Consider the following 288358-nt stretch of genomic DNA (forward strand, 5'->3'; position numbering starts at 1 on the left):
TATACATCGCCGAGAACGAAGACTCGGTGGACTCGAAGGTCACTCTATGGGAGGCTTTGAAGCCGGTCCTACGTGACAGACTCCGTTCTAGACTAGGTGAGGAATGGCGTAGACAACAAGAGGAGGTAGCGGCCCTGGAACAGGACATCCTGAGTCGGGAAGAAGAGTACAGTCACTTTGCGGCGATTACTAGATGCCCAGAAACAATATAGGGAACTGGTAACCAATGAGGCCAAGACCCAAGCCTTAGCCACCCTCCATAGACTTTATGACGTGGGAGATAAGTCTGGAAAGCTTCTAGCTTGGCTTAGCAAAAAAGAGCGGGTGGGAAGATGGATAGATACTATCGCTACGGCTGACGGAACGGTGGTCAACTCCGACTTAGAGATAGCAGAAGCTTTCGCGACCCATTATGAGACTTTCTACGCTGCTCGAGACCTGGCTACCCCTGAGATGGCCCTTCAATACTTGGAGGAGACGGCTCTGCCGACCCTCCCTTCTGAGGCCATCGAGGCACTGGAAGCGGACATAACGTCTGATGATATTACCGAGGCTATTGCCAAACTCAGACCTGGTAAAACCCCTGGCCAGAATGGCTTCCCAGCAGAGTTGTTTAAACGCACGGCAGACCTTTTGACCCGGCATCTTCGGGGCCTCTTCACGGGTGCCTACGAGGATGGAGCGCTCCCCCCGGATCTCGCAATGGCCACTAGAATACCAATATATAAGGAGGGCAAACCGAGAGATAACTGCGCCTCCTACAGGCCGATCTCTCTGCTCAATACAGAAGTGAAACTACTGGCAACCATCTTGGCTTCCCGTCTGAGGACGGTTATTACGGACCTCGTGCACCTAGACCAGTCGGGCTTCTTACCTGATAGGGCAACAAAACTGAATATGAGACGAGCCCATAATTGGCTCCAGGAGGTGAGGGGAAGAGATGACCCACATTGGTTCCTCTCCCTGGATGCCGAAAAGGCATTTGACGCAATCCACTGGCTCTTCCTGTTTGCAGTGCTCCAGAGGTTTGGATTTGGGCCAAAGTTTATTGCTTGGGTCCGATTGCCCGGTGGCCAGAGTGAGGGTCAATGGAAGGCTCTCTAGGGAATTCCAAATCCAGAGGGAGACTAGGAGGGCTGCCCCCTGTCCCCTCTCCTCTTTACGTTGGCCATTGAGGTGCTCGCGGCCAGAATCCGACATAACGAGGACATCCATGGCTTCACTAGTGGAGACGCTGCACGTACCTCTGAAAAGGTCTTGCTATATGCGGACGATGTTTTGCCCCACATCACTAAACCGGAGGTCACGATACCGGAACTGTTTCGGGAGCTAGCATGCTACGGACAGATGGCAGGCCACAAAATTAATTGGCACAAGTCCATACTCTATGATCCAGGGGGGCGAAATCAATGGGGGAGACTCCCGGAGGACCTGCTGACAACGTCGGATGGCTTCCAATATCTGGGCGTGTATATAACTGCGGATGAGACCCTCTCACGACAGAGAAATCTGGAACGGATCATGTCCAATGCAGTTGCAGATATGGACCGTTGGAGGCAGCTCAGACATGAGTCCCTTTCTCACTGCACCATCAGGATTCAAGCAAGCCGGGCCGAAGACGGCTGAAATGCCAGAAACCGGTCCCCGGTAGCTTGTCTCCTTTCTGGTGAAGAATTGGCTTGGTAGTTTAGTCTGCCCTGTTCCCATGATGCACTGGGCCAGGGACAGACTGATTTGCATATAGCCAGGTTCTGAGCTGGGATGGTGCAGTGAGATAAATAACGGTGATGGATCAAGCCCTGATCTTTGGACTGGGTAAGAGTGGTCTGCTTAATTCAGACACTCTGTTCATCACCATCCCCTTTTCTGAATCGACACTCTTGGGCAGGGCTGCTATGTATAAAATGATTATTCTACCGAAATTTTTATATGCCCTACAGAATGAGTACTACCCACTACCGGTGACAGTCTTCGCCAGGATCCATGCGGACCTGAGATCCTTCCTACGGCTGGGTAAACAGGCTAGGGTGGCCCTGTCCATGTTACAGAGACATCAATATAGCGGAGGGATCTCGCTCCCGAACCTGGAGGCCTACTACTGGGCGGAGCATCTGACCCCGATCAATGACTGGCTCCATACACCTGCTGATCACCCAGCATATGCCCTAGAGAGGACTAAACTGGCGTCCAATAACATACTAAAATATCTATACGGCAATGGCAGAAGAACCTCCCTCCTTCCAGCCACGTCTATAACGCTTGGGGCGTGGAATAGAGCTACGCGTCGCATGGTTTGGGAGAGGAAGCCCACACGACAGACACCACTGTGGCACTGCCAATGGTTAACTGAGCTGCATAAGCTCAGAGGGTTCAGGAGGTGAGATGATATCGTCATCTCCACTATAGGAGATGTGATAGCCAGGGGGGGCTGAAATCGTTTCAAGTCCTTCAGTCAGAGTTCGGACTGCACAACACACAATATTTCAAGTATGCTCAATTGCGGCACGCCTGGATAGCCCAACATATTACGCTCACTGATCTTCCTGAATATGCGCCACTGGAAGGGAGGCTCCTGCAAGAACGGATAGCGGGAAAGGCGGTATCCCTGACGTACAAAACACTGACTAACCACATGCTGGACGATTTACACAAATAGGGTTCGACAAATCCGTAAAATGGTACTAGTCCTGCAGGTCTAGTTCCATGGAAAATCCCCTCGACCTCACTGCAACCCACTTGACCTCCGTCTCTGAAAACGGAGCAAAAGTAACAAGATAACAAGATTTAAAGGCATCTTTATTGCTCATTCCCTTTATGAGCAATACAAATGCCTTTAAATCATGTTATCTTGTCACTTTTGCTCTGTTTTCAAAGACAGAGGACAAAAGTTAGTTTGACTTCCTACTCGCCAGAAAGGGCGAGTAGGACCTAAAAATAGCTCGTCCTGATCCATTCTCCCTCGCAAATGTGAGCGGGCGAGTGGATTTGTCGAGCCCTGACAAACTTAGGCACCCTTGGGAGGCGGAGGTGGGGGAGATGGAGGACTTAGACTTGGGAGATAGTCCTGATGCATCCCCGGGAGGTAGCAATTAAATCTAGATTACGACTCATTCAATTCAACTTTCTCCATAGGACATACTTTGGCAGAGTGCGCCTATGTAGGATGGGGAAGATAGAAGAGCCACGCTGCCTTCGGTGCCTTTGGGAGGAGGGGGATTTTTTTCACACAGTGTGGTCCTGCAGTGTAATACAGAATTACTGGACCCAGATATTTGGGGAACTAGAGGACGTCCTTGGGTCCGCACTCCCACGAGACCCCAAGTTAGCGTTACTTGGAATGACAAATGAGGTGGACCTGACTCGCCCATTACTCACTTTCCTAGTCCTTGCTCTGGTGGTTGCCAAACGAGATATCGCAAAACGCTGGGGCGCGCCTGACCCACCGGATCTGGAGGAGTGGAGACGAGGGTTAGACCTGTATATGGCGGCAGAGAGGGTCACCTATAAGGCAAGGGGCTGTCCAAAGAAATTCCGTAGGGTTTGGTCAAAATGGAGGCACTACCATGGGCTGGATGGGGGGGATATAGGAGGCTGTCGAATGGTGGGGAACGGGAAGCACCCAGGGGACACACCACACTGACCTTTCAGTTCCTGACGGGTGAGGAGGATCCTATCGAGAGCCGTAATCCACTGCTCTGGGAGATGCGACCATTCGGACACAAGAGGAAAGGGGAGGAAGGGGGAGGACCGAGGGTGCGTAACCAATGTATCTCTAGTGTTACATATATGAACATTGTGAAGGCTCCCGACCTGCATGTCTTCTACTGTCCTTTTGGGGGGAGGTGTGGGGAGGGGGGAGGGGGGTTTTGTTACTGTGTTATCAAGAAAACAAAAAAGCAGACACAGGAATTGCCAAGAAAAGCCTACAGCTAGCTGAGATCTGGTACACATATCGCACTACTTCTGTTCGCCGCCCAACCCCAGGGATGTGGGCTACACGGCTGTGTATCTCCTTTAGATAAGTGAACCGCTCTGACTGTGATGCATTACTGTACCTTTGGACTACTCCCTTTAATGGCTCCTTGTGTATCTGCAATAAAAAAAAAATTAAAAAAAATTGGTCAGCTGTAGGAAGCCAGCCAATCTGACCTGCGCACTGGCAGGGGGCTGCATTACTAGTGCAATCGCACTGATCAGCCCCGCCCCCTGCCATTGGGCTGTAACAGTGCAAACCGTAAACACATTAATAAAATTATATTTTTTACCATTTTATTAATGTGTGTGCCTGCCTCAATGGCAGCAGGCAGGGAGACGCTCCTCCGCCATAATGGAGGAGCCGCTGCTGCTAAGTTCATTGTCCACCTGAAGCTCAAAAGTGAAGGATTGCAGTAAAAGCAGTCCCACGGACGTCTTATACCTGATGCCTTAAAACACGGTGAATATGGATTTACAACTGCAGCAAGGTGTCAAATTGTTAGCTGTACAAAAAATATCAAATACCCCACAAGGTCAATGATAAATATTAATTCAAGAACCACAGCATACACATCAATCTAGTGTGCTTGAGTATTTATCTCATTTCACATTTTGTAAAAATTATTTTTAGTATTTTACATTCTTATGGTAATCATATTCATTTGGTACAGACACAACAAATATATACAAACTACCTCAAATGACATTGGTCAATACAAGTTGAAACACAACACAGAAAGGAGAGATTATTTAAAGAAACATTATCTGCTGAACAAACGTGAGTTGTTGCCAATGAGTCCAAATTAACTAACTCCAGTCGTTGTCTTACCACTTAACCCTTTAAATACGGGCGAAATTTACCCGCAGTGCGGGAAAATTTCACGTGTGCACAAATCGGACTGCTCCCGGCTGTCCAACGCACACGCCACCTGTGACGTCGGACGGACGCATCCAAAGGGTTAAATATGCATTGGGTTATATGGTCAGTGTTATGTTCCCACACTCAGCTCAGTCCAACCAAGTTTATTAGTTCTTTTCGAACAAATGGATTTTTTCGAGAATCATAACCAATGTTTACCCTTGAGGTGGTATTCCTTATAAAACCCCAGAAAATGTGCCAATGTGTTTCGACCTCATGAAGTGTTGGGGCATGTATAAACTTTTATGGAGGGCATTATCTGGGCAAAGAAAAAACTTGTTCATTCTGAAAAAATATATATATTTCAATTAAAAACATTATATTAGGCGCTAATCTGGTGCGTAATCCACTATTCACCATGTGAAGCTCAAAACTGTTAGCTGAGGCACAAATGCAGCTTGTACTCCTGCTTGTTCCATTCTGAGCCATGATTCCCAGGTCCAAACTGCACCTTGTGGCCTCAGCTCTTGTACCCTTGATGGCTGGGCCTAGAAAACTGAGACTGGTCCTTCATCTGGAATCATCATTGGGAGTCAGGCATGCTGGCTCTTCTACAATTCTTTAATTTTTTTTTATAAATCTTTTTATTGGAAATTGGCAGCAAACCAGATACAGAAAGTCACCAATGATGAAAAAGGTGAGCAAACTGGTGAGTACCTACCAGCAGCTCCCTTGGTGATGCTTATGTGAGGTACTTTCTGGCCTTTCACCTATTTTTTGTACACACTATCAAGCGGGGTACAAGTGGGGTGGACTGACAAACACTAAAAAATGGACACTCAGGTCTGGCGGCTATTGACATTTGTTAGAAGCCAGCATTTGGGCAGAGATATCAATATCCTGCCCTTGAGATTCTGAAAAGTTTTCTGTGTCCAAGCACAATCAGGTCTATTAATTGGATAGCAAACCAGATACAACAAACAACGCTTCAATCGGCACTTGTTCATACTTTATATGTCTTACATATATCAGGACAGGCGTCTATTATCTATACAGTATTGTGCGTTTTGCCCCCCATCACTCTTACATATTGCAACGTTTATCTATTTTGTATCTTACATTACCCTGCTCCTAGTGCTCCGCAGGTGGGGGATTGTTACTGATAGGGAGGCAGAGCATTCTTCTGCTTTTGTTCCTTCCCCCCAAAATATTTGTCCATTTTTGTGGGCAGCCTCTTCCTTTGTAGACAACCCTTTCAACTTGCATACTACACCAGTCCATATCGACTTCCCAATCCCGATACGCAGGTCAGGACTCCACCCTCCACCCTTCATTTTCTTGCAATGTTGCATTATGCTACCATAAAACCTAGTGTAACCCAGGTTTTCTCTCCTGCCGTTAGGTCTGTTTTCTCCCAAATGTTTAATAGGCACCATTGGGTCGAGGCCACTACTTCCCTCCCGCACAGTGTCAACATACGTGTAATAATTTTATTCCAGTATTTCCATATTACTCCGCTAAGGGACACGTTGCAGTCGCCCCCTATGTCTAGTTCTCCCTCAGGCAGGTTGACTATATGTGATCCTAGGTCAGAGAGTGTGGGGGTATGCAGCCTTGGAGGAATGTAGAGGGACATAATATTTAGTGGCCTGCCCTCCCAATACCAGGACAGAGTTACAAAGCGCCCCAGTGAATCATGTGTGACTATTTGTATTTTGAATGGAAAGGACCTGCGCAGTAGGATCCCAACCCCTCTCGATCCTCTGATATAGCCTGTGTGAGCTACTAGCTTATAGCCCCATATTTTAACACCATTGCCGCTGCACCCATTCCCCCCCGGTGCTGAACTTTTCAGATTTACATTGTTTCATGACGAGCTGGGCTCGTCATCAGTGTGCGAGGAGGCTACACCATGACGAGCCCAGCTCGTCATGAGTGTGGAAGGGGCTAAGCGCACAGCAGGAAGTCTCTTGTCTGTGGGTTTCTGGTAATAAGGCAATATCCGGTGCCTGCCGCTTCAGGTATTACAGTACTACCCTCTTTTGATCTTGTCCCCCAGCCTATTGGTGTTCCATTAGAGGATTTTAAAATTTCAGGAGGGAGCTACCCTGCTCCTGTTGCTGTGCATCTCTTGAGCTTGGAACACACAACCCGGGGGACTAGAATCCCCCGGGAGCCCCCGTTCCTCCAAGGGGCCTCCAAGGGCAATTGGACGGGGGCAACCCAGCAGATATCCATGAAACATTTCGAGAGACAACCCGTACTGCAACCGTTGTCCAAGACATGTACAGTGAAACCTTCCCTCCCTCTCTGCTTCCCTGCATCGTGGACTTAGAACTGTCCACCCCCCAACTTTGCAGAGTGTCTGTGTACCCCTTCCCTCATATCTCAAAACTGGGAAGCACGTCCCAGTGGTCACCCACCCTTCGCAGTCTCATCCCCTAAGCATGAAATAATGATGCCACTGTATTACAGTTTAATTTAGGTCCATCAGGTTCGTAATCTCTTTCAATGAATGTCATATAAGCAAAAATCAAGGGTTGTGAGATCAGTCAATCAAACCTATTTTTCTACTATGAGTTCCTACCTATTTAAAGCTACTATAAGCTATAATTCAGAGGTATCTTTTGCAGTCAGGAGTGACAAGAAGCTGACCCCAAAGTATATCTTACTTCACCCAATTTCGCCATGGTTCTTACGACGACCGGCCGGCATTGGTTCTCTTGTCCTCCGTCTCCAGACCAAAGCTCTATTGCCGTCCTGGTTGTTGCCACTCCTTCCCATTTTTCTGTCGGCGGAGGTTGGATTGTTTGTTCCCCGGTGTCCTCCGCCCATCCATGACATTTCCTCTGCCACCACTCGAAGTCTGGCCGGAAACAGCATTGCATATTTTATATCTCTGTCGCGGAGCACCCGTTTGACCTCCAGAAAAGCGTTGCTTCGTTTGGACCTTCGCTGTAAAGTCTGTGAAAAAAGGTTATAGTAGAGTTGCCATACTTTAATGGTGGGGCCAAGCGGCCAGTCCATAGTATTATGTCCCTATCTCAGAAATTTAAAATCCTCAGCAGGATGGGGTGTGGGGGCGCACCCGGCTCCACTGAGAAGTAATTAGAGAGAGTGCAAGCTGCAGATGCTTTTTGATAAGGTCTTCAACAAATAAGTCTGTAGATGGGCCCTCGGCTCGCTCTGGAACCCCCAGTATACAAACGTTATTTCTGTGTGAGCGCCCTTCGTAGTCTTCCAGTTTCACCTCTAGATCCGCCGTTGTTATTTGGAGCCTATTCCTATTTGCTTCAATCCCTTTGGTAGTTGACTGGAGAGTGGTAATAGAATCCTCAGTGGCTTTCACATGCACCTCCAAATTGTGTAGGTCTGCATGCGTTATCGTTATCTCTGAGGTGACCGTGTCAATCTTGCTTTCGAGTGCAATAACAACAAGTAACAAAGTTCTGCATCTGCGCCAATTTCGTACATCTGCCACTAGATAATGGGGATTATGGCGCTTGATATCCCCCAAGTGTATCCCCCAGATGTGTAGAGGACATTTCAAAATTAGGATGTTGTGTCGCCTGAAGCATGCAACTAGGAATTCAACACTTGTTATTTTTTAGTATAACTAGTTTGTGTTAGTGTCTGTGGGCTATTTGTGTATTTCTGCGCTTTTTGCATACCTCACACTACCTCCCTAAGAAGTCTAGGATTGCTCAGCCTCACAACGCTGACAGCCAGGTCCGGAGAGGGTTGTACTTGGCCCCTTTTGTAGAACCCAGGACACCAGTGGCAAACATCGTCAATGACCACAGTTGGGTCCCTATGGCCACTGTTTGCTCTATGGCTCCGCAAATGTGGTCTGTCAATACATCTTAAATGACACATGGTTGGATTTCAACCTTAGATAACTGTAGTGCCATTGGTTATGGTACAGATCCACAAAACACAAGCACCTTATCTCTATCTCCTCTGACTCTATTTACTAATCTATGTTCTGGAAAGTTGTCAAATGGCTTGGGAATTATACTTTGTCACAGGAAAGTGATATCACAAAGAACCAGCACAAAAGCATCTTAAAATTGATTGCTTCCTAGGAAAGTACAGTCATGCTTAGTTCTGGTTTTCAAGGAGTTTTTATGGACTTTGCCTCCTCCTTCCAATCTTCAAGTATTCTTTATGGGTTGCTTAAGAGACATGCTTGCAGAGTGTGCTATTTGCTTTTCATAGCTTTCAGTCTAAAGTATTGAAGAACAAGTTCAAATATCAAAACATTCTTTGGCGTTATTAGTTATGAAAGAGAGTTACATTGATTGACCAGTTCTGGACTGTAAAATGATAGAAGTGGCTGAAGCAGTACAAAAGTTTCAAAATCAGTAACATACCTACCGTTGTTTTAGATGATCCTCAAAGCTGAGGATGCCATAACAAGCCAGAGAGAAGTTATAATATACAAGACGTATAGCTTGTAGCCTGTGCAGTAGGTATGGAAGTGAGTAAGATCTAATGTTGTTCTGCTGCTTGTACTGCAGCACTTTTCTGGCAGGTCCTGCCTAGGGAATGAGGTTCATTCATGTCACTGCATGTATGTGAAAAAACATACTAAAATAGAGACAAAAAGCAAAAACAAACAGGGTATAAAAAGTAGTGGGGTTTCTCCTTGTTACAAAGCTGTTCCTGCACTACAGTGGGAGATGGGTTTGGCTTGTGAATGAGGGCAAAGCATGTGCTTTCCCAATGAAAGCAGGAGGGGAAAGTGTTGACAGGGAGAGAAGGGGACATTGATGACCATATTATGAGAATTAGTGAATGAGTAGGTGGATCAGAAACTTCCCAAGAGAGCTATGAGCCCAGGTCCCATATAAGGAGTGTCTGAGTCATACTGCTAAACAAAAAGGGAATTTTAAAGTAAAGATGTGAGATAGAGTAACCTATATGGGCGAGCTACTTTTAGGTATTGCATGTTTTGTATGAGAACAAGTTGCTTTTTGTATTGTTTCTAGAACAAGTAGTTGGCTACAAGAAGGCAAGTGGTATGTGAAAGATGTGTGTGGTAAATATAGGTGCTATAGGTATGATCAGAGCGCTGGGACACTGTAGATCCCAGAGAATGCCATGATGGATGATAAGTAGAAGCCTTCAAAGGCTTATAGTGCCAGATCCAGGTTTCTGTCCAGGAATTTAAAGGCATGATGGCCAGTTTGGAAATGGGATATGTGGAATGACAATCCACTGCAGTTGAAGCGGATGGATATGGTATCATGGATGATACTTCTATGAATGAGATAACCGAAGTTCCAAAGAACATAAGGCGGACAGGCAGTTAGACTCATGACAGTTCGAAATTGCAAATGTCTTTAGCTTGCGCCACAGATTTTATGTTGATTGATGACATCAAGAAAGTGGACTGATTGAAGTGGCCTGCTTGAGAGGTAGAAGATGGAGAGGTGGGCCATCTTATCAGATTGGGTAAATTCATAACCCAATCAACTTTGTTTTGAAAAACAATGCAGGCATTCAGAGTAGTGTAGGACCTTGTGTGCAGCAGAGGCTACTAAAAGTGGACAGGTGATGCTGTGAGCTTTGCTGGAATGTGGAATGAGGTAAACAGTTCAACTAAAGAAGCTGAGGGCTGTTAATTAGACTATTTTAGCAAAGATGTAGGGTGAGGCAAGTGACCAGAAATTTGAATTAAAAAGATGTGAAAGATATCTGTAGGCAAAAATGAAAACATAAAGACAGGTGGGGATTTGTTGTTTCAAATTTCCTGTTCTAACTATTGGTCTACAAGTACCAGCTTAAGTTGGGAGATAAATTGGGAATGAAAATCATCCTCATGACACAAGGCCATTTGACAGACAGCACAGATGTGCAGCAGGAACCCATTCTGGCTGGATGGGGGATGCTCTCTGGAGCAGATATAGTTGCATCTGCCTAACTCCTATCAGTGACCAGTCACTGTTTAAAGAGCTCAACCCACAGACTGGCAGCGAACAGGGTGGCTCTATTTGCTGTGTAACCCCAAGATTTGCTTCTATGACATAATACTGAGCTTAAAAATATTTTGATACAAATATATCACAGAAAATATATTGTGGACAAAAATATATAGTTAAGAATGTATATTTTAAAGTATCTAGAATTATAAGTATTAAATGGAATTAACTTTTTATTAATTGTTTAGAAGATATGTAATACCAAAGAAGTAAAAATAAATGTAATAACTTAAAAGAAATATGTAACTTCAAAAAAATTAACAAAAAATAAATCTATACTTAAAATAAGATAATTTATTTAGATAAAAATGAAAAAATTACAAAGTTACCATATAATTATTAAACTATAGAGAATAAATATAAAAATACATTACTAAAAGGAACATTTTTTTTAAATAAAACACATTTAAAAAACAGAAGCGAAAAATATAAAATGAAAATAAAAAGATAGCTTAAAATTAAATAAAATATATCTTTAAAATACTAAAACAAATAGAAAGTTTTTCAAATATTCAAATGACATTTTTTTTAAATCACTAATATTAGTATAAATGGGTAACTTGTCATAATATCGAAACCAAAATATTGAAAGGAGAAAATATCGTGACAAAAATATTGAGTATAGGTAAATATCGAAGAAAAAAATATCGATTGAAAACATATCGTAATATATAATGTTAAAAAAAATCGAGAACACAAATATTATGTCAAAAATATCGATTAGACATTGTAGAGAAAAAATGTAAAAAAATAAAAATAAATAATTAAATTTTTATGAATATATAAATGTATGTTAATTATTAGGAGCGGGATGTTGGGTTGATAGGGGATAAGGGTGGGGAGTAATAAAAAAAAAGTAAAACTATATTATATTGTTGTTAATAGAAAGATTTTAGCAAAATAAAAAAATAAATTTTTATAAAAAAATAATTATATAAAAAAAATACTTTTATGTAAATGTTTAGGAGCGGTATGTTGGGTTAAAAGGGGATAAGGGTGGGGAGTAAATTAAAAATATAAAAGAAAATAAATAAAAAATGTAATTATATTTTGTAAAATAAAAAAAATATTAATTTGCAAAAAATAAATTGCAAAATATTTTTTTTACAAAATAATATATTACATTTTTTTGTGTAATTCAAATTTCGATTTTCTAATTTACAATATTACTCAAAATGTATAAATAGAAACCAAAATATATAGCGGAAAAGCAAAAAAAACTGTACAAAAAATAAAAAATTACAAAAATAATATTTTATTTAGAATTTCAAATTTCACACAAACAAAATAAAAATATAACACAAAATTACACTTAAATGTACAAAATATAATGTAAAAATAAATTAGATACCAAATAAATTATTTTTATAACAAATTAAAAATGTATATTACATAATTATAGGATATAAATGTAAACAGAAAATGTAATTATTAATGAAATATTGTATTATTTTCACATAAATATTATTATTAGAAAAATAATGATGAAATGTAACTTAATAAAATTATACAAATATATAAATTGTAAGATAATTTTACAAAATTATTCTGTAAATTATTTATAAGAAAAAATTCTAAGATATATTCATTTATATTTGATTTACTGGAGTAGGAATAGTAAAATAGAATAGGTCAGTGTCCAGCAATTTCCTTGATATTTGCTTGACTGGAGTTGGAATAGTAAATTATAATTGGTCAGTGTCCAGCACCTTCCCTGATATGAGCCAGACTGGATTAGGAATAGTAAATTATAATTGGACAGTGTCCACCACCTTCCCTGATATTAGCTTGACTGTAGTTGGAATAGTAATTTATACTTAGCCAGTGTCCAGCACCTTCCCTTATATTAGCTTGACTGGAGTTGGAATAGTAAAATATAATTGGCCAGTGTCCAGCACCTTCCCTGATATTTGCTTGACTGGAGTTGGAATAGTAAATTATAATTGGTCAGTGTCCTGCACCTTCCCTGATATTTGTCTGACTGGAGTTGGAATAGTAAATTATAATTGGTCAGTGTCCTGCACTTTCCCTGATATTTGCTTGACTGGAGTTGGAATAGTAAATTATAATAGGTCAGTGTCCAGCACCTTCCCTGATATTTGCCTGACTGGAGTTGGAATAGTAAATTATAATCGGTCAGTCTCCAGCACCTTCCCTGATATTTGCTTGACTGGAGTTGTAATAGTACATTATAATTGCTCAGTGTCCAGCACCTTCCCTGATATTAGCTTGACTGGAGTTGGAATATTAAATTATAATTGCTCAGTGTCCAGCACCTTCCCTGATATTTGCCTGACTGGAGTTAGGATAGTAAATTATAATTGGCCAGTGTCCAGCACCTTCCCTGATATTTGCCTGACTGGAGTTGGAATAGTACATTATAATTGGTCAGTGTCCAGCACCTTCCCTGATATTTGCTTGACTGGAGTTGTAATAGTACATTATAATTGCTCAGTGTCCAGCACCTTCCCTGATATTAGCTTGACTGGAGTTGGAATAGTAAATTATAATTGGTCAGTGTCCAGCACCGTCCCTGATATTTGCCAGACTGGAGTTGGGATAGTAAATTATAATTGGTCAGTGTCCAGCACCTTCCCTGATATTAGCTTGACTGGAGTTTGAAAAGTAAATTATTATTGGTCAGTGTCCAGCATCTTCCCTGATATTTGCCTGACTGGAGTTGGGATAGTAAATTATTATGGGTCAGTGTCCAGCACCTTCCCTGATATTTGCCTGACTGTAGTTGGAATAGTAAATTACAATTGGTCAGTGTCCAGCACCTTCCCTGATATTAGCTTGACTGGAGTAGAAATAGTAAATTATAATTGGTCAGTGTCCAGCACCCTCCCAGAAATGTTAACATAACTGTGTCATTATCTTAGGTAAAATATTCAACATGGATGTTTACAAAAAAGTTTATTGTGAATTTTTTATTTCTAACATGTACAGTACAATATAATTAAAAAAAGCATGTCATATAAGTACTTTAGAAAGTAGTATGTGCAGAATTACAAATCTTCTTTCATGTAAATGTTGTACATTGTCCAAAAAAAAGTATTTTACAGTATTGATACAGGAAAAATAACATTTTTATTCTTTATATTTGGGTAACAAGTACCAATGTTTCATACAAATAATATTCACATATTTAACAGTTTGTTAAATTTATATTTAATAATGTTAATATTTTATATATTAATATTATTAAATATATATTTTGAATATATATATATGTATAAAGTAATAGGAAAATTATTATATTTGTTCTGTATTTGATACAAAAAACAGAAAAATGTGTTGGTACATATTAAATACAATGTTCATAATAAATAATACATATACATTTATTATGTTTTTATGTATATAACAGTTTTGGCTACAAATATGTATTATAATAATATATGAAATTGTAAAATAATGACTTTGGTGGTTATCAAGTTTTAGAATAACTTTTACCTTATTTTAATACATGGTTTAAATAATTAATAATAATAATTAATAATTTATATTAATTATTAAAATGTATTTACAATACTTAATTAATTATAACATTTATTTCACAAAAACATACATTCTGCTAATACTAACTCAATTGTATTTTTGTCATTGTTTATATTTCCCATTGACATATAGAAATTATATTAATAATAAAAATAAATAATTATTATTATTTATTAATATTATTAATTTACAAAAGAAATAATAATGTATAGTCACTAAAATAAAGGAAAAAGTTATTGCAATAAAATATTTGTTACAATTTTTACTATTTTTTTAATATTAATATAAAATAATATTTTATGAATATATTTTATAAATATTATTTAATAATAAAAAAATTATAGTTAAACTCATTAAATTGTCATGAGTGTTACAATTTTTTTTATAATATAATAAGTATGGGTATGTATTTTATTTCATATTATAACATTATATTTACTATGAATCGTTTTCTAATATGGTTTAAGGGGACTACTTTTTTACTGCGTAAGGGTATTTAGCTTCATTCAGGACTGGAGAAGCTTGCAGTTGGGAGCTGCTTCGCGTAGAGAGAGGTAAGGTCAATTTTAACTATTATTTTATACAGAGTGGTACTGTTTGAGGGTATATTCGAAGTGTGTAGTGTTAGTGTGTGTATGTAGTCGTTGTTGAGGTATGTTTTAGGTGAAAGGTCGCTGTTATGGAGGCGTCGTGTATGTCTGAGAACTAGTGTTCTTTTAAGGCTTAGGATATGTGTTCTTACATGTTTAACATTAATTGTAATGTGTATTTTGAAATGTTTTGGGGTTTCTGTGGGTGGGTTTCTTTATGAACGCTTTTTACAGGTTCCGGTTCTTCGCATGAAAATTACATGGAAGGATGCGTTTTTTTATTTGGAGAAAGTAGTCTATAACTCATAACAGTTATATTTTAACATCTGTCTCCTATTTTCGTGATTTCCTGGAGCGCTTTTTATACTTTTTTACTATTTTTCGGGTTTTTGTAGGGTGTCGTATTGGATTGGGAAAGGAATATGCGTTACAGTTTTTTTTAGAAGGTGTGTGTATATCACTTTAAATACAAAAGTGTCCACACTTGTTTTCTCGGGATTTCCAGGAGCGTTTGTTTCATTTTTACATGATTTTCGGGTTTTTGAGGGTTTCCGGAATTGGATTTTTACAGGATTGTAAGGGATTGTATGGCTTATATGTGGCTGGATTACGTCTTCCTCTGCTACATAAATTGTAAGTATTTTAAAGTTATTTTATTTGGGTGGGAAATGTAGATTTTGATGTAATGTGCATGTTTGATGTTATTATAAATATTGCATATTTGTTCAGAAATCATTTAACAAAATGTTCTTAATATGTAAAACAAATATGTATTATTCATAATTATTTACAAATGGTTATGTTTTTAATATTTAAAATGATTGTCAGAAGAGATTAGTATTTTCGGTCTGATTATTTATAGTAGGCTTTTAGCTATTAGTGGCAGGTATTCTAGTCCTCTGGTTGTAGGATATAGTGTTACTTGGCTTTGCAGGAGTCTGAACATTTGTTTGGTTTGTTTTGTTAGTTTCGGTCCTATTTGTGTAACAGATTGATCTATTCTTAGCTCTTGGTAGCTTTGTTCTTTTTTAAAGCTTCTAGTAGGTTTTGGAAGGTGGGTTTGGCTCTGCTAGTGGTAGCTTGGAATGCATTGTGCCACCCTTCAACACTGTTATTAGTTTTTGCCTCTTGGTTTAATGTACTTAGATATACATTCCACCAAGGTATGTGGAATTTGGGTTGGCGTCGGTGCCCAGATCTATATGACCTTCCCACCCAAGTATCTTCGAAATAGTCCAGTAGTGGGGCCAGTTTATCTTCATACTTTTTGTAATATGTGCTGTCAATTAGTAAATTATAGTGTTCCGCTACATCAGTAACTGGAACATAGGCTAGTGCTATCAATTTTTTTATGTGATATGCAAAGTTGCTATCAGTTGAGTATAGAATGCTTAAGGTGGATTTCTGGCGATGTCTCCATATACTCTGATTGAAGTGATAGTAGCAACCTTGGATTGCTGTGTGGGGAAATGTTTTCAAAATGCTGTTAATCATAGCTAGCTCGAAATCAATAATTATTTTTGGGGGGGAAATAATTATTGATTTCATTTTTGATAACATTTAATATTTCTGTATATGTATTTTGCTGTTTGTTAGGTAACAAACAGTAAATGAAAGGGATATTATAGTGATGGTAAAAATCATGTATGGAATATAGCTGATAAAAAGGTTTTGGACATGGTTTAAAAGTCCCATCCATCATCCATTGGTCGCATTGTTGTATTTTTCTTAAATCAGTTGCAGTTGCAAACATTATTATTCTGTTTGTGCTGCTTTCATTGTCAAAAAGTATAAATTTTTCATTACTGTGTGTTACTCTCATTTCAGCGGGAATTATAATTTCTTCAAAGGTAGTAGGGTTAGGCTGTGTTGTGGTAGTTAGTCTTTTAGTGCGTGCTATTGTGCGTTTAAGGGAGTCAATAGAGGGTACTTGACCTGAAGCATGGGCTGGAATTTTTAACAGTTCTTCTTTTAGGATTTGTGTGGTAGGTTTGTCACTCTATGTGCTAGCAGTTTTTATACTTTCCAAAGCATCCCTTATTTCTATCTCTGTGACAGTGGGGGGGGGGTGATTGTGTTCCCTGGTAAATAAGACATTTGTCTCTTCAGTAGTAGCCCTCCCATAGCATTTGTTTGAGTAATATTTGGTACATTTCCAGAATACTTTTCTTCCACTTTGTCTTTCCAGATTATAAACATACCCCATATAACATAACAGCAATTTATTTTTCCGTGACATTACAAATTCTGCACCTTCTGTCATTTTGTATTACTTGTTCTAGGAAAGAGTAGAAAGAAACATACTTAAAATAAAAATATTTCTGTTTGGGGTGCATACATATTTATTTCTGCATTTATACTTACAGTTAGTAAATCTTGTTTCCAAAAATGCAGAAACTGTGTCTTCAATTATAATTTTGTATGTTCTTCTTTATTTCCTGTTGGTATGAAAAGATATAAATGATAAGTAAATGTTTACAAATGATAACCGAATTTCCTAGGACAAAGCTGTTTTTACTTTTGCTTAGTAGTGTTTTTAAGTAAACAATTAGACATACTTACTTGTTTAAATTGTTGAGTGTTTGTATTTGGTGGAGTAGATGAAGGATGTAAAGTTTATATCTGTAGAGAATATAGAATAAACAATAAAAAATTATTAGTAAAAACATTAATAATGGTAGGGAATTTTAGAAATTAAATACAAATACTTACTTGTTAAAATTTATTAGTGTTTGCTGTAATTAGAGTAGATGTATGATGTATTCTGAATATCTGTAGAGAACATATAATAAATATAACATGATGTTTAGAACATATTTTTAGCTTTTTATGGCCTTTTAGGAAAATAAAAAATATACTTACATTTTTTCAAAGTGTAGTCTTGTTTTTTGGTATAGTAGATGTAGGATGTCTTTAGAATATCTGTAAGGAAGATATAATATGCAAGAAATGGTGTTTAGAAAATAGCTTTTGTATTTTTGGGCCTTTCATGAAAATTATATATATACTTACATGTTTAATTTGTGTAGTCTTTGAATATTGTAGAGTAGAATTAGTATGTTCTCTGACTATCTGTTAAGAAGATAGAGGAAATAAAGTATGGATATTATAAAATAGTGTTTAAGAACTGCAGTTGGTGTATTACAGAACATTTAGATATACTTACAATCAGATATTTCTAGTGAAGAAATAGGAGCAGGTATATCAATGTTTTTAGGAGTAGTCTATATCAGAAATGTAGAAGGAGAGGAAAAAAGTTAAGTAAAAGAGTTAGGAGATATAGGAAAAATTGTAGCCTACTACATCTGCATTTACAAAAATCAGTGTAACTTACTTGAATACTTTGGTAGCAATCTGGATTAGTTATGTAGATTATTAAGGAACAAGATCCTCAAAGTGTTGGCTTCTTCTTTCTATAGAGTTAGCAGCAACAAATGGTAGTAGGCATGTACTCCATTTATAGTGTGTATATTTTGTGTTCTCTCATTTGATTGGATGTAGGAAGAAAGTAAGCATTTTATAGGCTAATTTGAATTTTTGGTAAGTTAATTGGTGTGTTTGTTGATGTGGGAATGGGGATATGTGAAGATTTCAGCATTAAAGCAGGTTAGTTATTTAAGCAAATAGATTTATATGTGAAAATAATGTGAAAATGTATTATTAAAATGTTAGAAATAATTATAAAATAATATCAAGAATGTCATAAAATGTAGGGAAAAGGTTGACAAATAGGAATGTAAAAAATAATGGTATATAATATGTTATATGTATTTAGGATTGTGTTATGTATTCTTAAAACGATTTCTATAGTATTTCACATATGAAATGTGTATAATCCTAAATCGATAATCTTCAACAGACGATATTATGGTTGTCAATATTTTTGCAGACGATATTTTTGTAGTGTTATGTTTAATTTGCTTAAAAACGATATATTTGAAGTCGATATATTGTTGGTCTATATTTATTTCCTCGATATTTTAAAGAGTTGATATTTTTTACTCGATAATTTTGTACTTTGATAAATAAGTATAGAAACTCGATATTATTGTAGTCGATAATTTTTCAACGATATTTTTGCCAGTCGATATATTGTCCGTTGATATTTCAGTGATCCGTATAAATGAAATCTTAAAAACAGATAAAAATGCTCACAATTTAAAACAAAGAAAATATTAATTACACAAATGTTATTCCAATTTAATATACAATTAAAAAACAAACATACCATTATACCTCCATGTAAATAACATGTATTAAAAAAATTAATGAAAGAAAAGAAAATCCACTACTCGAACTCTACCCTAAACAACAGGTGTGAATGTAGTTCACTTTAGAGGCGTAAGATTCACTATTCCCACTAAAACCTGAGTAACAGTAGAGAAAGTGTTAGATTTTTGAGGGGTAAGATTTACTATTCCCACTCTATTTTGAGCAGCAGTAGAGAGCAATATTGATCAAAGTGTTGGCATTTGGAGTGATTAGATTTACAACTCTTACTGTAACCTAAATGAAAGAAGAGAAAAATGTTGGAATTTAAAGAGGTTAAGCTTACTATTTCCAATCCAAACTTTCAGTAGAAAAGAAAAAATGGAGACCTTTAAAAATAAAAAAGAACCACATGCACCAATCCTAAACCTAAATATTAAAAAAAAATTGACTGAAAAAAAGAAAAACAATTGCATAAGAAACCCCAAAAAATAAACACTTAATTGAAAAAGCCAACAATTTAACCAATTAATAACTAAATAAAATGCTATGTAGGGATATTAATCTTGACTGCTTTGTGCTGGATACGATCCATTTCATCCCATGGCTAAGTTATAGTCGGGACACTTTAGGAACCCTGGGGTTATCTGCTTGGTTCTCTGATCCTAATAGCATTCCTAGAGCTGCTAAGGCAGAGGTGAAAGCAACATTTGTGGAGCACTGCACAGACTCAAGATTGAAAACAGAGTTAGTAAAACCGTCAGTCTTTTACTGGTATTACCATGACTGTAGATCCTTATTACCAGTAATACATGCCGTCTATTTGTCTTTAGATTTCACATGGTGGGAGCGATCTCTCTTTTTCCGTTTTAGGGCAGGATCCATTATTGGTCCTTGTTTTTTAAAAATACCCCAGATTATGGTGGAAACATAGATTCAATCTGCCCTTGTGATACCCAATCTGCGCAATCACTTTTGCACTTTATGTTTTTATGCAGATTATACAATTTAGCACCCAAGCACTTTCTGCAGCTGTTAATAAGCAAGGTAGGCTTCCGGCGCTGTAGAGTAGCTCTGTTACACTTACAGTTTTTAAACTCACACAAAACTTCATACTTTGTGCCTTCCTGAAAGCAGCCATTCGGGCCAGAAAAGCTATGGAAGGCTCACCTTTGCACTGAACCTCCCTTTGACTGACGGCTTTGGGTTGAGGTGTCCCGTTTTCATCTTTTGTGCTAGTTAGGAGTACATGGCAGACCCTATTTGAGGTTTTTTCTTCACCTCTCTTTCTTTAAAACCGTGCTTGTCTTTTGATGAATTTGGAGATTTAAAGTGCGTTGATCTAATTATACTTTTAATTACATTTAAATTAAATAATATTTGTATATATATTACTGATACACTAAAGATTTGTATTCGATTTCATGTGCTATTATGGTCTATTTCTACTGGACCGAATAAAGATTTTTATTGATATAGATTGAACTAAATAAAATGTGAAATAATAACAATATGCTTAAATATTTTTCCTCCCTACAAACCAAGCAACCATAATAAGAACACAAACAAAGTATAATAAAACATAATTTTAAAACTGGAAAATCACATTGTAGATGCATGTTGGGCTTGTTTTAATCACTAAACACTTTAATGAACTAAAAGAAAAATTGTGTGGATGAGGGAGCCATAGAGTAAGGCCTGCCAGCTCTGTACTCGAGGATAGCATTCCTGTTCTGACAAATATTTCTGTTCACTATATGTTGAAATTCAGGTATCGCTCATGAGCCATCTATACAAATGAAGAAAGCTTGGCTAGCTGCTAGCCAGGATGTTTAAACAGTAATAAAAAAATCGATTTTCATCTTCATGAAAAATGTTTGCTCAACAGTAGTTACCTAAAGTTCTACAGGGTTGATTTGTGGTGTTTTTTGAAGAAGTGTGGGGTCCACTCATTTAGATAAGGAGTGTAAGGAAGCTTATGACCCAGAGCAATAAGCATTGTGCAGTTACTTTCCCCTCCATCTTCCTCATCACAATCGTTATCTAATGCTCGGCTAATTAAATCCCAGGATGGAGGTCCTTTCCTGGGCTCCATGATTTACAGGCTGACTGCTTCGCCTTCCTCTGGCCTGGGAGGATATAGGGGCATAGGCTACCTTTGATGTAACTATGGTAGGAACTCGGAATGATTCTGGTAGTGTGGCTCCCAGCCACTAAGAGTGATACTTAATAAGATAGGCATGCACATCGACGACAGAAATGGGTGGAGGTCTTAAAAAACAGGGGTGCAGGTCACTCTTGACCAGTACAGCACACTGGGGCCTCCAGCACACTAGTGGTAGGGATCATACCATTGCCAGATTTGGCATGAAATGGCCACAACAACTGGTCGTCAGTGGAGCAATGTCTGGAATGAGTTCTTCACATCAGTGGCATAATTCAAAAATAGGATGGTGGGACTTTGTAAAGGCTAAAGGGATTGGGCCCTGTTAGGATCGAAAAGCCCTCTATATGGTAAGAAACGCATACCCCTGCCATGAGTACTGTTGTGTGGATCTCGAATGCGGATTTTGTGTCATCTAAGAACATGAATCATGTGTGTGCGCCATGAGATAGGCCTATCTCACAGATTGTTGTCTTGTTGGACCGAGAGGGGTGGCCAAAGCACTACCCTCATAGTGATGGAAGGCTACTGCTTTCACCAAGAGCTAAGCAGCACAAGCACAGTGGTGGCAGCATGCCAAGTAGTGAACAGGACCTTTTTTTACCCGATGCCACTAAGGTGAGCCCTACAGGCTCACTCGTCTTTTTAAAGGTTCCTCTGCTGTGTGCTTAACTCACATTTAGACCACATAAGGTAAATGTGTGGTACTGCATAGTGCAGGGGTAGTGACTCTGTATTTGATGTATGTGTGCCTGGGAAAGGTACAGTACAGGGATAGAGCAGTACGGTGAAGTACATATGTGAATAATACATGTACTGAGTGTATATATGCCTGAGAGGAATAACTTATATGAGAGATGTAGTGCTGTGCAGTGCGTGCGCAGACTGCAAGTGCTGGGGGTGTATGTGCTTGTGTGAAGTACAATACATGACGGGTGAAGAGTTGTGCAGTGCACACATAGTGAGTGTGTGTGTGCTGACAGTATGTGTTTTGAAATAACACGCCCTGCTTAAAGATAGGAAAGGTTCAGTGCTGAAAAATATGCAGTGTGTGTGCTTGATGCATGGGTACCTGTAAGGGTAAAATGCATAGAGGTACTAGTGCTGAATGGGAAGTTGGCTGAGTGTACACTGTTTGAATGTGCCTGTAAGGGTACATGGTATGGAAGACCCTGGGTTTTATTTAGGGAAACAGAGGCTTGCCTGGTGAAGACATGAGAAGGAGAGGAATCCCCCCAAGACAGATTTGTGGAGTCCTGCATTCCTGGAGTTAGTTGGGAATACACTTTGGAGGGGAGGAACAGTCTACCTTTACATCTCAAAAGACTGCTCTTTGATTCAGTGATAGATCACAGGGAAGGAGCCTGGGCAATTCCCAGGAAGGAAATGGGGCTGATAAGAGGATCATAAAGAGTAGGATTGGGGGTCTAGGATTGATATATTGATGCACATATTTGTGTGGCTGACATCCTGGTATGAACTCTGGTCACTCCCATGAATTATGTTGTGAACAATCAGCTTCAGAGTCGTGCCTGCTGTGACAGACCTCTTTCATGAAGGAAGATGCAAAGGAGAAGTGCCCATTTCAAAAGAAGTAGAACCGCAACATAAAACTTCAAAGACAGAGACCCTAAATTACATATGGTGACTGGAAAAGAACTATAAGAAGGGGAGGTTGGGTGCTCCAGACAATGTGGGCAGGAGGGTACCTTTGTTCACTTACTCTGGGAATGTGCTACTATTCAGAGGTACTGGGTGGCAGTGGTGGGACTCATGGATGGGGTGTTGGGGCAGAAGATTGACTGTAACATCAAGCTTGCTATCCTAAACGCCTGGGGCCCCACGGACTTAAACTTCAAAGAGCGTATATGGGTTATCTTGGGACTGATGGTGGCAAAGTGTAATATCGCAAAATTGTGGAAGGCCAATATCCCGCCCAAATATGGGGGACTGGTGTAAGGACATGGACTGGTGCATGGTCACAGAGAGAGCGGTGTATGAGGTTAGGGGGTGACTTGCCAAGTGGACTCAGGTATGGAATAAATGGAACACCCACAGGGGAGGTGTATGCGAGCCCCCAAGGGCGAGGGTAGAATCTGTCACATGAGATTTTAATGCGCTCTACTTGTAATCTCTGCACTGTTGTTTTGCTTTCATTTCGCCAAGTGATACCCCTGCACCATAACCTTGTTGTCACTATATGTATATCGTACCTTTTTCGAATGTCATGTCTTGTCTTCAATAAAAAGAATTAAAAAGAAAAAAGAAAGGGAGGTTGAATCCCCAAAAATCTGGCATCTGACAAGCGGCCAGACGGGTTGTGTGAATCACTTCTTATCATGAGCACAGAGCTTTAGTGTTTACGCTCTTAGTTGATGAACCTCGTACAGTGGGGCTGGTATGATGACTCCACTTACCTTTCCTATATGTCCTTTTTTCTCATCCTTGTCTAGATACCACTAGATGTGGCGGGACTACTTGCTCGCACAGAATACTAGTGGGAGGAAGGAACCTTGCCACCTGACCACTTAGTGTAGATAGTTACTAGGGCCTGATGAAATGCACTGTATCACCCTGAACATACAGCATGAAATATGTCGACCCCAAGCATAGAGTAGAGCATTGCTCCCCTGGACCATTGAGGCAGCGAGCAGCATCTCTTTTCATTTTTTAAACAAAGTGGATTACCACTATATAGGCTGTGGGGTTTTAGGTTTAAACCTATAATAACTGATAAAACCCCACTGAAAGAAAAATAGCCCTCACCTGTGAAAACATATAAACACTGAAAAAACACCCGGACAACCACAAACTAAATGCCATTCAAAGAAAGGAAAAAGTAAGAGTGAAAGAGTATTTGTTTTCTTCCTGAAGGGGTCAATACAATGTAACTTTGTTATACAAGCTAGCAATAACATTATTCTGCTTGAGGTTTGTTCTTTAGAGATTTCACTAAGATATTGTTTCTTCTTCCTTTTGCTTTTTCAGTTTTGTGGCTTTTGGCCTAAAGATGCAGGGTTTAGTTTTATGTTTTAGGTCTAGTTTATTTATTTTATAAACTATAGAGAATCAGGAAATATCAAACTCATATTTGATATTTTGGCTGCATTTGATTCTTTCACTGATAGGTAAAATGGCTGGTTTCATGAAAATCTTTCCTAATATGTGTCATCACATTTACCCACAGAGAATGGGTAAAAACACTTAAAACATCAGGCCATAGTTTCTAGTGGGTCAGTATTAATAGTAGGTAAATTACCAACACCTCAGGCTTTAAACATTCAATGCAAGGTATAGTGACAAGTATATATATCACCAAGCATCTGGGATAGTGGTGAAAACATGACACCAGACTTTTGGAAAACATGGAACGCAGTCTCACTTGTAATGGTCTGCAAAAAAGGTTCCTTCCAAGTTCAACAAAGATTGGAGTGATATTGTTTGTATTTGCAGCGATTCCGCTACGTATATAAAAAAGTTGTGTGATGACCTGTCAAAATTGATAACTCAGCTGAAGTGATTCCCTGTAGGAGATCCTTGCCACTTGTTAGATGGTATGCTGAAAGCATCTTTACAATCTTCAGAGTTAAGGAGGGATGCTAATGACTTTTTAGTCTATTCCGGTGCTCTGTTTTCTTATGCACAGGAACTAAAATGCAAATATTTATAATTTTGTGCTTTATGTGGCATCAAAGAAAGAGTCATCCCAACTGTATCCCTTAGCTGATGGTTCTCAGCCCAAGGCGCTATGAATGCTGAGAGGGCCTTTTCACAGAAGTTTACATGGGAAAGAAAGAGCAAGCGCACATGACCCAAAGACTCACTGAAGAAGTATTTTATGGTGTACTACAATAAGATTAATTTGCAAAAATCTATTTGGAACTTCTATACACTATAAGTACACTGTCTATATACCATGTTCTTTCAGTGCAGAAAGCAAGCAATAATAAAAGCAAAACATTCCGTAAACACCAGAAAAACACTTTTTCTGTTGTTTCTAGTGGCGCGAACATGTGTAACCACTGATAACAACAGTTTTTTAAGATATTGAAAACACTGAAAAAACCCCACCAGAATTTACCAAAAATAGAAACTGAAAACAGGAAAGCCTACCACTATATTAAACTTTCCTTGTGGACTATCCAACCTTTTTTAATACACCATTCACATCTACACTCACACCTAGGCAGGAACAGAAGATCTCCGCTAAAGAGCCCCTTTAAGGGCGCCCGTCGGGTATTGCACTGCCGACCCGACGAGGAGCGAGTCCATATGATGAAACATGATACCTAGCTTGCTGGGTGTGTGAGGACTCTAGTTCCAACTAGGAGGATCCCCCTCCTTTGTGCCTCTACCCACTTTGGTTCATCCTCCCTCTCCACTGGGGATCTGCGTACTCTCTCTTGTTCTTCGGTATTTGGGCATGTATGCTGGATCCCGTTAAATAAGCCCACCTTGTCCCTCTCTTTGTTCAAGACCAAGATCACCTGGTCTGGAGTCCCATCACTTGTCTGCTTACCAAGACCAGTGGGCTCTCTGAGGGAGAGAAACGTGTTGGAGGGAGAGAGGTCGAGTGGGGAGCCCTGCATGGGTATTCCCTGCGCAAAGTGTGAGGCTGTGCACCAATCGGGCTGTTGCTTGTGTGCGGTATCGACTTTGCAACCCTCATAAGCCAGGAGAGGGCAGTTGTGTCCTGAGCAGTATCGAAAGCACTGGGTAGGAAGCATCAAGCCGCACCGCAGTGACACTGTATGCCAGAAGGGGGTCACTGGTGAACTGAATTTGGGACAGGTGTGCAGGACCTGTGACTGCCAAGATCAGCAACCCTGTATGCCAGGAGGGACCGCCATAGCGAAGGTGATTGCCTAATGATGGTCTGCGCCCTGATCATGAGTACCAAGGCAAACCCATACGCCAGGAGGGGCTGCTGGTACTACTTTGGCATCAAATTCAGACCATCATCCTGAACTGGAGAAAAACTGCTGTGACTAGCGGGTCGAGCCTGCACATCTGGTCTGCACCTGACAAAGTTCCCTATGTTCACTGAACCACCGCTAAGGACGTCGCACACTTGTTGGAGCTCTGGTCGGAAGCCGGAGGATCACCCCTGTATACCTCTCCTCTGTTAGGTGGAAGAGCACCTTACCTTTCGTGTTCGCCGAGCTGGAGAAGGTTTGATCACAGGAAACTTCCCTACAGTACTGCTCGGCAGGAACAGGCAGCACCTCCGGGTGCTGCCGCGTCCATCGTGAGCTGCTCGACTTCCCCATTTGGGATCTGGACTGGGGAGCACCAGAGGAGAGGGTACTCGCTGCACCTCTGAACACTGCCATACTGGTATGACTGAAACTGGTCCTTTGGGGCCCAGAGGATTTGCTGCTAACGGTGCTGCTGCACCGCAGATACTTTTGACTAAGTTCCTAAAAGGTCAAGAGGGAGAACTCTTGAATATGGCCTAATAGTTTTCAGACCCTAATGTGGCTACCAGTGAATATATATCCCAGCCCATAAGGTTACAGGTGTACCCTATACCTTGGTTTCTTTTTGGTCATATAGTCTCCTACCTTCTTTCTGAACCCTTGATCCAAAGACTGACAAGGAGAGTTTGGCAAGTGTCCTTTGGCATTATAGTGTAGAATCTCCATTACCAGTTTTAATCCTTTAGTTCACACCCCACCACTTCATGAACCACCTCACCCGCACTCATCAAACGGCATCCTCTTTAAATATCTCCGCTAATGTGACCCTTCGGGGGACCAGTATGACATTCCAGCGCCAGCCCGAAGAGGAGCACCGCCTTATGATGAACCATAACATCCTTTAGGGTATGTGGGAGGGCACTATGAACAGTCTCTGTCCAGTACTCTGACCCAAGGTACTCTCCACCTGTGAGAGATTGTGCCTCTCTTTCTATTCTTTAATGGAACATAAGCCTTTTGTTGAAATTAGGCTCCCAGTCCCCCCCGGTACTCTCCTCTCTTTGAGAAGGGATCCTTTTTGGAACATTATAAGCACAGCAGTCTAGCCAAGGGACACTATCTACTATTCTCTGTTCTCCCTTCGTCTTGTCTTGGATCCTGAGAAGACACAGACATGGACCCCATTCTTGGCTGAGCTATGGCAAAGATGTAGCCGCTGAAATACTAAGAACCCCATCATTATTGATCGAAGACGAAAGCACCCCATCAAGGAATGACAAGGGTGATTGGGAATTCCATCACCGCCTTAAAGAAACAGCATATGAGGATAGCACTCCAAGGGGCTATAATGACGGAGTATTTGAGGGCAAATGCAGCACCAAATGGCCTAATCCTGAATACAGCACTGCACCTGTATTTGGAGGACCTCATCTTCAGACACGAATGGAGCCAGATAGCATGGAAGTGCACGCAAGACTGGCTCATCCTGATAATTAGCACTGTGAAGCGACTCTCAGACGCACTCATAATCAAGATAAACATCGCTGAGAATGCACTGAAGACCAGTATCAGCATCTCAGCTTACAAGAACCGTTTGGCAGAAATCAATAGGGAGCTCAACGAGCATAAAGACGACCTGAGGTAGCAGAAGATACAAAAATTGCAGAAGAACATTCGGAAGTTTGACAGGGAATGTATTTATTCCTACACAAAAGAGGATTACCAACCTCCCGGGAGTGATCAATCCTCAGATGATGGTTCTACCTCCTCCAACAGATCCTACCAATCCGCACACAGCAACTCTAGCACGACAACCACCACAACAACAGGGGCCGACAGGGATTACTTCCGGCACCACAAATGTACGGTTTTCACGGACCCCGCTTTCCAGCTGGTAACCCAATGTGATATCTAGCCTTCGCGGGACAGCAACCCTATCCACCATTCTTCTAAAACCCTATCCCTCAACCTTTTCAGGGTAGAGGCAGGGGCAGAAGCAGAGGAAGAATGAAAGGAAATGAAAAACAGGTTCAATGGTAGGAATCAATCAATCAATGGAAGACATGGAGCCAAACATCCAGACGAAGTTAGTCATCAATCTGTCAAAAGGACACTAGACCAAGACAAGATGGAAGCCCTACAACTGGGCCTAGGCTTTGTTCCCACTCCACGAGAGCACTCCTTTAGCCGTTTCAGTGAACTACACCAGTTCTTCTGGAAAATCAGACTCCTTTCCTTCTTCCAACATGAGTCGATCACCCCATCAACAGATACAGGCCTAAGACCCAAATCCACCTTCACTCCACCTTCAGCTATGACCTCCAGCGAAATACTAACTTTGAGAAAGCTGTCTTTAAGGATGTGGGGAAACTGAAAAGAAAGAACAATTACAACATTCTCCCCACCCGACTGAAGGCAGCCATCACAAACCTCAATCAGAACGACACTATCATCATAAAACCTGCCGAATAGGGGGGAGCAACAGTCATTCTCAATGTGGAAGATCACGACCGGGAATACCAGAGACAGTTAGCAAATAATGCCTACTATGCCAAAATGGACACAGATCCCACAAAGAATCTCCAAAAAAGGATCCAAAGTCCAGTCCACTCAGCTGAACTTCAAGGCTGGATATCCAAGAAAGAGGCAGCTTCCTGGTTAATGAAACACCAGTCCTGCCATATTTCTACATACTACCCAAAATTCACAAAGCAACACACCTGACCCCAGGGAGAGACCGATAGTCCCAGGTATAGGTTCTGTTCTAGAACCGCTCAGCCAGTTCTCCGACTATTTTCTTAGACCCTTGGTCCAGACTATCCCCTCTAACCTGAAGGACACCAAAGACGTACTCAACCTAATTGCCAACATAGGAAACTGAGATGAGATGAACTTCCTCATGACACTGACCATGGAGGCTCTTTACAGAAATATCCCCCAAGATGCCATCCTGGAAGAGGTGGAGAGCCTCCTAAGAATAACAAATCTGCCAACATCTACCCCGTCATCATTGAATGTGCCACCATAGCACCAAGAACAATTTCTTTCTTTACAAAACTCAACTGTATCATCAGATATAAGGGACATCAATGGGGAGTACATTTCCCCCAGTCTTGCCTGTCTGTATGTGGCCGACTTTGAAACAAAACACATACTCAGTGCAAGTAACCCATTCAAGACTAACATCCTATTATGAAAGAGGTACATTGACGACATCTTGGTATTCTGGAAAGGTGACAGAAGTAGCTGTGGCTTATTTACAGTATGGATCAACACCTTAAACCTCAATCTTAAGTTCATCAGCACCATCTCCAACACAGAAATTACTTTCCTTGACCTATTGATCAGCCTAAAAGAAGGTCAATTAGAAACCAAGACCTATAGAAAAAAGCACAGATTGCAACAGCCTACTCTTGAGTGTCACCATCCTAAGGACCTTTGGAAGAATATCCTGTATGGACAGTTCCCTTGTATCCGATTCAATTGCAGCGACCCCGCCAGTTATCGCACTCAAACTAAGGAACTTTGCAAGAATCTCCTTGATAGGAGATATCCACCCAAGGTAGTAAGACAGGCAAAGAAGAGGGCACGAAACAGTAACAGAGAGGCACTTTTGGAAGTAAACACACACGTTAAAGATGATATAATAATGCGTGTCACCTCCTTCACTCCTTTTTCCAACGAGGTGAAATCCACCATCTTAAAAAATTGGAGGATCTTAAATTCTGGTAATCTAAATCTGGAACACCCACTCTTTGCGTTCAAGAAAACGTCTAAACTGAGGGAACCAACTGATACACACCAGACCCAGTGAAAAGAAACACAACACACAGGCCACGCTCTGGAATCTTCCGCTGGTAACAGGACACCACCCCTGTGGTAGATGCACCGTATGGGACTCCACTGCCCACTTCACCTTCCTCCAGCTGGGCCCTTTTCGGTGGTCTCAAAAATTGACACACCAACTGCAAAACAAATAACTGAATTCACCTGATTACCTGCCCGTGCACTATGTATTACGTAGGCATGACTACACTACCAGTGAAGGTTAGAATAGTAAAACACGAAAGCACTATTAGATGTGGCCGAAGTGCGACAAAAATGAGCAATCACTACAGAGAGGCGAACCACTCCACCACAGATCTAAAATGGAACATCCTAGAAGCAGATCCATCTTGGAATACTAATACTCTCTTTAAACGGGATCAACAGTGGGTGTTTCGCCTTTAGGCCAACGTAAATGGGCACAATGATGAAATCCCATGGACGGAGGTGTAGACTCCCCATTCCCCATCTGAAAATCATCGCCTCCTGATCATGACCAGACCGATATAACACCTATGCCATGACAATCGGGACAGCATCATTTTTCAACAATAAAAAACGAACATGCCTTCCCTTCCATGCACAGCCTGTCACAAGAACACCCAACACATCGGGGAGGGGAAATAACGGGATTACTTCATGTTCGGCGATTCCAGGAGGCTATATATTTACACACCACAAGAGCAAACTCTGCTCCACCCTGCTTAGATGGCTCTTTGGACAAGATTGCCTTTCTTACCCACTAAAACCACAACTTCAATGATGGGACCCAACCATATCATAGGTTCCCCCTCGACATTGGATGCGAGATGCTGCCGGTGGCACCAAATTAATACACACAAGTGGCAACCTGAAATCTCCCTCTAAAACAATACACCCCCCTCATACACATGTATTTAGAGGGCACTTTCTTTCTGGCTCTCCTGATCAGAATCAACGATAACAGACCGGCCTCACAGTCCCCAGATTTTTCTCTTACAAACTACCCAACTCACCAGAGATCATTGGAGACCCCCTTTATACATATCTTGCCCTTGCTGACCCATGGACCCGGTTCTACACAAGATTTGGAAGGAGTATGAGGAAGAATTTTTCCCTACTCTTCGCCTGATCTGTAACCAGTCGTTAGTTAGTGGTATAGTCCCTTCTCATTGGAAGCAAGCCTTGGTGTCCCCTTTGTTGAAGAAGCCATCCCTTGATCCTGAGTGTTCAAAAAACTATAGGCCTATTTCCTTGCTGCCATTCCCTGCTAAAATTGTTGAACGTGCAGTTAGTATCACCCTTTCTAAGGACCTGGAAAAGCACAAACTACTGGAGGAGGTACAATTTAGATTTCGAGACTGCCCTGGTGACCGTTATGGATGAGCTTCAAAGGCAGGCAGACTGGGGACAGGCAGCAGCACTGATCCTGCTCGACCTGTCTGCCGCCTTTGATACGGTTAACCATGAAATCCTGCTGAGAAGATTGAGTGAGGCTGGGGTGAAAGGCTGTGCTTTACGTTGGTTTCAGTCTTTTCTGCAGGATAGACAGCAGGCGGTTTCCCTCCCCCTTTTCAATCTGCATTCTCCAGCGTGCCGCACGGTGTTCCTCCGGGCTCGGCAATTAGCCTTATCTTATTCAACATTTACTTAAAATCTCTGATTGCGGTCATCAAATCACATAATATTAACACCATAAATTATGCAGAAGACACACAGCTGATCCTCTCCTTTGAGGGAGAGGACTCAACACCAGTGGAGGTGTTTCATAACTGCTTGCGGGACACGGCTCATTGGTTACAGAACAATTCCCTACAATTCAATGCAGGAAAGACCGAGGTGCTCTTTTGCTCCGCAAATAGTATCTCTCATCCCCTTCCTTGCAATTTCTGGCCCCCTGGAACTTCGACCGCAGTTCGGCCGGTGAAAACTCAGGTCACGAAACTGACAGCTTGCTGTTTTGCAATCATTAGGTCCCTTCAGAAAATCTTTCCGCTTTGACCTTCTCAGGCACGTGCACAAGTAGCAAGGTGTACGATTCTCAGTAGGCTTGACTATTGTAACGCCCTTCTGCTTGACTCCCCTAATTTTCTGCTGGGTAGGTTACAAAGGATCCAGTCAGCTGCAGCCAAGTTAGTCTTAGGGTTGCCTAGAAGGTCTTCCGCGTCTGCAGCTCTGGCAGAACTTCATTGGCTCCCTTTGAGACAGAGAGTGAAATTTAAGTCTCTCTGCCTTGTTTTTAAAGCCCTCCATGGGATAGGACCTGATCTGATGCAAAACAAAGTTGACTGGTACACCCCAACAAGATTGCTCCGCTCCTCATCTGCGAGACTGGTGAAGGTACCAAGGTTCAGGAAAGCTAGGTCAGGGGGTAGATCTTTTGGGGTGGCAGCGGCCAAACTGTGGAATAGACTCCCCTGGGAGATCAGACAAATTAGGGAGCTCCTTCCATTTAGAAAAAGTGTAAAAACCTGGCTATTCCCCAAGACCTAGATGCCTGACCATGTCTTGATACATCCTCCTGCCTTTTTGAGCCGCCAGCACCAGGATGCCTGCAAGGTGATAGTGCGCTTTATAAGCTGAAAAAATAAATAAATTGCTAGCCAGCATACATATGAGACCTACATTATACATCCACTCAGATAGCCGGTAACAGAATCATGCCCCTCAGATGGTAATGGTAATGGTGCTTATAAAGCGCTAACAATCATCCTGAGTTAGGATATCACGGCGCTGTAATGGCAGTAATGAATGTCAGTGATAGGCAGTTAATAGAGTCCATGGTTTTCTCATTATGTAACTCGAGACCTCTTCAAGATGGCCGCCGGACATGCGAGGTACAGCCAGAAGGAAGGTTAACGAGCTAGTGTTTTAACACTAGACACCGGTCAAAAGAAGCTCAAGTTCCCTTGGGAATCACTATCCCCAGGATTCAGAGACGGGTAGGTGCAAACACACGGTACGCACACCAAAACCATAAGTAATCTGACCGATCTCCAATCGGCTGACTTCAGTCTCATTCCCGTTGGATTTTGCAACCTCTGACTTGCATTGTGAACCTCTCACGTATTTGATGCCTTTACCTTTTTCAGATAGCACGCTTCAACGAGGCTTATCCGCGCCACCTAATGTTACTACATTTTTGCTTTATTTAGGTAAGCGCCACAACCTGGGTCAAGTAGATTCGTTTTTGGGACATTTTAACGCAGCATTACAATGATGTGCCCCACAGGTGTGTGATGTGAGCATGGTGGTGAGGGTTATTTGCCTTACATGTCTCATGTATTTTTTCAATATTAATATTATAAATGTTCATGTATTGTCTGTGTGTCAGATACCATCAGCACTGTTAAGGCACGTTTGTCCGGGGACACTTTCAGACTTTTCCATGTACCTGTGTATCGTCTATGTTTTACAAGATCAGCAACCATAGTCATGATAAAGATGGACACACTCACCGCACAGCGCACTCGCAAGGGGTACTGTGTTTGAGTACAGGGATCAGGGAATGTGCAATACAATCTCGCAAATCAACAACATTAGATTCTTTACATCTGTACTATCTAGATCAACAAGATCAGACTGCCAGTTGACAGTACCATGATTGGGAGGGTGATTCCCACCTCCACACAACGTACGGATGAAGTCATAATGCCCTATGATAGGGATCTACTGGGAAACCAAACATCTACGCAAACATATATGCGGATCTAGAAAAGCTAGGAACACTCTACTGTATCTGCAATAGCATAACTAAGACTACACGCTTATAAAATGGGTTATTAACTTCATAAACTTCCAGCAACAGTAACCTGCCATGAGCCATATCATTTAACAATACATACTGACAGATATTCAGACTAGTACATTGTTAGTCATAATAGATTTTGGAGTCGTCGTGACGATGTTCGTACCTTAGATACAAATCCCTGGTACTAAGGAGTGATTTTCTCTGCCACCTATGGGTACCAAAGTCACAGTGACAACGTCTTTGGGGACATACCTGTGACTACTCAGCTGTATTCATCCATGTCTTATTCATTTCTGATCCAAGAATTGCATTCTTGATATAAGACCTCAACACTTTGATCCAACTGGTCAATTTCTACATGCCTTTGTAAATACCCTCCTGCTCGACATAGCTTGGGATACCACCCCATGAGCACATGAATGAGGAAACGCCACAGGTATATTCCTGTCTATACCATCTTGATTTTTAACCTTCTCTTTTTTTCTCCTTCTCTATAGGTTGGATACAGAACAACATACACACACAGTAGGTAGCACCTATGGGCACCAACTCTAATGGGGGGTAGTTTGTCCACTACACATCCTTGTTTTCGTCCTGAAGAAGCGCCGTGGATCCTTATGACCAGTTTAGGCGTGAAACATGTTGACCTTTTTCATGTGGAGTGACCTGAGTCAGGTCCCTCCCCTGAGACAACAGGAGACTCCTCCTACACATAGTGTACTGACTCAAACTACCAGGGTTCCCTGTAAACCCCAAAGGTAGCATTCACCTGCTAACAGGTTTTTATCCCTGGAAGGGCGACCCCCCCCCCCCCATTTAAGTATAGTGGAGGATCTCCCTTACCAGTTTTAATCCTATAGTTCACAGCCCACCACTTCACAAACCACCTCACCCACACTCATCATAGGGCATCCTCATAAAAGATCTCTGCTGAAGTGACCATTCGGGGTACCCAAAGGGCATTGCAGCGCTGGCCCGACGAGGAGCACCTCCCTCTGATGAAGCATGACATCCTCTAGATGTGTGAGGGCACTATGAACAGTCCAGCTGATTGTCTCTATCCAGTACTCTGACCCAAGGTACTCTCCACCCTTGAGAGATTGTGCCTCTCTTTCTATTCTTCATAGGAACATTAGCCCTTTGTTGCAATTTTGATTCTTTATTGGAGCACAGGCTTTTGTACCTCCAAATTAAGCTCCCAGTCCCCCCCGGCACCCTCCTCTCTTTGAGAAGGGATCCTTTTGGAACATGTATTTTAAATATCCCTGATTGCAACAGTACAGCAAGGCTCCTGAAATTCCACTTTTCCCAAATATTTGAGGACTGGAGATAGCATAATATAGAATAAATATTGTGATCATGAATGTGTTGTTGCATGTATATGCATTTCTTCAATTTTCATAAGACGCATAGAAATAAGACTACTTCCAGATGGACTGACCGGCGTCCAAGATTTGCCAGGACACTCACGGGTTTTCAACAGCTGTGCAGGCAGATTTTGGCCCGTCCCCTCCCAAAGTGGGGGAAGGGAGAGGCAGGCTAGAGGAGGGAGGTGGGGAGGGTTTGGGGCGCAAAACAAAATCTTACCTTGCTGCTAATGTCGCTCGTGCGTCGCCTCGTCATTCTTCTGGCCCTGGGCACAGGCTCCCAGACTGCCCTGCGGCCAATCCTGTAGCTGCTCTTGCATGAGAGTAGCTTCAGGATTGGCCGGAGCACCTGCAACTTGTGCTCCCAGGCAGACTGGGAACCTGTGCCTGCTCTCTCCTGCCCCAGCAACACAGCTGAGGCTGGAGAGAGCTTCACTGCGCATGAGGGGTTTGGCCGGTCAAACACCTCATGCTCAGTGAAGGGAGTGCCCATCACTCCCCCACCAGTAGTGTCATCCCTTGGACCCGCCCCCAAGACTAGTCAGAGTCCTGGGGGCATGTCCAGGGTATTAGAATAAAACGATAATAAAACGGGTTTAAAACCCATTTTATTATCGTTTTATTTTCTGCTGGTGGCAGGGGGCGGCGCTCCTCCGCTCTAACAGAACAGCCGCCCCTGGATCAGGCCCCAGCTTTCAGTGATGGTCGACTGCAAACAGTGGATGCACATTTTAATGTGTTACAAAGCAGTACTAGCTGGCAGCTCTTATAAGAAAGCTATTTAAATAACATGTTTAAAAACTGAATTTTAACCCTTTGGGTACTCATGACGGAATGTTCTGTCATGAGCACCAGTGCTTTTGTGCTCATGACAGAACCATTCCGTCATGAGTACAGGCTCAGAAAATCCCTCTGCTGCAGACAGCAGAGGGATTTCCCTTGTTTTGCCTTGGGAAGTGGGGAAGTGCTACCCCAACGTCCGAGGCCTATTTTTGTTTTTTCATGCAATGACGATCGCGCGCATTGAAAACTAAACTAAAACTTAGTTTCAGTTTCACCGTTTTTGGTGCTTTTGGGGCTATCTCAGCCCCCCGAACACCGAAACACATGGGAGAGGTATTGTTGGAAAGAGGAGAATCTCCCCTTTCCAATGGTACCCTTCCCTCGTGGACCCCTGTAATGACAGGGTTTTTGGCTCTATTTAGCAGTGATATAGACTTTAATCTTGCTCACATCTAGGATAGGTATTCTTAGCTTGTGTTGGCCCTTTTAAGCCCTTTTTTCCAGACCTAGAAGAGGATAGCCGCTTAATATGATGATAGATCCCTTATTCTTGACTCTAATCTGTCTATTGCCTATTGGCTTTGACATACTTGCTTATAGTAGAGGTTGGATCCTGTGTTCCTGACTTTATATTGCACATTGGTATGGTTTATGTAGGTATTCTGACAGAGCTAAGGGGTATTTCATCCTTCTTAGGCCTATAAGGCCTAGAACTAGAGGGACTCCATCTTGATGGAGCTGAGAGGCTTGCAGGGTAAAGGCAAAGTTTATAGTTAAAGCTGTTGTTCACTTGGAGAGAACCGGTCTGGGCCAGCCCTTATCGGTAGGCTGTATTATTCTCCTTGTGGAAGACACAACAAAAGGCCGACCGGCTGGGTGTGTGTCCTTGACGCGGAGTGGTGCAGGGATCTGATGGGCGGCAGGCTGATGGCTGGAACTTTCCATGAGGAAACAGCATTCTATATCAGTGAAGTGCAGAGGCGGAGTCAGGGAGTCGAGTGGAATTGGAGGAGCGGAGAGGAGTCAAGCTGGAGTGGTAGAAGAGTGAGGAGCTGTTGGAGTAGGAGAGAGAGAGAGGGTTCAAGCTAGAGAGAGCTGAGTTGAATTGGAGGAGCAGAGAGTGTTGGTAGAGTTGGAGGAGTGGAATTGCAAGAGGAGAAGAGACAGGACATGCTTGGAACAGAGAGAAGACAAACAGACAGTCAGTGAGCTGGAACTGAAGGAAGCAGTCAGAAGCAGTTACTTATCAGGAGGAGGTGTGAATAGCTGGAGTCTGAAGTAATGCCTTTTAGAAGAGACTGAGGAGAGATCTTGGATTAACCTGTGGGAGCAGCTGGAGTTAATTGGACATTGGCACAGAGATCGTATCCAGAAGGAACAAGCTAGTGGAATGAAAGAGTATCAGAGCAGCAGAAACCATTAGGCTGAAGCTGGAAGGTGGAGAGAGTCTGTGGGGGAGAGAAGTCCAGTGCAAAGTGATCAGCGCAGAGGTGTATCCAAGAGTGCAGGAGAGAGAGAGCCTGAGATGAGCCAAGACACAGACGAGAGAGGAGCCCAGATGACAGCTAGAACAAGACTTCACACTAATCAGGTGATATTGCTCCTGTCATATTAGTTTACTTCACACTTACATCTTAATCTTATCTTTATTCCCTAGGCTTTTGTATTGCTAATCCTTTTCCTTGCAGCGGTGTGTTCTATCTATAGTCTTTGTCAGTTACATGTGGATGTGTCTATTATAATACAGATCTGTGTATGTATCTATATTGTTGTTAAAATAAAAGATAACCCCAGTTCTTAGTGAACTGACATGTGCCTTGTATTCTTGTTCAATCGTGGTAACTGACCTTTTAGCGTTTGGCATTGTTTGCATGAACGGATGTGAAATCCCGATCAGGTAAGGAGTGATCAAGCCAATAGGAAGCGAGGGGACCTTTGATGCCAGGAGCAGAAGGCACATATTAGTAATTGGCTAACTCCTAATATTGTAGTAGCAAGCCCTTAGTTAATAGTGAGAGAGACTTCCCAACATATAGAGAGAAAACCATAGGTGTCCATAGGAAAGTGGTCGTCATTGGTAAGTGGCGTTAATGAGAGCGTTGGGGGGGATTACCAACGTGGAGGTCTGCCAGATTGCGGACCGTGTATAAATGAGAGCGTTGGGGGGGATTACCAGCGTGGAGGTCTGCCAGATTGTAGACCGTTTGGAAAATGAGAGCACTGGGGCTGCAGACCCATGTGTGTAGACACGCCAGATTGTGTGTCATATCTGCCCCAGGGTAGATTAGTCTGGGTCTGAGTGGCCGCGAGACTATAAGGTATGAGTGTGGTGTAGGGCATGGATATCCTTAGTAATCAGTGAGTATTCTTAGTATCAGTGGGATTTCAGTGTGGGTCTCAAATAGATTCGCTGACACAGGTTGTCGGGGTAGGGCAGGTTTTATTAATTTATATAGTCTGCGTTTCTGTACAGGCACACGGTAAAACGGTAGGGGTTGTTCTGCCTCCTCCGTGGTGGATCTTCCCCCTCCAGAGCGTCGATCCCAAGGTCTCCTGGGAGTTGTAGGCCTTTTCCCCGCCGTCTCGATGTCCTCGTGCTGGTATACCAAAAGAAAAGAGAAACCCTCTAAGTTAAAGTGTTCTGTACGACACTTCTTGCAGGGAAAAGGGGGTGGGGGAACACACGTGCAAACCCTGACCCCTGCCCAGTGACGTGACCCCTTGTAAAGAAATTTAACAAGGGTGTGCAGTAAGGGGTTTCGTGCATTCAATGGGGCTTGCCTTGTCTAATGCCCGCCCACCCTGTGAACTTGGACCGTACCTGGTCGAGCCACACTTCCGTGTTAGTGTGGCTGGGCGAAGCGCGATCCACAGAGCCTCCTGGCTTAAAGCGGTAGTCGTCCTCGGTGTCGTCCTCCGGTCCTGGCGCCGCCTTCTCCCCTGGTACGTCCTCGTAACTCCGCTCCACCTGATGTTCTCTCCCCGTCCTCCTCCGAGGTCGCGTTCCGTTTCCCTCGTCTTTCCCGCGATGTTCTTCCACGTCCTCCGCCTCCGTACTACGCTCTCCTTCCTCTTCGTCCTCCGTCCTCCGATCCTCGTCCTCCTCCGTCCTCCGATCCTCGTCTTCTTCCGTCCACTCCGCTCCGCTGTCTCTCCACTCACGCCACCAATCTCCTACTCCGCCTCCGGGTGTCTCGCACACCTGGGTCGACTCCGGGATGGGTTTTACCTCTTCGGGGAGGGCGTGCCCCCATTCCAGATCCGCCCCCTTAAAGGAGTAAGGCTGCCGGTTCTCCACATCGGGCCGACGACGGATGACATCTGGAGTGTTCCAGGCCTCTGTATGCTGTATAAAAAGAGTAGAGACATTAGTAGGCATACCAGGGGGCCCCTCGTCCGGGTCCCCCATGTCACACACCCCCCCCCTAGGATTCTCCCAATCGGGGAGAGGGTACCGAGACAGGAAGTCTGCATTGACATTCTCGGACCCCTTCTGGTGCCGGACCTGGAACCTGAAGGGCTGCAAGGCCAGGAACCAGCGCATCACACGAGGGTTATTTGAAATGTTCCTCGCCATCCACAAAAGAGGGGCATGGTCAGTGTATAGCAGGAAGGTACGCCCCTCCAAATAGTAGCGCAGCTTGTCCACCGCCCACCGGATGGCAAGGCACTCCTTCTCAATCGTAGGATACCTGACCTCCCGCGGGAACAGCTTCCTGCTGATGTATAGGATGGGCTGAATGCCCCCCTCCCCAGTGTCCTGGGACAACACAGCCCCGATGCCGAAGTCCGAAGCATCCGTATTCAAGATGAAGGGTTTGGTGAAATCGGGAGAAGTTAACACTGGACTGGTGGTGATAGCCTTCTTAAGGGTTTGGAAGGCTTTCCACATGGCCGGTGTAGGGTTGTGGAAGTCCGTGCCTGTCTTCGTTTTCCTGAGGGTATCGGTCAGGGGCGCCGCCACCTCGGAAAAAGCTGGTATGAATCTCCGGTAGTAGCCTACCAGGCCTAAAAAGGCACGCATATCCTTCATGTTTTTCGGGAAAGGGGTGTCAGCGATGGCCCTCACTTTTTCGATTTGTGGTTCAATGGCACCATGACCCAGTAGGTATCCCAAATATTTGACCTTCTGGTATCCTATCCTGGATTTCTTGGAGTTTACGTGTAGACCTGCGGTTTTAAGCAGTTGTAGCACAACACCGAGATGGTGCAGGTGGTCCTCCCATGAGGGACTAAAAATGATAATGTCATCTAGGTATGCAGAGCAATACCGATGATGTCCCCGTAAGACCGTATTCATGAGCCTCTGAAAAGTGGCGGGGGCTCCGTGCAGACCAAAGGGCAATACTGTAAATTCGAACAGTCCCTCAGAGGTGGCGAATGCTGTTTTTTTCCTGTCTTCTTCACGAAGGGGTACCTGCCAATACCCCTTGGTCAGGTCTAGCGTACTTATGTATTTTGCATCCCCGAGTTTCTCGATGAGCTCATCGATCCTGGGAATCGGGTACGAATCAAACGCCGATACTGCGTTTAGCGCACGAAAGTCCATACAAAAACGGCTACTGCCATCAGGTTTGGGTACCATGACAATGGGTGACGACCACTCACTCCTGGAGGGCCGTATCACGCCTAACCTGAGCATCTCCGCAACCTCTTTGGCTATGGCTTCCCTTTTGGCCGCGGGGATCCGGTATGGACGCTGTTTTACGGTGGTACCCGCAGGCGTATCTATCCTGTGCTCTGCTAGGCTGGTTCTTCCTGGAAGATCGGAAAATATAGGCGCATACTTCTTCAATACTTGTCGGAGTCCATCCTGTTCGTCTTTATACAGCTCCTCGTTGACAACCAAATCATCCATGGTGGTTGAGTGTTCCGTCTTGGTGGTCGTTGCTAGATGGGCTGCCACTGGATTCTTTCCCAGCCATTTCTTCAGCAGGTTTATGTGGAATATCTGGGATTTCTTTGCTGTGAGGCGCAGTCGGTACGTCGTCCTGCCTATCGTCTCGATGACTTCATAGGGGCCCTGCCATTCATTATGGAACTTCTTAGCCGTCGATGGCAGTAGTACCAGGGCCCAGTCTCCAATGTTTAGGGATCTCCATTTTTTTCCTTTATTATAGTGTATCTGTTGTTGTTTCTGACTTTCTTCCAAGTGGGTAAAGGCAAGTTCCCTGATTTTTCCCAACTTATTCTTTAAGTTCGTGCTGTATTCGAGAAGAGCTCTGGTCTCTCCTGCTTGTTCTGTTTCCCACATTTCCTTTGTCATGTCCAGCAGACTTCTGGGTTGTCTTCCATAGAGCATCTCGAATGATGAACAACCAAGACTGCTTTGTCTCTGGCCCCTGATCACATACAGGGCCAGCGGTAACAAGGAGTCCCAATCTGCATGATTCACATCAACCATTTTCTTTAGGACTGTCTTTAATGTCCTGTTATACCGCTCCACTAATCCGTCTGTTTGCGGGTGGTACACGGAGGTCTTAATCTGGTGTAATCCTAATAACTGGCACACTTCCTGCATAACCTTGGACATGAATGGGGTCCCTTGGTCCGTGAGGATCTCCTTAGGGAACCCCACTCGAGAAAACAGTTCAAGGAATTTGTCGGCTATGTTCCGGGAGGTAGGGGCTTTTAGAGGAAATGCCTCGGGGAACCTGGTGGCGTAATCCACAATGACGAGAGCGTATCTGAAGCCTTTTTTTGTGGGCGTTAATGGCCCTATCAGGTCCATTCCCACCCTCTCAAAGGGGGTTCCGATGACTGGAAGTGGTTGCAAAGGCACCGCCGGAGGTCTCTGGGTATTTTTCTTTTGGCAAAGATCACATGTTTGGCAGTGTTTTTTTATATCACTATAGATACCCGGCCAGTAGAAGTTCCTGAGTACATTTTGTGTGGTTTTCTCACTCCCTATATGTCCAGCCAACAGGTGTGTATGCGCATAGAACATAATCTGCTCGCGAAAGCAGGAGGGCACCAACAATTGCATGGGGTCATCACGAGAGGCCTGTCGGTACAGTAGATCTTCCTTGATCAGAAAACGGGGGTAACTGGGGGACGGGTTGGACAGTCCGCTGTGTGCCTGTTCCCAAGCGTTGATGAGGGTGTCATCGTTGGCTTGGGCGAAGCGAAAAGACCTGTCTCCTTCCCAGGGACCCGTAGACAAGAGGGTGGGTACCGCTACCTCATTGTCACTGTCCTGGCGTAAGCGGCCTTTGAATAGGTTCAGGAAATGGGGATTATCTGTACCCAGGATCAATGGCTCAGGCAGGGCGTCCAGTACCCCCACTTTTACTACCATCTTTTCCATCCCCTCCAGCCCAATGGGGAGGTGTGCGACCGGGTATTCCTTTACATCCCCGTGTACGCATTTTATAAACACACTGGTGTCAGGCACCAGTTGCAGAGGAGTCACATAAGACCCTTGTATGACAGACTGTTTACAGCCGGAATCAAGGAGAGCCCTGACCACCACCCCATTGACAGCAACACTCACGTGGAAGGAGCCTCCTAGTTCTGCTGAATATAACACCGCCTTGGGAAGATAGTTGATGTCCATCGGTTCTTCCTGGGTTCGTTTCAGGGGGCATAAGCGAGCTATATGGCCCCACTGTCCACAGTCAAAGCACTGCGGACCCCGGAATGGGGGATGTTCAGCAGCCGATGGTCGTGGAGGGGGAGGGAGTGGTCCAGGTGGAGCCCTCCCTCTGCGTTCTGGTCTGGTCGGTCCCTTTGCTGGTCTGTCTGGTTCCACATTGTGTAGACGTGGTTGGGCTCTGGCATAGGTGGAGGCCATCTCCATGGCCTGGGCTGTGGTCAAGTTGGAATGTTGGCGCAGCCACCGTTGTGTTCCATAAGGGAGGGCTTCCAGGTATTGCTCCAGGTATATTTTATCCATGATCTGTTCTTTGGAGCTCGTGGTCGGGGTAAGCCATTTGTCCGCTGCTGTTTTCAATCTAAAAAACAGTGTTTTGGGATTGTCGCCGGCTTGCCCCCTCTCCTTTCGGAACCGCACCCTGTAGGCTTCAGAGTCCAAGCCTAGGTGATCTAGGATTATTGTCTTGATCTGGGCATATGGTGTTGTGCCATGGATGTTGGCTACCTGATATGCTGCCTGTGCCTCTCCGTTCAGTAAGGGTGCTAAGAAAAACGGCCACTTATCCAAAGGCCAGCCACATGCCAGAGCCACCCTTTCAAAGTTGGTCAGGAAGGCGTCTGGGTCCTCCCCACTGACGTATTTCTGTAGTGAAATACCTGCGGGGGTAGGGGGGCCCGGTTCTCCCGGACTGGGAGACTGGCTGGGTCGCCGGTACCCCGCATTCCTTCTAGTTGCTTGACCACTGTGCTCCGAAACGTGTCTCTGTCTAGTTGGGCGGCGGCGAGTTGCTGCTCTACCGCCCATGCTAGTTGTTCTTGGCCCTTCACGAGGGCCTGCAGGATCGCATCCATCGTTGTGTCCTCGATGTCTACCACTGGCTGAATGCCCGCATTCTCCACCACTTGTGGGATTTCAGTGTGGGTCTCAAATAGATTCGCTGACACAGGTTGTCGGGGTAGGGCAGGTTTTATTAATTTATATAGTCTGCGTTTCTGTACAGGCACACGGTAAAACGGTAAGGGTTGTTCTGCCTCCTCCGTGGTGGATCTTCCCCCTCCAGAGCGTCGATCCCAAGGTCTCCTGGGAGTTGTAGGCCTTTTCCCCGCCGTCTCGATGTCCTCGTTGTGCCGGTATACCAAAAGAAAAGAGAAACCCTCTTAGTTAAAGTGTTCTGTACGACACTTCTTGCAGGGAAAAGGGGGTGGGGGAACACACGTGCAAACCCTGACCCCTGCCCAGTGACGTGACCCCTTGTAAAGAAATTTAACAAGGGTGTGCAGTAAGGGGTTTCGTGCATTCAATGGGGCTTGCCTCGTCTAATGCCCGCCCACCCTGTGAACTTGGACCGTACCTGGTCGAGCCACACTTCCGTGTTAGTGTGGCTGGGCGAAGCGCGATCCACAGAGCCTCCTGGCTTAAAGCGGTAGTCGTCCTCGGTGTCGTCCTCCGGTCCTGGCGCCGCCTTCTCCCCTGGTACGTCCTCGTAACTCCGCTCCACCTGATGTTCTCTCCCCGTCCTCCTCCGAGGTCGCGCTCCGTTTCCCTCGTCTTTCCCGCGATGTTCTTCCACGTCCTCCGCCTCCGTACTACGCTCTCCTTCCTCTTCGTCCTCCGTCCTCCGATCCTCGTCCTCCTCCGTCCTCCGATCCTCGTCTTCTTCCGTCCACTCCGCTCCGCTGTCTCTCCACTCACGCCACCAATCTCCTACTCCGCCTCCGGGTGTCTCGCACACCTGGGTCGACTCCGGGATGGGTTTTACCTCTTCGGGGAGGGCGTGCCGCCATTCCAGATCCGCCCCCTTAAAGGAGTAAGGCTGCCGGTTCTCCACATCGGGGAGACGACGGATGACATCTGGAGTGTTCCAGGCCTCTGTATGCTGTATAAAAAGAGTAGAGACATTAGTAGGCATACCAGGGGGCCCCTCGTCCGGGTCCCCCATGTCACAGTATCCCTATAGATTTAGTGGTGTTTCTGATAATATGAGCTTGTATATTGCGAGTTCCCCATCCTCAGGTAGGTACCCAGGTGCCTGGATAGATGGTCCTGAGGAGGGATGTGTTTACGTTTTGGCTGGGTTAGAGGGGCCCCTAGGGGCGGATTCCATCTAAGCAGAAAATCCGGTCATTACAACCCCTTATTGGGGATCACTCCAGGAGGGCGATCCCCAAGCAGGGATCCAACCACTAGCACCATGGAGGGGGGAACGGCCCCTTGGGCAAGGACCTTTGCGCCCCATACAATTTTGGTACAGACAGTCTTTCTGCCCCCCCCCTGCGGAGCTTATGGAGGCAGTAGCCTCCATTCTGCCCCCCCCGTGGGGCAGAAAGCACCCTAGACGCCAGGGTTTATTTTTCTATATGCCGGGGATGGGGGCTGCCCAGAATGGGCCAATTTAAGATCCTGAGCTTGGTCCACAACGCACTATACAGCAAAGGGCCTCGCTATCTTTAAAAAAAAAACGTACTTGGTATGTTCCGATAAGACCTTTAAGGTCTAGCGATAAGTTCCTGCTGACACAACCCCGTGTGCGTTCTTCCAGGTACGGCCAACGCTCGTTCACTTCCTTGCCCCCACACTCTGGAACAAACTGCCTACCCACCTACTTTCCATCGTGGAGCACCAGAAATTTTGTAAAGCACTGAAAACCTGGCTTTTCCCAAGTAGGATCCCCTGTGCTGTCTAATTCCCTTTTTTCTTCTGTCTGTCACCTTCTTTCCGGTTCCTTATGCTGCAAGCGCCTTGAGACCTCACGGTGATAAGCTGCGCTATATAAGAAACTCTGACATTGACATTGACATTGAAATACCCCCACAATGCCCCAAAAAATGCCACAGTCTTTCTGCTCCCTGTACATTTTTTAAAACTAGACACCAAGGGAAATCCAGAATGGGATGACTTGTCTGGCTCTCACCAGGTTCTGTTACCCAGAATCCCTTGCAAACCTCATTTTCCTCACATTTCTATGATGGAAAGTACTGGGATCTGCGTGGATCCACAAAATGTCACCCTCCCCGCATTCCCCCAAGTCTGCAGAGAAAAATGGTACTTCAATGGTACTTTGTGTGGGTAGGCCTAGTGCCCGAAACAGGAAACGTCCCAAAACGCAACATGGACACACCACATTTTCACAGTAAAAACTGACCCTTTTTTTGCAAAGTAGATTGCAAACTGTAGATTTTGAACCCTAGCCCTGCCGGCACCTAGGGAAACCTGGAAACCTAGTGAGGTACCATTATTATCAGGAGACTTAGGGTAACACAGAATTGTAGAGCAACTTTTATTACCTATTGACGTTTGATGCCTTCCAAATGAAAGACGTGTAAAAAAGAAGTCATTTTGAAAAATGTCCTATAATTTTCATGCTACTCACAATTTCGAAAATGTGCAAATAGTTACTGTTATTAAATTCTATATTTTGTTCCAATGTCAGAAATACATAGGTGTCTTTCATTCCGATTTTTCACTATATATATTTTCCCAAATTAATTGCTATATACCCGGTACATAATAAAAAAGCATTGCAAGACCCTGCTCAGTTATTGGCTCGGGGTTCGTCGGATTCTTGGTGAACCTACAAGTCCAATATATCCCCACAACCAGAAAGGTCAAGCAAATTTAACTGTATATTGCTTTCAGATATCTGTCATAATTATAAGAAGTTACAGGTGAAAACGTTGGCATAAATGGCTGTTTTTTTCATCTCATTTTCAATTTTTCCTATTTTCAACTGTTAATTTCTATAAAGAAACATTGAAGGATCTACACAAATGACCCCTTGCTGAATTTTGAATTTTTTCTACTTTTCTAAAATGTATAGCTTTCCAGTATCCATTATTGCTTTCATACCCTTTTCTACCATTCACTAAAAGAAGGTTAAAAGCACAAAAAATAGCAAAAATAGGCTATGTCCCAGTAAAATGCCAAAACTGTGTAAAGAATTTAGGTTTTCTGACAAAAGTCTGTCAGTCCCTGAAAGCTGGGAAAATTGTGATTTCAGCCCCACAAACCCTTTGTTGATACCATTTGTGGGGAATAAACCAGACGCTTTAATTAGCTGCACTTTTTTCACATCCCCTCCACACAAAAATAATTGCGGTATTTTTGCTAATTTCTGGGTACCCTCTGGGGGAATCCACAAACCCTGGATACCTTTAGAATCCCCATGAGGTTGGAAGAAAAGGACGCAAATTTGGCATGGATACCTTATGTGGCCAAAATGTTACAGGGGCCTAAGAGCGAATTACCCCAAATAGCCAAAAAAAAGGCTCAGAAAGGGGGAGGGGTGGGGGGAAGACCTAGCAGCAAAGGGATGAATTTAGTCCCTTCCTACTTCATCTGTGTTTCTATATTGAGAAATGCTATCCTCCGTGTGCCCTTCGGATGATATTGAATTAATTAGTCCTTTTTTTTGCAGTTTTTATATAGCGGGGACTCGACCCGAAAGTATTGGAGCGATTTAGATGAGCATCTGTTACATTACACAAGGACAATTGACCCAAAGGTTTTGGAGCGCCTTACACGAGTACCAGTTTCGTTACACAAGGACACATAAATTGTTTTGGTAGGCACGGGAGATTAAGTGATTTGCCTAGAATCACAGAAAGCTGAGCCGACGCTGAGGCTTGAACCTTGTTTTCCCAGTTCCACAGTCAGTAGCTATAGCTGTGGTGCTTCATCCTCTCTTCTATTTTTTGCGAAATGTCCCAGTTTTTGGCTTTCAAAATCTGGCCACCCTTCTCCCAGAAGTCATGAGAGTACGTAACCGATGACACCACCAGCCCCTGATAAGTCAACTCATGCAAGGGGTATATATATTGAAAGACTGCTGAGCGTCTGGTTTGATCCTGAACCAGACGACACCTTTGACGCAGGGAGATATATATATATATATATATATATATATATATCCCACATTACCATTGCTATAGAAATTCAAGCAAAATGGAATCTCTTCGGATTAAGAGGAGCGACCTCGACACACATATTTGTATTGCACGTTTCATATTGTCTTGGTCTGCTATTTGATCTGATCGTACTTAAGGAATTTCATGTCAAGAAAATCTTTTGATTACAGTAAAGCCCTGAAGAAGTTTGCATGAGGAAGAAACGCGTCAGCGAACTTGAATTTTTAGAATTTCAACACAGAATAAAGAATTTACTCACCTAAAATCAAAATCCATCCTTGTCTTTTTGGAAAGATCTTGACATATTGTTTATCTGTTATATTGTAAATGTGGATAAGCTCCATTCATACATAACATACATGCTTGATTGCTGGGCCACCCTTTGCTTAATCCGTCTAAGTGGCATTTTTCTGGGACATATGGAAGTCATGTTCCAGACCCTTTGCACCAATTAACGAAGCGATAGACTTTGCCTAAATAGGGTATCTTGACTGGTGCAGGATCTTTAGCCTTGATCTCCTTCCTTTTGAAGCCCCTGATATGTCACCCGACCTCAGGCGAAGTAGATGAGGCGCTCAACATCAAATGACTCACTCAACATATCTATGTGGTATTCTGAGGCACGGGCCTAGTTGGGCACAGAGACATAGGCATGCGTGTGGTAACTGTAGTGACCCGTTACAGACACAACACTTTGTGGGCCACCCTATTCTGGTGGCGTTGTTGGGGTCCACTAAGACCGCCCCCCTCACACCAGGTGCGAGGTGGGCTGCTCCGCTAATTTCAACATTACATTCCTCATTTACCCAAAGAGAAAACAATTAGAACTGACCAAACATTTCAAAACAATAAACCAATAAGCATCAGTCTCTCAAGTAACAGTCTTACTTGATTTGCAGGTCTTGTATGCTTCCAGCTTACATGGGTCGACAGCGGGCTACAAAGTCCTGATACTTCTGGGACGGCCGAGGATGGGGGCGCAGGTCGTACCGACTCTGACTGCTTCTGGCTCAAGGGGTCAGAGGTACACCGGTTGAATCTTCAGTCTCTGGCGCCGACTGGCTGCTCCAGCGTTCCTGGCTTTGGAGTTCCTCTGGAGCCGGGGTGGCTCGGCCTTCGTTCCCACTGGAGACGGGTTGATCGGTACTGGCTTCTTCCGGTTCATGGAGGCTGTCTATTGCTGTAGTGCTGGGTCTGGGGGCATCAAGAACTCTTCAAACCCATCAGCGGGGATCCTCTTGAAGAATGACACATTCCAGGTCACCTTGTCATTATCTCTGGAGGCTGTGACCAGGGTGCCTTTGACTTCTGTCACCGTCCATGGGTCCTTTTCAAACGGCATCCTGAACTTCCCATCTGGGTGGCGGTCCTGTACAAGCACTTGGTCGCCGACGGCGATAGAACTGTCCTCAGCAAGCCTTCTCCGGGATGCCTCCAGGTTGGTCTTCGTCCGTTGGGCCATTGACTGGTTCGGGAATTCCGCCCACACGGGATGGTGTGGGATGCTGTCAGTCACTGTTCTGCTAAAACAAGAGGCGGCTTGGGGAGATACCGGTGGTGCAGTGAGGTGTGAGGCGAAATTCCCGAAGGAACTGATACAGGACTTGCTCAAGGATGTGGCCGTCAGCGAGGGCGATTTGGATCATCTTATTCAGTGTCTGCATCAGTCGCCCCACTTCTCCGTTTGCCTGGGGCCACCTGGGGGTCACCCTGCGGTGCTTGATTCGGTGGGATGAAAGATACTCTGACAGTTCAGTGCTAGTGAAGGGAGGGCCGTTGTTCGTTCGTAGCTCTCCAATCAGGCCATGGGTTGCCATGACCGTTTCTAGTTTGGGGATGACGTCTCTGGCTGCTGTGAAGGATACGATCTCAACTTCTGGGTACCATGAAAAGTCATCTACGATTACCAGCATGTACCTTCCTCCAGGGAGGCTGCCGAAGTCTGCGCTGGCTCTTTCCCATGGAGATGTTGGACCGGCTTCCGTGATTACTGGCGCGGGTCGGTTGGGAAGGCTGGCTGCCAGACACACTGGACAGTGTTGGATGATTGACTCGACTTGTTGATCTAGGCCCGGGAACTAGACTTTGCTCCTGAGGTGATTCTTTGATTTCACAATGCCTTGGTGCGCTCCGTGGGCTAGGAGGACGGCTTGGTGGGTCAAACGTCCTGGTAGAACAAGGCGGGGGCCTCTCAGGAGGCAGCCATCTGTGGACACTGACAGCTCGCGGCATACCTGGTATAGGGCCTTCAAGGTGGACTGTGCATCTGTGGTGCGAAACGATGTCGGGCTTTGAAGTTGTTTCCAGTCACCTGAGGAGTTGTAATACCCATTTCTCTATTCTCGGAGGAGGGCATGACGAAGATCCTTGTAAGAGCGGGATGAAGGGTTTATGGTCTGTCACTACCATAAATGGATGCCCATACATAGATGTGGAAGTGGCGGGAACCCTACAAGATCGCAATGGCCTCCTTCTCGATTTGAGAGTAGCGTTGCTCCGTAGGTGGGATTGTTCTGCTGGCGTAGGCTACCGGAGCCCACTGTCTGCATGCTTGCTGCTGTGCCAGGACTGCTCCCAGACTGTCGGACTGGCATCAACGACCAACTGGGACTCGTGTCTGGGGTCAAAATACACCAGTGTCGTGTCGGCTGAGAGGGCAGCTTTTGTTCTTTGGAATGCTTCTTCCTGCTCTGCCTCCCACACCCAGAGGCTGGTGGTCTTGGTGAGGTCTCGCAGTGGACCTGTCAGATCTGACAGGTTCTTGATAAAAATTCCGCAATACGTGACCATGCCCAGGAAACTGCGGACTCCGGACACTGATGTCGGGGCGGGAGCCTTCTGGATGTCCTTTACTTTGTCTAGGTCTGGGCCAATGCCTTTGTCGGAGAAGTGATATCCAAAGAAACTGATGTCTCTCCTTAGGAATTCGCACTTTTCGCTGGTGGAGGGCGAGTCCGCTGTCTCGGAGCCTGGTGAACACAGCCTGTAGGTGTTGGACGTGCTCTTCCAGAGTGGGTGCGTGCACTAGAATGCCATCGCTAATGTTGAGGACACCTTCCAACCCATGGAGGACGTTCTTGACTATGTTCTGGAAAACCTTGGCAGCGCTGGAGATTTCAAAGTTGAGGTGAGTATAGCGCCAGAGGCCTGCGTGGGTGGAAAATGTTGTGATAGGGCGAGATTCTGGATGGAGTGGGATCTGGTGGTATCCCGAGCGGAGGTCCATTTTCGAAAAACACTTGGAGCCGGACAGCTCTCCGATTATGTTGTCTACTGTTGGGGTCAGGTGACGCTCGCACTTGATGGCGAGATTGGGAACCCTCATGTCCATACAGATGCGGACCGCATCGGGCTGTTTCGGTTTCTATGCGACTACGATGGGTGACACCCGGGGCTGGGACCTCGCACCCGTTCGATGAATCCGGCTCTCTCCAGAAGGCGCAGCTCCGCTTCCACTTTAGGGCGCAGATGGAATGCAATCTTCCGGTGGCGGAGGGCGATTGGGGCGACTGACATGTCAATGTGTAGGCGAACAGTGGGGTCTCTCTGGCATTCAATCCCTTCGAACAGGTTCTTAAACCCTTGCAGTAGGTGATCCAGGTCATTGGCATGCACGGTGAATGCAAAATTAATCAGGTTGAGATCTTGTGTAGGCCTGCAACCTAGCAGAAACTCAGATCCTTCTCTGGATACATGTACTTTAGCTTGCTGGTGAGCAGTCTTGTAAGATAGATCGGCCTGGAATACTCCGCACAGCCTGAGCTGGGACTTTGTGCCGTAGGCGTAGACTTGTACTCTGGTGGGGCGGAGTGCCAGGGGTGTTTGGCAGAGTCCGGTAGACGCTGGCTGCCATCAGGTTGATGGTGGCTCCTGTGTCGATGAGGGCTGCAACCGTTTGGTCCTGTACCTTCACGTTACACATACATGGGTGTGGCATGCTGGGCGGCAGATACAGTGTTCAGCATCCTGACAACATGAACGGTGGCTGTGTCAGCTTCATCGTAATCCATGTTGCTGCTGGTTGGGCCATCGGGTGACGGTTACAGTGTGCGAACTCTCCGGGGTGGGCCACTCTGTCTTCTCCTCGGTGCAGACCGACACACCTTCGAGAAGTGATTCACTTTCCCACATGCACTGCAGATCTTTCCTTGCGCCGGGCTGGCACCGTCGTGTGGTGACGGGCCTCTGCACCATCCGCATGGGCAGCTCCGTGACTGCTGTGCTGGCGCAGTGTTTTTCGGTCGGGTGGCTCTGGGCCGTGGCTCTTGGGCTTCGGTATGAAGGGGGCACACCGGTTTCTCCTTGACGGAGACGGCCGGTTTAGGGTCCATGTGCGCTGCCCTGGCCTTCGACAACTCTTTGGAGCGGCCGAGCGTTAAGATGTCCCTCATAAGCATTTTGGTGTCCTGTAGGACTCGCTCACGCAGCTTAGAAGAAGCGCAACCCCGAATGAACCAGGCGCGGGCCTCATCGTCTTCATCTGGGAGGGTGCAGGTGCTCGCTAATTCTTTCAGCCTGGCGTAGAAGACATCCACAGATTCCTCCGGAAGCTGGCGAGCTTGGCGGAGCAGGAACTGCTCGTAGCCGGGGCTGGCGAACGGTTCAAAGTATGCCGTGATGGCGTCACGAAGAAAGGCGTAGTTTCTGGGCGGGCCGGCTTCCCTGATCCGTTTGGATATTTTGTGGATGGCTGCCCCGCCAGGATGGAGCAGCATGGGCCTTCGTTGCGGGGCTGCGATCTCAGCGGCATCGAAAAAGCTCTGCTGGCTGTGGCTCGACAGCACGTGACCGACCTGGGCCTCGCTGATGAGGGTGTGGACAGTGTGGGCCTGCTGTGGCCTGGTGCTCCGTGGCACCGCACGTGCTCCAGCTGGTCAACTCCTGGCATATTGAGGCTGTATGCAGGGCTAATAACGCCTCAGGTGAGCGTTCTGGGTATGCTGGGTGCCCCAGGGGCTCTGTTGTATGTCGCGTGCCACAGCGCACTCACCGGGGCAGGCAGCAGGCTGTCCGCCTTCCAAGCGGGAGGCCGAGGCATCGGTGAAGGCCGCAGGCGAGAGTGCGCATGCACGGCCGACACGCACTGCTGCAGGGTCGGCCGCAGGCTGCCCTGAGTTGAGGGCCGCACAGGGGCAGGAGCTGGATCGCACCGCTGTTGCCCCTGGAGCAAGGGCTGATCCACACGGTGGCAGCAGCAGGCACTCGCGTGGCATCGAGGTTCGGCGGGGTGAGTAGACCACCTTTTCGCCAGTGTGGTGTTCTGAGGCACGGGCCTAGTTGGCCACAGAGACACAGCCACACGTGTGGTAACTGCAATGGCCAGTTAACAGAGTGAACCACGCCCAGGTCCCTGGGCTTTTTATTCAACACTTTGCGTGCTGGGCCAGCCTATTCTGGAGGCGTTGTCGGGGTCCGCTAAGACCGCCCCCCTCACACCAGGTGAGAGGTGGGCTGCTCCGCTAATGGCAACATTACATTCTACTTGCCAATTGCATAGCTGACGCTTTCAGCCAGCCCTGCTTTTTTCGGCAACAACATTTCGCATTCTGTATTTAGCAGGGCTTGTGCTAGCACTGTAAGAAGTAAGGGATCAAATAAAAGCATGAGCGCCTCTTGCTGAAGCCAAGACTGGCTTAGGTGCGAAACATGCCAACTTCACAGCGCCAGAGAGCCTCGGGGCTCTCATCTATCTCCAGAGCGCCTTCTCTCGTGCCAGAGGTTCCTTCTTCTCTCATCAGTTTGCATACGCATATTATTATATTCCCTTCAAAAATTCCAGTAGAAATCCCGTCCCACATAGACATACATGCTCACGTCCTGAAACCGGGGCGGGCTCTTCCGGAATAGCAAGTACGACCGGTTTCTCCGTGGATTGGTGGGCGTCTTTTTCTAGGCGGGTCCTTTTTTCTAACGAATCGCAGAGCTTACTGGGAAGTACAATCACAAGGTTCTCTTTCAGCACCGCCTCTTAAACCTGTCAATCACTTCGAGGCCCGCCTCCTGGTTACCGCCCTTGTCTTTGCATCTTGAAGTTGTTTGGAGTCACAGGGGAAGTGTCTGTGGTCGGATGTCCATGGTCTGTCGGGAGGTGACAGGTACGTGTGACCCCAACACAGGAGCATCTGTCCCCACCTGAGAGAGTTAGAACAGAGGTGGGAGGACGTGAAACAGTGCAGCTGACAAGGGGGAGATGTGATGCTATCAAGGAAGAGGGAGGGCAGGGCTAAAGATGGAAGAAGACGTATAATTTGAAGAAATAGGGGAAGCCTTTTCGGAAAGTGTGGTCGAGAAAGCCTATGTCTGGTTGGATAACCTGAGAGTACTGGCTCTGTGAGAGATGATTGGTGTAGGCTGTATCGATGGGGGGTGCATATTTGGGGAGATGGAATTATTGTAGCGGCAAAAAAGTAGTTCTACTCCGAGAGCGTGATTGCTGGGAGTTAGTGGGAATGAGCTGTATATTAAGTGACAGGAAATCGAGGCTGGAGTTTTAGTTGCAGAGACAGTATGGATATTTTGACAGAGATCGTAGCTGTTATACGGGATGGTGTAAGGCTGGTGTATGCATGTGTGCTGTAAGGATGGTGTGTGTATGAGATGGTGTAAGGCTGGTGGTGTATGTATGCTGTAAGGATGGTGTGTGTATGGGATGGTGTAAGGCTGGTGGTATATGTATGCTGTAAGAACGGTGTGTGTATGGGGTGGTGTAAGGCTGGTGGTGTATGTATGCTGTAAGGATGGTGTGTGTATGGGATGGTGTAAGGCTGGTGGTGTATGTTTGCTGTAAGGATGGTGTGTGTATGGGATGGTGTAAGGCTGGTGTATGTATGTATGCTGTAAGGATGGTGTGTGTATGGGATGGTGTAAGGCTGGTGGTGTAAGGTTGGTGTGTGTATGGGATGGTGTAAGGCTGGTGGTGTATGTATGCTGTAAGGATGGTGTGTGTATGGGATGGTGTAAGGCTGGTGGTGTATGTATGCTGTAAGGATGGTGTGTGTATGGGATGGTGTAAGGCTGGTGGTGTATGTATGCTGTAAGGATGGTGTGTGTATGGGATGGTGTAAGACTGGTGGTGTATGTATGCTGTATGGATGGTTTGTGTATGGGATGGTGTAAGGCTGCTGGTGTATGTATGCTGTAAGGATGGTGTGTGTATGGGATGGTGTAAGACTGGTGGTGTATGTATGCTGTAAGGATGGTTTGTGTATGGGATGGTGTAAGGCTGGTGGTGTATGTATGCTGTAAGGATGGTGTGTGTATGGAGTGGTGTAAGGCTTTTTACCAGTGAAACAAACACGAGCGGCATTTACTTAGAGACAAAGTAGGCAGTGAGGGACGGTGGGATTTACCTCCTCCCTACAGATTTTGGAGTCAGGCGGCTTAGGGGACAATATCCTTTAAAGTGGATTTTAAAGTGGAAGGTGAAGCTTAAACGGTGTCAGACAGAGCAGGACTGATGACAGGCTGCACATCGCCAATAGCTCATTGGAGCACTGTAACTTGAAGAGCAAACTGTGGGGGCTCTATGGCTTCTTTTTTGTTAATTATTTAATTGTCCAGCATCTACTAAATCGTCCTGTTTGTGAAGCCAGGAACTAGCAGAGTGAAGTGATGAGATTTTATGTCGCTGCGTTTGACATTCCAAACCGAAAATCATACCTTTCTATCTCATGATTACACACGTGTCTGGTGTCAGTTTGATTTACGTTGTGGTGCGTCTATATGGTTTTAAATGGAAGTTGTCGCCTAACAGTTTCTGAACTAAACTCCATTCTGAACTCTATGCGATATTGCTAGATACGCTTGCTTCACATTTAATAACTATAAAGGCTGTCTAAATAGAGAACAATGCAAACGGACACATTTTGGGTAACTCGTGGCAACATCATCCGGCATTCACGAATGATTCACGTTTAAAAACATGTATTTCATTTTATGTTGGAAGAAACCGTGTGAACATACTTTAATGCAGTTGTCTTCAACCACTCTCCGATGTAAAAAATAACTAAATCATGGGACCCCTAGAATTAAAACATGTTTTCACATTCTTTTCTCCTATAAAATTGGCAGTGTATAAATATATCTTAACATGTTTAAACATATCTTAACATGTTTAAACACATAATGTTCAATTCTCATTTCTAGGCTGAAGCCTACCAGACAGTGCAATTGTCGGGTTTCCTTATGACTTCTTGTGGCCATTCTGAAAGCTTCCCAGGGAATACATTTCGTCCATTGACTACTAGTGGCTAAGTGATTTGTAACTCACATTCGTTGCTAGTTTGATTTAATTTAGGCTGTCCAGCGTGAGTTTGTCCCTCCTGTGAGCAGTCCTTGTTTACTTAATGTATCCTTCCGGGTACTCCCTTTCTGTAAACAGCATTTAAATCTTGTTCTTATCTTGCCACATTATTTTATTTTTTTTTGGTATTCAAACTGCTTTATTGCATAATAAGGAAAGTACACTGCTGTGCTCGCCTACAACCCGGAGGCTGGCAGCATCATGTCCAAAGTGATATGAAACGAAAGCAAGCAAAGATAAACACAGCCTTGTTACCGGCATCCCGGAGGCCCGGTGGCGACAAACTATATCGATAAGGGAGTGCCTGGTGGTGAGCACAATACGAGGAAGGGAGTAGAAAAAGAAGGAGAGGAAAGCAAAGGGGCGGGTCGGAGTGGGCGGGGGGGGAATAAAACAGAAAAAAAGGAGGAGAAAGGGGGGGAGGGAGAAGGGGAGGAGGAGTATGTACATTGTAGGATTTGCAGCAGCAGAACAGGTTTTACATTCCCCCCCACCCCCCCAATTCTTATCAACCCGCAACAATAAACAATAAAAAAGGAGGTCTTATACACACGTCTGAATGAGAAAGAGATTCCAGTTCTATGCGGTTGCTCATGGAATAAAGATCATAGGTTGCTACATGGCATTGTGGTAGTGGTCATGGCATCGGTTGGGCCTGCATAGAAAATAGGGTAGTGGACGTATGCTGTGTCCCCAGGAAGTGTTAGTAGAAGGAAATGTGGGGATATGATGCGTATCGGATGGTGGAATAGCAGTCGCTCGCGTTAAGTGTCATGTCTATGTTAGTAGCGTGATCAGTAGGGGTCATGAGTCAGGTCGGAAGCACAGTATATGCATGCGCCAGGAACTAGCGCTTCGTAGTCTCCAGGGCCGGTAGCCTGATCAGTCCTCCTCCCGCTGATGTTCCGAGGCCGTGTCATCGTCCTCCTGAGCCAGCAGGTAGGAAACCAGTGGTTCCCAGATGTCTTTAGGCCTGTTTGAGAGCGGCAACAATTCGGAATAAGTGATGTGTTGGGCCTGACAGTAAGACAAATCCGAGAGCCAGTCCTTAAACTTCGGTGCCCTGCCTCGGCCCCAGCGACATGCCACACGCCGTTTAGCCAAGAGCAGGGCAGTACCAATGAATTTCCTGCTGGTTTTTGGAATATGCGGTGTGTGTCCCAGAAGTGTGATACGCGGCTCCGCCTCAATAGGGACCTTGGTCATTGCTGTGAGAGCATCGGTCACCTGTTGCCAGTACGCCCGAACGGCCGGGCATTCCCAGGCAAGGTGTAAGAAGCCCGCATGGTCGGCTATGCAGCGCTCGCATTTGTCGGTATCAGCCAGACGGAACCTGAATTTTTTGACCGGGGTGTAATATAGACGTTGAAGGAACTTATAGTGGATCATCTTGAGCCTGCTACTGGCTGATATCCTAGCTGTGAGGGTGCAGCAGTACTGCCATTGTTCATCAGTGAGCGCGGAGGTTAGATCTGCACTCCAGGATGCCCTAGCGCCCGTCACAAGAGGGTCGATGTCTGAACGAAGGCGGCGGTACAGGCCAGAGACCAAGTGGGCCCCATCTTGCGAGCTGAGCAGAAAGTGCAATGGGCATAGGAGTTCTGGTTCATTAGGATAATCAGGTAGGATATCTTTCATCCCCTGCCGGAGGCGAAGGAAATAGAATACATCGAGTGGGTAACGGGCATGAGTGGCAAAGAGTACTTCCACAGATTTGAAAACTTTGTTTACAAACAGATCCCCCCAGGTGACAATATGCAACCGGTCGCAAAGCAGCCGAAATCCTCATTCCTGCAATAGTGCGAGTGAGGGGTGGTATGTCAGGGGGAGAAGGGGGGAGTAAGGGAAGGAGCAAGAGAGCCTCCTAGCTAGGCGGCGCCATGCATCCAAGGTGCAGGAAACAGACGTGTTCGAAGTCTGGATTACCGGCTCCGGACAGTGAATTAAGCCATTGAGCGGTATAGGGTGTACTATCCAGTTCTCCACAGCAAGCTGCGGCATGAATGGCGTGGAAACCATCCAATGAAATTCATAGTGGGCCTGCGCGCAAAGATAGTAAGCTTCAAGGTCGGGGACGTCGAAGCCTCCAGCTTCGTAAGGCAATATGAGTGTGGACCATTTCAGTCGTGGGGCCCTGCCCCCCCAGAACAGGCGACAGAGCTCCGACTTCAGAGTTTTAAAAAAAAAAGGTACCCGGGTAATACGGGATGTTGAGAAAGAGGAAGCGGGGCAACACTACCATCTTGATAAGGGAAGCTCTACCAGCCATGGAAAGCGGTAATGCAATCCAGCGGTCAACCATGGCTGTAAGGGTTGTGATTGCTACCCCGTAATTGGAGCGAATTGTCTCCTCCCGATCCTGCGAGATTTGTATGCCTAGGTATCGGAGATCTGAGCGACACCATTCTAGTGGGTAGTCAAGGGGAAAGTCGATTGCTGAGTCGGTGAGGGGAAAGAACTGCGACTTGGACCAATTTATGTGTATCCCCGACATACCCCCGAAGGCCACAAATTCTCTCAATAAAGGGTTGAGGTGAAGGTGGGGGTGCTTGACATAAAGCGTAATGTCGTCCGCGTAAAGGGAGACATCTATTTGGCGTTGCAGGCACTATATGGCACCCTCCCGGTGCAGTTGACGGAGCCGACAAGCCAGAGGCTCGACCGCTATCGCAAAAAGGAGGGGGGACAGAGGACACCCCTGGCATGTACCTCGCGTGATAGCAACTGAGTGAGATAGGCGACCATTGATGAGGACCTTCGCCGTAGGCTGTGTATAGAGGAGCTGTATCCAGGAAAGAAAAAGTTTGGGGAAACCCATGCTCAACAGTACTGAAAATAAGTAGGGCCATTCAACCGAGTCGAAAGCTTTAGTAGCGTTCAAAAATACCGCAGCCAAGGGAAGGTCAGGATGAACCGTGCGGAGGAGTGAAAATAAGGTGCACAGGTTATGAGAGGTGGAGCGACCAGGGACAAACCCCGACTGGTCAGGTAGCACAATCCTGGTCATGAGTAGGGACAGCCGAGTAGCTAGAACCTTGGCTAGTATTTTCACATCACAATTCAGGAGGGAAAGAGGACGATAGGACCCACAGGAGCGGGGGTCTTTACCGGGTTTAAGGAGGGAGGTGATAACTACCTCGCGCATAGAGCCCGGGAGGATGCCATCAGCAAGAGATTCCTCATAGACTTCGCGAAGGACTTGGGCCATAATGTCTATATATGTTTTTTAGAATTCGGCCGGTAGACCGTCTAGCCCGGGTGCTTTGCCATTCTTAAGGGACATAATGGCTTCACGAATCTCGTCCAATTCAAACGGAGCCGCCAGGAAGGCCCTGTCCCCATCGCTGAGCCAACAGAGTGAGACATCACCTAGGTAATCGGCATAGGGTACATCTGCTGAAGCGGTGGAGGTGTACAGAGTGTGGTAATGTGAGGTGAAGGTGGCAAGCAGTGCCTCCGAATCCCTGACCGCGTGTCCCTGGTCATCGGTGAGTTCTAGGATAGAGTTACGATCACGCGGGGCCCGCGTCAGCACTGCTAGAGCCCTTCCCGGGCGATCCCCCTCACAATATCTCCGAGCCTTCCAGTGTTTACCCTTGAACTTCGCCTCCCTGTCAGCTTCCTCTTCATATTTGGACAATGTGACCCTAAACTCAGCATGTAAGGCAGGGTTATCCTCTGTAACCATCCGAGTCTCCAACGCTCGTAGCTCCCCATGTAGTCTATGGATAGTGGCTTGTATGTCCCGAAGGACCCCGAAACTTTTAGCTATACAATATCCCCTGACAGTGACCTTGAATGCTTCCCAGATATGTTCCACCGAGTCAACTGACCCCTTGTTCCTCGGGGAAAAAATCTGCAATTTCCTCCCCCAGTTCAGACCGGAACAAGGTATCCAATAAAGCTGCCGGCTGTAGTCGCCAATGGGGCCTAGGGCAGTCCCACCCAGGTATTCGAGTATGCATAAGGACAGAACTATGATCTGAGTATGTCCTCGGTAGGTGTGTGACCTTCAGTACTCCCGGTGCAATTCCAGGGGTGACAAGGAAATAGTCTAGTCGTGCCCATGTGCCCGTTTGTGAAGTGAAATGAGTACCTTCCTGTCTGGCCGGCTGTAGGCACCGCCATATGTCTACAAGGGTACCCTCAGCGACAGTGCCCTCAAGGGCCTCCCTAGCCTTGGGTTTGTAATGGTTAGCCCCATCTGCTCTATCCATGCTGGGTACCAACGCTAGATTGAAGTCCCCACCCCAGATGATGTGACGGGATCCCACGTCCAGGATTTTACCCCAAAGTGTAGTGAAGAAGGAAGGCGTGTCTATGTTAGGTGCATAGCAGTTCACAAAGGTGATAGTGTCGTGGCCCATGCGTCCCCATAGTATGGCGTAACGGCCTCCCCCATCCGTCAGTTCCCTGCATTTCTGAAACAGGACAGTACCCCGAAGAAGGATGGCAACCCCCCTGGCATACGTGGAAAAGGATGAGAAAGTGCGAGTGCCAGCCCACTTACACGCAAAGGTGGTCTGCACCTGTGGTGACAGGTGTGTTTCCTGGAGCATGGCAACATGTACATTGTGTCTGGTAAGGTATGCAAGAACATCACGACATTTCCTGGCATTATTAAGCCCACGGATATTCCATGACATGCAGTGTAGTTGTACATCAGACCCTAGGACCGCCATTGCAAAAAGATCAGTGAAATATCCTTTGAGCAGGACAAGTCAATCATTCTCATAACACTCAGATCCATTGTAGCAACACAGTGTGACCTAGACCAAAACAACATTCGGCGTGTAGACCTCACCCCCCCAACGAACCCTCCCCCCCCACCCACTACAGCATCCCAATCATGTCTGCAGACATCCAATCCCGCCCGCAGTCCCTCCCCCCCACTCCGCCCTCAACACCCGATTCTAACAAATTAACAATGAGAATGGGGTACACCCGATAGGGTAACAACATCAAGGGCGCACAGCCACTTTACCCGCCAATGGCCTCCAATACTGTACCGCCCTCGGTGGAGGCCAGGGCTAGGCAAGCGGATCTTGGTATACATTACCACAGAAGCGACCAGACACAGCCATATCATGTCGAAGTGGCAGCTTCTTCAGAGTCCATAGGTCAAGCCGGGAGTGCGCCAGCGCCAGATAGTCAAAGGTGTAGTTCAGTTAAGAGCGCATAGTCAGTGTTCATTCTCCGCAGCAGAGGGATCATCATCCCCCAGGCCAGCTGCAGCAGTGCGATCTCCTCCTCTGGCCCTGCGTAGTGATTTCAAATAGTCTTCGGCTTTTTGGGGGTTCGTGAAAAAGCGTTGCTTCCCCTGATGCGTGATCCGTAATTTCGCTGGGTAGAGTAGGGCATAGTCTAGTTGAGCTTCGCGCAGTTTCTTCTTCACAGGGATGAATTTACGCCGCTCCTCCTGCACCATCGGGGTGAAATCCGGATAGATGGAAAAGGTGATGCCATCATACTGAAGGGATCGTTGAGAGTGGGCAGCTCTCAGCGCAACATCGCGGTCGCGATAGTTCAACAGTTTGGCGATAATTGGTCTAGGCGGCAGACCGGGTTTAGGGACAGGAGCTAATGATCGGTGTGCTCGCTCAATGATGAATTGTGGAGAGAAGGCGTCCTCGCCTATGGACCCCTTGAGGAGCTTCTCAACATACAGTTCCATCCTGCCCGTGTTGGTGGACTCCGGAATGCCCGTGACGCGGATGTTGTTACGTCGACTACGGGCTTCCAAATCCTCGTTCTTCGCCGCTATAATCCTGAGTAAATTGTCCATACGGGCCAATTGAGTAGTATGAGTGGAAGTGACATCATCTGCGTCAGAGATACGTTGCTCCGTGGCCATGAGTCGTTCCTCGTGTCGGTCCACCCTGTGGGCCAAAGCGTCTAGTCTGGCTGTCACGCCGTCCACTTTTTCCACCACAGTGGCAAACCCCTGTCGCATTTCTTGAAACAAGTGGTGCAAGTCGAGTTCCTTGGCAGGGGAGGATACAATGGAAGTGGAAGCGGCACCGGGACCAGGGTCAACAGGGACCACCTTCGTAGATTTCTTGGCGCCGTCGAAGCTGATTTTTGTTTGGCGGTTCTCAGGACGCACCATCTTGACCTCCCCGTCCGGCACCGCCGCCCGTCCAGGCCTCACTGGCGTAGCTCCGATCGGGCCCAGTCAGCTATTAGGTCGAAGCGTGCAGTGTGAGGAACACTTTTACACAGAGGTGTCCAATCTCAGTCCAGGAAGGCAATGCAGCTCATGTGTGCCACGATGGTGACAAGCAGGTGGGGGCACCGCCGCTCGTCCAGGCCTCACTGGCGTAGCTCCGATCGGGCCCAGTCAGCTATTAGGTCGAAGCGTGCAATGTGAGGAACACTTTTACACAGAGGTGTCCAATCTCAGTCCAGGAAGGCAATGCAGCTCATGTGTGCCACTATGGTGACCAGCAGGTAGGTTCAGGCCGACAGTCCCCGCAGGCCGCCACACAGTCAAAGCGGAGCGGAGGCGCCAGCAGGCGCAGGTAGGGCCGCTATGGCGTAGGGGGCACCACAGGTAAGTATGTCCAATGCCGGCTCCGCAAGCAGGAAAGAAAGCGCAGCTCGTAGGACCGCTGCAGGAATGAGGGCAACCCAGGCAGGTGAGGCAGAAGTGACAGTAGTGGCAGTGGCAGACGCCGAGCAGCAGAGCGGCCGCAGGCCCCCAGGGATAATCGTCGGCATCCGGAGGTGATCAGGCGGGCAGGCAAGCTCCGGGGATAACACCGACCGGTGCAGCAACGGAGCGGGGGGGCCCAAGCACCACTACAGCCGCAGGTGCAGGCAGAGCGAGGGGCAGCCTCGGAGGGCCGCCGCCGAGGGGAAGCGCCACCCGCTGTGCTCGAGGTCGCGGTGGCGGCCTCCAGTAGCCACCAGCAGTGAATCACCACCCCGCCCCGACTTACCGCTCACCGGTGTGCACAGCGATCAGGCAGTCAAGTGTGGGCACTCCAAGCACCCGCAAGCAGCAGGGGCAGCCGGTCAGGAAGGAAATTCCAAGGCTGCTCAGCGATCGGGAGTCCGGGCGGGCTCTGCACAAAATCCGCGGGCTCCGGAGCAGGCAGGGCCTGTCACCGCATGGCAGGCACCGACCTTGCGTGGCGTCTCACAGCCGGCCCCTCCGCTCGGCGACCTCCAGGGCCACAGCCGGCCCAGCTTCTCCAGGCCAGATCTCTGCAGCTGATGCCACCAGCGGGCCAGACTTCTGGACGAGTGCGGGGGACAGTGGTAGGTTTCAGATGGCAGGTGTAGTAGCGTTGTCGGTAGTCTGTGGTACAGGATAACAGAAGGATTAGTGGCCAAGGTGCGGGAGCTGCGACGTTAGCCAGCCATTCCGCGTGTGCGCCCTCTAGCGCCCCCCTTATCTTGCCACATTTGATGTGCATTCAGATGTAAAAGTCAAATGTCAGACTCTGTCTTCCTAGTGAGTTTGGTGTTTACATATTTTTCGCTGATTTCAAAGTGAGGGAATTTATGTAAAAATCCATTTTGCTGAGTACCCATGTGAGATGAAAGACTGTAGGATGTCATTTTTTCTAGCACACAATAAAATGAACTGGGCTGTTATTTCAGAATACATAAAAATTAGGAAAGTAGAAATTAGGTACTTTTTTGTAGTTCTTAAGCTATTAGAAACAAATATTTTGATGTGATCAAAACACATCAGTAAGCTTGTTAATGACATCCCCGTTGATTACCATTTGTGCGCAGTAATTCAGTATATCTGTGCAAATGTAATGGTCATATTAATTGGAAATGTGTTATCTGTAATGGCACTGCGCTACCACAGCATGCATACTCCACTCTACTCCACTCTATGTGTTCCACTCTACGCCATGACTTTTCATTTTATGGCACTCCCTCTACGACATGCCACTCCAAACCCCTTATTTTTATTTATTTTATTTATTTATTTTGTGTCTTTTATAAAGCGCGCAGCTACCTCAATGGGGTGTCCCGGCGCTAAGTGATTGCGGATCTCAAGAAGGGACCAGAGATTGGCGATTAACGGCAGAACAGGAAGGTTTTCAGAGCGCGGCGAAATTCTTGTTCAGTCTTGCTCATGCGTAGTTTCAAAGGCAGCCTATTCCACCGCTGTGCCGCGCCTAGTTCAAAGGTTCTTCCTCCAGAGCGAGATTTTTTGAATCTCGGAATGACCAATAGGCCTTTGGAATTGGAGCGAAGAGAGCGGGAATTACAGTATGGACGAAGAATTGATCTGAGGTGAGCAGATCCGTTACCCTGGGTGGAGCGGTAGGCGAGTGTCATTGCCTTAAACTCGATACGTTTGCTCATGGGGAGCCAATGCAAGTCGTGAAGATAGGAAGAAATGGGATGTCTCCGAGGGAGACCACCTATCAGTCGAGCAGCGGCATTTTGGGCGGTTTTGAAGTTTGTGACAAAGGCCGGCTGAAAGTCCTAAGTAGAGTCCATTAGCGTAATTCAGATGGGAGATTATCAACGCGTGGACTATTGTCTTTCTATGGTCACTTGGAAGGTAATTAATCAGTTTTCTTAAGATTTTAATCTTGGAAAAACGAGCAGCTATGACTGATTGGACTTGACAGCTCAAGGATAGCTGTTGGTCCCAGCGAACTCCAAGATTCCTAACTGACTCTTTAGGGCTAGGGGCTAGGCTTAGATCAATCGGCCACCAGATGATAGGGTCAAGAGGAGAAGGTTGATTTAAAAAATAGCACTTCCGTCTTAGTGGCATTCAGTCTCAAAGAGTTGCGATCCATCCAGTGAGCAATGTCTCGGATACAGGATTTGAGGGGATCAAAAGTGCTGGTGGAGGGGTTATCAAAAGTAAAAAGCAGTTGAATGTCATCCGCATAGGATGTAGTTTTGATGCCGGTTTTAGAAATCATCTCAGCTAGCGGAGAAAAATAAACATTGAAGAGTAGGGGGCTTAATGAAGAGCCCTGGGGGACACCCCATTTCAATGGCTTAGGGAAGGACTTAAAAGGGGGAGTGTGCACTAGTTGAGTGCGGTTTGATAAGAAAGAACTGATCCATTTGAGTACATTGCCCTGGATTCCAATGGATTTCCAACGATCCAGTAAGATTGGGTGAGAGACGGTGTCGAATGCTGCTGATAAATCCAGCAGCACCAACACCGCTCGCGATCCTTTATCTAGGGCCCATCGTACGGAGTCCGCCATATCTATGAGGGCTGACTCCGTGCTGTAGCCTTTACGAAAACCATGTTGGGAATCGTGAAAAAGATCATGGGTCTCAATGAAACTCGACATTTGCTGATGTGCGAGCCGTTCAAGTATCTTAGCCGGGGCCGGGAGGAGGGATATTGGCCTGTAATTAACTGGATTACCAGGGTCGGAGTTGGCTTTTTTTAAAAGAGGAACAAGGTAGGCTTGTTTCCATTCTTCCGGGTAATGGCCTGCGCTAAGGGAAGCGTTCCATATTGTGTTAAGGTGGGGATTGAGGAGAGGGGCCAAGGCTTTAAATTGTTTTACTGGCCAGGGATCAACTGGGGATTCAGATCTGCATCTTAGCAGCTCCTGTAAGGAGGCCTCTTCCGATATAATATCAAAATCAGCGAGGATAGGACCAGACGTGGTGATTTCAGTATAATTCTCAGGGTGATGGGTATTGTCGCTGATGGGGAATGAGGCCTGTATCTGAGCAATCTTGTCCTCAAAAAATTCGGACAACTGGGAACAGAGTTCTTGAGAAGTAGGTTGTTGTCGTATCAGAGCCTGAGGGTCAGTGAAGGATCTAATGATAGAGAAAATTTCTTGTGGGACATTGCTAGCTTTATTGATTTTCTCCGCTAAGAAACCTCTTTTGTGCTTAATAAGTTGTTTTCGGTAGTCTTTAAGGGCCTTACGGTATGCCAATTTGCATTCTGCAGAATACCCAGAGCTCCAGCGCCTTTCCAGTGTTTTACAGAGCGATTTTTGTTGACGTAATTCGTCAGAGTACCAGGGGGCTGCAGGTGAGGCCCTAAAGGTCTTCATAGATCTAAGGGGGGCTAACGCATCAATTGCATTAGTGATCCAGGTGTTCAAATTGGTGATACGAGAGTCCAAATTGATAGCAGGGGGGGGCTGCTGTCTTTAAGATGCTCTTCCATGGAGGACAAGGAGATTTTACTCCAATTTATTCCTTGTACTCGTGGGATGGAAATAGGACGGTCTAAGCGGGTCAAAAGGATGGAAAAAGGGACTAAACAATGATCTGACCAGATAACTGGAAGGGGGGCTTCTATTGTTATATCTGGGAGATTGGAAAAAATTAAGTCCAGAGTGTGGCCTGCCTTGTGGGTGGGATAAGCGACTAGCTGTCTCAAATTACAAGCAGCCAGAGAAGATAGAAAATTAGAGCTGGCTAAACAAGAGAGGTCGTCAATGTGTAAATTGCAATCTCCGAGAAATTAGCGTACCGGGCACAGGACTGGGTGATGTAATCTAAAAGAGGTGGGAGGTGAGAGGGGCTAGATGAAGGGGGTCTGTATAGAAGGAGACCTGAGAGGGATATAGAAGCCGAGAATTTCACGCAAAAAGGAAGCCCATCAATACTATCGATAGGGTTGAAAGTCATGGATGAGATGGCCCACTTGTTTTTATAGATAATGGCCACCCCACCCCCCTTTTTACCACCTTGACGGTTAGCATAGATAATGCTATAACCCTCTGGGATGGCCAGAGAGATGGCAGGGTTGGTATCTTCAGTAAGCCATGTCTCGGTCAGAAACAGAAGGTCCCAGTCATTATCTGAAAGAGATTGATGGATGTCGAGAGAGTGCTTGACTAACGACCGGCAGTTAATCAGGGCGAGTTTAATGGATATAGACAGGTTAGGAGCTCTCGATATTATCCGCCTAGGAGATTTAATAGGGGCAACTAAAGTGTTAAATGAGGAGTCACAGTATATACATTCGGTGTTCCCTCTGTAAAGATCTAGAGGGTTGAGTTGATGCTGGACACATTCCGTAGGACGCAAGGAAAGTAATGTCCTACGGTTGTAGACGAATCTTACCTTCACACTGACACATCACAATACTAAACTGTACGGCCCTCCAGTCCACACTACTGTACGGCCCTCCAGTCCACACTACTCTACGTCACTCCACCCTGCGCCCCTCTCCATAATCTACGTCACTCCAATCTACCCCACTCCACCCTACCCCAACCTGTCCCACTCCAAACTACCCCACTCCAATTCACTACCATCTACCCCATTCTTGTCCCCACACCACCCAATCTACCTTCTCCTATCCACCCAATCTACCCCACTATGCTCCAATCTACTCCACTGCAATATACCCCATTTAATCTGGCCAATTCCACTCTACCTCAATCTACCCCACTCCATTCCAATCTGCATGACCCGCCCCAATCTACTCATTCCACTCTACCCTACACCAACCTATCCTACTCCAGTCTACCCCGCTCCACTCCAATATACCCTAATTTAATCCACCCAGTTTACCACATTCCACTCCATCTACCCATTCCACTTTACCCCAATCCATAGCACACCACTCGACTCTACCCCACTCCACTCCAAACAACCTCACTCCAATCTACCCTTCTGTAACCCACCCCACTCCACTCTACACCACTCCAATCTACCCCAATCCACCCCAATCTACCCACCCCAATCTACCCCTCTGCACTCTCCCCACCAATGTACCCCATGCCACTTTACCCCACTTTCTCCAATTTAACCCAATCTACTCCAGTCCACTATATCCCAATCTACTCCAGTCTACTATATCCCAATCCACTACAGTCCACTCCAATCTACCCCACCCCATCTCCACTGTACCCCACTTCAATCTATCCACACAAATCAAACCCACTCCATTCCAATCAACCCTACTGTAATCCAGTCAATATAGCCCATCCCAATCGACCCTACTCCATTCCAATCCACCCCATTCCACTATATCCCAATGTACCCAACTCCTATCTACCCCACTCCATTTCAATCTATCTCACTCCACTCTATCTCATCCACTCCACTTTACCCTACTCCACTGTACCCCAAACTACCCCACCCCACTGTACTCCAGTCCAGTGTACCCCACTCCTGTCTATCTCACTCTACCCCACTACAGTTCACCCCGTGACAATCTACCCCACACTTCCGCAATCTTCCCCACTACACTCTACCCCACTTCATGCTCTTCCAATTTACCCCATCCACTTCACCTCAATCTACGCTAGTCTCCCCCACCTACGCCACACCACTAAGGTTTAACCATGCTGAGCAGCAGCCACACTGGTATGCAACATGGCTAAAACACATTGCCAGAGCCAATCGCTGTCGCATAGGCAAGACTTATTAGCTTGGCCAATGTTTGTTGAAAATGCAATCAATGCAATACATGATTGCCACCATGCTATTCTTGTCAGGCAGCTCTTTCTACAGTGTGATTTTTTTACACACTGAGTTTGAGGTCTTCTCCCTTTGGCACCTACTCCCAGCCCTGATATGAATGGCAACAGATGTTGTTGAACGTGCTTTACAGAGTGGCTGACTGGCACTCCTTTTTTACCACTGAAAAAAAACCAGTTTTATCAGCATTATGCTTGTCTTGTCCACTGTGGATCGAGGGAGTTAGGTTCATCAAATTATTGGTGCGGTCGGGTCACATTAGTCACTCCAAGATATTGAGTGCATCTACACAAGCACATTTGTCAGATGACCCAGGAATTATCTCATGTTCCTAGATTCTCGTGACGTGCATAAAATACTCCTTTGTTCGTTTTGTGTTGCACCAACCCAGCAGCATATGACAAACAGTCATTACTTTATCCTGCTCGGGAAGAAGCAAGTAAGAAAAAATGCATCCATTCAAACACTGCCAATTTATGTGGGTGATTCCTCAATTTGTGCGTGATTCCTCAATTTGTGCGCTAAGAATTACGTTATTGTAGGTTTCACCCATGTAAAACTCCATCCAGCGCTAATCAAATTACAGCGCAAATTAATGTTCCCTGATTATTGTCTATAAATGTACCTCTTTTTCCAAAATGTTGGCGTCTATTAAAATGAGTGGATGGGACTAACAAAGGTAGTGAGTAATGTAACATGAACTGATGTCACGGAAAGTTTTCTTGCAACCGTACCATGCTATTCATGTTATTGAGAATGAAGGGTTTATTTTTCAATCAAAGCTGAATGATATCTTGTGTTTACAGTGCTTAGAGACCGTGTGGTAGGATACACTATATACAAACACATTATTATAGGTCCATGTAAATATATTTATAATATGGAAGTATCTCGTTGCAGACCAGTGATTATTTCATATGATGGCTTTTTGTTCATTTAAAATTTAGTTCACGCATATAAATAAACATTGAGTCATAACTCATACCTGCTATGACATAAAACACAAATTGTGGAAAGTAAAGATGGCCACTAATTTATAGGCTGTTATCCTTTATTTTTAAAATAACTAAATGATGAACAGTGGAAACACCTAAACATGCAGGTAAGCTTGGTATTACATTCAAGATGGTTGTTTTTTTTGTTCACTGGCTGAATAAAATACTTGCAATAACATTTTAAAGAGAAAATACTTTGATGCTACTGCTCAGATGACTAAGGGAGGAGACGTTTCAATTAAGTCAAATGTCAGTCCCCATAGGTTGCTCTACCTTTGCTAATCACCACCTTTTAGCACTTTAATCATTTAATTCAGAAAGTAGATGGAGCCCGAGAGGAAAGAGTTTCCTAGTTTCTTCTTTAATTGTTGCATCCACTCCCCATGGTTCGCAATACAGAAAGGCACATACTCCTTCTACCACAACAGGTCATGATTAACAGCATGAAAAGATACTGACCACTTTGTTATTCCTAACCGACCCTTAGAGGCTATAAACACGATCATTAGTTGGGGGTGCGCGGATCTCACAGGTCCTTACAACTTGGGTCCCATGCAGTGCATGTTGGGTATTTGTGTAGGTAGGCAATCGATCAGTATAGTGTAGAAGGAAAGAACAGACAGATGTCGGTGTAAACAAGGGATGGATTTTCTAGGTGTAGTGTGGAATGGTGGGTGTATTTGGGGAGTGACTGCATGAATACAGTGCAACTTTGAATATATATCTAGGAGAGGACCTGTGGAGATAACTAAGCAGCACAGGGATACGTATAATCCAGTTGGCTGATGATTCACCTTAGATAGCCAACAACTGTGACCCCAGACTGTTCCTTCTCTTAGACCTATAAGCAGCATGCCACCATAGACCATCAAGCCCCTCCTCAACACTCTGTCCCGAAGAATGGCCTATAGCGGCACCGTCCTTTAGCCCGAGGAATAAATACTTTCTTGCCCAGCAGAGCCCCTCAAAATGTGTTATCCCTCTGTCTTTTAGTGTACCCCAAAGTGCGCTGTCATCAGTAATCTTCAACATCTACATGGAACTTTCATTAATATGTTAATGACATTCAGCAGTTACCAATGACATATTAAAGGTGAATATATTGTTAGAGATTGCGTGGCAACTCTTCTAGGGTCTGTGGATGTAGACAGGGAACAGTGCTGGGTTTAAAATGTGAGAGGTGGTCAGATATATTGGTAATTAAACCTCTTTCCCAAGTAACCTCGTTAAAACCCTTTGCATATCTGAATGAATGAATGAAAGGAGTCTTTTATCGCACAACTTAACCCAAGGGCATCAAGGCGCCAAAGCAGGCCATCTAACACATAATCCGCCAGCGTCGGCTTTACTGGTACACTTCGGAAAAGAGACAAGTTTTTAGGGCCTTGCGGAACAAAGCAAGTGAGGGTTGCCCTAAGAGTTCAGGAGGGAGAGAGTTCCACAACCTGGGTACAACAGAGGTAAACGTTCTGCCTCCCCAATTCGCTCATACAAACCTGGGGACCTCAAGGAGATTCTTTTGGGAGGAACAAAGGGATCATCTAGGGGAGTAGGGGTGAACGAGTGACCTAATCCCCTCTGGGCCAGTACCATGAAGAGCTCCATGAGCTAAACAAAGAATTTTAAAAGAGATCCTGGAGTGTATAGGGAGCCAATGTAGGCTTTTCCGGGCTGCCTTGGCAAGTCTAGGGAGGTTTAAAACCCTATTCGCCGCCGCGTTCTGGACCAATTGAAGATTATGGATAAGGCTCTTGTTAATGCCCAAATAGAGGGCATTACAGTAGTCCAATCTAGAAGAGACTAATGCCACTGTGGCCTGTTTCCGAGCATTGGGGGAAAGATAATGGGCAATCTTTCTGAGGACCCTGATGATGCCACAACAGTTGGAAACAGTCCTGCTGACCTGACGGTCAAAAGAAAGCGCAGTGTCCATTAGCACCCCTAAGCTCTTAGCATACTGGTGAGGAAGGGGGCATTCCCCAAGTGAGGGCGGCCACCAATCACTTGACCGGATATCCTGACTGCCCCCAAAGATCAGAACCTCAGTTTTCTCCCCGTTCAGTTTCAGGAAGTTCTGTACCATCCACTGGGAGACAGCCTCCATGCAGTTCCTGAAATTCAGGGCAGTGTGAGAGAGACCATTATTTGGGTGTCTTCAGCATACGACAACACCTCCAGCCCAAATGATCTAACCACTCTGGCAAGTGGGGCCACATAGATGTTAAACAATGTAGGGCTCCATGAAGAGCCCTGGGTACCCCAGAATGCACAGGCTTAGGGGCATATAGAAACTGGCCCAATTTCACTCTGTTTCCTTTCGTTGAGAAAGGAAGCCAGAAGGCTCAGTTCAAGGCCTCCGACCCCCTAACTCCCTAAGACGGGAGACCAGTAAAGATGGAGACAGGGTGTCCAAGGCTGCCGTAAGGTCCAGCAGGACCAAAAGAGTGCATGGCCCTTATCGACCTGAGAGCGAATGTTGTTAACAACAGCAGTGAGGGCAGTTTCAGTGCTGTGAGATCTCCTGAAACCATGCTGAGACGTCCAAGAGGGCAGAGTCCCCAAGGAAAGAACTAAGATGGAGATTAAGATGGGATTCCAACATCTTTGCAGGGGCAGGAAGAAGTGAAATAGGGCAGAAAGTTTTCAGAAACCCTGGGTCCAACGTAGACTTCAGAAGAGGTTTTACAACCGCCATCTTCCATGAGTAGGGAAAAACTCCCTCCGAGATCACACGATTCATGACATTCATGAGAGGGGGAATGACCACTTCCCGGCAGGCTTTCAAAACTTTAAGCGGACAAGAGTCTAAAGGGGAGTCCGATTTGGTGTTGTCCAGAAGCTGAGTCATCACCTCCAGTGTAAGGAGAGGGAAGGACAGAAGACTCGGGGGTTGTTCACCAGGTAGACTCCCAGCTTTAGAAAAGGCAGGGATAATAAAGGTCCCATACCAAGGTTTAAAGATTCAAGTGTGCCATAAATATCCACGATCTTCGTATGAAAAAAGACTGAAATATTATCGCACAGCTCTTGAGATTCCACTATAGGATCTACTAACTGGGGAGAGGATAGGGAGTCTATGATTTTAAAAAGATCTCTGGGAGAGTTAAGGGAAGCAGTAACCTTAGAGAAAAAAGCCCTCTTTTCCTCCACAATGGCTAGCTTATATCCCTTTAAACAGAGTTTATGTTGTTCCTTCTCCGAGGGATCGAGATGGGCCCGCCAGAGCCTCTCCTGTTTTCGACACCCTTGTCTCAGCAGCTTAAGTCTGTCCGAGAACCAGGGAGCCGAAGGACTCTTTCTCCTTGACCCGGTCACTCCACTACCGCACGGCTCCCGTGTGCCCGGATTCTGCTGCCGCTGCCTGCTTGGCCCTCTTGCTGCCGCCTCTCCTTAGTGCCCTCGCTCTCCAGGCTTGCCTTCGCTCTCCAGGCTTGCCCCGATCTCCAGGCTTGCCCTCGCTCTCCCCGCTCTGCTTTCCTGCTCTTTCTCCCGCCTCTGCTCCCCGCCGCTGCTCTCCTGCGGCCCCGCCCCCCTCTCCTGTCTTCCGCTCCCCATTCGCCGCCCCGCTCCCAGCGGCTCCTACCTCCCTCTTCGCCATAAATGGCGGGGACTGCGCGTACGCGCAGCGGGAACGCCGATTGCGCGCCGAAGGCGCGCCAAAGGCAAGCCTGTCTACGCCCGTCCACGCCTGGAACACGCCCAGCGCCAGAACCCCTGGACCTCGCCAGAGCCAGCCAACCCGACTGAGCTACGACGCCGCCACCCTCCACGCACTCAACACCGGCCGACATCCAGCCTGCTACCAGGCCACCCGGAAACGCACCCACGGAGCCTTCACCTGCCACGCCTGCTACTTCACCTGCACTCGGTCCTGCACCGCGCTAGCCAAAACAGCCGCCAACAACAACCACCTCAAGTGCATCCTGCTCAACACCCGCTCCATCCACAGGCACGCCGTCGAACTATGGGACCTTCTGGACAAAACGGCACCAGACGTCGCCTTCTTCACGGAAACCTGGATGAACGCCTCCTCCGCCCCGAACATCGCCATTGCCATCCCGGACGGCTACAAGATCATCTGGAGGGACCGCATCAACCAGACCGGAGGAGGCATCGCCATCGCCCACAGAAACACTATCCGCATCACAACCAACACCGACAACACCCTCGCCACTGCAGAGCACCTGCACTTCCAGATTCACAACGACGCCAAGACCACCCTCAGAGGAACCCTCATCTACAGACCCCCGGGACCACGCTCACACTTCAGCAAGGCCATAGCAGACTTCATCAGCCCGCTCGCTCTCGCCTCCCCCGACTACATCCTCCTAGGAGACCTCAACTTCCACCTGGAGAACAACCAGGACAACAACAACAACACCACTGCCCTACTAGACAACCTCGCCAACCTCTGATTCAAGCAACTGGTCAACACCCCCACCCATGAAGTAGTGTGGCTCACTGGTTAGAGGCGGCAGACCCGAGAGCAGAGGACGGCCCGGGACCAGGGTTCGATTCCTGGCGCGGCAGGTTTCTGGACCAGGGTCAGCGGACTCGATAATTCTCTCGCCTCGGTGCCCACTCTGATCAGCGATCACACTCGGCAACTCTGGGCATTAGCTTGCCTCATCTTCACTAACGGCCCCACCAGACCGCCGGGGATGCCTGGTCTCACCCTGGAGATACCCATTAAGGGACCATCTCTCAGGGAAGCCAGGAAGGGTTTCGCAGCGGTCGAAGCGCCTTGGGACCCTCCGGGTAAGTAGTGCGCTATATAAATGCCTATACATACATACATATACATACATACATACCCATTACGTCAGCCACACGCTCGACCCTGTCTTCTCCTCCAGCAACCACATCTCCTTCAGCTACACCACCGAGCTCCACTGGACCGACCACAGCTGCGTACACTTCAACTTCAGGAAAACAACGACCCACCACCGCCCTCAACAAAACCCCGAAGATGCTGGAGCAAGATCACCACCGACCAACTCACCACCTCCTTGCGCCTAAACCCTCCCACCAACACCACGGACCCCAACCAAGGAGCCCGCAACCTCACACAGTGGATCACCGACTGCGCCAACACCCTTGCTCCACTGAAAAACCCTCCCAGCAACCTCAACAGCAAGAAAGCCGCGTGGTTCACCAACGATCTCAAAGACTCCAAGGAATCCTGCCGTGACCTCGAGAAAGCCTGGCGCCACAACCAGTCAACGGATAACATGACAGCCCTCAAGAACGCCACCCGCAAACACCACCAGCTGATCCGTACCACCAAAAGGTCATCCTTCAGAGAACAACTGGACAACAACACCCACAACAGCAAGGAACTCTTCAACGTCGTGAAAGAGCTCTCCAACCCCAACGCCAGCGACAAAAACATCACGCCTTCTCAAGACCTCTGCAACTCTCCGGCCACCTTTTTTCACCGTAAGATCGTTGACATACACGACAGCTTCGGCGGTCAGAACACGTACCCCACCACCGAACCTACACCCCCCCCCACCACCACCATGTGCACCTGGACTCAGGTCAGCACGGAAAATACCACCCACACGATGAACACCATCCACTCGGGCTCCCCAGCCGATCCCTGCCCACACCACATCTTCAACAAAGCCGACTCCATCATCGCACCCATACTTCGGGACATCATCAACAACTCCTTCATATCCGCCACCTTCCCGGAGAGCTGGAAGCACGCAGAGATCAGCGCCCTCCTGAAGAAACCCACCGCAGACCCCTCAGACCTCAAGAACTTCCACCCCATCTCGCTCCTCCCCTTCCCTGCAAAAGTCATCGAGAAAACCGTCAACAAACAGCTGACAGCCTTCCTGGAGACGAACGGCTCCCTCGACCCATCGCAGTCCGGATTCCGAGCGAACCACAGCATCGAGACCGCCCTCATCGCGGCCACCGACGACATCCGGACCCTGCTGGACAACAGAGAAACCGCCGCCCTCATCCTGCTCGACCTTTCGGCTGCGTTCGACACGGTCTGCCACAGCACCCTGACAACCCGCCTCCGCCACGCCGGGATCCAAGGAAAGGCCCTGGAATGGATCACCTCCTTCCTCTCCGACAGAACCCATAGAGTCCGTCTCCCGCCCTTCCTCGCAGAAGCCACCAAGATCATCTGCGGCGTACCTCAAGGCTCCCCGCTCAGCCCCACCCTCTTCAACGTCTATATGAGCCGCCTCGCAGCCATCGCCCGCAAGAACAACCTCAACATCATCTCCTATGACGACGATACCCAACTGATCCTCTCCCTCACCAACGACCCCACCTCCGCCAGAGCCAGCTTCCAGGACGGAATGAAAGACATCGCAGACTGGATGAAGCTCAGCCGCCTGAAACTGAACTCAGACAAGACGGAAGTCCTAATCCTCGGCCCATCCATCTCCGCCTGGGACGACTCCTGGTGGCCCCCTGCTCTGGGCCCCCCACCCAAGCCCACGGACCACGCATCCAACCTGGGCTTCATCCTTGACTCCTCCCTAACGATGGCCAGGCAAGTTAACGCGGTTATCTCCTCCTGCTTCAACACACTCCGCATGCTCCGTAAGATCTTCCGTTGGATCCCTACTGGAACCAGGAAAACTGTCACCCAGGCCCTCGTCACCAGCCGTCTGGACTACGGGAACGCCCTTTACGCTGGGACCACCGCCAAACTACAGAAAAGACTCCAGCGCATCCAGAACGCCTCAGCACGACTCGTCTTGGACATCCCCCGACACAGCCACATCTCCGCCCACCTGAGGGACCTGCACTGGCTCCCCGTCAGCAAAAGGATCACGTTCAGAATCCTCACCCACGCATACATGGCTCTCCACGACTTGGGCCCCGAATACCTCAACAACCGCCTCACGTTCTACACGCCAACCCGCCAGCTCTGCTCTGCCAGCCTCGCCCTCGCCACTGTCCCACAGATCCGCAGAACCACCACCGGAGGAAGATCCTTCACCTACCTGGCGGCCAAGACCTGGAACACCCTCCCCACCCACCTACAACTCACCCAGGACCATCTCCTCTGCAGGAAGCAACTCAAGACCTGCCCCCCCCCCATCCCCCCCCCTTCCCCCCCCAGCGCCTTGAGACCCTAGCGGGTGTGTAGCGCGCTTTACAAATACTCTTGATTGATGATGTTTAGGAGGGGCCAAGATATCCAATGCCCCTGAAATAGCATACGCGAGTTCAAGAGCAGCCGAATTAGCATCCTGCAAATCAACAGACGTCAACCCATTCAGATAGGGAGAGAGTACCTCATTATTAATTGATTTTTAAAATTCCTTCTGAGTTCCCACTTCCTAGCGTCTGGTAGAGAAGAGACTGTATCCTGATATGACAACTCCAGCGGAACAGCAGAGTGGTCAGACCAGGCTAGCGGGACCGGAGGTCCCACCTTCAGCCTAGGCTGATTCGAAAAGACTCCATCAAGTGTATGAACAGCCAGGTTGGTGGGGCCTACCACCAACTGAGTCAGACCACAAGAGTCTAAAGTTTCCAGGAGTGCCTGGGTATCTCTAGATCCCGTATTCTCCAGATGGAAATTAAAATCGCCAAGGAGAGTGATATTGGGCCTCTCGATAAACGGCTCTAGCAATTTAATCAAATCCTGGCTGAAAGAAGATCTAGGGCCCGGATGTCTATAAAACAGGAGGCCAGAGAAAGAGACCGAGGGATTTGAGTTAATAGAAAAGTAAAAAGCCTGAAAAGAGTCTGAGGGAGTAGAGAGAGACTCAGTGCGACATATAGGAGAGTACTTGTACAGGATTCCTACTCCTCCTCCTCGGGGACCAACTCTGTCCATCCTATCCAGGGCATATCCAGTAGGAATAGCATCTATCAGGTCAGGTACCGAGGCATCTGTTGCCCAGGTCTCTGTGATGAACACCCAAGTAGGCTTTCTGGCTGAAACAAAGTCCCTAAAAGCAATATTAATTTTTATTAATGAACTCGCATTAATAAAAAAAAAAAACCCTTTCAGTCGTCAGGCTGGGAACGGGCTTGGGTACACTTGAAATCAACTGTGACTTCCGTATATCCCCTTTCCGGGACCACAGCTCTGGCACCCACAACCCATCTTATCTAAGAAGGCCTCTGGGGCGGTGGTATGATAACAAGTCTTAGCTAAAGGCCTAAGCGCAAGCAAGAACTTTCCAGTATAACAAAGCCTTACTTGAAATCGAATGGTCGATAGCAAAGCCCCCCTGGCGCGATCTTGGCGTGGACGGGCGCAGACGGGCTTGCCTTTGGCACGTCATCAGCGCGCGCGCCTCCGCTGTGCGCGGAGGAGGTCATGAGGGTTAAATAGAGTGGCGCTGGGAGGAGAAACTAGCGCGTGACCCTCGGTCTCCAATCAGCGAGAGACCAACAATTTGTGCCGGCGCCCTACACAACAAGCGGGAAAACCCGTGGTGGAACGGGGCGCTGGCGTGAAAGTGACGAGTGCAACGAGCCTGGCTGAGAAGTAAAGTACATAGTGCAGGTATTTTAAAATATTCAAGTTAAAACAAAGCGGAGTAAAGTGCAGCCAACAGTAAATTAAAACATCAGAGACCGCTGTAGTTTTGTTTCGTGACTCTTTTTTTTTAAAAAAACATTTTATTTTATACTTTTATATTGCAAAGTAGGTGGTTATTTTTGTATTGTACACGAAATTACAATTGTTGGTATGAGCAGATATGATATGAGAGAGATGGCCCACATCTTTTTTTCACAACAAGTAACGGCCCTTTGAACACACGAACAGACTTAAAGATGTGCATTGTACAGTATGTCTATATACGGGGCTGGGGGAAATTATATAGTGGAGAAACCTCTGGAGCACAGTATGACACACAGGGTTAAACACCAGTAGATATTAAGAACAATCAGTGTTGGTAGTATTTCCCTGCTCAGGCAATGATACATACAGATTGGTGCAAATGAAAATATTTTCCTATAATATTTTTTCTTTCTTGATCATGTGCATCTGGTCATTTAATTTTGGAGCGTTGTTATTGAGTCTTCTTAGTATAAAAAGAGCCAATATTATTTTTAACATTGTAAAGCAGTACTATTAATAATGACGCAGGACTAAAATGTCTGTTTATCCCGGGGCAAAGAGTTTAAGGGGTCTTGGTGTCCTGTGTTACCCTATGGTCGGATTAATAATGGTTATTTTTTCAAATATAAGTGCTTGCGCATAAAGCTGTTTTCACAAAGGGACATAAACCTCTTCAAGGGGTCTGTTCTTTTTCAGCTTTTGTATTTTAAAGTCACTGTTTTCTTTTTCTCTTTCTTTTGTTGTGTGGTCTACCCATTGTTATACTTGTGCTCTCTAATGTGGCTTCAGAGCATCCTGTGATTTCTGTTGGTCGGTAAAGTCCCAGCATACAGTAAACATTTCCAAGAGTTTCCTTACTTCTCAGACTGCAGTACAATCCTGATCAGTATGGGCGTTTCTAATTATGACAGTGCTTCTCAAAATGTCTCAGTGCACCAAAAGTCAGCATGTGCAGGACTCTCATAGATCTTTGTGACAACTTTGGAAACATATTTAAGAAAAGAATTGCTTAAAAGGAACATTTAAATTATATTAATCCATAACAATAACACATTTAGGATTTGAAGACATTTTAAGGAGTAGATTACATTTCATAAATTCGAAAAACACATTCTCACACTTTTTACGGTTAATTGTGTTGTCTATAGACATTGTTTCCTTTGTGGTTTTGTGAGTTTTAAAGCCTATTCCGTTTTCAAACAATTTCCCTAGTCCTGTGCATTGGCTCTTCTCTTTGCAACTTCGGCCTGTTGGACCCAAGGAACCTCGTTTTGAAATACTTGTAAATGTTTTTAATTGATTTTTGCAACGTGCGTATTTTTTTACTTTAAGTCTTGGAAACGCGAGTGACACCTTAAGGTCCTTCTGCTACTCCCTCTACCCCATTTCTCCCCTTCTCTCCTGTAATGCCTACTTACCTCTTTGTGAGCTCCTCCCAATCCACACATCGCTGCACCCCCAGAATATTTTACACAAAACAGGAATGTTTTGTTTTGTTGCAGTTTTGTATAGCTTGAACTGGACCAGAAGGTATTGGAGAGCTGTACATGAGCACGAGTTACATTACGCATGGAAACATTCATTTTATTGTAGGCCTAGGGAGATTAAGTGATTTGCCCAGAATCACAGGATATTGTGCCAATGCTGAGACTCGAGCCTGGTTCCCCAGTTCCAAAGTCGGCAGCTCTGGCTGTAATGCCACAAATCTCCCTATGTGTGTATATGTGTAGCCATCACAGGCCTTGCTATAAGGCAATAGGGAGTTGTACAGAATGCAGAGTAAGGATAAACAGGAGGACAAAACAAAGTCATCACTTACTATTTTGATACTTCTTGAAGAGGTGAGTCTTAATATCCTCCTTTTATAAGGGAGATGCCAGATCTGTGTCAGGATGGCGGTCCAGATGATGGGGACATAGCGAGAGAAAGCTTGACATCGGCTTTTCTCCTTTTTTGTTTTTTGTTGCTTTTCTTGCCCTCAAGCCTGAAGAATCCACATCTTTGGATGTTGTTGAGGCTACTAGATCTTGTTTGTCACATAGTGACATGTTTGAGATCACACAGCTTTGATTGTAAAGCACCAGATATCCCCCCTGATGTGGGTAGGCCAGTTGTGACAGTTTGATTCCTTAATGTGGGCACTGATTTATCCTACTTTCTGAGTTGATCGATAAGTTATGAGGCAGGATATAGGATGATCTTCAGGGCAGTAAAATGGCACTTGCCTCAATCCAGGTGTAAAAATATTAGCGCTTCATCGACTGTTGGGAAGGCAGTTTAAGGCAGAGATGCCCTTGCGTATTAAAGTAGGGAGAACTAGAATGCATGCTGTGACTTTAATTTAGTGTGTCTTCAAACTGAGACTGTAATCAATATGTAATCTGTCAGAGTTGGTACTGTTTATCAGTTGTGGGTTGAATCCTTGAAGGTTAATTGCAGACAGTCTTGAAAGTATATTTTGTCTTTTTGTCATTAGCAAGCAATAGAAACATTATTTTCAGGAGATTGACACCAGCTTGAATTATGGAGGCCCTTTTTCAGACAGTTGGGGTCATTGGTAGATGCTGGGTGTCATTGACATTGATGAAGGTTCCACGTAGATTACTGATGACCGGTTGGAACTTTGGGGTTTAATAGAAGACTCAGGGATACATTCAGATTGTGGAGGGTTTTTCTGGATAAGATGGTATTTGTTTCTCAGGTGGGGGGGATTAACTCTTAACCTCTAAAGGAAGGCCATTCATGCAGAGAATGTGTTAAAGGAGCCTTGATGGTCTACTATAGTGACCTGCTAATTATAGGCATAGGAGGAGGAATTGTTGATGGGAAAGGCAGCAGCATTAGTGAGTGATTCAGAAGGAATAGGATGGGAAAACAGATGAGGATGACATCTCCTATAGGCGCATTTACTTTTTGCTAACTGTTATGTACCTCACTGTTGTTTTGATAAAATTCTAACCATGTTTTTCTCATTTGTGTCTTTTTCTCTTATTACTTTTCAACGTACCCTTTCAAACGTTTTGCATTTCTCAGATTTCCATTCAAAATGTAAACTTGTTCCATGTTCTCGTTGTTCTAACTGACAGCTTAACTTCAGATTGAGCTTCCGCTATGCAGTCCTACCTTGCATAATCTAGAGCTGACACCATTTCATATGTTTCTAATAGTATCTCGAATGTACGATGCATGTAGTGTATCCACTTTCTGAAGCTCATGAGTATAATGCCTCCACTTAGATATTTATCATCCATGCAATAACGTTTTCAGAAAAAGGTATGCACTTACACTGCCCGCACATGGTGCGTAACAGTAGTTCATGAATATACAAAGCTAACACTTGGGGAGAGCCCAGTTAATTAATATATGTTGTAAATAAAGACAAATCTGTGATAGAAGGAAGTTTATTAAACCATGAAAACCTCTAAAGCCACCACTTCTGACAGAACTCTACAATGACAGTTCCAACTGTCCTAACGAAATGTGGAATGTACCAGTGACAAGTGGAGAGGGAAAGGTACTGAGGAACATATTACTATAACCATACATAACAGTAATATGAAGTGATACATGTTTATCATATGATGCCTATGCATGAATATAAAAAATTACAACAATATATATATATACTCACATATACAAATCCATTAACCATAAATGGACAGCAGAGTACATAAGTAATTTTGTTGCACACAGTGCAAGGACGGGTAAGTAACACTTAGCTCAGGGTTCTAACTACAAATCCTTTTCCATCTCTTCAAGCGTGAGATTACATGCAAGCACAGAAACCAACCATCTGCAAATGGTTGAAAGAAATCCAAGCCATAATCTAGACCTTCATCTTCCTGCTGCTGTGTGAGGCTGTGCATTACATCGGATTCTAGGTACAACATTGCCTGGGTTCCTGTTCGAGATGATCCTTGCTAAACACTTGGGTTTCCTGCTTGGGCCCCTCACTGGGAACCCCAACGAGCTGCTCGCTCAATGGTTGTCCTCATGGTAAAGTTCTGCATGCTAAGAATTGTCATCCCACTGTTTCCTAAGTAGAACGAGGCTGCAGTGCTTGCCTTCAAGAGGAGACCGAGACTCCCGAACACCTATGATACTAGAAAACACGTTTCTCTTAGATCTCTTTCTCCATTTTAATGATTTTGTAGTGTACTCGTGACCTAGGGATGCTCAAGCAGACTCCCTCTAATGCACCACCCTCGTGGGGAGACCACTCGAAGGATCTAATTGCTGGATCTTGGGCAAGCTCTATCAATTTGGTGGTTTTATGTTCATTAGTTTGCCTGAGGTAGGTGATACTTACCATTCATAGAAAAAGGACATCCTAAAATCATTATTGGTGCACTCGTTAACTCCAAATGCAACTAGGTGGTCTTCAATGTTATCAGATTGCTTGCCCCTTATGGTATATTTTGCAAGATTAGCACTAAACATTAATACATTTGACAGTGTCTCAGTAGGTCCACCCAGTTATACTTGCTGCGAGTAGTAATCAGATTACATTTACGTATTAGCACATCAATGGAACAGCAAAAGTTTATCTTCAAAATATAAAAATACCACCTGTCATCCTCCTCATAACCTTTGATCAAGCCATCAATGTTCCCTTGTTACTCCATGCTCCTCTCATTTGGAACTTCTTGTCAGCAGAAACTACAAAAAGCTACACTTCTGGGCTTTAAAAAGGCACTAAAACATGTTCTTTAAAAACAATGTCACTTTTTGGACCTTCTCGGCACTATCTTTGCTCTCAGTTTGCAGCCTGTGAAAATAATATTTTTAAATATAATCTATGCATCCAGATACAATTTGGTTTGTAGAGCGTGCCTTATAAATCAATAAATGAGCACATTCTCTGCCCCTTAAAGGACTGTCCCTGTAGAGAATCTTCTCTCAAAAACTGCTTCCCATGCATTCTGTATTTCATGTTTCGGCTCGTAACATGACTCATTTATCTATCCCACTTATTCATACTCCTTTTTTAGGTTGAGCGTTCGAGACCTCTTGTATATACCTATATGTGTATGTACGTTGTGGGGTCTGGAGATCAGCGGTAGGACTTGTCTGATTCCGCTTAGGGACTTTTTTTTCTGTTCAACTGCCTCTATTTCACTGTCTTGATAAAAAACAACCAGTAGAGGTCCGTAAAATACCAGAATTGCTCTCTGCTGAGGGACTTTCTTTTTAATTTTCGGGCAACTGCCGCTATTTAACTTTCGTGATAGAAAACGACCAGCAGTGGTCAGTAAAATACTAGAATCACTTTAGCATTCTCTTAAATTTCAGTCCATAGAAATTGTGTTCAACGAGCACCCGTAGACAATATTTTTTTCAAATCTTGTATTTTTAGTGATATGACCACTGAAGAACCTGATTTTATATTAAAAACAGAGCTTTAGACTATACTATTTCCAGCTGAAAGGCAATATGTCTCTCCATGTATTCCCATACCTGGCGTGTTACTTTCCCTCCATGTTAAAGAACAGTAGATGTTTCAGCACCCAGGCTAATGTGCTACATAGCTAAATACATGTAAGGTCCCGAAGGGGAGACTGATTGCATTGCACGTGCTTGTTTATTACAGAGATGCCCTCTTCCTACTACTAGCAACCTCCTCATTAACTCATTTAAAGAACTAAGAGCCAGATGTGCAATTTACTGGTCGAAATTTGCGATGCGTATTTTTGCAACCAGTGGGAGTCACAATCCGACCGACTTCATGAATATTCATGTGGTAGGTCGCAAATTGCTACTTACTATGATGGGAGTCCATCATAGGCATGATGGCCTGCTGAGGTTAGCAGACCAGCATGTCTCTGATTGCCTTTCACTAAAGTAAACTTTTTATTAAAATGCATCGAAATCACTACTGAGGTCAAGTGTTCCCCACTACTGGAAGTTATGAGGGCCAAACTCTCTCCCTCATTAACCTATGTTAAGGGCATTTTACTGGGCTGGGACAACAGTTTGCAGAATAAACTTGTTATAAAGATATACACATGTGTTTTCCGGCTCCCGAAGTTCTCATCTGCCAACCAGATTAGGCTGGAATTTGGCCCCCCTGACCAACAGGCAGCTTGCGCCGGCGCTTACCTCAACCTGTGTCACGAGCTATGGTTGCCCTGGCCAGCAGCCTAGAGGCATTGTTCTTGTCTGCAGTTATTTCCAGCTGGTCAAGTCCAGCACATATTCGGTTCCTTGAGGATTGCCAGCAATTATTGCATGTGAAATATCTCTGGGTCAGTAACCCTAGCCAATTAACCTTTAAAACGTGCATCAGAAAATGTGTTTGCTTTGGTCATTCGATTCAGACCGAGCATTCCTCGCCAAACGTAGACATGCCTGGGCAGGCATCAACTGGTTCCAGCCAGCCACCCAGCATCATATCTCACCTGCATGTCTGCAATTCATCTGAATGTAAGATTCATGGGCCTTAGGTTAGGGGAGTGGGCGAGAGGCCTAGCCCTGCCCCATCCCCACCCACCCGTCCACCAGGACATTAGTTTAATGATTGGTCAGTTATATAACTCTGTGCCTGCATTTACCAATTTTTGTCTATATTTGATGCACACAAAACAAACTCCTTGAGTGACGTTAATTCGATGCCGACTGCTTCAAGGAACACCTGTTGCCACCCTTGTTGAGCAATGTATGCCCTATATGATGCATTAGCATTTTATCGAATCATGCTGCTGCTACTAATGAATAATTTTCTGCTACACCTGTTGCACTAGCACCTGCGCGACATTTAGCGTGCACTCGAAGATCACTCTGGTATTTCTTAAAGTGATTTAATATGCATGTATCTGTTCTTGGTTTTAATAATTATAACTGTTTTAAATAATAACACTCAAATGTTGACTGCACTGTCTCCATACGTGCACTGCGTTTCAATGTTTTTTAATAATTATATTCGTTTTAAATAACTGTATACAATAAAGAAATAGTATAAAAGTGCAGCTCGCTTTCCTTAAAGAAAGCAGTCGGGATGTAAAAGGAAAAGTTAACTTTTTTGTTTGGTTTATCTTGAGAGTTTGCAGTCTTTCCATGGACCACTGCCCACACCAAACAGCATTTTTATTTAATATTCACAATGAAGAAGGGATCCCCAATGGACACTGTCTCTTTTATGAATGTATTACTACCCCAATTTCGGAGTCGGTGACATTTCAATGGTTTCCGATCGCTATTTTGGTCCTAAAGTATTGATTCAAATGGATACAAATTGTTATTTGGAAAAGACACCAGAAGCAGGCCCGTCCTAATAGCGATTCCGTAACTATTGATAAGCCCATTTTATGAGTTAGCACATTTTAGAAGTTGCTAATTTTTTACTAAGTACATTGCTAAAAGCAATTTTTTCAGTTGCAAACTCGGAATCCGAGCATTAGCGACAGAAAAACTGCTTTGTACTGGCCTATAGTTTCACGCCAGTAAGAGCCTCCCTGACATTGTCCTTTCTCTGTTTGTCCCTAGTGACCGAGTATTCTTCATGTCTTGGAAAGTATTCTTATAGCACCTCTTGAGTTAACCTAGAAAGCTAGATAAGCTAGAGCAGTGGTTGCTAACCTTTAGTTCTGGGGGCCCCTGGGGGGGGGGGGGGGGCACGACCCCTACTCTGGGGAGGAGGGGCAGCGACTGCATGGTTAGTTAAATAATATTGACCATTTAATAACGTGTATATAAATAAAGAAGCAAAATGGAAACGTGTAAAATATTCTGTAAATGTGAACAAATTTGAAACTGGATGCTCAAAGTTATGTTGGTATACTCAACTGTATTCGTGGGAGCAGTGCAAGTGCATCAAACAAAATGGACGATGGGTGGCCTCAATTGAATTTAGAAAAGCTTCAACCTTCCCATTAAAATGTAGGTTTTGTTATATTTGTTTTTGACAATCTTAGAATTACATTGAGCAAAAGGGCTAGGCGCCGTCCTATATGGGGCTGAATTGAGGGGGCTGGAGTGCTTAAAACAACTAGACCTCACTGAGAATAAATTCCTAAGGGCGATCCTTAACCTACCATCGAATACGTCCCTATTGCCGCTATGTCTTAACCTTGGTCTTAAACCCATTAGCTACTTTACTATTCTTAAGAAACTTTTGTTTTGGGTTAGATTATGGACCAGTAGCAACCAGATTCCGGTTAAGGAGGCAATGGAAGAATTATGAATTCTACAGAAACAATCAGGGCGTCTGCTTTGGCTCAAAAAGGTTAAGGTTTGATTCACAAAACTTGGCCTGGGGTTTATGTGGGAAGATCGAAAGTCTATTGCAAAAAAAATGGTAGCCCTGCTAAAAAAAGGGGTTTTGGAGTATGTTGAATCACTATGTACTGATTTTAAGACACTTGGCTCCTTAACCACCAGCTTCCTGAACATCAAGGGCTGTTTTAAGCTTGATTCATATATGGATGATGTTGAACCCCCGCAGGCATGTGCACTTTATATCCAATTTAGGTATGGGGTTCTTCCCTTAAATACTATGAAAAGTACTTGGGCAAATGCCTCTGTAACCTCCATGTGCCCGTTCTGCCACTTTAGCCCAGAGACCCCAGAACACGTAATCCCCCCCCCCCCCCCCCCCCGTTTATGCAAATCTTAGGAAAACTTGGATTACCCCTGCATGTCGCATGCTTTCTTTCTTGTACCCATCTGATGCCCTGCGTATATTCAGGTCCGACACCACAAGATGGCTTGTACTTACAATCTCAAGATACTTGCTATATGCTTGGTGGTTGAGATCCAAAGTGACAAAAGAATATCCAGTCGAAGATAATTGAATATGTTGGTATGCCGGTCCCTAACTTACTATTAGAATACTGGGGTACTGAAAGGTTTAAACTGACTCATCTGTGATTCGAGGCTAATTTGAGTCCCCCTTTCTTAACATTTTATGAAATTGTGAATTTACTATTTTACCTTTTTTTTAATTGCTATATAGGCACATGGAAATTGTTTTTATTGTAAGCGTTTGTATTTTCTTGCCATGATGAATTATTATATGTCTTGTGATTTTTTTTTAAGTGAATGATCATGTTATTGATTGAATAAACTAAATATATTTGTTTGTAAATCAAATAAAATATTTCATCTTTGTGTCTTTGTTCGATGAAGGTTTGTTTCCATATTTTTGTGTACTATTGTGCAGTTTAAATCAACATTGTTTGGGCCAGAGCCCTCGGCTTCCAGTAATGACTCAATGAGGTTCTCTGGATTCCAATAATGATTCTATGGAGGTTCCCAGGATTCCATAAATGAATAAGTGGGGATCCACGTTAGTCAGAAAGTTAAGAACCACTGGCCTAGAGGATGTAAATAAGAGCATATATACATAGAAAGTGTTAAACATATCCTCAAGCCATTGCTCGACATGTGGTCAGAAAGGACTGGATTTGTCGCCTTTTGAAAGGGGAGGTGTCTGCCTTTCATCAACAGCCCTCCACGTTTCCTCTGTCCTTTAGACCTCTGGTGGAGTATGCTCAACCCTGTTCGTGTAGACACAGTGCCAAGTGTAATGGTGGTGTCTTTTCCAGGGCATTCGCTCTGCGAACAATGACTTTATTGTAGTTTTGCTTCCTTGTTGCCACCTTTATGAGTTGGCGTAGTCTGGTGAAGCTAGTTCACTTCCGTGTCTAAAAGGCAATTTGTGATATTGTTCAACCGGTCTGTCTTTTATTTTTACAGTCTTATGTTTATGCATATCTACACAAACATGAAAAACCGGATGTAAGTGCGATTATATGGCTAAGAATTCCCTGGAACACCACACTCCATCTTGATAGGAGTCATTTCACTCTGAAACTTCAGAATCACCCCAGCAGTGTTTAATTTGTAAGAAAAAAGTGCCAGGGCCCTCTTACGGAGATCACCACAGCTTGCACCACTCATTGCCCCTGCTGCTAATGACAGTGCCAGCACAACTACTAACCATCACACTGCTACAGGTGTCACAGTTCAGACTGTTAAAGGCCCCCAAAGCTATAAGAATGGCGTGGACGAACGTTATTAGTTATTTTAATGTATATTGAATTAATAAACAATTGTTGTTCAGCTCATCTTTTAATTACATAGACAGCGCCACAATGTGGCAACTGTCACAAATGCTAGTGTTCACAAGTAAGTGCCGGTACCGAGAACTGGAAACCACTGGCTCAAATTAAGCACTGCCCACCAAAGGAGTTACGCTAGTTTCCAGTACAGCTCTGTCAGGTTCACACCCCTCTGCATCACCCACACTGCCAATCACCACTAAGGCACTTCAGAACTCCAGCCTAGGACCACCAAACGCACACTCTTTACACAACACCCATTCAAAAACATCAATTTGCTGAAAGTTGCAGGAATCTGGCTCGTACTTTGAGGTATCATTGTCGCACTCCCCACCAACAGCCCGGAGTTACGTTTGTACTACGGATTCAGGAAAAAAACACTCAATCACTAGCTTCTCAATAATGTACCTGATTTGCTGCGTCTGTCAATCCTGCTTCACACTGCATCATTAAGTGGTACCATGCAGGCCAGAGCCCCATGCTGTATAAGGGGGCTGTTTCTGTCCTGCTTCACACTGCATCATCCACCCTAAGTGGTACCCCCGCAGTCCAGAACCCAATGCTGTATAAGTGGGCTGTTTCTGTCAATCCTGCTTCACACTGCATCATTAAGTGGTACCCCCGCAGGCCAGAGCCCCATGCTGTATAAGGGGGCTGTTTCTGTCAATTTTGCTTCACACTGCATAATCCACCCTAAGTGGTACCCCTGCACTCCATCCCCACCGCCAAGGCTGAGCCTGCATTGTCAAGCCAATATTACATGATCTGGTCATCCAACACAACCCGAAAAGCTTGGTCCTCAACCATTACGGAATCCAAATGCCAAATAGGGACACTGGAACGAGGTGCAGACCCACTGGTAGGAACACCATACATGGGAGTGGTCAGAGTACGTTTTTGCCTAATGTTCTACTTCCAGCACCCTGCTGTACACATCATGCAATCCAGAGTGATGGAAATTCATCCGGGACTGTGGGTTCCGCACTCTCCAGCAGTCAACAAGGTCCCACTGAGCAGCCCAGGTGGGGGCAGCATCCAACAATCTATATGCCATTGTAGCACGCAAGGATGGGTGCGACCTATCGAAGCCCAGGTCCACCACACAATTAGTCACAACCTCTATTCTCAGATAGGGGATCATCAACAGAAGCAGAGGAGTTGGGCCAGTCAGGAACGCAGGTTGGTCCACATTCGGGGCATAAACATTCAGTAGAGCAATATCTCTACCATCTAAGGCAGAGGTCCTCAAACTTTTGGATGCCGAGACCCCCCTGTCAACTTTTTTCAAGCGTAAGGACCCCCTCCTGACAAAAATTTCTAAACCTCTAGGTTATGAGGAAGGGGAGGACCAAATTATGCGACAGGCTTGACTAAATTGTGTGAGTAGACAATGTAAATAATGTTCTGTAATTCTGCGTATTTTGGGGTAGCATTGCTTTATTATTTAGAATTTTTTTAAACACAGTAATACTGAGGAAAGATTTCACCCCATCAATACCGATTTATAACCAAAATACAGCAATTAACATCAGAAAGGGGACTAGTCAACCTCTGTGAAGGGCCTCCCAATCCGCAGGAATACGCGCTGCCACATTAGAAGCTCACCTGGCCATGGCCGGGAGCAGCAAGGGTGCATTCAAACCGTGGCGGTCTTGTGCAGAGTTAAGCAGTTTACCCATGCCCCTTTCCTCTCACCCCCTTTCTTCCATCCCGCTCTTCTCTCCTCTCCCAACCCCGGATCCCTCTCTCACATTGCAGGCAGGACACCTTTTGGTAACCGTAGTGTTGGATGCGGGTCAGACGGCGGCGCTTGAATTATTAGATCTTAGCGCCGCCTTTGACACCGTCTCTCACCGTATTCTTCTGCATCGCTTGGAGGAGATTGGCATCGGTGGGCTTCCTCTGCAGTGGTTCCACTCCTTCCTCGAGAATCGTTCTTTTTGCGTGGCCATCCCTCCTCACCAGTCCAAATTCCATCCTCTGGGCATGGGGGTTCCGCAGGGATCCTCGCTGAGTCCCACGTTATTCAATCTATACGTGAGACCGTTGGCTGATGTTGTCAAGCAGTGGGGCATGACTATGGTCTCTTATGCCGACGACACTCAGCTAGCGGTCACTATCAGTGGGGATGCTGAGCGGGATGCCCCTAGGTTCCAGAATGGGCTGAGGGCAGTGGCTAGCTGGATGAATGCCAACTGTCTCCAGTTTAACGCAAAAAAGACTGAGATCATGATTGTCGGTAAGAGAGCGGAACTCTGGGGGGACAGGTGGTGGCCTCCGGAACTAGGGCCGTCTCCGACTCTTGTTACGGAATTAAGAAACCTGGGAGTTTGGCTGGACTCCACTCTTAGTTTTGTCGGTCACACTAAGAGAACTGCGGCCTGCTGCTTTGGTGTTCTTCGGGGCTTAAGACCTGTTCTCAAATTTTTTGATGCCCCGACCAGGCAGCTGGTGATTCAGGCGACGGTGATGTCCCGGCTTGATTATGCCAGCTCTCTCCTGGTGGGGGCCAACCAGGCAGAAATCACCCACCTGCAGCGCGTTCAAAACGCTGCAGCCAGAGCGGTGGTTGGCCTGCCCAGGTTCTGCTCCGTTTCTAACACCCTACGATCCTTGCACTGGCTGCCTGTCAAGATGAGAATTAATTTCAAGGCCTTATGTTTGGCCTTCAAAATCTTGAAAAGGTCTGCTCCCCAGATCCTTACCAATCTCTTGTCTCTGTATGTCCCGACACGCTCTCTCAGATCCTTCGGCCAAGCTCTCGCTGTGGTCCCCCGGTTCAAGCTTAGCCGAGCTGAAGGCCGATCCTTTCGAGTGAGAGCTGCGGCTATTTGGAACTCCCTTCCGGTAGAGATCCGTATGTTGGAGGACCTCTTGCTGTTCGTAAGGCCATTAAAACCTTCTTATTTTAAATTCTGCTCCCGTAGCGGTTCCCCTTTTTCTGTCTTCGCATTCAGCGGGGTTGTGTTCTACCTTGTCGTGCGCCGGGTCGCTCCTTCGCTGGAGCATCTGTGCGCAGTATAAGTGTTCATAGCATAGCATAGCGTAGCACACTACAAATGTAAATAATAGGCAGAAGCAGGGGATCCACTAGACCCGAACTTCGGGGGGGGTTAACACTCCCAGCCAGGGCTTGTCCAAGCACTGGTCGCACACGGTGCAACAGTCTTTCCACCTTCTCCATGAATTCCCTCACTACCACTCACCAACAATACACCTCATCTCTCTATAGCACCTGTCTGACAAACATTTCATTTTTTTATAGCGCTACTCATAGTTTACTCACTCAGTTCAGTGATGTGCATGGTACATCTTCTTTGTACTAGGCACTTGAACCTTCTGCACTGTGTGGGTGACAAGAGTGCCCATGTGACTGCACGGTGAACAATGCAACAGTGTGAGTGTAGGGTAAAAGGAGTGACTGCAGGGTGAGTGAGGTGACCATATGAATTTGGGTTCGGCTGTAAGTGCAGAGTGGGACGAATTAGTGCATGGTTAGTGATGGTCTTGTTTGAGTGAGCTACAGATTGAGCAGTAAGGGGGGACATGTGAGTGAAGTGTCACATGAGTGCAGGGGGAGAAGTGTGCTCGTGTGACTGCAGGGTGGGGTACAGAGTGAACAATGCAAGCAAAGTTTTAGTACAGAGTGATCACTGTGAGAGCAGGGTGAGTGGGTGAATGTTGTGAGTGCATGGTGATCAGTGTGAGTGCATTGTGATCCCTGTGAGTACATTATGATCACTGTGAGTGCAGGGTGAGTGGGTGAATGTTGTGAGTGCATGGTGATCAGTGTGAGTGCATGGTGATCAGTGTGAGTGCATGGTGATCAGTGTGAGTGCATGGTGATCAATGTGAGTGCATGGTGATCAGTGTGAGTGCATGGTGATCAGTGTGAGTGCATGGTGATCAGTGTGAGTGCATGGTGATCAGTGTGAGTGCATGGTGATCAGTGTGAGTGCATGGTGATCAGTGTGAGTGCATGGTGATCAGTGTGAGTGCATGGTGATCAGTGTGAGTGCATTGTGATCAGTGTGAGTGCATTATGATCACTGTGAGAGCAGGGTGAGCGGGTGAATGTTGTGAGTGCATGGTGATCAGTGTGAGTGCATTGTGATCAGTGTGAGTGCAGGGTGAGTGGGTGAATGTTGTGAGTGCATTGTGATCAGTGTGAGTGCAGGGTGAGCGGGTGAATGTTGTGAGTGCATGGTGATCAGTGTGAATGCATTGTGATCGCTGGGAGTGCAGGGTGAACGTGAAAGTGAAGGCGAGAATGAGAAGTGAGTAGTCTGAAAGCAGGGTGCCTTCCCAGAAACTTGAAGCGTAGGGTTTCAGATATAAGTTAAACTATTGCTATAATGGCATTAATCAGGGTTCGAGGGTGGAGGAAATAAATAATGTGCTGATCCTGCAACAAACTTCCAGTCTGATGATTAGGGTTACCAGCTCCTTATTTTGATGGCCCAGAAATAAGCAGTCACCTACAGCTGTATTTTTTGCACTTATCTGTGAATATTTAGAACAGCAAATATAAATAGAAAGCACTTTTAATTGTGTTCTAGAGATGCCTCAATGATCCATGACTAATATTTAAAGAGAATAAAGACAGAAAAGTCACATAACTAATCAATACATACTTTTTTATTTATACCTCAATTTAGTGTCGGGAGCAGGTCTCTGCAGGATCTTTAAACAACACATAGCAGGCATGTTTCTTTTGGCAACCCAACTTTATATTTCTTTTCATTAAATGCATTCTCACACTACAGCAGTAAGTGTAAACATATAAATGTAAGGAATAGGCAGAGTGGGGGCCCAAGGGGTACTGGAACCATAAAAAAAACTAAGCTTTGGTAATCAGTTAACAAAGGCATGTAAATATGCTAATGGTCTTTAAAGACCTGTGAAACTCGGGCCGGAGATTAGACTCCAGACACTGCCCAGCCGAGGCCCCAGGAGCGCGAGCTGCACTGCAGCAGCCCGGGCTGAGACCCAGGATGGGGAGGAGGGGGGCTGAAGCCCTGGAGGCCAGGGCAGAAGTGACACTGTGAAGTCGCGACCCCCTTTGCATCGCTCCACGGCACCCCTGGGGGTCGCGCCCCACAGTTTGAATACCCCTGATCTAAGGGATGTAACACCAATATGCAAGGACGTCTTGGTAAATAACTTCCCTATACAAATTAAATGGAACTCCTGGTCGAACCCAAATAAGAACACCTGCGAAAAAGCTAAATAAGTAGTGGTGTATAACTGTCCCCGCCATCTCCCCGGGAATGGCCCGCAGCCCACCCCTCAGATTCCCAAAGATGTGTCTCCTTCGGGAACGCAATATACACCCCCTTACACTTCAAATAAGATAACACATTATATCGTTTAGAGGGGACGGAAAGGCCCTCTACGTTTCACTTAATTAATTTAACTTGGGCGGCTATTGACATCGTACCAAAAAGGGAAATTCACGAGGTCTCCACACATAGACCTACCCCCAAACCCCCCATTGATTCGGTCCCCCCTCACAGTACCGAACATGAAGATTCCAGTCATACATTCACCACTGCAAGGAAACATTGCAAATGAGCGAACACAACTAAATAATGAATCCCCAACACCCTCCAAGGACTGAGGCATACAGCCATCCTGTCCACACAACAAACCACACACGGCCCACCAAGTAGCCAACTAAAAGCCAGAAAGGCCCAACTAGTTCTTTAATGTGAAGTTACAATTAGTCACCTGCATAAGAAGAAAGGACAATCAGTAAGTCAATCAAATACCTTTGGGCACATCTCGCTAGCCCCTTCCCCCGCCCTCCAAGACACCCGCCCCCCGTTCCACTCAGATCGGAAAAGTTAATTCAAAACAGGATACCTCAACCGCATTATAAGAGATATAGCCACCAAACCATCGTAGTACTGTCAGGACTAAAGTGATGTTAGTATTTATCGCCATCCAGATCAGTGTCAGATGACATAGTCAGCCATGCCTGGGATAACTCCCGGCCATTTGTTATCCAGCCCCGGTGGGAAAAAGTCGCCTGAGTCCGAGAGAGAGCTGTGATTCTCTGGGGATGTTCTTCGAGAAGAGCCCTCACTTGCTCCTATAGAGGCAGCGGTCTCTACTGAACTTGTCCGTTCCAGCACCACCTGATTTATTGGGCCTGTATGACCCCCTACGTCAAGATCTTTGTTGCGAGCACGGTGGCCATTGCACCTTCAGTAATTTTAGCCGTACAGTGCCCTTACCAGATAACTCAAGCTAGTCCCATGTCGGGTCACAGAAGAAGTGCGTCTTGTCCTCCGCCTGGACACTCAGACAAGCAGGGAACAATAGTGATTAAAGCAGCCCCAGTTCACACAGTTTTTCTTAAACGCAATGAACAATGCCCTCCGTATCTGAACCTGGAGGGTGAAGTCAGGGTACAGAGACACCGTGGCATTGTCCAGCACAAAGGGGCCATGAGCACAAACACATTGAAGCAGATAATCTCTGTCATGAAAGTGCAGGATACAGGCCACCACAGAGTGAGGTGGAGCCCCAGGGCGAGGCGGCTGCACCGGCACTCAATGCACCCAATCTAGGGCATAGAATCTGGAGAGGACTTCTGGGGCGGCCACCTCTTGCAGCAAATCTTCCATGTAAGCCAACAGAGAGTTTCCTTCAACTTACTCCGGAAGCCCCACAATGCAGACATTGTTCCAGCAGGCTCGGCCCTCCTAATCATCCAGGCAAGCAGGCAGGTGCTGCGTCTGGGCCTACAAAACCGCAATGCAGTGGTCAGCAGATTAAACAACGGGAGTGAAGGACTGCACAATGCCCACCAGAGTATTGAGCCTCTCAGAAATTTTCTGGCAGTCCTCTCGGATAAGTCCCAAGTTCCACTGAAATGGAGTCTTACCCTCGAAACATTCACCAGAAGCATCTATCGCGGTCTGGAGTTTTTTGAATTTACTGTCTATATAGGACGTGTCACCACTTTTAACACCCTGCTTGATCCCATCTTGGAGGGTGCTTGTGGTCGTATTCTTCTTGGCCTGTTGTGTTTGCCCCATGACAACCTCAATGATGGAGGAGGGAACGCAGAAAGGAAAACAAGCTAAGCACTATCACCCAACTGCAGATTCTGGTCAGTACAAGCCACTTTAGTCCACCAACTCTGTTGGAGCCCCGAACAGTTATAACACAGTCAAACAGCTAGTGACCCAAAGATCAATGCTCTAATGGCAGTACTATCACCATTGTCAACTGGCCTGTGCTATGGAAATCGTGGGGGAGCCGAGAGATGGTCATTCATGGATTGTAAAATTATCTGTTCCAACAGGCTGCCCACCAAATCCCGTTGGTTCCAGGAGGGTGCAGAGGGACAAAGCCATTGAATTACCAAGCCATGAACACATATAAGACCAGTCAATCACCTGGCAATGCAGCAGCAACAAATGGCCGCAAAAGGCAACATTAGTATCCACTCAGCTGAAAATTGGAAGTCAGCTCCCTGGGAGATTGGGGGGTCCAAATCAACTTGCTTCCTCAGGGCAACTCCTAGTGCCTCCCGCTAAACAGGTACAGGAAGTCAAGGTTGATCCCCTGCGGTATCCCCCGTCACCAGGAAAAAAAGAGCAGAATGAAGACTCCAACCTGATGTGGGATAGTGAGGAAGCAGCAAGCTTGTCCCAACTGGCTCCAGAGAGGTAAGGGCCTTCTCATAAATGCACTCATGCCCCCCCCCCTCCGTGATCTACCTGTCTGTCCTTCACGGAAGTGCTCCTCTTGGAGACTAGTACCTCAACCAACGCGGCCCGCTCACCAGCCTTTAGGCTGCCATCTTGTCTGGTGTGGGCTGATCATCTCAGCACATAGAAGTTAGCGTCCCGTGCTGCAGGCCGGCCCCTAGCAGCATCACCTGGCTCAGTACCTCCCATGCAGCACTTCTGCGAGCCCAGGGGGTGGGGGTCTGGCAGCCAAGTGCGGGCTGTGGTTAGCGACAGAGGGGCCTGCAAAAAGAAAGCTGGTCTGCCATCTTGCTCCTCCTCGAAATCCAGTTGTGATCGTCCCCTCCTGTTCGCTGGCCCCACCAAGTCATATTGAGGGCATGCGCTGGTCTCCTCGGGATCACGACCGCCTGGCTGCTTCTTTGCAGGAGAAGCTGGATGCATGCGGTGGCTGGGAATAGCCTGGGGTTTGCGGGTGGCGAGGGACACACCCTGTCCGTATCCTTAGGTCATGGCAGTTTGCAACAAATATCTTAAAAGGTTTTAGATGTGTTTAGATTTGTACCAGAGGGTAGTGTACAACTTCTTGTATACATTAGTATACTTCTCTCGTGGGATTAAAGCCATTCCAGTACTTTCGATTTGTGGCCAGTCCTGCCTCTTTGTCTCTCCTTTTCTCTTCCATTCCTCCCAGAGAGCAGGGACTAAGTACTGTCTCATTCCGCTATGGTTCTTTGGGATCTATTTTTTTCTTGGTTTCCTGCTCTTACTGTTTCATTATGTTCAGCTTTAGTGCCATAGTTGCTTGAATGTAAATATAGCATTCCTCCTTCCCATCTCCTCTTAATGCCACAGTTGTGTTAGTGCTGCCTCCCATGTTGTGCCACCCGCTCTATTGCTTTTATTTTATTTTATTACCCTTTTTACACTTTTCGACAGTCACTTGGGCTTTTTTTGGTAGGATATTCATTTGGTTTGGGGCTTCTTTTTGAGGGAGATTGGGCTTGTTGAAGTCTTGTTTGTAAGAAGGCATGAAACATGGCAGCCCATCCAACTCTTCCTTGTGCTCAGGGCTGGACTGGCCATAGCGGGCACCGGGCGTTGCTTGTGCTCCCGTCCCATCCCTCACCCCTCCCGCCATGTTACAAGAGCTGCAGCCTTGTCAGAGCCACCTGCATCCACAGACTGTTCCCAGAAAGGGTTTATTTCTGTGCAGACGGTTTGGTTGTATCTTAAATTTGAAGTGAAAGCAGAAAGTGTTGATTTTACTTAAAAATGTTTGATTCCCTTGGCACTGTTTTTTTTTTTTTAAATGGTGCGTGCTGAGCTGTAATCTTGCAACCTGAGCTCAGCCTCTCTTGCGTATTTGTAGAAACTGTGCTGGAGAAATGATGTGGCTTTTGCACGTTATTGTATGCATCTACCACTGTTATGAAATCTATACCCTCTTGTCAACCACAGTAGATGCTGTGAGAACCTACCATATAACACATGCACGGTGCACAGATAGCGACTACTTTACATTCTAGGCTTCTTTGCAAAGCCACTCGCGCGGAGTAATTCAACACAAATGCTGCTGGGTTCTGCTAGGATGTCAGCTCACCAGCGTTGGCTTCTGCCAGGGTAGGAGGACTTTAACCGGGCCATAGGACGCAGCCTCCACCAGAAGCTAGCAGAACTCGCCACAGTGCCGAACAGTACACAACTGCCAATGTCTGTCCAGCCAAGCGCTGGCTCAAGTCGGGTGAGTTCCGCAGACACTGGGTGGGCTTGGGGCGATTCCATGGGATCAGGAGAGAATGGTTGAGGGAGATCTCCGGGGTGGTCAGGCTCTTCCCTGCGGTCGTGCAGGGCTGTTCTCTCTTGTATCGGATTCCCCTTATTTCCCTGCAGAGCTCTACTTCCTGATCGCCTGGTTCCTAGAGAACAGCCCCAGTCAAGAGGCTGCCGAGTTAGGAAGGGTTGAACCCCTCGCTGCACTCCTCTTTACCCCCATTACATCCCTCCTCTGACTTGGCCTTGTGTTCTTGCAGGTGCTGATGCATGAGGTGCAGGATAAACAGGTACATGCCTCTTCATTGGACACCATGATGGTTCCTTACTCCACCCCAGCCCAACTCATGATGGACCCCACTAATAGCATCCCTGTGTTTCCCCACTTATAGCTGCTGCCTAAGCGCATCGACTGGACTGGTCAAGATCACCCAAGGACCTATCGGAGCCAGATGAAAACCCTCTCTTGTTACTGCTGCTGCAGGGGAGGGAGTTTATTCATCCCTTTTTCAGAGAGTTGAGTTATTGGTTGAATGTTATGCAATTTTTCAACCAAAACAAAGTTTGCCCCCAGGTATGGGGTGTGGTGGTATTTGCATCGTGGATAGGGTAGCAGACAACCTGACACCAAGATTGAGGACACCTTTTACCGCCGCCTGCTCTTACCTGTGTAATATTGATCTCTTTTTTACTCAAGTGGCCTTCTAGATATGTGTTGTAAATAGAGGTACTGTAGAATGTGGTCCCGTTTCATTGATGTTTTCTGTATATGGACAGGGAGTGAAGATGAACTTAAAATGTTCATCGAATAGATAAATATAGGAGATAAAAAAAAAAAAATTCATCTCCACATACAGTAATCAAAGTTGTGACTTTCTAGACATTAAAATCAAACATGTAGAAGGAACTTTAAAAGTGGAACTATTTAGTAAACCCACTGACCGCAACACAATGTTGCATTATGATAGCCACCATCCTGCAACCCAAAAAATGCCATACCCTTCGGACAATTCCTAAGGGTAAAACGGAATTGAATGGATAAACATGAATTTGAAAAATATGCCCAAATCCTAACAAATAAATTTCTAGAAAGGGGATATCCGAAGAAAATGATTAAGAAAGCCTACAAAAGAGCAAAATATTTCAATAGAGAATGTCTATTTGAACCAAAAGTACAAGACCAAGCAAAAGATCAACAACTAGTGTGTGTAACCAATTTCTCCAACATAACTAATAAAATTAAGAACCTCATAAATAGAAATTGGAATCTGCTCCAAACCCCGAATTCCATACCCTTACCGAAGCCAATATTTGCATTCAGACGCAACAAAACAATCAAAAACTGTCTGGCACATACATATCCAGACAAGAGTAAAAGAAACAATATTGGAACCATAGACGGTACAACACCTATGGGAAACTACCCATGTGGTTCCTGTAAAAATTGCAGTCTGATTATTAAAGGCTCCAAAATAACTTACAATGGAGTCAACCGTTATCAAAAGAATCTAGTAAATTGCAGAACCCAGAATGTAATTTACATGATTCAGTGTCCCTGCCAAAAAGCCTATATAGGGGAAACGTCAAGAAAATGAGACTGAGGCTCAATGAGCACAAATCCGCAATCCGCACAAAACGTACAAATGCCCCTCTAGTAGAACATTGTGAATCGACAAAGCATACTGTTGATGAGCTTAAGTGGTGGAATATTGAGGTAGTGAACCTGAACACTAGTGGGGGGGGGCCTGGATGCGAAACGTAAAAAGAGAGAGCAATATTACATGTCAAAATTTGACACTTTCGGGAGCGGACTGAATAGTCGAGAAGAATGGGACAGAATAGTCTAATCCCGAAAAGAATTAACATTCTGTCGTAAGCTTTATATAAACAGTAATCCTTCAAGAGTATCCATAGAAGGGAACACATTGTTTTGAATAAATAATAGAACCCGAACAACTATCAGTAACTATTTACAGCGAACAAATAAATACTATACAAACAACAGATTCACACAATCGAGGGAGACGGCGAATTTTGTCACTAAAAGATGTCCGCCAAATTTCCGATCAAACAGATTAAAACTCGAGACGCTCCCTCACCTTGATTTGACAAGACAAATTAGACACGATATGACACTTATGTCCATGAACAAACATGAATCAAAAAGCAAGAGCAAAAACTGCGATGGGGGCCCCATTGAATAAAGATAAAAGTGAGGTGCTCATTACACGTAAGCCATTAAAAGCCATCACAAGATGGCTGCCACTCAAACACTGTTTGGAGACTGATGTCCGTCACTAAAAGATGGCCGCCGCAATTTTGATTAAGACCCGAGACACCACCTTCCTTCTTACTGACTAGTTACATACTAAAATTTAAATACACTTGTATCCTCGAATGGACAAGGTGAGATAAGCAAGAATAAATATTGCAATGAGTACCCCAATGATAAAGTCGAAAACGAGGGTCTCATGCGATTAAAGCCATTGAAAGCTATTACAAGATGGCCGCCACGCCAACGTCGTGTGGAGTGATTTTAAAACCACAGGTGCGAGTGATTAAATGCCTAATAGTCAATTAAGAGAGGTATAAAAGCAATGCCCAGGGAGAGCAATGCCATAACAGCCCTGAAGGACGTTCCGTGAAGTCTTCGTTGTTGGGAAGGAGAGAAGAGCAACCCAAGTAAGTAGAAATGCGACCCTTAGTTAACCCTTAGCTAAATAGACCCAATTTTCTAGTAAATGATAAACAAATGCTATATGCACCCCTTTGCCTTTATAAAAATTGAAACAAAGCACTGCTAAAAGTAAAGTGCAGCCGTTTCAACTTGAAAGCAACTAAAAGTTTGTGCTTCTCACACAGAGATGTCAGGTAAGACATAAATAGAACTAGACTCTTAATGTGACCTAAAAAATACAGCAGCTAATACGGATCTACCTTTCCCCATAGCAAGAAAACTCTACCGTCTTTAGCAAAAAATTAACGGCCGTCCTTCCAAGGATTAGAATACAAGCTATTAAGGTAACCGATCTAAATATTTTTGGTGCTTCCTTAAAACAGGTTTGCCAATTTTAAGTAAAACAACCTATACAGATAGGCATTGACAAACCGATTGAAGGAAAAATACATATGGGGATATGGAAATGTAGCCCTTCACATATCAAGCAAAAAGGAAAATCCCTGAACAAATCATCGATGAGACAGAACTCGGGATGCTAGTAACAGTAAACAACGAATGCTCCCTAGTTCCCCTGAATAGTTTAAAGATCAGTCAGTGGAAGCCAAAATTCGTGGAAACAAATAATCATGTCTGAATTTAAACGATGAAAAGAGAGGATGCAGAATAAGGTTGTAACTTAAGAGAAAACCAAGATGTTTAAAATACATAACGATGACTGTGGTTAGATTTTGAATAGGATGTAATTAAAGAATCCCGTTCTCACAGTGAGCATTGATGTATCACCTAGAGGGCCTGTCATAGAAGAAGAAAAGAAAAACTCCTCCTACTAAGAATAACCGTCATAAAAATAAGGTAAATTCCAATGAACTAAGCGGAGCAACATATCAACAGTATATAATTCTCTGTTTGATGAGCCTGTTTTTCAATTTTTAGAAATGATGCAAAAATTGTGAGAGCTTGAAATCGCCCATTGATTAAAGCGACTTTCCAGTAGCTCAACCAGGTATGCACTATGTATACCTGAAAAAAAAATGTAAGTGTGCGTTTGGAGTGGCAAAACCACCCGTAAAAACTTAGTGATTTATGGCTGGGCATGATGGTAGAGTAAACCAACCAAAGAGCTTAAATGAAGTAACCATTGAGCAAGATCACCCAATAGTTTAACCGTAAAGCTCACAGGGACTTGATGGTAATATGAAGTCAGCCCTAATAATATTAATAACTCTCCCGGGGACCCCAGAGAAGAGGGTGAACACAACAAGGTTGTTGGATCAACAAATATTGTATCGGCCTGTATTATGGGAATTGGAAAAACTTGTGCGTGTATCAAGAGGGAGAGAGAGGACCAGATAGCTAGTCCAAATCCCTGGTTTATATGTTCAAATAATCAAAAAGGGACTAGCTGGGATGGGGTTGGTATGATATTATATTATAATCATAGTAGTGACTCAGTATTGTTTTGTCAAAAGGTGATGGCACCTGCTGGGTGTCTTTTGAAAGCCCTCACCCACCAACCTAGTTGGTGGCATGCTTCATCATCGGGCCCACCCAGTGACACCTAGCGTGTCCCGGGTGTGCTGCGACGCCTGATTACAGCGGAGCAGGTATGTCACTGTGTGTGCGGTGAAGGGTGTTAAGTAAGTGAGTTTAAAACGGCTTGGCGGGGGTCCCAGTACCCAGAGGGTAAGGACACTTTATTAAATGGGCCTCCGCCAGCGGTTAAAAATAAGGCTGTGGGACGTTAGAGGCGGGTTAAGACCTCCTACGTCCTTTGATGTGTCAACATGTTTCAGCCAGTGCCTTATCAGTAATCTGGCTTTCTTCAGGACAGGTAAAAGTGTGTGTGATTAAAATTAGGGGATGTGTAGTGCAGGCTATGTGTCTACACGCCCTAAAGTGTATCTAACTGTGAGAGGGGGGATTCCCTTCTCAAGATCACGCTAGTTTTAGGTAGGTTTAGCTTCAAGGTTATTGAAGTGGCAAGGGGTGACCAGGATTTCTGGTCAGCGCCGGCGTGGGACCTGTTGTGCCTCCTTCGCAGATAAAACTTATCATCGAATAGGAATAACCAATATATGAAATGTTTTTTCAGATAATAAAAAACAATCTAGAAAGTTTTGGAGTAGTATATGAAAGATGATGAGGAGAATGTGGATATTAGAATGTGGTTAAATAATGAAATGTTGATCTTTGTGAAAAACAACTATGAAGAAATTTCAGTTTTTATAACCAGTATTTTATACTTTTGTCTTAAATTTAGAGTGGTTTTAAATGAAAAATTGTCCTGAAGAAGGTGACGATCTATATCACCGAAACGCCGCGTCGACATATTTTTCTTTGTTTAAATGTATATTGTTTTTAAATCATGAAATGCTTTTTATGAATAAATGTGATGTTTTTAATCAATGATATTTGTATAAATGGATAATAAATCTCGGAGATATACCTGATAAATCCTTTTGTCTTCATATTCTCATTGGCTCTACTTGATATATGATTCAAATATATGAAATAGATTTATCTTGCTGAAATTGTAAATTTGTTAATCCGCACACAACCTCAGATACAACCTAGTGTTTCACCAACTATCTCTGACTTGGATCCCTTAGAGACTGCAGTCTCCTTACCAAAAAACATATGAAAAGGGAATCTTTACATTTGTTTCATAGTAAATAGAGGTACGTCACTATCATTGTGTAGTGAGAAGGGAGGGACACCTGGAGGAAGGGTTCAGATGGAGGGAGCTCTGCACACATCAATAGTGCATGATTATGGGCTCTAAGCAGCAACTGTACCCCAGGGGTTGACAGCAGCGGGTCCAGATACCCCCTAAACAGACGAGCACTTTACTGCTGCTTCTGTCCCTTCAGTTATAAATAAGGTTCCCAGTTTTCCGTTTTTACTGATTTTTACAGATAAATACAGACAGAAAACTATTTATTTGCTTGTCTGTGTTTATTTTTAAATGTGGATAAAAACGGAAATTGGTTGCTTTTTGAGTGATTCTAAATACACTTTCCCATGACTGCCAGGCCAATAACTGTGTGGATTGATAGCTAAGGGAGTTAAAAATGAAAGGAAGTTTAGTAAAGAAGCTTGAACAGCAGTAGATATGCACAAGGATGATACTGAAATGTGCATATTTTCATATAAGTGCATTGATTTATCTTCTGTGGGTGTTCATATCACTGAAACCTGGCAGGCATTCAAGCATGCGTGCATATTTATTGGTTAAATAAATGTGGAAACCTACCAGTTTCAGCTTTATTTTTTTCACAATACCAATAATAAATATAGATAAAGTTGACAAAAAATAAATATGGATAAATACAGACGGAAATGACAAAAAAAATAAATACCATAAAACCGGGAGCCCTAGTTATAAACAGTGCTTTACATGGGAAAAAATAGAGCAGGTACTCATTTAAATGTGGTGAGTGGGTGGGGCTAGGGGCGGGGCTAAAGGCAAGACCTGCAAAGTGTAATGGCTTATATACTATTTTCTATAAATAAATCCGGTTAATTCCATATACAAAATGAAAGTCAAACAGTGATATTATTGTGCACCATGTATTACATAATAATGTGTTATGCTGATATTGCTGCACACAGTGTGCAGTAATGACAAGACATTTTAATCCCATCAAAAAAAGTCAGAATCTGGAGAAATTATCTTTCTGAAGCATACAAAAGTAAAATATTTGTAGATAGTTTAAAAGGCTTTTAAAACAGTTGTTGGAATTGTGGGCAAATGTAATTGGACTATATCAATCTATACTCACTGTTATATTTTTCAACATTTCATAACGACTAGAAAACAAGCAGTTTGAAATATATATGAAATATGTAGGGTTTCTGCCCCTAACATACATATCCTAGCTACAACTTCATGCTCTTTATTTTAAATATCTGTCCCTGTCACACATGTTTGTTGCCCTCTTTCTGGTTTAAATGTAGGACCCTATAACCTTTCTAGTTTAATGTAGGACCATATAACCTTTCTGGTTTAATGTAGGACCCTATAACCTATGTAACCCTTCTATTCATTGTCTCATGCAACTTTCGTGCGTTTGTTTGCTCTGAAGCACACTTAACCCTTTAGCCCTATTGGATGAAAGGAAAAGCTGCTGGCTTTCTAGCAGAGATTCACTATGCACATGCCTCTTATTCAGTAAAACTCGAGGCTCACATCTGGTATTACTTTCAATTTTCGGTTTTTCTGCCTGCAACCCCTGACCTGGCCTGCATCTATTATCTGCCCATCTCTCTTCTCCATGCATTTCCAGCTCCCTCCCTTGAGCTCAACACTCTCATCCTACTTGCAATTTTTCTCCCTTCGCGCTCTCACTTCTAAATTTTCTTTGCTTTTCTCGTCTCCCCTTTTTGACTATGTGATTCTTTACCTCGCTTCCCTCTCTTCCCTTCTTCCTACACTTTATTATTCTCTTCACTACGCCCTGTCTTCCTCTTTACTTTCTATAATTTGCATACATTGTCACCTCCTACCCATGCCTTTTTTTCCAGGTAACAGCTGTTATGCTTTCATTCTCTGCCTCATTTTAATGCATTACTGTGTAGTTTCGGATGTTTGCTCAGTACCGGAATCTCAAGACCTGGAATTGCTTTGGCCTGTCAGTCTCATCCATAGGCCTCCTTCACTTAGTCCTTGCAGCATGCATGTCAGGTCACCCCCTCCACTTACGTGTTTGGTGAGCCCAGCTGCAGGCCTTGGCCCCATGATCATCACCAACTCCTTTGGGCCATAGGAGAATTCCAGGATACCCGTACCTCCGCTTTGGAAAAAATGCAGTAACTCATTTTGTAGGTAGACAGTGTCTTATTGGTTACATATAAGGTAACAAAAATGATTGACACTTTTTATTATAACTTTTTAACATGCTGCACAGAAGCCTTGCTGCCCTACAACATAGCTCAAAGACATTGGCTAAGCCTATAGCTCTGGCTACACACATAGCCGTAGCTTTACTGTACAGTTGTTACAAAACGTATAACATGGTATAGCGTGCACTTTTTTTCTTCAAATAATCACTCCACTGCAAACAAAAAAATAAAATACATTGCCATTTACAATACCTGTAGCTTCATATGCAAGACCTATTGCATTGCAAATGCTGGTTAATCTTCCTGCTTGCAAACATGCTCGCTCTTTCTTATGAAAGAGCTATGCAAGAAGGTTTTAAAGGGTTTATGGGAAAGGTGATGGTGTGACCATGTATTATATTGGAAAAAGTACTCCCTGGTGTAAATGATGAGGATAGTGCAAGTCACCGTGGAGTTCCATAATCTTTAAAAGGAACTCTGCCTCCTGCCTCGTTCCTCCTATATGGTTAGGGAGCTTCTCAGTGACTTATATATACGGCTCCTTGCAATGTACAGCTGGGGGTACTGTGCAAGAGGCGATTTGCTGCCACAGTGCCTTGCTGACTCCCATTAGAAACAGATTCAATTTGTCCTGTTTGTAAGTGTAGTGTGGGATGTACAGTGCATCTGCTGTGTATGTGCAGTCTGGGATTTTTTTTCTTTTTAGCTCTTGTGTCTGAGTCGGGGCTGGCTTTTGGCAGGAGTGAGCTGGCGCAATCCCGGGGCGCCAATCTTTTGAGAGACGCACAAACAGCAGCGCCCATCTCATCTTGCTCCATCCTTGCCCGTTTCCCGGCCAGGTTTGCTAGTTTTTAAAGTTGTCCTTTATTCAGCATACCTTAGGCCATGTTTTTCACACACTATTATTATCCGCCTTCCTTCCTGCCGACACACATACAACCCCCTCGTCAGCGTGAACAGCGAAGCTCTGGGCGACGTAGGTGAGCTGAGGAGGGGCTGGAGGGGTTTGTGTTCAAGGGCCATTCACTGCTCATCCTGGGACTGACCCGTGGACACAAAAGGGGCCCCGTGCTGCCTTGTTGCGTTCACTAGGATCAGCAAAGGCGCCAAATGTCTCTTCGCCCAGGGCGTTATCTTAGCGATGGCTGGCTCTGCTCTCAGCTGGGTCTCGTTATCAAAAATGTATTTCTATTTAGCCTGTTGTGCGAGGTGCCAGTCATCGCGTTCTTTAGAGCTGTTTATTACATTAAAGAGATATCTGTGTTGCACTTTGTTTCTTTTTTCATGTATCAAATGCACATTTTTGCCAGTGTAATGCATAACTCTGAGCTCCCTCAAAAACGACACGCAGCACCCCCTTTTCTTAGACAAATCCAAGTTTACGACAGAGCCATGAAGTAACAAGGTTACAGGGACGGTTGCCCCCCGCCCGCGGGCGAAACCCTAGCCGCTTGCACAATACAGAGAGGAAGTCAGGGTGAGGAAATGTCACAGTTTATTCTGTTGAAAGGAGGGTCCCCGGGGAGCATAAAAGGCTGACGGTGAGTGTGATGCTGCTGTTGCAGGGGACGGCGGTGCAGGACGATGCAGAAGAGGAGCATGGCGCCGGCGGAGGGGAGGAAGGCCCGCGAGCCCCTGGGCGAGGAGGGCTCGGGCCGCGTGACCGCCGTGGTCTTCCTGGCGCTGCTCATCGACCTGCTGGGCTTCACCCTGATCCTGCCGCTGCTGCCCTCGCTCCTGGATCACTACGGCAAGTCGGAGGTGAGTCACGCACGGCGTTCCTTGCACCTGTGGCTCGAGGACTAAACGCTCAGCTGGCTGGGGTGCGGCGCGCGCCTCATTCCTGTAGTAGGAACAGGAGCGCAGCCAGTGTGCCAGGGGCTGCTGGAGTCAGGGGCCGGCTTTAACGCTGGTGGCGCCCAGTGCGACAGTGGTTGTAGGCGCCCCCCAATGACCACCTCTGCCACCTATTCCCCTCACTACCACCCTTTAACAGAGCCCCTCAAGTTCCATAACCGATCTCTCTCAGATGCATTTAATTAGTTTTAGAGCGCCACTCAAGTAAAGTCAAGTCAAATAGTGTATTGAAATTGATTCCTCAAAATCGTTACAATGTACATTTTTAAAACAAAAATGTTAAACTTAATCTTCCGTTAAATACTTATTATTCAGTGTCCTGGTTACCAAGATATTAAAATCTGAAACAACATTACGATACATCTAAAATATAATCCAACAGTTTAAAACGATCTGTGCGGGTTCCCGTAAAAAGCTTTCAGAATTGCGCAGTGTTTGTAAAAGTCACCGATTACTTTCAGCTAGATCCTGTTCGAGATATAATGTCCAATTTATCTTTGTCATATGGCGCCACTCATACCAGTGTTGGGTGTCAGAGCACTTTACATCATACACACATTACACTTAGACATCAATCATAGGTGTGTAAATCCGCGTAATGGAAATGTGACATGAGGCAGAGGACTACAAGGTGTAGGCGTCCCATGTCATCCATAGTGGTAGACCGTATAGTTGAAGAGGGCTTGGTCTGGAGAAGCACATCCTCAGAATGTAAAACTTAGCACTGTGGTTGGGGGTTCTGTTTAATAATCACAGTTGATTTCTACCCAGATGAACCCCTTTTCAAACTTTAGGATATGAAAGGCTGGTGGAAAAAATCATAACGCTGTAATATATACCTTGCAGTTTGCATGCATCCCTTTGATTACTGTTAATACCTCACTGTTCTATGTTAGGATTTTAACTGCAAGTAACAAAAAGGTAAATCGGGCAAAAGCAGTAACCCACTGACCTATTTACATTATATACACTTAGTGATCTGTATGGTCCACGTTCTTGGCAGCAGGCAAATTAACCCACGGTACTACCTTACTATAATTCAAAACTACTACTAGTCAAAACTCTGATCTCTCTTTAGGAAGAACATTAATCCCCGCAGGTATTTTGGCATTTTTATAGTTGCGTGAAATGCCAGGAACGCACCAGCACATGCTTTTCAAACCAGTATATACTTGCAAACATGACGCTCCCACCCAAAATCCGCGCCTGGTGCGGTCGCACTGCCCAAGAATCGGCCCTGGCTGTAGTGCAAGGTTAACTGTACCAACTGGCTATTGTTGGAATGATTAAATAGAGCAATAATCAGAGTTCAGTGGGTCCTTCAGGCCTCTGTACCCCGGTGGCACTGCACCTGCCACACCGATGGAAACTTCACCCCTGTTGGGAACGGTCTGTTCTATCCTGGCATCGCGATCCGCGCACTGTGCCATCCTGCCTATGTGAAAACAGGGGTGCAACTACCTATAGTGCAGCAGGTGCAGTGGCACCGGACAACTGCTCGCCAGTTACATATGTATTTTACTAACAAATCACAGTGCTGTGAGCCAATGTCCTTGTTTTCATTATGGCCCATGACACCTTTGCTGTATAAACGCCTCAATCTCAAGCAATCTTGGATATACTCCACGTTTTCTGTTAATGAGAGCTGCTCAGTTACCACTCCCGGGGGGCGGGAAAGGCCTGGCAAGTTATTGGGGGAAGTATATCAATGCCACCCTAGTTCAGCCCTGTTGAAGTCAAGAGCAGTAGTGCCCCGACCTTGTTTTTGCACTATATTATTTCTCCCTTTATCGTTTTTCACTCTAGTGTGCATTGTTGTACTGTGTGTGCAGGACTCTGCTACTCTTCTGGGTTAGGCTTTGCGCTCAATACATTTTAAAATAAATTATTTAAGAGAATCTATAATGTCAGCCCTGTCATAAACGTGTTTTAATCCTGTTACTGCTTACAAGTTTCATTTGCTAAACATTTGTCATCAAATAAGGACATTTTAGGACCATTTTTTAATTTCACCCCTCCCCTTTATCTCCATACCCTCTCCATGGTTCTTCTGTTCATTTCAGCGATGAATGCATGTAACACTTTAGGATCCGTTCTGTTGCATGAGTCGTCTCTTGGCGCCTCTGCGTGAATGAACATTTGATCAAAATTCGAAGCTCATTGACGCCTCTGGTGGTCATTTTATGAATGGCCAGTAAGTGTGCACCATGTCTATAAGGGAATTAAAAAACTTTGTTTAGAGCATTCATTGCTGCCGTCAAAGAATGAAAATTGTTCATGGGAGGATTTGTATTTATTTATAAGCACTCCTACACCATATTTTATCAGAATAACCAAACAAAAGTATAACTTTTAGGTTCAGAATATTAAAATATTTGTTAACACGCACAAAGGAGGATTGTCATATGTTCTTGTAGTCATTAATACTGATGCTTAATGGGCTTTGACAGTCTGCAACATTTGATAGAGTAATGACACATGTACAAAATTATTGTGTTGTAATATTTATGTAGCACGTGCCCTATGTGGGTCGCTGAAACGCTTGCTATGGCGTGCATGGTATGTGGTTGGAAGGCTGTTTTCCTTGTTTTATTCCCCTGTGTGTGGGTAGGGTTTCCATGTCATGCATGATGACCACCGAGGTACGGTTATCATGCTATAAGACGCGGTATAATGGAAATGAGAATTTTATGTTTCGTAGACTGCTGGCAGTCTTGACAGTCACTGCAAGCCTCTTTATGGTGTCCTGTGTTACATTCCAGTTCTTGATGGTTAGTGCATTTGGTTGTCTTTTCTGAGGTCTTGTGGACCGGAGCAGGTATGGGTGGGAGGTGATTAGTTTCGAGATCTACTAGGCTAGACTGCTTTACGGTCCTTATTTCTATGAATGTCATTTGATGTTAGGAAGTGGTCATAGTATGTAGCGAGCACAGACCTGCTGGGGTGGACTATGTTGGAGTCCTCCGATGGCATGCTGTAAGCAGTGGATTTTGGCAACAATTTTATAGCTAGTCAGATTACAGGTAGCATGGTTAAATTCTATGGACTAATAAGGCTGCTGTATTATAATTGAGACCTCTACCAGTTGTGTCCATATTTGGTATAAGAGATCGATGTGGTGAAGTGTACTATTATGTAGCTTTTATTGGTTTACAATCGGCTGCAGGCCCGCTGAATGTTGGGAGAATTAATCGGGGACAAAACAGGGTAGGGATTCAAGAGCAATTGATCTCACCTCTGGATGAACGGCAGACCTTTTATTAATTAATTAAATTCATCTGCTAACCAGTCCTGGACACCACGCAATATTACATTGTTGTTCAGTTGAAGTTATGGATGGATGATTACTCAATGTTCAAATATTTCTGGTAGAAGAATTAAACGAAATACTAAATACAAATTATACACCGAGTATTAACTCCAGGGAAACCTTTTAATTAAAGATGAGAAATTTAAATCTTTTGATAAAATGAACTCCTGGTTTCAGGAGTATTGTGCATCTGTAAGTTTGCTTAAACATTATTTTCTCATAGCAGAGAATGACCATTCTTCAAACCTTTGATTTCTCTCTCCACAGGACAGCTTCTTCCAGTCACTACAGAATACAGTAGATTGGTTTGCATCTACAGTCGGAGTACCCCAGGGGAGGCGGTATAACTCTGTCTTGCTTGGAGGTAAGCTTGGAAGCTCGTATTGTTTTTTTTTTGTGTGACTGGTATCGATTTATATAAATATGTTTACTTCCGAATGCAATCAATGATGAATCTGTGCCCTAATGTTCAAAGGATTTGTCTGAGAAAATATTGGTAATCTCGTATTTCTTTTGTAAAACATTCACCTCTCCATTCCTGCCAAGCTCAACAGACTGTAACTTTTTAGGCTGTTTTATTGCCAACTTACTTAACCACTTTTGCCACTCAGGTTACTTATTAACATAATTAGTCGACTTAAGCGGAAATTCATAAGAAATGTTAAGTTGTGAGTAATGTAGGCTGGCTGGACTTAGTGATTCGCTCCAGAGTTCTCACGGAAAAGTACATACCTAGAAAGACTGTTGCGGAAAGAATCCATTGCTAGTCCCCCTTCACCTGCGCACTCACCTGCAGACTTTGCTTCTGTTCTGTGGCCAAGGCGAAGTACCCTAGCTGACCTAAAGGCTGATTCTCAAAGGAACCGTCCTCCCTGAAGCACTTACAGTATCAATAGACGAATAATGTATGCATGAGTAAAATATGCATGAGTTGCAAAACGAACTATTAGTGCAAATCAAATGAGTTCATGTCAAATGCTCATCAATAAAATAGTCTTTTGAAAGTGGGCACATCCAAGAATTTTCTACTGGCAGGTAATGAAAATGTTGATCTGCACCCATAAAAGGGACATTCCATTAAAGGTTTCTTGATCTGATGGGTAGTACAACACAATTTGAGAAGAAGTTTCCTTGTAATAAAATGCTGCTGATTCAACCTGGTATAATTTACCTTGGCAAATCTGCAGAAACGCTTGTGTGTTGTTTTTTGTTAGTACCACCCCCCATAATAACCACTGTTGTAATTCAAGGAAAATAAACTTTCTTGTTCAAGTTTGCTTTATTCGATAAAACAATTATCATAAAAGCATGCTACAGCTAAAAATCTCATTATAAAATCTTAACATACAAGGGAGGAAGTAACTTCATCCTATAGATCGAAATTTTGTGCAATTTTACAAAAGCAAACATTTGATTAACTTTCTTATTCACTTTCCGCTTGACCCAGAGTAATCCCTATTGAATGATACTTGCAGGAGTGGCCAAAACTTTAATTAGAGTGATTATCATACATTTGCATGAATAATTAGTCTGGAAAACAAGGACGTGTTTGTGAAGTAGCACAACACTATAAAACATAGGTAGGCGTAATCCTGAATTACATGGAGCGATTCTGAGAGTCGGGGATGATTCAGTAACAATAATCACTTCAGGGTCACATTCGACTTAAAAAAACTGTTATCTCTCTGAATTGACTAGGGCTTTCACAGGCTATGATTTGGTCATAGGAGGTGTAATGTTTGAATGAGCAATATGTGTAAATGCTGTAGCATATGACCCAACTGTGAATGCGTAATTTGACCGATTTTTGGGTGAATGTGGGTCCTCCTGTTTGAAGTGTTATACATGTAAATACATTACAATCGGTGATGTAGCTGAAATTATGTTCTGTACATATACTTTTCTTTAAGTCGCTCGTATCATTACAGAAGGTGTGTACGAAATGCTCCACAAAGGGTGATAGACATGTCAACTACTAAATCTCCTATCAGAATTGAATTATGTGAACTGACAATAAGCCATGTGAAAAAACAGAAGATTTCTCGTTTATCTACAAATTTGTTTTTCAACCAACATTAAAATCCCATAGAAAGTGGTATAAAGCGGATGTGATTTGAGGTATTTCCTGCCTTCTTTTTATTCACATTGACAACACACTGGGGCAAGACTGATAAGTAGCATTACACACCAACTTATTACATTACAAGGGAATGCAACCCCGTACAATGGACAGTGTTTATCTCCCCCCTTGCACCAGCTAGCATTTGTTCATTGAGGTTTGAACGAGAATGTTTGCACTCAGATACATTGTTTTCTTTGTATTTGGTTGTGGAATGGACTTCATTTATTTTGTACACACAGTGTAGACCTAGATATCCGTTGAAGGGAAAGCATTTGGTTTGCAATCTGTTTCTTCTACTCAACCACAATATATTGAGGTTTGAATCTTGTGTGGTTTCCTAGTCTAAAATGGTTTTCAATCATTGCTTTACAGCTAAGTACATCAAGAGTAACTCCACCGGGAATACCTTTACATCACAACCTTGCAGGCAGTTTAACCAATTAATATGCTCTATTTTTATAAATGTTTCTTAGTGTATTTACTTTTAAAATAAGTACATATATTTATAATGTTCTATATACATTTTAATGTCTATTTAATTATTTATATGTTTTACTAGGTTTTTCTTTTAACAGGGGTAATAAATACCCCCTTTAAAAAAAGGTGTTTCTCTTTTGTGGGGTAAACCCCCCGAATCTTCACTTTTTAGGTCAAGCCTATCAGACCCGCACATCTGCCTGGTTGCAAAAGAGACATAGTGGGTCTTACCCAGAGCATAAAGGGCTTGGAGCCCGACCATTGGCTACCATTGGTTGGCTTTACTGTCACTCTCTTTCTTAGTCGATGGCTTGCCTCATACATTTAGTGGCTGTTCGTCCCCCGGAGCATTGCCAATTTAGTTGTGCCCTTTCACTGCTTACTTTCATGGAACTATTTTTTCCCGCGTTTTTTTGGTTCCAGCTCTTCATCAACGTATGTGTTTTCGAGCTCTTTGCAGTGTGTATTTATGTTTACTCTCCTCCCCTCCCACCCCCCACTCAACCTTTTCCTCCCTCCAAGCGCGTGTCAGTCTCCGAACACCTTCATTATCCTGCCAAAACAACACACTTAAATACTTAACTTCCTAACTTGCGAGGGAGTGTCATGTCTGCCCTGCCCGGGAATGCAGCTGCTCATGCGTCAGCGGCCATTCCTCTTCCTGTTTACAGAGCGAGCCAGCAGTGCACCATTCTCTCTCCTTTGCAGTGACAGGACCAGCTCAGCTGAGCATATGCTTCAGCAGTGGCGCACCACAGCCTCAGATAGAAGTCAAGCTAGGAAAAGCCTCGGACTTGTTTATTTTGGGAGAAATCTGCCTGAATCTTTCACTATTCATGCTGCATGCACCTGTAACCTCGACGAGGTGTAATAAAAGCGTACTGCAAGAAGCCCCAGAATACAGAGATGCACCGCTCACATTTGAGATTTATTTGTTCATAGTGTGTGTTTGCTGTTGGCGTTTAATTGCTTGGTTACTGCTTTCTGTGTGAGGACATAGGAAACTCGGGTTGTATAGACAGGTCTGCCCCACGTGATACAGTGGAAAATCCGACAAAGCTTGTGTAAAACATTCGGATCTTGTGCCCATTATGTAGTGTTAATTTCCATTTTATTTGTGTTGGTTGTTTAGTTAACAGAAAATAATTAATATTTTTCAGGTATGATTTTCGGTGATTTAAAAGCAATTAAATCAATGGAGAACGATCAAGCCCTTTTTCTATCACCAGGGGAACTCGACAGGGCTGCCCACTCTCCCCCTTACTTTTCGATTTTTACATCGAGCCTTTTGCGCAATATTTAAGGGAGGAGCCCGCCATTAAACCTTTCCATTATCAAGGCTGGTCGAGGAAGGTGGCATTATGTGCCGACGATGTACTTATTTTAACATCAGAGGCCGTTACGGCTCTCCCTGCCATTGTGAAGCTGGCTAGCGCTTTTGGACAGGTGTCGGGGTATGAGATAAACGCAGCCAAAACCGAAATGCTTATCTGGAATGATGAGAATCCACCTACAGAACCCCAACCTAGTACCTCTATGCGTTACTTAGGTTTAACAATTGTAAAAGACATAAATAAAATAGTACAAGTTAACTTATCCACCGTACTTAAATATTGTCGTAAGCTTCTTCAATCCTGGTTACATCTCCCCCTCTCATTAATAGGTAGGGTCAATCTTATCAAAATGTCTATTCTCCCAAAGATTTCTTTTTTATTTAATACCATTCCCCTATATTTTGACCAAAAAATCTTAGCTAAATTTCAATCAAATGTCTCTTCTTTTATTTGGCACAACCATCTTCCACGAATTGCCTGGAAAAAACTAAGACGGCGACGCGAAAAGGGAGGGTTGGCGGCTCCAGATTTAAACATCTATGCTTGGGCCTTTCAATTATCCCACTCAAGGATGTTGTTAAAGAATCCAGACTCCTTGGGGGTGGGTATGATGTATGCAGCAATGTTGGAGGGGGAAAATATCAACCATTCTAGTTTTCTTTTTAAGTTTGGAAATCCTAAGTTTTAAAAAAAAATTAAACTGAAGATCCTACAGGGTCTTGCACGAACATGGGCAGAAATCATGAAAGCTATAAAAGTAAACTACTTTTGCGAAAAAACTCCGTTGTGGGACCTACCTGAAAGTCCGGTTTCGCTTGATGACATCCTGGCAGTCCCTTTGAGGGAGGCGGGCATGGAGGTTTGGGGGGGACCTTTTCTACGAGGGAGATTTATTTTCATGGGAATATTTGCAAGCCAAGATTGGCCCTAACTTTTCACGCTTCAAATATATCCAGATTTACAGTTGGACAGTAGCCTATAAAACATCTCCTGCTAATAAAAATAAGTTTAAACTGGGTGGACATAGCCCCTTAATCTCCGACCTACTGAACAGAGGGCCAGAAAAGAAAGAAATATCTAGATGGTATAACTCTATAATGGAGGAGGTAGATGGAGACTTTGTTTTACCAGAGTCAGTATGGGGTTCTGTTTTGGGGGATGTGAACTTACAAACCCTTTGGAAATCTTCTTTTGAGCTCCTGTGGAGTATTGTTAAGCCATCATGGCTTCGTAGAAACCACATCTTTACCCTTTATAGGGCGTATTACTCCCCCTCAAGACTCTCTAAATTTACAGGAGGTCAGACAGTGTCCTGCGCAAAATGTGGTCAAATTGCTGCTTCGGATACACATATGTTCTTGGAATGCCCGATACTAACAGCTTTTTGGCAGGATATCAGCAACTGCCTCACTGAGTCTTTAGGAAGACATGACACAATGGATCTGTCTCTGATTATTTTTGGAGTGTTGGAAGGAGTACAACATCTACCTAAATGTTTAGTTTTTTATTCCATCCTGCTCGCAAGAAGAGAGATCTGCAGGAAGTGGAAGGACTCCTCACCTCCCACTTTTAGAGACTGGCAAGACTCTGTATTGAGGACCTCAGTCATGGATTTGGCTAGATCTGGAAATCGCAGAAAAAGGGCATTTTGGCACCTCCTTAAGTGGTCTCAGTGATATAGTCGGGGTTTTTTTTTTCCCCCCGAGCCCAATGATTGATCTCCTAAGGTGATCTTTGTGTTTAGCACCATTGGTACAGCTGCTACTCCTATATGGCTGCCAATACTACCTCCGATATCTGCTGTGAGATGGCAAACTAAGATCTAGTGCCTCTTTGGATTACGGTGGAAGACTGTGGGATAGAGGGCCTTCAAGATATGTATCCCCACCAGTTCTAACTGAGTCAGTTATTCTTCGTTGATTCCTTTTTGGCACTGGTCTACACGGTGGTTATGAGGACAAAAAAAAAAAAAAAAAAACCCAATTAAATTGCAAACTTCATGTAATTAGCACATAAAAACAAATTGCAGGCACTGTTGCAAGAGAGCGCATACAGACTGCAAAATATGACATAATTGTTAGAGTACCATTAATATTCCCTCCAATGCACCCAAAACTAAAGCCCACGTGGGGTGAGGCGCATTGATTTTTCATCAGGATGACTCCCATGTTGGAACTGGTTTTTACATAAAACTCAGACCTACATAAATGCTCTGCTTACTTCCTATACCGACATAGGCACAGAACTGTACTAAGTGACCCCTACAACAGTCACCGTAAGCTCTATTGGACTCTTTTCTACACTTTAAAATTACCTTGTCTTTTGCCTGATGCTTGCCAGAATGATTATCATCAAGAACCAAGAAAAGACGTAGACTGTGCCTGCCTACACACCCATAGCTTAGTTTACTTTATTATTATAAAGTGTGAAAAATGCAAACCGAAAGAAGTTTGAAGGCAGATATACAAATAACGAAACCACCAATAACGACATGAACATAACAACCTAATACACTACATACAAAATGTAAAATGAACCCTAAAATCTAATCAACATTAAATAGACACAAATATTCGAAGAGGCTAAGAGTGTTAAAGAAGTTGTCAGGGACTGGCAATAATGCACTCCTACTCTCTGGACCTACTGAGCATCCAACAAGAACTATAAAGAGAGGTCATGACATTCAATAACAGATCTTCATGCCAGCAAAATAAAACAAATCTATTCAATTGAGTTCTGGTTGCTGAAAGTTTGCCCTTGAAACTCACTCAACTTGCTGCACACACCAGCTGGCCGGAGACTGACCAAGGCAAACCTGTGCTACTTGGAATTCTGCACATTGCAAATATCAGACATAAAAAAGTAGGTATATGAGCGAAGATCCCAGCACAACCTCGACATCCACCTTTTCTTTACGATATACCAGGGCTCCCCTTTGCTTTCTTTCCTTCTACCTGGTACTCCTGTATGGTCCTGCTGGAGTATCGTGGCACTGCAAAAAAACTAAATGTTGAGATGGGTGTTGGGGGTTCACCAGCAACTGTGTATTAACTGCCTGCGGCGATTGGGGACAGGGGGTTGGCGGCAGGCTCCTTGTCCAACTCCCTGTTGCGCTCGGTCAAAAGGTATGCTTAGTGAGGAAGTTAGGTGAATACAAAAAAACCCTGAAGTTCAATGGGAACAAAACAAAGGTTAAAGTGACATTATAGTTAGGTATGGCAATAAGATCTTACTATATGTTAAAAATCCTTAGCAAGTCACAAAAAAAAAAACCAAAGGCTAAAGTAGCATAATAGTTTAGCCTTCTAATAATTAGCATACTCACATTTATCATACGATTAGGCCTCCTTGGTGTGTCACATGCACATGTCATCAGAAAAATCCCTGCCACTTACTTTGGTGGAGCATCTAGGCCAGAATAGGTTTCTGTTGTACCATTTGTTTTGATGCATTTTGAAGAGTGTCTAAGAGAACCCCTCATTGAGTGTAATGATGCTTCTGTTTCAGGTTTGATTGGCTCCCTCTTTTCCATCTTGCAATTTTACTCCTCTCCTCTGACGGGCGCTGCCTCGGATTACTATGGAAGGAGACGTGTCTTGATGATGACTGTGGTAAGTGTTATGAATCCTTCACTAATCCAATTCTGAATTTTAATTCTAAAACCTTCTCACAGTCTCCGAGCTGAGGTGGCTTGCTGGCAACTGAGTCTTCATGCATGCATTATTGTGAACCATCTGGGACAGGAAGGAAAGACAATGTTCAATAGTACTACAGTGAAGTCTTCTCTCTCTCTTGCCCGTCATGCAAGCCAAACTAATGTAATTATATAAAAAATAAAAGATTTTACAGAATAAAATGTGAACTCTAGGGGTTTTGTTGCTCATTTTAAGGTCGAGCCTACTCCTGACAGAACAAGCAGTCTGGTTGTGAAAGACATGTTGTGGGCTTACCGGGTACATATAGGGGCTTGCAGCCTGCCCATTGATTACTGTTGTTGGCTTTACTGTCACTCACACTTGCCTACTTTTTATTTGTGTGCAAGCTTGTCAATCTTGTGTTTGTCCCTCCGATACAGGATAGCCTTTTTAGTCTCTCTGGCTAGCTTCTATGCTTCCAGCTTCTAGTCTCTAACCTTTTTGGGAAGTGAGAAATAAACTCTCTTTAGAGAATGAAGTGTTGTTCCGGGGAGGCGTCTTAATATACCCAAATACTCTTAAAGAGCGAAGTATCAACCTATCTCATGAGGGGCAGGGAAGTATGACTCGTTCTAAAACAAATGCATGCCCAATTAGTGGCAAGTTATGGATTTTGATGTTCTGTTATGTTATTTTATGTCTTTTATAGCGCACGGCTACTCAAATGAGTGTCCCGGCGCTTTATTGACAATCTGAAAACGCTAAACACAACAAACAGCTAAAAAGAGGTCAGTAGGGCAGAGATCTAAGAGGTAAAGAGCCAGGTTTTCAGGCCCTTCCTAAAAGCCAGCAGATTGGAAGTGCTACGAAGAGTCAGGGGCAGAGAGTTCCAGAGTTGAGGGGCCCGGAGCCTAAAGGAGCGACCTCCCATGCGTGTCTTCCTCACACGAGGAACAGTGGCCAGGAACAGAGACTCAGACCTCAACGATCGGAGAGGGCAATAGGCAAAAAACCTCTTCTGCAGGTATTTCGCCCCTGTTGCATAGAAGGCCTTATGAGCGAGCGTTAAGGCTTTAAAAACTATCCTCTGGCGAATAGGCAGCCAGTGAAGTGATTGCAATAAGCCAGAGACTCTGGTTCGCCTATGCAGGCCAAAAATGGCACGCGCTGCCGCATTCTGTACCACCTGCATACGTTGCAGGAGATATTCCGGCAGGCCAAGATATAAGACGTTTGAATAATCCAAACGTGAGCCAATCAAGGCCTGTACCGGTCCTCGGAGAGCAGAGGGAAGAACTTCCGAAGCATACGGAGCAGACCAAAACAAGTGCCTGTAAGGGCCAGGACCTGTGATCTTAGAGTCAGACCGTTGTCTATCTTAATCCCCAGGTTCTTAGCGAGCTGAGACGATCGCCCAGGAGGAGACATATCAGCCGGCCACCATACCCGCCAGTCTGGATCGGATTGACAGCCGAAGAAAAGCACCTCTGATTTGTCAGAGTTGCACTTGAGGCTGTTCAGTTGGAGCCATTTAAAAACAGCACTCAGGCACTCACGGATGCTCTCTCTGTCAAAATCCTCTCCTTTCCGGCAGGTAAAAAGCAGCTGGGTGTCATCTGCGTAGGATACGATCTGGGCCCCGAAAGACTCGGCCAGAGCCGCCAGAGGGGTCATAAAGATGTTAAAAAGAGTCGGGCTCAGTACCGAGCCCTGAGGGACTCCGACTCCCAATGGCGGCATCTCAGCAGAGCTAGAGGAGGCCCAGACCGTTTGTCGACGGCCAGCCAGGAAGGAAGTAAACCAGCTGAACACCGTCCCCCTCAGACCGATCTCATAGAGTCTGGCCAACAGATCTTCATGGGGGATGGTGTCGAAGGCCGCCGACAAGTCCAGCATAATAAGCATGGCTCTGCCACCCATGTCCAACGTCTCCTTGATAGCCTCGGAGACCTCCAAAAGCGCTGTCTCCGTGCTAAGATTGGGGCGAAAGGCCGATTGGGTGGAATGTAACAGGTCGTGTGATTCCAAAAAATTGGAGAGAACGTTATGAACGTGCTTCTCCAGGGTCTTAGCCAGTGCAGGAAGCAAAGAAATAGGTCTATAATTGGCTAAGACCTCAGGGGCCAGACCAGGCTTCTTAATAAGGGGAATTACCATGGCCTGTTTCCACGCCGATGGGACATCACCCTGACTTAGGGAAAGATTCAGGAGGGGGTTGACCAACGGATTTACCACTTCTGCCATTTTCGCCAGAAATTTGGCCGGAAATGGATCAAGTGGCGAGCCAGATTTAAGATTGGCCAGAAGCGACAATGACGAGGCAGTTGAGAGAGGCGGAAAATCTGACAGGACTGGGCCTAGAAGCACCGATGAAGCGGGACTAGCCTCAGGACCCAAAGAGGCAACAACCGGCCGAGGAGGAAATGAATCCTGAATTAACTTAATCTTAGTAGTAAAGAAAAGTGCCAGATCCGATGCCCAGGTCTTAGTAGGGGCAGACTGACTTACATTAGACCGAGGGGCAATAAATTCCCTGACAATTGTAAAGATCTCTTTGCAGGAGTTCGAGGCATCATCAATCCTCCTCGCAAAGTAGTTTTTCTTCTCAAGGAGAATGTCTCGATGATAGATTTTAACCAAGGCTTTGTATTCAAGTCTGGCAGCAGGGTCGTACTTAGCACGCCAAGCCCTTTCCGCCACCTTGTAGAAATGCATGTTCGGAGGTGTGCGCTGTGCATACTTGCTGACAAAACCATTGAGACCTGCAAATGTCCCATGACATCCGTACCATGGCCAGAATGGTCCATGGATGAAACTGTGCATTGACTTCATTGGACCCATGGGTTAAGTACCTCTTAAAATGTGCACTACTAGAATATTAATCGATTACTTAAGTGGATTGTGGTACCTTTTTTCCCCAGGTTGGCTGATTTCCTCAATCAAATATTTTGTTGCAAAGTATTCCAGCACGAATAGGGTGATATTCACAATCCATGAAATTACCACATTTCTTGAAATTCTAGCTGCAAACATACAAAATCAACCCTTTACCACCCTCAGAGTAATGGACATGTAGAAAGAGCCAATTGGATTACTAAGCAAACTATTCAGTTGGCCTTTAAATTACATGTTCACATAGTAGCTGCACTAGGGACAGGATTGTGGTCTTATCGCACCACACAACACAACAGGTAAAACCCGTTTCAAGCTCCTTTGAGGCAGACTAGCCATCACCAAATTGCAACCCTTGTGGTCCAAAGTGTGAGAGAGATGGGTCAACAAGTTTGGCAAAAGAAATAATGCTGATGCAAGAGTTTTAGTTTGTATGAAACGAGGGAGGATGTGTGAAATAATGAGTGTGTTCAAGAAGAGGACCAAGTAAGGACTGAGTATGCATTTGGCAAACCTCTTGAAAGAAAGTATAGCGATCCTCTGCATGTGATTGAAAGAAAGAGCACAGTACCTTTGTTGGAAACTGGTCAAAAGTGGAATGGTTCTTTTATGGTGTTAGTCAAACCTTCTGCATCTGCAGTTAGTTCCTCCATAAGAGAATCCTTCAGTGCTTTAGTCTCTTATGTGCCTGTCTTGGACAGCAATGTGCCTGGCAAAGGTAGTACTCAAGCACAAAACCACATCTTGTGGAAGTCATTCTAGAAGAAAGACCGCTCCACCCTTGAGATTCAAAGACTATGTTTTGGCTAATTTGTTTCTAATTTTTGTATTTGGGAGAAGATGTAGTATCTATAAATGTGTAAGTCTTAATTCATTATACGTTTTATCCCTCTCCCAGTTTCCTTTCTCTTTCTACCCTGTTTGTGCATGTGCGTGTCCCCAGCGTGTGTATGGTGGATGAACATCTGATTTTGACAGTTGGTTTGATGGTTTGGTCATTCTTTGTGAAGTATTACCATAAACAAGCATTTCCACTTACTTTTTGGCTCTTTATTACATATATATATATATATATACTTACACACATATATATTCACTGAAGGCAGACAAATATTAAAGTGACTTTATAGTTCAATATAGTAATAACATCTTTCTTTGCATTAACAAAACCTTGAAATACATTGAAAAAAACAAAGGTTAGAGGGACACTAAAGTTAGGTGAAAATGTCATTTAAAACATAACGTTTAAACAAACGAATCCACTGAAATTCACCAATTATAGTTATCTCAAGTAACTATAACACGTGCCATTAAGGAACTATAACTCATGTAATTTCATATGTTGCAATGATGTCGATGGTCTAATAGAACATGTAATGAGTGCTATGTGAGGTCTTAAGCAGTGCATGGCAAGGGTGTGAACCTTGAGACCCCTCTACCAGGCCTAGGGGGGGGCAGAGTATCTGTATATCCTTATATCTTTTTTTTATCCTTTTTAGGTCGAGCATTCAAGACCTCTTGAATATACTTTAGTATTATACTCTGCTTTAGGCAATCCTTAAAAACCTGGCTCTTCCAACAGTAGACGAGCTGTCTTGCTGCTAGGTCTCTCATATGCTCTGTCTTGGGGTCAAGACAGTGCCTGGACTCTTCGTGGAGTAGCCGTGCGCTCTACAAATACCCCATAACATAACATAACATATGTACTTTATGGGATCTGGAGATCAGCCCTAGGACTTGTCTGCTTCCGCTTAGGGACTTTTTTTTTTCTGTTCAACTGCCCTGTTTAACTGTCTTGGTAGAAAACGACCAGTAGAAGTCAGTAGAGTACCAGAATTGCTTTCTGGTGAGGGACTTTCTTTTTTTTCTTTTCCTGGCAATTGCTTCTATTTAACTGTCTTGATAGAAAACGACCAGTAGAGGTCAGTAAAATACCAGAATTGCTTTCTGCTGAGGGACTTTCTTTTTTCTTTTTTTGGCAACTGCCTCTATTTAACTTTCTTGATAGAAAACAACCAGCAGAGGTCCGTAAAATACCAGAATCTGGCATGTCACGGAGTTTGGTGCTTACTTTCCCTCCATGTTAAGGAACAGTAGAGGTTTCAGCACCCAGGCTTATGTGCTGCATAACTAAATGCATATAAGGCACCAAATGCGAGACTGATTGCATTGCATATGCTTGTTCTGAGGAGTTGAGTCAGTCCTGAGATTGCTACCACAACATCGTTGTTGATGTGGTGGCAGTCTTTCAGATCTTGTCTCGCGATCTGTCGGATCCACGAAACCCCTGCATCTCTAGATAATTATAAAATCTAAACCTTAATTTCTCAAATAAACTACTGAACAGATTTGCACCAATTCACAAAAGCATGCTTTCTGGCCAAAACCTTACTTTCTGACAAATTTTATTACCCATTGGTGGCCCCCACTGGGTAGTTATAGTTAGGTCAGCATTCCCATAGGAAATGTGTTTTTATGCTAATAACTTTGGCACAGTTTGACAAATCTCCATAAAACTTTCCCCAAAAAGTTGTGTTTTGAAAAAGTTTGTTCATGGAAAGCTTCATAGTGATCCGTCAAGTGAGGACGAGGAAAAAAAGGGTAATCCCAAAATGCAAAATTCCAATGCATTTTCCAGAGTCTTCGTTATGCGCTACAGCAAAAACTGCTTAACAGAATTTCACCAAATTTGTCAGGAAGCTAGATCTTGCGCCGCAGATTGCGCTTTATAGGATTTGGTGTAAATCCGTTCAGTAGTTTTTGAGAAATGAAGGTACAAAAATATTTATATATCCGGACGGTTTGGTTCGACGGACTCTCACGATAGTCCATCAAACCAAATTTAAAAAACATACCTATATAAGGGGGCAGGGTAGGGATACCCTTTCCCCCTGAGTCCCAATGAGGGGGACCCAAATAGAAAACAAGCATTAGAAATGCAATCGGGCTTGGATTTATTTGAGTTCGAGCTAATGGCATTTTAAATGGTAATGTATTTTTGCTAAGTGTTATGGAGTGTGTTAATGTGGTGTGTAGTGGATTTATGTGTGTTAGATTGGAATTGTAGCAATGGTGGCATGCTGTGCTTTTACATGAATATGTTTAAAACTAAAGTGTACCATACTGAAATTGCTACAATACTTAATTGTGGATGCGTTAACAATTGATGCATGTACTGATGGCCGTGACTGCCTGTAGAAATTGTGCACTGATGGCTGGTGGTGTGTGTGCTTGGTAAAGTACTGCACTGCCAGCTGGAGGTGTGTGTGCCCTGTGGAAGGGTGCACTGACGGCTGGTTTGTGTGTAGTTAGTAAAAGCGTGCACAGATGGTGTTGTACGCCTGGTGGTGTTTGTTGTTTGTGCAGAGACGAAAGTATGTTGACAGAAACCAAAGCCCTCCTGCCCTCATAAAACTGAAGGGAACATCTGTTTAGTGTTAATCACTTCTCATCTCATCTTCTCACAGTAGTGTCACATTCCTACGCTTCCCTCATGCTTGAAAGAGAGGGGCCCAATCGATTGGATGCTTTGTTCTCCGACTAAGGCAAGGATAAAAAAAAAAAAAAAACAGCAGCATACTCTCTAAAACAGAAGTTCCTTCAAAGTTTTTGTTTAATAGGAAATGTAATGTTTCAAATTATGTGATGCTTGTAACTTCTATACTGCAAACGTAAATGAAGATAACTTAGACCACATTCACACATATGAAGGATATTTGTAATCACCTTTCAAAAAAACATTATGAGACATGTTTTGTCTCTCGCACTTGTAGTGCTCTATCCTTTGGAGTGGAGCCTTTTACTCTGGCACCCCCCTTTTCACCAACAGCTAAATATGTCAAATAATGAATCAGAGAAGCTGTTAGAGAGAGCTCTATTTCTACATTAACGACAAGCATTTTCTACTGTCAGTACACCCTTTCACCATGGTCTACACACACCACCACCTGTCAGTGGAGCCTTTAAAAAGGCACTGCTGCTTGTGCTGTACCTGTTTGATGTATGTATGAGTGAAGCTTGAACTGCTTGTGCTGTACCTGTTTGATGTATCTATGAGTGAAGCTTGCACTGCTGCTTGTGCTGTACCTGTTTGATGTATATATGAGTGAAGCTTGCACTGCTGCTTGTGCTGTACCTGTTTGATGTATGTATGAGTGAAGATTGCACTGCTGCTTGTGCTGTACCTGTTTGATGTATGTATGAGTGAAGCTTGCACAGCTGCTTGTGCTGTACCTGTGCTGTACCTGTTTGATGTATGTATGAGTGAAGATTGCACTGCTGCTTGTGCTGTACGTGTTTGATGTATCTATGAGTGAAGCTTGCACTGCTGCTTGTGCTGTACCTGTTTGATGTATGTATGAGTGAAGCTTGCACTGCTACTTGTGCTGTACCTGTTTTATGTATGTAGGAGTGAAGCTTGAACTGCTTGTGCTGTCCCTGTTTGATGTATGTATGAGTGAAGCTTGCACTGCTGCTTGTGCTGTACCTGTTTGATGTTTCTATGAGTGAAGCTTGCACTGCTGCTTGTGCTGTACCTGTTTGATGTATGTATGAGTGAAGCTTGAACTGCTTGTGCTGTCTCTGTTTGATGTATGTGTGAGTGAAGCTTGCACTGCTGCTTGTGCTGTACCTGTTTGATGTATGTATGAGTGAAGATTGCACTGCTGCTTGTGCTGTACCTGTGCTGTACCTGTTTGATGTATGTATGAGTGAAGCTTGCACTGCTGCTTGTGCTGTACCTGTGCTGTACCTGTTTGATGTATGTATGAGTGAAGCTTGCACTGCTGCTTGTGCTGTACCTGTTTGATGTTTCTATGAGTGAAGCTTGCACTGCTGCTTGTGCTGTACCTGTTTGATGTATGTATGAGTGAAGCTTGCACTGCTGCTTGTGCTGTACCTGTTTGATGTATGTATGAGTGAAGATTGCACTGATGCTTGTGCTGTACCTGTGCTGTACCTGTTTGATGTATGTATGAGTGAAGCTTGCACTGCTGCTTGTGCTGTACCTGTGCTGTACCTGTTTGATGTATGTATGAGTGAAGATTGCACTGCTGCTTATGCTGTACCTGTTCGATCGATGTACGTATGTATGAGTGCAGCTTGAACTGCTTCTTGTGCTGTGCCTGTTTGATGTATGTATGAGTGAAGCTTGCACTGCTGCTTGTGCTGTACCTGTTTGATGTATGTATGAGTGAAGCTTGCACTGCTGCTTGTGCTGTACCTGTGTGATATATGTCTGAGTGAAGCTTGCACTGCTGCTTGTGCTGTACCTGTTTGATGTATGTATGAGTGAAGCTTGCACAGCTGCTTGTGCTGTACCTGTGCTGTACCTGTTTGATGTATGTATGAATGAAGCTTGCACTGCTGCTTGTGTTGTACCCGTTTAATTTATGTATGAGTGAAGCCTGCACTGCTGCTTGTGCTGTACCTGTTTGATGTATGTCTGAGTGAAGCTTGCACTGCTGCTTGTGCTGTACCTGTTTGATGTATGTATAAGTGAAGCTTGCACTGCTGCTTGTGCTGTACCTGTTTGATGTATGTATGAGTGAAGCTTGCACTGCTGCTTGCGTTGTACCTGTTTAATTTATGTATGAGTGAAGCCTGCACTGCTGCTTGTGCTGTACCTGTTTGATGTATGTATGAGTGAAGCTTGCACTGCTGCTTGTGCTGTACCTGTTTGATGTTTGTATGACTGAAGCTTGAACTGCTTGTGCTGTACCTGTTTGATGTATGTATGAGCGAAGGTTGCACTGCTGCATGTGCTGTACCTGTTTGATGTATGTATGAGTGAAGCTTGCACTGCTGCTTGTGCTGTACCTGTTTGATGTATGTATGAGTGAAGCTTGACCTGCTTGTGCTGTACCTGTTTGATGTATGTATGAGTGAAGCTTGACCTGCTTGTGATGTACCTGTTTGATGTATGTATGCGTGAAGCTTGCACTGCTGCTTGTGCTGTACCTGTTTGATGTATGTGTGAGTGAAGCTTGAACTGCTTGTGCTGTACCTGTTTGATGTATGTATGAGTGAAGTTTGAACTGCTTGTGGTGGTGGTAGTACTGGTGGTGGTAGTACTGGTGGTGGTGCTACTGGTAGCGGGAGTACTGGTGGTGGTGGTACTGGTAGCAGTAGCATTGGTGGTGGTGGTACTGCTGCCCGTAATACTGGTAGTGGTAGTACTGGTGGTGGTGGTACTGGTGGTGGTAGTACTGGTGGTGGTAGTGGTACCGATTATGGTAGTAATGGTATTGGTAGTACTGGTGGTGGTGGTAGTACTGTTGGTGGTGGTAGTGGTAGTACTGGTGGCTGTAGTAGTGGTAGTACTGGTGGCTGTAGTAGTGGTAGTACTGGTGGTGGTAGTACTGGTAGTACTGATGGTGGTGGTACTGGTGATGGTGGTGGTACTGGTAGTGGTAGTACTGGTGGTGGTGGTAGTGGTAGAACTGGTGGTGGCGGTACTGGTAGTACTGGTGGTGGTACTGGTAGTACTGTTGGTGGTGGTACTGGTAGTGGTAGTAGTGGTAGTACTGGAGGTGGTGGTATTGGTAGTGGTAGTACTGTTGGTGGTAGTACTGGGGGTGGTTGTAATGGTAGTGGTGGTACTGGTGGTGGTGGTACTGGTAGGGGGAGTACTGGTGGTGGTGGTACTGGTAGCAGTAGCATTGGTGGTGGTGGTACTGCTGCCCGTAATACTGGTAGTGGTAGTACTGGTGGTGGTGGTACTGGTGGTGGTAGTACTGGTGGTGGTAGTGGTAATGGTTGTGGTAGTACTGGTACTGGTAGTACTGGTGGTGGTGGTAGTACTGTTGGTGGTGGTAGTGGTAGTACTGGTGGCTGTAGTAGTGGTAGTACTGGTGGTGGTAGTACTGGTAGTACTGATGGTGGTATTACTGGTAGTACTGGTGATGGTGGTGGTACTGGTGGTAGTAGTACTGGTAGTACTGATGGTGGTATTCCTGGTAGTACTGATGATGGTGGTGGTACTGGTAGTGGTAGTACTGGTGGTGGTGGTAGTGGTAGTACTGGTGGTGGTACTGGTAGTACTGGTGGTGATGGTACTGGTAGTGGTAGTAGTGGTACTACTGTTGGTGGTAGTACTGCTGGTGGTAGTACTGGTAGTGGTGGTACTGATGGTGGTGGTACTGGTAGCAGTAGCATTGGTGGTGGTGGTACTGCTGCCCGTAATACTGGTAGTGGTAGTACTGGTGGTGGTGGTACTGGTCCTGGTAGTACTGGTGGTGGTAGTGGTACTGGTTGTGGTAGTACTGGTACTGGTAGTACTGGTGGTGGTGGTAGTACTGTTGGTGGTGGTAGTGGTAGTACTGGTGGCTGTAGTAGTGGTAGTACTGGTGGTGGTAGTACTGGTAGTACTGATGGTGGTATTACTGGTAGTACTGGTGATGGTGGTGGTACTGGTAGTGGTAGTACTGGTGGTAGTAGTACTGGTAGTACTGATGGTGGTATTACTGGTAGTACTGGTGATGGTGGTAGTACTGGTAGTGGTAGTACTGGTGGTGGTGGTACTGGTAGTGGTGGTGGTACTGGTAGTACTGGTGGTGGTGGTACTGGTAGTGGTAGTAGTGGTAGTACTGGAGGTGGTGGTACTGGTAGTGGTAGTACTGTTGGTGGTAGTACTGCTGGTGGTAGTACTGGTAGTGGTGGTACTGGTGGTGGTGGTACTGGTAGTGGGAGTACTGGTGGTGGTGGTACTGGTAGCAGTAGCATTGGTGGTGGTGGTACTGCTGCCCGTAATACTGGTAGTGGTAGTACTGGTGGTGGTGGTGGTACTGGTGGTGGTAGTACTGGTGGTGGTAGTGGTACCGATTATGGTAGTAATGGTATTGGTAGTACTGGTGGTGGTGGTAGTACTGTTGGTGGTGGTAGTGGTAGTACTGGTGGCTGTAGTAGTGGTAGTACTGGTGGCTGTAGCAGTGGTAGTACTGGTGGTGGTAGTACTGGTAGTACTGATGGTGGTGGTACTGGTAGTACTGGTGATGGTGGTGGTACTGGTAGTGGTAGTACTGGTGGTGGTGGTAGTGGTAGAACTGGTGGTGGCGGTACTGGTAGTACTGGTGGTGGTACTGGTAGTACTGTTGGTGGTGGTACTGGTAGTGGTAGTAGTGGTAGTACTGGAGGTGGTGGTACTGGTAGTGGTAGTACTGTTGGTGGTAGTACTGGGAGTGGTTGTAATGGTAGTGGTGGTACTGGTGGTGGTGGTACTGGTAGGGGGAGTACTGGTGGTGGTGGTACTGGTAGCAGTAGCATTGGTGGTGGTGGTACTGCTGCCCGTAATACTGGTAGTGGTAGTACTGGTAGTGGTAGTACTGGTAGTGGTAGTACTGGTAGTGGTAGTACTGGTGGTGGTGGTACTGGTGGTGGTAGTACTGGTGGTGGTAGTGGTACTGGTTGTGGTAGTACTGGTACTGGTAGTACTGTTGGTGGTAGTACTGGTAGTACTGATGGTGGTATTACTGGTAGTACTGGTGATGGTGGTGGTACCGGTAGTGGTAGTACTGGTGGTAGTAGTACTGGCAGTACTGATGGTGGTATTCCTGGTAGTACTGGTGATGGTGGTGGTACTGGTAGTGGTAGTACTGGTGGTGGTGGTACTGGTAGTGGTAGTACTGGTGGTGGTACTGGTAGTACTGGTGGTGATGGTACTGGTAGTGGTAGTAGTGGTAGTACTGTTGGTGGTAGTACTGCTGGTGGTAGTACTGGTAGTGGTGGTACTGATGGTGGTGGTACTGGTAGCAGTAGCATTGGTGGTGGTGGTACTGCTGCCCGTAATACTGGTAGTGGTAGTACTGGTGGTGGTACTGGTCCTGGTAGTACTGGTGGTGGTAGTAGTACTGTTGGTGGTGGTAGTGGTAGTACTGGTGGCTGTAGTAGTGGTAGTACTGGTGGTGGTAGTACTGGTAGTACTGATGGTGGTATTACTGGTAGTACTGGTGATGGTGGTGGTACTGGTAGTGGTAGTACTGGTGGTAGTAGTACTGGTAGTACTGATGGTGGTATTACTGGTAGTACTGGTGATGGTGGTAGTACTGGTAGTGGTAGTACTGGTGGTGGTGGTACTGGTAGTGGTAGTGGTGGTGGTACTGGTAGTACTGGTGGTGGTGGTACTGGTAGTGGTAGTAGTGGTAGTACTGGAGGTGGTGGTACTGGTAGTGGTAGTACTGTTGGTGGTAGTACTGCTGGTGGTAGTACTGGTAGTGGTGGTACTGGTGGTGGTGGTACTGGTAGTGGGAGTACTGGTGGTGGTGGTACTGGTAGCAGTAGCATTGGTGGTGGTGGTACTGCTGCCCGTAATACTGGTAGTGGTAGTACTGGTGGTGGTGGTACTGGTGGTGGTAGTACTGGTGGTGGTAGTGGTACTGATTATGGTAGTAATGGTATTGGTAGTACTGGTGGTGGTGGTAGTACTGTTGGTGGTGGTAGTGGTAGTACTGGTGGCTGTAGTAGTGGTAGTACTGGTGGCTGTAGTAGTGGTAGTACTGGTGGTGGTAGTACTGGTAGTACTGATGGTGGTAGTACTGGTAGTACTGGTGGTAGTGGTAGTACTGGTGGTGGTGGTACTGGTACTGGTAGTACTGGTGGTGGCGGTACTGGTAGTACTGGTGGTGGTGGTACTGGTAGTACTGTTGTTGGTGGTACTGGTAGTGGTAGTAGTGGTAGTACTGGAGGTGGTGGTACTGGTAGTGGTAGTACTGTTGGTGGTAGTACTGGGGGTGGTAGTAATGGTAGAGGTGGTACTGGTGGTGGTAGTACTGGTAGCGGGAGTACTGGTGGTGGTGGTACTGGTAGCAGTAGCATTGGTGGTGGTGGTACTGCTGCTGTACCTGTTTGATGCATGTATGAGTGAAGATTGCACTGCTGCTTATGCTGTACCTGTTCGATCGATGTACGTATGTATGAGTGAAGCTTGAACTGCTTCTTGTGCTGTACCTATTTGATGTATGTATGAGTGAAGCTTGCACTGCTGCTTGTGCTGTACCTGTGCTGTACCTGTTTGATGTATGTATGAGTGAAGCTTGCACTGCTGCTTGTGCTGTACCTGTTTGATATATGTCTGAGTGAAGCTTGCACTGCTGCTTGTGCTGTACCTGTTTGATGTATGTATGAGTGAAGCTTGCACAGCTGCTTGTGCTGTACCTGTGCTGTACCTGTTTGATGTATGTATGACTGAAGCTTGCACTGCTGCTTGTGCTGTACCTGTTTGATTTATGTATGAGTGAAGCTTGCACTGCTGCTTGTGCTGTACCTGTTTGATGTATGTATGAGTGAAGCTTGCACTGCTGCTTGTGCTGTACCTGTGCTGTACCTCTTTGATGTATGTATGAGTGAAGCTTGCACTGCTGCTTGTGCTGTACCTGTTTGATGTATGTATGAGTGAAGGTTGCACTGCTGCTTGTGCTGTACCTGTTTGATGTATGTATGAGTGAAGCTTGAACTGCTGCTTGTGCTGTACTTGTTTAATGTATGTACGAGTGAAGCTTGCACTGCTGCTTGTGCTGTACCTGTTTGATGTATGTATGAGTGAAGCTTGCACTGCTGCTTGTGCTGTACCTGTTTGATCGATGTACATATGTATGAGTGAAGCTTGAACTGCTGCTTGTGCTGTACCTGTTTGATGTATGTATGAGTGAAGCTTGAACTGCTGCTTGTGCTGTACTTGTTTAATGTATGTACGAGTGAAGCTTGCACTGCTGCTTGTGCTGTACCTGTTTGATGTATGTATGAGTGAAGCTTGCACTGCTGCTTGTGCTGTACCTGTTTGATCGATGTACATATGTATGAGTGAAGCTTGAACTGCTGCTTGTGCTGTACTTGTTTGATGTATGTATGAGTGAAGCTTGCACAGCTGCTTGTGCTGTACCTGTGCTGTACCTGTTTGATGTATATATGAGTGATGCTTGCACTGCTGCTTGTGCTGTACCTGTTTGATGTATGTATGAGTGAAGATTGCACTGCTGCTTGTGTTGTACCTGTTTGATTTATGTATAAGTGAAGCTTGCACTGCTGCTTGTGCTGTACCTGTTTGATGTATGTATGAATGAAGCTTGCACTGCTGCTTGTGTTGTACCGGTTTAATTTATGTATGAGTGAAGCCTGCACTGCTGCTTGTGCTGTACCTGTTTGATGTATGTCTGAGTGAAGCTTGCACTGCTGCTTGTGCTGTACCTGTTTGATGTATGTATGAGTGAAGATTGCACTGCTGCTTGTGTTGTACCTGTTTGATTTATGTATAAGTGAAGCTTGCACTGCTGCTTGTGCTGTACCTGTTTGATGTATGTATGAGTGAAGCTTGCACTGCTGCTTGTGTTGTACCTGTTTAATTTATGTATGAGTGAAGCCTGCACTGCTGCTTGTGCTGTACCTGTTTGATGTATGTACGAGTGAAGCTTGCACTGCTGCTTGTGCTGTACCTGTTTGATGTTTGTATGACTGAAGCTTGAACTGCTTTTGCTGTACCTGTTTGATGTATGTATGAGCGAAGGTTGCACTGCTGCATGTGCTGTACCTGTTTGATGTATGTATGAGTGAAGCTTGCACTGCTGCTTGTGCTGTACCTGTTTGATGTATGTATGAGTGAAGCTTGGCCTGCTTGTGCTGTACCTGTTTGATGTATGTATGAGTGAAGCTTGCACTGCTGCTTGTGCTGTACCTGTTTGATGTATGTATGAGTGAAGCTTGACCTGCTTGTGCTGTACCTGTTTGATGTATGTATGAGTGAAGCTTGCACTGCTGCTTGTGCTGTACCTGTTTGATGTATGTATGAGTGAAGCTGCACTGCTGCTTGTGCTGTACCTGTTTGATCGATGTATGAGTGAAGCTTGAACTGCTGCTTGTGCTGTACCTGTTTGATGTATGTAAGAGTGAAGCTTGCACAGCTGCTTGTGCTGTACCTGTGCTGTACCTGTTTGATGTATGTATGAGTGAAGCTTGCACTGCTGCTTGTGCTGTACCTGTTTGATGTATGTATGAGTGAAGCTTGAACTGCTTGTGCTGTACCTGTTTGATGTATGTATGAGTGAAGCTTGAACTGCTTGTGCTGTACCTGTTTGATGTATGTATGAGTGAAGCTGCACTGCTGCTTGTGCTGTACCTGTTTGATCGATGTATGAGTGAAGCTTGAACTGCTGCTTGTCCTGTACCTGTTTGATGTATGTCTGAGTGAAGCTTGCACTGCTGCTTGTGCTGTACCTGTTTAATGTATGTATGAGTGAAGCTTGCACAGCTGCTTGTGCTGTACCTGTGCTGTACCTGTTTGATGTATGTATGAGTGAAGATTGTACTGCTGCTTGTGCTGTACCTGTTTGATTTATGTATGAGTGAAGCCTGCACTGCTGCTTGTGCTGTACCTGTTTGATGTATGTATGAGTGAAGCTTGCACAGCTGCTTGTGCTGTACCTGTGCTGTACCTGTTTGATGTATGTATGAGTGAAGATTGCACTGCTGCTTGTGCTGTACCTGTTTGATGTATGTATGAGTGAAGCTTGCACTGCTGCTTGTGCTGTACCCGTTTGATGTTTGTATGAGTGAAGCTTGAACTGCTTGTGGTGGTGGTAGTACTGGTGGTGGTAGTACTGGTGGTGGTAGTACTGGTGGTGGTGCTACTGGTAGCGGGAGTACTGGTGGTGGTGCTACTGGTAGCAGTAGCATTGGTGGTGGTGGTACTGCTGCCCGTAATACTGGTAGTGGTAGTACTGGTGGTGGTGGTACTGGTGGTGGTAGTACTGGTGGTGGTAGTGGTACCGATTATGGTAGTAATGGTATTGGTAGTACTGGTGGTGGTGGTAGTACTGTTGGTGGTGGTAGTGGTAGTACTGGTGGCTGTAGTAGTGGTAGTACTGGTGGCTGAAGTAGTGGTAGTACTGGTGGTGGTAGTACTGGTAGTACTGGTGATGGTGGTGGTTCTGGTAGTGGTAGTACTGGTGGTGGTGGTGGTGGTAGTACTGGTGGTGGCGGTACTGGTAGTACTGGTGGTGGCGGTACTGGTAGTACTGGTGGTGGTGGTACTGGTAGTACTGTTGGTGGTGGTACTGGTAGTGGTAGTAGAGGTAGTACTGGAGGTGGTGGTACTGGTAGTGGTAGTACTGTTGGTGGTAGTACTGGGGGTGGTAGTAATGGTAGTGGTGGTACTGGTGGGGGTGGTACTGGTAGGGGGAGTACTGGTGGTGGTGGTACTGGTAGCAGTAGCATTGGTGGTGGTGGTACTGCTGCCCGTAATACTGGTAGTGGTAGTACTGGTGGTGGTGGTACTGGTGGTGGTAGTACTGGTGGTGGTAGTGGTACTGGTTGTGGTAGTACTGGTACTGGTAGTACTGGTGGTGGTGGTAGTACTGTTGGTGGTGGTAGTGGTAGTACTGGTGGTGGTACTGGTGGTGGTAGTACTGGTGGTGGTAGTGGTACTGGTTGTGGTAGTACTGGTACTGGTAGTACTGATGGTGGTGGTAGTACTGTTGGTGGTGGTAGTGGTAGTACTGGAGGCTGTAGTAGTGGTAGTACTGGTGGCTGTAGTAGTGGTAGTACTGATGGTGGTATTACTGGTAGTACTGGTGATGGTGGTGGTACTGGTAGTGGTAGTACTGGTGGTAGTAGTAGTACTGGTAGTACTGATGGTGGTATTACTGGTAGTACTGGTGATGGTGGTGGTACTGGTAGTGGTAGTACTGGTGGTGGTGGTACTGGTAGTGGTAGTACTGGTGGTGGTACTGGTAGTACTGGTGGTGGTGGTACTGGTAGTGGTAGTAGTGGTAGTACTGGAGGTGGTGGTACTGGTAGTGGTAGTACTGTTGGTGGTAGTACTGCTGGTGGTAGTACTGGTAGTGGTGGTACTGGTGGTGGTGGTACTGGTAGCAGTAGCATTGGTGGTGGTGGTACTGCTGCCCGTAATACTGGTAGTGGTAGTACTGGTGGTGGTGGTACTGGTGGTGGTAGTGGTACTGGTTGTGGTAGTACTGGTACTGGTAGTACTGGTGGTGGTGGTAGTACTGTTGGTGGTGGTAGTGGTAGTACTGGTGGCTGTAGTAGTGGTAGTACTGGTGGTGGTAGTACTGGTAGTACTGATGGTGGTATTACTGGTAGTACTGGTGATGGTGGTGGTACTGGTAGTGGTAGTCCTGTGGTAGTAGTACTGGAAGTACTGATGGTGGTATTACTGGTAGTACTGGTGATGGTGGTAGTACTGGTAGTGGTAGTACTGGTGGTGGTGGTACTGGTAGTGGTAGTACTGGTGGTGGTGGTACTGGTAGTACTGGTGGTGGTGGTACTGGTAGTGGTAGTAGTGGTAGTACTGGAGGTGGTGGTACTGGTAGTGGTAGTACTGTTGGTGGTAGTACTGCTGGTGGTAGTACTGGTAGTGGTAGTACTGGTAGTGGTGGTACTGGTGGTGGTGGTACTGGTAGTGGGAGTACTGGTGGTGGTGGTACTGGTAGCAGTAGCATTGGTGGTGGTGGTACTGCTGCCCGTAATACTGGTAGTGGTAGTACTGGTGGTGGTGGTACTGGTGGTGGTAGTACTGGTGGTGGTAGTGGTACCGAGTATGGTAGTAATGGTATTGGTAGTACTGGTGGTGGTGGTAGTACTGTTGGTGGTGGTAGTGGTAGTACTGGTGGCTGTAGTAGTGGTAGTACTGGTGGCTGTAGTAGTGGTAGTACTGGTGGTGGTAGTACTGGTAGTACTGATGGTGGTAGTACTGGTAGTACTGGTGATGGTGGTGGTACTGGTAGTGGTAGTACGGGTGGTGGTGGTACTGGTAGTGGTAGTACTGATGGTGGCGGTACTGGTAGTACTGGTGGTGGTGGTACTGGTAGTACTGTTGTTGGTGGTACTGGTAGTGGTAGTAGTGGTAGTACTGGAGGTGGTGGTACTGGTAGTGGTAGTACTGTTGGTGGTAGTACTGGGGGTGGTAGTAATGGTAGAGGTGGTACTGGTGGTGGTGGTACTGGTAGCGGGAGTACTGGTGGTGGTGGTACTGGTAGCAGTAGCATTGGTGGTGGTGGTACTGCTGCCCGTAATACTGGTAGTGGTAGTACTGGTGGTGGTGGTACTGGTGGTGGTAGTGGTACTGGTTGTGGTAGTACTGGTACTGGTAGTACTGGTGGTGGTGGTAGTACTGTTGGTGGTGGTAGTGTTAGTACTGGTGGCTGTAGTAGTGGTTGGTAGTACTTGTGATGGTTGTGGTACTGGTAGTGGTGGTACTGGTAGTGGTAGTTCTGGTGTTGGTGGTACTGGTAGTGGTAGTACTGGTGGTGGTGGTACTGTTAATACTGGTGGTGGTGGTACTGGTAGTGGTAGTAGTGATAGTACTGGTAGTGGTAGTACTGGTGGTGGTGGTACTGGTGGTGGTAGTACTGGTGGTGGTAGTGGTACTGGTTGTGGTAGTACTGGTACTGGTAGTACTGCTGGTGGTGGTAGTACTGTTGGTGGTGGTAGTGGTAGTACTGGTGGCTGTAGTAGTGGTAGTACTGGTGGTGGTAGTAGTGGTAGTACTGGTAGTACTGGTGATGGTGGTGGTACTGGTAGTGGTAGTACTGGTGTTGGTGGAACTGGTAGTGGTAGTACTGGTGGCTGTAGTAGTGGTAGTACTGGTGGCTGTAGTAGTGGTAGTACTGGTAGTGGTAGTACTGGTAGTACTGGTGGTGGTAGTACTGGTAGTGGTAGTAGTGGTAGTACTGGAAGTGGTGGTACTGGTAGTGCTAGTACTGTTGGTGGTAGTACTGGTGGTGGTAGTACTGGTAGTACTAATGATGGTAGAAATGTTAGTACTGGTGATGGTGGTGGTAGTGGTAGTGGTAGTACTGGTGTTGGTGGTACTGGTAGTGGTAGTACTGGTGGTGGTGGTACTGGTAATACTGGTGGTGGTGGTACTGGTAGTGGTAGTAGTGGTAGTACTGGAAGTGGCAAGCTGATCTTTGCTGATGTACTATGCAGGGCTGCTCTGTGTCTTCATCCTTCTTGGGTCTGCATGCAGCCGCTGCCTGGCACTGAAGCCTGATCTGTGCTGATGTAATATGCAGGGCTGCTCTGTGTCTTCATCCTTCTTGGGTCTGCAAGCAGTCGCTGCCTGGCACTGAGCCTGATCTGTAAAAAAATGCACACAGGAGGGTTGTCGTTCCTGGTGCTTCTCGTTTGCATGGCAGATGGTAGGCAGGGTGGCTTCGCAGATACCGATGAGGGAGGGGGGCGTGGGCCCCCGTGTCTTGCTGTCTCAGCCCTGGATGAGTGAGGCTAATGAAGCCCTTTCCAGGCCTGGCATGCAGCAGCTGCGAGCGTGCTGAATGGTGAACGCGCCCGCCATCTGGATTCACTTAACGAAGCACCCTGACAGCTCCTAATTGATATTTATGGACTGCTGTGCGCGAAACCGCAGAGAAAATGCCCCACAATGGCGGACGCAAATCACATATAGCCTATCGCGTCAAGGCTACTACAAAGGCAACACAGCGAAGACGAATCACTATGCAGATGCCATAAAACAACCACGTGCACTAAAGAATGTTTGGAATGTTTCTGGCCAGAGCCCTAAAGAAACCTTTTTTTTTTTTTTATAACAATAGAGCTCGAAGCTCCGCCTCCCCTGCTGACGCAGGGTTGACGTAGGCCGAGCCCTAAAAATATGCAATTTTTGCCTTGATCCCATGACACTCCCACAGGATCCAATTTTTTTTGTTTCGAAATGGCGGCCCACTCTGCATTCTTTTAGGGCAGGGGGTGCGTGACCCCGTCCTTGAGCTGTCTTCAGCCCCTTTGACACCATCATTGTGGCTCAATTTACTTATTTAGTTGAGGGGGTGCGCTGCTCCTCCCCCCGAGCCATATTCAGTCTTGGGGACCCAATCCCCCAGGCCCAATGTATTCATTAGGGGAAGGCCCTCCTCCCTGAGCCGTTTTCAGCCCTGGGGACCCTATCCCACAGGGTAGAATTTAAATATTATGGAGAGCGACCTTCCGGCCTCCTTCCCCTAGTCTTTAAAAAAGCCCTGGGGACCCCAGGCCGTCTACTTTTTTTTTTTTTAACGGGGGGGCTCACCTTGAGCCTTTAATCCCACCCACTGTGAGCCTTTAATGACCCGGGACACCAGCCCCTAGGGCCAGCTCACTTGGTGTAACCCCGGAACACATCAGTTTCCATGTCTTTGAATGCACAGCAAATGTGACAAGATTAGAAGAAAATGTAAAGGCCTGTTTACAGAAAGCAAGCACTCGTGGAAGAATTCAGTATACAGGCTTTGCTCCATGGGAGGGACAAAAAACATGCTGGACAGTCTAAAACAAATAAAGCCAACAAATCGAAAGCAAGCACATGTTCGTTACAAACCACAAAGACAATGGTAAGCAATGGGCGGCATGCATTCTTAGGTCAGCTTTCATAATGTCCCCAAGAAGTCTTTAGTAACCAGACTGCTGCGCTGACAGGTAGACTTCGACCTCAAAAGTGATGACTGCAGTGCAGAAATGAGGTTTTCTTAGGAAGGGGGGACCCAGGGAGAGCCGTGCGCGAGCCGGTCTCTCCCTGGGTAGGTTCGCGCGGGTCAATGGCCACGACAGGTGGGGTTCGAATAGAGAGGGTCAGGTGGGGTAATTAGGGTCAGCTCAGGGCAGGGGATCATTGCGCACTAGGGAGGCTGGCGGCGAGGTTCGTTTTGTCCCACCCACCCTCCCCCTTTTTCATTTGGGCCTTTTTTGTTTTTTCCAGTGCTTTACGTGCTGGTTTAGTTGTTTTTTATTTTTGCCACGTTAAGACAGGTTGTTTTTCTTTGTAGGCGGATTTTAGTGGGCAGCCTGGAGCGGGTTGGTCCATCCTCAAAAGGCAGTTGTAGGAAAGGAAGGGGTATACATAAGAGTTAGGGGCTTCTGGTTTGGTTAGGGTTAACTTGATGGGGGGTTTATCAGTTGGTAGGAATGATCTGTTAGGCTGAGAGCAGTTTTGAATTAACAATTAAATAAATAAATAGACAAGTTGTTTTGAAGTGTTGTTTCACACCTGTCTTAATAAAGTGGCCTTTCTTGCTGACTAAGAAGTTGTGGACAGTGACTTTCTTGCGCGACTCTCCAGGCGCACACATTAATTTATTTCTCCAGTCCTACAGTCACACCACTACTGGTTTACAGCGAGTGCCTGACGGGCATTTTGATTGGCTCCCGTCTGTGTAGTGGGTGCAGTAGCTGCTGCATTAGGCCTTACTCACTGTGCTGTGTAGAGCGCATGCGCACGGGGCTCTGCCACATTTACGATAACAGGCGCTCGAGACCCGGTCACAGCACATATTGACAGGTTCTGGTGAGACGTTACATTTTTTTGCCGAATTCTGAGCGTGGGAGAAAAGTCAACATTGTTAATTGCATAGTGTAATAATCCGTGTTTGCCATTACATTGAAGCAAAGGCGTCATTCCGAATCCGACCTTGAATATCAGCAAATGTGAAGACAGTGTTTTGGTGTTCACTGTTCATTAACAGATGCCTCCCGCTCTCTCCACAGGTGGGTTTGATCTCATCCTATGCCATATGGGCCGTTTCGAGAAGTTTCCTGGTCTTTCTGGTCTCACGTGTGGTTGGAGGTTTGAGTAAAGGGAACGTCAGCCTGTGCACGGCCATCATCGCCGATTTACCCTCGTCGAAGGCCCGCAGCAAGGGAATGGTGAGTTTACTTCTGTCAGAGCTGGGATGAACTGGGAGTGACGGCAGAAAGGGGCGGGGTCACGAGAGGCAGCGTCATGAAGAAATAAACCAATAACATTACTTTATTTTTGTACAAAATCTACCCCAAAAATAATTTACAATATGGAAACGTGATAATCTGTTATGGCTTACTTAATTAACAAATAGATTGAATAAAATGGTAGTTTGAGGGGTGAAGCACCTGCTACAGAGATACTGGGAAAAAAATGGTGACTAAAGAATTTGCTGGTGAACTCTGTATGCATTCTGTGGTCACAAGTTTGAAGCATCATAAAATGAGTTCACAGGGGCAATATGCCTTCTACATGGCAAATATGGTATGGAAGTGTGAGTAACACGTTCTGTTTTATCCAAAATAGCTCAGTGGGTTAATTCTTTTGTTGTGGAGACTGTTTTACTAGCAGATCGCGAGTTACAACCATGGTAAAATAGCCCAGTTAGTTATTTCCCGGTTTCAAACAACAAGGCATAGGTTTGAAATATTGCATGTTTAAACACAATTTTTAGTACAATAAACATTTTGATAAATGGATTCCACTTGGTAGTAATAAACACATATAATGAAGTGCCAATCAATCAGTTTATTACAAAATACTACATAGTAATTATTATTATTATTGTACCTACATAACTACAAAGATATCTGGCATTTCGACAGGGTATGCAAAGATCCATATATCTAAAAAATGTTCGTTGGTAAGTCACACAAGGAGCATTTTTCGTTCTTCTCATACCTTCTAAACTCTCCATTTGCTTATGTGTGACATTTCCACGTTTTCAGTGTACACGTGTGACGTTCGGTGTAACAAGTGTGACTCTGAGTGACACTTTCTCATGAGTAAAATACAGCAATTAATTATTGCTCATTGAGAGAAGTTTTAGAAATTACTGTTTACTACTCGATGAAGAAATAGCATCAGTATCTCTGAAGGGCTTACTTAAATCATCACAAAAAACTCAGAGTAATGAAGGGCCTAAGGGGAATCGTGTTTATAGACCTCTTGGTACCCTGTCCCCCAACTAGACAGTAAAAAACACGAAAAGTGCCAGAAGTCTGAATAAGCTGGAACCTATAAAGTGTCCCCTCTGCAAGACAAAACCAATAGGTTAATGTACAAGAAAAAACATTCCAATATTGTGAATGTAAAACCACACAGGAGAAGAAGCATTAGAAAGAAGACTACAAGGTGCTTGAAAAAATATTAGAAAGAAGACTACAAGGTGCTTGAAAAAATACCCATCAGCCCACTCAATAGCGGAACTTCGTCATCTGGGTTGTATGGTTGAAATGGTGGTATCCAGTATGCCCTTCCTCAGGACGAACCCAGGGCTAGCAAAACTAGGACCACATGATTGACCCTCAACCATAGAAGATGCGCGAGTGCAGGCTGTAGGGGTAAAGTTGCAGTGCTCAAGAAAAAAGTAAAGAGAAGGAACAAATTATAATCCAAGTGTCATAAAAATACCTATCTTGATGTCATAAGTACAACTTTATTGGGTCTGTCCATCAAGGTGGTAGGATTAAAAGCAGAGTGATAATAGCATGCAAGGAATTGCTATTTACCAAATGTGTAAGTTGGTCGACATGTTTCAGCCTGGTTAGGCTTTCTTCAGGACCTATGATTCACTACTGCAACACTTTCTATGATGTGAGAGAAACCTATAGAACAAATCCAATCTTTTGAATGGAAAAGATGGTGTATCCTCTCCTGTGTGAAAGAAACAAATAGACATAAACCACAATCAGAGTTCATGTTCTTAGGACTATCATATATCCTCAACAACCTATTAGTCCAATTATGTTCAACTCCCCCAATTTGCAGGGAGGAAAAACCTCACCTCACCTGGCGCCCGCTCAGGATAAAGGAGGCCACGCACTTAAAGAAAACAAAGAACACCTATTTCAATTCATCTTTAAAAGAAGGATTTTAATAAAAATCCAAGTGGTTTATTTCAACAGTGACACATAAAAGGCAGGTAAGGAGGTCGAAGGCAGGATGGGAATAGTCCTACCTGGGTAAGATGACCTAAACCTAAGGCAATCTACAACTCCCAGAGGCCTGAATCAGAGTTAATATCCGACCTTGAGGTGTCACGACCGCCCACATAGGACAGCGCCTCCCAAGTATATTGATGTTTTTGCATCTAAAAAGTACTTAATCCCCAATTCTAGTTATGTCTCCAGGAAGTACTGCACTACAGGATACTGTCTCTAAAGAGCTCCTATTTTCAAGCACACTGACTCTATGCTGTCTTAAATAGGACTCCTATTTACTTGCGCAGCTAAACTTCCCCTTCGCTTCATATCTAAAGCGCTGTCACCTCTCCGTCGTTGCCTCGGTCTTTGTGCTGAGCCGAGGGGGAGGTGGAGACGCTGTGTGTAAAGCCGCGAGATATACTGCTAATGCGGCCCTAAGAGGGAGCAGGACACAGTAATGCGCTGATTGGATGATCACCAGCCAATTGTTTAACTCGGTTCGTAAGTCTATCCAATGCAGCCGCGGATAACGTGCAGAGCTTCGGACGCCAAGTTGTACACCCCGGTGAGGGTAGAAAACTGTATGATTGGTCCATTGTCAGAAACCGGAAAAATGAACACCGGAAATGACAACCCGCTTTATTTATATACGAGTCATACACGTAACCGCTAAAATATCCACTATGCTTGACCTCCAATTTACATCATTGTTTCTAACTAACAGTCAGGCTGGAGGGCAGCCATAATTTAATTAAAAACGAGGTGGCAGAGTCTGTTATTCACTTGTTTGTTTACCAGCCCGAGGGAAAATCATTGGTCAGTTCGACCGGAAACGGAAATGAACATGTCTAAACATTGTGAAATCGTGAGGGAAAGGTTAAATCCCGAAGTTAAGTAAGCATGGATATACAGCTTAGACAAAACTCTATATCAGACATGTAGTAGGAAGCCCTTATAATCAAGTTCAGGCGTAGCCTCGATATTGTGTTTCATTTAATATGTCAGATTTCTATGCTGACCCATATTCAAGTCCACATGGTATGGCTATTACGTAGATGTTACAGCAGTCTGTGGGTCTAACAATCAGCCCTTGGTGCGTCTTACAGGTCCGATGTTATAACCCCCATTATCCAACTGTTGCGTAGTGTTTAGTCAAGTATGGATTGGTTAAATTAGACACAACCTTATGTGACTGTATACGTGCCCTAGGTATATCGTTTGGTGCACGATGAGTGCATTGCAGTCAGCAGGCATACTGCTTTTAAATTCTTCTCTGAGGCACGATCAGTACGTTGTAGTCAGCAGACGATCTGCCTTAATATTATTCTCTAAGGATGAATAAAGTCCCATATGTAACTTGTGTGTGTGTCACAGGTGCAAGTCACCAGTGCTTCCCTTCTATATTCTTGAGACGGATGATAATTGTTGGGTTATGAGATAGTTAGCCCAGAACAGAGTATGTAGGGATCACTCAATTAGGAGGGAGTGTCTGATCAGACTATGTTGGAATAGCTAAATTCCCTAATGGTGTCTGTTCAGACTGGCGCCACCAGTTGCTTATAACTCGCAGTTGTCACTCATGATTGTAATTTTACAACGTCTTTAGATGTGCAATGTTTTGTAATAGAGAAAACATATATTCCTCTATAGCTGTAAGGGTGCAAAACCCATTTTTATGTGGGCCCAACACGCTTTTTTAGATTCCAGACGAGATCACAATAGTTTTCACCCCCATCTAAAAATGCTACGGAACCGGGAATCCAGTTTATAATTGCATCCACGGGATCTCATCGTTCAATCCTTCCGTGTCACTTCTGAGTTTGAACACCCATCTTTGTTCTTTTCTTAATAGGAACTGAGAAATATCTGTGACGTGGTTGGGTATAAATGGTTGTTCCAAAATAACCCACTCAAGGTCTTCTGCCTGGTGTTTCTCAGTCAAAAAATGGGAAGTGAGCCTGGTCGCCTGCTTACTGCGCCTGATTGTACTCTTATGTTCTTGTATGCGCAATTTAATTTTTCGCGTAGTCATCCCAATGTATCTCAAACCGCATGGGCAAGTGATTAAGTACACAACTCTTTCACTGTTGCAGTTCGTGTGGCGCCTGAGCAACCACGGTCGGTTGGTGCCTATGTCAACTGACACAGTTTTCTTTGTTTGCGGGCACACCGAGCAATTCCCGCAAGGATGATGCCCTTGTACCGGAGGGAGATTCCACAAAGTGGATGTGGAGTCCTCCATTCTTTGTCGGGGTCTGGTGTGAACCAATTCATCCTTCAGGTTCATCCCTCTTTTGAATGAGAATAGTGGTAGAGGGATCTTCTCGCCAGAGCTATTCAAAATCTTCCACTTCTGTCTTATAATTTTCTGGAGTTTAGACGAAGAAGTGTTGAAGGTAGTAACGCAAACCAGTTTATTCAAAGGTGGTTTTTCGACTGGAGGTTCTAGAAGTGACTCACGGTGATTGTTCGAGGCACGTTTCAGTGATTTCCTAATTAAATGGCCAGGATAGTGACGCATTTTCAATTTTTTTGAAAGATCTTTTGCCTGAAAATGGAAATCTGTAATGTCTGAACAATTCCTCCTCACCCTAAGGAACTGTCCAAAGGGGAGGTTTTCTCGTAAAGAACGAGGATGGTAACTGTCAAATCTCAATAATGAATTTCGTGCCATAGGTTTCCGATATAAAGAGCTCGCTAGATGCCCATTTTGTGGAAAGATCAATAGATCCAAAAATGGGAGTTTCATCCTGCTATGCTCTAAGGTAAACCTCAGGTAAGGATTTTGGCTGTTGAGCCATTGATGAAAGGCCTGTAGAGAGTGTTCATCTCCCCGCCATACCACCAGGATGTCGTCAATGTACCTTTTCCACACCACCAATTGTTGATGATGTGGATTGGTGGTGGTGAGGATACATTGGGTTTCAAACTGGTGGACATATAGGTTTGCCAAGCTTGGCGCAAATTTACTGCCCATTGAGGTCCCAGATCTCTGGAGATACAGGGAATCCTCAAAGGCAAAAAAAATTTCTGTCATAGCAATCCTTGCTAATTCTGTTATGAAATGAACTGGTGTCACCTTGTAGTCTTCTTTCTAATGCTTCTTCTCCTGTGTGGTTTTACATTCACAATATTGGAATGTTTTTTCTTGTACATTAACCTATTGGTTTTGTCTTGCAGAGGGGACACTTTATAGGTTCCAGCTTATTCAGACTTCTGGCACTTTTCGTGTTTTTTACTTACTTAAATCATGACAAAAACCTACTTCCAAAAGTGGTCCCACTTGGAATAGGTACAAAGTAGAGTGTATCCTTGGCTAAACCAAAGAAATAAAGACAAACAGTGTGCACTATACCAAGGGGAGATGTCCCCAGTTGCACATCTGTCACTCCTAGACTCAAAAATGTAAGTGACATCAGGCATTTAAGTAGTTGCTCCATTAAGGTTAATGAAGAATGACATTTTTTGGAGGGGGCATATAGGCATGAAAAGTGTGTGACCCCATTAAAGTCACAGGAGGCATATTGTTTGTCAGACGGGCGAATATAGCTAAAAAGAGTGTGACTCTCGCCTGATGTGGCTGGTATACAATAGGTCCACCTTGGACGGTGTGGACCTAAAGTGAATGTGGATATATGTAAACAGGCAAACTTGACAGTGGAGCCCTCTGATTAACAGCACCTAACCTGCTATCCCTCTGCTAATATTAATCCCACTGTCCTTACGGGGGTCTGTGTGCACACTGAATTGCACCCACTGTCACAGTGCTAGCTCCTACCACCTAGGAACATAACAATTTAAAACTAAAACAAAAGCAAAGGTGCACCACACATGAATTTCAAAACAAGAAGAAGTTATTTGGTCCAAATCCAACACTGATGTTCTTCAAGATTTTATTTTTATTCCATTTTCAATAGTTTAAAAGCGAAGACAAAGATATAGTTTTTCACAACGATACAGCTGACGCGTTTCGTCCTAATACTGGAATTCTTCAGGGCACTTGGAATTGAGTGGATCAATCTCATCCAGAGAGAGGCCAGTAAATAGCAGGCTTTGTGGCTTGTGGGATATTCCCCGTCAATGTTATTCAGTATCAAATGTATGCAACTTCTTTATCCTGGCTGAAGAAAAAAGATGTGCCATGCCAGGCTAGTATGAAGATCCCAGCATCAAGACGCAGATCACCATGATTGTATATAACAAATAGGCTCACATCCAAGGTGTACGATTTACAGTTAAATATCAGTCAAAGATGCAAATTCCTAGTCAACAAACATATACACCAGGAATACGAAGGAAAGCCCACAGATTGGGCGAGCAACAAACACCAGCCTATTATAAGCCTGAATGATATCCGCCTTTGGGATTACATCAAACATCGTACCCAAGGCCACGGCAAAATGAAAAGGCATCCCAAAATGTGTCTCATCAAGTAAGTATTATACAGAATGCGCAAGAGACTAGCAGCCGAAATAAGGTTATGGTGATCTTGCGAAGTACCCGGAGTCGCGGCAAAGAGGATATGAAAAAAGACGGTATATATATGATATATATACACACACATATGTTAGAAGAAAGTGTGTGTATATATATATATATAATATATATAATATTTAATTATTTTTAACATTTGATAGCTCAGTCCCTTTTGACCAATATTGTTCCCAAAGTTGCAGTGGTGTCCGGCGGCCACAAAATGAGTTGAAAAATCAAAGTTGTACTTGTAAATGCACTGCAAATATTCCTGTTTAAAGAGAGCAATGTATCATAACAAACTCCACCTTTGAGAAGAATTTTACAAGAGAAGCAGAGCTCTGCTGTAATGAGCTGTCCACATCTACTGTTGCCTGTCACTGGCCCCACTGCAAGGAAGGGCAGTCTCTACAATGGTGAGATTGGCAATTACCACTCTCAGGTCAATGCAGAGGCAGAGCCCACAGAGAGGTGCAGGGAGTGCATTTCCAACTCACTTTAAATTACGTTTTCTAGCTCTCTTGGTCCAGACTGCTCATTCCTATTCCAAAAGATGCTGCCTCCCCCCCCCCCGCCCCCCCATTGCACCATCCTTATGTGCAAGCATTCGATCCCAGAGCTGCAATGTGTTTTACCCTCAGCCAAGGACTGCACCATGGTTTGTCCCACAGTTCTCAACCGTATACTGTTCTGGCGACTTGACATTTTTTGCAATGTTAGAAGGTGCTACACTCCAGGTGTTGACTTTTCATGAAAGCTGATGTAGTGATTTAGGATTTTAATTCGCACTCACTCAGGCGGAGAGAGAAGCTCACTCCTGCAGCCTGTCTTCAGATTGGTTCTCGGTCGCTGCATTTCTCTGACTGTTTAGAATCTTTCCCCTGGGTAAACATACAAAATATCAGCTGCTACAATCGTAGCCCCTATCCGTTTTTTGACAGCAGAAGTACATGTTTCAGGTTGTCGGTCTGCAGAGGGTAGCGGTGAAGAGGACAGGCACGCTTTGGCTGGGACAGAAAGTTTTAAATATCTACTATTGGTGCTGAACTTTTAGAGAGGTTATGTTCAGTACTTGGGTTTTTAAAGGACCCATTTTGTAAGTATTTTTCAGCTCATTACCTCTGAACTCCAGTCTTAGCCGCAGACTGGAAGACTGGAATACCATTTTAGTACGCATAGATGTCGGGGTCTCCTTCACTTGGCCTGATCTGATCTCAGGGGTCCCTGAGCCTTGACTGTCCCAGGGCCAGTCAATCCTTCTGCAATCAGAGTAGTCTAGGACAGGTGACGTGACGTGGCGATGGTAGAGGTCTGTCACTGCAGAGTGAGGACTCCTATTGGTAAAAAGCTAGTCACCTGATCAATGACAGGAGGAGACGCCGAGACGGTCCGCCCAGCTTTCCAGGGAAGGCCACACCAAAACGCTGCTTCTGAAGTTCAGTTAGGAGCTCTTGGGTGATAAGACACTACTCTGCATCATAGTATCAGCAGCAACTGCATCAATGGAGCCAGACCGCAATGAGCTGGAATATAACACAAAAGAAGCTGACCTGAGCATCTATGCGAGGCACTTTGAGGCTGTCGACAGTCAGCCTGTAATTAATCCACAGTGTGACCGTACCAGGCCATGCGGTGATGTGACAAAAATGATCAATTGCGTTACTCTGACCCGAGATGCGTGGCACTTGTTATGACCGTCTCTTGACGAGCTGCGGAATATATAGTCAGTCCAATTGTGATGTTCTAGGTGTGCTGAGTTTAATCCTTAACTGATCCTAGTCAGGACACCACTTGAACGAAAGGAATTATTTTGTCTGTGAAGTGAGGCCGAACTACTTCTGGTTGCTCAGGTGGTATAGACCGTTCTGCTGCTGTTCAGAGAAGTGCATTGAATATTCAGATGCCTATTTAGAAGTCCCAGTGTCGGCACACTGTAGCAGGACAGAGACAGAATGGTTTCCTGGGTCCAGCCCAGATCCCAGTTTTAACTTAAGAACAGTTGGCAGAACCCCACTCTGACCAGTTCCTACTCTATTCCAGCATTGCTTTTTGTGAGTGCTTGCCACAGTCCTTAATGTCTTGGCTGCAATATATTGTTGCATACGTCATGAAATTGTGTCTCTTGTCACTCTTACGATGTGTATATGTACATTGAGGGCACCCAATGACAACCCCATGATTTTACATTTTTTAATCCCCCAAATAGGGGACAAACTTCTTGGCCCTGGTGGTAAGACGTGTGCCAGCGCCAAATAATTTCTGGGTAGCAGCAAACTCCCCAATGAAACAGCCTGATGCTCACTTCCTGGCCGGCTCATTAACATGCAAGTTGATCTCACACACTTATCGGATAAGCCTCGGGGGAGGTTGTCCTGGACAGCCAGTCAGGCTGAGACTGGTCTGGCAGACTTCCTGTTCAGTGTAATCTCCTGGCCTGTCAATCAGGGGGTGGGAGAACTAACACACACTGATAGCTTAGGATGCGTAGATGTTTAAAATGTATGATTGTGGTAGGTTTCCATACAGAGGGGTGATAGCTGGGACCATAAGACTAGTGCTCTAAAAAGGGATTTCGCATACAGCTGTTTTTCAAATTTCCGCAATGTACTGCATGAAGTTTATTACCTGTGGTCACCCTGAAACCTTAAAAAACCCATACATGTCTGGTACCCTCACACTAAGGAATCCCAGAGCAACAAATATGGGGATCCAGATTTAGCATCAATATATTCCTGAGCAAGGGACATTTTTACACGTTTTAGAAAAAAGATTTCTAAAAATCTGACATACGTCATGTACAGAGTGTTATCCTGATCAGCCAGTCATGATGAGGGTGGTCTGGCTTTCACAGATCAATTCTTTAGGGCGCACATAATTAGAAAAAATGTTGCATAATTGATGGTGCAGACTACTTTCCATAAGGAAACCCACACATATATGGTATTGGCCAACTCCAGACATTCAAGGAAACATTTTCTTGGTTAGTGTTTCAGGGTTTATGTATGTTCATTTGAAAACTGCAACTAAATAGTGACCAACTTTGAAAAAAAATTAAAATATCTCCACATTTTTCATTATATCCTCAAGCAGTAATGAGCTATTGATGCAGGGTTTGCAGCAATACATAACCCTGAATGTGCCCAAAAAATATATTGTTTGTATGGGTGCTTCTTGAGACCAAATAGGTACATGTGCTTGAAAAACCTAATGCCAGTTTTTTCTTGACAAACGTGTGCAAACAACCCCGGCAGTGAAAGGATGAACTATTTCTCTTTCTGCTGTTCTAATTACTCTTTGTGGGTTGTGTTCTGTTACTATAAACTGTGTTCTTCTATGAATTGGCAAACCATGGAAAGTATCCAAGTCTGGCCTTTGAATTCATACGTGCTTTTCTAAAAATCGTGCCTAAGGCAGAACATATTCCGAGGGTTATATTTGGTACAGTATAGCCCAGGAGTGGGTTGTCCTACCTCTTGCCAGGCTTAGTCATTGCAATCAAGGTACATGGATGTAGCAGTCCGCATCCTTCACTGTCACTGTGTGATGCTCAGCAGTCCATTTGCTTGGCAGCAGCACACAGCCCTGGAGCGAGGGCCTGGCAATGTGAAATGCCGCATATCCAGAGCAGGTGGGTAGAACTGCAGCTGCATTACTGAGAAATGTGGAATAGATAAGGCAATAGGTTGGCCAGTGTGCAACTGCTATACTCTTTTCAGTAATTAAAAGGCAATAGTCCGTTTTGTCCAGTGTGCCAGTATGCTTACTATTCCTTCAGTGGGCACTGTTACCAGAGGGTTGTGCTTGGGATCTGGAGCTGCAGCACCAGCTGTCTGATAATGCATGATGTGATTTTTGGGGAAGTCAATTAATGCGCTTTTTTTAAATTAACTGTAATTGGTAAATAAATTAACATACAAAATGTCATTAGCGCCTTGTGGAAGTGCCATGGAGTGAAAGCCTGCTCCAGCAGCGGCTCCTGTTTTGCAGGCACAGCAAGTGAACATCTGGAAGCTGCAAAATACTTCATTGACCTGGAAAAAAACTGTCTAGTTTGTTTACATAGGGATGCCCACTACACTATAAGCAAAAGCAAATTCCAAGGCAAATCATCTTTATCATAGGTTCACTTCTGCCTACCACAGACTCATAGAAAAAACAGCTATGAACTTTGTAGACCATTGTGAAATTATTGGTACACGGGGTGTCAGAACAGTTCATCTCAGGGCTAATATCAATAGGCACCAGCAGCCAATGAGAATGGTCTTAATAGATGACTTTCTACTGAATTGTTGAAAGGGGCTATAAAGTTGCTAAAGCAGAATGAATTTGATTGATCTCCATTTCAGCCAATAAGGATAGGTCCTTGTGTTTATCCTATTCTGATTTGCTGCTGGCTGACAATCCTATTCACTGTGGGCCTGAGTCACAAAAGGCTTCCGCCCTCTTGGCGGGGCCCTGCAGTTGAGGGGCGGGGGGAGTTTCTGCACTTGGGGAGGAATCTCTACAATGCGAATTCTCATTGCAGAGAGTCCGCCCCGAATGTAGAGACTCCCCATCCCCCCTACACGATGGCGTCTCAACCACGAGTGCAGCGGCCCTTTGTGAATCAGTTCCTGTGTGTTTTACTTTTGAAAGAGGCTCCGGCAGCTCGCACCTATGGTTTTCTATGTTCACCCTTAAAAACCAATCTTTTTGATGTTGCAATTGCTTTTCATTTATTAGGTCTGGCTTGATAGTGCAGCTATTACAGAGTGGGGTTTTGGCTCATCCCACATGTTGGTGGACAGGAGAATTTATTTTGATTTGTTAGAAGTTGTGTACTTCATCAAAAAAGTTCTTCCTCCTCGACCTAACTGGTTATTTTGTTTGGTTATCCAGCTTTTTGAGTCGGCAGTAGTACGGCTGCCTAGAGAAGGCTCGCCAACACCATAAAGTATGAAGCTTATAGTGGGATAGAGCTTTATTTATATGTTTTGCAGTTTTCTATAGCCTGAACTCCACCCTAACTTATTGGAGCACTTTACATGTGTGCCAGTTACAGCACACATAGTCATGTTCATTTTATAGGCACTGGGAGGATTAAGTGATATGCCCAGAAAATTACAGGATGTTGAGCTGACGCTTAGACTCAAACCTGGTTCCCAGTTCCAATGTCAGAAGCTCTGACCAGAACACTAGATTCTACTGTCGAGGGGCACACACATGGCACTGTAATGCTGTTAAAGTGGCTTAGCTAAGTGGATAATTTACTGTGTCTATTTTTCACTTGTAGCGTCACAGAAGGGAGGAGAGCAGTCATGTTGTTTTTTTCCGAGCTCCCTCCCTTTCGTATCAATAACTTTAGACTTCAGTGTGTAGGTATCTTTGCAAGCAGTATGGGATGGCCAGGCTACCCTGATCTACATGCATGTTTAGGTCTAGCTTGATAACGCAGCTGTAACCTAACCCCATCTGATCAACAAAAAAAGCTTTCACAGTACAACTGAAAGAGGGGTTTAGGCTCCACAAACCTGAAAGAGGGGCTTGGGATCCGCAGTAAACAGGAGGTGGTAGGTCTGAGTATTGTGTGCTTCCACTAAAAAGAGTGCTTGTATTGCACTTTTGGGTTTGTGTCAAAGCTTACACTCAGAACAGCAGGACGGAGTTGGATATAGTGGAAAGTAAATGAGCGTGGCAAAAGGCCTAAAATGATACGAGAAAGGCCATAGGCCAGGCATGTTTAATGTGAAAAGCATATTTTAATATCAGTCCATTTGACTTGAGAGTGGATTGTTATTATTCTATTTGAAAGTCTACATACTGATGGGTATGTTGTTACATGGAGTCTCCCAGATTACCATAGTAGCAAGGGTTTGATGTTGGCTCCCCTGTGACAAACCATGGATATATTGTTAGGCCCTCTTAGGAAAGACAGTTTTTTATTTTGCCAACAGTTTTCTTTTTATACCTATGTAACTTTATGACTGTGTGTCTGATAGTTGCCATGTGGCAGCTTATACTTAAAACAGTGGCCTTAAGTTGGTTATGGAGACTGGCTATAGACCTAATTAGTGCACTGGGAAAAGTTATAGTCATAGTCTGATCTGCTTATTATGAAATGATGCAACAAAGGCAGTAGGCCTGGCTTAGTTATTGTGAAAAGCATTTTTTAAAGTCATCAGTTTAACAGTGGGTTGTTAGGACATTGCGCTACGGGCCATGGATAAGTATTTTGTGACAACTAATGTCCCAGATTACTGTAGTAGTTTTAGTGTGGGCCGCCCACTCTGACGAACCTTAGAGTTTTTCACTGTGATGATTATTGTTAGGCCCTATTGAGAGGGGTTGTCTATTGTTGTGCAAACTCTGTTTCTCTACATATTTGTAATGGTATAATTATATACTGATGGTTTCCAGTGTATATGCCCTTGAATAGACCTGTGTTGGTTATGATGTCAAGCCAATAGTAAAGGCTCTAGGCCTTACTGGTTCATTGGTAAAAGTTATTGCACATTCCATAGGTTTGATCTGTTTATTATGACAAAGCTAGTAGGTCTGACATGCGTATTGTGAAAAGTATGTGTTAAAGGCAATATGCTGTTAAGCATGGATTGTTATTACACCGTACTAAAGGCTGTAGGCAGTTATTTTGTAACATGGAATCTCTCATGTACGGTAGCAGGCAGGGTTTTGGTGCTGGTGACGCACCCCAACAAACCATGTGGATAGAAGATGTTCACTATGATTATCCTTACTAGCCTTTCTTAGGATGCATTTATATTGTTTTGACAGCTGTAATATTGTACATAATTGGGAATTTCATCACGGTATGCCTGATTGTTGCTTTGTGTAAAAGCATATGCCAAACAAACGTGGCCTGAGTTTGGTTCTCGCGACAAGCCGTTGAATAAGTTTCTAAGCCTAATTGTTGTAAAATATAACACTAAAGGCTATAGGCCTGATGTATTTATTGTGAAAAGCATATTTTAAAGCCAATAGACATTGTTATTACTCGTTATTAAAAATTGCAACTAGGTGTTTTGGTTCATGGAATCTCACAGATTTTTGTAGAAGGCAAGGGTTTTGATGTTGATTTCCCCTCTGAGAAACCGTGGGGTTAGAAGATTTGCACTGGTAGGCTCACTTAATATAGTTAGTATTTTGCTTTGCCAACTGTAATTTTGTGTACTTTTGTAATGTTATGACTGTTTGCCAGATGGTTGCTCAGTGCACAGTAGGCCTGAGTTGGTTAAGGGGACAAGCAACAATAACAGCTGTAGGATTGATCGGTGTGCTATGGCAAGGTATGCCAGATGCCATAGGTTTGGTCAGCGTATTATGGAAAGTTATGAAAAAGGCAGTTAGCCTGGCTTATTTATTGTGAAAATAATTTCTTAAAGCCAACAGGTCTCTAACAGTGTATTGTTAGCACATCATTTTACAGGCTGTAGACAGGTATTATGTTACATGTAATCTCAAAAATTACTGTAGCAGGAAAGGGCTTTCGCTCTGACAAACCCTAGCAGTAAAAGAAAATTGCACTGTGATGACTATTGTTAGGCTCAATTGTGTTGTATATTGTTTTGTCAACTGTAGATGTGTACATGTTTGTAAGTCTGTAGCTGTATGCATGATTGCCATCTCATGCACACTTCAGTCGGCGTGTGTTGGTTATAGTGTCAAGTCAACGGTAAATGCTAAAAACCTTATCTGTTCACTGGGAGAAATTATGTCAAATTCCTTGGGTGTGATCTGTTTATAATGAAAGGTTATGACGAAGCATGTAGGCCTTTCTTACTTTTTGCGAAACTCAAGTTAAAGGCATTAAGTTTTTGAAAATCGATTATTACCCTGTGTTAGCTCCTGTAGGCAGATATTTTGTTATCCTTGTAAGTGTTCACCGAAACACGTCGGGTATTTTCACCGAATCCTGCCCATTATTTTGGATTAAATATGTTACAGAGCAACTCTGGAGTGCGTATTTTCCATTATTTGGTAGTGGAGAGTGGCCGTTTATGTTCGTGTTCTCACACCCCTACATGCACCGCTGCCGTAAGGCCAGAGATTGTGAGCACACTGAGTACTGAAAATATAAATTAATATATATAGGGCCAACCCCACAATTGGGTACCATTACCTCGAAGCTAAGAGGGTAAATAGTATTTTAAACATAACACACAATCCCAGAGCTTTAGAAATAATTAGGGGTGCACGGTAAACTCCGCTCTTCTGGCAGAGTTTTGTCCACTCAGTTCCAGAAAAACTCTGTGAACAGACACGTGGCAGAGTTCTTCTCCTTCACCAGCGATAAATTGGCAAGCGAGAAAAATGGAGTGCTAGGAATTGAGTGCCAGCGCGATTTCTCAACGCGGGTGGTTGCGGCAGGTCACTACTGTTCGTGTTGATAAAGCTGCAGCTCTAGTAGAAAATCTACTTGAACGTCAGAAAACAACAGCACTCTCTGGCGCTGTGCATGGTGCCTTTTGTTGTGTGTAGGTTTATATAGCCGAACCTGACCCGAAGGTAACCAAGAGCTTTACATGAGCACCAGTTGCATTACAGGTGAACACATTCATTCTTTTAGGCTCAAGGAGATTAAGTGATTTGCCCATAATCACAGGATGTTTGAGCCGACCCGCCAGATTCGAACGTGGTTCTCCTGCTTCGAAGTCAGCCGCCCTGGCCGTTAAGCCAAACCCTCTCCCAAGCCAGAAGCCTTGCAGCTCAGAACAAACTCCTTGTGCTAAAAATCTGCGCCACGTGCCAAAATTCCGCCACTTGCGGAACTCTGCGGAATCTCACAGAGTTTTTATATAACCCTCCCCTGGAAATAATACTTAACCATCTAAGCTGCAATGCAAATGTACTACAAGATAATCATAATGTGATTACTCTAACGTAATCTACTGCAACGTAATCACATCTATTGAAACATCTGATATCCCTCACAGGTATATCTTTCACATCCTTTATTGAATAAATACAGTACATTTTCGTGCTGCTCGAGATTAAGACTACTTCCCAGGCAGCGATTCAAAAGATGTGGACATATCTCGCGCTGGGTGAATTGAACTGAGGTGTAATACCAAAGCTGAACGATCCCTCTTGCCATATCTAACACATTCTAGGGGAGCAGGGGAGACACGGCATGAGATCTGCAATCTCATAATCTCATGAATGATTTGCTTTAGAAGTCTAAACAAGTAGAACGTGTTTGGCAGAACATTTGCTTGACACAACCTTGTAATAGAACTTCTGCTTACATAATACTAGTTGCAAAAACAACAAGTGATGGACCGAATGTGGATCAATGTCACACATTCCCCCAGTCAAAAGATCTGGGCCCGAATCCATCGTTTTTTTGCACTCCACTCCACCCTGGGTTAGACAATGGCGATATGCAAATCAGCTCTGACCCTGTTGCCCCATGGGAACAGTCCAGTCCGAACTACAAAAGCCATGTCCTTCCCAGAACGGAATCAAGCATCCGAGGACCGGACCGGTTTCGAGGTAACACCTCTCATCAGCCCGGCTAGCTTGACTCCAAGTGGTGTGGAGTGCCTGGGACCCACGTCTGGGCATCCCCAGCGCACTTAGGGCGGCAATTGCAAAAACAACAAGTGATGGACCGAATGTGGATCAATGTCACACATTCCCCCAGTCAAAAGATCTGGGCCCGAATCCATCGTTTTTTTGCACTCCACACCACCCTGGGTTAGACAATGGCGATATGCAAATCAGCTCTGACCCTGTTGCCCCATGGGAACAGTCCAGTCCGAACTACAAAAGCCATGTCCTTCCCAGAACGGAATCAAGCATCCGAGGACCGGACCGGTTTCGAGGTAACACCTCTCATCAGCCCGGCTAGCTTGACTCCAAGTGGTGTGGAGTGCCTGGGACCCACGTCTGGGCATCCCCAGCGCACTTAGGGCGGCAATTGCAAAAACAACAAGTGATGGACCGAATGTGGATCAATGTCACACATTCCCCCAGTCAAAAGATCTGGGCCCGAATCCATCGTTTTTTTGCACTCCACACCACCCTGGGTTAGACAATGGCGATATGCAAATCAGCTCTGACCCTGTTGCCCCATGGGAACAGTCCAGTCCGAACTACAAAAGCCATGTCCTTCCCAGAACGGAATCAAGCATCCGAGGACCGGACCGGTTTCGAGGTAACACCTCTCATCAGCCCGGCTAGCTTGACTCCAAGTGGTGTGGAGTGCCTGGGACCCACGTCTGGGCATCCCCAGCGCACTTAGGGCGGCAATTGCAAAAACAACAAGTGATGGACCGAATGTGGATCAATGTCACACATTCCCCCAGTCAAAAGATCTGGGCCCGAATCCATCGTTTTTTTGCACTCCACACCACCCTGGGTTAGACAATGGCGATATGCAAATCAGCTCTGACCCTGTTGCCCCATGGGAACAGTCCAGTCCGAACTACAAAAGCCATGTCCTTCCCAGAACGGAATCAAGCATCCGAGGACCGGACCGGTTTCGAGGTAACACCTCTCATCAGCCCGGCTAGCTTGACTCCAAGTGGTGTGGAGTGCCTGGGACCCACGTCTGGGCATCCCCAGCGCACTTAGGGCGGCAATTGCAAAAACAACAAGTGATGGACCGAATGTGGATCAATGTCACACATTCCCCCAGTCAAAAGATCTGGGCCCGAATCCATCGTTTTTTTGCACTCCACACCACCCTGGGTTAGACAATGGCGATATGCAAATCAGCTCTGACCCTGTTGCCCCATGGGAACAGTCCAGTCCGAACTACAAAAGCCATGTCCTTCCCAGAACGGAATCAAGCATCCGAGGACCGGACCGGTTTCGAGGTAACACCTCTCATCAGCCCGGCTAGCTTGACTCCAAGTGGTGTGGAGTGCCTGGGACCCACGTCTGGGCATCCCCAGCGCACTTAGGGCGGCAATTGCAAAAACAACAAGTGATGGACCGAATGTGGATCAATGTCACACATTCCCCCAGTCAAAAGATCTGGGCCCGAATCCATCGTTTTTTTGCACTCCACACCACCCTGGGTTAGACAATGGCGATATGCAAATCAGCTCTGACCCTGTTGCCCCATGGGAACAGTCCAGTCCGAACTACAAAAGCCATGTCCTTCCCAGAACGGAATCAAGCATCCGAGGACCGGACCGGTTTCGAGGTAACACCTCTCATCAGCCCGGCTAGCTTGACTCCAAGTGGTGTGGAGTGCCTGGGACCCACGTCTGGGCATCCCCAGCGCACTTAGGGCGGCAATTGCAAAAACAACAAGTGATGGACCGAATGTGGATCAATGTCACACATTCCCCCAGTCAAAAGATCTGGGCCCGAATCCATCGTTTTTTTGCACTCCACACCACCCTGGGTTAGACAATGGCGATATGCAAATCAGCTCTGACCCTGTTGCCCCATGGGAACAGTCCAGTCCGAACTACAAAAGCCATGTCCTTCCCAGAACGGAATCAAGCATCCGAGGACCGGACCGGTTTCGAGGTAACACCTCTCATCAGCCCGGCTAGCTTGACTCCAAGTGGTGTGGAGTGCCTGGGACCCACGTCTGGGCATCCCCAGCGCACTTAGGGCGGCAATTGCAAAAACAACAAGTGATGGACCGAATGTGGATCAATGTCACACATTCCCCCAGTCAAAAGATCTGGGCCCGAATCCATCGTTTTTTTGCACTCCACACCACCCTGGGTTAGACAATGGCGATATGCAAATCAGCTCTGACCCTGTTGCCCCATGGGAACAGTCCAGTCCGAACTACAAAAGCCATGTCCTTCCCAGAACGGAATCAAGCATCCGAGGACCGGACCGGTTTCGAGGTAACACCTCTCATCAGCCCGGCTAGCTTGACTCCAAGTGGTGTGGAGTGCCTGGGACCCACGTCTGGGCATCCCCAGCGCACTTAGGGCGGCAATTGCAAAAACAACAAGTTGTTCTGGGAAGGACATGGCTTTTGTAGTTCGGACTGGACTGTTCCCATGGGGCACAGGGTCAGAGCTGAATTGCATATCGCCATTGTCTAACCCAGGGTGGTGTGGAGTGCAAAAAAACGATGGATTTGGGCCCAGATCTTTGGACTGGGGTGAGTGTGTGACATTGATCCACATTCGGTCCATCACCTGTTGTTTTTGCATATTCCGCCCTAAGTGCGCTGGGGATGCCCAGACGTGGGTCCCAGGCACTCCACACCACTGGAGTCAAGCTAGCCGGGCTGATGAGAGGTGTTACCTCGAAACCGGTCCGGTCCTCGCATGCTTGATTCCGTTCTGGGAAGGACATGCCTTTTGTAGTTCGGACTGGACTGTTCCCATGGGGCACAGGGTCAGAGCTGAATTGCATATCGCCATTGTCTAACCCAGGGTGGTGTGGAGTGCAAAAAAACGATGGATTTGGGCCCAGATCTTTGGACTGGGGTGAGTGTGTGACATTGATCCACATTCGGTCCATCACCTGTTGTTTTTGCATATTCCGCCCTAAGTGCGCTGGGGATGCCCAGACGTGGGTCCCAGGCACTCCACACCACTGGAGTCAAGCTAGCCGGGCTGATGAGAGGTGTTACCTCGAAACCGGTCCGGTCCTCGGATGCTTGATTCCGTTCTGGGAAGGACATGGCTTTTGTAGTTCGGACTGGACTGTTCCCATGGGGCACAGGGTCAGAGCTGAATTGCATATCGCCATTGTCTAACCCAGGGTGGTGTGGAGTGCAAAAAAACGATGGATTTGGGCCCAGATCTTTGGACTGGGGTGAGTGTGTGACATTGATCCACATTCGGTCCATCACCTGTTGTTTTTGCATATTCCGCCCTAAGTGCGCTGGGGATGCCCAGACGTGGGTCCCAGGCACTCCACACCACTGGAGTCAAGCTAGCCGGGCTGATGAGAGGTGTTACCTCGAAACCGGTCCGGTCCTCGGATGCTTGATTCCGTTCTGGGAAGGACATGGCTTTTGTAGTTCGGACTGGACTGTTCCCATGGGGCACAGGGTCAGAGCTGAATTGCATATCGCCATTGTCTAACCCAGGGTGGTGTGGAGTGCAAAAAAACGATGGATTTGGGCCCAGATCTTTGGACTGGGGTGAGTGTGTGACATTGATCCACATTCGGTCCATCACCTGTTGTTTTTGCATATTCCGCCCTAAGTGCGCTGGGGATGCCCAGACGTGGGTCCCAGGCACTCCACACCACTGGAGTCAAGCTAGCCGGGCTGATGAGAGGTGTTACCTCGAAACCGGTCCGGTCCTCGGATGCTTGATTCCGTTCTGGGAAGGACATGGCTTTTGTAGTTCGGACTGGACTGTTCCCATGGGGCACAGGGTCAGAGCTGAATTGCATATCGCCATTGTCTAACCCAGGGTGGTGTGGAGTGCAAAAAAACGATGGATTTGGGCCCAGATCTTTGGACTGGGGTGAGTGTGTGACATTGATCCACATTCGGTCCATCACCTGTTGTTTTTGCATATTCCGCCCTAAGTGCGCTGGGGATGCCCAGACGTGGGTCCCAGGCACTCCACACCACTGGAGTCAAGCTAGCCGGGCTGATGAGAGGTGTTACCTCGAAACCGGTCCGGTCCTCGGATGCTTGATTCCGTTCTGGGAAGGACATGGCTTTTGTAGTTCGGACTGGACTGTTCCCATGGGGCACAGGGTCAGAGCTGAATTGCATATCGCCATTGTCTAACCCAGGGTGGTGTGGAGTGCAAAAAAACGATGGATTTGGGCCCAGATCTTTGGACTGGGGTGAGTGTGTGACATTGATCCACATTCGGTCCATCACCTGTTGTTTTTGCATATTCCGCCCTAAGTGCGCTGGGGATGCCCAGACGTGGGTCCCAGGCACTCCACACCACTGGAGTCAAGCTAGCCGGGCTGATGAGAGGTGTTACCTCGAAACCGGTCCGGTCCTCGGATGCTTGATTCCGTTCTGGGAAGGACATGGCTTTTGTAGTTCGGACTGGACTGTTCCCATGGGGCACAGGGTCAGAGCTGAATTGCATATCGCCATTGTCTAACCCAGGGTGGTGTGGAGTGCAAAAAAACGATGGATTTGGGCCCAGATCTTTGGACTGGGGTGAGTGTGTGACATTGATCCACATTCGGTCCATCACCTGTTGTTTTTGCATATTCCGCCCTAAGTGCGCTGGGGATGCCCAGACGTGGGTCCCAGGCACTCCACACCACTGGAGTCAAGCTAGCCGGGCTGATGAGAGGTGTTACCTCGAAACCGGTCCGGTCCTCGGATGCTTGATTCCGTTCTGGGAAGGACATGGCTTTTGTAGTTCGGACTGGACTGTTCCCATGGGGCACAGGGTCAGAGCTGAATTGCATATCGCCATTGTCTAACCCAGGGTGGTGTGGAGTGCAAAAAAACGATGGATTTGGGCCCAGATCTTTGGACTGGGGTGAGTGTGTGACATTGATCCACATTCGGTCCATCACCTGTTGTTTTTGCATATTCCGCCCTAAGTGCGCTGGGGATGCCCAGACGTGGGTCCCAGGCACTCCACACCACTGGAGTCAAGCTAGCCGGGCTGATGAGAGGTGTTACCTCGAAACCGGTCCGGTCCTCGGATGCTTGATTCCGTTCTGGGAAGGACATGGCTTTTGTAGTTCGGACTGGACTGTTCCCATGGGGCACAGGGTCAGAGCTGAATTGCATATCGCCATTGTCTAACCCAGGGTGGTGTGGAGTGCAAAAAAACGATGGATTTGGGCCCAGATCTTTGGACTGGGGTGAGTGTGTGACATTGATCCACATTCGGTCCATCACCTGTTGTTTTTGCATATTCCGCCCTAAGTGCGCTGGGGATGCCCAGACGTGGGTCCCAGGCACTCCACACCACTGGAGTCAAGCTAGCCGGGCTGATGAGAGGTGTTACCTCGAAACCGGTCCGGTCCTCGGATGCTTGATTCCGTTCTGGGAAGGACATGGCTTTTGTAGTTCGGACTGGACTGTTCCCATGGGGCACAGGGTCAGAGCTGAATTGCATATCGCCATTGTCTAACCCAGGGTGGTGTGGAGTGCAAAAAAACGATGGATTTGGGCCCAGATCTTTGGACTGGGGTGAGTGTGTGACATTGATCCACATTCGGTCCATCACCTGTTGTTTTTGCATATTCCGCCCTAAGTGCGCTGGGGATGCCCAGACGTGGGTCCCAGGCACTCCACACCACTGGAGTCAAGCTAGCCGGGCTGATGAGAGGTGTTACCTCGAAACCGGTCCGGTCCTCGGATGCTTGATTCCGTTCTGGGAAGGACATGGCTTTTGTAGTTCGGACTGGACTGTTCCCATGGGGCACAGGGTCAGAGCTGAATTGCATATCGCCATTGTCTAACCCAGGGTGGTGTGGAGTGCAAAAAAACGATGGATTTGGGCCCAGATCTTTGGACTGGGGTGAGTGTGTGACATTGATCCACATTCGGTCCATCACCTGTTGTTTTTGCATATTCCGCCCTAAGTGCGCTGGGGATGCCCAGACGTGGGTCCCAGGCACTCCACACCACTGGAGTCAAGCTAGCCGGGCTGATGAGAGGTGTTACCTCGAAACCGGTCCGGTCCTCGGATGCTTGATTCCGTTCTGGGAAGGACATGGCTTTTGTAGTTCGGACTGGACTGTTCCCATGGGGCACAGGGTCAGAGCTGAATTGCATATCGCCGTTGTCTAACCCAGGGTGGTGTGGAGTGCAAAAAAACGATGGATTTGGGCCCAGATCTTTGGACTGGGGTGAGTGTGTGACATTGATCCACATTCGGTCCATCACCTGTTGTTTTTGCATATTCCGCACTAAGTGCGCTGGGGATGCCCAGACGTGGGTCCCAGGCACTCCACACCACTGGAGTCAAGCTAGCCGGGCTGATGAGAGGTGTTACCTCGAAACCGGTCCGGTCCTCGGATGCTTGATTCCGTTCTGGGAAGGACATGGCTTTTGTAGTTCGGACTGGACTGTTCCCATGGGGCACAGGGTCAGAGCTGAATTGCATATCGCCATTGTCTAACCCAGGGTGGTGTGGAGTGCAAAAAAACGATGGATTTGGGCCCAGATCTTTGGACTGGGGTGAGTGTGTGACATTGATCCACATTCGGTCCATCACCTGTTGTTTTTGCATATTCCGCCCTAAGTGCGCTGGGGATGCCCAGACGTGGGTCCCAGGCACTCCACACCACTGGAGTCAAGCTAGCCGGGCTGATGAGAGGTGTTACCTCGAAACCGGTCCGGTCCTCGGATGCTTGATTCCGTTCTGGGAAGGACATGGCTTTTGTAGTTCGGACTGGACTGTTCCCATGGGGCACAGGGTCAGAGCTGAATTGCATATCGCCATTGTCTAACCCAGGGTGGTGTGGAGTGCAAAAAAACGATGGATTTGGGCCCAGATCTTTGGACTGGGGTGAGTGTGTGACATTGATCCACATTCGGTCCATCACCTGTTGTTTTTGCATATTCCGCCCTAAGTGCGCTGGGGATGCCCAGACGTGGGTCCCAGGCACTCCACACCACTGGAGTCAAGCTAGCCGGGCTGATGAGAGGTGTTACCTCGAAACCGGTCCGGTCCTCGGATGCTTGATTCCGTTCTGGGAAGGACATGGCTTTTGTAGTTCGGACTGGACTGTTCCCATGGGGCACAGGGTCAGAGCTGAATTGCATATCGCCATTGTCTAACCCAGGGTGGTGTGGAGTGCAAAAAAACGATGGATTTGGGCCCAGATCTTTGGACTGGGGTGAGTGTGTGACATTGATCCACATTCGGTCCATCACCTGTTGTTTTTGCATATTCCGCCCTAAGTGCGCTGGGGATGCCCAGACGTGGGTCCCAGGCACTCCACACCACTGGAGTCAAGCTAGCCGGGCTGATGAGAGGTGTTACCTCGAAACCGGTCCGGTCCTCGGATGCTTGATTCCGTTCTGGGAAGGACATGGCTTTTGTAGTTCGGACTGGACTGTTCCCATGGGGCACAGGGTCAGAGCTGAATTGCATATCGCCATTGTCTAACCCAGGGTGGTGTGGAGTGCAAAAAACGATGGATTTGGGCCCAGATCTTTGGACTGGGGTGAGTGTGTGACATTGATCCACATTCGGTCCATCACCTGTTGTTTTTGCATATTCCGCCCTAAGTGCGCTGGGGATGCCCAGACGTGGGTCCCAGGCACTCCACACCACTGGAGTCAAGCTAGCCGGGCTGATGAGAGGTGTTACCTCGAAACCGGTCCGGTCCTCGGATGCTTGATTCCGTTCTGGGAAGGACATGGCTTTTGTAGTTCGGACTGGACTGTTCCCATGGGGCACAGGGTCAGAGCTGAATTGCATATCGCCATTGTCTAACCCAGGGTGGTGTGGAGTGCAAAAAAAACGATGGATTTGGGCCCAGATCTTTGGACTGGGGTGAGTGTGTGACATTGATCCACATTCGGTCCATCACCTGTTGTTTTTGCATATTCCGCCCTAAGTGCGCTGGGGATGCCCAGACGTGGGTCCCAGGCACTCCACACCACTGGAGTCAAGCTAGCCGGGCTGATGAGAGGTGTTACCTCGAAACCGGTCCGGTCCTCGGATGCTTGATTCCGTTCTGGGAAGGACATGGCTTTTGTAGTTCGGACTGGACTGTTCCCATGGGGCACAGGGTCAGAGCTGAATTGCATATCGCCATTGTCTAACCCAGGGTGGTGTGGAGTGCAAAAAAACGATGGATTTGGGCCCAGATCTTTGGACTGGGGTGAGTGTGTGACATTGATCCACATTCGGTCCATCACCTGTTGTTTTTGCATATTCCGCCCTAAGTGCGCTGGGGATGCCCAGAGGTGGGTCCCAGGCACTCCACACCACTGGAGTCAAGCTAGCCGGGCTGATGAGAGGTGTTACCTCGAAACCGGTCCGGTCCTCGGATGCTTGATTCCGTTCTGGGAAGGACATGGCTTTTGTAGTTCGGACTGGACTGTTCCCATGGGGCACAGGGTCAGAGCTGAATTGCATATCGCCATTGTCTAACCCAGGGTGGTGTGGAGTGCAAAAAAAGGATGGATTTGGGCCCAGATCTTTGGACTGGGGTGAGTGTGTGACATTGATCCACATTCGGTCCATCACCTGTTGTTTTTGCATACATAATACTAGTAGCAAGATAGTCTACCAATACATAACGCCAGCTACTATATTATGTACTCTTAAACACTGGCCTACTAGAATTCTTCATGGAAAGCTGCAGCTTCCGCTGTATTAATACCTTGTGCACTTTCCAGCCACATGAGGGAAGTTACACTGGCAAGCAGGAGAAATTTCCATTTGTAAATGTTGTACTATATTTCGTTGAGACAGAGAGCAGATTCTCTTAACATAATCCACTGCACTCTTGAGGAACAGGGTGGAAGCTCGATGGGAGCTGGCAGTCTTCTCTGTCAGGATCAGGACCCCTTCAGCAATGTCGGCAGCACATAGAAATCACAAGAGGTAAGATTCCAGGTCAGAGCTGGAAGTAATGTCTCTAATCCTAAAACAGAAGACGAGTTATTCACCATAGAGAAGTTTGCAGGGCATAGTACTCTCCATTTCCGTTCCAGGCACCATTTCCCTTTGTAGTTTGGTACTGGTAGCAGGGTACCTTTAAGAGTAAATCATTCAACGGTTAGTGAAAAGTACGAGCCAATTCTAATATAATTCCTAGGTGTTCAATTTCCCAGTCTTCAGTAGCGTGAACCGTTCATATTTCTGGAATCCTGCTCTATGGCAACACAGCTATTTAAAAAAAAAACTTCGATCCAAAACTACGATTGTGGGCTTTCAGGTGAGCTGTGCAAAGCTCTCCTCTCTCTCCTAACTCCACCCCTACAAAGCTTCAGATGAAATCTCCTTCCCCAAGCCGCTCTTTGTCCAGGACTCTTGTAGTTCCTATCTCCAGATACACCGGACGACTCCTAATCTGAAAGGAGATGCACTTCTGAAGTCTGTTCAAACCAAATGTGTTTGTGTGGGGTTGTATGTGTGTGTGTGTGTGTGGTTATGGTTGTGTGTGTGGTTATGGTTGTGTGTGTGGTTGTGTGTGTGTGTGTGTGTGGTTGTGTGTGTGTGCGTGTGTGTGCGTGTGCGTGTGTGTGTGTGTGTGTGTGTGTGATTTTGGTTGTGGTTGTGGGTGTGTTTGGAGTTGTGCTTTTGAAAAGATGTTTATATGGTATGACGTGTGTGCTTGGTGTTAGCTGATGGTCACGAGGTATGAAGCCATGAAAGAAAAAAATTGAATTTGGTGATATTAGAAATAATCCAAGAGATTGGACACTATTTCAAAAATGTATGCCTTATAAATGTGTTTTCTTTTCTTCTTGCATGCAGTTTATAAATACACATAGTTCCCACGCCCAAAAAGTGTACATTTAACGAAATGCGATCAAACTTGGATATAGTCTTGTGTCTGCTTGTACATGCATATTATTTAGGTGACCTGATGACTCCGTCTCGCCAGGCACACCCCCGTTGGACTTTCCTTTAAACACTGGGTGCATTCTGGGAGTTGTAGTTTTCGTTCATTTCAACAAACCCAACCGTGCCAACTCTGCTGGAAAAGTGTTGTGAAAGGTACCCTAAAGACTGGAAAATAGTGTCCTGGAAGACATTACGTTGTTTGGTGACCATAACATATGCCATATGTGTTTAGTAACTTACTCGTTCTCAAGGTGGAAATGAGTGGGCTGAAGTAGTTGAGTATAGTAAGTTCCACGATCATATATCACCTCTTTGAAATTGTAAAATATGAGTGCCCGAAGCCTGCTCCTGTCCAGAATATAAAAAGAGCAAAGTATGTTATAGTTTTTCATGGTGTTATATTTACCTTTTGAGGCCAGACGCCTACATTTGGATTGAAGTACTAAATGTGAATTTTCACTTTTGTTTAATTTATTTGTGCCATTTATTATTTATTCAATTGTTTCTATCACACCCACGTATCATTTTGTGGTCACACAAGAACAAAAGAGGCATCAAATATTGGCAGGGAACACTAGGAAGTAGAATCTATCCACTGCATCCACAAAGTAAAAATAGCACCATTATGCTACGTGAGGTGATACTTTGGAGTACCAGCCATGCAACAACGCCAGTAGGGCAAGGAACAGTCTTGATGTCTTTTGTAATAGATCTGGATTCAGAGATGCGTAACTCTTCAAGTATTCTGCAAAATGAATTTTGGAGGCAGAGATATAGTGGATGCTGTGGATCCAACCCACTCAGATACCATCCAGAAGTGAGAGGATTTTGATATTGTTCTTGGCCACCCTACACTCAAACTAAGACACGAATAAAGGCTGAGCAAAGTGACCAATCTATGACTAGCGATCTATAATGTGGTTTTAGGCCTGTGCGCAATGCTCAAAGCAGTGCATGGTACATTTGATCAGGCTCTAAGGAGAGTTTCGCCAGTTATCAGCAGCCGTATTCCTCCAAATGCAAAGTCCTCCATATGGAGACACCTCTGCCAACCCCCGAAACAAGTCCTGACTCCAGACAGAAATGTAATCCTCAAAATTAGAACATGAAGATAGTAAACCTCATTCTAAAAACATAAATGCACAACTTTTAATTTTCCCCTCAGAATCCTTTAAACCAGGTGTCTTGGGACACTTTCACTTTGATCAGAGATACCAAGCTACTAGAATCAGTCATCTGTTAGTGGGACACCAGGTGGTTGGCCCAGGATTTCAGACAAGTACCCAAATGACAAATCAAAAATTCAGGGATTGCTGCTGTGCTTCAGTTTTAAATTTGAACCCCGTTTTATAAGATTTGGTAAAAAATGTAAATATAACACAAACTACACATTCTTTTTAATAAAGTTTTAAATAAGAGAGAAGATTTAGTTTTTTTGCGTTCTTGGCATAAATGATCTTAACTTTCTTCCCAAATAATTTCCATAATACTTGTCTCAAAATAAGGGCAGTGCAATGGCAAGGTATTTCTAGGCAGTCTCTGAGAGCACTAATAGCAGGGGGGAGCGGGGGGCTTGGTTAGCCCATGAAAGTATTAGATATATCCCCACTGACTGATGGATGCGGCCTCTAAGTGTACTTTTCTGTTCTGTACCAACAATTCTTGCTCTGGCCCGGTCAAAATGGTAAGTTAATTTGGTAGAACAATTGCTTCTGAATGCCGTCCGCTATCTGCCATCTGTTGAAAATTGGATTAGAAATGGGCCTGGTGTGTTCACCGATTAATGCTCTTGTGCTTTGCATTACAGGCGATGATCGGCATTGCTTTCTCTCTTGGGTTCACCATAGGGCCTATGATTGGAGCTTACTTTGCTATGGACACCGCTAGCGGAGAAACTTTCTATGTGCGACCAGCACTACTCGCTCTGCTCTTTGCTATCATCGACCTGTTGTTCATTTTTCTTTTACTTCCAGAGACGCTTCCTAAAGAAAACAGGGTAAGAACTGATACTGTTTCTGAAGCCATACAAGTTATGCATGTATCTATTTGTATGTACTTAAGCACAAAAGCCAGTTAAGGCACAATGGACTATTATGCACATAGAGCATGTACCATTCTGGGTTATATCGGGATAGTCAGGAAATTATTCAGGATTGTGTTCAATATAGAGGAGAGGGGAGGGAGCACTAAGACGACATTATTCGTGACTGGTTGGGAATTATTGAAGTGAGCCTTTAGTTCCTTGTGACATACAAAACCTAAAGGATAAATATGTGATTGAAGGAATATGTAGTGGACCTTTCTCAAACTTTTAAGAGCTCAGTCAAGGCATTTGTCAGCATTTTGTTTTTTGTGCGTGTTTGCCATTTCGTTTCAGTGCTCCAACAAGGGCATCTGCCGAGGCCTTCCTTACCATGCATCAGATAGGAAACTATTTACCTGCCAACAGTGGGCAAAAGCCATTCAGTCTGATGTACATCGATGAAGGTGTGAGGCAGAAAATGTATCCCATTCAAAAACCTACAACTTAACATAACTTGCTATCCATGACTGCAAAGCCCTTTTTTTGAAATGTAGTCAGAAGAAATGTTTATGACCTTAAACTTGTTTGGGAGAAAGAAGAGTTTGAGTGTCTTCTAAACTCCCCCTTGCGTAAGAACTACATTTTAATTTTGAGAGGCCTTGTACCTAGCACCCAAACCACAAGCCAGACTCTTTTGGTTTGCACTTTTTTCCAATCTGCACAGCCAAGTCCAGTGTTTTCTAGGATTTCCCTGTGATCCCAATGAGAGTACTATATTTAGCTGGCAGAATAAATAAATTACTATCACCCAATCTTGATCCTTGGCAATACTGCAGGAATATGGTCACTGCCTATCGCACATCTCATCCAGTGCAAAGTCTTTGTCAATCAATTCCGCAAAATGTAGGGCCTCCCATAAGTCTTGCATGTACAGATTTATTGCAGATCTACCCAACCCCAGTCCGATTTTACCATAGGTATTAATCAGTGCAAATACTTTCTCGATTTGCCCAATTTAATCCACTGTCTACATACCATTGCTCTGTTCTAGTGCAAATACGTTGCTGATCCACTCCAGTCAAACCAGTGTCTGTTCAACATTATGATCAGTTCTTGATCTTCCAAATCGCATTAAAGTGTACGCAAATAATCTTTTCCATTATAAATCCTTCAGTGAGCTGCCCTGTGGAATCTCATGTTTAAAAGTGGTCTTGTTCGGTGCAGATGTATTTCAAAATATGCTGCAGTGTGACTCCTTTAGTGACCTTACCAAACGAATCTAGTTATTCCTCAGCTATTACTTGACTAATCTTCCTCAATGAATCTAGATACCACCGATCATGCTAGGTTCCACCTCAGGTCTGATATGCCCAGCCAAATCCTGTTTCTTGTCTAGGTTTGCAAGGAACCATAGAACCTTGCCTGGAAACTGGGTTATACAGAAACAGACTATACAAGCCCGCTCAGCTAACCACTCAGTACTAACCAGACAGGCCTGCGAAGACTGGAGGAATCTGTCACATGTTGCTGGTCCCTAGAAGACTTTGAACATAGTCCACCCTGTAGTTCCTGAATAGTCCGATACTCTGAGCACGATGCCCTATAATGTCAATGATAAAAAGAATAAATATAACACATTCAGGTTGGAAATCTCCTTACTTGATGTCCCATAATGTCTATCTTATAACGGAAGACTGCGATCTAATCTATATGGGCAGCTGTCCGATTCCCCTCAGCCTTTCTCTGCACCGGTTACCTCCACCAGATCCATTAGATGCCGTGAGTAGATGAACTCCTGCGATAGCAAGCATAGGAAATTGGATGGAAGGCATAAAAGGAAATATAACTACCAACAAAATACAGGGACTTGCAGAGCTAATCAGAGCTACTATCATTTCGCTAACTATAAAAACGTGTATCTCTATCTTTCACACTTCCTCATCCACCACAACGCCAAGCATGGCTTACTGTAAAACGATAACCTCACCTTAGTGGTCATCAAGTACAGCATGGAATTACTGTGCTCATAGGCTCAAAGGAGTATGTGGATAAGCGCTTCAGTGCCCCACATAGGGGTAGTAAGCGCCATACAGATGCTACTGTACAATCCAATACCTTTGGCAGTTTGTGTGCAACCGCCATATCATCTAAGGCTATTAATTCAAGATTTAGATATACCTCGTAAGCCCATGGAAACTGCATAACAAACCAGAAACTCTCATTTTGCATCTTCCTTTCCTAGGGAAAAAATTGTTTGGTCCTCAGAAACCTGATAAAATCATCAGAGGAGAAAAGAAAATGTTTGCAACCTTTAGGGGAACCTCTTTATTACCACAATTCTCTCTATTAAAGCGACATAGTTATCACTCTAGATTTATGCAGATTATCTCAGCAGGACGGCCCTTTCATGGGTGGACCTGTGGTAGGAGACTGCCTATTTAAAAAAAAATCCATATTGCCTAATTTCAATATTCCATCTTAACGTCCAGAACCTTGACAAGGCCAGGATACAGGAAGGACTGGTAGAAGGAAGACTTCAGAAATGTTCAGATTAGTGGGCAAACCAAATTTAAGATCAGCGGGTGTTGCCTGTGGTAGGAGAAACTGTCCAGATATATTGTGTTCAACACCTCCAGAACCTCATTTTCGTCGGTTCAGAGAAGTCTCATTGTTGATTGCTGTCAATTCCCTCCCGAAAAGTGAGTCTTGGAGGGTGTACCGTTTCCTTTTTGAGATTTTCAAAAGTTCAAGAAATGTGGCTTGTTCTGGAACTATGATAGTTAAACTAATTTGTCCTGACAACACCGTTCTAGACACTATCCCTTCAGACAGGAATTTCTTTATCCAATCCTTGGGGAGTTTATGACCACAATGGACTTGCAAGATGTGTATCTACACCTGCTGATAAATGGAAGGTCTCTTTGTTTTGCAGAAGGTAACAATATCTCCCAGTTAACAGTCCTACGATTCAGATAGTCTTCAGCTCCCAGAACCTTCATGATGGTATTGGCTATCTTAGCCCATATTACAATTTAAAGAAATTAATTATTTCCTTACTTAGATGCGTTTAGTTTCTGCTTTTCCGAAGGTGTAAAATGACAGATAATTGTTGAACGTGTTACAATACTTCGAATTTCTTCCTAACTGGGAAGTTTAATCTAATACCATCTCAAGATTGCCTATTCATCACTGCAACATTCAGAACAGATCTGGGCAGAGTATTATTTTCCTAGATAGAATGATCACTCTTCAACATCACTTAGCAGCATTGCTGGTGAGAGTCTGGGCTCCTGTGGAGACATGGCTTTGAGTACAAGGGTTCATGTCAGCCACGAAAGCTGTCGTTCCTTGGGTTCGCCTGCATCTAAAACCATTAGCATGTCATGTTATTTGGAATTGGGATCTGGCCAATATTGATTTGGGGTTAAGGGTGCCAGTGAAGCCCCAAATATAGGAAGAATTTGCCTCGTAGCTACTCAAATAGAACTTGTTAAAAGGGTTTTTTTCTAGCTGGGGCAGTGGAACATTCAATAGTTCAGGAAATGTAACCATAGTTCCAATTGGAAAGAATTGATGGCTGTCCGAAAGGCCCTTTATTGTTTTGCATTATTGGTAAAGGGCATGCAATATTAGTCTGAATGGACAACCATATGGACCGAATTTATATAAATCATCAGGGGAACACACTGCCAAATCTTGGCCAAGGTGACTCATACCCTAGGATTGTGAGCAGAGGCCAATCAAATATATCTGACAGCATTTTACACTGCAGGGGTCGACAAACCTAAACAGACCCACTTCAGGAAACTCCTATCCTCCACAAACTTTCCCTTACATCAGTAAGTGTTTCAGAGTCTGCTAATCTCGAGTCATTAAGTTGGAAACAATAGTTTGGATCTGTTTACTACAAAAGAAATCCTCTGCTTCCAAAACTATACTCTGACCCATTGTAAGGAAGCTGGGGAGGTAATTGCCCTATCATTTCAATGGTTGAACGGTCTGCTATATTTGTTTCCTTCAAGTCTCCTTCTACAGATGATGCTTCAGAAGATACAGCAGGAGAAAGTCAACCCATTTCGGCTGTAGAGACAGCGATTCTCATTTTGTCAGTATTTACGAGTATTAGCCGACAGGTACTGATGACAATCCGCCCTGCTTATCTGAATGTGGTTCTGCCCATACAAGTGAGAATGCACAATCCAGAACTAAACACTGCCTAGTAGCCTGCCTGTCTACTGAGAGTGCGAATGAGTCTGCTTGGCCTTGCAGGAGGACAGACTTTGAGGAGATAAGGCGTAGCATGTCCGTGGCCCTGGTCTCTCTGAAGGTTCCTGACAATAACAGCAGAAAGCCAATGTGAACACAGTGGCTCAGTTGTGGCTGCAACTGGCTTTATGATCGTATCGGCCAGACACGGCTGCCACTGCTGTAGTGATTGTATGGGCCTGTTTGGGACCCATATGTGCTTCGTCCAAAGCGAACTGCATCCATCTCGCCGGCAGGTCAAAGCTGCAGCAGTCTGGTGTGCACCTGTGCGAACACACTAGGGCCACTGATCGCTGCTCATTTTAAACCACTACGCAGCATAAGAAGGCATGTGCCTACATGGGGAAGAGTACGCTGCTTGATGTGCACTAGTCAAGAGTGAGAGATTCGGTCCCAACCCACTACGCCATCAGGGATAAAAACACACAATTCACATGAACTGATTGCACATTTGTCTAGTGGAGAACCAGAATCTGCACCTGCCACTGTATCATGCTTCTTCCGTATTTGCTGTGTGAACAAGCTTATCAAAGGCTACTCTTGTGGAAGCTTATCAATGGCTACCCGTGTGGGATATAGCATGAGGGGGAAATCATTGGGTTTAGCACTGCAAGGGAGAATTATAACCAGGATTTCTGCCATTTACACTTTTGTAGTATTTACTACTGCAATGACATTAAAAAGGACTATCTTTTCTGAAAACACAAGCACTGCACTGGACACTGAAGTTATTGGGTTCGTTGATTGGTAAGGTCTGAGCTTATGAAAATCTTGTGACTGCGCAACTTCACAACCCTGAGATTCAAGTACAGAAAGGGCTGTAGTTGGTCCAGTTTGCAGGGTCATAGTAGGATTAACCCTAGAACACTAGTGGCAAACAACCTCCGCTCCCACGGTTGGGGCATAGTAGCCACTGTCTGCCCTGTGACGCCTAAATGGGGTATGACAAAAGCCATTAGAAAATGATGAACCATCTTAAAATCCTTCCAGACACGGTTGTTCTTCAACCAGGTCCTTTATTCAAATCAGAAATGTATTCTAAAAATGTCATTTGGAACATGAGATTTTTCTCAGGTTTTTCCCCAAGTCGGCGAACTCCAGAAGAGAGCGAGTTACTTTTTTTAGATGTAAGAATAGTGTTGCTGGTTTATCGGAGTCGTACAGTCTTTTTGTTCTTGTTGCTCTCTGTTTGGCACTTTTGATGCTGATGACCAGGGACATAAACCTTCAAATAAGTTGCTGTGTGAAATCATCTATTTTGACAATCTGCAAAAGGGCTAAATTGCCTACACATGGGGATTGTGTGTTTGTAAGCTAGAAGAAATGCAGCTTCCTGGGCCGAGGCTCAGGGTATCTCAATGTCAGTAATATGCAGAGCAGCAACCTAAGACTCCCTCTTACATCTATGCCGCACTATCACTTTGGTGTAAAGGTGGTGAATTTTCAGAAGCTGGGTTCTGTTTGTTTCAATACTTTTTCTGAAGGAGAAAGACATAACTTTGAATAAAGGTGTGTGTTGCCTTTAACTTTGTGGCTACAGTGTTTGTATCTTCAAAGAGTAAGGACTGTGAAAAGACTGACTCTATGAGGAGGTAATACTAGGTTTACTTACCAATATTCTTCATTACTTCCTCAGTGCAGACCTCAAAACCCACCTACCGAGAAAGTATTACACATCCTGTGCTTGGTACGATTAGGACGCTTGCTAGAGTGGGTGTAGTTTTCATAGCCAATGTGAGCATAGACATAGTAAAATGACTATAGAATATATTTTAAAAAAGAAAATGTAATTTTTCTTTTTGAAAAGCTATTTATTGTTTATATACAAGGACTCCTGGTTCCATACCAAGTGTTGTACGGTTCATACTAATTAGGAAGGACCGTGCATATGGACAACATATGTGTCAATATATGGGGACTGAGTCCACTCGTACAATCCGAATACGTTGGCCCCATTCCTGGCTAGCTCACAGTGTGCCATCTGGACACCTAAACCGGACAGGGTACCAGATGGTGTCTGCAACCTCAGAACATATCCACTCTAATTAACCCCCAGGAAATCATGATAACAGATCTACCCTTTCGTTGTTACTTTAGGCGTACCCAAAGGGAGACACAAGAAATACACAAATTGGCATTTCATACATTTATTGAAGCAATTCGATTCTTGTCTAAAATACACAAGCGGCAATTATTAGCAGAAGGAAACAAAGCAATATTACCAGCATTACAAGAACGATGAAGAAGATAAATATTTCAACCATTATAATTGTTGCAGTGATTATATAAATATACAAATATTTGTCATAATGATACTCCCTACCTGCCTAAACCACCTATTCTATTGAGTACATAGATTGAATGCAGTTTGCCAGATCATTTGGAAAGCCTGACTCCCTATCTACCTGTGTAAGTGATGTATCTCGAAGCCGGTTTGGTGTAGAAAGGGCTCTGTCCTTTCCAGGATAGTGATGAGTTAACAAGGGCAACAAGGGTTGAAATCAGTCATGGACGAACGTCCAGGATAATCCATGGAAGTGCCGAAAACCGGATCCATTTGCACTGTGCCAGATGTATTTTACGTATGTTATCATTTGTCTTCCGACTCAGAGCTATCTCTTAATGGACAAACAAAATGTGGGCAGCGTGCTTTTATCCTTGAACAGAATGTACAGTGTTGTGGGAAAATGCAGATGAAATGTGCGTTGCAAGCAAAACACTTTCTGAGTACATATATCATGTACGTGCAAAAGCATGGTAAAAGTCCCTGTCTAAAATGATGTCAATTTTAAACGTGTTATTCAAAATGGACGCTCATGTGCAAGATCCCTATTGAACCCCACAACACACCTAAAGTGTTTAGAGCAGGTATTTGTGGTGTACTGATGCACATGTATTTTGGGAAATTCCATGTAAGCTGCTGCATAGGATGTTTAAAACCTAGCATGTTATCCTTATAAATAGCCTGTGCTCTACTTTTATTCTATGTTTCTTCTGCAGTTACCTTCTGTGGCGTCTGGGTTTCATGAAGTCGTAGATTTGCTGAGTCCTGTTGCTTTATTTAAGTTCTCTGCAATGACCAGAAGAAAAGACTCACCTTCAACAGAGCGTATGTATTTGCTTATTTCATACCATTTCAATAAGTGTGGTTTTGGGCCTTTTGTTGTGTCTTGAAGTTCATCATGAGTCATAGATGAGTTTGGGATTTAAAGTGCTGGACATTATGATATGCACATGTGTTAAGTGTTCTTTTCTTATGATGATAGGTTCAAGTTGATTGAGAAATGCATGGTTGGCTTGATTGAGTATAGACTGAGGGCCCTACCTAAGATGCAGTTCCTTAGTGAACACCAATAGTATTAACCTCCTCAGAATTAGTGGTCTCTCCGAAGTAGTGTTTTTTTGTTCAAACTGGAACTTGTTTTGATGTGCTTTAATGTTATCAGCGTTTGTACAGCATTGCATCATCTACTTTTTTTATGGCACCAATGTGCTTTCTTTAATCTGGGTATCATTTTCTGCAACATGTTCATATGGAAGTTTCAGGCAATAAACACCCAGACTCCTTCAGTTAATTCAGTTTACTATTATTTGTGCCTTTAAATAATAAATAAATATCAAAGGGCCAGATGCATCAAGCATCCATTTTGCGATTCCTAAATAGCGATTTTGTGCGAATCGCTATTTAGAAAGCGCAAAATGGTATGTATGTACAAAATCGCTATTTTTGAGCGATTCCTTATTATTCTTTATTTGCGAATTCGCATTTTTCGAATTCGCAAATAAAGAATAGTTTGCAATGCATTCCTATGGGCCAGGAGGCCCATAGGAATGATAGTGCAATAATTCACAAATTACGATTTCGCAATTAGCTAATCGCAATTTGAGAATTATTTCAAGGGTGCAGGGGTGTCTCAAAGACACCCTGCTGCACCCCTGAAATTTACATGTCTGTGCATGTGGCACACATACATGCCCTATGGGCATGTATGTGTGTCACATGCCACCCTCACAAATGCCAAATAGGGCATTTATTAAAAGAAATCGCAAATTACCACCGACTACAAATTGGTGGTAATTTGCGATTTCTTAACACAAAATCGCAATTCCAAATAGTTACATACATATCGTTTAAGGAATTGCAAGAATTGCGATTCCTTAAATGCTATGGCAAAATAAGGAATCACATTTTTTTGCGATTCCTTACATTGCGATTATGTGATACATAGCAAATCATGCTAAAAGGCCGTTTGCGAGTCGCAAAAGCCTTGATGCATCTGGCCCAAAACCTCTTTTGTAGGAGTTAGACACCCAACATTACAGAAAGTACACTTTAGATGTATATATTCCTCCCTTTGTTTGGGTGTGGCTGTGGAAAGGAAACTGCAGCTGCTTTATTATCATTTTGGATGGCACATTCCGCGACTGGGAGATGTCAAAGATATATGTGGAGGCAGGATGGGGCAGGGTAGTGAAAAAGTCAAACTCAGGTTACCTTTCCAGCAGACCTTCTCATTCATGCCCCAGTCCTCCGTGTTGTGACTGGGGATGCAGAAAAGGATAGTAGGTCAGATAGTAGTTCGATTTGCCTGATAGGGCTACTGTCCGGCCCAATTTGGATTACTGCTCTTGCCTATAAGTTGATGGCAGTTCGTTGCTAGCTTGGTTCTGTATGTCTAACATGAATCTAGTCTGCACAGAAACCTCCTGAGAGACTATATGGGCTTTGGTATGTCTAGTTGGAGTGTAGTTCATTGTTGCCACAATAGGTGTGCACACCTTACGCATTGATCTCCTGGGTGTGCGGTAAGAGCCTTGCCTAAAGACCGTTTGCGACTGCCGATATGAATCTCACTCAGTTCGGTAAAACCCCCTAGAGGGCAGGAGCAAAGAGCTGTTTTGGATGAAAGTGGGGGCACAGTCGTGGAAACACCAATATTTCGTGGGATTATAGTAACACTGATTTATAGAGGGAAAAATCAGGGCCACAAGCTATCAAAGGGATAAACCTGCCTTTCTTTTCAATTTTCATTCTGTGGGATATTTTGTGAGATGCTGATTTTTCATACTTTGTTGATAGTGTGATTTCCCTTTCTTACAATGCTAAAGAAACTTAATTCAAAACTAAATCAACAAGTTGATGTTGTTGTGCAACCCTCTGTACTACCTTGAGGGCGAGTTGTAGGGTGCAGAAAAAAATCAACCATTTTCTTATGACAGTAGCCCATGCACTTCAGTGAACCAACAACCATTCTCCTAACCACTAAAAGTGCTAGATTTACAACTATGTACACCAAAGGAGGCATTGGTTAGCTCACTGAGTCACCTTTTGGGTTTTCGAGGCGGTGGCAGAACACCAACCGCTACCATATTACAGGCTTGTTTAGCTGCTCAAACACAAGGTGAAACATTTATCAAAGGAAGTTGTTTTTTATTGTATACATGTTAACATTCAATTTTTGGTTTTTGTTTGGTAGGCCTTCAGAATCTGAAGACCCTGGGAATGGTGTATTTTCTTTATCTCTTTTTGTTTTCTGGCCTGGAATATAACATCAGTTTTCTTACACACCAAAGGTTTAAGTTTAACAGGTATGGACTCTTATTACAGTGTACAACAGTTGCTACATTATATATATTTAAAAGTGTATCAATTTTCATGTATGTATGGAGACTTATTTGATCTAAAAAATAGGGCTCTAGATATGTCAAATGTATGAGCCTGCATACCGAATTTCTAGTAGTTGAAATGAAGGATATAATTACTTAAGATAGGTGGCGTCAGACATAGAATGCCTTCTCTGTGTCTGGTGCTACAACTGCTGTTTGTCTTCAGATTTTCTTGTTGCGACTTCAACTAAATATCAGATGCACCTTTATCTGTCTTTCCCTTGCCTACTACTTTCTGTCCCTCACTTATTCAGAGCCATTTCCAACTTTGCCCAGTGCTTTCAGCATCCATTTTCTGTCTGACTGGTTCAGTTATCTGGACAGTGCTCTCCTATACCCACTTTTGCTTCTGTACTTCTATTTTTGCATAATCCTGATTGCAAATCATTTTGGAGTTTTACCCAGCCCTGATGCGATTACCGCTCCTTTAACAACCGATCTTTCCATAATCTTTGCTAAGTTTATACTAAGGTTTAGTTATGTCTGGAATACCTTTCCCTAGTCAAGATTAATATCTTGACTAGGGAAAGGTATTCCTGACATGTCCCTCTAGTTTACACTCCAGTGCCTTCTCCTTTCTGCTCTATGTTCCTTTTTTAGGTCGAAGTCTACCAAACAGCACAGCTGTTTGGTTTGCTAACGACATCTTGGGGACATTCGAAAGCTTACCTGGGATTGCATTACGCCCATTACTTACCTTTGGCTTTCTGGTTTGTAGCTCACATTTTCTTGCTTTCCATTTTCTGGCTTTATTTGTTTTCGGCTGTCCAGCTCGAGTTCATCCCATCTGGGCCTTGTTTACTGTATCCTTCTGAGTGCCCTCGTTCTGTAAACAGGCCTTCAGGTCACTTCCTATCTTGTCACATTTGCTGTGCAGTCAAAGACAGAGGTCAAACATTGGGCTCTGTCTTCAGATGCAGCTTGGTGTTGACCTTTCTTTCCCTATCTTTAAAGTGCGAGAATGTATTTGCCAATCAAGACTTTTTGTTAGCAAACAACAAAAATGAACAGCACTCACATCTCAGAATATATCCGAATTAGGAAAGTAAAAAATTAGTTTTTTTTTTTTGTAATTCTAAAGTGTGGTGGAAACAAACATCTGAATATGATCAATACACTAGGTGATGCTATTTTCATACATTATCGATTGTGCGCTGTATACTTTTTTCAGTAAAATTGTATATCTGTGCAAATGTAATAGTCATTTTAATTGACGATGTGTTGACTTTAATGGCGGTGCGCTACCACACCATGCACATTCCACTTTACCCCACTCCACTTTACTCTACGCCACTACCCTCTACTCTGCACCACTCCTCAATACACCACTCCACTCTGCTTCACTGAACTCTGCTCTGCACTATTCCATTCTACTCCTTTCTACTCTATTGTGCCTCACTCTACTCTATGCCAATGCACTCCACGTTACTATGCAGAACTGGACAGTTTGCCACAGCAGTCTACACCACTCCAGTCTATTCCACTCCACACAACTCTGCCACTCTACTCTGCAACAATGCTTTCTAGTCTTCTGCACTCTACGATAATGCCCTCTACGCTGTACCACACCACGTCAGTCCACTCTATGCCAATCCACTATACATCATTGCACACTACGCCACTCTGTTTCACTCTATGCCACTGCTCTCTAAGCCAATACTCCGAACCACTCCACACATCTGCACTGTATGCCACACTACTGTGCGCCACTGCACTCTACGACTGTTTATTGTGCAACAATTCATTCTCTGCGACTGAACTCTACAGCACTTTACGGTATGCTACTGCTCTCTACCCTGCACCATTCTACTCTGCAACAATGCATTATCTACCACTGAACTTTATGCCACTCTACTCAGCCCCACTGCACTCTATGAATTGCACTCTACTCTGCATCACTCTACTCTGCATCACTCTACTCTGCATCACTCTACGCCGCTCTACTGCACTCTGCAGTACGATGTACACCAATCCACTCTAAGCCTCTCTAATCTACTCTGCATCACTGCACTCTATGGCACTCTACTGTATGCCACTGAACTATATGCCCCTACAATCTACTTTATGCCACTGCACTCTTCGCCACTCTATTCCACTCTACTCAACGCCACTCCACTCTACGCCAGTGCAGTCTAACCTGTGCCACTCCACTGTACGCCACTGCACTCTAAGCCAACTCACTTTACACCACTTTACTCAAAGCCAATGCACTCTACGCCACTATACTCTACTCCACAACACTCAACGCCACTACACTTTGTGACACTCTACTCTGCAACACGGCGCTCTCTGCCACTGAACGCTACGCCACTCTATTTTTCTTTCCAGCACTGTACTCTATGCTACTGCTCTCTACACCGCTGCAGTCTACACCACAGCAGTCTACGACACTCTACTCTGCAACACTGCACTCTCCGCCTCTGAACTCTATGCCACTCTACTGTGCCAGTCTACTCTGTACCACTGCACTCTATCCTGCTGTACCACTGTATGCCAATGCATTCTATGCCACTGCACTCTATGCCAATCCACCCTACACATCCCTGCTTTATGCCAATACACTCTACTCTACTGTGCACCACTGGGCTCTTCGCCACTGCAGTCTACACCACTCCAGTCTCGGCCACTCTGCTGTTCTCTGAACCACTTCACTCCACACCAATGCTTCACTTTGCACCAATACTCTATGCCACTCCAATCTACGCTGCACTACTCCACTCTGCGTCACTTCACTCTACTCTGAAACAATCTACTCTACGCCACTCCACTCTGCGCCTCTCTACGACAATGTATCTACACCACTGAGCTCAAAACCGATGTACTTTACGCTAACTACTCTGCACCACTGAATTCTACACCACTATACTCTAATCTGCACCATTGTACTGTACGCCGCTTCTCTCTACTAAATTCCACTCTACAATTCTCTACTGTACACCACTGTACTTTATGCCTGTACACTTTGCACCACTGCACTCTATGCCACTGCACTGTACTCGGTACCACTCAGCTCTGTGACACTCTACGCCGATGCACTCTATGCCACTAAACTCAACACCCCTCAAATCTACTCGGCACTTCTGCACTCCACACCACTGCACTCTACTCTACTCTACACAACTTAACTTCACTCTGAAACAATCTACTCTAAGCTACTGCACTCTACTCCAATCTACGCCACTGTAGTCTACGCTGAGCCACTCTACGTCGCTGTATTCTACACCGATGCACTGTACACTATTTTACTCAAAACCAATGCACTCTGCACCAATCTGCTTTGCACTACTGTAGTTTACACCCCTTCACTGTAGGCCACTCTACTAAATGACACTCCACGACACTCCACTGTATGATGCTGATTCTGTCACTCTCCCTCACAATGCTCTCTCCTTCACACAATTCCCTCCTTTAGATTCCACATCCCTAGCCACTCTGACCGTCCGCATCAAGTCTGGTTCCCCTGACGATCGCTGTCCGCCTTCCATACTCCGGGACATCTGCCACTCTCTACCTGACTGCATCCTCCCCCTGCTGAACTCTTCTCTTTCCTTCGGGACGGTACCCAGCTGCTTCAAGGAGGCCGTTCTGGTGCCTCTGTTGAAGAAGCCCGGAGCCGATCCCGCCGTCCCGGCGAACTATCGTCCTATTTCCCTCTTGCCCTTTTTCTCTAAAATCTTGGAAGCTCATGTCACCGCCTGTCTCTCAAAGTTTATCGAGAGCTCCAACTTCCTCGAGGCCAACCAGGCCGGCTTTCGACCCGGCTACTCTACGGAGACTGTGATCTTGGCCGTATTGGATGCCTTGAGAGACGGCGCTGACAAGGGTACCCCCCAGGCCTTGGTACTATTAGATCTGTCGGCCGCTTTCGACACGGTGGACCATAACATCCTTCTCCACCGTGTCGAGCAGGCCGGCATCCAGGGCCTGGCGCTGGCATGGGTCAAATCCTTCCTTACCGGGAGATCTCAGACCCTCAGCCTAGGCACTTTCAGGGCTCCTAGGGAGCACTTGCCTTGTGGGGTCCCCCAGGGCTCCTCCTTATCCCCTCTTCTCTTCAATCTCTATCTTCGCCCCCTTCTTTTTTCTTTGAGGCAGTGGGACGTCACCGTCTTCAACTACGCGGACGACCTGCAACACATCTTTCCTTTAAACTCCCCCTCTGCTATTCCCAATTTCCAGGCAGCCATGTCCCACATCCTCCAGTGGATGTGTCAGAACCAACTTAAATTGAACCCAGGAAAGACGGAGCTCCTTCTTCCCGGCAGGAGCTCTGCCCACTGGGGTCCGCATTTCTGGCCGGCAGAACTTGGTCCCCCCCTATCCCGGTGGCCTCGGTGAAAAGTCTCGGGGTCACCATTGACTCCGGGCTATCTCTTGTGCCCCAGGTGGGGACGGTGGTCTCCTCCTGTATGTTCCAGCTGCGCAGGATCAGGAAGGTGGCTTACCTCCTTACTCCTGATGCCCTGCTGCAAGTTATTATGGCCCTCGTCCTCTCCCGCTTGGACTTTTCGAATTCCATCTATTATGGTCTGCCTAAATCTTCCCTCCTTAGGCTGCAAATCATCCAAAACCAAGCGGCGAGACTGGCCCTCGGGATACCGAAATGGCAGTCTGCCAAACCCCTCCTCATCAAATTGCACTGGCTCCCTGTTAGCCTGAGGGCAGCCTTCAAGCTCGGCTGCCTTATTTTCAAATCTCTTTCTGGTTCTTGCCCCGCTTTCTTGAAATCCCTCATCCGGCCCTACTGTCCCTCACGCAATCTCAGATCATCACACCTACACCTCCTGGTTGTCCCCCCCATCAAACTCTGTAGATCTGGCGGTCGGAGATTTGCATACCTTGGCCCTAAATTCTGGAACTCCCTCCCCTCCCCAGTCAAGACCTCTAACACCCTCATCCAATTCCGTAAATCATTAAAAACCTGGCTCTTCCCACAACCCAGCTAAAGTCCCTCTGTCCCCTCAGCATCTAATCAGCGCCAGGAAACCCACGGTGACAGTGCGCTTTACAAGCACCCCTTAACATAACATAACATAACATGATGCTCCACTCCATTGAACTCTACGACTCACTACTCAACTCCTTCTATGCCACTCCACACTTTATTCTACAACACACTATTCCACACTCCACAGCACTCTATGCTACTCTGCACCACTCCATTCTATAACACTCTACTCCACTCTATGCCAGTTCACTTTACTACACTGCTCTATGCCACTCCACAACAATCTGACATGCTGTATGCCACTCCACAACAATCTGCCACGCTCTAGGCCACGCTACTCTACAACACTCTACGCCACTCCACTATGCTGTACAGCACACCACAACACTGTCACTTCACTCCGACACTGTACTCCACTACCTTCCACTCTTCGACACTTTGCTCCCTACACAACACTCTCCTCACTCCATGACACTCCACATAACTCCAATCCAAGCTACTCCACTCTACAGCACTCCACGACTCTCTACGCCACTCCATAACAATCCATTATACTCCATGACACTCCACGTCACTCTCCTTTACGCCACTAACTTTTAGCCGGAACAGCAGCCACACTTGTGTACATGGCTACAACATATTGGCCAATCCATTAGCTCCCTGTTCTGATATCTCTTCACATATTTTCTCTCATCTGCATCTGACTGTTCACAACTAGCCATTTTCCTTTACCTTCTTCTTGGTCTATTTTATATCAACCTTTCACTTTTCCATATCGTTGGGTGCTGGAATTGGTCTCAATTAGCGCATTATTGTGCTGCTCTTTTTCTCTCTTGCCTCTTTGATTCATTGCGGTTGCTCGTTCTAGTTTTTCAGGCTATTGCTGACAAATGCAAAATAGCAAGGAATGGCATATCCAGGCACCTAAGCTATGACAAAACACAGAGAAACTAAACTGTAGAGTTTATTGGGTTTTCCAGCACCATGGTTCACTTACATGCACAGCTCCACAGGATCTCATTGCTAGTACAGTGTCCACTTTATTCCTTATTTGAAGAGAACGTGCTCCATGAATGTACTAGGAGGCACAGGGATGCTAGATTCCTCTAACCTCAGTAGTAAAGAGAAATGAGTAAGACTATTGCTTAGTTCCCCACACATTTCCTTCTGAATCAATATTAGAATCCCATATGCCCTTCTATGAAATTCCAAACATTATGTTTCATCTATATTTCACTTCTCACCCCCACTAAGGCCTGAGGCCTGTATACCTTCCTTCACCCGTGTGCTCCTGTTAAAAAGAGCAACCCTTTTCAGTTATAGAAACCATATTGGTAAAATAATGAGTCTTAACATACAGTGACTGTCTCTGGAATACAGGTGCAACATCTAAGGCTAATTTTTATCTAAGTGGCTCATTTATACCATTATGCTTGGACTTAATAACTCATAGGCCAGCACTTAGTTCCTTCATTTCTTAAAGGTATATGTATCTTTACATGAAAGTAACAGCTTTGCTATTGGTTTGTTGAGTATCACTTCTAAACTATACTTTTCTGTGTGATTATAAAATCTTACTTGAATCCAGACGACACAGACTAAAACGGCTCACCCATAAATAATTGGAATGGGTGATACAATATTATCATTTTATTATTCCTATATTTGAGGACATGTATTACTTGAATCTTAGTCTCCTGAAGCTACTCTTGGTGACTGAGGCTGAAGCAAGGCCAACTAGCTGTACAAAAGATAAGAGGCCTAAGAAAGCACCTGGATGAGGAGAAAAGATTTTCAGCTGTTGCCTGAAGGACAAATGATTGCCCAATGCTCTGAAAGAAGGCGGAAGCACATCTCATGCCCTGGCTGCCAGAACAGAAAACATGCAACCTCCCATGCAGAATCCGCCTACACTTAGAACCGAAAGGTAATTAGCTGCAGTCAGTAATTCACATCAGTTTGTGGTGCAAGAAAGAAACATACACCAAATTAAAGCTGTACTTGGGCTATGGAATGCTCTACTGCAGGGACGCTGGGCCTTTAAAAAGACCCTGCTTTTCCATTGGAAGCCAATACATTGCATATTTTTGAGGGAATCTGGCAGCGTTTACATAGTCCCAAGAGGAGTTTACCTGCAAAATTCTAAATCATTAGGAGCCTGTTCAAGATATGCTTGGTTAGACCTTAAGTAAAGAGTGCAAAAAGCCAACCTAAAATATATGAACAAAGTAACAATGCTCTGATAGTGCTGGGGTAAAAGAGGAATAATTGTGTGAGGCATTTTCATGAGCTGGAAACATGTAGATTTGACTTGATGAACATGGTCCTTGAAGCACAGCTCAGTGTCCAATATTAAACAAAGGCTGTAGGCAGACTTAGCTGGTAGTAGGTAGGACTGACTGGTTAGAGCACATTTATTTTAGAGCTAGGTTATTCTTCGAACCTGCGCGCAGAGGGGTAAGGCAGCCACAGTCTGGAAAATCTTTCACTTGGTTTGTACCTTCAAACTAAGACAGCTTTTTTGAAGGTGAAAACTTCCAGCGGGATGAAGCTGCAAGCCGTAGCTGAAGAGGGCTCCATGAGGCGGGATACTGTTGCTCAGAGGTCCCGCTGAACACAATTTGCTGTTGCGAAGAAGAAGAGCGTAGTGGGAGCTACCGCAAAGGCAAGCCAATGGGTGATGCACCTTGGGCAGATCGGCTGACCGGCAGTTCCCGGTCTTCTGTGGGTTCTTCTGGCACGTTTTGGTGAAAACATTTCCAAGTCTCAACTTTTCATGCTAGGCAGGAGCAGCACCTACAACACCACTTCCAAGGGTCCAGGATCTGGGGGGCACACTTGAAGGTTTAGGACTCACTCCAGCAGAGGCCAGGTGCAGGGTTAAAGGTCTCTGGAGCTTGTCATGTCCCTGTAATTCTCACAGGAGGCCAGCCACTAGACCTTGTAATCAATCTGTTAGTGCTGGGTTCAAGGAGATGGTTCTCTCGCTTTCAAGCAGCAAGGCAGGCCTCAAGCAGCAGTGCAGGTCTTTGGGGAGCACTGCAGGCCTCAAGTAGCAGGGCAGTCCTCTGGTATTAGTAAGGTATTCTTCTGGAGGACGCTGTAGGCCTCAAGCAGCAAGGTAGTTCTTCTGAAGTCTTCCACAGGTCCAGGAGTGTACTGAGGAGGTTGTCAAAAGCTCCTCTTCTGGTTCTGGAAAGTTATTCCCTTCCCCTTCCAAGGCTCCAAGTAGTCTGGGATGACAAAAGACTGGTGGTAAATTAAATATGCCAATCAGGTGTAAGACAATTGTACCATGTTTTAAGGAGAGAGCACAAGCACTTTTGCAGTAGTTAGCTGTGGTAAAGTGCACAGAGTCCTAAAGGCAACAAAAACCAAATTCAGAAGACAGGAGGGGTAAAGGCAAAGAAAACGTTTCGGGGAAGACCACACCAAGGATGACATTTCTAACAGACCTCCAAAGTGCAATGAGAAAACTCCTTGTGCATCAGGGCCATTGTTTTGAAGGGAGAAAATTCAATGTGCATCAGGGCCACTGTTTTTTTGTTTGTTTTGTTCTGAAGAAACAAACGTCTGCATTGAAAGTTTGTTTCTTGAAAACAAAACCTTTGCTGAGTTGGCACAACAAATATGATGCCTGCTCTGCAAAGTTGAGTGCCTTCCGAAGAGCCGCTGCCCAGCGCCCCCACCGAAACTTGCCCGTTTGGCAGGAGCTCAAATTTGGCTGGAGGTCCTCTATTAACCTAGCAAGCTGCCCCCCAGGGTCTAAATGATTGTGTTTATCTTATGAGATTGATCTTCAGTACTGGGTCACTCAGAATTTATCTTGAACCATAGATAATCCATAAATAAACATGATAAAGAAGCAAGGTTTGTTTGCTCACAGGTGTGTTTCTTTCACTATTCTTTCTGTGTATATGTGCTCAATTTGCGTTAGACAGAAATAGGTCTTCTGTTTACCATATTATCCTAATAATTTTGAACCCCTGATAATATCAAGAGTGAAAATCATAAAATTTGAACTTTTGTATGACACCTTTCTCTATTCTGTTCTGTTTCGTAGACAATATAATAGTGTGCTCCCTTGCTCATTGTACTTTAATTATTTTAAACCACTGTCAAATGTTGATTACATTTACTACCTTGAATACGTTACAAGCTTTGGCCTTAGTCTTTGAGTAATCCCATACGAAAAGTCAATTAGTACTCAAGGTAAATATGCCATCATTGATTTGGCCTTATCTTATAATTTGGGTTCAATCAGAATATTCTGAGAGCTGGTCTGTGCTTGGCTAAATTATTTATGTTACTTTATTGTTGATGTCCACAAGTGAAAAGAGACTATGTTATGAAATCCGCTCTGTGATTTTCTTATATTGGCAGCATGCAGCAAGGCAAGATGTACTTCTTTATTGGAATCACAATGGCGGTCATCCAGGGAGGCTACGCCCGCAGAATCAAACCGGGGACGGAAATCAGTGCTGTGACAAGGGTATTGTTTTCTTGTCTTATTTTATCATCCATTATATACTTAACAAACATTTTTATGGTTTACAGCTAGCAAATTAATTGTTTTTGTGAAACATCTGTAATGTAAATTGAGGTTAAGGGAAGCTAGACGTGGTGTTGACACGCTAAAAACAGCTAGGACCTGGGAAGCGCTGGTTGGCGTTTTTTTCACCCCAGACTCCGAAACCCCCATGGCATCGCCTACCCTATCACAACAGCTGGAAATATGACCGGACACTCTGGGCCCCCATTGATGGTCTGATGAGCCTCCTGCCAACCTGCACACTGCCAAACATGACACTGAATACCAGGCCTATTAACCTACATTAACCACCAGTGTACAGGGATGTATTAACCTTCTTATCAATTTAGAGATGTTGTACGGAGTACCGGGGGGGCGAGTAGCGGGAGGCGGGACGGTACATTGATACACTAAGGGTTGAGCTGTGCAATACATTATTGATGCTGTCATCGCCTGAGTGTGCCAAAGGAATCACTATAATACTATGTATGTTCAGAAAAACCCTAATGACATTTGCTTTAAAAAAAAAAGGTACATGAGACTAGAAAATAGTTTTGGGTCGAGGAAACTTTGAATAGGGGTCTCTGACACACTTTTTATGTGGCTTTTCCTACCGGCCACTAAGTACAAGTCTTATAAAAAAAAAAAACAAAGGGAACACAAGCATGGAAAAAAGACAACACTTGTTTAAAGGTAACAAACTATGCCAACTTGTGGCCTCTCCACTGAAGCTGTGCAGCTAGGTATGTTGACTGTCAGGGCATTGTGGGAGCAGATGGTACTGGCTGTAGAGTTCTGGAGTAGTTACAGCAGTTGTGCTCAGAGCTTTGCCTCCCCTCCAAGAAGATTTGCAGCTGTAGTATTGAGGATGGTAAGGCAAAGAGGAAGAGATTATTTGTTTTCACGGATTATAGAGCTGCTCATGAGTTATCCGAGTTCTCCCTTTGCTCCATGCCCACTGATGCTCTTTTGTGCAAGCCTGCCCCTTCTTATCTTCAATTGTAACCTTACATATGGTACATAAACGCCATGTGACTGCATCTTTTCTCTCCCCTACTTCTGTCGCTTGGCATCCACCTCTGTGTCCCATAACTCCTATAAACTACTTACCTAATCACTGTACTGCCAACTCATACCTGCCTCTTCTAATGGGCCATCTGACAACTAATCTGCTGCCCTTGCTTCTGTGTCACTTGCATACCGATGCCATGCATGTGCATCTTGACAACCCTAACCACTCCTCACACTTTAGAAACATCTCTACTCCTGCCCACAGCTGTCTCTCGTGTACCACCTACAGCTGGTGCTACTTATGTTTAACGTGGCAGTTCTCTCTGCCATCTATACTTCTTTTTGCCACCTGAAAACCATGTATCATCCCTGCCTCTATAAAGCATTTTGTCCAGATGTGTTACCATACAGGCCCTTTTGATGCCTATTCCTTGATAGTCATTAGGAATTCCAGTGTAACCTTCCCCTATGGCATCCTTTCTGTGTCAGAGATCCTCTTTATCCTTGTCCTTTCACTCTCCTCTGTGTTTTTCTTCCCCTGTATTCCCATGCCATGCCACCCTTTACAGTGCTTCACCCTCCAGTACTCTGTCAGTCTACGTTTCCATGTATGAAATTCCAGGCATCTCACTGCCATTCCAGTGCCAGGGAATTTCCTTTTGCGCCATACCACCTCCTCACTTTGGTCCAGTGCTTTCTTGCTGAGCTATAAAACTGTGTTCCCTCTTGGAATTCATACACATATTTCCAACGTTAGTTTCATTTTAGGAATGATGTATCTTGCCGGCTTGTGAAATATTCTTTAAAATGATAGCCCAGGAACCTTTTTACCTGTGCACCATTGAAAATGCACCAGTTTGGAGTAATCTTTAGAAAAGTTTAATTCACTGACAATTGTCCCACCCTTTCAAGTTGTTGTAAAGCCTATCATGGGTTGATCTGTATGCTTTAAAAGTGCAGCATTTCCAATGGGTTATTATTGCACTCCTCTCAGAATCTTTTTATTTGACTCCAGGTATTTCTGTGGTGTCAGAATGTCTTTTTTTACATCAATATCTGCAATGGTATGTGCAAACCCTGGTTATTATTATAAGTGTAATCATCTTCACAGTATTTCACTATCACTGTGCGCGTAGGACAAACTCGCTGGAGTCTCTTTTTGTCCAATATTCAGGACTTTCCATAGTTACCTCCTAGCCACAGAACATGGGGTATCAAACCACTTAAGTGCTGAATGGGGTTGATTAGGGACTAGTTTATGTAACGATAATTTGATTTTAGAACAAATATCAACTAAAACCTAATCAAATCATCCCCTTTTATTTTTTGGGACAAACATAAAATGAATAGTTTGAAATGATCGCATCAGGAGTATCAGCAATAGAGAACTAAGGCTTTGCAAAATGGTGAAAGTTAGGTAAAGGTTGAAGGAACAAGAGGATTGGGATCACTGTAAGGTGTGGCGATAGTCTCACACGATACACAATAGAGTAAAAAACCGTGAGAAAAAGATGCAATCGATCACAGAGTGACTGCAATGTCCATAATAGGTAGGGGACCGTACAACTACTGCTGACGTCATGAACATTCACCTAGTCACTCTTGCTCATTAAATTCTGGAGTTCTGACTCTCTTTTATTACGGTTGTCCAGTATCGGGCTGTCAATGCCCATGTCTGGTGACAAATAGAAATCCCAGGCTGTAACTTATCATTAAAATCCTGTAGAGAACCCCATGTGAACTTCTAGAATACCAACAATTAGTATTGTCAAATTCATCTAAAATTCTTGACAAAAATTGATAATTAGCATCATTATAAAAATGTACTAAATAAAAGCGGAGGCCAACTGCTAATGTAATCCGGAACCCTTGAATGAAGTTGCAATTACATTTAAAACCATCACATCACAAGGAGACAAAGGTGGAGCTACGGATGCATACACAAGGTAGGGCCTTTCGCAGTCATGGTTGGCATTAGCTGGAAAACCAGGCTTACATCTTGGCCTCTTACTTTTGTGCTTTCTATGTTACAGGTACCCACAGTGACCTCAACATTAGAAATCCTCATGGCAGAAAGACTAATTGTTAGACATAGTTGTTGATTAAATCACTGTCTTGTTGACTAAGAGTCTTCAGACACTGAATAGAACAGTCTCTCTGTTCGGGAAGGGAGTCCGAATTCTGAAGGCAACTGATCCAAATGTAAGCTACCATTTGAGAAAAGTGAAAATAAACACCTAACTAATATACAAGTCTGTGTCCTCCTATGAGGGAAAATCATAGCTCGCTACTGCCCATTTATCAACCTCTCAAAGCTATCGTTTACTTGACATAACTGGAAGTGTGAGAAAGGACAGCAGTGATTTGAGGTCTGAAGGTAACTTCTGGAGTGTTTTGATGGGAAGGTCTCCAAAGTTTGATTGTGGACATCTGTAACTGTACTCATCGTTGCTTGTTGTCCCTTGAGTAAATAGAAAAACTGGTGTTATTTTTCCAATGTTTAACTCTAGAGTGTATTGTATTATACCTTGCATAAAAGAATTAAACAATATTCCTCAAAATCTTTTCCAGAGTATGGTGCTTCTCATCCCAGCCTTTTTGTTTATTGGCTATGCGAACGGAATGGTCATGCTGGGAATCGGGCTGTTCCTGTACTCGTTTGGTAAGTCCTTGTGTTATCCTTTAATGTTCAGGAAGGTTGTTGTCTCTGATAATGAATTAATTCAAATGTGACACACTAGCAGATCAGCACTTGCCTGTCTCTTCTGAAAATTTGTACGGCACAACCTGTAGCTAATGACTCAAGACCTATGGAAGATGACACATGCAAGAAAATAAAAGTTCTAGGAGTCCTCACCGGTAGCTTGTGCGAGGCCAAACAGTATCAACCAAAAGGGTTGTGTTTTAACATATCGGAGAGAGAGAGGCTGCCTAGAACATCACAATCAGCCAAATAGGTTTGCCTTTATACTTCTAGTAAAAAACACATTGATTATTTTTTCTTTTTAGTTTATAACTCTATTGAGTAATTAACTTATATAACACATTATCATTAAAAAACATTGTGTAAAACAGAATAGGATCATTTTTGTCAATAGATGTGGCAGGCATATTGTATAATATAAATGATGATCATGAATTGGATAGTTACAGTAATCATGGTGTATGACCAATGCAGAATTGGGACTAAATCATGTATATGATGTTGCAGGAGGTAAGTAAATTAGATTGCTAAATAAGCCTGATTTGATATCTTTATAGCTAGGTATTGCAATATATATATATATATATATATATATATATATATATATATATATATATATATATATATATATATATATATATATATATATATATATATATATTCACATCTCTTAATTAATTTTCAAACAACTTTACTTTTTGATAGAGAATACACCCCATAGCTCCAATGATATGAATGTGCACCACTCCAAATCCATTGCAAGCCACAAACTGTACCTTACCTTGTTATCTCTTGGGACATCATCACACTTAAGCGACAGTGCACCTTTGGTCCTCAGTCATGATAGTAAACATTTCACCTGTAGTGTAGCCATGGCACATGCAGAATTGGCAGCAACTGGTCTTCACTGATTTTATAAATAAACAAATGTGTTATAAGAGCATGGTGATGTTCACAGATCTAAAACCTGGATAGGAAAATGTGCTTTTTAGCAGTTCAGGCTGAAGAGGAAGTAGGGGTTTTCACTGCCTTTTGTTGGGGGGAAAAAAAATCATGAGAAAAGAACATGGGTCTTTTATTAAACCAGGGCCCCATTGTTCATGTGTGTGTTAAAAAGCATGTGGCCAGGTAGGTCAGTAAAGCGAGAGGAACACATAGTCAAGCACTGTACGAAACAAGTACATTCCTAGATTTTTGCCATGTTGGTTGTCCTTATGTGAGCAGCTACATTATGCCACACTGTCGTGATTTTGCCAGGCTCCAGTAGATACATTATAGCGCCTTGACACTACATAAAATTGGTGCACTTAGCAAGTCAGCTAGCGGACATGTATACTATAATTACAGCAACATATGTATGCAATGTGAGGGAAAATGAATTTGAAGCTTTCAATAGTCATAACGTTTGGAAATCATAATATGGGCTTTCATGTTTTTCAAGATGATGGACTGTCTATTGGAGATGTCAAGGTGACTGTTTCATGGTAGACTCTCTCGCGTGAAAGACTGTCTGTGATCCTAGCGTACGTATTTGGTATTACTGAACGGTGCAAAGACAGCATTGTTGCCTGCAAAGGGATGATAGCAGAATGCCCCAGTAAAATATGCAGCGAACACCCACAAGTTTGTAAGTTTAATATTTAGAGGCATCAAACTGTTTGTTGTTTCTCAGTGAACATCCAGCTTGTTTCATCTGAGAGCCAAGGGTTCTTGCAGCTGAGTTAGGTTCTTCTTTGAGTAAGACTTAACAGTTCAAAGTATTAAGCTGGCATAACCTACAGGCCTGCAAAAACCACGAAATACAATGCACTCTGAGGAGAAGCATTCCTACAGTAGATACAGATGTTGGACTGTGAAGAGTTGCATTTTATTTGGCCAGAAGTACGAACGCTGCCCCATTTTTGTTTAAGTATTTAGTTTGAGGAACCAATTAATAAAAAATTAATTATGAGCAAAGTTGCAATAATTTTAGAGGGAGCAACTGTTCTGTCAGACCGATAAGCATTGTGGAAATATTTCCTCTTTGGTAAATCATGTGTCACTCATCCATAAATGATAATCTGGTCTGAAAGCAAAATACTATTCTCAATAGCAAACATTTGCACCAAGTGAATAAACAAATCGACCAAGTAACTTAACTAAAATAATATAAAAATATTAACAATATACTCACTTTTCTATCCTAAAATTAAAAAAAAAAGCTGGAATACATACTGTTCAAAACAGAACTCTTTTCCTGTAGCTCTCCTTGGAACAAAGGTGTGTTTGTTAGTAAACAAAAATGTCAAACCTCTCTTATGATTGTTTTAGGTATGGCAGCGTGTCATTGGGTTAACACTGTGGGGGTAAGCTGTTGCCATGGTTTAGAAAAATACAAATAAAGTTAAGACACACTTTTGATAGTATTCTCTAGATAGAGCTGGATGTTTACAATTTGTATTTCATCTCCATATAGAGGCATATATATATATATATAAACAGTGCAGACACCAATTAGTAGAGGAGAGTACATGTACTGTGTCATGACAATTATAGCTGCAGGACATCAATGGTGCTTGCAGGTTCTGGGAGAAAACACGTGTGTGTGTCATCCATACTAATGACATGATCACACTCCTGGAAGTAATAATGCCAGCGTGGAGGTCTGCGTTGTGTCCCTGTAAGTGACTGTAGATATGCTCCTGCTTCACCTCAATCTGGCAGGGGATCCAAGTTCCAGTCTACTGGCAGCCATCTTTGTATACTTGTTCCCTGGGGTGAAATGGTTTACAAGGAACTCTACAAAATGACTCTTTTATGTTTAGGAATTTGCCAGCTAGGTGTGTTATGCCAGTCACCAGAAATGAATGATTAAGCCTGGCTTTGGGTTCAAAATCCGAGCAATTGCTTATTAAAATGTTTGCTGAATATGATCTACCATAAACCTGTCAAGAAGCACTGAACTCTAGTAAACAGCACAAATAACTCTAATTTCTGCATCATTTTATGTTGCTTCCAATCTCGTTATTTATTTTTTTGTGAAGCCCTAGGGGTTTTCTTTGTACTGCACATTGATAACAAGACAATATGTAATAAACTTTACTTTCACTAGGACTGAACTGTGTTGCTTGGCCTTATTGTATCAAATATGTTATTTTCATTTTTTTCAGCTGCTGCCATTGTTGTGCCTTGTTTATCCACTCTTGTAGCTACATATGGTAAGTTCAAATGGTTTATAACTTGTTTGGTGTTTCAGAGGGTCACAGTAGTATCCAATAATACATTCTGTTGCTTTCACCAAAATATATTGTGAATACATAATCTAGAATCCAAAGCAGATATTCCGTACTCATGTAGGTTGCTTGATGCGTTGATGCTGATTTATAAACTTAGATGGTTTTAGTCTTTTTTTGTTTATTTCCATTACCAGTGGTAATTTGAGTATAGATTGTCAAATATATTGCTTTAATGGCCACAGGCCCATCACACTGCATCTCCTACACCTTGATGTATTCATTTTAATTATTCGCCGTATCTGAAAGAAATCAGAATATGTTGCACTCGTCAGTGGAAAAAGCAGTTGTGGGGGAGAACGAAAGGCCTCACAAAGTGGCATCCGAAAACCTATCAGTCCGGCCCCTTGCATCCCAACACAGGTCCATCTAGCTGCTTCAGAACAGGCAGCATCAGCACATCCTCTCAAACTTAGACGCAAGGTCTAAATCCCCCACCCATGGGTAGCTACTGCTTTACATTTTGAACATTTTCTATGAAGGTTCATGGGGTGCTTCCCTTGATAAAAAGTACAGAATTTTTCTTGTATACAACCATGCGTTTGGCTGAGTAGGTTAGTGTCACGCCACCTTCAGCATCCATCTAAAGGAGTTCCATCATCACTTCCAGTAGGGCTTTATTCCTCACCAGCTTCTCTAAGATGAAATTAAAGAGTAGTATCCTCTGACCATTGCAATGGGCTGATTTTCTCTGAATGGCTGTCCCCTGGTCCCTACATTCTTGAAGTTCTAGTTTCAGTATCTCCTTAACCTCCTCTAATCAACTTACCTACTGCACTTTAGGTAATGGAAAATACATCATCCTTGTCTGTCATGGCTGTGCCTCAATCTACTTTTCTTTTTTTCTTTTTTTTTTTCAATGTACTTTTCTATCACATCCGGCTCCTAAGAGCAACGCTCCTTCTACTGGGGACCGCGGGTGATATCTCCTAAGTTCATTGCCTGTGCTATCCTTTATCACTGATGATATGCTGTTCAATCCCCTCAGTGCAAGGGGTAATACGGGTAGGCACACAAACACCAGCAGCACCGTCATTACTTGTCAAATGGCTGAGGTCGATAATCTGCCTTTGATCTGTATCTGTTGCTAGTTTTCCATCAAGCCCAGATCTGTGAACCTTCATGAGAACTGGTCACAGATCTGAGTTTGTGTCTTTGACATCCGCAGTGGGTAATGAAGCAGAGGTATTCGTGAGTGCAGGGGACCAGGGCAGCTATTTTCATTAGCTTCTAACTCCGGCCTCCTGAGTTTTCATTGAGAGGCTATTTTCATAAAATGTCAACACATTGGAGGTAAAAAGCACAGTAAAGATATGTGTACGTACTGAAGCCGCGAAGAATTCAGTGCAAAAGTTCAGAAATCTACAGAACAGATCAGCATACCTACAACAGCTTTGTGTTGTAATCCAATGGGTGTGGTTAATGTTGTTTATTTGCAGCAATATTGGAAGTTGATTTTACAATATTGTAGAATAGAGTAATGAGCTTGTCCGAAAGGAAAGTTTTTAAGTGATCAAAGTGGTGGTGTCCACAAGCACTGCTGAAAAAAGTTAAACGCTGATAAATATGGATGAGTATTTACTGCATAGCAACTCTGCATACAGGACAGGTCTAACTTAACCTGGGAATACCTGAGGAGAAGACTGTGGGAAAAGCCTGACCAAATTTATGGCTCCTGCGAACTGAGTCCTGTAGACGAAAACTAAGAGAGCAAGAAGACACACAGGCAGCAATACTTGCATTGTAGAATTTAAGGGAGCCAACTTGCGCTGCTACAGTTGAGTTTGACTGAAGATCACACAAGTGCTAATGTGAACAAATTACACCCATGGATACACATTCAGAAAAACTCATTCACAAATCCTGATTTTTGCATTTTGGCCATTAGGCTGGAATAGTCAACTTAATTTCTTTACTGCACCTTCTATTATTTATAAATGAATGCACAGGAATTGCACATATATACGACACTAATTACTTTGTCCCACCTCAATGCTAGCCAGTTGCATGACCCCACAGTGGTCACCTCTGATTGAGAGCAGGTCCTTGAGTGCTTCTCCTAGGTTGAAACTGTGAACAAAAAACCTTTCTTGTAATACAATCTAAATCAGAATGCTCCTCCAGGACTCTTTTGAGGATTTCATCCTTCACTACCTTGGAAAAAGGAAGAAATTCCACTCTTTCAACCATCCCTCCTCTCAGTAGTCAGATGAGTCTGCAAGGACATAGCCAGACACTCTACTCGAATGCTGCTAATGCACTTGTGAAGATGTGATCGTATTTGCTCCAGGCATGTGGGTTTCGAAGTCCGGTATACTGTTATTACTACAGCAGAAGCACAACTGTGTTATTTAAGAGCCTGCAAGCAAACACTGTTAGCAAACACTTCAAACAGTCAACTTTACAACAGTAAGACATGGACACCTAATGACTGCATTCCAGCTTGGACCATAGGAACCATGGTGCATTGTAATCTGTGCCTAACTGAGCAAGCATGAGCTGCTTATGTTGTATGGTGCTTTAGACACATCACATTGTTTCTCATTTGGCATTTTTGGGAGTAATAGCTTTGCACTGTTCTAGGCACATATTTATTATTCGTATTTGTGTGCAGTTTAAGCATACATCTGTTGTGCTTTGATTTCATTTCTGTCCCTCAGGAATGGTTTCTGTTCCTAATTTCCACTGTTGCCTATGAACTTCATCCCCAATAGTCTGACTTCCACACTAACGCAAAGTCCCTTTCAACCCCATAATTCCAAAATGCCCATTGAGAGGATCCAGTATGTCGCCCCAGTATTGGTCTTCATGAGGACGAGGGGTCGTCCATCTCTTGAAAATGTATATTATTTGGGGAATGCAATGTAAATGCTGTATCTCAGAAGATTATTCTTGTACATCATTTATTGTGATTTATGTGTTAAATGCTTGCATGTTTAGAACTGAAGGTTTTCATTACTGTACGTAAATGGTAAGACCTATAATGCTCTGTGAAAGGTTGATTCAACTACCCATCCAGATTTCTTTTTAAATCTGTGAGATTGAAGTGATGGCATATATGCTGGAGTCTCAGACTAAGAACCAAAGATGATCTGCCCATCTTGGTACCTGCCACTCGCCTCCATTCTGAAGCAATGCATTCTGTACCAGCTACCTTGAAAAAGAAAGTTAACTGGAGAAGACACAGAGGACCTGATGTAACACATGGCATTACCCAATCTGTGTGTCTGATGAAATGTGTCGATACATAAGGGCCGAGACTTCCTATAATAGAACCTTTGAGACTACTGCAGTGTTTTTGAGTGATAGACCCTTTTTTTAGTGAGGGGAAATCTGTGTAATAGTTATATGCAATATCATATTTGTCTTTGAGCATGTCGAATGTTCAAGAGAAGCCGGGCCCTGGAATTCCTAAAACCAAACCAAGGATTTTAAATACCACGTTCCCTACAAAAGGTTGTACTATGTAACTGAAATGAAGTAGAAGATAAATAACTAGAATATAATTAATAAGTAAAGAAGATGACGAAGAATCTAAGTAGCTTCTAGTAAAGTGATTACAGTTTACCATAAGATAAGAGTCTGCTGGGGTAGAAAGACAATTAATTGCATGTTTTCTTAATCATCCCTTACTTAATTAAGAAAGTTGTTTGAAATCTTTGTCTAGGATCTGTTAGCCAGAAAGGAACTGTCATGGGAATCCTCCGCTCTCTGGGGGCTCTTGCAAGAGCTTTTGGACCAATAATGTCTGCAACAGGTGAGTTTTTATATATTTACAAGATTAAGAAAGCTGGGGCTTGAGAATTTCTTATATTGTGTGCAATTACTTGGAACAAGATTATCGTGCCTGATCTGAGTAAACTGTCTCCTCTACTGTGCTTATCAAGTAATAGTTGTGGAATGAAAGCAGCCACAAGTGGTCCAACCCATATTTGTTCTAGTTGTTTGGTCATACACATTAAAATGTCAAGGACACATTCTAAAAGCAGCATAAGCAATAGCTTTACAGAACTAATGCAAATAGTACTGTATAAAAGGGCATAATTCAAGTTTGTTAATGATTAAAATAGTGGTTTTACAAGATGTTCTACTTTTATTCACCTATATCTGCAACCCTTCATTCCTGAATTTAGACTTTTGTTAAACTATGTGGTCAGAGTAGTCTACCACCCCTTTCTGCTACTGTGGCTGGAATATCAAGGCATTCAAGGAATTATCCTACACTGGATGTTCACACCTTTCTTACAGATCAAGCATCAACTTAATGTTTGCACCCCAGCCCTCGCACCCCCACCACCAACTCTTTTCTACACTGAGTCTGGGATGACAAGGCTCCACGGTCACTCTACTGCTCTTAATCCCTTTCCTGTGCTGTTTACTCCGCCTATTTCTATTTAACCTGCTACTACAAAATAGACCACCCAGATCATCTTCAATCTGAAAAATGCTTTGGGCATAGACTCCTATACGTTTGACTCTGAACCATTGAACAGTGCATTCCGATCAACCATCTGGAACTCCGCTTATCCAAAACTGAGCTACGTAATTGTAGAAAAGGAGGAATTACCAGCCATGATTATCTTCCCTCAGATACTTGCCCTCCCACTTTATCTTCAAAAGGAGTGATTACCTTGGAGAAAGCATGGACTTCAGCCTGTCAATTGCCCGTAAAGTGAATCAAGTCATGAGAAATGCCCTTTTCACTGTGCATCCCCTCACACACATTTTCCCTTGCTCATATATAAACAGAATGTACAGACCACCATTTCCCTGATGCTATTGTGTCTGAATTTTCAAAACAAATTTTACTTCAGCGCACCACTTTACCTTATCCGAAAATTGTCAAGAATGCCTTATTTTACATCTTTTTTTAATTCAACGAAATTTTATTGATTTTACTTACAACACAAAATACATAAAAGAACGGGCGAAGTACTGTGTGTACATCACGTCATTCATGTAACCAATACTAGAAGACAACAAGTGGTGGAACGGACAGAATATTACAATCGGTTAAATGCAAATGGAGACAAGAAATAGATTCAGCGACCAGGCACGCCGAAGGCCTTAATTACCGAGAACTTTGATGAGATAGCATGTACACTTGATGAACTTGGTAGGATCGTGTCTGGTCTATATGCCGAGTTGTACTTTCCTCTGTAATGTTTCGCTGGGGTACAAGCTGAATGTGACCGGACTTCATGCACAGCCTATTATCCATGAATTAGCTAATAGACCAAATTCTAGCAAGGTTCAAATTCTGAACAGTACAAGGCCCGCAGAATAAGGTTAGAAAAAGGGAGAAGGAAGAAGGAAAGCGGAGAGTGCAGAGGTACAGAAGGAGGAGAAATAGAGAGGAGCGAGGGTAGAGCTCAGTGCCATAGAAATAGAGGTAGTGTATTAAAGTCAAATAAAAAAGGGGGGGAAGCCTTCAATTAGTTCCCGCGGGAGGTCTCCAAGGGCAGTGGGGGACGTAAGGTGATATGGAGCGTGATCATTTTGGTCTAGCAGCACAAGGGGGTTTAAAAACCTTAGTGTTAGCGTCAAGCGCCTTCCGTAGTTTCCTGTGTCTGGGCTTCCAGGGGGAGGTATTTAAGACAATATTATCTGCTCCTCTTAAAAAAATTGAACCATTCTTGCCATTCATCTTGTATGCAACCATTCATTTTACATCTTATATGCAAGTGGAAGTATAGTGATGCAAGCCAAAAGGACCCCAGTGCTGTAGACTGTCACTCTTTTGGACATCCTACACTTAAAAAAACAAAAATACACATAAGTTAAACCACCGTCTCTGTTCAGACACTTAAAATCAGAAGCTCTCTCACGTCAAAGAACTCCTGGAATTCTGGAAAACAATAAAGACTTAGCTTCTACCTAACAGGTAACACTAGTACTGCAAGACAACACCAGATGATATTTAACCACAAACCAGAATTGCTCATTGGTACAAATATGGTATGTGTAAATAAACCTCTGACTCTTCGTTCTACTCCAGGCTTCAGCAATGCCCATCAACCATCGCACCAAGATACTTCCCATGTAGGTCTCTCTACAAAGCCATACTGGATCAGAATTTGATAGCATGTATAGATGTAAGCAAATCTGAGTCTCACTCCATTTCCTGCAGCTACGTGACGTGCTAAAAGATCTCCTGTGGTCATAATCAATCAATCAGGGGTTTCAAGGTGCAGGAGGGAGGGGAGAGGGTGCAGCTCCGGAACAGCCGAAGAGCCAGGTCATGAGGCTCTTCCTGAAGGTGTGCAGGGTAGGGGAGCGTCTGATGTTGACTGGGAGCTTTTTTGTACGTGGAAAGATACTCTTTCGTTGAGGTATTTGGGTCCGAAGTTGTGGAGGGATTTGTAGGCGTGGGTGAGTAGCTTGAAGGTTACTCTCTTCTCCACGGGAAGCCAGTGGAGGTCTCCCAGGTGTTGGGTGATGTGCTTGTGTCGTGGAGTTCTGAGGATGAGTCGGGCCGCGGTGTTCTGGATGGTCTGGAGTTTGTGAAGGAGGGATTTGTTGATTCCAGCGTAGAGGGCATACCATAGTCCAGTCTGCTGGTTTTGAGTACGTGTGTGACAGTCTTTCTGGCTTCGGGGAGGGAGTGTAATCCACTTGAAAGTCTTGCGGAGGAAGTTGAAGCAGGTGTAGGCGACGGCGTTGATCTGACAGGTCATGGTGAGGGAGGCGTCTAGGATGATGCCGAGGTTCCGGGCGTGGTCCGTTGGGGATTGATGAATATATTAAAAACATTTGCAACATTGTTGATATTGTTCATTAAATTCAAGCATTAAATAATTAAACCAATCTTTTGTAACCAACTAGTTCCTTGTATCCTCTAGATAATTCTTCTAAGCACCGAAGTCCATTTAAGTTCCTTAAGTGGCTTCCAACCCACACATTACAACAAGCGGGCTTGAAAACAACACATCTGAAAATGTAGGTAGAGTTTCAAAAATAGACTTAAAGCAAGTCAGTAAGACAGATCCGTTAGGTTTAAAAACATGCGCAATACCAGTTGGGTTCAAGGTACGAAACACAGTTTGCAGTAGATTAGCAAAATGAGTCCGAAACTGAGGGGCAGATTTACAAGCCCCTTGCGCCTCTTTTACGCCGCTGTTGCGTCACTTTTGTGACGCAGCGGCGGCACAAAGCCAGCGCCAATGTGCAGGGTATTTACAACATGATGCATCTTGGAGATGCGTCACGTTGTAAAGCCCTGCACCACATGTAGGCGTTTCGGTGCAGGGGTGGGGGGCGTTCCGGCGCAGGAACGCCTCCTAAAAGTGGCTGAGTGAAATCTACAAGATTTCACTCAAACATTTAAGGCCATGCTGCGCCAAAACCCTGCGCCTGCTTGTAGCAGGCGTAGGGATTGACGCAGCATGTTAGGGATAGGTCACTCCCGAGCCTTGCTGGAGCTGTGTCGCGCTTGCGAAGGAACTCCAGCAATGCGCTGCATTTCCGCCGGTGGATGCGTCATGCATCTGCCCATCCGAGAGCCACGGTGCGCCGTATAGTAAATGCGGCGCATCAGTAGTGGCGTCGCAACTCTTCTGGCGCATCTCTGCAGATTAGCAGAGATGCGCCAGAAGTCGTAAATCTGCCCCTGAGTTTGCAAAAGTCACTCTATTTCAGAAGCAGAATGGGCTGTTTGAATAGCAAAGGTTTCCATCGCAGAGATCACAGGTACAGCTTTATGAGTCATTAACTTATTTATCATGTCGATTTTCAGGCACAAAATACTATCACAGATTTTCACTGGAGGAGGATAGACTGTAATTCTATAACATTTCACTAGTTTCTAGGTAGTCAGTGGATACCCAAAGCCTTGAGATAATCCACAACCGGAATCGTTTACTCAAATTAGAGAAGTATAAATACCAAGGTAGGGGGGAATGAAAGATGCAGACGTTGCAAACAAGGCCAGCTTCAAAGTATTAAAAGCTATGTATATTTATGGCCTCGGAAAAGAGTAAATAACTATGCCCTTGTAAAGGTGTGAATGCCCTATATGATTACTACGTGAAGATATGCTAATGAAAGCAGGATTGTCGTTAGCCTAGCAATGGAATTCAAGAGGGACACTCCAAGCGTGTTATAGTATTGTGTATACACTTATACCATCCAAGTGACTTCTATTTATGACCACCATAGAAATGGAACATAGTGATCAATAAAAGATTACTTCATGCAATAGCCATATCGGGGGCACATTTACTATTTTTTCATGCAAACCAGTGCAGCAAAGGAACTTGCTGCGAGACACGAAAGGGTTAGTGCAGAAATGCTCCATATTTACAAGTTTTGGAGCACTTCTGCTCTCTCCTTGTGCTGGTGCACTGTGTGCTGCATAGTGCCAATGCGGGCAATTCCCTACAAACCCCTCTTAATAGTGGGTTAATTAAATTGTGTTTTAATTACAGATCTAGATGGGTCACATCTACGACTTCCCAGGGTAGCTTTGTGGAAAAACACAGAGCAAATGGAGGAGTAAATGATAGTGGGCTCACACATTTCTGGAGGGGTTGGCATCCACACTTGAGTAAATAGTCCCACTATTCATATGCAATTATGTTACATACCCTTATAAATCCGATTTTCTCTATGCCACATATTATTGGGCTGATCCAGAGGGTGGAGTATTTAGAGAAAACCATCTCTAACCATAGCCTACTACTTCTTGAGTTTCAGTGGAACACAACATCAGCCTGTATAACAACAGTGTGTTCTGATCCAATAGATGCAGTCTACAAACTTACATTACCAGAAGAAACAACTTATTTCTTCAATATGAATGCAGGCTCTGCGGAGGACATCCTCAACGAGTGGGAGATCTTAAAGATCTTTTCACAAGCTATCTGCATTAACACCTCAACAGGTACTCCAGCAACAGTACACAACCAACTGCGGTCATTGGAGACAGAGTTGCATACCCTGAAGACAGCGTAAAGCACCACAGTGTCAGACAACACCTCACAATATGCAAAAAAAGGTTACAGAACGTGGTAATAGAAACAATTGGTTACACTAAGACTGTTATAAGAGGGCCAGACCGCACTAGTACATCGCATATTTGATATGTATCTAGTGCCTACAAAAAGGTATACTTTTCCCTACCACTAAAGAAGTACTTATTATTATGTTACCAAAGTCGAGTAGATACAAAGTAGATCGATTGCCCTACCACCCCTTAATCTTAAAATTGGACAGCAGGGGGAGGAGCTACGCTAGCAAACAAGTTGGCTGCTTAGGCTCCCGGCTCCGCCGACCTCCGTATCCTGCCAGATGATCTTGTCGATAATCCTGTTTTTACGCCCGACCTCCGTGTAGATGAACCGATGCACACTCCGATGGTGCAATCCCGAAAACGTAATCAGCTTGGTTGACGGAGTTGTGTCGAGTTGAAGTTTGCGGCCTAGTCCAGCAGGAGAGTGGGGGCCTCGAGTTTTGACCCAGCTGGGTTGCAGTTGAACAACATCGGCCGTGAGAATCAAGCAGGGTCCGGGCTACCGCAGTGGAGGTCTTTTTGCCCGATTTTGACGGCAATCATTCTGATTGACTAACATCGAGGGAGGAGTGACGTGGCACGACAGTGGCTGTGGGTGGAGGTCCCTGTCCCGCGGACCTGGTTTGCTGCCGCCGGGGTTCGGAGGGTCGGGGTCTTTGCTCGCGGCAGCGGAGTTCAGTTTGCTGCCGCAGAAACCGATCAGTCACCCTCCGAGAAACCGGGCTCTCTGGGGGAGGTGAATATGATCGGTACTGAGCGAGGAGAAATGGACCGGACGGAGCGTGAGCCGTCGCTGAAGACAGTATTGGCAGCCATCGGGGCATTTCATTCACATATGGATGCCCGGATTCATAAAATGATTACGGGCTTATCTGAGAAGGAGTGTGTGGAACCGGACCCTGCTCCATTGCCGGAACTGCTGCCAGCTACTATTTACATGACGACCATTTTGATTCTGGATGAGGACCCCTTGCGACAAGAAGCGCAGAAGCCCTCGGTTGGTACTCTGGAGAATCATGAACCCGGTGTTTCGAACGTATTACTACACCTACCATCATTGCTGACTTTGGGAGAATCGATTGGCGTTCCCTTCCCGGAGACTCCTGTTGGTGATTGTTCTTGGACTTCTGTCTCATCCTTTCCCTCTTTGGTGACCGTACGATCGTGGAGAAAACCACATTGGGACTATCCGTCCATGAGGGAGCGTTTCTGTGCTGATGGAATTACTGACTTTGAGTTGTTTTGGACTGACTTTTTTCAGATTCTTTTTGCACTTTGATTCTCCTGTAGAAGTAGTGGTCCTACTGGGAGGGGTTCGCATGATGGTTCGGAAGGGCCAAGGCTGAGATCGATTAACCGGGGTTGGAACTATGGCCTTAATGGATGTGGGATTCGTAACTGTTGGTCTCACGAGAGGCTGGGCAGTGTATCACGGCTCCCCCTAATTTACTTTATCTGTGATCACAGATAAAATTGTATTTTCATCATAGGGGATGCTTGTCTCTGGCGGGGGTGAGGGGGAGGGGACCGGGAGCCCATACGGAAATGCCCTCCCCCATGTTTTCTCTTTTCTATTTTTAGAACTTAGTTAGTCGGTGCGACAGGCACACTGATAGTTGGGGTTAGGCGATAGCCATATGCACGGGTGCAGGGTGGGGGGATGGGTTTATTGTTTTCTTTCTGTTCTCGTTCTTATGGTTTTCTTTTCTTCAATCTTCTCTTTTGTCTCTCCCTTATTAGTAATATTAACGAAATATCCTGATTTTGTTTAAATTCCAGTGTCTGGTTGCCATGCTTTTTCTACTAGTCTGATTTTATGGGTGGGTGGGCTCTGAGGGCCTGAGCTTAAATTGTTTGTCGATTGTAATGCCACAAATCCTGCTTCGTATTCGCTAGCGCAGGCGTTTCAGTGATTCTTCTGTTGCTTCACGTCTACCCTGTCATTGTACCTGTGCACCCTATTTTTATGTATGAATGTATGGCACTGGATATGTCTATTCCTTTTTCCTTGTTTTTAAAATAATAAAAAGATTTATCAAAAAAAAACATTGGACAGCAAAGTATTGGGAAAGGTGCTATCTAATCGACTTCAGTCATTCCTCCCACAACTCATTAACCCTGACCAGAATGGATTTGTTCGGAAAAGAAGCACTGCAGCAAATTTGCACAGATTGCTTTATGTTAATGATGAGGTACCTGGGTCCTGCGCACACAGCGGGAATTTCCACTGATAAGGAAAAGGGTTCAATATGCTGAGTTGGAATTATTGGTTTATGTTTTGGAACGGTTAGGATTCAGTGAAGATATTTTCTCATGGAGCCAACCTCTCTGTTATGTTATAGGGTAGTTATAGAGCGCACAACTACTCACGAAGAGTGTCCCGGCGCTAGAGAACCTCATGCTGGACTGTTGCTGTCACTAAAGGGGAGGGGGGTTGGGAACCTTAAGGTAAGCAAGTCCGGCACCTGTCTAAGTGTTACGGGCAGGAGGTTCCAGACTCGGGAAGCCAGAACTTGGAAGGAGTGGCCATCAGAACGGGTGCAGGAATAGCAGGAGAGCGAAGTAACTGCCTCACCGCTCGGAAATCACCTCTGCAATTTCAGACTAGTTTCTAGAGGCCTGATCTCACTTTTTGACACACACCATTGAGAGGAAATCATGAAATACTGTCATGAGACACAGAAGTAGAAAAGAGAGAAGCTGGTGGGAGAGGCCAAAATCATATTTACTACAAACATTAAATGCGCCATTGATTCCGTGGACATCACTGCTAAAGGCATCAATATCAGCATCCCCAGTGGCGCCACACATGGGTTTGAATTCTGGTTTTGGACCAGAGTTGCAGCACCTTCTAAACATGCCTTTTGATGGAGAGCATCTCTTCAACCCTCAAGTTGATGAGATGTTAGAGTAAATCAAAAAGTACCAGTACATAGTCAAGTCCATGGGTGCCCTTCAGTACACCACCCCAAAGTCGACCTTTCGCACACACTAACCCAAAGATGGATACAAGGCTCCAGCACCTACCCAACAACAGAGCTACCGCCGTTAAAAACTGAGTTATGGTACCAGCTCCAAAAACACTGAAATTTGCTTGGTTCGAGGCATGTGGGCTGCTGAATTCATATCTGTGCATAGATCGCCGCCTAGTGTTGGGTCCGGATGATTGCACATTGTTGTCCTGGAAGAGTCTTCGAAGTATCACGAGATAGGTGGCTCCTCCCCTGGACTACAGCGCATGGGCATCCTCTCCATCCTCAGATAGTTTTTTTCCGCCATTGGGTTCGGATGTTACTATCTTAGCTCAAGTTAGGAAAACTTTCTACAAAGCCAAAAGCCTTTCGACAGCGTCGATATCGTTTCGTTCGGTACCGGTAACTTTGTTGCGGAAGAACATCGAGGAATCAGACGGTTTTCTTTCCACACTCGACCCGATCTTCGATCTACAATGGAAAGAAGCCCATTCAAGAGGTGTCCACTTTGCAATTCAAAATACCCGCACATCGATGTCCACCCGGTGTGCAACAAGTGCCTGTCCCCGGATGACAACGAAGCCAACTGTATGGCCTGTGCCCGGTTCAGGTCGAAGAAAACTCTTCGGATTCGACGCGCGGCTCGATTGGAGTCGAAAAGGTCAGCGCCAGTTCCTGAAAACATCTTCAGTACCGAAGACGAGGAGGTCGTTGATCTGGAGGATCGGGAATACCGCTCCGATCCGGCTTTGGGCCATGACTCCGAGTATGACGCCGAAGACGAAGAGGTGCAAGAAGAAGACGAAAACTTTGTCGAAGAGGTAGGAGACGACGCAGAGGCCCTCGCGGCCCAGGTGCACCTCGCGTCCCAGGTGCACTCCAACACTGTGGTGAGCTGCGTCATATCAGAAAACAATCCGCCCATTCGTGGATAAACATGGAGGCACCCAACAGGGAAGTTTTTGATGGTGGAATATATATAAGACCATATTACACCTAGCATTCATTACGTGTTTTCATATTACGTGTTTATTTGGTGGCAGCATGAAAAAGTTGATCTTTTCTCAAACTGGGAAATGTTTATTGAAAACAATAAGTGAAATATAGTACTTATTCTTTTGGTTGTAGTAAAAAGTAAGTAAAAATAGTTAGCATTTTAAAATGTAACATTTTAGAAAAAGTGTGTTAAAACACATTCTGTCTTTAGAAGGGAGGGATTGTTGAAGCTAAATAAGATTAGAGTTAACCACTTATGAGAAGTCTTTCTTAAAAAAGATGAGAAGGGAGTCAAGCTTCAAAGAATATGCAAGGGAGTTTTTTTAACCTTGAAACAGTGGCAGAGAATGTTTAATAACTTCTTAACTCAATATAATCTAATAGCCCAACGAATAATCAAACATGCTAGAATTAAGACACTACAGACTATAAATAAAATACATCAATTGCTGTCCAGAACAGACCCCAAGTAGACTTCACTTCCCTGGAATTGGGCAGGAAACCTCATTATAAATGTGTTTTGTCTTGAGCTTTGTCCGTTTATCTAATTGTTGTTGTCTCATTTGCAGTGTACTGGTTGACGGGGCCCGAGCTGTGCTTCAGTGTTTGTGCATTGTGTTTCCTACTCCCAATACTACTTCTCGGCAGAATAAAACAGGAGACCAAGGATGAATGACCAAGAACAAAGGGAGAAACAATAGAGATGTCTGTTGCTAGTATATTTTCCAAAGAAATGTACAGAAGAACACTCCATTGCTGATCATACACCATGAACATATTAAACAGGAAGGAACTTGAGGTGGAATATCTGGCAGCTAAAACAACTTGCCTTTTCTGTGGCTAATGTCTCCTAAGGTCTGTGTATATATTTCTATAATGGTAATCTGCCATTAACTGCCTTTACTTCTCGTGCATTACTGAACATTGGTATACAAAAGTGCTGCTCAGATGTAACTACAACTCTACACAGAAGAACATTTGTTTTTTAAGTCTAAATGCCAGACAGCGTGACTCGACTGTGAATTTAAATTTCAAAGTGACAAAATCCTGCAAGGACTGGTACCACAGCAGGTTCGGAGAACATTTACATGGCAAATCACTCCAAAGTTCTTTGTGATTCTCTCATATCTTATTGCTGAGTGTTTACAGGGGGTCGAAGACATGTTTTGCGCTACAATAATTGTCCCTTTTATAGATGTCTTGCAACCAAATATGGCTGATTTCTTGCAAAATCTACTAGTTGTGTTTTCCTAGTAGACTGAGATGCCATAACATTGTACGAATTGTAACTTGTTGCCCATCTGCAGATTTGATTACAAAATTACAAAACCAAGTATTGGCCAGGGAGAAGACCTAGAAACTGCTATGTCTACAAATGAAAGTCAGAATTTTGTCCAGCATAAATATTGTGTCCTAAATATCGTTTACAAAATCAAAACACTTAATTGAAGCTGGCTAAAGTTTGTAATCCAGCTACATGCTCTTCACGAATATGAGCATCAGTTTTTACTGTATTTAAGAAAAATACAAGATATGTGTGTTCAGCTGCCCTGTGGCATCAGATCCGAACCTGGAAAACATGGCTCAGTGTTCAGTTGTTGCTAATAGAAGAAATTGCTATAATGTGAAGAAAGGGCAAGTGGTGATGTAACCCTCAATGGATTGAAACATAAAGCAATTAAGGATGTTGAAACTAAGTTTTTCACAAAACATGCAAGTCCATGGATCAACACGATAACACCCTTTTCCTGGAAGAAAATGTTTTCCAGTTTGAAAAAGTAGAGTACAGCCTATACTATGGAATAGTTCAACACACTTTTGCAAACATCGGTGTAGTGTGTTGAAAGCAGTAATGGAGCAGAGGAGCTGACAATATTTGCACTGTAGTTTCGCTTTCCAGCGGCAACCAAAAAGATTTTCATATTTATGCCGTTACTTTAACTCCTCAGCTATCTATTTCAGGAATAGGTTAGTTACTTATTTAAAGTTATGAGATCTGTGATTATTTTTGAAGCTGTCAGACTTATGAATATTTTTCTCTTTAAAAGTTGAAAGACTGATCTTTTTGAAACTATTGAAACTGGATCTTTTAGCATTTGACTAGAAGATCCTGCAGCGAGTCTGCAATAAGGGTTGTTTGTAGAATTTTCAGTGTATGTGTGCACAAATGTAGTTTGTGCGTACACTATGTTGTATGTTTTTTACTTGCCACTGTGCCTTGTTCACTTGATATTCTTTAGGAACAAACAAAGAGTGACCCTCTGTCATTTTTTTCAGTTTTTATTTGTTTTTTCCATATTCTATTATTTGAGAGGCTTATTTGATAGCTATTCCTCGTTTTTTCCCACTCCTTACTTTACCCATCAGCCTACAATTCAAGGTTATGATGACCAGAAAAGTTAAAAAAGGAGGACTCGCATCAGAATGCGCTACATAAACGCATTACATTTAAAATCACCGAGTATTAAGGAAGAGCGAGCTGGTGTCACCATTTGAACTGTAAACTAAAGTATAGTTTGCTCTGTACAGATCCCTTTCCAGTAAGCAAGAACAAGCAAACTGAGAAAAAAATCGCATCACCAAGTGGTAAAAGAGAGACCGCAAACAAGTGCAAAATTGATCTATTGTAAATCATGAAACGAGACCGGAATCAAAATGTAATCCTCTATTTCACGTAATGTTTTTTACACTTTATGCTTCATTTCCTACTAGCTAAACAATCATATTTCTTCTGTTTAGGTATGTCCACTCTCATGAGGAAAATGACTGTGTGTTTCAGTGATGCACTTATGTTACAATTGTTAATTTCTTTTTTAACTTAAAATCTTATATTTTCCAAGAAATGTAGTTGTATTGCATTAGTATTTCTGTAGAGCAAATTGTGAATATAGAAACTATGTTGGAAAGGGGAGGAACGTTTCAAAAGTGTGTGCAATAGTTAGAATTCCTGTTGCATCACACTTAGCTGGTGGTGAAGGAACTAGCCTTATCGATTTTCTGTTACGAAAGGGCTTTAGCTTTTTTTTTTTACCTAAGAAGTGAAATTAAATGCCTAATATTGGGATGATTGTTTTGTTAGAACCTCAGCGCATTAAGGGAGAATATTTGTCTCATGCTGATGCAACCGGTTTGGAATATTAAACATTCACAGAGTTTCAGCATATGCAGGTTCTCGTTGGAAGTCAAGTTGTATTTTTAAGACCCCTGATGAATGTGGAAGCCCCTAGATGGGGTCAGCATGCAGACAGATGATGGCAAGCAGGCATCTCATCACTAAGAGAACTTTGTGTACCTATTTACGGGCTTTAAATGCATGGACAATGTGTTTATAGATGGGTCAGGATGGCTGTCCCTAGGTTTTCATGTTACTTATGGGATTATAGATCATGCACAGAGGACTAGTTACAGTCCTGATGTGTTCTGATTAATGCTGTAATTTGTCAATGTTATTCTAGGTTTCACAGACAATTCTTTTCAATTTTTGTTCTTAACTACAATGAATCATGAAAGTAAATGTTATGTATAAAGAAAAAACCTGCAGGGGACCAAAACAGACAACACTAATAAATACACAATGAATTGCGTTCTTAAGAGGTAGCTTCCCTACTCAAAATCTAGTTTTGGGCCAGTTCCTCCCTGAGACGGATGGTGAAACTACGCCCACTCTGCTTTCCTCTGGACCTCAGAGGAGCCAATTCATTTGAGCTACAAGACATTTTGTGCTCCATGTTAAAACTGTATATCTGCTCAACAGTCATTGTTCCATGCTAATGGCCTTTACGCTTAGCTTGTTGTGGCACTCTGCATCAGCCATGATTTATCAACTACTCTTCAGATTCAGTGGGCTAACCGTCAGAAATACCCGTCATCTCTGGCACTGTATCTAACCATTCATAGCATTGAAGAGTCCCCTGCGGTCACTACTTTGGTCTGTCTGAACAACACTTTAAAAGTTCTTGTACATGTCAAGGAGACTGTGGTTGAGATTTCCAACTCTTCCTCGGGTTATAGGTTGAATGTCAATGAAACTCATACATTCTTGAAGGCAGCTGTGAAGGTTGCCCAGCACAAGAACAAACGGTTGAATATGAAGGATTTTGCCTTGAATTCTGGAATGTTATAGCCTTCTTTACACTTTGGAATACCATTACACTTCAAATTAGACCTATGACTGTACTCCTTCGAGGTGTGAGATTTCTTTCTTAGGTAAGAGGTTGTGTAGGCTTGATGATCCATCTTGACAGTACATTCCTCCATTTGATCCTTCGAAGTCGCCCTTTGACTTGCTTTGTGAGAGTTGCAGAATGTTTCTCCTGTTCAGGTCTTGGGCTGTAAATCTCTGATTCTACAATCGGATTGCCTGTTTCCTCTGGAAACGAGATGACCATCCTAACCAGGAGTTTGGGTATTTGATCAGAAAGCTCGGGCTCCTCTTGACCCTTATGTTGATTGGATGCCAATTGAGAAAGCCCTATGCAAGACATGGATTTAAATTTAGCTTAGCTATGCCCAGCTGATAGCTGATCCCCACATTGGCCCCAGATGATTGCTGGGTAACTAGTAGAAAGGGTAGTACCAGGCATTGACACCTGGGTGCCTTTAATACCAATTCAGTCTGGAATGAATGTACATGTGGGCTGATCAAAGGGTTCAATATATGATCACAGGATCCAATATGGGCCTAAGAAAGTTGTGCTGCACATCAGATCAATGTGCCAAGTTGGGACTTACATCTGGCACCGTTGCGGTTTGGGGTATATTGGGTCAGAAGACGTGGGTTCAGCCATAAAAAAACGTGTGCCCCCCATCATCCAGCAAGTGACTCATACAACTTTGTACCCAGAGTACCTCATTTTGATACAGAGATTTTGTTTGATACTGAGGTTGAAGCCGGAGGTGGCAGAGTAGATGTGGCCTGTGCTTCCCTGCCTGCATCAGAACGGGAAAGAATCTCCGGGAAGGGGCTCAAAAGGGGCTTTCCAGGCAATAAAAGCGAGTGGGATGCTGCAGCAAGGGTAAGGAACCGACAAATGGTGTCTCTGGTTTGGTTTGCCACTGCTTTTACAGCACTTCTCCCCCGATATGTAGGACTGGTTGTCAGACTGCTAGATAATCATATTGTTGAACAGTTCTACAACCCTGACAAAGGCTGTGTTTAAGGGAACTGCTCCCCATTCCAGGGCTGTGGAGGATTCAACTTTTGATGATGGCTCACTTGCCCTGAAGCAGATCTCCAAAAGCTGTAAAGTGATAGCCAGTGGGCAGAAACACAAGCATCACTGTGAGGGCAATAAAGATATATATATTTTTTTTTGTGTAAGACCTTTATTAATCACAAAGCAGTTGACACAGCATGAGCCTACAACCCTGGGGCCGGCTCGCTACGTTAATATCAGTAACCAACATTGTAAATGATTGTTACATAGAAACATCTCTGCAGTGCGAGGCAGAGCCCTTCTGCATGTCGTACGTATGGCTACTAGCTGGTAAAGGAAATGAGTCTTACATTTTCTCGTTTTATAACAAGAACAATAGAACAATACTCCCCAACTTAGACCATACAGTGCAACCCTCACATGCTACACTTCAGTTGTAATGGCAGTTACAGTTCCCCCCAAATTCCCGCCGCCACCCTGCTCATGCACCAGTGGTTACCTATCCATTTGTCCAATCGATTCAATCCAGGGGTCGGACCTCCTCATCATCCTGTAGTGAGGCAAGGTATTCCTCCAAATAACCCCAAATACTTCTTGGCCTGGACTTCGCCGATAACAGCTCCTCATAAGTTTGTAGTTTGTCCCGGCAGGTGGACATGTCATGCAACCATGTTTTCATCTTCGGCACCTTGCGACTGTGCCAGCATTGTGCCACCTGCCTCTTTGCTAACAATAATGCTATTGCACAGAACTTGCGCTTCAATGCCCTGAACTGTGGTACTATTCCCAGCAAGCAGACTTTGGGTGTACATTGCACCTCTTCCTCCAGAATGACAGACAACGTGGCAGTGACCTCCACCCAGTAACTCTCTATCTTGGCGCAGTCCCATGCCAAATGCGCAAAGTCCGCTCCCTCCCTGTTACACCTTTTGCATCTATCTTCCTCCTGTAACCCGAATCGTAGCAGTTTTGTCGTCGTGTAATAAATTTGGTGAAGGAATTTAAAATGAATAATTCTCAAATTGCCGTTGGGTGTCAGTATCTGTGTCAGGGCACAAGTGCTAGTCCATTCTTCATCTGTCAATGGTGTGTCTAGTAGTGCATCCCACCGCCCCTTTGCCTTCAACGTGTGTCCCGCTAGTTCTAATTGTGCAGCTGAATAAAGTCTAGACACCAGGTGTGATAAATCGTTAGTTGTGATCAATAATTGTAGTGGTGCAAGGCATTCTGGTTCCGAAGGGAACGTTGGGTAGTGTTCCCTCAAGGCTCTAGTGAGTCTGAAATATGTAAAGTGAAACATGGGTGTTTGATTCTGAACATATCCCAGTTGGTATAGGCCTACGAACGTGCCCCCTTGAAACACGTCCCCCATCCTGTCAATACCAGCTCTGCTCAGTAGGGACATTCCGACACCCTCCCTAGTGACTGACAGCTCCTGATGATGGTGTAGCAACATGGCCGGTGCATACAGTGGGGTCTTATGAGCCAGCTGCCCTAGCCTGTGCCAAGCTTTGACCGTAGTATCCACCGTGTTGATATCCCTAGCATGTAGCGGGGGACGTGTATGCGAAATTATCGCTGTGAGGGGAACAGGATGCGCATCACTCTCCTCTATAGCCGCATGCGTGAGGTATGGAACCGCATGGTACCAATACGCCGCGTATTGCGCCTGCGCACAAAGGTAGTATAGGAGGAAATCAGGCACACTGAAACCACCCTGCGCAAGTGGGAGTGTCAGAGTCCGCAGATCCACACGGGCCTGTTTGCCAGCCCAAATCAGGGTCCTCACCAGGGAGTTAATTCGACGGAATATAGCCTGCGGTGGCGTGATTGGGATGTTGTTAAACAGGTATAACAGTTTGGGCAATACGTTCATTTTAACAACCACTATCCTGTCGGCTAGTGAGAGGGGCAGATGTATCCAGCGCTGGATACTGTCCTCCAGCTTCGAGAGTAACACGCCGTAGTTCGACCGCAGCACCTCTTCTGGATCTCTATGGTACATGACCCCAAGGTATCTGATCGGATCTTGTTGCCACTCTAGCGGGAAATCTACTTCAAAGGGGGAGGTGGTGTCAGTGAGGGGTATTATAGAGGATTTGGTCCAATTGATAGCTAGTCCCGAGTGTCCCCTGAATCTGATGTATTCCCTGAGTAGTGAGTTCAGGTGAGTCTCAGGGTCCCGGACATACAGTAACATATCGTCCGCATATAATGATATGTGAAGCGGCCTGGCTATGAAGTGTAACGCCGAGTCTTTGTAGTTCTGCCGTATCAGACAGGCCAGAGGTTCCAGTGCTAATGCGAATAATAGAGGCGAGAGCGGGCAGCCCTGCCTCGTCCCCCGCTCAATTGCAAATTGATCCGAAACGTAGCCATTGATTCTGACCCTGGCACGTGGTTCCGTGTAAAGCAGGGAGACCCATTGCACAAATCGCTTAGGAAACCCCATTCTATTTAGGACGGTGATCATATATCGCCATTCAATGGAGTCAAACGCCTTTGCAGCGTCGAGCATGACCGCCACCGCTTTGACCGAGGGCTGTAGGTAGTGCGAGAGTGCAAATAGAGTTCTAGTGTTATGCATAGTTGATCTGGAGGGTACGAAGCCAGACTGGTCTGGCAGGACCAGACTGGTCATCAGGGGTGACAGCCGCTTCGCTATAAGTTTCGCAAGGATTTTCGAGTCAACATTTATTAGTGACAGTGGTCGGTACGAGTCGCACTCCTCCGGATCTTTAGACGGTTTGAGGAGAGCGATGATCATGGCTTCGCGTAGCGTGGGGGGGAGCAGCGCCTTTTCAAATGAGGTGCCATACATATCCACCAAGTGCGGTGCGATAATGTCTGCATACTGTTTATAAAATTCCGAGGTATACCCATCCGGGCCAGGTGCTTTGCCATTCGGCAGTGAGCCTATTACCTCAGTGACCTCATCCGCCGTGATGGGCCTAGCTAAGTACTCCCTATGCGCATCCGACAGCCAACCAATTGCCACATCGTGTAAGTAATCATATGTGTCAGCTGCCCGGGCTGTGGGTTGGGACTTGTAGAGTGACCCAAAGGAATTCACAAAGCATTTCAATATGTCCGCAGCATGAGTTTGCGGTTCTCCCTCCTTGGTCTTAACCCTAAGTATAGCTGTCGGACCTCGACCTTCACATATTTTCCGAGCCAAAAAGGCCCCCGGCCTACCCCCTTCTCCAAAGGCTCTAGCCACATGCGTACGATTCAGGTACTTCATTTCGGATTCAAGAAAGTCTGCGTGCTCAGTGTGCACTTCCCGCAGTTTAGCCAGATGGGAGATATCCTGAGTGGTCTCATACAGGGATTCCAGGTCCCTCATCTGCTGCTCGCATCTGCGGATTTGGGCCCTAATATCCTAAAGAACCCCCGAAGTAGTGCTAAAACAGACCCCTCTGATCGTGGCTTTGAACGCCTCCCAAAGGATGCAAGGGTCGTCAGTTGACGGAGCATTAATTTCAAAATAATCCTTTATCGCTTTTTTAATGGTGTCTGCATATACCGTGTCAGTTAGGGCACGCGAGTTAAAGCGCCATTGGAAGGGAGGGGGCGTGTATCGTGGAATTTCCAACTGCAACAGGACGGGATTGTGGTCCGAAAGTGTGCGGGGCAGCACCTGCAGGTGACGAACCCACAGTGCCAGGTCCTTGGTGCCTAGCCAGTAATCCAGCCTGGACCAGCTGTTATGTGAAGCTGTTATGTGTGTGGCCCCAGATGCGTCAGCGTGTCTCAACCGCCAGAGATCCGCCAAACCCAGGTCTCATCATGTGACCCACCAGTAGGCGTGACTGCTTGTGTTGTTCCAAGGAATTAGATGATCGGTCCAAGCCGTCACGGAGGGTCATGTTCCAGTCACCTCCACACAATATGTGTGTGCTATTGTGTTTTTGCAAGTGGTCCCACACCTCCCGAAAGAAGTCCGGGGCGTCTGTGTTTGGACCGTACACATTCAACAATGTCACTCGCTGGCCTCTCAATGTACCTGATACCAGCACAAATCTACCAGATGGATCTTGTGTTACAGTGTGAGTCTCAAATCCCACCCCACGCTTTACCAAAATGATCACCCCTCTAGAGTAGGAAGAGTACGAAGCCCTGTAAACTCCCTCCGCCCACCTTGACCCCAAATGAGCGTGCGTGTGCGGTGCCAGGTGTGATTCCTGTAGGAACGCTATGTCCACATTCCACCTTGCCAGGCTGGCGAAGAACTGCCTGATTTTACGAGGCTGCGAGAACCCTCTAATGTTCCAAGTGAGAATGTTCAAGCTTCTTCTACCCGAATCCCTCGAACCCATCAAAGTCGAGTAATACAATACATGACAGTGTCACCCATGTCAACTGTATAGGAATTGCCAGCTTCTCCCCAGCAGGAGGCCCAATCTGTACAGCGGCAGCCAGAGCCAACGGGGAACCAGCATGAAGAGATATATCGTACTCTGTCGGTCTATATATACATTCAAACAACCCACCACCCCTTATCCCACACACTCCAGCAACCCCAACCTGCCGAAGCCTTCCCCATTCAGTGCACCATTCCTTAAAATACACAACCATAACTACAGTGCCCAGAACGAAACTCTTATTGGGTTATACCCTCACAGAGGTCCGCCAGGGGCACAACTCTCCACCCGGTGGACGGGTGTGGGCGATGCTAGAGAAACTGTATAGCACGCAATTTAGGTGATCATCCGCCGCTCCCCCCACCGCCCCCCAATTACACATCAACAGTGCCGCAGAAATAACAACATGCCTGGAGCAGCACGACCTCATCGTAGTTCCATTATTCAAACAGCAAATAATATACCCCTCCGCCCTCCCCATGTGCTGAACGCCACATATAGTGTATCTGAAACCGCAAAGGTAGCATGTGATTGAAGCGTGTAAAATCGGGTGCATAGTAAGCAGATTACATCACACGAGGATCAGCGGCCCACTAGGTGTGAACCGGGCTTCACAGTGCAAACCGCCAAATGGCGCCATTGTTGCTCGCCAGCGTTAGTCAGCACAGCACAAGGGAGGGGGCATGTATCGCGGGGCATTTACAATCCATAGTCAGTATTATCCCCGCATAACCGAACAGCAGTCACTTTGCCCCAGTAGGCCCCCTCCATCCAACCATGCAGTCTTTGTTGCACCAACACCATGGTTGTTTACTCAGGAGATCAGCGCCATGTTGGCCCTACCAGTGTGGACAACAGCGGCCATGCTAGAACGCATGTAATCGGACAGAACAATAAACTCACCACTGGCCGACTAGGAAGCAATCCGATGTCTTCAGTCCGAGTCCCGATGCTGTTCATTTTGCGAGTTGTCTCTCATCTCGCGTTGCACCTTCTTAACAAAGTCTTGTGCTGCCTTCGGTGTCACCAATACAATCGCTTTCTCCTTACATACCACCCTGAGGCGCGCCGGATACATCATTGAGTACCAAATGTTCAAGTCTTGCAGTTTGGCCTTCACGGTGGTGTATTCCTTCCGGGCCTGTTGGACCGCAATCGTGTGGTCTGGATAAAACTCTAAGGAGTTTCCCTGATGCTGAATCTTCCCCTTTTCTCTCGCTAGTCGAAGGATCGTGTCCCTGTCGCGGTAGTTGAGGATTCGCGCCACAATCGGACTCGGCGTGGCACCAGGAGGTGGTTTCGGGGCCAGCGACCTATGTGCTCGCTCCACGATAAATAGGGGCGATAAGGCCTCAGCACCGAACAGGTCCTTACAGAGCGTTTCCACGTAGGTCTCCATCCGCCCTGTGTTGGTGGTCTCTGGCAGGCCCGTGATTCGTACGTTGTTGCGTCTCGAGCGCGCCTCCAAATCCTCCTCCTTCGCTCTGATCACCTCCAGGAGTCGTTCCATATCTGCGCACTTTGAGGTGGAGGCCCGCGCCTCATCTTCGACCGCGGAGATTCGTGTTTCGGCCTCATCCAGACGCTCGCCATGCTTTTCCTGCCGTGCTGCCATGCCGTCCATTCGGCAAGTCAGGTTATCCAGCTTGCCATTAATGTCCTGCAGATTGGACTGAATCGCCAATAGGATCTTTTCTATGTTATTGTTGGGCACAGGCCCTGAACCATCGCCATCATCCACCACTTCGTCGGTGTGCTTCTGCGCCTTTTTGGTCTCAAACGGCAACTTCTGTTGTTGCTTGTCTGGCTTACCCATGGTGGTGGTCGGGGACACGGTCTTCTTGCTTGTGGGCCCCGATGCCCTCGTGACCCTAGTCGCCACCGCCGTGGTGATCTTCACAAGTGGTACGTCAGTCGTGCGCTATACTGCCCCACAGAGTTGTGCAGGGGGCAGAGTTGACACTTGCCTGGGCGTGTGGTTATGTGGTTGATCGCTGGTCGCCCCGCCGCACAGTAGCGCTCCTCAACGTGGCCGGCAAGTGGCCACTCGGCAGTACAGAATGTGCGATAGGTCGTGGCAGTGCACCGTACTAATGAGCTCCCAGGCCTCGCCGTCACTCGAGGCGGCGTGTAGTTGCAGCGGGCCCCACGCCTGCTCACTGTGTATAAACGCCGTTATGCAGCCAGCACAGCTTGTATGTCCTCCGCGCTAGCACAGTCGCGTTTCAGGCAGCAACCACCTCCGCATCCGCTCCGGTGGATCGGCAAGGCCGGGGCATATGCGCGCCGTCCGGAGAGGGGTCAGTTATACACGCGTTTTCTTGCCAGCCGTCGCCATAATGTCAGGCATGAACCTCGGCGCTATTTAAGAGGTTCCCGGTTCCCTGTAGTCTGAAGGGGCAGGATAGCGACATCGGAAGGGCCAGGGAGCAAGGCCTTACCCCTGAAGTGCTGTAGTTGGCGCAGATGGACGAGTGTAGTCTGCCTGCTCCACTCTAGTCGCGGGTCTGTCTCCCAGCGCCGGCCATCTTGTCAGGCACTCGGACGTACCATAACTGTTGCCGGTGATGAAGCCTGCAATCCTCGCTGGTCGAGTTTCAGGCAGCAATCACCTTCGCATCTGCTCCGGTGGATCGGCAAGGCCGGGGCATATGCGCGCCGTCCGGAGAGGGGTCAGTTATACCCGCGTTTTCTTGCCAGCCGCCGCCATATTGTAAGGCATGAACCTCGGCGCTATATAAGAGGTTCCCGGTTCCCTGCAGTCTGAAGGGGCAGGATAGCGACATCGGAGGGTCCAGGGAGCAAGACCTTCCCCCTGAAGTGCTGTAGTTGGCGCAGATGGACGAGTGTAGTCTGCCGGCTCCACTCTAGTCGCGCGTCTGTCCCCCAGCGCCGGCCATCTTGTCAGGCACTCGGACGTGCCGTAGCTTTTGCCGGTGATTAAGCCTGTAATCCTCGCTGGTCGGGGAGCTTGCTGCTCCGCATATAGTGCAGCAGCATTTCCCCCATCTGTTGATGTGCTCGGGGAGCGGGTGGCCGGGGCGATAACGGCGAAATCCCACAAAGTCGATGATCGCCCGGCGGAGCTGCTGCTCAGGCAGCCATCACGCTGTGCGCCCCCTAGCGCCTCCTCGGGCAATAAAGATATTTGGCCTAGAATGCAGATGACATCAGAGTGCCCCTCTCACAGGACCCAACTCTGAGCTGGAGGATCTACAGGAGCTCAACTGTGGGCAGACAGAGCACCACAATGGAGAAGACAGTGCTGTTGGAAGGCAGAGTTATCTTAAAAGCCGAATACATCAGTAGGAAAACATTTTTAAGATCTGCATGGCTTTAGCAAAATTATAAGAGCAGGCGTAATAGGGCAGCATAAGGATAGTAAAGGCATTGTATAACCATAGCAAATTGATTCTCTTGGCTCACAGGTTGCGGGAGGATTGTTTGAACAGATGCAAGGAGCAGTCCCTGGAGGTCTTAAGATGTATCAATCTTTCTCAACTCTTCCCTGTTTTATCAACCTTGTGTTAGATTTCATGTTAGGAATGTGACAATGGTGTGGGGCACCTATCTTTAGAAGAATATCCTCCTAGTCATTCCGTTATTGTGACAAAGTCCCAAACCACCTTGCTACCCACAAGTTTCTTAGATGCTGGTGACATCTGTAATGTTTGTGAGCACCATTGATCTTGAACCTTCACATTTCAAGGGCAAAGCATAGGAGCATATCTGCTAGCTGGTATTTTAGAAAGAGCCAGTGAGGGATATCCTACCCGCAAAACTAGTGAAAACTATGCCCTAAATCTACTTTTTCATAGTTTTCTGAAGCTGACAATTAACTAAGTGCCTTTTCTACATAATCTGTTCAACCTAAAGAGTTTGTGGCACCTAAAGTCACTTTGCAGTTGAATATATGGTGGTCATCTCTGTTGGGTGGTGTGTCAGGGGGACAGGACTCCCTGATCCAAAAATGGCACCCAAAGAGTGTCCAGACCCACCTTACTCTCAGCTGCAGTGGCATTGAGCACTAGAGCTCCCAGTGTAGCTAGACCCCTTAGCATTCCCAGAGGTACTGGTTTCCGACCTTGTGGCATGTACTGAGCTGCCAGGGTCAGGTTTACAACCTGACTGCACAACAAGGGTCAAGCTATTGCAAGACAAAGGGAAGCAGAGGCGCTGGAAGTAGGGGGGCTGGCGGTGCTGCAGCACACCCAGAACAACAGTGCTGGGGTTCAGAAGGTGAACGAGCAATAAAGATCCCTATAAATGTTTTTATCACGTCATATTTGCTAAGCGTTCAGAGACAGAGGTCAAATGGCAGGTTATATCTTCTAACAAATTGCTGTTTATTCTTTTAACATGGGCATTGGTGTTTACATTTCTTTTCTGGCTGCAAAGTTAGAGAAGTTTGTAAAGTAAAGCATCTGGTAATCCTGCTGGGGTACAGGGAGTGTGAAAGAAAAGGCTGTAGGATGTCAGATCTTTCCTAACACACAACAAAATTTAAATACCTGCAAATGAACTGTACACATATTTAAAAATATATCAGTGGTTAGATAAGTACAAATGATGGAAACAAACATTTTCATAAGATCAAAACAAATGTACTTTGTGATGTGCGCATGATAAATGTTTACTGAAACCTGATTTCCACTCACTATTGTTTGTGTGCTTTACAGTTTTAAACAATAAGAGAAGGACCTGCACAGCTGGATAATACAATAGTTTTCTCACAATGCTAATTTGTGGCGTGCCAACAGGGTATAAACGCTGTCCGTGCCTCACAGCGATCAACTGAAAACTAATACAAAGCTCCCCCCGCTCGGGAGGAGGCACCCTGTTGCACAGCGTGTAACGTAGACTGTTGTCTATAGACAGTTCATCAATGATTTCATCTCATGTTGGGGTTCCAAAATGTTTAATGCTTCATCAAAGGTTCAAAAATAATTCAAAGTTCAAATAATTTGTCCATTGTTAACATTATCCAATCAATTAACTTCCCCAATGCATTTCGGGCTGATTACTGAGCCCTTCCTCAGGGGGTTACTCTACAAAAAAAGGAACAAAGCTTAATGTCACTATGTTGATCACAACACGTATCAATGCAGTTGCCCAACAAGTTATTAACTACAAAACCGAAAATTACACACACTGCTGTATATTCAAACTGCAATATATCAAAAACAATTCTATATACATGTTCTAAATAAACTGAGTGCACCCCCAGTGAACCAAAAGTGTGCCACACACATGTCCATGCTTCACGAGTATCAACTTATAAACAATTTATCCCGTTCACCAAAACCGTGCCGCTTTGAAATACCAGTGCAGACCGAAAACAATATAACGTGAAAAACGCTCACGTGAGATCCGAGCTCACAGCTTGTTTTGAATGGTGTGCATCGCGTTATCTAGAACGGGTGAAAGAGCATGTCAGTATAGTAACAGTGCAGGTGATACTGTTACTCTATCGTGATTCCCCAAGACGGGGTACTTACATGCAGGGAAATTGTAGCGGCGTGTCGTCACCTCAGTGTCAGGAACCCCACGGGTGTGTGTGCTCGTCGGCGCTTAAGCAACATCAGGACTGGCAACCTGAAATCCACCGTTGCTTCACATTTCTTTGAACAAAAGCATTCTGTAGCTCAATTAAAATTTTTGGTATTGGAACAAATCAACCCCACTCACAACAACAAACAAACCCTACTCAAAAGAGAGAATTTCTGGATACGCTACATGGCAACGATGCAGCCACACGGTCTCAATGACCGGATTGAATTTTTATGTTATCTGTAATGTCATTATACACATTATATATTGTTCTAACAGAACTGTGATATTTGTCTGAATGAGGGTATTTAGTTATCAGTGGACACACAATTTCTTCTAATCACATAGCTCCGTTCTTCTGTTACACTCGGTTATATGTTTGCCTTTACTCTCTTACCTAAGATGGCCGCACTTTTCATTTTTAGCCCGTTTTCACTTTTTATAAATACAGTCCGTCATCTGTTTTGACATACTAACATACGGCGGTATAAGCGCCGACGAGCACACATACCCGTGGGGTTCCTGACACTGAGGTGACGACACGCCGCTACAATTTCCCTGCATGTAAGTACCCCGTCTTGGGGAATCACGATAGAGTAACAGTATCACCTGCACTGTTAGTATACTGACACGCTCTTTCACCCGTTCTAGATAACGCGATGCACACCATTCAAAACAAGCTGTGAGCTCGGATCTCACGTGAGCGTTTTTCACGTTATATTGTTTTCGGTCTGCACTGGTATTTCAAAGCGGCACGGTTTTGGTGAACGGGATAAATTGTTTATAAGTTGATACTCGTGAAGCATGGACATGTGTGTGGCACACTTTTGGTTCACTGGGGGTGCACTCAGTTTATTTAGAACATGTATATAGAATTGTTTTTGATATATTGCAGTTTGAATATACAGCAGTGTGTGTAATTTTCGGTTTTGTAGTTAATAACTTGTTGGGCAACTGCATTGATACGTGTTGTGATCAACATAGTGACATTAAGCTTTGTTCCTTTTTTTGTAGAGTAACCCCCTGAGGAAGGGCTCAGTAATCAGCCCGAAATGCATTGGGGAAGTTAATTGATTGGATAATGTTAACAATGGACGAATTATTTGAACTTTGAATTATTTTTGAACCTTTGATGAAGCATTAAACATTTTGGAACCCCAACATGAGATGAAATCATTGATGAACTGTCTATAGACAACAGTCTACGTTACACGCTGTGCAACAGGGTGCCGCCTCCCGAGCGGGGGGAGCTTTGTATTTGCTTTACAGTTTTATCAGAAAAACGACGTCCGTACAAATGTTGTGGCTATTTTAAAGGCAAATGTGCCATTTGTGAATGATTGAGTTACCACACCATGTTTTAGTAATATATTTGCAACAGTGTACTACAAAATGTGCATACCACACCTTTACCACTCTCCTCCTGAATGGGCGTGGCACATTACCTATGCTTGTTCTTTGTCAAACTCTCTATCCTTATGGCTTTAGTGATGTAACACTGCCTGCACCAAACCAGGCTTATGGAAAGGACCTCAATGCACTTGCTAGTTGCAGGTAAGCTCATCTATGTCTGTTTTCCTACTCCAGGTTAGTGTTGTTCAACTTGGGCGCAGTGTTTTCTCCCCTGGGGTCACTGGGGAAATGAGACATTTTACTCCAAAACCATCCCACACCACGAGTACAGGTGTTCTGAGAAAAGAAGTGTGGGACGCTTGCCTTTCTCAGGGGCTCTGCTATACTCATTTCTCTATTCAGTATGCTTAAAAACATTCTGTCATACTCTGTTACATAAATTGTCACACAAGACCCTCTTCGGGGCGGGTTCATAACCATGCTCCAAGAATCGACTTCTATGAGCAGAAAAATGTGAAGGACTCACCTTTCATAACCATTTTGCAATTTGCATTTCCTGTTAAACAGACACAAAATATTCAATCGGCCTCCATACCAGCTTCTATTAGATAGTGCCCTTCTCTTGGGGTACACAGGTACCTTAAGGTTTACTCCTACGCTACAGGGGTCTTTGCTTATGAAGAGTTAATGTTAGTATGTATTTGTTAAGCGCTCGTACGCCCGGGGGCTTCAGGCCGCTATAGGGAGGAACGAAGTGCATAGATCACAGTAGAAAGTGAGCAGCTCAGCAGTGCGCCTGAGAGAAGAGCCAGGTTTTCAGGGAGTGTCTAAAACTGAGAATGTCGTCATTCAGTTTCAGATGAAGGGGGAGAGAGTTCCAGAAGCCAGCTGCAAGATGGTCAAAACAGCTGCCTCCGAGACGTTTCCTCTTGTAGGGGGGACGATCAGAAGGGATTTGTGAAGGGACCGGAGATTGCGGGAAGGGGTGTATCTCTTAAACCTGTCTCTAATGAATAGAGGGCCAGAGTCATGCAGAGATTTGAATAAAATGCACCCAGTTTTAAAAGCCACACGCTGCTCCACAGGCAGCCAGTGTAGCTGTTTCAAGCCAAGTCTAACAGATTGCCTCTTAGAGAGATTCAGGAGAAGTCTAGCTGCCTGATTCTGAACAAGCTGAAGGCGTTTAAGCTCTCCAGTTTGAAGCTCAAAATAAAGGCTGTTGGAAAAATCTAATCTGGACAAAACCAGGGAGATGACAATCTGTGTGAGGGCAGCCGGAGAGAAGAAGCAAGCGATTTTCTTGATTTTCTTCAACTGGAAAAAGCTAGCTGAAACAACTGCTCCTACTTGTTTTTTTAGGGAGAGGTCCTCGCTGATATAGATACCCAGGCTCTTAACCGAGGAAGTTTGTGACACAATCTGTGAATTTATCTTTTATGTATATTTTTTACATACATCTACAAAATTCTTTAACACCTTCGGCGCTCATGACGAGCTGAGCTCGTCATAACCGCCGCAGAACATCCACACGGGGATACTTCCCTCCTGTGCGGGGCGTTCCATTGAGTGGGCGGAGTCGTGACAAGCTCAGCTCGTCATGAGCACAGCTCCACTGTGCTGCATGACGAGCTCGGCTCGTCACGAGCACCGCAGCCCCACTTCCTCCTCACCCCCCCGCACCGCGGGGAATTAATTAGCCCCATGGCAAAGGAGTTAAGACTCAGCCCATTGTTTTTAATATAATTAGGACTGTCCTGCACCTTTGCTTTTGGCAAACCCCCTCAAATGTTTTTTTGCATTAACATATTAGAACGTGTATCTTTGCCTAAAACAATGGAATCTCTTATTTTTATATGAAGATATAGGGTAAAGGCTCAAACTATTTTTGTAAATTATATCTTATTAAATTGTATACATAAAGTTTAAACATACACAATTGCTACAATGCTTATATTTTGTATTACTTTATCCAACAGTTCAAAGGATACATAGATGTAACAGGATTTTTCCCTGAAGATGCTTGGGAAAGGAATGCTTGGTTAGGGATCCTATCCCACGGATCAGAATGAGGTGCAAGTTACTAGCAAACTTTGCAGGGCCATTGTTCTGGACTAGGCCACCCACCAGTTATATCCAGCATTTATTATGTATTAACAACTTGCCTGGAATAGGAAATTGGCTCCACCAGTTGGCTTGCTGTCAGTGCTGGCAGTGACTTCTGCTGTTCGCCTCTAGTCTAGATTCAATTATGGAGGCACGATGCAACCCTACAGAGTGGATGTGTTTGCCTATTTTGCTTGAGATTAAAAGCTTGGGGACTAACGACCTTATTTCCCATTTGTTCATGCACATTAACAATTGTTAATTGATCGTCATTATGTACCATCGCCTTCAGCGATCCCATAATTGATGCTTAAAGAGTGAACCATGCCAGCTCTCGAGCCACTTCATATGGTACATGAGTGCTGTGGAAGTTGAAATAAATTGAATCAGCCAAACTGAAACAGACCCTGGGGGATAAAAGGATCTGAAAGAGACACGTTAGTGATAGATTCCTTACCTTAGAATATCCCCAGGCGTCAGACTGGATCCGGAAAGTTTTGCGTAGCAGTACCCTTGCGCGTCGGTAGGCGTCGTCTGCGGCTCCGCGTCCGTCGTCGGCGTCGTGGGCGCCGTGATGACGTCGTCGGAGTACTTAGACGCCGCCTCCGCGTGCTGACGTCAGTTCTTCTTTTTTCCGCGCCAGCCAGCGCAGATCTGGAAAAAGCAGTTCCCTGGTCATTTTTTGACTAACTTTTTGGATCTTTTTGATCTATTTCGAAGTCTTCACTACTCCGACGGTGCCTTTAGGGATGCCCGGCTTCAAGCACTGCGGCGGTTGCGAACGCCTCATGTCGGTTACGGATCCGCACCGCCTGTGCCTGACGTGTTTGGGCGTCGACCATGATGACGAGGCCTGCTCCGACTGTCGGGCCCTCTCGAGGAAGGCCAGGCGGGAGCGGTCCCGCAGGCGACTCGAGATCCGCCAGTCGGCCCCGCGCCGTGTGAGGTCCCGGTCCCACGGGAGGTCGAGGGACAGGTCGCGGGGGCGGAGCCGTCACAGCTCCGGGAGTCGGCGCCACTCCTCCGGGTCCAAGTCGTCAGGTAAGAAGCATAAGAAGTCGAAGAGACATCATCGCTCTTCCAACTCCCCCCGACGCTCACGCGATGCGGCCGGGGGTTCGGGTGACACCGCCCACGCGGCTCCTCAGGAGTCGTGGGCGCCGCGTCCGGCTCCATACCCCCCGGTCCCTGGGCTGAACGCGACGCCGGAGGAGATAGAGCGCTTCCTCATGGCCATGAGGTCCCTGTCTTCTCCGACGGGTTCCGCGGCGCCTTCGGGCCCAGTGAACCCGTCTGGGGGCCCTAGTGGGTCGGGGGATGCGACCCCGACGCCGTCGGATGCTGTGGCCCCGATGCCGCCGGCTCCACGATCCCGACGCCGCCGCTGCCCTCTGGCTCGGCACCGCAGGGTTCGACGGTTCCAGCGTCGTCGGTGCCTTCGGGCCCGACGCCGCAGGGTGCCGTTCGGCCCTCATCGGGCGCTGGACCGTCCCCGGTGGACCGTACGACCCCCCCGGGGTCGGTCCGTGTGGTGTCCCCGATGCCTCCTCTCTATCGGTGTCGGGACGGCGCCTGTCGGCGCCGATCTCGACGCCGTTCGGGGATTTCCATCCCTATGAACCATCCTCATTCACTTACGACCCTGAGTCTCAGGAGATGGGGGAAGAGGAGGATTGGGAGGGGTCTGAGGACCCTCTGACAAGGGAATGTCAGTCTACAATGGACTGGTCAGGAGACCTTGGGGAGGCCAGTGGCCTGGACACCTCTCCAGACACTGGATTCGTCTCTCCTCCTTCCGTGGCTTCGGAGGAGGGCGCGACATATAGTGTGGTGTTGATGAGGGCTGCTAAGGCATTGGGCCTTGAGCTCCCCGTCGCGGCCGTGAGGACTAACCTCCTCACTGAGGTCCTTAAGCCGCAGTCATGCTCCATGGAGCCTCTGCTGCCGTTTAATGAGGCCTTGACGGACGTTCTTTTGGGCACTTGGCCAAGGCCCGCTACAGGTTCGCCTGTAGATAGGAACCTGGCCAGACGCCACCGCCCGGCTCCGGGCGACCCATGTTTCCTGTCCACCCACCCCACCCCGAGAGTCTGGTTATCCAGGCCTCTAACTCCCAGACCGCCTTCCCGTCGGCTCCCCCTGACCGGGAATCCAAGAGGTACGAGGCCTTTGGCAAAAAGGTATTCTCGTCCCTTAGCTTAGGACTGCGGTCTTCCAACACCGCATGCCTCTTGGGCCGTTACACCCATTCTATATGGGAAACGGTGGCGGAAGTGCTGCCAGAGTGTCCGTTGGAGGTACGGGCCAAACTCGGCCAAGCCCTAGTGGAGGGCCGGGACGCAGCGAAGTACTCTATCAGGTGCGGACTGGATACAACTGACTCGCTGGGCAGAGCGATGGCTACGACGGTGGCGATTCGACGCCACGCCTGGCTCAGATCCGCCAACTTCTCGGCTGATGTCCAGAATACCCTCATGGACATGCCGTTCGATGGCCGTCGCCTCTTTGGCGACAAGGCAGACCACGCGCTTGAGCGCTTTAAGGACTCCAGGGCTACGGCCAAGTCCTTGGGCCTCTTGGCCCCGCGCCAGCAAGTGGGTGCCTTTCGCTCCTTTCGTGGGCAAGGAAGGGGCGTCCCCACGCGTGCCGCCAGCCACTCGCCGCAAACTGTCGTCCAGCGCGGCGGCGGCCGTGGAAACCGCCGTGGAGGCGGTCGGGGAGGCAAGCGGAGCCAGTCCACACCTGCCCCCGCAGCATCCGCCTCTAAACCCTCCTAGTCCGTGCTTTTCGGCCCATGTGACGCCAGTGGGGGGCAGGGTTCGCCATCACCACTCTCACTGGCGCACAGTCACTTCGGACAGGTGGGTGCTGCAGATCGTCCGAAGGGGCTACTCCCTCCCCTTCGAGACGACCCCTCAAGCCATGCCACCGCAACACCACCGAGTATCGGGGGATCATTTGCGGCTCCTGCAGGAGGAAGTTTCGGCCCTCTTGGCCAAGGGGGCCATCGAGCGCGTTCCTGGGCCAGAAGTAGGTCGTGGTTGCTACTCCCACTACTTCCTGGTACCCAAGAAGGGCAAAGGGGGCCTACGCCCTATCTTGGATCTGAGGAACGTCAACGGCTTCCTCCGGAAGGAGAAGTTCAAAATGCTGACACTGGCTCAGGTCTTGGCTGCCCTAGACCCAGGAGACTGGATGGTAGCGTTGGACTTGCAGGATGCGTATTTCAACATCCCCGTCCTGCCGGCCCACCGGCGTTACCTGCGGTTCACGGTAGGCCTCGAGCACTTTCAGTTTACCGTGCTCCCCTTCGGCCTTACCAGCGCCCCACGGGTGTTCACGAAGTTGATGGCGGTGGTCGCAGCTCACCTGCGCAGGTTAGGGGTTTCAGTCTTCCACTACCTGGACGACTGGTTGTTGAAGGCGGGCTCGCCCCAGGCAGTCGTCAACCACCTCCAGACTACGGCGGATCTCCTGCACAGGCTGGGATTTTCCATCAATGTGCCGAAGTCACACCTGTGCCCCTCTCAGAAGCTCCTTTTCATCGGAGCAGTTCTCGACTCGGCGCAGTTTCGGGTTTACCCGCCCGAACAGCGAGTCCGGGATATTCAGGCCCTGATTCCGATCTTCAGGCCGTTATCCCGGGTTTCGGTCAGGCTGACGCTGCGGCTTCTGGGGCTGATGGCCTCCTGCATCCTTCTGGTGCATCACGCACGGTGGCGGATGCGGGCTCTGCAGTGGGACCTGAAGTTTCAGTGGGCCCAGCACCGGGGCAACCTTTCCGACCATGTCCTGATCTCGGAGGGCACTGCGAGACAGCTGCAGTGGTGGCTCACGGACCGCGATTGGGTCAACGGCAGATCCCTCTCCCTTCCCCACCCGGAGCACGTAGTTGTGACAGACGCGTCCCTCCAGGGCTGGGGTGGCCACTTGGGAGAGGCGGAGATCAGAGGACTCTGGTCTCCGGCGGAGTCCCAGCTCCATATCAATCTGTTGGAGCTGTGGGCGATTCGTCTGGCACTGAAAGCATTCCTCCCGTCTGTCCGAGGGAGTGCAGTGCAGGTGTTCACGGACAACACCACCGCCATGTGGTACTGCAACAAACAGGGCGGGGTGGGGTCGTGGACCCTATGCCAGGAGGCTCTGCGCCTCTGGCAATGGCTGGAACATCAGGGCGTGGCTCTGGTGGTTCAACACCTGGCAGGTTCTCTGAACGCCAGGGCGGACGAACTCAGCCGTCGGTGCTCGATGGATCACGAATGGCGTCTGAACTCGGACGTGGCGCAAGGCCTCTTTCTGCGTTGGGGGGAGCCTTGGTTAGATCTATTCGCCACCGAAGAAAACGCGCAATGTCATCAGTTCTGCGTGTTGGAATTTCCAAGGCGGCACTCGCTCGGAGACGCTTTTCGTCGCGAGTGGAGCTGCGGTCTGTTGTACGCCTTTCCGCCTATACCTCTTCTGCCCAGAGTGCTGAAGAAGATCAAGCGCGACCGAGCACAAGTCATCCTTGTGGCTCCGGACTGGGCACGAAGGTACTGGTATCCCGAGCTACTCAGTATGTCAGTCGATCCCCCGGTTCGTCTGCCTCTTCAGGAGGACCTTCAGTCACAGCAGCAGGGGACGGTCCTCCACCCGAACCTGTCCAGTCTCCACCTCCATGCATGGAGATTGAGCGGCGGCAGTTGAGGCCATTTGACTTGCCTCCTGAAGTTTGCAACATCATTCTGGCAGCCAGGCGTCCCTCCACAAAAACGGTATACGCCTGCAGGTGGAACAGATTTGTGGCATGGTGCACAGCAAAGGCTGTGGATCCTCTCAATGCCCCTCTCTCTGAGATTCTTCTCTTCCTTCTTTCTCTTGCCCAGCAGCGCTCTGCTCTGGGCACTATCAAGGGCTATCTTTCGGCTCTTTCAGCCTTTCTGAGGCTGCCTGACCAACCTTCTTTGTTCAAGTCCCCTATAGTTAACAGATTTCTGAAGGGCATCACTCATACCTTTCCTCCTGTTCCTTTCGTGATGCCTCAGTGGGACTTGAACCTGGTTCTGACCTTTCTGATATGCGCTCCCTTTGAGCCACTTCATAACTGTCCACTTCGCCTTCTTTCTTTGAAGACTGCCTTCCTGGTAGCCATCACCTCTGCCAGGAGAGTGAGTGAGCTCCAGGCCCTCTCTTGTAAGCCTCCTTTCCTTTCAGTCCATCCGGACAAGGTTGTTTTGAGGACTAGGCCCTCCTTCTTGCCAAAGGTGGTCACGGCCTTCCAGATTGGGCAGTCCATCACATTCCCCACCTTCTTTCCACCTCCGCACCCCTCGAGAGAGAGGAGGAGAGGCTCCACCGTCTGGACCCAAAACGTGCGCTCTCGTTCTATCTGGATCGCACACGCCAGTTCCGGGTGGATGATCAACTCTTTGTTGGGTACGCGGGCACTCAGAAAGGGAAAGCGGTGCACAAGAGGACCATTTCTCGATGGATTATCATGTGCATCCAGGCGTGCTACTCCTTGGCTAAGAAGGGACCACCTGTTGGGCTGCGGGCTCATTCCACTCGAGCCACGGCCACTACAACTGCCTTGGGCCGAGGTGTGCACTTGCAGGACATTTGCCAGGCTGCTACGTGGGCTTCGTTGCACACGTTTGCGAGGCACTACTGCCTGGACAGTCAAGTCCGGAGGGATGGTTACTTCGGCCGTTCCGTTCTCCAGGACTTTCTGGTGTGAATATTGGTTCGCAGACCCACCACCACGGGGATGGTATTGCTGGGGTATCTATTCTAAGGTAAGGAATCTATCACTAACGTGTCTCTTTCTGATGCACAAGTTACTACTTGTGTAACGATATATCTGTAAGAGACATTAGTTAGTGATAGATTCCTTACCGACCCACCCATCCTCCCCGTTCTGCGAACCGATATCTAGGGTTAAGGTCATCCCCTTTCAGGGCCCTAGTTTCTTGGCACCAGTGTCGGTTTTTGTCATGGCTCTGCGCTTCTGGCGCGGAAAAGCTGTGGCTAAGAACTGACGTCAGCACGCGGAGGCGGCGTCTAAGTACTCCGACGACGTCATCACGGCGCCGACGACGGACGCGGAGCCGCAGACGACGCCTACCGACGCGCAAGGGTACTGCTACGCAAAACTTTCCGGATCCAGTCTGACGCCTGGGGATATTCTAAGGTAAGGAATCTATCATTAACTAATGTCTCTTACAGATATATCGTTACACAAGTAGGAACTTGTGCATTAAGGATAAAGAGACCATCCCCTAGTTGTAACGGTTAGGAGGGTAATCCCCTCAGGAAGGTCAGGGTACCTTATTTTACCTGGGCAAAAGATTTTACAATTATGAATTGAGCGATTAATTGCTCTTGATCTGTTTGCACTTATTTAAAGTGTACGGGTTGGTGGGGGGTAATGGCTAAATTATTCTTTTAACTGTAATGATTTTAATTAATTGAGCAGTTAATACATCTTGTTCTAATTCTTCTATCCCATAATTGCAAGTTATGAAGTTGACAGCAGTTAATGCCTTGAGCAGTGTGTAAGGCTTAACGATTTCACAGTTTAACACTATATGAACACTGCCGCAACCATGACCAGTCTAGGCTCTGGCATATGGGTGGGCAGAGTGACTGCCACTGTCCAAGATGTTGATTACCACAGGCTGACTTTTTCCATGACCTGGAGCTACCCAGTCATTGCCCGATCCTAGACTAATATACACCAAGGACTGAGTGCCATTGTAAGCTATGCATTCACACGATGGCCCCAAATATTCCCTATTGGGTATAGATAGTGGTTGGACTCCACTTGCTAGTAGTACTGCCTTTATTCGTGGTGAAGCAGGATATTGCCAAATGTTAGATTGGCCCTAACCTGCCTACTTTGGAGTAATTGACCCAGGGTATGGGTATGTGTGCAGCAGCTGGAAAGACAAAGGTGCAAGGTTGTCCGCGCAAATGTCACAAGATCCGGGATTCCTGGTGAGAAAAATAAGACTGAAGTACTCTAAGCCAGAACGGGGGTGGGGAGGTCAGGATGTTGTGGACCAAAGGTATACTCCCAACTAGCTATCTATTTAATATGTCTGAGATGTAATGAACTATGTTTGTGTTGTATAAACCTATACAAAAAGAATTATATAAACAAAATTGAACACTGCCACATGTTAACCAGCATTCCTTAAAATATGTTTACATGTAACTTTTTTTCATATTATTATACCGGCCATCTGATTGGCGTTGGCTTGTACATTTCTGTATCAGAAAAAAAATCTCTTAAGAAGGCATTACATCTGCCTCGTAATGTTACACTAGTTGCAAACTGTCATGTTGTCAGTCTATCCTTTTGATTTGACTTTTATGAAAAAGTTTAAAGACTATATTTTTCAGCATCATTCCTAGTCTCTAGCTAGTGCATTGTGGTAAAGCTGGGAACAAAAACCCATGCAAAATGTTGTTCCAGGAAGTACTGTACTTTTAAACTTGTATTGTGATATAAATGTTTTTTATTTTGATATTAAGGAGAGATATTTGAAAAAATAGTAGCAGCCAAATACAAATTGTGATGTTACCCTTGAACGACAAATAAAATATTTTTCTTTTAATATGTCTTCGGGTGAATTTGTTTGTTTTGTGAAGATGCTCTCTAATACAGTACATTCTATACATCTCTATACATCTCACTAGTGAGTCCTTTCTGTATGTAATCCGGTTTTCTCCCCAGTGGATTCCCATCTGTCGACATACTTAGATTGTTTTAGAGAGATTTGCGATTAACATCTTTTAAATCTGCGATGCTAAATTATTTCCTTATTCCTCGATAAACAGCAATGGAAGAAAAACTGCAAAATTGGAAACTGTAAAGAAGAAAAAGGTATGGGTTTGGTGGCGTACTGCTGAAAATTCTAAGAACTCGAGAGTCAAATGAACGCCTGGATTAAAAACAATGGAAGAAACTTGTGCGCATAATATGCTATTCAAAATTCAGTGACAGTAACAGCAGTTATGGGTGGGAAGCTTAAATTAATATCAGCCACTGGGAATTACTCTGTCTGAAACCCATTCCTTTGTTTTTTGCCAACCATGTCACCTCAGATTAGACCCAGCCATATGCAAATCAACACTCCGCACTGGGCGTCTTTAAGGACTGTATTTGACTGAGAGTACCCCAAACCTGGGCCGACCACAATTCCATGGATGTGTCCAATTAGATTTAGTCAGTTAGACAAGACGCTATGTGCACAGAGGAGCGTTTTGAAATCAAAGTTCCCGTGAAGTATGGTGCAATAGCAACCGGATTAACACCAGTCTTTCACTATGTTATTTGGGCTGGTTCTTCTAGGTATCCGAGGAAGTCTCATATATACCTTCCAAGATGTTTAAGGTCACATCCATAAATCTTCATTTCTTCCCTGCATTACCTGTCCATCTTGGCATACTAAAATTTATGGAATCTCAACCACTCAAGCTTAATCAGTAGACAAAATGACACCTGCCCAGGTGGGTGGTGATTTTATGTAACAGAGGTTCTGGTCTTCCTCTGTAGAAACTGCATGCAGTTTGGTTCAGATGGAACTTAGGAGCAAGTTATGGAACTGATTTATCTGGTGCATGACTCATAAGAACTGAACTTACGCAAAATGTCAATGATGGAACTGGCCTCAGCACTTCTGGAGTGGAATGCCACAGTTCAAGATAAAGTCCTTTAGTATTTCACCATTCGGTAATGCTTGCTGAGAACATGTATGTCTCTGACTCAATAATATCTAAGACATCTACAGAGAACCACAGGTATGTGTGTTGTCGTCTAACCTGAAGGTATACCAGTTTTTGGCATGTGACCCAGTAGCTTGAAGTAATTTTTCCTACCCAGTGTGTATGTCCTTAGCAAATCCGCTTTGTTCCTCTAGCTCCTCTTTGCCAGTGAAGCTAATTGGATACACTAGGAAATAATTATTTCATCTGTACTGCAGATCTACCATCCATCAATGCTACCTAGAACTTAGTTGTCAGTCTACATATTTTCTGATTATTGGTCAATACTAAATACTGTTAGTTATATTGCCTCAGACTTCCCCACTGTTGCCTACAGCATCTTTTCCACTTCAACTTCTGGTATCTGGGTCCCCATCTTGCCCAATCTCTTCCCACCAATGTTTACACCTTGCCCAGTGTTTTATTGATGGAGTCCATTGTTTCCATCTACTTTTGGCCTTGCAGGAGGTCACCCTGCCATTTCCCTTTTCTCCTCATCCTCCTGGTATGAGTTGAAAAAGGTCATGTCATTCTTTGTTTCCTGGCCTTATCGCTAACCCCACAAAGCAAGATGCTATTGTACTGCAAACTCGGCTGCTCAGGCCCAAGTGAATTGCCACTCCAACTGAGTAGAACCCCATCAGCGGTCCTGCTTCCCAAACACACCACTGCCCAGGGACTTAACTCGCGTCGGCCCCAGTTAATCTGACACTCACCACTTCCACACCACAATAGTTGAGAGGGGGCTAAGCTCCATCATATTATTTCAACTTGTGAGGCCTCATGTTGCCAGATGGGCCCTCTCACACCCAGACTCTGCTACCCATCTCTATGGTGGCTCCAGCAGCATTCAACATCACCCCATCAGTTGCTAATCCTGTGCCTTTATTACTGTGGATATTGGAGCCCTGGACACATCACAGCACAGGTTATAGGAGAATGAGCTGATACAGAGCCCAGAGAAATGCACCCATTCCAATATCTCTCCCAGTCCCGTAGCCACCCTTGCCGTGATGTAGAATTTACTATTTTTTGTACAAAAGCATGTAGCCACATTACATCGGTCAATCTTATAAACAGTTTCAAAATGTGTTAACCTCTTTAGTTACCTTTTTTATGTCATTCCTTAAATGGGAATGTCCTCAGCAATTGACAGTAGCATGAGTTACTGAAAAGAGGTCATGGATATTAAGATCTTCAGCCCCATTGTGAAGCATGACAAGTCAAATTGGCCAAGGCCACTTTGTCATTTCGAGGGCCTCGAAAGTAAGACTTTCAAGAGTTGGCAAATGTGGAAATCAATTTTTAAGTCAAATACAGGATAGAACTTATCGGGAAGGAGAGCACTCTAGCAGGACATTTTTTCAAGAATCCTGAAGATCACAGATTGCTTTGATGCAAATATTCCTGTACGATTACAGGTTAAAAACGTACCCATTATTTTTTGGAAGGACGAGAAATTCTAAATTAAATTTAAGCTACGCATCTATCATTTGCAATAGTTTTTGTAGGGTATTTTCGTACTTTCAGTTTTTCAGTCAAATTCTTGGCTTGTATGTCATAGTCAGAGGTGTCTGAGCAGTTCCTCCTTAATCTGACGTACTGGCCAAAGGAGAGGTATTCTTTTAGGTGCCTTGGATGAAAACTGTCATACAGTAGTAGGCAGTTCTTTGCAGTAGGTTTAAAATGCGTTGTTGTTTTGAGTGAGCCTTCCTTTGCAATAATGTTTAGGTCTAGAAATACTAGCTCAGACCTGCTCATAGAATGGGTGAACTTAAGGAATGGATCTTGTAAGTTTAACCAGTTGATGAAGTTGTCTGCTTCCATCTCATTACCCTCCCACACTACCAGTATGTCGTCGATATAACGTTTCCACTCTCGGGTTTTTTGGCGGTGAGGGTTGTGTTGGGATAGTATTTTGCGCTCATCCAGGTGGTGGACAGAAAGACCTGCCACACTCTGCGCAAATGTGCTCCCCATGCCAAGGATTTGACTGAAAAACTGAAAGTACCAAAATGCCCTACAAAAACTATTGCAAAGAAAAGGGCGAGAAACAATCATAGGGACGCCCTCCTGGAAACATATACAAAGGATGAGGCAGAAAAAAGACCAATATGCATAACAACATACAGTGTTGCATCCCACTAAATAGCAAAACTTGTAAAAAAACATTGGCAAATTGTTAACAGCGGCAGTTTGAACATACCGATGCCTATGTTTTCACACAAACGGGCTAAAAATCTTAAAGACATACTGGTGCATACCGGGCCTAAGCCTAAAGATAAGAATACAAAAAACGTCATCAGTACACTACCTACAGGCCACCACCCTTGTGGCAACTGCAGTGTATGCCACCTCACGAGCACTGCAAAAAAAATGTAACTTTCAACCCAGACCAATCTTGGGAATTATGCAGTTTCACTAACTGTAACACAGTGGGAGTGGTGTACCTAATAACATGTGTGTGTGTGTGAATTACACTATGTAGGGATAACCACCAGGAAAATAAGTACCAGAATCTGTGAGCATTGAAATAACATAAGATGTCATAGAGCAAGTACCAGGATGACAGCACATTTCAACGACATGCAACATACTCCAAATGATTTAAAATGTGTCATTTTGAAGCACGTAAAACAATGTGAGAATCTGGAACATTGCCTGTTAGAAAAAGAACAAAGATAGGTTTACAAACTCCGTACAGATATTAGGGGCCTGAATGACAATATACCATGGGGTCAATTTTTTAAATGAAATCTCCCATACCACGAACTATACTGAGAGATGGCTACAGAATTTCATGCAAAAACACAAAAAGACATATTTGGCGTTGTAATGTCGGTGTTACCCAGCAATGATGACGCTGCAATCAGGTAGTGTTTAACCGTCTTTATTAAAACACGTCTACCTCTGAAGAGCGCCGCGCCTCAACTGCCGCTTAACGGTCTTACGCGCCAAACTACTTACGCAGCCGCGTAACTCTGCGCGGCACGTCACGTGACCTACGTGACGTGCATACACTAGTGCGCGCTACTACATATCTTCCCCTTTTACCCAACATGGAGACAGTTCCTCATTGTCCACAGTTCAGTTCATAGTCTTTGTACTTTGCTGGTTTAACCACCACCCTGCCACTCCGAGTCAGTCTTACCGGGGTGCAGGTGTTCTCACATTCGTTACTTCCTTCTGACTCCTGCGCGGCCGCGCCTGCTTCACCTTCTCTCCAACTTCCTCGGGCCATCCACTCCAGCTCGTGCTCCCTTGTCTCTAGTTCTTGTGCATCTTCTCCATCCTCCTCAAGCGCTCCTTGCGGAGCCTCCTGCTCTTCCGACTCTGCTCCTACTTCCACCCAGTCCGTGGTCCTCTGATTCCAGTTCAAAACTTTGTTACATCTCGCCATGCGGTCTTGCGACCAGACGTTGCCGTCACTCAGTAGAGCCGCCCTGCCCCTTACTTCTTTCACTTGCATGGGCTTGCTGTACTTGCTTTCTCCTTTCCTCTGCACATTAGCCAACCTCACTCACACCCACTCTCCTTCCTCTAATCCAGTGTCCCGTACGTTCCGTCTGCGATCATAGTGTTTAGTGAAGGTTGCTTGGGCTTTCTCAAGGTTGGCTCGCACCACCGCGGGCGACCATTCGCTGGTGATTGTTTTCTCTTTCCACACTCGATTGTCCTGTGTGAAAGGTTCTCTGCCTCTGAGTATTTGGAATGGGCTGTATCCTGTACTGGTAGGCGTTATCCTGTACGCCCAGATCATATGCCAAATCTCTGCCTCCCAGTCCTTGTCATCGGCTATGGCAGCTTGGATTGACCCCATCACCACCCTGTTGAACCGTTCCACTAAGCCGTTGCCGGCTGGGTGGTAAATCGCTGTGTGCTTGGCTCCTATGCCATTCCTTTTCATGAATCTGTTCCACTTCTCTGATTTGAACTGGGGCCCATTGTCGCTAAGCACCACCTTGGGGATGCCTTCTCTCACGAACGTGTCTGCTAGGAATTTGATAATTGCGTCTGTGTCCATGGTCTCTTATCATTATCTCTGGCCATTTCGAGTACCTGTCCATCATGACACACACATACTTTTGCACTCCTTGTATGTTCAGAACCGGGCCCAGTATATCCACGCTCAGTTCTTCCCAAGGGTTCTTTGGTATCTCAAACTTGCCCATCTCAGGTCGGAGGAGTTTTAAGGTCTTATCCGCTCCTTGACACCTGGTGCAGTTCCGGACATGTCTTTCTGCTTTCAAGTCCATTCCCGGCCACCAGTAATTTTGCCTGGTCCTCAGCCTCAATTTGCAGATCCCAAGGTGTCCCTCATGGAGTGTGCCCAGTAACCGGTCTACGAGGTCGGCGGGTGGTATCACTCTCTCGCCCCTGTGTACAAACACTCCCTTGTCTCCTATCGATAGTTCCTCTCTAACCTCATAGTAAGGTCTGAGTTCCCTTACCAGCGCTTTCTTCTCGGGCCATCCTTGCGTCACAAACTTCTTTACTTCCTTCAACACTGCATCCTCGTTATATGCCCTTTCCCATTCTGTGAGGCTGATAGAAACCTCCTGGTCCTCTGTGAGTGCCACCCATTCCTCTGTTCCTGCCGTGTTCTCACCACTGGATTCCATCGCAGCAGCTCTGCTTAGGTAGTCTGCTACACGATTCCTGTTCCCTGGCACATGCTCCACGTCGTACCGGAACTCTAGTAGCTTCAACAACATCTTTGATATTCTTGGTGTGGCTTCGGCGTGCCCAATTGACGTCAGTACCTTGAGCAGGGGTTTGTGGTCTGTTCTCAATAGGAACCGCGTGCCCCACAGAAATTGTCTGAACCTCGCAGTGGCCCACACTACTGCCAGCATCTCCTTCTCTATTACGCTGTATCTTTTCTCAGTGTCCGACAGCGTGCGCGAGGCAAAGCTTATAGTTTCCATCTGTCCTTGCCCTCTGTCCTGCATCAGGACTGCTCCCAAGCCTTTGTCGCTGGCATCCGTGGTGAGGACCGTTCTGCCTTGGGTGTCGTACCCCTGAAGGGGAATGGCCTCTGTGATCGCTTTCTTGACATCGTCGAACTCACTCTGTGTCTCTGCTGACCATCAGAACTCAGTGTTTTCCTTCGTAAGTTGCCTCATGTGATGGGTCCTGGAGGCAAAATGTTGCACGAATTTTCCGTAGTACTCGGCCATGCCGAGAAATGATCTTACTTCCTCTTTGCTGATTGGAGGAGGTGCTTCACGAATCGCCTTGACGTTTTCCGTCTTGGGGGTCACTCCTTCCACGCCTATTTCATGTCCCAGATATGTCACTGACGACATTCCGATGCGGCACTTTGACCATTCCGCGGTGAGACCTTGCCCTTCCAAAATCCGCAACACCCTTCCCAGCTTTGCGTCGTGATCCAGTTTGTCTCGGCCCATTATCAAGATGTCGTCTTGAAAGTACTGGACGCCTGTGCTGTTATGGAACAGCTGGTGCATCAATTTTTGGAACACTGCCGCTGCAGATGCCAGTCCAAATGGCATGCGGAGAAACTGGTAACACCCGAACGGGGTGATAAACTACGTGAGATGGCGGCTCTCTGGGTGCAGGGCAATTTGGTGGTAGGCGGAGGTCAGGTCGACGGTGGAATACCATTTGATGCCTCGGGTGCTGGCCAGCATCTCTTCTATTCTTGACAGGGGGAATCTTTCTACCACAATATTCTTGTTCAGCTCCCTGAGGTCCACGCACAGCCGGACCTTCCAGTTGGGCTTCTTGACCACCACCAGTGGCGATAACCATTCTGCACATGTGATGGGTTGAATGATCCCTTTCTTCTCCAGCTCTTGGAGCTCCTCTCGCACAGCCTCACGTACTGCGATGGGGATATTTCTGACTCGGTGGGCCACAGGTACTGCCTTGTCCTTCAGGATGATCCTATGTGCAAACTTCTCAAGCTTCCCCACCGTGCCTCCAAACACCTTGGGGAACGTTTCCTCCATCTGTCTTGGTCAGGCCACTCTTCATGTTCAGTTAGTAAGATCTGCTCCACACCCCCGGGATCCAACTTGATGCCCAGGTCACCCTGGTCCAGCCACCCCATCACGGATGGTCCCTTTTCCGCTATGTAGAGCTTGCAGCAGGCCGATCGGCCTCGGAATTCGAACTTCAGTGGCCGGAATCCCGCCATTGGTATGCGGTCCCCGTTGTATGTGACTGGGCGGATATCTAGCCTCTCCAGTTCCGGGCCTAGTCGTGGTACAAACTTCTCCTCCCACACAGCCCTCTGGACGATGGTATACGGTGAACCGGTGTCCGCTATTACGCTAATCGTGACTCCTCCTATGGTCATCTCCAACACCGGCTTCATAGATCTTTTTCCATCCACACTCGTGACTTGTACATCCGCTCCCAGTACCTGATCGTATATGCCCAGCACCGTGGCTACTTCCTCCTCTGGTGTATCTTCCTGCGTGTCGCTATCCTGACTGATGAGTCTCACCGTGTTCTTGGAGACCTTCTTTCTGCACACCTTCTCGAAGTGTCCAATGATACCACAGTACATGCATTTGGCCCGTAACGCCGGACATTTCCTATCATGCGCCTCGTGCGTCCAGTTTCCGCACCTGTAGCATGGTTTCCGGTTGGTGCCCACGTGCCTTCCTGGAGGCCCGCCATTACTGCTCCACTTGGCGCCATTCTTTTCCATTGACTTTTTTGTCGAGTGGTCCTTACTGATCACGTCTTCATCAATCTTGTTCACCATAGTGCTGGTCTCCGTCTCCTTCTTAGTTGCGTCCGCACATCTCCTCGCCAGCTCTGCTCTTTTGACGATGACCATTACATCTTTTAGGGTGGTTTCTCCACTGGCCCACAACTTGTCTTGCACGGAAGTACACGTGGTGTGCATTATCACTTGGTCCTTTATGAACTCCTCCTCCCAGTTGTCGTACTTGCATGCGGACGCCAGCCGTTTTAGCGCCGCCACGTACTCCTCTACCGTCTCTCCTGGCCGCTGTTTCCTTTGTTGAAAATTGAACCTGTCCACGGACACACACACCGCCGGTCTAAAGTGTTCATTCAGGTCCTCGGTTGCGTGGGCGTATACATCATCGTCCGTGCTGTTCCTTTGCTTCGGCACCAGGCTTTTGTACACTCTCAAACCTTCCGGGCCTAGGTTCAACAGCAGGATGCGTTTTTTCCTTGATGGTTTGAACGTCTCTTCGCTCTCGTCCTCTAGCACGCCAATGAAGTTGTCGATGTTGTCGATGTACTCTCTCCAATCGTCCCACTTCATTAGTGGCTCTCCTGGCCCGGGCAGGAATTGCACCGGCGCTGTCGCATATCCAGTTTGGATGCTCATCTTTTCACTTTTGAGCGCGGGCTGGTCGCTTGTTTGGCCCTTGGGGCTTCCTGGGGCACTATCTCGTTCCGCTTTGTACGCGTGGTTCTGGGGACCACCTGTATCAGCCCCCTCGCTCTTTACCAAGGTATCCAGCTCGTTCCTTGGCTGGTGGATACCACGTGGCTCGCTGCTCCACGTGTCTTCCTCGCTTCCCCCTGTTCTGGACTCTGGAGGAGCTTAAAGTTGTTCGGCCCTGCCGCGCTCTTCAGGGTGGTTGCTTGGTCGTCGTTGGTTCACTGCGGGGTAGGGACAGTCGATCCCACCCTCGTCGCCATTGTAATGTCGGTGTTACCCAGCAATGAGGACGCTGCAATCAGGTAGTGTTTAACCGTCTTTATTAAAACACGTCTACCTCTGAAGAGCGCCGCGCCTCAACTGCCGCTTAACGGTTTTACGCGCCAAACCACTTACGCAGCCGCGTAACCCTGCGCGGGCGCGGCACGTCACGTGACCTACGTGACGTGCATACACTAGTGCGCGCTACTACAGGCGTTTATCTATTTTTATTTTATTGTAGTTGATTTTCTCTGTTTTTCATTTCCATCATTTCTGCATGTCCAAAGCCACACCATCAATACTAAACTGACCAAACATGAAGGGGAGCAATCGACGACACCACTGCTGGCTCGAGATCACGAGAATAACACTTACATCGCCCTCTCTCTGCATGCCATTATGCTCCATGGTAAGAAAAAACATGCATTTACGTTTCAAATGTCCGATCCTGCAGCAGCCACTTCCAAAGCCCATACATGCCAGTAACCCGATTCAAAGCCCCATTCTCCCGATTAATTTTTTTAAATCTCCCACTTTGCTCTCCTGAAATGTTGGCATGTATGCCAATATGTATTGTAATTTAACATAAAAATAGCCCCAAACTTGTAATCAAAGAAACAAGTCCAACGAGATCACCGGCAGTACCAGTAATGGCGGCTATTGTGCACTACTAGAATCTAATTTGGACGCGTTCTAGCCTTTCGCTGCACGCGGTGAGGCGGGAACGGAAACACTGCTTTCCTTTTAATACGGCCACTGACTCTGACACGGTAAGATTCGGTCGAGCCAGGGACCTTTAGGTTGTATAGACGAAGGGCAGCCGAGACAAGTAAGTTCTCAAAACATGTTCCCCTTGCCAGGAAACAACACGATGGATTGGCGAAACAGACATAAATCTTTTTTTCCTGAGTACTCTAATTGCATCAACTTATACCAGTGGCTTATTTTTTTTCTACCCACAGAGTTGACAGACCCCTCCACCTGGGCAGACCATGGGGCATAATAATGCTTACTAAAAAGTATGTCTATTTAACCGCACGACTTCTTCAAAAGAAATGTTGCAGGTCATGTATGTAAATGAGTGTGTCCAAGAAAAACGAGTGTCTTAACAGTATGCCTGTGTACAGAAATTTGATTACACAGGATGATCCCACAACTGCCACAGAAGGATGACGAGTGGTTGTTAGATGGGGCAATTCTATTTGATTCTTGTTCTAGGAGCACTAATTGCACGCACTATTGTTTTTATGTGTATTATAGGCACGGAAAACCACATACACCGCATGGCCATGCGTAAGGACCTGCCCATCAGGGCAGGTCAATGTATTAACGTACGAATTTGTGTTTTTCTCCAACAATGCAGACACTGCGGGTACATCGTTTAACCGTATGTATATAACCTAAAACACACACATTAGGTGTGTTCATTGTAATTAACTTTGTTACTACCTAAGTATAGGTTTAATCACAGGAGTGGCACACATGAGCCGGGTCCTCATTTGTCCTGAAGAAAAGGTGTAGGGGACACCTTGAAACATGTTGACAGGATGGTAGGGATCTTGACTACATAACAGTTAATTTTCCTCTATCTACCCCCTTTTTAATATACCAACTAGGAGCAGTAATAAAGTTGTTAGCTCACTAGTTAGGTATTTTTAATTAGGGAAAAATATCACCACTCCACCATACACTACACAACACATAGTTTCACAAATCAGTGCTCCTACGTCTCTCTCAAGTCGCAGCACGCCCCAAGCAGTAGATGCTTGGGATGGCCCCAATGATGAAGTATGTCACCTAGGGGCAACCCTGGGTGAGTAAGGGGACACAAGAAAAGAAATGTTTCTTTTCAACATAGGCATACCCAAAGTCTGGGATAAGCCTGTCTGTCTTTTGTTCTGGCTAGGTTACCATGATCCATTACATATGGATCTTTGTACTACAGTTTTAACTAAGGAGGTTGAACCTAGCTACATCCTCCTTCTCACTTTTCTTCTGATATATTATCTTCCTATGTAGCCAGTTGTAGTTCTCTTCTAGATGTTGGTACTGTTGGACCTGGCCCTTTTTGCAGGGCTAACCCAAACTTTTTGCCTTCCTCCTGTATTTTTGCTGACCTGTTGTTGTTGCCTTTGGGACTCTGGGCACTTTACCACTGATATTCATTGCTAAAGTGCTTGTGCTCTCTCCTTTACACTTGGTATGATTGGCTTACATCTGTTTGGTATTTAGTTTACCTGTAAGTCCCTTGTACAGTGGTATCCCATAAACCTAGGGCCTGTAAATTAAATGCTACTAGTGGGCCTGCAGTGCTGTTTCACCACACACAGAACTAGCCTTTCAAACCTGTCTCAGGCCTCTGCCACTGCCACTGCCGGGCCTGCATGCACAGTTTACTGCCACCTTGACTTGGCATTTAAAGTTACTTGCCAAGACAGAAACTCCCCTTTTGTTACATATAGTCACCCCTAAGGTAGGCCATAGGTAGCCCTATGGGCAGGGGGTTGTGTAGGTAAAAAGTAGAACTTTTTCCTTAATTGTGTGGCTAGTCCTGGTCGTGACAAACAGCCTACTTAGCTTCTCACTGCTGCGAGGCCTGCTCCTCTCATAGGTTTGCATTGGGAATTCCCTGATATGTTTTTCAGTGGTAGTTTCTGATCTGAAAGGAGTAGCATTGCCATGTTGGATGCAAAGAGCCGATCTGTACTCTCCCCGCTTTCTGCTTCATCCGCCTCTTAGCAACAGTAAAGCAGGTCCTAAAGGATCGCTCCCATTGCCCTAGGAGTCCTAAGGGTGAGTCGGGCCCCGGGGGAGTTTGTCCCACATCCCACACTTCCTCCTCAATGGCCCAGATAGGGCTATAGTGGAAGGCTGCACTGCACTTCCGCGGGCAGTCCCACCTACTGATTCTGCACTCGGGGGTGACCCAGCAAGGTCCCACCCCAACTCCCCCTGTCTTGATACATACTTTGGTGCAGTATTCATGTGTTTTCCCCCAAAAACCTAACTGCTGCATGTTATGCCACGATGTAATGATGTATATTTGGATGTTATCATTTTTCAGGCATGCACAGTATGGATGATTCATATATTATTACATGCTGCATTTTATGTTCACAGGGTTATGTCGTTTTATGCCTTGCATAGTCAGGATAACAAGTAACGTATAATGTGATGAAATAAAATACGCAGTAATGTTGTCTCATGATGTGTTGTTGACGTGTTCTACATATACTTTTTTTTCTTATTGCATTAACTGTGATGTTATGACAATTAACATCCAAACACTACTCGACAACGGAGAAACAGCTGCCCGTATCCTCCTGGACCCCTCCGCAGCATTCGACACGGTCTGTCATAGCACCCTTGTACAACACCTCAGCAACGTCGGGATACAAGGAAAAGCATTGGATTGGATTATATCATTCCTCGCCGGAAGAACCCAGAGAGTCCGCCTCCCCCCCTTCAGATCAGAGGCCACCAAAGTTATCTGCGGCATACCACAAGGATCATCGCTCAGCCCCACCCTCTTCAACGTCTACATGAGCCCCCTTGCATCCATCGCACGCCAACACAACCTCAACATCATCTCCTACGCTGACGACACACAGCTGATCCTCTCCCTCACCAAAGACCCAAACACCGCCAAAACCAACTTACACGAAGGGATGAAAGACTTAGCCGAATGGATGAAGAATAGTCCTTTAAAACTGAACTCAGACAAGACGGAAGTCCTCATCCTAGGATCATCCCCCTCTGCATGGGACGACTCGTGGTAGCCACCAGCCCTAGGCAACGCGCCCAAACCAACGGACCATGCTCGCAACCTAGGATTCATCCTAGACTCCACCCTCTCGATGACCAGACAAGTCAACGCCATCTCATCATCATGCTTTAACATCTTGCGTATGCTCAAAAAGATCTTCCGATGGATCCCCACCGAAACAAGAAAGACGGTCACCCAAGCACTTGTCACTAGCCGACTGGACTACGGAAACACACGCTACGCCGGAACCGCAGCCAAATTACAGAAAAAACTCCAACACATTCAGAAAGCCTCAGCCAGACTCATGCTAGACTTACCCCGCCACAATCACATTTCCGGTCAACTGAGAGACCTTCATTGGCTCCCTGACTGCTCTGGCCAAGCTACCAAGGAAGTGAGCAAGGGTTTCCTTGGACGTCTTATTCCCTTTCCATGACTGTAGTGAATTGGTTCTGACTGTCTTCGGTGCATACCCTAGCCAACCAGAAACCCCATTTCTAACAGTCACAGTGACAATTATCACTCAGAATATGGTTATGTTAAATTTCTCTGCATTTTGTGGATGATGGCATTCTGGCCTGCTGTTAGGGGACTTGATTTTATTGCCATGTGGCCTTGAGTGCTCTGTCCATAATATGTATGCACCCGAGGTGTACTAGATTTTCATTTGTCATTTATTTGTTGGTTTTACTCCTTGTTTCTGTTTATATGCTCCTAGAATATATACGGATAACGCGGGTGGATTGTGCACAGGTTTGTTCTGAGAACGGTCTCCTGTACTTTCTGTTGTCATTTGAGACCAAAACGTCCGCATCATTCACTACAACTGGTCTGGGAATGCAACATATGGAATGGACTGTGGTATCAGGCTAAACACACAGTAAGGGAATGGACATGATTTGATCGGTTGAGTGGGCTTTGTTCTGCTGACAAGAGCAATTACTTGATTCCTGGAAGATTTTGTAATGTCTATTGGTTTAGCAGTTCTGTGTTTTTTATATGACCTTGTCTAAGAAGATTTGGGGAACTTTTGGATGATTATATGCATAGAATTACTCATGGAATAAAACTCCAAATGATTATTTGTAAATGAAGTATGCCTCTTTGAATTATATGAACACTATTTGTGATTTTGTTGACATAGAGTAATTGTTGACAGAACTGCTGTGGGCCCGTAATCGTGTGAGGCTTGGCCTACACACTCTCAAAAGATCATGGTCCAGCGGCGGGCTGGAGTTGCGGGATGTAGAAGCATATTATATGGTGGCTCATATGCAACACCCGGTGCATTGGCTGGACCCGAAGATAATTGGGAAAAATTGCTGTTAAGGAGCTCCTGTGACAAGGATGATCTGCCAAAATTACTGAGGTAGGGGGCCGGGGTGCCCTTGGAGGCCCTATACATGGTGAGGTTATAGTAGACTCTGGGACATGGCAGTGAAGAAAGTGATCTGGAGAACGCCACATGCACTAGACAGTCAGATCTGTGTGCTCCAGCCATTCGTGAAAATGGCTGCCACCATGGTGGTGGACCGGTGGAAGAGGGGTGGTGGTAACACTCAGGGGGATCAATACATAGAGGGCCAATTCAATACAAAATAGGAAGCGATGGAAACATTTGAGTTGGGACACGGACAGTACCTCCAATTTGCAAAACTTTGTGCTGCGGCTCGTGAACTGTGGCCGTCTTTCCCATTGGAGCCACCAAAGTCCCATACCCTGGATTCGCTTCTGAACTTGGCGGGGGAGGCTAAAATCTGATCTCTATAGAGCACGGTGGGAGGACCGCCCTGCGCCACTGCTAAATGTTCAGGTGAGATGGGAAGGGGCTTTAAGTGACCCACTTACGGAAGCAGACTGGGTGCATAGGGGCGAGGACTGGTTCCACCAATGCCAGGTTCAAGCCAATATAATTATGTTCATCAAGTGTACCTCACTCCTAAGACTCTGCACGTCATACAATCCTCAAGGGGGGGCTAATTGTTCATGCTGTGGAAATGGAGGCTGCTTTTTGCACATTGCTCAGGCAGGTAGGTCCATCAGCTCCTATTAGAGGATGGTAGTGGAGAAGCTTACTGAGGCCACGGAGTGGAACCTGCAGCTTGATGTTCGAATGCTATTGCTGGGTCTGCTCCTGCACCCAAAGGTCTGCAAACTGAACAGGGAATATTTGCTGTTGGGACTGGTGTTGGCGTAGAGACGTATACCCACACGGTGCTTGGCAAAGGAGCCCCAGGGGTAGGAGAGTTGCTGCGGGATGTGTCAGAGTGGGCAGTGGATGAGGCGGTTCATATGAAGCAGACCAGGCGCGATGATAAGGTGGAGAATGATCTCAAGAGTGTGGGCTATGTTCAAAGCATTGAAGGACCTCCCCTGACTCTCAGCCCCCTTGAAAGGAGAGGGAAGAACCTTTTCTTTACGGTTCCCGCAGCATACTTGTGTCGGTCAGATCCCACCTAGAATCATGTCCAACGGACAGATGTGTACAGGTATTATAGAGAGAGGTAACAAGGAGGGTTATATGCACTGAAATTGAACTATTTTCATATGTGTGTGAACACCAAACCGAGGCCTGAGATTTTTAAGAAAGAGACTAGTCATATCCAACTTTGTGGATGGTATTCTGCTCTCTATGTATGGGACCCAGAAATTAATCTCTCCCTGATTACATATAAAAGATTGCGTTTGGCAGCAACCCAGGTGAAAAAAATTAATTGGAATGAGTCTTTGATATTTTTTTTTTCCAGAACAAAATTTTATTGTTTTCCTGAGAGAGATTGCAAATAAACCACAGTACTCCGAACACCGGAGGGGCAGTGAGCATAAAATCAAAATGCACAGAATAGCAATCAATACAGTCGTACAATTAAGCATATTTAATACAACTCTCCTATCTCCCTGTCCCGTATTAACTACCCCCTCCCGGATCCCACCCAAGTCCCTTGCACGATGTCCTCACAGGTCCAAGAAATAAAATATCTATGAAATAGGCAATGCATACTCTCCCTCACCCAGGTTCTTAAAGCATCTGTTCTGTATCCCCATCACGCTGTCATGGCGGTTCCAGCCACAATCCCCTGTATTCCGCCCATCTCTTCCATATTTTGTAGCGTTTTCTGGGGCAACCTTGGGCCTCAAACACTGGACGCTCCAGCCCCATACAGTAATCTAATCCTTTTTTCCACACTCCCACCAGGGGGGGCCTGGAGTCCTTCCAGGCGCGGGCCACATCCCTCTTGGCCACGGTAAGGCCCAGGAGCAGTAAATGCCGTTTATAAATGTTGCCACCCACTTGTTCCATTACATGGAGAAGGCCCAGCTGCGGTGTTCGGGGGAGCTTCCAGCCCAATACTTCTGCCGAACAGTCCCAGACACCTGACCAGAATCTCTCCAGTGCTCCACAGGACCACACCGTATGTAGGAAAGTGCCCACCTCCTGACCACATCTCAGACATTCAGGGGACACAATCAAGCCCGCTCGCCACAGCCTCTCTCTAGTAAAGTATGCTCTGTGTAGATATTTAAACTGGATGAATCGCAATCGTACGGCAACAGCCGCACCTCTAGGGGCAGCAAGGGCCTCCCTCCAATCCTCTTCTTCCAGTACACCCACATCTCCCTCCCATGTGGCCCGCAGTTTATCGAGAGAGGAGGAGCAGTGTGTAAACAAGGACTGGTAGATGCGGGATATTTTCTTATCCTCTAATTCACCCATGAATACCTTCGCTTCCAGAGGGCTGAATTCGGGCAGGGAGTCTAGCCTCTCCAGGGCAGGAGAGATGGCATGTCGGAACTGCAAGTATTTAAAGAACTGGGTCTGGGGCATAATATACTCGTCCCTCAGCTCCTGGAATGATTTTAAGGTTGTGCCTTTCATTACGTGGCCCAGCGCCGTGATCCCTATTGCGTCCCAGCCACGGAACCCCTGCAAAGACACCAGAGCCAGTAAGCAACCGTTCCGCCACAATGGGGTCTCCGCGGTCAGTCTGTTCCACCATCCCATGCGGTGAAGGGCCTGCCTCCAGATCTGGAAGACCACCTGCGTGACCACCGGGAGCCTCTTCCTCTTCCCAGCCCCATACAATACGGTATGTAGGGTGTCCGGCTCCATCAGGTACCTCTCCAGGGCATAAGCTGGATCACCCCGATCCCCGTACCACCACTCATTCAATACCAACAAGTGGGACGCCTGATAATAAGACAGGACATCTGACAATGCCAAGCCGCCGCAATGTGTGGAGAGGAAGCAGGTACCGAGTGCCACTCTCACCGCACCCCTGGCCCAGAGGAACTGGCCCAGCGCCGAATCAACCTGGCGAAACCACTGCGGTGATATGGGGTAGGGGTGGTTTTGTAGTTGATATAGTAGTCGTGGGAGGGCCACCATCTTAAAAATGGCCGAACGGCCATAGAGATTCAGGGGCATACGGGACCATGTTTTCATTTCCGACCGTACCCGGTACCAGACAGGAATGACATTGCGCTCCCACGAGACTCCAGGTATGTCCGTGAGGAACACCCCAAGGCCCCCAGTCACCCCCTGCAAAGCCGATGCCCAGGCACCCAGCTTCGCACTGTCCCCCAGTGTCCACAGTGTGGACTTCCGCACATTTAGATTGAGCCCCGATACCTCCCCAAACACTCGCATAATTTCTAGGACCCTCGGTCCTGACCTATTGAGGTCCGTGAGGAAGAAAAGCACATCATCAGCGTAGAGCGCGATCCTGTCCGACGGCCCGGCCTCCCATTCAAAGCATCTCATCTGAGCGTCTATGCGCACCCACGCCGCCAAGGGCTCCATGGCAAGGGCGAACAGGTACGGCGAGAGGGGACACCCCCTGTCGGGTGCCCCGTCCAATAGAAAAGGCGCTGGATACAGCCCCGGCCACTCTCACTAAAGCCGCCAAGTCGGTGTACAGCAGTCGTACGTACAACAGAAACTGGGGTCCGAGAATCAGGCGAGGCAGGAGTGCATGTAAATAAACCCAACTCAACGAGTCAAAGGCTCTATCAATGTCGGCCAGTAGAAGCGCCGCCTGGGTTCCTGTGGCCCGCATCATCTCCAATGCCACCTGTGCACGCCTAATGTTGTGTCTCGCCGCTCTATGCGGCATAAATCCTGCTTGGTCCGGATGGACCAAGTTAGTGATATATGGAAGAAGGAGATTTGCGAGGGCTTTAGCCAATATCTTCGCCTAAACATTTAGAAGCGATATGGGTCTGTATGATTCGTGATGTTCGGGGGGCCTCCCTGGTTACATGCCTCCAATCCGCCGGTAATCTGCCACCCTCCCTGGCCGCTTCCAGTGCCCGTTTATAGTGCGCCCCCAGCTGGAGGTGGTATTTCCGTTGGATCTGGGGGCCTTCCCTGCATTCAATTCCCCAAGGGCCTTTCCTAATTCCTCTGCTGACGGCGGAAGCTCGAGATGATCCCGTTCCTCCTCCAATATCGCCAGCGGCGGGAGGTCTGCGAGAAATTTATCGATAGCGTCTGCTGGGAGAGATTCCCTAGGGGCATACTGCGCCGCATAGTAGCACGCAAAGCTGTTCGCAATCTCCTCGGGAGCTAACAAAGGGTCTCCGGCCTCGTCGCGAAGAGCCGGCAGTGTCTGTGCCTGGAAAGTGCCCTGGAGGAGCCTATACAGCATCGTGCTGGACTTTTCTCCCCATTGGTAGATTCTGCTCTGCGTAGCAAGCCACACCTGACGTGACTCCTCGAGATGTAGGGATGCAGAATCCTGCTGCGCCTGTAGCAGCCGTCGCACGTCCTCGTCATCCCCGGTTGCCGTGCACCTCTCTTCCAACTCGCGGACCCGGTCTGCCGCCTTCTCTAGGTCTTCCTTACGAGTCCTACGGGCCGCCGCACACCAGGCGATATCCACTCCTCGGAGTGTGGGCTTCAGAGCCTCCCAGAGAGTCACGTCATCTGTCTCTGGTCCCTCATTATCCTCCCAATAATGGGCTATGGCCTCCCGCATGTGAGACTGATAGTCGCCCTGTTGCAGGTGCCAAGTGGAGAGGCGCCATCGAAACGGCTGCCGCCTTTTGTCCAGGAGGAGGTTGATAGTAATAGGGGAGTGATCAGCGAGACCGCGCGGTGGTATAGCCGTCGAGTCCACCCTCCCAATCCGGGTGCAGGGGACAAATAGGTAATCTAATCTCAAGAAGGATTTATGTACCGCAGAAACATGTGTATTCCCGGCTATGTGTGTGTTGGTAGCGCCATGCATCCATCCAGCCCATTCCTCTCACCATGTCACTCAACCTGGTAGGGGCGCCCATCCTCTGCTCACCACCAGGTCTGCAGCGATCCATCGGACTATTCATATCATCATTCCAGTCACCCCCGATGACCGCCATTACGTCTGGGATCTCGGCCCAGATGGTGAACAGTTTTTCAACAAGCGACCACTGCAGTGGGGGGGGGGGAAGCATACACACTTCCGAAAACCACTTCTTACCTCCAATCACTCCTTTGACAAAGACTTATCTGCCCTGAGCATCCACCCATTGTGTCGAGTGGATGTAAGACACCCTGCGGTGGATCAGAACCGCCACTCCTCGGGAGCCCCTAACGAAACCGGCATGGTATACCTGTTGATATCCACAGTGCTGCAAACTAAGTGTTTTGGTTTCCAGGAGGTGTGTCTCCTGCAACAGTAGGATATTTGCCCTCTCTTTTTTCCCCTGTCGCAGCACAGCACCTCTCTTTATTTTATCTAGCATGCCCCTTACATTCTAGCTCACTATTCACAGCGATGCCCTGGCTCGGGACCACTAACCGCCATCTATCGGTTGAACCTCCAATTGCCCGGGTATCGGGGATTGAGACTGCATGTATATCCACAAATGAACCTGGTGTACCATAGTGCTGAGAGAACTGCCCCACCCGAGCTCTTACCTCCCCCCAGCCCCCCATCAACTCCCAACCCAACAACTCCTCAACTCCCAGCCTCCCACCCCCCCATACCTCAGCAACGTTGAAGTACCTGTCGTGGTGTAGGTGCGCCCCGACCCCCAACGGGAGGCCGGATGCCACCCACTCCAATAGATCCCCATGAACCACACACTCTAACCCCCAACTTACCCCCTAGGGGCAATAAATGTCTCCGAACTCGAGGAACATGTTTGCCCGGCAGTCATTGCCGCCCCCCCCATCCCATCTCATTTTGTTTGGAATAGTAAAGCATCGGATGTGACTAGTCCCCAATCATTCAGTCATCTCCAGTAGGAGCTAGGCAGTACCACTCGCCCACCATATATGATCAACTGTAGAAAGTGTCCTCCTCTGTATTTCAAGGATCTGGCTTCCGAGTGTCTGATGCATCAGGCCCTTCGTCTAGCCCCGCCTGGGAAGGAGAGCTTTTCTTTGGCCGGGACCTCCAGTTGCTTGCACTTCACGATCTCCGGGAAGTCTGCCGCGGCGCCGCCGTCGAGGATGAATCAGAGTCATGTCCAGGTGGAGTGTGTGCTCGAACTCAAACAGTTTTGTCGGTCCAGTTAAACACCTCCTCTGGTGTGTTGAAGAAGTGAGTATGAGAGCGATACACCACCCGCAGGCGGGCCAGGAAGAGCAAGGCATACTGAATCTTCAGGTCTGGCAGTCGCGCCTTGGCAGCTGTAAAGGATTGCCGCTGCTGTTGTACTTGTTTAGTATAGTCCGGAAATATTAGGATCTTCTGATTGTCATACATGATGGGTTCTTTCGCACGTGCTTGCCGCAGAATAGTGTCCCGGTCATGGTAGTTGAGCAGCCGAGCTATCACAGGTCTTGGGCGGGCGCCAACCGGTGGCTTCTTGATGAGTGCTCTATGTGCCCGCTCGACTATGAAGCCGCGGGAGAGGGAGTCCGCCGGCATCCACCCCTCCAACCACTGGGTCAGGAAGGCCTCTATGTCGTCTTTCTCGCAGCCTTCTGGGAAGCAAACAAATCGCAAGTTGTTGCGCCGAGCCCGCCCTTCCACATCCTCGGCTCGGAGCACTAGGCCCCTTTGAATCCCCTCCATATTAGCCACTTTTTTCTTTAAGGTCGCCATGCCATCCTCCACCTCCGAAAGTCTGGATTCGGCCCCGGTTCACCGCATTCAGTAGATCTTGGCGCAAGAGGGTAACATCAGCCCCCACCGCCCCAATCTTTGCGTCCAGCATATCTCTGGACTGCGTGATCGCCGCCATAAGGGCCGCATTGTCCAGCCCCGAAGACTGGGGGCCCCCGGCGGCACCTGATCCCCCGCTCGGGCCTGCAAACTTGTCCATGGGCCCCTGTTTCGGAGCTCCACCACTATTTCCTCCTCTGGTCATGGCCGGTCTCGGTCTCCCCAGGCGTGTCACTCTGCCTCTGCTGTGTCGCTTGACGGGGGCCTCGTCCCAGAATTATCACACTGTTCGTGGGCTCCAAGGGCGGCTGCCGCCCGTTGTCTGAGTCGCACCCAATGCCCACTGCCCTTAGAGTCCCTTGCCAATGCCAGCCACCCACACCGTCCGTGCCACACAGTTTCTCCGTAGCAGTCACCAAATGGCGTCGTGGTCACACAGTATCATGACCCAATAAGGGCCCGTCTCCACTGATGTCAAATGAGGAGCTTGTAGACCCTTATGTCTGTCGCTCACCCGGTCGACCATTAAGAACTGGACTGCCCCTGCATTAAGGAGGACTCCCTGCTTGCTTTCAACACCCTCCGCGGCCCAATCCGGCCACCGGGGGAGGGTGGGAGACAGTCGATACTCAGGACACCCCCCTCCGCTTGATCTCTCGCAGCCTCCGTCAGGGAATGGCCCTTCACACTTATGTACCGCTGGCCCACCCCCGCCAGGAGAATTCGCCGGCCACCAAGATGTAGTCCCTGGCTCCACAGTGCCTAGGCCACGCCGCTGCCGGTCACATCTAGGCCCATTGCCCCTCAGCCTCAAGACACCTCCACACTGCTCCGGCTGACCAAGGGAGACCAGACTGCCTCTGAGAGAAGGGCTCCCAGCTCGCTGCCCACTATCTCTGCCGCCCGAGCCGGCCACCGTGGGGGGGCTGGGGGGCGGGTGGCCTGTCGATGCTCAGAACCCCCCCTGCCACCTCCACCGGAGCGCCAGCGTCTAGAGTGCAGACTCCGGCACTGCAGCTTTCTCCAGGCCACCCTGTTGCCGCTTATCTCGGGGCTCAATATTCTCCTGTCGCCAGTCCCCCGCACGGTCTCCTGCAAGGCGGGGGCTACCTGCCCACTTCACTGCCTCCGCGGCCCGATCCGGCCGCCGGTGGGTGGGGACACTCCTTCCGCTCGGCCCTCCTTGGTCTCGAAAATTTAGGCCCCTGCTTCGCCGCTGGGCGCACTAGGCCGCGCCGCTGCCAGACACGCCTGTGCGCCCCTCTGCAGTCGCTGATCGCTCCCTCACGTCTCTCAGAGATCCACGGGTGCCAAACCACTCCAGCCGGATGCCTTCTTCCTCGGTGCTTCTCGCAGCCCGTCACGACGTCTCCCTACGCTCCGGGGTCCACGAAACTCGAGGCTCCCGGCTTCACTGCACAGCGCAGGCCTCCCCGCCTCCGGGACACACCGCTCGGTCTCCGGTGCCCCTGACCAGCAAAATATTTCTCTTTTTAGTCAGAGGTTACCTTAGATAGGATTACAAATTAAGCTGGGGCTTTTATTGAAAGCAATGTTTTATACATTAGATCATTTTTGCACTTAAAGTGGACAGAGGTGTCGATGAGGTATTTGAGTATTAACTAGACTAGAGGGCAATCATGTGCGACAACAATAGGGTAATAATATCAAAATTCAAGAGTAAGATCAAAAGCTGGATAATTAAAAACTTCCATTATCCCCAGTGGGTAAAGTTGAAATAATGAAAATGTTAGTCCTACTAAAATGTTTATACTTATTTCTTAAAATCCCAACTATTCCTACAACTGCATTTTTTCAAATGTTAAGTTTGATGATAAGTCTTGCAAGGGTATGAAAACAGCAGAGATTAACCTGGAACACTCTCCCTCTTCCCTTAGAAGGGTGGAATAGCTGCCCCCGATTTTGAACTCTACTACAAATTAAAACAGGTGCCCACTATTCGACGTATGACCTTGGGAATCAATCACATTTGACATGAGGCAAAGGTCATGGCACTGTCCTTGCTACAGGAAAGTGGCACTGCTTTCAAATGAGAGACCAAGTACTACTTTAGATCCACTCAGGAGCACACAAACCTATACAATCAAGATTCATACATGCCTTGTATGACTCTCCGACCAGATCGAAAATGTATAGGCTGATAAATGATACCACTTAGCCGGTGCTGACATGATGCACCTAGCATGGTGGTGCCAGGGTACGCAGACCTCAATGGGACAGTGCTTAATTTGTAATTAAATAGGTGCCCGGGCTCTTGTCAGAAGTCACTGCAGCTTGCACCATACATTGACCCTGCCATGCTGTGAATGGCGGTAACAACACAACTAACTCTCACACTCATACAACTGTGACAATTAGGACTACTCCAGGCCCCCAAAGCTATAAGAATGGCTTGAGCGTTAGGTAAAGGTAATATGTCATTTTTAATTTACATTATATTACTAATTACCTGTTGTTGTGGTCATCTCTAAATTATAAAGACAGCGCCATCTTTGCCAGACTATCACAAGCGCCTGTGTTGACAATTGAGTGTGGTTGCCAAGCACCAGAAACCACTGGCTCAAGTTAAGCAGACTGGGGAGGAATTTTCACAGAGGCTGGAAAATGTTTATGGATCCTCCACTATCCCCCATCATGGCATTCTTGTGATGTGTAAAATAAATCCCGGCACCCTTAATAAAATATACTTCTATAACACTCCTGTTGGGAAATAGAAGAATGGTAATGGATGGGCAAAAGATCTACTTTCCAAAGTTAAAGGCTGGGTCATTCACTTACTATACTATAAAAAGTCCTCCGACACATATGGTATGTTGGTGCCACCTTGCCTCTAGACTTAGCGATATGTGGGCTCCTCTTCACCGATACTTACTATTAATTACACAGAGTGACTGCTCTATGTAGGGAACGTAGATATTAGAAATCAATATACGTAATAAAGGTAAGCAAACATCTACCCTAAAAAGAGATTTAAAAAAACATTTGCGGCACTTATGTTTATACAGCTTTGGTTTAACATGCTAAGTGCCTCTGGTGACTCTTGAATGCCTTATGTCTAACTGGGCTGCTTTTGGAAACATGGCAAATGTACATTGTAAGCTGCTAATGTGGTTTAAAATCAGTAAAATGAGAAGAGAAAAGAAAGGGCCTAGATGGTCTCCTTCAATCTCCAAGACATACATCTTTATAGATATCTTCATAGTTTTATTCTCCTGACCCAGTATCAGCATCTTGTTTTGTGGTCGGCAGAGAGCAATCCCAATCTAAAGTGGCCTTATTTGTCTACATTTCAGCTCCTAAAACCCTAAGAAAAGACCTGCAAGTACTCCCATCACCATTCAGGAGACAGAAGATTCTCCTCTTTCTATGCTCTGAATTTACTCTCCAAAAGATTTGTACTGTCCGTGACCTGTGATTATAGTTTCACGCCTGGAAAACATGCATTCCCCTCTCAATAGTATACATTTGCCAGCCATTCTGAACAGGAGCAAGGTAGAAAGACATCATATGCAATCAATTTGATCTGGCAGTTTTCCTGTTCACACTCCAGACCTTGGATGATCATCTCTAAAAGTTGCACGGATCGGTTCTTAAAAAATGAGTTCACTCTTCCAGGTCACCTTCTGGCATTCTCAAAATCCGCATGTAGGTGTTTCTTTGAGGAGCCACTAAAGTTCTGCTGGGGCTTGCAGCGAGATGGATGGTTTTGAAGTTGCCTAATGGAAATCTTTCATTAATACAGGATTAAACGTTGGTTGATCAGAAGGCAGTGCTAGATCTGAAGTTGTTTTATTAGCTTTTTATTAAAATAGAATATTTATATAATTAGATCATATGGACATTAATTGTATCAATTTCTACTAGCACCAATAATGTGTATTGGAGTCGATACCATATTAAATGTTCATTAGAGCCAGTTCATGAGTACCTATTGAATATATAACAGTATGAAAATAATGTAGTCTTTGAGTTGTGCAAAATCCATTGGAGGAGAGGCGGCAAAATCATCCCAAAAAAGGGTGGTAAGGCAGAACAGCACTCGCCACCTTCGGCTCGCCATTCGCAGTGCTACTGTACTCTTGCAGCTGTTTCTTTAGGTCTTTAATACCCTCCAGCCCTTGCTGAGCGACATGACTTTCATAGTGCAGGTTTTGGTGTCCGTGGTGTTGGCTGCTCTTTCTTTCATCTTTAACAATCTACATCGGATGAAGAGCTTTGACTTGTAGTTCACTAAGGCCAGACGGTTTCTAATGCACGATTCCAGTGAAGGTTCTTTATTGCTGGTCTGTCTCTGATAATTGTTCCTCGGAAGGAAAAGAAAAGTTATTTTTTAATTAGCATTTTTCTGACTTTGGTTCTTAATCTTCAGTGGGTGGGCTATCTGGGGTTCTTTTAAAAACTAGGCTACAGGATTATATAAAATCTTTGTATGACACTCACTCGTATTGTGTCCCTGGGCTATCGCAGTTTGCAATGTGTTAGCCAATTACAGGTGATGCCCACAAAATCTTTAAGATCATTGAACCAAACCCCCATGAGTCGTAGGATAAAGCCACTTGTTGATCAACCAGGTTATCTGATCTGGTTCAGGAGAACTCTTCAAAGATACAAGCACCAACAGATGATTCTGCTGCAGATCCTGTAGACAGTAGAGCATACGTGACCTTAAACGTTACAGAACTAATGGAAATGCTGCTCTCCAAAAAATAAATGTTGTAGCAAGAATTACTGTGCATCAATCTGATATAACAGCTACTGTTTTTAGCTACGGTCCCAAGCAAGCACCTGACGGATGCTTTTCCCCTGTTTCAGTCTCATGCGATGGACAAAAGGGACCCGATTACAGAGCTGACTGATGTACCTACACCCTCGATTTTAACGTGCATGATGCGGTAAGCGAAAAAGCCTCACAATTTGGCAGAGGAGCAGGGTCTGCAATCTATGCTTTCAACATCTCTTCAGACGGTGTTTTCTCTCGCTGTTAGAAGAAATTCTTGGGGAAATTAAATTGATAAAACAGCATCAGGTGGACACGGCAGATCAGGTCATGAGGGTTAGATAGATGGATAAATGGCCCAATTGGCTGATAAAATGAAGGAGATGGAGCAACACGTTTCAGAATGTGAAAATTAGTTTCTCACAACTATAGAGTAAACTATCCAACTCAAGAAGGTGCTAACGTTGCTCGTCACAAGAGAGAACAGGTGGAAAATCAGTCCAGATGTTCCAATTTGAGAATCATGGGTGTTCCAGAGCAGAAGGAGGATAATGTTAACTCAATAGCTTTTCTCAAAGCCTAAACAGGACACATGTTCTCCTGGAAAATTCACAAGATCCTACAATAAGAACTATTTTGGTAAACTTTTCCAGGTTTACGATTATATACTGAAATAGTTGGTTCTCAATGAAGCTATTAAAGAAATGGCTCTTTCTGCTCAAAATTAAATCTTTTTGTATTTTTTCAGACATGACTGTCGAGACGGTCCGCAGACGAAAAGAGTTCAGAGCTATTATACCACAGTTTCAAGCAATAGGCGCTCAAGCCAATAACCCAGATTAAAGGTTTCATGTAAATGGCAGTATTATGTGTTTAATAATATCAAATATGCATATATCTATATGTATGTATATATTTTGTTAAGGATTCACGGTCCTTGTTAGTGGGGATGAGTCAGGTTTTTAGAATTATATATTAGTGTTATAGCATGGGGGAGTCATGATTGCCTGGAGCAATGGAGCTTAGTCCCAAGACATGGTGCTAGGGTTTGCACAGAGATGCTAAGAGTGGGCTGTAAGGTGGGGCACCCGCAAGAGCACAGAACGCAGTACAAAAAGGTAACATCAATCAATTACTTTTAAACACTGCACTCGCAGTTTCAGCATTATCAAACACACTTTGCCTTAGGCATTTTATGCTTATTGTTTTATAGTTAAGTGCTACGTGAGCCTGCCTAGCTTATTGAACTATAAGCACTTTCCAAATGTTGGTGTTATCCTCTGTATTCATATGTATTTCTATTTCCACTGCATACTTTTAAACATTCACTTATCTTAGGGACCTCCCATTTTTCCTAATCAGCTGCTAAGTCTAGCTTTGAATTATGTATTGATTCATTTGCTACTTTGAACTGAGCTCAGATATTTGCATATTTTATAAACTCGTGGCCAAAGGCAATTCGATATTTCTCTCTCACAATCCTTCAATGATTTTATTTCAAGAAATTCATATCCCAGCTTCTAGATCATCGAGTTTCATTATGTTGAATCTTGAGTGGGTTTCAAATGTTTTTCCTCCGCTAGCGCGGTACATAGTAGCCTGGCGATTTTTATCACTAAGAATTTAATTGTCTTTACTCTCCATCGTTCGCATTTACAGCACCAAATCGGAGACAGCAGAAGCCAAACATAACAAGGTTACTGACAATATAACAAAAACATGAGGTTGCTCGACCCTTGGGGAACTGCTTTGCCAACTAAGAAAGGATATACTTATTTAGCTGCTAGGTTTAAATCTGCTACATGTATTGCTTTTGTTTCTTCTTCAATTTGGTTTGAACATCTGTTGTTTTTTTTTTTCAAACGGGTTCCTCTGATCATTTCAATCTCGAGCAGAATGTCTCTGGTTTATAAGATCCCACAACCCTAGGAGGTGGGAATTTAATAAAATATATTTAGAAAATAAAACCTGCGTTCAAAGCATATAATCAGAGATATCAGAATTGAATGAAGGCATTGCCACTGTAGATATGGATTGGGAAGCCTTAATTAAGCAAAACTAATTTCTTATATTGCCTCTAGACAAATCATCAGTGCAGAAAAACATGAGCTTGAAGCACAGGTCAGAACAACATATGATAAAAGCCAACACAAATAAAATTGTTCTAGTAAACTTAAAATGTGGTTGTGGAAGCACTATTATACTGAGAGCTACGCATCTCCAAACGTTAGATAAAGAAAGTGATTATGTGGTTATGCCCTGGCAGAAACGTGAGAAAAGTGCCATCACTGCTTTAAAGTGCTCGAGAACATGTGTGCGCTCTACTAATCAAAACGAAATGAATTTGATCTTAGTGAGACACTACAATGAGATTTAGAATTAAATTCCGGCAGTCGATCAAAATAAATTAGAGGTTTTCCTTTAACAACCCCCTATTCCATACCTCACTCAACTAGATACACTTTCTATGTTGGAACCAGTGGAAGAGCTTGACGAAGATATTGCTCGCTTACCTGGCAGTAAAGCGTGAGGTCCAGACAGGCAGCCCACAGAATTTTTAAGGCTTTTTTGAGTATTTTAAATATTAATTTGCTAAAATTGGCTAATTACCTTTTGGCCAGTGATGCAATCCATCCTTCATTTATTACAGGGATTGTTGTCAGTTTAATACATTTTTAAAAAGGGCAAGAATCTGGAGGGCATAATTTCATATCACACACATTTTCTTTTAAATTCGGACTAAATTATGATTAACCTAATAGCAAATAGTATAAGCATACGTTAATTAATAAGGACCAACATAGTTTTATCGCAGGGGACACTTATGTGCAAATATTAATTATTTCATCAAACCTCTAGAGATTTCTTCAGTATAAATCAGACCAGCTATGTTTTTTTTTCTATTGGATGCCAGAAAGGCCTTTGACCTTGATCGCTAATATCTATATTGGTTCCAAAATGCAATAGGAGTTTCTTAAGTTGCCTGGCACAAACATACCTGTTCATAATTCAATGCTCTATCAGTATGCAGTCTGCTCGGGAAGCAGGGCCACTCTTCATCATGTTGTGCTACAGTTCTTTTCTGAAGCAGATAGCTTGCTAGCCAGCAAAGTCAGTGAGTGCCACTGTGTGATCTTCATGCAGACTGTTTATGAAGTAGCTCCCTCTCGGAATACTGAAGTTTTACTCTCACTTAAAATACCTTCAGCCTTATATACATTTTCTTAACATTGTTATGAGAAAAACAAGCCTTGTTATTTGTGACTGTAAGATGTGAAAAGAGAGATGGGAATTCTCTAACAAACTTGCCTAAAACTATTGTTACTTTCTAAATATCAAACTATGTTAATTTATATCACGTGCCCTAGTGATACTTATCAACCTATAGCATAGCACCAATATACTGCACATACATCTACATAAAACAGCAAACAAATATATGCACTTTAAAATATATCCGGAAATGTGCATAATAAATAAATGAATACATTAATGCAATAAGAGCTCAAAAGCAGGAAAGTGCAAAGCACTTAACAAAATTACAGATTGTATCTAGCATTTATTATTTCTCAATAAAAACACAACACATTGCACATTTTAGATATGAACAAGGTTTTTCCCAACTCATTTTATTTTCATGCTTTATTGATTTTCAAGAAAGAAACACATCAGTGACATTCACTCCTATTCACACACACCCATACATCTCACTGATATTGATAGTTTTCCAAATCAAAACATCTTAGTACTTCTTCATAATTCATTATCTTACTAGTAATAGCGTACAGTGACACAGTTCTGGAAGAGCTGATGCTGCCTTTTAGTGAGATCATGTATTTTGAATCCATCTTCAGGACGCTCGCAAATGTTATTTAAAGTACAACCAAATTGTTGTTATGCAGTGGATCTAATTTAGAAATTAAAAATATAGTCTCAATTTCATAATCCAGGTATCAAAATAATTACTAAAAATCATTTATTCCTTCTGATTCATTTAATTGTATTTCATTTAATAGTGCAAAGGACATTTCCAAGCCATCCTAGATACCAAAGAGAACATTCCTACTATCTCATCAGTACTGTATAAACACAAAGTATGACAAACATTTAGGCCCGATGTAGGTGATCCCAGATTACCGATTCTTAAATACCGAATTACCGATTCTTAAATACCGAATCATACCGATTCGGTATTTAAGAACAGGCAAATGGGATGTAGGTAATTTTACCGAAAAAATTACCGAATCGGTAAGTTTTGGTAATTACTGAATCGGTAAATACCATTCATTGAATGCCAATTACCGAATCGGTATTTACCGGTTGGGTAAAAGGGGGAAACATTGAAGGGTGCCAGGGTGTCACTTTGACACCCTGTTACACCCCTCAATTGTGTATGGGTGCATATGTTGCAGACATACATGCCCTAAGGGCATGAAATAACGAATCCTAAAAGGGGAAAAGCACTCATTTGAGTGTTCCCTACATAGCAAAATCGGTAGTTTACTGATTCGGTATTTTAAGGAATCGATAATTTACCGATTACTTAAAATACAGATTCGGTAAATTGCCGAATCAGTAAAACGCCCACCTACATCTCATTTTCCAAATACCGGTCGGTAACGGCCGAAATTACCGAATTTCGGCCGTTACCGACCGGTATTTGCCACCTACATCTGGCCCTTAGTTTCATATTCTAATATCTGTATCATACTATTTATGAAGACCGTACCAAAAAAACGAATCCTCACCTTTATTTCTATGAAGGAAGACCACTCAAGTTCTTTCAAAACCCATAAATCAAATCTAAAATCAGGCTGTAGTCCGAAAGAGAAATATATATTTATTTTAGACAATCTTTATAAACACAAATAAAAAGTCCATATAAAAGCAGTCAACAGCAAGGGATGGCAACAACGGTATCCTATACTTTTCCATCATTTTCACCTCACATACGAAACACAAAAAAAGACCAGGAGCAAACGCTCGAAAAAAAAATTAATCTATTCTAAAGTGCTTCAGGTCATCACTATAATCAGTAGGGAGTAGAAAAAAAGTTATATTTTCTTCCGCTAAATGTTATTTCACACTGTGAAGTAGAGACAGGTCATCTGACAGTGTATTGGGCCCAGGATATGCTTTTATATTTTCCTAATGCCCCCTGTGTTAAAAACAGAGCGCTATCCAGGTCACTTGTTCTTTAGTAAATATAACCAAATGTGCCCGACTTTCTACCAATGGAAGGGGTTCACCTCCACTGTCAAGTAGGTCTCTTTCCTATAGCGATTCAAAGATCTTCCTGGAATAGTGGCATTTATATAATCTTAGGGCGACCCCTGTGTGCACAATGCAGCCAGCATGGAGGTACACACTAAGTACTTCCTTTTTCCAGTTGTGTTGTATTTGTGTTTTTGTGAAATGGCAAACACAATTCCTCAAACGTAGCCTTAGGTATGTTAGACCCATACAAAATTTACTTGAATGTGCTGATCGGGGACTCTATCATTTTAACTCAGGTGGCTAAATATTATTGAGAGATTCTGTGTTTTCTTTGCCTCGTCATCTCACCCGGAAGTACTGTGTTTTTGTGTCCTGCTTTTCGGGCGGACCGGATCGGAGCCAGAAGCAGAAGCAGCCAGAGAAGGGGGAGCGGAGGACGCTGAAGAATCCGCTCTGCCGAAAAAACTCCGAAAACGCTCTGAAAGCCCCAACTGCTCCAGCCGCTTTTACGCCGAAATCTCTGCATTGGGGGCCCGTACCGGCTTGGCAACAGCCGCGAGTTGTGTCCCAAAAGCTGCACGGGTCACTTTAACGTGGCTGGATCCGTGAGTCGAGCTAACAACGCGGCTGATGCCGCGTGTGTCTCAGCAGCCTGAGCGCGTGAACGATTCCGTCATAAGCACAGCTCGACCGATGCTCATGACGGAACCGTTCCGTCATGAGCATGGAAGGGGTTAACTAAACAGAATTACAGCGCCCCTTGTTTCGTTCCACCGGAATATCTGCTGATTTTGCCCCAGTTAAAATAGGAAACTAACTATCGGGGATTGGAGTAAGTAATCAAGGATAATGAGATCAGGAAAAACGCGACACACCACAGAGTAAACCTAAAAAAGAGACTGTTAAAAGCAGATCTAAATTCTACTACAGATACCAAGAGAAGGAAAGAAAACTTTTCATCTCAAAAGGAAAAGTTGGTTTCTGTTTTAACACCAATAAGTGATTTTTTTTAATTTGGTGGAAAAAACGCGAACCAGAGATTTCGATTTCTTAAAGATCCAATGGCCGCAATTTATGCAGCAGATGGGGCTCAAGGACTGCAGAGTCCAATAACACCAAAAACACAGGACAATAAAAGCCAACAGCGGTCAGGATGCCCAAGTACCAATACTAAAATAACACAACCCAGCCATATAACGGAAATATCTGAACATATAAGAATGAGGGATCATGAAACAAATAAATGTAAAGATGCCTTAACCAAGGCAAATAAAGATACTAAAAGTGAGACAGCCAGAATGGATGTTCCACCAAATAAAATTTTCATAACAACTACAGCACAGGTGCACCCGTCCAAGGACCAACTTAAAGATCAGCTCGATCAGCTAGTTCAAAATAAAGGTGGGAAACTTGAAGGATAAAGGAGACCTCGGAGTAGCAAAAAATAAAGAATATAACCAAGTGCAATCCGATGAATGGTTTGGTTCCTTTTCCATATCAGACGATGTGGACCTCATTAAATCATTGAAGGGGTTAAAAGTTCAGTTATAGGCACATCTCTGGTTCAACAAATTGGGGAAGAGGGAGTGGCATCCTCTACCCCAATAAAACAATTAGTATGTACGGACAGACAGGAGGAGAAAAACATCACGCTAAACTCTAGCCCTACGGGTAGTAAACCGTTCCGGTCTCCCCCAATTACAATCTCTTCAGTGAGTGGAATCCATCTAATTTCAGAATTCCCGTCACAATCGACTAACTCAGTAAAATGGAGTGACAATCTACTGAGATCATTACAGCGGACTATAGACGTATTAAATTTCCAATCAGACAAACTCGATGTTCAAATTGAGTTAATGAATTTGATAGCAACTTCTATTGCAGGGATTAACACCAAACTGGATTCATTAACCGTACTGTTCACTAGGAATAATCAGAGAAAAGCTCCCGGTAGTGGATTCCTAGTTAACTCAAATTGTGGATGCAGCCAGATAATAGATAAATTGGCATCCCTTCCTGAAATACTAACGGAAATTCTACATGTCGTCAAGCCAACAGAAAAAATGGCTGATAAAGAACACTCACATATGATTGATAGAAAAGACGTGAAGAACAACAATGTAATCGCAGAAGTAAAGATTCAACGCTCCCAACATGAAGGAAGTTTAAAAAAAGTTAAAATCAAGGAATCTACTTATCCAGGGGAAACGCAAACTGTCCAGGAAACAATCTCTACACCTAACATATCAAATTGTGGATTACCAAAAAGACAACGAAAAAGAGCCCTTAAGGCCCGGCGAAATGTGAGTATGCAAATTAGCCACTAGCCAAAGCAAAACTATCCAATATTTTCACAATTGTATAGTCATAAAACCAATCAACTTTGTAACAAAAACCTCTTTGGGGTTATGGATGGAGTAACGTCTCTTTTGCAAGATCCAATTGTCAGTTTAAATAAATCCCTTCTAAGTAATATATCTTCATATACACAAACAAGTAATATACACTTACATGAAGATGTTAAACCAATAAAAAGTGACAACGAGTGCTTTACTATTGTAAATAAGCAGGACTTCCCAGTAAATTTAAAATCCTCTGTGAGAGACAACAACATGGAACAAAAACAAGAAAAAATTAAAGATCCGACAAAAGAAGGATATAAAGAAATAATTGCTAATGGGGATATAACGAATTTGAATTTACAGCTTGATGTTAAAACCGTACCTAATAGACAAGACTGCAAAAATAGAATCGTACAAACTTTAACAACTATGTCAATAAAGTGCGAGGAAATTTTGAATGACCAAAGCATGGTTAACACTCAAGATAAAGTACAAGCGGATCAAAACAAACAAAAATCAGATAGGTTGTTAAAAATCAATTAGGAAAAACAAACCGGCCTTTTGAGTGAATATACGGAAAACAAAGATTGGCATAATTTGAAAATTTACATGGATAAAATGGAACGAGTCTGCGAGTTTCCTAAAAATAAATCTATCCCACAAGACTTTACAAACACGGAAGTAGATCAAAAAATCGATAAAACATTGAGTACAATAATGAGTGATGGACAAGATAATATATTAAAGCAGGAAAGGGAGATTACGGTGAACATAGTACAAATCAGAAATAGAGTCTGTAATACAAAGATAGAACAGAATAGTTCCATCCGAACGGGTATTCAACAAAGTAAACCAGGAGTATCAACAAATAAATTGATCTTTGAGTCAGAATGTCAAACAAAGGGAAGTTTGGACTCTTTAAATAGGGGAAACCTAATGAGATTATTTAAGGAGATACAAAAACTGTGTAATATCACAACAGCAGATCTCCTGTTGGTGGAATTTTTGCAAAAGGAAAAAGGATCTGAAAAGAGGTAACTCTGACAACTTGGTCTTCAAAGGAAGTAACAGCCCTGATTTTCTCTGAAAGGGAAAACTTTGATGCATGGGGTATTTATCTATCTTATCCAAAATCTTTAAAATACCCGTTCCCACTCTTACCTGATACAGCGATCGCAATTGTCTCTGGCAAGGAGATTGGCCCAAAAACTTGCCTAAGGGGGGCTCGAAGTACTACTCCTAAAACCCCGAGCAGGCAAATAGCATATTAGAGACAACAAATCAGAACCAAGTTTGTCAAACCAACCGTTAGACGGACTTCATGATTGGTCATGGGTGCCCCATTTCTTAAGCCAAAAACAATCCTGTTGAATTTAATAAACCACACAGGTTAAATCCTCAGGGATATACCCGGATACGCCAAAGGAATACAAAATAAAAATCTGCTCATGGAATATCCATGGGTTTTATGAAACGGGCCAAGATCCGGATACTCGGTTGTTTTTCCAAAGTTTTGACATCATCCTTTTACAGGAAGCTTGGAATTTGAATCCTAAATCTATCATTGGATATGTAGAATTCCACGTTCTGGCAGAACAAATTTATAAATATGGGCACCAGAGAGGTGGTTGTCCACCTTTGTAACAGAAAAATTAGATTGGCAAATGGAAGAACTCAATACGGGTAAAAGCTGGATACAGGTTGTGAAAATGGAAAGCAAGAACACTGGAAATAAAATGCCTTGGCAGCTGCTGATGTTAAACATATATATTCACCCCAATAATAAGCTGAAAAGAAAAAAGTTTGTATGCCTGATTAACTTAATCAAGGTTTTACAGACAAGTCATCAAAATTGTGAGTTGATAATCACAGGTGATTTTAATTCCAATTTAACAGGGAACAAGTTAAATAAGAGTTTGCGTCAAAAGGAAACGGAGGCAAATGAATTTAAAAGCGATTTGGACATCTTGGGACTACACATTCTGAATGGGAAAATAAAGGAAGATCAACCGGCAAGGATCACCTTTTTAAGTGGGAAGAACCAATCAATTATTGACTATACTATGGTCAGTAATGAACTTTACATCTCAGTGGACTCATTTTTCATACAATCCCGCCCGGAAAGTGACCATTTGCCGCAAATATTGACCATCAATGCAAAGCTGTTTGCAAAAGAGATAATACCTGTTCTAACAGTAATCCCGGTAACATACAATCTGAAGAAATTAAAATGGCGTGGTACGAATGTTACACAAATAATGGATGATGCACAACAATTTATAACCAATGGTGGGGTGCAGTGTACCAAGTCACCAGAAGATTTTTAGGAACAATTAGGAAAGTTTCTTCTAAATAAATTTCCCGTCCTACCGGGACGTCAAGTTCAACAAAATGGAATTTATGAACCATGGTTCGATATACAGCTGCGAAACCTGAAGAGGGAAATTACAAGAGAATTGAGAAAATTATTTATGGCAGTAAGATCAGGAAAATCGGTTATATACAACAATATTAAAGAAATGAAGAAGAACTTTAAAGAGAAATGTAAAGTGGCAAAAAAGAAACGTAAGGAAAAGATCTGGGAAAACTTACTCGCGGCCAGTAAATTACCTAACAGTTGTGAATTCTGGGGCATAATAAATAAGCTAACCAAGGGAACAGGAATGTCACAAAAAGCAGGAATAAGTGAGAAAAGTTGGGAATTACATATACACAATGTATATAATAATATTAACCATGAAGTGTTGAAGAAATTGGAGCCTGGGCCAGACACCCCGCACGAGGATAAAAATACAAAAATTGACTTTGACCCCTCTTCAGGGAAAATAGCACAACATAAAGACATTTTTGTTCAGCTCAATAAGGTTCAATTTGAAAATAGTTCCCAGGTTCCAATTTATAACGGCTCAAACATCTTAAGTGACAATAACCGACTAAAAGAAATAATAAAAAAATTGAAAACAGAAGGAGCTGCAGGGCCTAATGGACTTCCAAATGCAATCTTCAAACACGATGTAGAATTTTGGGCACATTTTTTCACTCCACTCTTTAATTACTTGTATATAAAAAATAAGATAATTAATTTTTGGAAAGGGAGCATTTTTCATCCTATATATAAATACGGTAATCGCAATGAGCCTAGTAATTATAGGCTCATTGCCCTAACGGATGTTGGTGCAAAACTCTATGCTTCCTGCCTATTACTACATCTACAGGACTGGATGGAGGAGAAAGGTTTAATTCCCAAATATCAAACTGGTTTTAGGCAAGGAATGGGCACAAGCACAAACCTGGCAGCGATTGCACTCCTTACAGAAAAAGCAATTTTAAAGAAATCGGTTCTATTTGTATGTTATATAGATTTAAAATCGGCTTTTGACAGAGTTTCACAAGAACGACTATGGTCAAAATTGAAAGGATGGGGGTACCGCAACAACTAATTAAATGTAAATGTCAAGGTATTTGTAGAGCGCACTGTCACCAAGCGGTTTCCTGGCGCTATTACTCATACCGCTGTGGAACCCCTCCTGGCTTTCCCTGTGAAGTGCACACTCCTGGGCACCCCCAGGGTGAAGCCAGGCATCCTAGCGCTGTTGGGGCCGGTGTGGAGGTTAAGCAAGCTATTGCCCAGAGTTGCAGCGTGGGACCCATGATTAGAATAGGCACCGAAGCGAGAATTATCAGGTCCGAGGAAATTGAGCCCAAGACCTGCCGAGGCGGGAATTGAACCCTGGTCCCGGGCCAGAACTCTGCATCAGGGTCTGCCGCTCTAACCATTGAGCCACACTCCTCCACTCTATACTATCCCTCCATAGTGAAACCTGGGCCCAGGTGAAGCTGGGAGATGGTAGCATAGCATCAACTAGGATCAATATAACAAATGTGCTGAAACAGGGATGTGTCCTGGCCCGAGCCTTTTTAATTTGTACCTTGCAGACCGAGATAACCACTTGTCAAAAGTAAATGGCCATCCTCCGAAATTGGCAAAGGATCACATACAGTATCTGCAATATTCAGATGACATAGTGGTCTTAAGCCAAACCCCTATTGGTTTGCAAAGAGTCATCGACCATCTGACTATTTACCTAGATCAACAGAGGCTGGAGCTAAACAGGAAAAAACGAAGGTGGTGTATTTAGTCGGCCCAAGACCTAAAAGAAAATTCATGTGGTTCGCCAATTGTAAAGAAATAGAGGAAGCTGGCAGCTATAAGTATTTGGGTATTAATTTAGGGCGTTGCATGTCCTTCAAGGATCAAAAAAGTAAAATAAGAGCAAAAGCCCAAACTCTAATTTTTGCCTATAAACAGCTCCAAATAAAATTGAGTTGACCATCTTACAGTCATCTTTTAAAAACAATGGCAGCACAATTACTTCCTGCATTGGCTTACGGACTAGAAATATGGCATGGTCGGGAATCTGGAATTTTAAACGAATTACAGACGGAAGTGTACAAAGCTGTCTTTCATCTCCCAAGAGCAGCGTCACCAGCTCAGATACGCCTGGAATTTGGATTTCAAAATCAGAAATTCCAGAGGCAATCTGTTTTTGTGAAATTATGTTGGAAATTTCGCTCCTCAGAACCCGGCACCCTGAACAATCTATGCTGGACAGTAAAAAAGGCCCAGTTTGATGAAAAAATCCTGTGTTCATGGGGTGAATATATAAGAATACCTCTCGTAGAACTGGACATTCAAGAGGCATGGGACAGTAAGATGGAGAGGGTAGCATTCAACAGAGTGTGCAACGGCTCCGCAAAACAATTATCTTTTTTAGAAAACAATGGTAAAAAGGCGATATTGCTGGACAGTGATAAATTCATATGTAAATTTAAAACCGCAAGCCTATCTAACAGTTCATATTAAAATATTTCTGAAGAAGAAGTTTATGCTGTATCGGTTTGGGGGATACGAAACAAAGGATTTGCAACCAAGTTGGAAAGGGAAATACGATAATACAACTTGTAGTTTATGTGGATATCACAAGGAGTCCCTTTGTCACGTGATGTGTGTCTGTCCTGCAGTTGGCGAAGCAAGAAAAATGCTCTTAAAAAACATCTTAACAGAACTTAATATACGTACCTGCAGGCAGACTGTTACCTGTTGGGCGGGGGGGGGGGGGAGGTCATCAAATATCTTTATCTGTAAAGGGGTAAAGCTTTTAACCATGATTGACTCACTTTTAAAAAAAGCCGACATTGAATCGGGGAATATGGTTACTAATGAATTGTAAAATCTTGTATTTATCCAGACACCATGATGCATTTTATTGTGAATACGGTTATTAGATGAGTGGAATAATTTTCTTCTTTTGTATTTACTAAGACTTAATGATATATTTTATTGTGAAATTGTTTTTTAACATACTTTGTAGTACATTTTTAAAGTTATATTTTATGGTTGTAAAAAACCAAATAAAGACTTGATGACTGTTTTTTATTCCAATGCATCTTCTATTGACGAAACGACCACCATCTTACAGTGGTAACATCTACATGCCTAAACATTGGTTATTTTATTTAATCCGTACTGAATAGTGATCATACAGCAACTGAAAGACTACTTTGTTATTAAATTTATTGAATGTTATAAGACATTTTTTCAAAACTTATATTCTCTCTTTGAAGGAAGCAGAACTCAACAAGCAATATATTCATATTACCAATTCTTCTACAAAATACATCCTAATTACCGCACACCACTGTATTTCTCACAACGCACACCTCTCATCTTCTTGCAGCTTTCATACTTCTTAAATTGACGCAGGTTCGTGCTGTGCTGCTGATGGTGTCGATACAAGGTTAGTAAATGTGGCATCGGATCAGTATTTGACACTGGTAAAGCTGCACTCAGCTGCTCCTCCAATAGGAAGAAAATTTCAGCTCAGCTGATCTCTTCGTGGAGTAACTCCTGAATATGGAGAGGGACTACTGGACTAATCTGGAGGCTTTTTGCTGGTGAAGAGCCACTGAACAGAATCTACACAAGATATTTGGCATATTCTATTTTTCTTGGCACCAAGTAATGGTAGCAGGATATCTGTGCTAGTACCTCCTACCCAGAAGGGGTCCAAATAGTCTCTTCTTTTTCAGGAATCGTTTCTTTGACCTATTCTCCTAGCTTTGGGTGCCACCATTCAACAGCTTTGGTTTTCAAGGCGGACCCCACAGAGCCCTTTCTAGTAGATAATGTCACTCTCGTTTCGTGGAGGGTCTTCAATAGATGAACACGTAAATTGGAATGCGACTTCGCCTTTGCAGAGAACAGTAAATCAGACACATAAATATATACTTCAAACTTCATTTCATATTCTGTAGCACCTTCTAATACAACACCCGGCCAGTTATTGAGTTCACTCTGAGCCTCATACAGGTTGCGGTACACAATAATCCTAACTACCAGAAATGGGGCAGTCTTTTGTACAAAATATAAATCATCCCCAACTAGTATATGTTTAACGTCAATTTCCAACAGGTTAGGACCCCAATTAAGGTAATGCCAAAGAGTTTATCTGCTATCATTAGAGCCATAGGAGTGTGTCTCGCAGCAGTAAAGGGTTTTATTTGTTGACAAACGGCACACTGTTGTGTATACTTTTTTGTAGCTTTAGACATATGTGACCACAAATGTTGTTGCTGTATGTTGATAATGTAACGTTAGTGCCTACATGGGCACACACTTCTCCCTCTTCTTTTAAGAGGTCTAACCTGAATGCCTTATGTGGAACATGCCTACCCCTAGAATGATCAGCATTGAATATTCTCATTATGAAGAGTTTTGGAAAATTTAATGAAGAAACCTTCAGACATTTGTCCACTTTTAACCTTGCTTTTATCACCGCCATAACATCCATATCGATCTTAGACTGCGATCTAGTTACAGCAGCAAACGTATAGGTTTGTACTACTTCCTCTCTTTGCAGCTACATCAGATGCACACTGCCTTTTAGCATGAATTCCTTCACTTTTATGGGCCCTTGTATCCTGGACCAATGCTAGAATGGCCAAAACCTGTTCTGCTTTTGTCAATTTGAGTGGGGAATCCACATTGTTAGTCCCTTAGACCCACAAATGGCATCTGGTATATCCTGATGGTAGTGGACCAGGCAACCAGGTATCCAAAGGCAATTCCACTCAGGACAGTGACTGCTTCTGGTGTGGCTAGGGACCTGCTTGGTATATTTAACAAAGTAGATTTCCTTAAGGACATCATTTCAGATAGAGGCACTAATTTGATGTCTACTTATCTGAAAACAATGTGGGGTGAGTGTAATGTTACTCATAGGTTCACCACCCTGTGATCCCCAAGGTAAAGGTCTGGTTGAGAGATTTAAGAAGACCATGAAAGGCGTGACAATGGACATTCAGAAAAACTCAGAAGGAGATGGAATGTTCTCCTGCCATGCCTTCTGTTTGACAACAGGGAGGTACTTTAAAAAATAAGGGTGCTGTAAAAGGTACACTGAGTTTAGTGAGAGAGGGATGGAAGAAACCTATTTATTTATAAAGTTTTATATAGCACAAACTTGATCCCGAGGGATATCAGAGCGCTTTACAATTTGAGGGAAAGGAAGGTAACAGTTCAGTACATGAGTCAAGTGGGGAATCTACATAGGCATTGAATCAAATAGTGCTCACATAACAGACCGTTTACAAACAGGGGGTAAGCGAAGAATGGGCTAGTGGATGAAATATAATGACATAAGGGGAGCAAATACAGTAATAAGATACAAAATTAACAACAAATTCTGGCGTATGTCCGATGCGATTAGAGCGGACAGTCGCACCTCTTATTAAGGTAAGAACTTATTCATGAGGAATCTTTTTACTTCCAGTTTGAAAGCAACCTTGGAAGAGATTCTCCGAATTTTCGGTGGAAGAGAGTTCCACATTTTTGGTGCAGAGTCAGAGAAGGCTCGTTGGCATGTTCTCTTTTTGTGGAAGATCTGCGGTCTCAAGAGGAGGGAATTAGCACTCCTAGACGGTCTACCCCCTCCGTATAGTTCTAGCTTTTGCGCTAGGTAGTTGGCGGTTTTTAAGTGGAGGGCTTTGTGCGATAGGCAGGCAATCTTTAGTTGAATTCTAGCTTCGTATGGCAGCCAGTTTAGTGATTTTAAGACAGGGGAGATGTGGGCATTCTGCTTGGTGCCCGTAACCAATCTGGCCGCCGCGTTCAATAAAGCCTTTAGAGGGGCAAAAGTGTATTTGGGGAGGCCACAAAGCGTAGCACTGCCAGAGTCAAACCTCGACAAAAAAAACGCTTGAACCACTTGCTTGAAATCTGCTTGAGGTAGGAAAGGTTTTAGATTCCTAAGAGTCCTCAGAAGGCGATTAGCTCCCTTGCACACATTGCTAATATGAGTCTTCATATTCATATGCTTGTCCAGGGTGATTCCTAGAGATTTAGCTGAGTCAATAATGTGGGGGGAGCAATTGAAGGCGGTGAGTTGGTTCATCCAATGGTCGATTTTAGGAGTTTGTTTTGGGGGAGGAATTCTGTTTTGGAGGTGTTTAGCAGGAGGTGGTTCTCAGTTAATCAGTTTTGAGTAGTCAGTAGGATGGAGTTGAATGAAGTGATGTTATCCGGGATGGAGATTTTCAGATAGAGTTGGTTGTCATCTGCATACATATGGAAGCGAATGTCCATGAAGTTTAGTACATTAGCTAATGGTTGCAGGAACAATTTGAAGAGAATCGGAGATAAAGAGGACTCTTGGTGAACCACCATGGTGACTGGGGATGGCTGGGAGAGTGAGTGGTTCACCTTAACTCTTTGGGACCTGTGCTGGAGGAAGGATGAGAACCAATGCAGCACCTGACCAGAGAGGCCCATCCTATGCTCCAGACTGACTAGGAGGTTGTCATGATTGACAGGGTCAAACGGAAGGAAAGGTCAAGTAGGATAAGGAGGCAGGATTTATTTTGATCAAGCATTATTAAAATGTCATCCATCACATTAGTGAGAGACGATTCTGCGCTGTGCCCACTACGAAAGCCAGATTGGTGTTGATCCAGCAGATGGAAATTTTCGATGTGCGCACATAGTTGTGACTGGATGCATTTTTCAAGGAGTTTGGCTAGTGTGGGTATGCTGGAGATAGGGCAGAAGTTGTTAAGATCTGCACTGTCTTCAGTCGTTTTTTTTTTTAATATAGGTGTTACCTGAGCCGCTTTTAGGCATTCTGGGATCGTGCCTTGTGACAAGGATGCATTGACGGTCTCTGTTCAGATGGGAGGGATGGCATCCCTAATTACTTTGAAGATGATGGGTGGTAACGCGTCACTGAAGTGATTAGATGGGTTGATACTACAAAGAATCTTTTTGATATCACTTTCATTGAGGGGGTAAAGGTGTCCTAGGAAGCATTGGTCTTGATACCCCAGCTACATGGTTCAACCTTTTCTAGTAAGGCCAGGGGGGTGCAGATCCATTGGGTAGCAATAGAGCCCGCCTGGTTTCTAGATCAATGTTAATAAGTCTAGTTTTCTCAGTAATAAAAGCAACCAGATCACCAGATGAGGGAGGGCTGGCTTCCGAAGCTGGTCGTTTAGGGGCTTCCACTGATTGTTGTTTAATCAGTTCAAACAGTTTCTTGGAGCGATTAACCGCTTGGTTAAGTTGGTATCTGAAATATTCCGCCTTAGCTGTCTTGATTGGTTATAAGAGCTTCTAGCTGATCTAAGCATTTTTAGCTGGTCCGCAGATGGAGTCGATCTCCAGGAACGTTCTATGGCTCTTAGATTGCGACGTTCCGAGTTTAGGTTGCCGTTGAACCAAGGTTTGGATATTTTTGTAGGTGCATTTTTTTGTTGGAGTGGAGCCATAGAATCCATGATGCTAGAAATAGAAGAGTTGTAGAAGTCTGTGAGTGCATGGACTTCGGTGATGTCCAATTGGAAGAGAGGGCACATTTCATAGCAGGTTGCTAGGTCAACTGTATGGATATCTCTAAGGTCCCGTTTCCAAATCTTTGGTTTAGTTGTTTGAGCCTTACTCAGATATGCCTCAGAGTTGATATGGAAGGAAATTATGTAATGGTCTGACCAATCTCAGGGTATGATGGAGTCCAATGTGATGGTATGTCCTTTGGAGAGGATGCGGTCTAGAGTTTCCCCTTTAATATGGGTAGGCTGGTCACAATGTTGAATCAATTTGTGAACAATCAAGAATTGAGGCATGATACTGCTTGGTCATTAGGGTTCAATCAGTGAAGGTTAAAGTCCCCAAGGTAGATGTGGGACTGCACTGAATCCACATTACCAGAGATGATTTCCATTAATTGTTTGATAAAGGGGAGGTTGTCGCCTGGGAGGTGATAGAATGTGTGCAGTTTGCAAACCAGGTGATTGTTACTAGAAATGTTGAGACAAAGGTATTCGCAAGTTACTGGCGAAGCGGAATCCGAGAGGGAGACCGCGAGCGTGCTCCGATGTAAAAAAGCTAGGCCACCGCCCAGCTTCTTAACTCTGTCCAAACGAATTATGTCATTGGTGAGGGGCACCAAGAGGTCTAGAATAGGAGTGGACGAGGAGGTGAGCTAAGTTTCTGTGAGGATAATAATATCTATCTCATTTTGTTGTTTGAGGTCGAAGATATCAGAGGCGTGTTTGTCGGCGGACCTACAATTGAGTAGGATGCATTTGAGTGGAACCTAAACAAGGTATTGTTGACTATGCACTAGACCTTCATCCCAGGTCGGTAGAGTACATAAAAAAGTGAACAAGAATTTGAAGCCCAGCCAGGAGCTTGTCAAGCACTGGTATGACCAAAAGTCCTCACTGGTAGATTACTGACCAGGATAGTTAGTGTGGGCTTTAAAGCCTGTGGTCCTCCAGGATAAGTGGACTGGGCATTATTCAATATTGAAAAAGAAGGGGGAAGCCACCTATCGGGTAAACTTAGACACTCCAAGAAAGCAGAGCACTATGCACTTTAAAATGCGCATGTCTCTTTGGCTTACCGTCTTGGGCTGACGAGCCAGACATGGGAATTTTAAAGTTCTCTAACCTAGCTGTCTTAGACACATGGGGTAGAGAATGTTTATAGGAGTGCTGAGAGAGCCCGCTCTATCCAATCCTGGCGCTGCTTTCATGCTGTGAAAGCAACACCAGAATTGGGAAGTGCAGTTTCCTACGCCAAAGCTTGCTGTGAAGACACCTGAAGGAGGAGGATATCTCCATGCATTTCACAAAGGTAAGAATTTTATAGAAATTCTTTTTTGTGCCCCCCCCTCGGTACAAGCCAGCCGCAACTGGCATGCTGGTTTATTTTCTTGGCCTTGTGCCGCTTGCAACAGGAGGTTTAATTGAGGGTGCTCTGAGAGAGGCTTTTATTTTCTGCACTGCTTACATCGTTGCTGCCACCACGCTTGCAAATTCACCTCTAGTCTCATGTGTGTTCCAGCTGTTTGTCAGAATGAATGACAGTACTGCCCCCTGTGACCGTCTGCTTGGATGGCCAGTGATAGTGTTTTAAATGTGTCTTCTCCTCCGACCAGACTGCAACACCCTTGATGCTCACACACTTGATTGGAGGGCAGGTGAGGGCTTTCAACAAGTTCAGTTTGAGTTGTGGTGTTGCTCTAATACAGCTGTGCAGCAGCAGCATAACCATGTAAGTGTGGCTGGAGGCCAGCCAAGGAGTGGGCTGTGAGATTGATGTGAATCTTCAGTCTCTTCTGCCATGGTGGTGAAAAGCTTCTTCCTCTCGGCCATTGCAGCTCAGCACCTGCTCTTAGACTACCGGTTCGGACACAAAACCTGGCTCTTGCCCCCCCCCCCCATGGCAACTCACTACACCAGAGAGCCACAAAATGTAACCCTGGTTGGTGCAGTGGAGAACTGTGACTTGTGTATGTATAGTGCTACAGTTTCCAGTCTGCAACATAAAACAGCGTGAATGCATACCCAAGTCATTATTTTAAACTTGCAAAAAAGATCTAAGATAAAAAAAGGGCTTACAAAATATAGATTTAAGTAATATCCAGACTGTATGTAGTAGTGCAATTGCTTTTATAACTTTTTTTAAAACACCCATTTTACAGCTCAGGTGGTAACTCCCTTGCAATACCACTCAAAAAGAATAAATGTGTCAAAAGGAAGTTTTAGTGCTTCGTTAATTAAAGCCAATACCAGCTTCCAAGCACCCTTACATTTGCAGGTGGACCAGTTGCACACATTTACATTTCTTCCAGGCAAGCAGGCACCCTGGCAAGAAGGCTAGTTAGGTGCCAGCCTCTCCCTCGGTTTCAAAGCACAGAAGATTCTATGTCAGGACCAGAGGCATCAGATTACGTTTTCTCTTTCTTCGCTGTTTAACATATTTTCACAGCAACCAATTAAAATTCAAACTTTTTAAAAAGTAAATATCCCAGTAATCAACACCTGATGTAATCCGCAATACACCCTATCAGAATATGCTTCTGCAGGACGTCATATCCATTACTCTATCTGTACTGCTCCCCTACAGAGTGAAGTACTTCAGCCCTTTAGTCTCATTATTATGTTTTACAGTGATTGTGGCTCTAATGTTAGTGCTCAGGAGGCGGAAAGCGGAGCGTTCATCGCTCGGACGATCCTGTACCATCGCTAGCTCGCCTGCAGCACGTTGCACGAGCTGCGGCTGGTATACAGGACCCAGCGAAACACGTTGCCTCGCAAGCTGAGCACCTGCAACTTTGTGAGCGGCGATTGCCGGAGGGCACAGCTTAACGCTTCTCCTACCCCCACATGGGCAAGTGTAAACTAACAGTACAGGCTTCACCTGAGGGGCCTGGTGTCGCTTGCACTTGCCTCCTGGCGGCCCTAATCACAGTTCTACTGTGAGGGCTGTCCTTCCTGTGCCCCCCCCCCAGCCTTTAGCTGCTTGTGCTAGTCTTACACGCTTTGCTACAAGTTTGACCAACAAGCCTGAATTGCCTCTTTAACATGGCAGGGCGTCTGTTTTTTGCTGCAGTTGCCTACCACCCTAACACGCAGGACAGCCTACCTCTCTTTGAGGAAAATCTGCTGGAGGCCCTAGATGCCTCACTGACACATTCTGTAAACCGGGCCCTAGCAGCTACCCTGCAGCCTTTTACAAGTCACATGCATGGTATGCCCTCAATTTTGTGCTTCCGGCCCATCCCATGCAGCGATTATGACATGCATTGTTGTGTGGCGTTTTAGGTTCCGTTTGAATTTCCCCGCTTCATGCCCTTATATAGGTACAATTCACGTTGCCCTTATGTATGCATAGAAATCAAGCCCTTATTTAGGCATAGCCCATGCTACCCAAATACCCAAATACAGGCATGGCTACTTCCATCTGTTCACCAAACGTCACAAGTATTTCTTGGAAAACCAGCTAAGCCGTCAGGGACTTCCCCTTGCTTAAATATTGATTTCTCCAAGAACTCAGTTAGTTTTACAATGAACATCTATTCCTTAGGGGTTCATTCATGATGTTCATATGACCGACTTTTCAAACATGGCATTCCTAAAACACCTTCAAGGTATAAATATACCTTCCCTTGCTACGGCAAAGCACGGTGGTTCAGAGCAGATCGACAGCCTACTTGACAGACGCAGCTCGCTACAGCAAGTGCCGAAGGAAGCCGACTCTACATTTGACGCACTGATCAGGAAGATGCCCACCTCTGCGGAGAAATCCAGCTCCAGTGTTTCTGACTCTCCTTCCAGGGAGTAGGGAAATCAAGTCCCGAGAAAGAGATACCAACCTCCTTCATTCTAAGGTATGGAGCTGATTAGAACCTAGAGAAACCTTTGGTAGATTCTTGGCAAAGAACTAAACTCTTACTTTTTCCCTCGTACTAGACCTAGGTTAGGTACATTGGTGTAGGCGTATTTTAGAAGCACCAGTTGAGTATTTTAGTCAATGTTATTTATGTATTTTATGGCTTAGAAACCATACCATGATATAACAGTATTATTTCATAATAGTATTCTCGCTGTGTGCATTATACTTTGCATTCTGTCTTGTTTGTAGCAGTTCATATCTCTTGTATGAGAAAGAAGGCTGTTCAATAAACCCTTTTATTGAAAGCGCCTGACTCTCTATTTTCTCTGCAACTCTGTAGAAACTAAGCATGCACGATTGACTGAGCAAAATAGTTATCTATTGGTTCAACTACTCAGAGTTATATTCTTATTCTTGGGAAACAAAGTTGTCATGTTTATGCGGTTGTCAGAAATTAATCCCTTCTTGTGAATTTGGGAAAGTTTCTGGTGACCTCTGAGCTAGCTGGCACTCACAATTAAGTTTAGTATATTCGATAGAGACCTACTGACCTAAGTCCTACGTCAAATCTATAGGATATATTATTCCAACGCGCAGAGCCTATTGGGAATATAGGAACTACACTACATGGCGCCCAACGTTTGGTAAGGCACTAATTTAACGCTAGATACTAAAGTAACTCAGTCGTGCTTTTCTCAGAGACCCCTTTTTTCCGTAATACTCCAATAGATGTCTGGAGTGGGTAAAGGCATAATATCCGCCATAGCTGTCAAATAACGGCAACAACACCGAGAACGGTGGAGCTGCGGCTGACCCTGCTGATCCAGCAGCTTTTGACACAACAGGTTTTAATGAAACAGACGATGATGCTATAATCATTCCTGTGAATTTAAGGAAAATCATCACTATAAACTGTATAAAAAATGGCCTAACATCGAGAGGTGGTAGGGTAGTTTTTGTAATAGAGGCAGATGAATATCACCAGACAGAGTGTGAGGAGGAGCCCGCTTTCACCCCTGTGTTAGACCCCCGTCGGGACTCTCTGGACGTGTGGCCATCTGCCACACCACACCAGACAAGCAAGGGTTTACTAACCCAAACTCCTCTTCCCTGCAGGAACACCCCAGGGAAGAGCGTCGACCAATGAGAGGAAGCCTGGGGAATGAAAAAGGCAGACCTAGCAGAAGAAAAAACAAACCCGGACCACGCCAAGAGGACAACAAGCGGAACACGGACAAGAGGAACCTGACATCCCCACAGTAGACTACAGGACGCATCGAAGACCAACCCAAGGACAACGCCTTCACCGAAACAGACGAGGACGACGATGCCACCAGTGAAGATGAGACCTGGTTTGAGGATTGGTGGACGCCCAGGAGGATGTAAATGTACCTGTAAATGTACATGTATTTATATAGCGCAAATCGCCCCCATCGCAGGCATCTATGCGCTTGCTTAGGGAACCTGTCCTGGTATTCCCCTGTGTGATACCCCAGCAGGGTATCCACAAGGTGAAAGCCATGCCTGTGTTCTGCCGTAACTCTGGAGAGTTACGGCTTTCGCTGTACGTGAATCGGCCGAGGGGGTTAGGGGAGGGAGGTAACGTTACTAGGAGGCTGGGCACGGGGATTTAAAGTGTTGGTTTGTTTTCCTTTCTTCCTTTTTGGGGAGGGGAGCGGGCACAAACTTTGACTTCATTAGCCCTGACTCCCTGCATTTGTTTATTGAGGTACCGACTGGTGTCTGTGGCCATCAATGCCTCTTAGATTGTATTGGAACTGCCATATTCCTGCTCCTTAATATTCGAAACCTTGCCTTTTAGGTATTGGAAGGCCTGCATTTCAGTACTTTGGCGTTTGAAGTCCCGCATGTAGGCTTGCGTCCTGAAGCAAGGGCGAGCTAAGACTTCTACACCACTTACCTCATAATTTTGAGCACCCTCTGTACTAGCCTCTGAACAGCCCCATCTCCTCGTGCACCCGGGGTTCCTTACCACCTTGGTGATGGTACTCTTCTACCCAACATAGACCCGCAAAAGCCATACTTACGCCTCTATTTCTTCTCTCTCCACGCTACCCGGGGGAACGTCATCACCACACACCTGGAGAAGAAGACATCGGGAGAGGAAATTCAGCGCCATCCAGAAAACCAACCCCACGAAGACTCCCCTGTGTTTTTTTTTGTTTGTTTGTGTACTGTGATTTGAATAAATATGCCAAAATAAATCCACGCATAAGACCTCCTAGCTTCTTTTTCGCCCGTCCCTCTCACATCGAGGTATTCTATTGATGGATATTCTTCCTTGAAGCAAATCCAGTAACACGTGTTTCACTTCTACAAAGAAGATGAACCACCAACGGAAAACATTCCCTTCGAGGATATAGAAATTCCACTAACTTACCAGTAGCATGCACTATGGTTTAATGGTGCCCTAAAACATTTAAATCACATTACCAGGCTCGGTCCACTAGGTAGACCAGGAGCAACATGGCTAGCTTTAGCTGGCTACACACCTGACCCTGACATTGAAGCAATGTCGGATGACTAATTACTTAGTAATATACAAGATTTAATAGAATTATACAGTTAAACCCCAACTGTCAAAGTCCTGAAAAGGTTTTTATAAAAACACTCCTACTCCTCCTAAAAAGAAGTGGGAAAATAGCAAATAAACTTCTAAAGAGAAGCGTTCTCAATCCAGAGGGTAAGTCTCCTCAAGAGGAGCACTCTGGAAGGAGGCATAACCTCAGGAATTTCTTTCGTACCTTTCAGACTTCGTCACAGAAATCCGAAAGAAGAGGACGGTCAGAAAACATGGAGAAGGCGTGAAGTCCAAAGACGATCAACACATTCAGAAAAACAAGAAACCTCAATTCACCAAAAAGAAGGTAGCAGGTCTAAAAATTAGACATGCCGAGGATCTTGAGGACACAACTCAAGAACGGGGAATGGGCTCAGACATTGTTGGACAGCGCAGCAGAAGTCACCATAGCTCGCAAGAACATGAAGGATCATCTGGAGACAGTGGACTTGAAACTGCAGATACCAGGGTTAGTTGTCCACATAGGTTATATGAAATAATACTCCGGATGGAGGGGGACATTCCAAAAAAAAGTGAGAGCACTCTTTTGGGAGCGACTCTCTAAGGGTTATGACATTCTTCTAGCTGAACAAGACTGGCCACCACAATTTGTCAGGGAGTGTCCACATGGCGAAGATATCATTATGCCAGCCTTCTCCAACCACATTCCAATTCATTTAAAACATACTTATGCCAGGAAATGGGCAGTAGCACAGGCTCCTGCATTATATAAAAATCATGTAGGATGGGATGACACCATAAAATCCAGTAAAAAAATCAACCAACAGCACAAAGGCAGTACCCAGTTAAGCAAGAAGCTAAAAAAACAGGTCAGGGAGATATTATATCAACTTGAATACCAAGGGGCGATTGAAACATGCACCTAGTCAATGAACAATCCTTTGTTTCCGGTCTTCAAACCAGACAATACATATCGTCTAGTTTTGGATTACAGACAATCAAACTCTTGTTGCAAAACATTTGCAGTACAAAATGCACACAATGCAACATTAATGAATAACATTGTGCGTAAAATAATTAAATCCACATTAGATATTTCTAACTGTTTCTTTTGTCAAAACATTGCACCAGAAAGTAGGTATTTGACCGCTTTCTCAATCATGGGGGCACAGCGTCATTTCTGTCGTCTCCCACAGGGATTTAAGAACAGTCCAGGGTTATTTTCAGTAACAGAGTTACTACAAACTTATGATGAAGAAGCGTTATATGTGGATGACATCTATTTAACAGACGATGACTTAGATAGGCACTTGAACAGGGTGAACACCATTATACTGGGCTTCGTCTCTGAAGGGTACAGATTCAATTAAAAAAAAAATCTAGAATTGCCCATTTCAACGTCCTTTTTCTAGGATACAAACTTTCAAGTGAAGGCAAAAGCCTGGCAGCAAACTTTCTAGAGAAATGTGCGCTGCTCCAACCTCCAAAACGCTGAAAAACTTACAGTAGATTCTAGGTTTCCTGAATTTCGGAAGAACATATATTCTGAACTACGCAGAAAGGGTTAAACCTCTCTACGAATTAATCAAACCTGAACAATTATTTGGACACAAAAACACACAGAAATGTTATGTTCATTGCAAACAGATATGTTAGCAACTAAACATTTACAAACACGCGTAAACGTACGCAACTTAGTGATCTGGATCATTCCAGGACAATGTGGATTCACGTATTTAACTTTTAACGAAGGTGAAAAAGTACCAATAGCTTAGAAATCACACTTGTACACACAAGCAGAAATGAAATTGACTTTAACAGAAAAAATTCTCTGACAGCGGTTCAAACTGCAGTAGCAAAAGAGAGCCCTCGCACAGGGTAAGCGCATTATGGTCGTTACACCTGTACCTGCCTTGGAAGCAGTGACAAAAGCGAGCATTCCAAATGCTAAAGTGTTACATCCAATATGGATACAATGGGTTAATTCTCTTGCTGCGACAGACGGTGAATATGTTTTTGATCCATATTTGAAGACACAAGCATTTCTACAATACAAACAAGAATGTCCTCTGCCTACTGAAATTCTGCCTCTAGAACAGTATGAATGTATAATTTATACTGACGGATCAGCTCAACCCGCTATGGGGGTAAACTAGCCTATAGTGCAGCGTGCGCGATCGTTAAAGGTTTCTGGCGCGATGGAAGATTCCGACCTATGGTCACTAAAACTCAATCTCTAGGAGATTGTACAGCTCAGCGAGCTGAACTACAAGCATTCAAGATGGCGCTTGAGAATACAGATTGCGAATTCCTCACACTCATAGTGTGCGATTCGTATTATTGTGTTCAATCTTACAATGAATACTTGCAAAACTGGATTCAGAACGTTTACAAAGATGCAAAAGGTGGCACAACCAAGCATAAATTGCTTTGGGAACAAGTAGTTCAGTTACGACAAGAACTACTAAACACTCATGTGATACATACGCTGAGTCATCAACGTGATGGCGTTCACGTTGAAGGGAATTCATTGGCTGATAAAGTCGCGAAGGCAGCTGTACAAACGGTTTCCGTAGCTGCAATCACTCGTTCAAAAATGAAAATAGACAGCAAAATAACTCTAGCTGTCAGTGCTTCAAGCAAAGACAGTGGTAAAGCATTACCAAAAGGATTTCCACTCAAATACTCATACATAACTGATGCAAATAATGTTCAGTTTGCTAGAATCCCTTGAGTGGGGGATAGGGTAATTTCAAACATGGAACATAGATTAGGACAAATTTTAGCAGCACATGAAGGGCTTGCCTTTGCACATGCAGGTGTTTCCGCCACAGTGTCATTATTAAAACAGAGATACTGGTGGCCACGCATGAGGAAACAGACCAGAAACTAGGTTTTGGAATGTGCAATATGCCAAAAGATGAAAGTCTCTACTGTGAACCGTCCTGCGCAGACACCCCTGTTAATTTCAGATAAACCATGACCGTGCGTTTACATGGACCACTGCGGTCCCTTACAGAGGAATGGTAACTATAAATGCATCATGGTCACAGTGGATTCATGCTCAAGATTCATTTGGATGTGGCCTCCGCGCTCGGCTGACGCTCAAACTATTATAAAAGATTTGCGAGTCTTTATGGCACATGCGCAGTCGGCACGCTACATTCTGACCAGGGTCCTGCGTTTAGCTCTCAGGCTTACAAGGAGGCCATGGCTAAATTGGGTGTTGCATTGCGGTACTCTAGTATATTCCAGCCTGAGGGAAATTCGGTAGTGGAGAGAAAAAAACGGGACATAAAGCAATCTATAACAGGTAGGGTATAAGGCTCGGGTGATGGATGGGTCAAACATCTAATAAGTGTCCAACATAGTCTTAATAATCTGCCAAGAAGTTCTCTACGGGGTATCACTCCATATAAAGTCCTCGATTGTCAGACTTCAGTGGTAGACCAAAAACCCTTTGATATCAAAGACCGTTTGGCTGTTTAACAGGATTTAAATGAAAAAAGGACGAAACAAAGTAACGTGTTCCTGAAGCCAACAACCACTGAAGAGAAACCGACCGTCCCAGCAAGGCCTGTCCAGATTCCTAAGCTTGGGAATCTAGTCAGAGAAAAGATCGTGGACAAGAAGAAATGTGGGCCTTCTTACTGACAACCAGTACCTGTCCTAGCAATCCACGGATCAAGAACAGTATCACTACCGCCCCTTGCTGGAAAGAAGGAGAACAGGTTTGTGACCATCTACCTGGTAAAACCACATCACGATTATAAGCAGTAGGCCAAGTGGACTTCGCCACTGTAGCAGATGCCCGAATCCGGCTACTATCCAAGAGGTTCAAACTGAGAGACTCATCTCCTTTGAAGAATCTACAGTGCGAAAAGAAGTACTATGCAATAAAGCAATGGAACTTGTACCTCTTGAAACCCAAATAACAGTTTGTCAAGAAACACCTGTCTACAAAGATGTAGCATCTGACTACAAGAATGTATCCAGTGGGTTCAGCAATTTCAACGTAACCTGATGCAATCCCTACAATTGACAGAACTGCCTCTGGCTATTTCATTCACTTTGATACGTTTTCCGAGGATCTCAGCGAACCTGAAACTACACCAGCAAAAAGAACTTTCAAAGAACAAGCAACATAACTTTTTCATCATCTGGAAAAGACTTATCTGGTTTTACCATGGATTGAATTTTGGATTGTGTTAGGTGTGCTTTTTCTTCTACTTTGGTTGACTCTTGGGAAAACTTTGGGAATGCTGATAAATGGAAGATATGTTAAAAAGGACACAGCAAGTAAGAACATCAACTTACTACTCAAGCCACACAAATCATCTCATCGTGAAGAAAGAGACTTGTCATCAGTGAACATCACAGCCGTTCCTATACCTGGGGGTATAGCTTGGGACAGAACGGATTATGACATTTTCGGCACTGCAGAGCTGTTGAAGATTCCACACCAGTTCAAGATTTCCTTGAATGACTGTTTCGTCTAGTACCTTTTCTGGTGATTGGGACTTCGAGACTGTTAATAATATGATGTCAAACTTCGAAATGTCTGCAAAGTTTACAAATCATGAATATTTAGAAGGTTCATCAGATTATGAACAAATGTATTGTTATAATCACTATGGTCATCATTTCTTGCACAAATCTGCAAATCCTAGAAATGTATTAACGTATAACCAATGGGAACATTGTCCTACGCCACCAAATGGTAGCTCAAAAAAAAATTTGGGGAAAATGTCAATACTTTTCAGGTTTTAATACCTCCAATCCAGAATTATATTACTTTAAAAATGTTAATAAGACAGGAATGAGAAGTATGACAAATACCAAACAAATCTATTCTGCAACCTTTTATGCTCAGCTGTCTTCACTAGGTTTCGACTTTTGGAAAGACAACCCTGAGACAAAAACTGTCTGGGGCACAAAAGATTAGCAAGTGCAGGGGGTAGAAGCTTGGTTTAGAGCCTGTATCATCCCTGAGCAAATTTTGTTTTGGAATGACACTGTCCAACAGACGTCTTGTCTTGGCTTAGCTAAGATAAAAGACTTGAACAATCCGTCCATACCTACACCTGATATTAAAGACACTTCAGAGGGGGAGGTCGACATACATACTATTTTGCATCACAACAGAAGAGATTGGAAAAAAAGGTTAATATGGCCCACAAACACAAACACCTGTCAAGATAGATTCCTGAATAAAACACGGGGGTTCACACTCACTAGGCCAGACCCAAGATATGTTCAGAGACAGCATTCAGGAATAGTAACAACATACAGTGTAGGGAAACTATGCCTTGAATGGCTACAAAGATCTACCCTTAGGGATGTTAAAGATGGCGCTGATCTTAGGGAATTCTTGCTAGGACCAAGAACACCGCGTCATAAACGTTTTATATATGCCGGTATCTATGCATTTTATAATGAAGCATGGAAGATTACGCAAGCAGAGACTGCAGAACGAATACGAGACATTGATCTTATTTAGAGAAAACTCTCTGTAGTTGACAATGGGTTAATGACTGTCGTCCAGGATATTTTCTTTGGACAACATAGTATCTTCTGCCATAGACATCATGGAACAGGACTTGGTCATGTTGCTACATGGTCAGTCGCAATTACGTTCTGTCATGCTATTGGGTTGGACGTTACAAAACCTATGGTCAAGCTATGTGCCTTGGCGTTTAATCAATACTACGTTACTGTTTTCAGAACTCAATCTCACTGATAAACAGATCAAACTGACACAGAGGGGAGCAGGCTATATGGTGCTGAGCATTGAAAAACTGGAAAGATTACCAATAACTATCGCTGAAAAGCCAGCCACAGAATGGATTTACATGGAATAATCATCTGCCTGTTACAATTTTCCATTTTCAGTATTGCTTAAAACTCATACCAGCAGGCACATATGAAAGGTTGGGTAAAGGATACATCAAGACATCTGGGAATTACCATACACAAACAAATGTTGAAGTGGGGGAAAGGAAGTATTTCTTAGAGGTAGAAATTGTGAAAACGCTCTAAGCGGTTCTCTCCTTTGTTTGGGTATTAATTTACACGGGGCCTGCAATGGTTCCTCTAACAACTTATCCTGCCACCTGCAAGGTCCACCAGGTGCGGTGATTGATTCAATTTTTGGACAACTTTCAAATGAAAGTTACATTATGTTGAACGATCACAGCTGCTGTGGCATGTTCACAGGTTTACCCTGTCTAGTGTCAGCCAGTGTCACTTGCTGTATGCAAGTATTGTTTCCTAAATCCAAGACAGACCGGGAGTCGCCGTTATGGTCTTCAATGAACATCTCTTCTATACGAATTGATATTTTAAGCAGAATGAAAGCCATTCTTTTACAGAAAACTGTGCCACTGATCTCGGCCAAAGAGACCTATTGTCTGCAAGTCGCAAAGACTTCTGCAGAGATCCATGCCCTCTTAACAACAAATTGCCTCATACATTTCTCAGAAATGTTAGTCCGTAGCTTAAACATGTCTGATACGAGTGGTATTGTACATGTATTTAAGACAGTCTTTTCGGGACTGTTAGCACCTTTTGAAGCAGTCCTAGGAAAATTTCCAAACTTCGTGCACTCTGTGTTTGGCGGACTGCCTCTCATTTTGGAACTCGCTGCAGGGATACTATTTTTGCTCCTACTGCTTTGATATGGCAAGCAAATCCACAAGCGACACCCAGTTCACTGTGGA

At 45.1% G+C, this 288358-nt stretch overlaps 1 protein-coding gene across 1 annotated transcript; it reads left to right on the plus strand.

Annotated features, from left to right (window-relative positions):
• Positions 1 to 53374: 53374 nt before the first annotated feature.
• Positions 53375 to 209438, plus strand: SLC75A1 (solute carrier family 75 member 1). Its single transcript, XM_086964162.1, has 13 exons — positions 53375 to 53500; positions 106283 to 106478; positions 110152 to 110248; positions 117325 to 117428; positions 138828 to 138986; positions 166683 to 166871; positions 174165 to 174273; positions 176642 to 176753; positions 186163 to 186271; positions 189893 to 189983; positions 193175 to 193222; positions 196965 to 197054; positions 206845 to 209438. The coding sequence occupies exons 2-13, from the start codon at positions 106302 to 106304 to the stop codon at positions 206949 to 206951; spliced, it is 1392 nt and encodes a 463-aa protein (XP_086820288.1). The 5' UTR covers positions 53375 to 53500; positions 106283 to 106301; the 3' UTR covers positions 206952 to 209438.
• Positions 209439 to 288358: the final 78920 nt, after the last annotated feature.

Source organism: Lissotriton vulgaris, chromosome 3_2 (genome assembly GCF_964263255.1).
Source record: "Lissotriton vulgaris chromosome 3_2, aLisVul1.2, whole genome shotgun sequence".
Classification (NCBI taxonomy): domain Eukaryota; kingdom Metazoa; phylum Chordata; class Amphibia; order Caudata; family Salamandridae; genus Lissotriton; species Lissotriton vulgaris.

Coding starts and splice junctions, on each gene's coding strand:
- SLC75A1 (XM_086964162.1), top strand. CDS start 106,302: ATGCAGAAGAGGAGCATGGCGCCGGCGGAGGGGAGGAAGGCCCGCGAG. Junction 117,429..138,827: donor GTGTCTTGATGATGACTGTG/GTAAGTGTTATG, acceptor CTCTCTCCACAG/GTGGGTTTGATCTCATCCTA. Junction 189,984..193,174: donor GCTGTTCCTGTACTCGTTTG/GTAAGTCCTTGT, acceptor CATTTTTTTCAG/CTGCTGCCATTGTTGTGCCT.